Genomic DNA, 250,736 nt, shown 5'->3' with positions numbered 1-250,736 from the left:
TGTGTCTTGTTGATAGACACAGATCACCACATGAGTGATGTATATAGTACAGCTGTGAGCTGCATGTGTCTTGTTGATAGACACAGATCACCACATGAGTGATGTATATAGAACAGCTGTTGAGCTGTATGTGTCTTGTTGATCAGATTGTTGATATGACAGCTGTGAGATGTGTCTTGTTGATGAACACCACATGAGTGATGTATATAGAACAGCTGTGAGCTGTATGTGTCTTGTTGATAGACACAGATCACCACATGAGTGATGTATATAGTACAGCTGTGAGCTGTATGTGTCTTGTTGATAGACACAGATCACCACATGAGTGATGTATATAGAACAGCTGTGAGCTGTATGTGTCTTGTTGATAGACACAGATCACCACATGAGTGATGTATATAGAACAGCTGTGAGCTGCATGTGTCTTGTTGATAGACACAGATCACCACATGAGTGATGTATATAGTACAGCTGTGAGCTGTGTGTCTTGTTGATAGACACAGATCACCACATGAGTGATGTATATAGTACAGCTGTGAGCTGTGTGTGTCTTGTTGATAGACACAGATCACCACATGAGTGATGTATATAGTACAGCTGTGAGGCTGTATGTGTCTTGTTGATGGACACAGATCACCACATGAGTGATGTATATAGAGTACAGCTGTGAGCTGCATGTGTGTGATCTTGAGTTGATATAGACACAGATGGCTGCGTCCACAGATCACCACATGATGATATATAGTACAGCTGTGAGCTGCATGTGTCTTGTTGATGGACACAGATCACCACATGAGTGATGTATATAGTACAGCTGTGAGCTGCATGTGTAACGTTGATAGACACAGATCACCACATGAGTGATGTATATAGTACAGCTGTGAGCTGTGTGTGTGTCTTGTTGATAGACACAGATCACCACCCGTGAAGTGATGTATATAGTACAGCTGTGAGTGTGAGCTGTATGTGTCTTGTTGATAGACACAGATCACCACATGAGTGATGTATATAGTACAGCTGTGGGCTGTATGTGTCTTGTTGATAGACACAGATCACCACATGAGTGATGTATATAGTACAGCTGTGAGCTGCATGTGTCTTGTTGATAGACACAGATCACCACATGAGTGATGTATATAGTACAGCTGTGAGCTGTATGTGTCTTGTTGATAGACACAGATCACCACATGAGTGATGTATATGGTACAGCTGTGAGCTGTATGTGTCTTGTTGATAGACACAGATCACCACATGAGTGATGTATATAGTACAGCTGTGAGCTGCATGTGTCTTGTTGATAGACACAGATCACCACATGAGTGATGTATATAGTACAGCTGTGAGCTGTATGTGTGTCTTGTTGATAGACACAGATCACCACACGAGTGATGTATATAGAACAGCTGTGAGCTGTATGTGTCTTGTTGATAGACACAGATCACCACATGAGTGATGTATATAGTACAGCTGTGAGCTGCATGTGTGTCTTGTTGATAGACACAAGATCACCACATGAGTGATGTATATAGTACAGCTGTGAGCTGTGTCTTGTTGATAGTATTGTATGTCTTGTTGATGACACAGATCACCACATGAGTGATGTATATAGAACTGCATGTGTCTTGTTGATAGACAGATCACAACATGAGTGATGTATATGTGTGAGCTGTATGTGTCTTGATTGATAGACACAGATCACCACATGAGTGATGTATATGAGTAACGGCTGTGAGCTGTATGTGTCTTGTTGATAGACACAGATCACCACATGAGTGATGTATATAGTACAGCTGTGAGCTGTATGTGTCTGTTGATAGACACAGATCACCACATGAGTGATGTATATAGTACAGCTGTGAGCTGCATGTGTCTTGATTGATAGACACAGATCACCACATGAGTGATGTATATAGTACAGCTGTGAGCTGTATGTGTCTTGTTGATAGACACAGATCACCACATGAGTGATGATATATATAGTACAGCTGTGTGAGCTGTATGTGTCTTGTTGATGTGACACAGATCACCACATGAGTGATGTATATAGTAACGGCTGTGAGCTGTATGTGTCTTGTTGATAGACACAGATCACCACATGAGTGATGTATATGGTACAGCTGTGAGCTGCATGTGTCTTGTTGATAGACACAGATCACCACATGAGTGATGTATATAGAACAGCTGTGAGCTGCATGTGTCTTGTTGATAGACACAGATCACCACATGAGTGATGTATATAGTGATGTACAGCTGTGAGCTGTATGTGTCTTGTTGATAGACACAGATCACCACATGAGTGATGTATATAGAACAGCTGTGAGCTGTATGTGTCTTGTTGATAGACACAGATCACCACATGAGTGATGTATATAGAACAGCTGTGAGCTGTGTGTGTGTGTCTTGTTGATAGACACAGATCACCACATGAGTGATGTATATAGTACAGCTGTGAGCTGCATGTGTGTAATATGAACTTGTTGATAGACACCAGATCACCACATGAGTGATGTATATGAGTACAGCTGTGAGCTGTATGTGTGTCTTGTTGATAGACATAGATGCAGATCACCACATGAGTGATGTATATAGTACAGCTGTGAGCTGATGTGTCTTGTTGATGGACACAGATATATAGAGTGAGTATATAGAACAGCTGTGAGCTGTATGTGTCTTGTTGATAGACACAGATCACCACATGAGTGATGTATATAGTACAGCTGTGAGCTGCATGTGTGTCTTGTTGATAGACACAGATCACCCACATGAGTGATGTATATAGTACAGCATGAGCTGTGTGGGCTGTGTGTCTTGTTGATGGACACAGATCACCATGATGTGATGTATATAGTACGGCTGTGAGCTGCATAGTGATCTTGTTGATAGACACAGATCACCACATGAGTGATGTATATAGGTACAGCTGTGAGCTGTATGTGTCTTGTTGATAGACACAGATCACCACATGAGTGATGTATATAGAACAGCTGTGAGCTGTATGTGTCTTGTTGATAGACACAGATCACCACATGAGTGATGTATATAGTACAGCTGTGAGCTGCATGTGTCGCGTCTTGTTGATAGACACAGATCACCACATGAGTGATGTATATAGTACGGCTGTGAGCTGTATGTGTCGTATTGTAACCTGATAGACACAGATCACCACATGAGTGATGTATATGAGTACAGCTGTGAGCTGCATGTGTGTTGTCTTGTTGATAGACACAGATCACCACATGAGTGATGTATATAGTACAGCTGTGAGGCTGTATGTGTCTTGTTGATAGACACAGATCACATGAGTGATGTATATAGTACAGCTGTGAGGCTGCATGTGATTGTTGATATACACGAGTCACACATGAGGCTGTATATAGTATCTGTGAGCTGTATGTGTCTTGTTGATAGACACAGATCACCACACGAGTGATGTATATAGTACAGCTGTGAGCTGTATGTGTCTTGTTGATAGACACAGATCACCACATGAGTGATGTATATAGAACAGCTGTGAGCTGTATGTGTCTTGTTGATAGACACAGATCACCACATGAGTGATGTATATAGAACAGCTGTGAGCTGTATGTGTCTTGTTGATAGACAGATCACCACATGAGTGATGTATATAGAACAGCTGTGAGCTGTATGTGTCTTGTTGATAGACACAGATCACCACATGAGTGATGTATATAGAACAGCTGTGAGCTGTATGTGTCTTGTTGATAGACACAGATCACCACATGAGTGATGTATATAGTACAGCTGTGAGCTGCATGTGTCTTGTTGATAGACACAGATCACCACATGAGTGATGTATATAGTACAGCTGTGAGCTGTATGTGTCTTGTTGATAGACACAGATCACCACATGAGTGATGTATATAGTACAGCTGTGAGCTGCATGTGTCTTGTTGATAGACACAGATCACCACATGAGTGATGTATATAGTACAGCTGTGAGCTGCATGTGTGTCTTGTTGATAGACACACATCACCACATGAGTGATGTATATAGTACAGCTGTGAGCTGTATGTGTCTTGTTGATAGACACAGATCACCACATGAGTGATGTATATAGTACAGCTGTGAGCTGTATGTGTCTTGTTGATAGACACAGATCACCACATGAGTGATGTATATAGTACAGCTGTGAGCTGTATGTGTCTTGTTGATAGACACAGATCACCACATGAGTGATGTATATAGTACAGCTGTGAGCTGTATGTGTCTTGTTGATAGACACAGATCACCACATGAGTGATGTATATAGAACAGCTGTGAGCTGTATGTGTCTTGTTGATAGACACAGATCACCACATGAGTGATGTATATAGTACAGCTGTGAGCTGCATGTGTCTTGTTGATAGACACAGATCACCACATGAGTGATGTATATAGTAACAGCTGTGAGCTGCATGTGTCTTGTTGATAGACACAGATCACCACATATCGAGTGATGTATATAGTACAGCTGTGAGCTGTATGTGTCTTGTTGATAGACACAGATCACCACATGAGTGATGTATATAGAACAGCTGTGAGCTGTATGTGTCTTGTTGATAGACACAGATCACCACATGAGTGATGTATATAGATGTATAGCAGTGAGAGCTGCATGTGTCTTGTTGATAGACACAGATCACCACATGAGTGATGTATATAGTGTCTTGTTGAACAGCTGTGAGCTGTGATGTGTCTTGTTGATAGACACAGATCACCACATGAGTGATGTATATAGTACAGCTGTGAGCTGCATGTGTCTTGTTGATAGACACAGATCACCACATGAGTGATGTATATAGTACAGCTGTGAGCTGTATGTGTCTTGTTGATAGACACAGATCACCACATGAGTGATGTATATAGAACAGCTGTGAGCTGCATGTGTCTTGTTGATAGACACAGATCACCACATGAGTGATGTATATAGTACAGCTGTGAGCTGCGATGTGTCTTGTTGATAGACACAGATCACCACATGAGTGATGTATATAGTACAGGTGTGAGCTGTATGTGTCTTGTTGATAGACACAGATCACCACATGAGTGATGTATATAGTACAGCTGTGAGCTGTATGTGTCTTGTTGATAGACACAGATCACCACATGAGTGATGTATATAGAACAGCTGTGAGCTGTATGTGTCTTGTTGATAGACACAGATCACAACATGAGTGATGTATATAGTACAGCTGTGAGCTGTATGTGTCTTGTTGATAGACACAGATCACCACATGAGTGATGTATATAGTACAGCTGTGAGCTGTATGTGTCTTTTGATAGACACTGATCACCACATGAGTGATGTATATAGTACATCTGTGAGCTGCATGTGTCTTGTTGATAGACACAGATCACAACATCAGTGATGTATATAGTACAGCTGTGAGCTGTATGTGTGTCTTGTTGATAGAGCTGTATGTGTCTTGTTGATAGACACAGATCACCACATGAGTGATGTATATAGTACAGATGTGAGCCGCATGTGTGTGTCTTTTTTGATAGACACAGATCACCACCTGAGTGATGTATATAGTACAGGTGTGAGCTGTATGTGTCTTGTTGATAGACACAGATCACCACATGAGTGATGTATATAGAACAGCTGTGAGCTGTGTGTGTGTCTTGTTGATAGACACAGATCACCACATGAGTGATTTATATAGAACAGCTGTGAGCTGTGTGTGTCTTGTTGATAGACACAGATCACCACATGAGTGATGTATATAGTACAGCTGTGAGCTGCATGTGTCTTGTTGATAGACACAGATCACCACATGAGTGATTTATATAGAACAGCTGTGAGCTGCATGTGTCTTGTTGATAGACACAGATCACCACATGAGTGATGTATATAGAACAGCTGTGAGCTGCATGTGTCTTGTTGATAGACACAGATCACATGATAGATGTATATAGTACATCTGTGAGCTGTATGTGTCTTGTTGATAGACACAGATCACCACATGAGTGATGTATATAGAACAGCTGTGAGCTGTATGTGTCTTGTTGATAGACACAGATCACCACATGAGTGATGTATATAGTACAGCTGTGAGCTGCATGTGTCTTGTTGATAGACACAGATCACCACATGAGTGATTTATATAGAACAGCTGTGAGCTGCATGTGTCTTCTTGATAGACACAGATCACCACATGAGTGATGTATATAGTACAGCTGTGAGCTGTATGTGTCTTGTTGATAGACACAGATCACCACATGAGTGATGTATATAGAACAGCTGTGAGCTGTATGTGTCTTGTTGATAGACACAGATCACCACATGAGTGATGTATATAGAACAGCTGTGAGCTGTATGTGTCTTGTTGATAGACACAGATCACCACATGAGTGATGTATATAGTACAGCTGTGAGCTGTATGTGTCTTGTTGATAGACACAGATCACCACATGAGTGATGTATATAGTACAGCTGTGAGCTGCATGTGTCTTGTTGATAGACACAGATCACCACATGAGTGATGTATATAGTACAGCTGTGAGCTGTATGTGTCTTGTTGATAGACACAGATCACCACATGAGTGATGTATATAGTGTCTTGTTGATGCTGATCAGCTGTATGTGTCTTCTTGTTGATAGACACAGATCACCACATGAGTGATGTATATAGAACAGCTGTGAGCCTGTATGTGTCTTGTTGATAGACACAGATCACCACATGAGTGATGTATATAGTACAGCTGTGAGCTGCATGTGTCTTGTTGATAGACACAGATCACCACATGAGTGATGTATATAGAACAGCTGTGAGCTGCATGTGTCTTGTTGATAGACACAGATCACCACATGAGTGATGTATATAGAACAGCTGTGAGCTGTATGTGTCTTGTTGATAGACACAGATCACCACATGAGTGATGTATATAGTACAGCTGTGAGCTGTATGTGTCTTGTTGATAGACACAGATCACACATATGAGTGATGTATATGAGTGATGTATATAGAACAGCTGTGAGCTGTATGTGTCTTGTTGATAGACACAGATCACCACATGAGTGATGTATATAGTACAGCTGTGAGCTGTATGTGTCTTGTTGATAGACACAGATCACCACATGAGTGATGTATATATAGAACAGCTGTGAGCTGTATGTGTCTTGTTGATAGACACAGATCACCACATGAGTGATGTATATAGTACAGCTGTGAGCTGTATGTGTCTTGTTGATAGACACAGATCACCACATGAGTGATGTATATAGTACAGCTGTGAGCTGTATGTGTCTTGTTGATAGACACAGATCACCACATGAGTGATGTATATAGTACAGCTGTGAGCTGTATGTGTCTTGTTGATAGACACAGATCACCACATGAGTGATGTATATAGAACAGCTGTGAGCTGTATGTGTCTTGTTGATAGACACAGATCACCACATGAGTGATGTATATAGTACAGCTGTGAGCTGTATGTGTCTTGTTGATAGACACAGATCACCACATGAGTGATGTATATAGTACAGATGTGAGCTGTATGTGTCTTGTTGATAGACACAGATCACATGATAGATGTATATAGTACATCTGTGAGCTGTATGTGTCTTGTTGATAGACACAGATCACCACATGAGTGATGTATATAGTACAGATACCACATGGCTGTATGTGTCTTGTTGATGGACACAGATCACCACATGAGTGATGTATATAGTACAGCTGTGAGCTGTATGTGTCTTGTTGATAGACACAGATCACCACATGAGTGATGTATATAGTACAGATGTGAGCTGTATGTGTCTTGTTGATAGACACAGATCACCACATGAGTGATGTATATAGTACAGCTGTGAGCTGTATGTGTCTTGTTGATAGACACAGATCACCACATGAGTGATGTATATAGTACAGCTGTGAGCTGCATGTGTCTTGTTGATAGACACAGATCACCACATGAGTGATGTATATAGTACAGCTGTGAGCTGTATGTGTCTTGTTGATAGACACAGATCACCACATGAGTGATGTATATAGTACAGCTGTGAGCTGTATGTGTCTTGTTGATAGACACAGATCACCACATGAGTGATGTATATAGTACAGCTGTGAGGCTGTATGTGTCTTGTTGATAGACACAGATCACCACATGAGTGATGTATATAGAACAGCTGTGAGCTGTATGTGTCTTGTTGATAGACACAGATCACCACATGAGTGATGTATATAGTACAGCTGTGAGCTGCATGTGTGTGTCTTGTTGATAGACACAGATCACCACCTGAGTGATGTATATAGTACAGCTGTGAGCTGTATGTGTCTTGTTGATAGACACAGATCACCACATGAGTGATGTATATAGTACATCTGTGAGCTGTATGTGTCTTGTTGATAGACACAGATCACCACATGAGTGATGTATATAGAACAGCTGTGAGCTGTATGTGTCTTGTTGATAGACACAGATCACCACATGAGTGATGTATATAGAACAGCTGTGAGCTGTATGTGTCTTGTTGATAGACACAGATCACCACATGAGTGATGTATATAGTACAGCTGTGAGCTGTATGTGTCTTGTTGATAGACACAGATCACCACATGAGTGATGTATATAGTACAGCTGTGAGCTGTATGTGTCTTGTTGATGGACACAGATCACCACATGAGTGATGTATATAGTACAGCTGTGAGCTGTATGTGTCTTGTTGATAGACACAGATCACCACATGAGTGATGTATATAGTACAGCTGTGATCTGTATGTGTCTTGTTGATAGACACAGATCACCACATGAGTGATGTATATAGAACAGCTGTGAGCTGTATGTGTCTTGTTGATAGACACAGATCACATGATGATGTGATGTATATAGTACAGCTGTGAGCTGTATGTGTCTTGTTGATAGACACAGATCACCACATGAGTGATGTATATAGTACAACTGTGAGCTGTATGTGTCTTGTTGATGGACACAGATCACCACCTGAGTGATGTATATAGTACAGCTGTGAGCTGTATGTGTCTTGTTGATAGACACAGATCACCACATGAGTGATGTATATAGAACAGCTGTGAGCTGCATGTGTGTTGTTTGATAGACACAGATCACCACATGAGTGATGTATATAGTACAGCTGTGAGCTGCATGTGTCTTGTTGATAGACACAGATCACCACATGAGTGATGTATATAGTACAGCTGTGAGCTGTATGTGTCTTGTTGATAGACACAGATCACCACATGAGTGATGTATATAGAACAGCTGTGAGCTGTGTGTGTGTCTTGTTGATAGACACAGATCACCACATGAGTGATTTATATAGAACAGCTGTGAGCTGCATGTGTCTTGTTGATAGACACAGATCACCACATGAGTGATGTATATAGTACAGCTGTGAGCTGCATGTGTCTTGTTGATAGACACAGATCACCACATGAGTGATGTATATAGAACAGCTGTGAGCTGTGTGTGTCTTGTTGATAGACACAGATCACCACATGAGTGATGTATATAGTACAGCTGTGAGCTGCATGTGTCTTGTTGATAGACACAGATCACCACATGAGTGATGTATATAGTACAGCTGTGAGCTGTATGTGTCTTGTTGATAGACACAGATCACCACATGAGTGATGTATATAGAACAGCTGTGAGCTGCATGTGTGTGTCTTGTTGATAGACACAGATCACCACATGAGTGATGTATATAGTACAGCTGTGAGCTGTATGTGTCTTGTTGATAGACACAGATCACCACATGAGTGATGTATATAGTACAGCTGTGAGCTGTATGTGTCTTGTTGATAGACACAGATCACCACATGAGTGATGTATATAGAACAGCTGTGAGCTGTATGTGTCTTGTTGATAGACACAGATCACCACATGAGTGATGTATATAGAACAGCTGTGAGCTGTGTGTGTGTGTCTTGTTGATAGACACAGATCACCACATGAGTGATGTATATAGTACAGCTGTGAGCTGTATGTGTCTTGTTGATAGACACAGATCACCACATGAGTGATGTATATAGTACAGCTGTGAGCTGTATGTGTCTTGTTGATAGACACAGATCACCACATGAGTGATGTATATAGTACAGCTGTGAGCTGTATGTGTCTTGTTGATAGACACAGATCACCACATGAGTGATGTATATAGTACAGCTGTGAGCTGTATGTGTCTTGTTGATAGACACAGATCACCACATGAGTGATGTATATAGAACAGCTGTGAGCTGTATGTGTCTTGTTGATAGACACAGATCACCACATGAGTGATGTATATAGTACAGCTGTGAGCTGTATGTGTCTTGTTGATAGACACAGATCACCACATGAGTGATGTATATAGAACAGCTGTGAGCTGTATGTGTCTTGTTGATAGACACAGATCACCACATGAGTGATGTATATAGTACAGCTGTGAGCTGTATGTGTCTTGTTGATAGACACAGATCACCACATGAGTGATGTATATAGTACAGCTGTGAGCTGTATGTGTCTTGTTGATAGACACAGATCACCACATGAGTGATGTATATAGAACAGCTGTGAGCTGTATGTGTCTTGTTGATAGACACAGATCACCACATGAGTGATGTATATAGTACAGCTGTGAGCTGTATGTGTCTTGTTGATAGACACAGATCACCACATGAGTGATGTATATAGAACAGCTGTGAGCTGCATGTGTCTTGTTGATAGACACAGATCACCACATGAGTGATGTATATAGAACAGCTGTGGGCTGTTAGCTGTATGTGTGCATTTATTTAGAGTGGACATTAGGTAGTTCGATCCCCTATATGTGATATAACAAGACTTAATTGTGCAAGTAAGTGTGAATAGCACCTTTAGAAGATAGAACATGAAATGATTATCTCGGAGTTAGTCTGCTGTGTCTGAGTGGTTTATCTCACACACAGATACAGGCGAATGTCCACAAACATGCATGCATGCCCAATAGTGCAATACACTTGAACTCAAGTTTAAGCCACATTTCACCCGTCCTCAGTATGTATGGTAACCTCCAGTAATGCTCCAGAAGCTGAACTTAAATTGAACATCGATTCTGACAACCAGCATCTTTCTTGGATTCAGGCGCTATACAAATTTTAACATTATTATTATTATTATCTTTTGTTGAGCACTGTGTTAGTTGGCTACATATCCAGTTTAGCTATGGATTCAAGGCACAGGGGTGGAAATAACTTTAAAATTGCTAGTGTACTCTGGTACAGTGGCACATGTAAAATCACTTGCCCTGATAATTTTTCCACTATACCAGCTGTTTTCTTGTTGATTTTTTACATAAAGAACATAATTAACATTGGAAAGTCAACTGGACACCGGTACAGTGTGATATACAAATTTGCTTGCCCGACAGAAAAAAACACTGGACTCGGGCGTCGGGCAATGAGTTATTTCCACCCCTGAGACATTACTGTAAATGTTGCAGAACATCTGATAAGAGAAATCCATTTACATAAGTGCACCTGATTTTACTATGGGACGTTCATTGATTTTTGGGATGCTGTATGCATAAATGTGACATGTAAGTAATCAGAAACATTCTGACAAACTGCATGTAGTTATTTTTATTTACTGTATTTCGTTTTAACTGAGGTAAATGTTCAGAAATGACACTAAGTACCGTTGATGTCGTTTGCATCATACATGTTGGATGGAAACTGTCACTTTCAGAAACTGAAATAGATCTATTTTGCAGGCCCTTATTTTTGCTACGATCCTCTTCCCATAAAAATTTAGAAATAATGAGCCATTGGTGACAAAGACCATTTGTCATTTAAATGGATGTATGTCAGAATGTTAATGATAACTGATGATTTGATAAAAAAAATAAATATTTGTAATCACTGAAATTCTCCTTTGCAAGTCAATGTCCAAGTAAATGTTTCATCTTTAAGTTTAAAGCATTTTGTAAATAATGTAATGAAATTCATTCAGTCGGTGATGATGACGAGTTTGACGATGTACCTAATTTTCAGTACTTTTGCTTTCCCTTCAATGACGATCGGGTGGTCAGGCTCGCTGGCTTGGTTGACACGTCATTGGTTCCCAATTGTGCAGATGGATGGTCACACTGTTGATCACTGGATTGTCTGGTCCAGATTCGATTATTTACAGACCGCCGCAATATAGCTGGAATATTGCTGAGTGAGGCATAAAATTAAACTCACTCATTCACTCCACCAGAATTCAAACTTGCAAAGTGATTTTGTGTGTAGTGTATTTTAAAGTTTATGTGACATCAAAGTGAGGGAGGGCAGTTGGGTAGCCTTGTGGATAAGGTGTTTGCTCGTCACGCCGAAGGACCGGGTTCGATTCCCCACATAGGCACAAGCCCATTTCTGGTGTCCCCCGCCGTGATACTGTCAGTCAGTCAGTCAAAGTGAGGCCTGAAGTGGAGTACACATACATCCCGGATAGTTTCTCGGGGTTTACATTTGAGCCGCTCAAAAGATAATGTAACATGTCTGCTCCGGCAAGTGACTTTGTTTAGATATGCCTCTGATTAGTTAGTAGTTAATGGCTACCTGGTAGCTTGAGATGAGTGGGTGAGTGAGTTATTATTTAACGTCACATCGGCAATATTGCAGCCATATCGTGATGAAAACATATTTGACATTGAAATGGAATACAGCCAAATCCCGATGAGTCGAATGCCGGTGTCTCGAATATTATGCATAACTCGAAGTACCTGTCGGTCCCACCATTCCCTGTTATAGTTGTCATCATTTGATTTCCGGTTACACGAATTCGTCTCATAAATACACATGATGACTCGAGAAGAAAATTTGGTCCCATGAGATTCAAACAACAGCAATCTTGTATACATAAGCCGAAGTCAGTCAATGAGAAGTTGATTGGTGTAGCAAACTGATCCAATTAACAGACCAGCGCGGCTCACACCTTTCCGCCATTGACGGGTGAGTTCAAAAGGCAGATTAGTGATTTTACGGAAATCACTGTCTGTGCTAATCAGACTGGAACTGATAAGGTGCCCCTATTAGTGATAGGGAAATCATTAGATAAACAAATGCTTAGGCGGAGGAATTAGGACTGGATCATCTTTTTTTCTACCCTCATAGACATACCTATGTCTCGAATACATCGATAAGTCGAATTTATTACTTGGTCCCCAGAGATTCGACTCATCGGGATTTGACTGTATATGTATATTATAAAAACCTGTTGACGAAGGTTAGTAAAACAACTAGAATATCACAATTAGCTTGAGATGATGTTACTGTTACACCTATAGTGGTTCACGGGCAGACTGGCATATATACCTCCCAGGGAGCTGGAAATATATATCAAGTTCACTGATCTATTGAAGAATTGTAAAAATGTAAGGATTTGATAATGCTTTTGGGTGTGGACTGGAAGCGTTATACATATGCACATTATAATTAAAAGATTTAAGTCATACCAAAGGCCAGCAAATAAATCCTGGCACCAGAAAGGGGGACAACTCTGCTCAGCGAGGTCGCTAGGTACTGTGTACCAATGAGCTGATATGAAAGAAGATGGAGTGAGTGAGTGAGTTTAGTTTTATGCCACACTGAGCAATATTCCAGCTAAATGGCGGTGGTCTATAAATAATCGATTCTGGACCACACAATCCAGTGATCAACAGCATGAGCATCAATCTGAGCAATTGGGAACCGATGACATGTGTCAACCAAGTCAGCAAGCCTGACCACCCGTTCCGGTTAGTCGCCTCTTACGACCAGTATGGGTTACTGAAAATCAATATTCTAATCCAGACCTTCACGGGTCGAAAGAAGATGGAAAGGTCTATCTCTCCATATTCTTCTGACAATTAACCTACAATCTGGACCAGTGGGACAGTCCTTTGCTTATGAGAAACCACAACACAACAGTTTGTTTTTTCCATTTATTGTACCACAAAAGATACATATAAAAGCTTCACCTTTCGCAACAACAGGACTAGACACTCAGCGGAAGGTGATAACAATCATAAACCCCAATCCTTGACTCACTCTGATCGTCTTCACAGAATATCGATATACCATACATCCTCCATTAAGAACTGGGCCCATATTAGAAATAATTCCTTGAATATTATAAATTATGGGAGTTGTGATTGTTATTAACACTAATTCAGCAATATTCCATCTAGGATGAAAATAATCAAGTCAGAACCAGACAAGCCTGTGATTATATTGTGACATTGAAGACACGTCAGGGGCTCTTAGCGTTAAGACTATCATAAGCCAATGTTAAAGAAAGTGACTTACGATCACCTTAGCGCTAAGATCGCCTAGGGGAACGGGCCCAGGGTCAGATACAAATACTTATTTCCTCCCTACTGCATTTGATGCCGTAAAGTCCACAAACAAACTCATCCTATATTGTGACTTGAGAGACAAAGAGGGCAGCCCCGATAAGGCCTGTGTCAGTAACAAAAAGAAGGACCTGACTAGCTATTCTCGTAATGTTCGTAGCCCTACGAACTTCAAAAGCCTATTCTTAACACATTGGCTATGATCAAAGTTAAGAATTCTTAGGGCTAACGTTTTGAGAATAAGGGCCCTGGGCTCTTAATGGAGTAACTCTGGTACATGTACCTTGATGCAGTTCCAATTCCTTACTAAATGTGTTACAAGTACATGTACTTCCCTCCATGTAAACCCTTATAATTTTTTAAAATGACATTGATAAATGCAGACTTCATTGAGAAAACTAACCTAAAGAACATAAATATTTTTAAATATTGCATTAGAATATGATGCATGGTGTATATATATTTTTCACATTAAAACAATATTCTTGAACATAGAGATTTTTTCTGGGTTACATCTTCTTTTTATTCTTGAGTACAACGTCAGTACGACGTCATAAGCATTGTGACGTCACGGCCTGAGTTAACAGTTACTGTTCAGTTTACCTGATGATGGGGCCAGAACAAGCCCTGAAACGTTGTACTCGAGAATAAAAAGAAGATGTAACCCAGAAAAAAATCTCTATGTTCATCAAATATCATCTTCTAAAATGCCAATCAAGCATCTAACAATATTCTTGTTTTCAAGTTTTACATATAGATGCTTTGGTTACCTTTCTCTAAGTTAAGTTAAGTTATACTTACTTTTGAGATTTGTTCTAAATGTCATGATCTGCCAATTTTGTCCTGTATTTATGGATGTGATTGTGACATAGATGCAACTGTTATAACAACAAAAAAAGAACAAAGGTTATATTTGTTTTCATTATATTTCCCATGACACATTGATTATATCATACATCTTTTAATAGAGATACATTTCATTCTGTTGCAAATTTCTGAGATCTTGGGAAAAGTATCTATATGGAAAACATCACATCTCTTTCCAAAAGTCAATAAAAATCTTTTAAACCATTATGTGAGTGTTGATGTGATACACATGATATTAAAATTCTATCGGTTATCGAAAATCATTCTTCCAACTTGTTCAATTTGCAACCTGTACTAATCAATGTCTTGACAGATTGTGATGTCATGGAATCTGATGATTGTTTCACTGTAGCAATATATTTCTTGAGGTATATCACTAGATCTCACCCAACCATGATCGCCTGTAGAATTTATGTCTAAGTGTAAAAGTTAGATGATAAAGTTTATCAACTCAAAAGGAAGCAGAAACGTGTCAGTTCCTACTGATTTGTCTTTCTACAACAATTCCAATCAGTCTACTTCAGTTCCACCAAATTATCCCTATCAAAGGTTGAACTGTATATTTCCCTATCATATATTGAACAGTATACACACTGGTAGTTCACAGTGGCAGGATGTAAAGTTAACATAGCTACATAGGGAAGAAGGGCCATTGTTTGCTTAATCAAGGAAGTAACAAGATGCTGCATTAAACTGTCTAAGAATATTACAAATCTTTAAAAATTAACATCCGTACACAATCCTTATCCACGTTTCTGATGCAGTAACACATATCATTAATGAACGCATACAGTGTAAAATAGCACCATTTGTGCAAGAACATTTAACACTATGACCCCACAACACAAACTAGTACAAAGACGTCAATGTGAAAGACACTTAAACTTGAAGAGCCAACCAAGTCAAAGAATAATAATTATCATACATTCTTTTGAATAAAATCATTATACTCATGAAAACATTGGCATGAAACATTCTGAGAGAGTGAGTATGTTTGAGCATGCTGTTCTCAACAGTATTGCAGTTATATCACAGCATGTCGACTGAATTCAGGAGGAAAGCCCTGTGTGATGGAGGAGTGAGTGAGTTTAGCTTTTCGCCGGTATTAGCAATATTCCAGCAATATCATGGTGGGGGACACCAGAAATAGGCTTCACATTGATGGGAATCAAACCTGGGTCATCGGCATGACGAGCTAACGCTTTAACCACTAGCCTACCCCACTGCCCCTGTGATGCAGGATGCCGGCATCAATGCCATGTTTGAATTCCACAGGTGTGATGTATACAGACCTGAGATCACAATTTGGGCATACTGGGTCCCCTTATCAGTAGATCCTGTCATGGAGAAGGGACATAACTCCTCAGAGCACAATTCACCCCTCACACTCATGGGCCATGTGGTGCCAGTGTCAACAAGACTGATGTAGTCATTTGGCACCATTTTCTATATGCCTTGTTCATTTTTTCAATTTAATAAGAAATTCAACATGAACAGTCTACATTATATCACAATATAGGGATTACACTTTCTTAGTAAGGTACAGATTCTAGCACTTTCGTTGGGTAGAGTCCTATGTGGGATTCAAACCCACACCCTCAGAGTCAGGCACCTAATCCCCAGCACACAAAGTCAGTCGAGGTGGATGAGCGGGTTAGGCGTCTGACTTATGTAAATTTGACCACTTTCTAAATATCATTGCGTATTTATATCACAATAGACCACATAATCATGAAAAATCTATGATACTGTAACCTTTATGTAAACCTTGTTTTTTGTATTGAATTGAAGACCACAGATGAAGAACTTATACTGATACTGACATCATTCTCCAGACAATCGATTGAGCTGATCCATTGGCAACTTTTTCTATCTTCCTTGAATATTTGTCAGTTCAACATTAGTCAATTTGAAGTAACACCTTTTCCAAAATATTGTAACCATAGATATGATTCACTAATGGTTATCCGAATTATTTATTGAAAGGAATTAACTCATGTCCTACAACTGATTCCACAAAGCACCTGTTTTTAATAATTACAGGTTACTGTGAAAGTCAAGGTGATGCAGGTCATGGATATCTCAGTATGGGATCAGATCCATGATCAGCGGATCCTGGTATGGGTATGGGACACGACTCTTACAACCATCATATAAAACAAGTGTAATGAATAATGTCTGATATGCATATTCAGTCAAAAACAGATATAGCCTCAGAGAACCAAGAACCTCCTCTACTGTCTTACTTGTACTTTCTTTCATTACTGATACTATTTACCAGGTACACAATTTAAATTTTGTTCCACCTTTACGAATTGTGGGTCATCGGTTGACCAGTAAATAAATTAAATGGAAAAACAAAGCACCTGACTAAAAAGCAAGTCCTGAATTCATATAAACCAGTTGTATGACAAACGCTTTCTATCAACAATGAAGTGAAGATAATGACGGGACAGATGCTTTGTGCTGAGACATCAAAGTGGACATCAACATATACAGCTCAATATATTAGAAGAGATTTATTAAATAACAAAAAATACATATGTAAACAATTATAACAACATTTTGGGACATTCATAACTTATACATCTGTCCTCCTGCATGAGATGATCACTCCATGGACTTCTCATACACAAACATGATCCATCTTAAAAATTCCTGAACAAATTCAACACATCACTATGTCATCTTAGAAATAACATACATCTTGACTGTCATATAAATCAATATGATATCATTTATTCAAAATTTATAAACTACTAAAATGTAGCGAAATACTAACATCTATTAAATGTAGATATTATGAAGTTACTAGCAGTTTACAAATACATACTGAAAATAATCTATGAAGAAAGTTATCTGTCAATATGTGAATATGTATTTTTGTCCATTTGAAGACAGGTAAAATATAGAGTACAGTTGTTGCTGTATTAAACCCCCCTGCCCCCACCAATCCTGACAATTCCCTAGACAATCTGTAAGTTATCTTTAAAAGTGTCCATTATTGTTTGACCAACATCTAATCTATACAGTTCCCCTGACAACTAGTTGAATCTGTTTATAGTTTCATGAGCCTCCTTATCAAACTTTTGGCCAAATTTATGATACCAAATATGGCATTTCTTTGCGATTTCCTCTGAAATAGTCCCTCTATTTATTCCTATACAGGCTAGGTTTAATACTATTTGCCATGGCATCAGAACATCACAATACATTGGTTAAAACTGATACTTCATTACACAAACAGGTATTATGGCACGCACAGGAACTGTTTTCTGACGGTATGAACCTTTTTGACATATGAACTGTTTTTTGACAATATGAAATGCATTCTGATGAAATGAACTGTTTTCTGACAATATGAATTGATTTTTTAAGGTAAAAACCGATTTTTTGACAACATGAACTGTAGTCGGACGATATGAACTGTTGTGAAACCATTACTGGTCTCCAGTATTTTGTTTTTCAAAAGAATATGCTCAATACTAGGACAAATATCAATGAATCCTGTATAACTTTGTGTGCAGTGTTGTGACCTTTCAACCAAGAGGCCTATGTAAAAGGGCCAAGGTTCTCTTTAACTTCCATCATACCCTGTAAATGTAAGACTTGTTTACTTCACTGCATTGAATAACTTTGGAACCTTCATCGTATTCGGTAAGTATCATATCATGCTCTGTAATGGAACCTAATAATCATGGGATTTTTAACTATAGACTAACTTTTTTTTCCATGAGTAAATTGAAAACTCCTTCTTGTATGAAAATGCCTTCGTGGGGTTTGACAAATATTCAACCCAAACATGGTGATTTTGTTGGAAACAATGGAAAAGGAATTTTTTCACTCATTTTCATGGTTTTACCAATTTCTCATGACACAATGCCACTTTTGAACTGAATCTCAAGAACATTTTGGGCACAATCAGTGCTACTGTCTGTTTGCAGTGAAAACGTACCGATGAATTTCACTTTAAACAAAAAAGTAAATCAAATAAAGTGAAAATAAGATTGTGAATCCTCGTGATTTTACCTTGCCAATTGAACATGTAAATCTCAGAATTTTATTCAACTTAGGATAAAAGGTGTTTAACAAACGATCATAGTTTTAAATCGCTATTATTGGTTTCTATTACAAGGGGGTAAGTGCAGTAGTTGGAACAGTGAAACAAATGCACGTGCGGTGTGTGATGAACGTTAACTTAGACTACCGTAGAAACCAACCCTTCTTGTTCTCGGGGTTCCATTTAATGTGCATACCTCCTTGTAATACAAACCAATAATAGCGATTTGAAACTATGATCGTTTGTTAAACAACTTTTATTCTAAGTTGGATAAAATTCTGAGATTTACATGTTCAGTTGGCAAGGTAAAATCACGAGGATTCACAATCTTATTTTCACTTTATTTGATTTACTTTTTTGTTTAAAGTGAAATTCATCGGTACATTTTCACTGCAAACAGACTATAGCTCCTGAACCCATCTGAAACCCTGCTATCTGTGTATGGTCCATCAGTCACATACATCAAAACTAAACTATGACAAATCAACAATAACCATTTGATTGCCGTTTTCAGTAATGTGCCTGTACAGAAACAGAAGCAATGCCGACTGTTACCACATCCTGGGATATATCAGACCTGTAGTTTCGGGCTCAACATAAATCCATACACCACATAAAATAGTGACTTAAATCCAAACCAACACCATCACCTGTTGGACCCTGTTCATCGAAGCAATCTGCAAGATGGCCACCATTCTTCGATTCACTGACTCAGTACTACTCCCACCATATGTCTGCAGACTGAAAACTATCATGAGTATTGCTTTTAGTAATATTCCAGCAATATCGTGGCAGGGGACACCAGAAATAGGCTTCACACATTTTATCCATGTGGGGAATCGAACCCTGGTCTTCGGTGTGACGAGCGAACGCTTAACCACGAGGCTACCCCACCGACCCAAAAACCATCATAATCAGGAGAACCCGGTGACTGACATCATGAACACAGATCTCCCTACAACCAGTACCATTCTCTGCTGGGGACCTATATTACCCAGAATCCCATGGGATACTTTGTGCAGCAGATTCCTCAGGACTCAGGACAGTAACATGAGGCAGCAATAAAAATTATTTAAAATGAGACGGCAATTTGGGTTTTACCCGAACTTGAACAGTACTTCAATTATTACACAGTATCAGCTTTATGAATATCCAGAACGAAAGACTAAAGTGCGTCAATGTAAGACAATTTACTTCTTTAGTGAACCAAAGAGTAAGGGTGTGATGCTGAAAAATCAACTGAAAAAATCACTGCATATCTGGATCGTGTCATATCTAAGGGAGGCAACTGTGGGCAGTAAATAGTGGCCTCTGTCACCAATCTGAAGTTCTAAGTACATGTTCTGAATATATACTACATACAAACAAGGTCTATTTTCTATCACCAAAAAAGACAAGTATTTACTAAACATGTTGATCAACAATTTTGTCAATAAGTTACCTCTTTTGAAACTACTGACACTCTATCACAGCATCGATGTCAACAATTGAATTATGTCATACACATGTCAGGCCATACACACACGTGATGTATAGACAGTTCCATGAATTGTTGCAGCGACCCTGACTAAACCTGCAACAAATTTCTTGTACACAATCCTGCAGTAGCCATTACTCTCTCACAAGTTACTGACAGCATGTCCCGAATATCCTAAACTCACTGTAACTGACGTTATTCATGTGGGTGTAGATGCCAGTTGCTTTTATGCTGCTTTCAGCAATATTTCAGTAATATCAAAAAGGGCTTCAGCCATCAAGAAAGGGCTTTCATAAGTTCCAGAGAACCAATTCTAACCTGGAATCTCTCTGGCGTGGTGTACAGAGAAGTATGGAACTATAGGACATGGCACTAATACAGAGAGCTTCCCTGTCACAAGTTCCAGTTCTAATCTGGAATATCTCTGCCGAAGACAGGGCACAAATACATTATTATCAGAGCTGAATCCTGATTAAAGTTACATGCCTTTTCACTCTTATTCCCCAAGTAAAGATGATAACTGCTACATTCATTAATATCCTTGGAGACACATCAGATGGTATTTGTCTGAGATTTATTCAAAGCTTCCAAACAAACCCTATACTACTGAAAGGATGAGCCAAATATTGTTTAAGGCCCCCAAAAAATATGTCCGTTTCCGGTAACCCGACCGACCCTATCCTAACCCCCCGACCCTAAATCTTTTTTTAACCAAGTCAATATCATGACTGGAGTGCATTTCAACTCATCATTTTCATCCAAATCGTGTATGATATTTTCATGTTTTTCATTGTACGTAGGGCTAAAATGGATTGCATTGAATTGGCATAATGGGTCCTCACTGACCAAATCTGCAAATAAATAACATGAATAATGATTTGATATAGAAATCTTCCAATGTTTCATCATAAGGCATTGTCACTACATGATATGGTACTCTTGAAGACCTCAGGTGCCCAGCTGGTGCCACTATTAAATAAAATAAAAAAGTAAAAAAAGAAGAAGATAAAAACTGACCCAGCTACCCTTTTTTTAAAAAGCATGTAATAGGAAACGGACATATATTTTTGGGGGGCGTAATCTACAACACAGTTTTCAGGACAGTCCAGATGACAGTTCCAAGAAGCCAAGTTTATAGTTTGTACATCATTGTCTGGAACAACTGTTTTATGATTTAATTGCAGGCACTGTGGACATGTCAGAATCCTTGATATTAAAACAAATGAACTGTATACATACCATATTTCCTCTAATAAGTGTTTGGGCATTTATTAAGTCAGCAAACTCCCAGACCCAGAGCTTAATAGGGCCGGCGCTTATTATAGACCCGGCGCTCAAAGTTTCAATGAAAATAAATATAGATTTTCAATTGGTATTGTATTTGACTGACTGACTGAGTTTGGTTTTACGCCGCTTTTAGCAATATTCCAGCAACATCACAGCGGGGGACACCAGATATATTTTATTTGAAAACTCCATTGTAAACATGTGGCACAACCCGTGCTTATTAGAGGCAATACAGTATTTCCAGTATTCTTGTCCTTGTGATAAGCACAGAGATCAGGATTAACTTGGGAATGCTCGGCAACTTGGTCAAACTTGGTAATTACATCAGTCACAGTATTCCTGTTAAACCTGCTTTCTGGTTCTTCCGTGTCCATCACTTTGTCGTAAACTTGCAATATTATCTGTGTGCCACTTATACCAACTGCAGGTTAATCGTTTTACCTAAACAATTTATTTTTTTCAAAAGTAAGCCACAAATAACGGGAAAAAAGACACTGAAAAAGTTTTCTTACATGAAAAATGTATCCAATGGCAACATTTGAATATTATCCACCGAGAACAGCAACTGTGCAATCACCATGGTAACAAAACATCACCATTTGTAGGGATTTTCTATTTGAGCAATGATTCTTTGGCAACATTAACAAGAGCACTATAACTCACAAGGATGAGTTGAAGTAATTATGAGTGATATCAGTGAGATTTTTATGACATGACTTTTCTTTGAACACGTGTAAACTATGAATTAAAATCACTGTGATAAAAAATCAGAGAATAAACCAAACACAACAAATATTTGTGACACAACTGCAGGGAAACTGTTGCATTCCAGGGCCTAGATTTTCGAAGCTCCCTTAGCGCTAAGATAGTCGTAAGTTAATGTTAGGGTATGGCACTTACGACTATCTTAGCGCTAAGAGAGCTTCAAAAATCTAGGCCCAGGCTGTTAACCCAAGGTGTCCTTGGATGAATCCAACTTTCAACAGAAATGAGAGGAGTACATAGTACTCCTTGCAATTGTCATTCATAAAGATGATATTCACCTAACAACAAGTCAGACTTTCCTTAACATTCTACAATCTGACTGCTTAATATAAAGTGATTTCATTGTTACAAGTGATAATCATTGATATATGAGACACACTACAAATAAAGTATTCTAAAACATACATTTGTATCCAAATAAATAATTTGATGAATGTTTAAGAACATGATAAAATGCATTCTTAACATTCTTCCTCTTACCATACATCACACACAACACATCACACAACACATCACACAACATTAACCACATCCATCGTGCAGAATATTGGTACTAAACACAACGAAGCAGTTGGTGATAAAAGCTGCCGACATTTCAAGAAAACACAGCTCATATACATAGAAAACAGAAACCTTTATGTGTGTGTATACATAAGGACAGGACAAACGTGTGGTGATGGTGTGGAAATGTAGCAATGCTGTATGTTGTGCAGCTCGATAACAAGACTGGTGAAAATGAACGGACAGTATTCTGAGTACGTGGCAATAATGTTTAAAGAGACGTCAATAATCACAGATAAATAATGAGTAGTTGAAAATAACTCAATCAAAACATGCCACTCTCTTCCCTTCCTCTTCCAAGAGGACTGACCCAGAACAAGACCTGGGACGAGATTTTGGCTGTAACCTTAACAAAGGACAGCATCTGAACCAAACAAGGGCATAGATCTAGTACATGCCCTCAACCAAGAACAACACTTTGGACTTGACCTAGAACAAGCAAGGACCTTCTTCAAGGACATGGTTCAGACCTAAAATAAGCAAGGACCATCTTCAAGGACATGGTTCAGACCTAGAATAAGCAAGGACCTTCTTCAATGACATGGTTCAGACCTAGCACAAGCAAGGACCTACTTCAAGGACATGGTTCAGACCTACAACAAGCAAGGACCTCCTTCAAGGACATGTATTAGCTCTAGAATTGCCACAGTTATCCAAGTAGGATTGTATCGTCTAAGGAACCATAACTGATCTAATGAGCCATTCGCAGTTTCACTGTGCTAGAGTTGGTACTTAGACATGCATGGCTTAATCTTTGAGACAAGCATATGATTACTGGCAGGATCAACCAGATAAGCGTCGCCTTCGCTGTTGGAAGGGACGGTTCAGACCTAGCACAAGCAAGGACCTTCTTCAAGGACATGGTTCAGACCTACAACAAGCAAGGACCTACTGCAAGGACACAGTTCAGACCTAGCACAAGCAAGGACCTACTTCAAGCACATGGTTCAGACCTGGAACAGGTCTTAGCACAAGCCCCAAGTTTGAACATGGGCAAGGGCAAGGGCTAGACCAAACCATGACATTACCAATAAGACCAAAAACATTATCAAGGACATGATTCAGAGCAGGACCGTGACCCAGAATAACTCTTGAATACATACATATAAACAAAGAACTGCTTGTAATGTCCTTCTATGAAGTAATTTCTGAACATCTACTTGTTCCTCTCTAAGAAACTGGGAGAACCTTCTTGAAACATTGATAAGATTTTGTCAAAATAAATCATCTGAACAATTAATAAATAATATCGATGAACAGCATTATATACATGAATAAATAACAGTAACAACAAAATGTAAAATGTTTGGCTGTTTTTCTCATGAACAAGTCATGATTGACATTCTGCCAACACATGAATGTCCTTCATGCAGCACAAATTCTACATCTACATTTGAGAAATGTATCACCTGACAGACACCGAACCATGCTTCAATCGCCTGTCCATTTCACACAAATAACAACCAGAGTATTGATCTACGACAGTTTCATCCCAAACCTGCTCCAACACACACTCTTGATCCTCTTATTTCATAAAAACAACATCACCTTCATAAATTCATTCTGTATATCTCCCTATGGGGCAAATAAAGGATGAAATTGTCATAAATAATACCAGGTTGTAACTGACTATTCCTGATTAACCTGACAGTTCATTCATCATTTTTTCTACCCTCCTCTAAAGCCACGATGTTTTCATACACAGCCAATGTGACTTGAGGTACAGCTTCGGACACAGCTGTGGCCACCAAGTGATTCTTCTTGTGCCGATTGATGAGAGACTGGGAGCAGTCCCATGACAACATCCAACTCCGCTACAGGAAGCAGTGTTTACACCCAAGTAGAAGGAACAAGCTGATGCCCAGCAGTCAAATTACACAGCTGATTCTGTGCGACTGTAGTGCTTCTTTGTGGAGGGGGACTTTCCAATTTGTTTGTCTGTCGTTGGTGATGTTGAGCCCTGGTCAGCAGCAGCTGTGTCTGTGACGGTAATCTTGGTGGTGACATTCTGGGTGAACTCGGCGCTACTGAGCAGATCTGCTGTTGTTGTTCCGTGGCAGGGGAAAGAAGTCGTACGCTTTGTCATTTTCCGATTTTCTTGAGGGCGCGGAAGTCGGAAGCAGCTTTTCCTCAGGAACATCCTGGCATTCCCAACAGCTGGCCTTGACCTTCCTGGTGACATCAGGTCTGTTAGATGTGCGGCATAGCCATCTGATATGATCTGTCCAAAACATATGGAAGCGTGACATATAAGAAACATTAACATATCCAGATAGAAAAAAATGAAGATAGGTAATGGTGACTTTTTTTGAAGTAGGCAATCAAATGAAATGAAAATTCATCTCAATAGAGGTTAATCCTTAATAGTGAGTTGGGTTTTATGCTGATTTTAGCAATATCCCAGCAATATCACAGTGGGGAACACCAGAAATGGGCTTCACACATTGTACCCATGTGGGGAATTGAACCCGGGTCTTTGGCGTGACGAGGGAACACTTTAGCCACTAGGCTACCCCACCTCCCCAGTCCTTAATAGGAAATTCAAACAAATGTATAAGGATCTGTACTGATGTTGATAATGAAATGCATCAACCACAGCTAGTGAACAAAGTGTGTGTGCATGTGTGTGCATACGGGTCACAGTTAAGTCCCCTGAGATACCATGTTACAGGGTTTTGTTTTGCCTTATCCTCTCCCAGCATCAAGCACTCTAACAACAAGTACTATTTTTAACTCCAATTTTACAGCTGAGGATCAAACCACTTACTTTCCTCTGTCTAAGAAGATGGTCTGTCCACTAGATCACGGAGGCAGTCCATTTGGACCTTGACAGTCAGTGAGACTGACAAACCCACACTAGTGACAACAGCATCAATCCTGAGTGAGTGATTGTGTTTAGTTCTATCATGCTTTTAGCAATATTCCAACAATTTCACAGTGGGCGAACCCCAGAAATGGGCATCACACATTACACCCATGAGGGGAATCGAACCTGGGTCTTCCGCATGTCGAGCGAATGCTTTAACCACTCGGCTACCCCACCGCGCCCCTCCCTACCTGAGCTTGAGCATGTTGTTTCTTGGAGGCCTTGCCCACAATGAAGATCTGTGGCACAGCCACACCCAGGTCCTTGTACAGGGAGATATCCTTGCTGGAGCCATACGCTGACTTGTACACTATCTGAGCCTAGAAGAGTGAGTTATTAGTTTACATTACATCAGCAATATTGCATCCATACTGTGACAAGAACAAATAAATTGTGATAAAAAGTCGGTTTTAGTTGAACATAAAATCAACAATTTGTACAGCTGTACAGTGACATGGTCAATTCACGGTAAAACACTGAATTTTTTCTTATTAGGTATATTATACATGCCCACATTTGCCATGTTCCTACCTTTTATTATCTCAGCAAGATAACTTCAAGAATACAAATCTCAGTTCCATCAAAGTTTGGAAAAGCATTGTTGTACTTTGTAAAAATCAAACAATTATCGATTTAATAATTCTAAGATACCACCTCTATTATATCAGTACTCCCTCCCATGTTCCATCTCCCTAATCATCTGTCGCTTGATGAGAGATGTTTGGAGAGAAGTGAGGATTATTCTGCCTCTGTACATTGAAACACTATTGTCTGATGGTGCTAGTGCAGGAACAACTACCGATAGTTGTGGATACTCATTTTCGGGCAATGATAGAGGTAGAAGTTTTGTAAAGTTATCTGCCGTGAGCATGTTTTGAACTTAACAATACTCCAGTTTAGTATGAATTACCTCATTCTGCAAAGCTTTGAGATAGTTGAGCTTCTGTCGAAGTGGGTCCTTGGAGAAACCATCCATGAATGCCACCATGCCGTGTGGGAAGTTGTGGTTGGCCAGCCAGGACACCACCTTCCTGTGCTGCATGTCTGGCCGTGGCGCCGCGTACATGATCAGATAACCCAGCTCCTGCCAGTGTCTGAAACAACATCACACTGGACTAAACAACATGTCTGGCCGCACCGTCACGCATACATGATCAGATAACCAGCTCCTGCCAGTGTCTGAAACATCACCCTGGACTAAAAAAACATGTCTGGCCACGCCGTCACGTACATGATCAGATAACCCAGCTCCTGCCAGCGTCTGAAACAACATCACCTTGGACTAAAACAACATGTCTGGCCGAGCCGTCACGTACATGATCAGATAACCCAGCTCCTGCCAGTGTCTGAAACAACATCACCTTGGACTAAAACAACATGTCCGGCCACGCCTGCCAGTGTCTGAAACATCACCTTGGAGTAAAACAATGCATGTCTGGCCGTACATGATCAGATAACCCAGCTCCTGCCAGTGTCTGAAACATCACCCTGGAGTAAAACAATGCTTAACATTCTCCCAGGACAGCATCAAGATCTAGTGAATAGATCTGCCACACCATCATAGCCCAGCTCCACAGTAATGCACTGGTTGGTACATGGCATACCAATCCTAGGGGTAAGTGATGGAAATGAATGTTACCATTCTTCCCTGATTTCATACTTATTTGTTGTGCATCTAATTATGTATATATACTGAGTCAAAAAAGAAACTTCACATTCTTTCTTCAGGGCACTATAAAACAACAAGAGATGGTAAGATGGTTAAATTGTTATTATTTCATTGCTGAGATCTGTGTGATGTACTCGATACACTGACAGTGCCATAATCAGTTCCATTAGGCTACACCGCCGTTCCAAAACATGGGTATACAGAATGTCAAGTCACAAGAATAAAAATGCGAAATTTCTCAGTTCAATATCGTGTATGGTCGCCCCGCGCATTCACCACTGCCAAACACCGTCTCCTCATCGACTGCCTGATGCTTGTGAACAGTGGTTGGGGATTCTGCGCCATTGCTCTTGCAAGGCAGCGCCAAGTTCCTGCAAATTCTGAGGTTGGTTCCTAAGACCACGAAGCCTTCTCCCAAGTGCATCCCAAACGTGCTCTAGTGGATTAAGGTCAGGGGACCTCGATGGCCAGTCCATGACGTTGATTCCAGCGTTTTGAAGGAAATTTCGTGTCAACATCGCGGTATGCGGCCGAGCATTATCATGCTGGAACTGTAGACCTGGGCCATGAGCCGCCATGAAAGGAACGAGTTCAGGGGTGAGCACCTGGTCGCGGTAAGCAGCAGCTGTGAGGTTTCCACGGATGACCAGAAGTCGGGAACGGTTGTTCCCACAGAAAGCACCCCACACCATGCAACTTCCGCCCCGAATCTGTCGACTTCCTGTACACAACATTGGGCATACCGTTCACGGCGTCGTCTCCAGACTCTATGCCTGCCGTCCGCGAATCTGAGGGTAAACCTGGATTCATCGCTAAAGGCGACTTCGATTCCAGTCTCTCTGGGTCCATTGGAGGTGACGTTGGGCCCACAGCATACGTTGACGTTGATGAAAGCGGCGTCAATATTGGCTCCGCGATATGGACGTCGAGAATGGAGATTGGCAGCCCGAACCCGATTTGAATGGTCTGCGAGGACAGTCAACCTCAAAACATCTCAGCCCTGGTTCGTGTAGCGGCAGAAATCTGTCACGTAGGTGACGTAGGATGATTTGACGGTCTTCTGCTCGTGACGTCACACGTGGACGACCCGACGTTGGGCGATCAGAAGTGGTGCCAGTTTGTTGTAGATGACCTCGCAAGTCATACACAGTACGACGGCTGCATCCCATTGCTCTTGCGACTTAAAAAACTGATCTTCCCGCTTGCAACATGCCAACAGCACGTTCACGTTGCACATTTGACAATCGTGGCATTTCAAGTACCGTTAGAACTGTGGTTTAAAAGTGTTTTTTCAATTCTTGAGGCCAATGCAAACACGTGCATATGAAGAAAACTTCGATGCGAAGTTCACGTGATCGACTGCACGTGCAAGACCTGATTTGGCACTAACGTCATTTGCACGACGAATGGATGGGTTTGAGTGGGTTTTGCTAAGGTTTTCTAGAGTCGAAAGATAGGGATCCCATTTCAGATACATAGATGTATCATCAGAAAAAAATTATTCATTATTTTTCAAATTACATTTTGTGAAGTTTCTTTTTTGACTCAGTATATATAAGGCCAGACCAATTTTATTTCTAGTTTTACGGATCCGCCTGTTGTATTTTTTCAAGAATAAGAACAAAAATAAAAATTAATTTTCCCCGCTCAAAATATAAAATCCTATTGGCAAAAAATGTAAGCTTACAAATTTATTAATTTTTTTAGATTGTTTTTTTGCCCCATATACACTTCATAAATATTTTACATCACATGATACTGTATATCCGGAAGCCATTAAGCAGTTGTCAATGATGACCTCAAGCAGACGTATGTACCTGACAACATCAACAGCCCCTGCCCTGACTTTCGGGTCTTTGCCCATGATGCTGACGCTGGCGGTGAAGGAACCATCGATGCTGAAGATGACCGTTTCTGTCTTCGGGGTAGCACCGTCAAGTAAAAATCACATGATGTGTGGTCACCCCTGAAATATATATAAATATTAAAACACTAGGATTTGTAAAAATTAGTCTTTAATTAAAAGTCATATTAGGAGGGAGGAGGGAGAGGGGAGGGGAAGATTCAGCGAGCAAGTCAGGAATGGGAACTTACGCTCACTAGGTATGAAGTTTGTTTGTTTGTTTGTTTGTTTGTTGTATAACACTGCACTCAGCAATATTCCAGCTTTATGACATGTGTCTGTACATAACTGAGTCTGGACAGACAATCCAATGATCAACAGCATGAATCAATCTATACAACTAGGATAAGATGACATGTGTCAACCAAGTCAGCTAACCTGATCACCCAACACCATTAGTCACCTCTTACTACAAGCATGGGTTACTGAAACCCAATTCTAATCTGGATCTTCATGGGTAAGTAGTTATAAAGGAGCTACAAAACAATTACTCTTACTTGACCACCATCTTGACAGGGTACATCCCTTGATTTAGTCTCTTCTCCATGGGTATCTCAAACACAAGTCGACCATGTCCGTCCGTCACCTCCGTCCCGATAAAAACCCAGTTCCCAGATGGAGGTTGGGTCATTATATAAACATCAACCTGTGATTAGAACATCGTAGATAGAACCATCAACATAACATCCAGACTGTAAACTTGACTTTATGCTAAATGGGTAAAAACAGTATGTTTGCATTTTTCAGTTTGTTTAACACAAAACAACTGCCACTGAAAAGACAGATAGTCCACAACAGCTAGTTAATATATTATCTCCTGTGTGGTAACTGTCAAGAAGGTACATGATACAAAAGTAAAGTCACCAACACAGCAGAATGAATCATTTTCTTATACCATAGCATTATTCATGAAATCCCCGTCTTTGAAAATATACAAATTTTATCACAACAAATACTATCGCAGAAAGAACACCTGTTATAAGTGATGGGACAAAGATCTGAAGAGCCAGAGTTACTGTCAGCACCCACCTTCTCTCCTGTCAGTGAGGTGATGTCCAATGAGCCATACATGAACTTCCCCGTCAACACTTGGGCCTTGTCTTCCAACACAATCACATCATTCGCTCGGTGGTTTGGCTGCAGATTCTGAAAAATGTACGTTTCCTGAATACAGACAGTTTTCTAAACAAAGAAAGGAGTGTGTGTGTGTGTGTGTGTGCGTGCGTGTGTGTGCGCGCGCGTGCGTGTGCACGTGTGTGCCCTGGTTTCCTTGAGCTTTTCTACTATAAGAGCAGTATATGACATTTGCCACAAGATACGAGCCCCAGCTTAGTATAATTCTGTGAAGCCCATTAACATAAGTTAATAAAACTCCAAATAAATATACTGTAATATTAACAAATCTGTTATGGATTATGCCAAAAGCCTACTTTCGGTCTAGTAGACTCGAAGGTTTTGGTAGTCTACCACTCTTTGACATTCAAGCTTTTTGATGGCGGCCTGTAGATAAACAAGACAATCATACACAGTTACAGATATCAGAGAAATATTCTAATTAGTCTCAAAGAGAGTATTCATTTTTGCTTTATCATCATGACTCAGCATGAATACAGCATCAATACAAACAAGACAGATAATTTGTAAGTTTGTAAATAATTTGTTTCAAAATGCAGGAAGCTCTGCCAAATGTACCACTTCCAGGTACGGATGAAGCTTGACCAGCATGTAAAAGTTGTCTCCCCTTAGACCATAAACATCTCCCACACCTTTACTATTGAACTGACACAGCAGCAGCTGTCCCAAACTTACCCGGACTTTGATGGTCGTTCTGCGCTTCAGCCACTTCTCACGAGGGTGAGCCAAGGTGAAGGTTGACACAGCTCCCCTGGCGGTACGGTCAGAGTCGGCTACAGCATCATGTCGCAACACCTGTGCAGTAATCACCACATGCATCACTTACAGCAGGTGTGTTACCTGATCAGTAAATCACCAGATAGTGATAAACCAGCAATACTGGGCTAGGGAAATAAATCCTAATTGTGTTCCTCTGAGAGTGAACATCACTCAGTCATATCAGGGCACACGATATATAACCCAGATCATCATCACAGTATGGCTGACATATTGATGATGAGACATTAATTATTACCTCATTCGCTATAATCCGGATCGAAGAATCCACTGTATGAACAATGGTCTGAATGAATTTGCTGGAGACAAATTTCCTTAGGACATTTGTAAATGAACGAGAATCTTTCTACATGAAATTAAAAAACTGAAAATATCTTTAGGACATTTTGGATGACAAACAGAAATTTTACCAATCTGAAATTCTTGGACCAGCAACTTAAGATACAAAGCCACAAGTTCAAAATCTTAATGAATACACTGTACTTTTGTTTAATGGTTTGAAAAATTAACAGGACATCCTACTTTTAGTAAAGGAACAAACAAAAAAAGAAGAAAATTAATCTAATATATTCTTCACAAAGTAAACTCAATTGTACTAAATTTTTCAATATTTCTTAAGCTGGTTTTGTTTATCTTGGTTTGCACAGAAAGCACTATTATCTTGTGAAAGTGTCAGCTTGCATTCATGAAACAAACAATTCAGACTTTTCTCCTAGATGTTAGGTGTTGAGGATCTTCTATCCAATAAAAGGCATCATCTGAATTTCAAAAAACCCTGTTCAGTCGTGTAGTGTAAAAGACAATTCACATCATATGCCATGCCAAACCAGCTGACTGTTGTAACTCCTAGTACCTGTCTGAGGATGAAGGCGACAACGTCTGTAGACTCCCAGAAGCTGGCGTGGAAGAGGTGAGGTAGGGCGTTGGTCGGAACGAATGAAGAACCTCAGGACAGTATAACACAAAGTCGATACGCTTCGTACCCCACCAGCGACTTGTCACTGAAAACACAAATAATTAGTGCAATCAAGCACATATGTGATAGATAGAATGTCCAGTCTTACAATCCTGATGGTACTATTACCATTATAACTTCAGGTTTAATTATTACACTGCAATTAAGGTGAGGTGAAATGGGGTTTTCAATGTCATGCTTGAGAAAATTTCGCTCATATGACGACGTGCATGCATGTGTATGTGTATGTGTGGCTGTTTGTACTAGCCCAGACTGAAGCTGGTTTAAGTAGCCCACTGATATACCATGCCGCAGTGAAGCATGAATACCCCACTCAGACACATTATACTGACTCCGAGTCGACCAGTCCTTGTTGTACCCATTAATGCCGAGCGCCACGCGGGGACCAACAAATACCATATTTTAACGTCTTTTGGTATGACGCAGTCGGGGATCAAACCCGTGACCTTCCGCTCTCCGCGGGCGGACGCTCTAACCACTACACCATGGAGGCGGTCCTGCAATTAAGGAGGCAATAGTTACCCACCATTAGTAATACTGGTGACAGCAGTCTCCCCCACACCCGAGGTGGTACTGGACACACTAGACTGACAGAGTTTGGTTTTACGCCACTTTTAGCAATATTCCAGATATGGGCTTCACACATTGTGCCCATGTGGGGATTCGAACCCGGGTCTTTAACCATGCTTTAACCATTAGACTACCCCACCGCCCCCGGACACACTAGAGGTACATACCATTAGTAATACTGGTGACGGCCGTCTCCCCAACACCCGAGGTGGTACTAGACACACTGGAGGTACTACCACTGGAGGTACTAGACACACTGGAGGTACATACCATTAGTAATACTGGTGACAGCGGTCTCCCCAACACCGAGGTGGTACTGGAGGTACCTACCATTACACTGGAGGTACGAGGTGGTAGACACACTGGAGGTACCTACCATTAGTAATACTGGTGACAGCGGTCTCCCCAACACCCGAGGTGGTACTAGACACACTGGAGGTACTAGACACACTGGAGGTACCTACCATTAGTAATACTGGTGACGGCGGTCTCCCCAACACCCGAGGTGGTACTGGACACACTGGAGGTACTAGACACACTGGAGGTACCTACCATTAGTAATACTGGGGACGGCAGTCTCCCCAACACCCGAGGTGGTACTAGACACACTGGAGGTACCTACCATTAGTAATACTGGTGACAGCGGTCTCCCCAACACCCGAGGTGGTACTAGACACACTGGAGGTACTAGACACACTGGAGGTACTGGACACACTGGAGGTACCTACCATTAGTAATACTGGTGACGGTGGTCTCCCCAACACCCGAGGTGGTACTAGACACACTGGAGGTACTAGACACACTGGAGGTACCTACCATTAGTAATACTGGGGACGGCGGTCTCCCCAACACCCGAGGTGGTACTAGACACACTGGAGGTACTAGACACACTGGAGGTACCTACCATTAGTAATACTGGTGACGGCGGTCTCCCCAACACCCGAGGTGGTACTAGACACACTGGAGGTACTAGACACACTGGAGGTACCTACCATTAGTAATACTGGTGGCGGTCTCCCCAACACCCGAGGTGGTAGACACACTGGAGGTACTAGACACACTGGAGGTACCTACCATTAGTAATACTGGTGGACGGCAGTCTCCCCAACACCGAGGTGGTACTGGACACACTGGAGGTACCTACCATTAGTAATACTGGTAATACTGGTGCAGCGGTCCCCAACACCGAGGTGGTACTAGACACACTGGAGGTACTAGACACACTGGAGGTACTAGACACACTGGAGGTACCTACCATTAGTAATACTGGTGACGGCAGTCTCCCCACACCCGAGGTGGTACTGGACACACTGGAGGTACCTACCATTAGTAATACTGGTGACGGCAGTCTCCCCAACACCCGAGGTGGTACTGGACACACTGGAGGTACCTACCATTAGTAATACTGGTGACGGCGGTCTCCCCAACACCCGAGGTGGTACTGGACACACTGGAGGTACCTACCATTAGACACCCGAGGTGGTACTGGACACACTGGAGGTACCTACCATTAGTAATACTGGTGACGGCAGTCTCCCCAACACCCGAGGTGGTACTGGACACACTGGAGGTACTAGACTGTCGCTGGAGACTTGGGTGACCAGGTGACACGGAATGTCGATGACCATCAGTGAACAAGCTCAGGTGGTTCTGTACTGTCTCAACTGGACAACAAATGAAAATGATGGTAGATTTCTTTCATTTAATTTACAATTTAAATAAGAATTCATCTTACATGGCAATAATTCTAAGGAAAATAACCCATGTTTCTGAGCCTTTGTCAGAATAATGGCAACAGGTATATATACTGGTAGTAGCAGATAGCGCTACCTTCAGAACAGAGAAATCTGTAGGATGAGTGGGTCGATTGATAATCCTTGATCTGCTATGTATTTTCCGCATATTCACTACAATCCCGGAATATTCTCCAAGTATGAAGAAGTGTTAGTCTGTCTAATGAACCACATTATTTTCCCTCTCTGCAATGCTAAAGTCCTAAATGAAGCAAGTCTAGATTTCTTCAGGTTCAGGGCTGAATCTCACATATCACTGGGGCTCATATTCAGTTCAAAAGGAATTATTAGTTTCTGTCAAAGTTATATATATTCAGAAACAAAGCGTTAGGCTAAAAGAAGTGTATACAACTGTACAATGACCAACAGGAACTCACCAACATGAATGGGCTCCCCCGTCACCGAGAGGGAACTTGCTGTATCGTGAGATCTTGATTGGTGGGACATGACGGAATCCTCCCTGAACAAGTGGTTCGAGGCGGATGGCGATAGGGTCGTTGGAGTGGAAGAGGTTGTACACCTGATGGCAGGCTGGCTTCAGGGGAGGACCTGGAACATGGCAACAGCTTTAAGGGGGAACCTCGACAAGGGAGAAATGTTAGAGGTTGTCTGCATTCAAAACTTGCTCTCTTTGCATGAGTTCAAAAAAATATAATTTCTTAGATTTTTGGTTGTTAAGGGCTTTCAAAGTCATTATTTTAACATGTAATAAGGGTTATTTACTGAAATAGTAGTCATGTAAGTTGACTGTAACATTGTTCATCTCTGCAGGTAGTTAGAAATGTAGAACTTTGTCAAAAGTGTATTTAATGTAGACAAGGAAAGAAGTTAAAACAAAAGCAAACTGTTTGAAAGATTCTGTGTGTTTTCTGTTGTCCTGGTTACTTACAACTTTTGTCCTCTCCTGAGAATAACCTCCTGTATGCAAGTACAAGTCCCAGCGGAGACCCACACATGAAGAAGTCTGACACATCAAATTCAAACTTTGTATAACTACTTTCAAAATGGCTGCCAGTACTGGTCCTTCGAGATGCAGCATTGTCACTTTGATTAACGCTCAAATGAGTAGAGTTCTGTCGGGACGATCCTTGGCGGCGTAACTCCATAAAATCAGGGGGGACAACCTCACTTTTACTTCTCTTATACCGTTCCGTGTGATCAAGGAGATGAGTAGTGTTTGCTTCAGGGGCAAGGTCAGGGTCACTCTGACTTAGCTGCTTCGTTTCCTGTAACGTTGTATGTCCAGGGTGTCGATGGTCACATGACTTAGATTCCCCACCACCCTCTTCCTCCAGGCTGTTGTGGCTACCGTATCGACTCCCACCTCGCATGCTGTGTTGATTGGCGCTCGTGAGGGCATCATAGGCTAACAGTGACCCTGTAGAGTCTGCTAATATACAAACCTGTGGAGATGAAAATGAGGCCCAAATTAACTTCACAACTTTTAGAAAATATGTCAAAAAACATTTTTAAATCTTTTTATAATTCCTTGCATCAAATATTTCTTAAATGAATTACAAGATATTTAAGGTAGAAATTAGGCCATAAATTCGTTTTTCAAAAAATGTCTTCTAACATTTAAAAGGTTTCATAGCCCCTGACATTATATGACATTCAGTTATATGAATTTCTCAATATAGCCGAGAATATATGGATGTCAACTTCTTTATTTGGGGAACACGACATTTTGGAGTACCTTGGTATATTCTGACTCCTTCATTGTGTTCCTCAAATTAAAGAAGTTGACATCCATAAATTCTCGACTTTATGTGTATGACTTCTAAATGCCATTCAAAGACTTTGAATTACCCAATATTTGAGGCTATGATTGTTCAGCTAGATAAGGCCACACTGAATTAACTATTGCATTTCAATCTCTGCCAGCCTCACTGCCAAACACCGACCTTCATTTTATTGTCCCCCAAAACATATGTAAGAAATTGTTCACCATATTGGAAGTCTTACCAAACAGCCCTTTTACACAGATACTGAATCTGTCAACATCTAATGCTCTGACATAGTATGATGAATGACATAATTTTTAGATTTGGATTAAAATCTAATCACTGATATATTGTTGGCCAAAGTGTAGAAAATAATGTCAAGGTTTGTAAAAACACAAGACAAAAATCAGTTATTTTCTACAAGTTCAGTCTGTGCCAAATACTTTTCAGTCCATTAGCATAAATCTGTCTTATGACATCATTTTCAGTAGATTTTAGTCTTACTACTAAAATAGTATGATCTTCTAAGACCATTATAACTTTAACTAGACTGGGGCTTCAGGCCAGCTGCTGCAGTACTGCACAACATATACAACAGATCTGCATGTGTCTGTTCTAATTGGACCTCTTACCTGTCCTGCAAAGCCCCTTCCTTCATCCGACAAGAGAAATTCCTGAAACACCTGGTTGGCTCTGACCACTGTGGTATTCACATGATCCTGGTACTCTGTGCTTGATGATGCAAACAAAGCTATCGCCCCCAACGGCACAAAGTCTTGTGACCATGACAACGTGTTCTCACCAGAATTCATAGTTGCCTGGCTCTCAAAATGGTATGGGCTTAAGCTGAAAGATAACCAACAATCGTTTTCATTCCAACAGAGAGGAAATGTGAAATATTTGTATAAATGGCTCTGTATTGGCTGAAACACTAATTGTGATACATTGTGAGACAGGTACCTGTATTGCAATATGTATATAGTGATACACTGGGAGCTGAAGTTCTGACACTGTAAATGTACACTGTACAGATTTGTACATACTAAAGTAAAGTCAAAACCATGGTCATTTACAGAAATTGTGTAGTCAGGGATACATACAGGAAGGATACCTTAGAATGGACAATACTACTTCAACATTCCCATTTTGACAATCAATTTCAAAGCGATACAATATTTGTTGAGCTCACATTGAACAATACTAAAAATAGTTAAAGTCATTATATATGTTTTCCCAAATGGTCTGGGTTGTTTAACACCGCATTCAGCAATATTCCAGCTATGAGGCGGTGGTCTGTAAATAATCGAGTCTGGACCAGATAATCCAGTGATCAACAGCATGAGCATCAATCTAAGCAATTGGGATACGATGACATGTGTCAAGCAAGTCAGCAAGCCTGATACCCGATGCCATTAGTCGCCTCTCATGACAAGCATGGGTTACTGAAGACCAATTCTAACCCGGATCTTCATGAGTATTTTCCAAATGTAGAGAGTGTCTCTGCCCCTCTGAAGATCTCACCTTGAGAGTATGGAGACAGTGTTTCTGCTCCTTATTGAAGATCTCACCTTGACAATATGGAGAGCGTGTCCCTGCCCCTTATTGAAGATCTCACCTTGACAGTATGGAGAGCGTGTCCCTGCCCCTTATTGAAGATCTCACCTTGACAGTATGGAGAGAGTGTCTCTGCTCCTTATTGAAGATCTCACCTTGACAGTATGGAGAGCGTGTCCCTGCCCCTTATTGAAGATCTCACCTTGACAGTATGGAGAGCGTGTCCCTGCCCCTTATTGAAGATCTCACCTTGACAGTATGGAGAGAGTGTCCCTGCCCCTTATTGAAGATCTCACCTTGACAGTATGGAGAGAGTGTCTCTGCCCTTATTGAAGATCTCCTTATTGAAGATCTCACCTTGACAATATGAGAGACAGTGTCTCTGCTCCTTATTGAAGATCTCACCTTGACAATATGGAGACAGTGTCCCTGCCCCTTATTGAAGATCTCACCTTGACAGTATGGAGAGAGTGTCCCTGCCCCTTATTGAAGATCTCACCTTGACAGTATGGAGAGAGTGTCCCTGCTCCTTATTGAAGATCTCACCTTGACAGTATGGAGAGAGTGTCTCTGCTCCTTTATTGAAGATCTCACCTTGAGAGTATGGAGACAGTGTCTCTGCTCCTTATTGAAGATCTCACCTTGACAAGTATGGAGACAGTGTCCCTGCCCCTTATTGAAGATCTCACCTTGACAGTATGGAGAGAGTGTCCCTGCCCCTTATTGAAGATCTCACCTTGACAGTATGGAGAGAGTGTCCCTGCCCCTTATTGAAGATCTCACCTTGACAGTATGGAGAGAGTGTCTCTGCTCCTTATTGAAGATCTCACCTTGACAGTATGGAGAGAGTGTCCCTGCCCCTTATTGAAGATCTCACCTTGACAGTATGGAGAGCGTGTCTCTGCCCCTTATTGAAGATCTCACCTTGACAGTATGGAGAGAGTGTCACTGCTCCTTATTGAAGACCTTCTCACCTTATTGAAGATCTCACCTTGACAGTATGGAGAGTGTGTCTCTGCCCTTATTGAATGGAGACAGTGTCCCTGCCCCTTATTGAAGATCTCACCTTGACAGTATGGAGAGAGTGTCTCTGCTCCTTATTGAAGATCTCACCTTGACAGTATGGAGAGCGTGTCCCTGCCCCTTATTGAAGATCTCACCTTGACAGTATGGAGAGAGTGTCCCTGCCCCTTATTGAAGATCTCACCTTGACAGTATGGAGAGAGTGTCCCTGCCCCTTATTGAAGATCTCACCTTGACAGTATGGAGAGTGTGTCCCTGCCCCTTATTGAAGATCTCACCTTGAGAGTATGGAGAGTGTGTCTCTGCCCCTTATTGAAGATCTCACCTTGAGAGTATGGAGAGCGTGTCACTGCAGACCTGTGGACTGGGCACGTGGCGGAATGCCAGCTGGCCGGATGCTGCATGGTAGTGGGACTGTATCACAGTCTCGAACGTCGACCTCAACGTCAGGAAATCACTGCGCTTTGTGGGTTCTTTACCAGAATCCAACACACTGCCTGTTGATTTAAGAAGTGAAAAGACAAAGTCAGCCAAGGAATAAACAAGATTTGCAAAGACTAAGAAAGTATGATCTCATTCGAACAATAATACTGGACAAGGATACCAAATACTGTCTTCCATGTTGTACATGTAGCAGGGCGAAGGGTCATCCCACAGATCTATACTTCATTCCCCAATCTATACTTCATGCCCACATGGCTGCAGCCTTTCGGATGACCATCACTGCTTGATTGGCGCCCAACGTGGGGCTGAGCACTTTCATATGAAATTTGAGCAAAATAAGTCTCAGTACCCTGCTATGCGTCCCGGGAAGTGCCTTCTGTTGAGAGGGGAGTATGTAGCAGAGTGTGGAGTCATCCCACAGATGACATCCTTACCTTGTCATCTTGCTAACGGGGTTAACCTCTTTAGTCACTTCAGAACAGAAGGTCTGTGGTTCGAATCCGAGCATGGGGCTCGGAAACTTTTATGGCAACCACATACACTTGGAACCCATACATTTAGCATAAGTCTTAACCACAGGGATACTGCCCCAACCATGAATAAAACCTGGTCAGAATTGCAAACTGGAGCCATTTAGGAGATAAACATCATGTGTTGAACAATTTCCGGGTGTTATTGAGTATTTGAAGCACGGGAATTCATTTGGAACGGACGGCGTCGGCCGGAGGTTTCAAATGAAATATTCCCATGCTTCAAATACTCAATAACACCCGGAAATTGGCCAACACATGATGTTTATCGACATTGTAAACACAAAAGTAAACCAAAAGGTCCACACACGTTTTTGTGTCTGCACTCATTGACATCAAGTACGGGTACAGCAGTGCAATGTCATCAGCTGGCCGTTTCAGCTGTCTCCCTTGGTAGCATCTGGAACTGCTCATTTGTGACGTCATTCGGACTTTACGTCACAATATGATTTGAATGACGTCATCTCAGCTGACGACGTAACAATACAATGGTGTGAGCGATGTTTGTATGTATTAATATGCGGCGAATTTCCGGGAATCGAATACCATTTGATCATGTTTATCAACCAATCAGATTAAAAAACACAGTGACTTTTGGTTTACAATTATGGTTAAACTCTCTTTTGTTCTGGGTTTCAAAATAAACATGACACATATTTATACAAATAGTTTGCTCAGAGAGAGGAAGCCCGAGGATGGTTTCATTGGCTGCATCCTACTAAAAGATGCTAAAAGATGTTACTTCTTGTTACCCTGCCTTGCAGTAGCATCGTGGGGATAGAACCAGGACTGATATCAATACAGAGTCAAGATGCTGTGTCTGTGAGTGTCTATGGTTTCATGCTCGTTTCAGCAATATTCCAGCAATATCACAGAAATGGGCTTCACACATTGTAATTATGTTGAGAATCAAACCTGGTTGTTCGGCGTGATATGCAAACATTTAACCACTAGGCTACCCCACTGCTCCAACTGTGTCCTGGCAGGGTAATAATGTTAAACTGTGGTATGATGTACCAGCACTATAACACTAGCATAAGTTTGTACCAGTACAAGCGGCCGAACACACATGCATGGACATCTCATGAACAATCAACTTTTACTCCACAGTCATCAGTGGGTGTTGTTTCACTCAGAAGTCAGCAATGATCCAACTATTTCTCAGAGTATTGTAAAAGGTACAGTATGTAGCAACAGAGTTTCTGTAACTTTGATCCAAACTGATTTCATGGCACATACCAGGCTACAAACTGTAACAGCTCTGGCAACAAACCGTAACAGCTCTGGCAACAAACCGTAACAGCTCTGGCAACAAACTGTAACAGCTCTGGCTACAAACTGTAACAGCTCTGGCTACAAACTGTAACAGCTCTGGCTACAAACTGTAGCAGCTCTGGCAACAAACTGTAACAGCTCTGGCTACAAACTATAACAGCTCTGGCTACAAACTGTAACAGCTCTGGCTACAAACTGTAACAGCCCTGGCTACAAACTGTAACAGCTCTGGCAACAAACTGTAACAGCTCTGGCAACAAACTGTAACAGCTCTGGCTACAAACTGTAACAGCTCTGGCTACAAACTGTAACAGCTCTGGCTACAAACTGTAACAGCTCTGGCAACAAACTGTAGCAGCTCTGGCAACAAACTGTAACAGCTCTGGCTACAAACTGTAACAGCTCTGGCAACAAACTGTAACAGCTCTGGCTACAAACTGTAACAGCTCTGGCTACAAACTGTAACAGCTCTGGCAACAAACTGTAACAGCTCTGGCAACAAACTGTAGCAGCTCCGGCAACAAACTGTAACACCTCAGCTCTGGCAACAAACTGTAGAAGCTCTGGCAAACACTGCTACTGCCATTGAAGAACTAAACATACAGACCAAACCATTCACTGTTTCAAAGACTCACCTCCATGCAGGACAAGGAAGAGTATTTTGACAGGGCAAGCACCACTGGTTTGGGGGTGCGGCAGGTCCAGGGAGGATGGGAGGGAGGTATCCACACTGTACATCATTCGGAACTGCTCCACCCGCCTGCCAAAGTTGGTCTCTGTAATCAAAATAGAACAGCCATTGATATGAAGGCTTGAGACATGGCGGTTTTCACTCTGAAATCCCCAGAAAGTTAACTTAAACTGTTCAGGAAGTGAGAGGCTTCTGTGTCCATCCTACCTCTATGCCATTGACAAGAAGAACTGTACTATGTTGAGGAACAAACACATATAACATCATTAGAGCCCAGCAGAATGTCAAGTGTGGAGGTGTCCATATATAACATATTGATTCCTACTACAAAGGAACCCTGCCTAAGGCCCCGATGAGGCCAAAGGCAAAAAGGCTATACGGAAAATGTATGCCAGGTCATTAGGGTGAGACGACTGAGATGACTGAGACGAGTGTGGGGGGGTGTTGTTCGCTCTACCACTCGAACCCAGTGTTTGAAATTAAAGCTTCCTTAGGTCCTTGAAATTTGTTGGAGGTTAGGGGAGACAACTGAGGGGGAATCGTTAACTGTTGTAATACCTGTACCACTCGAACTAGGTGTTTGAAATTACAGGTTCCCTGGGTCCTTGCAGTTTTTTCAGTATGGGGGCAGCTGACTGAGGTGGAATCAGTAACAGGGGTTGTAATACCCTGTACCACTAGAACTAGGTGTTTGAAATTACAGGTTCCCTGGGTCCTTGCAGGTTTTTTTCAGGTCAGGGGAGCTGACTGAGGGGGGGAGTTGCTGACTGAGGGGGAATCGTAACAGTTGTAATACCCTGTACCACTAGAACTAGGTGTTTGAAATTACAGGTTCCCTGGGTCCTTGCAGTTTTTTCAGGTCACTGAGGGGAATCGGGAGCTGACTGAGGGGAATCGTAACAGTTGTAATACAGTTGTAATACCCTGTACCACTAGAACTAGGTGTTTGAAATTACAGGTTCCCTGGGTCCTTGCAGAACTAGGTGTTTTTTCAGGTATGGGGAGCTGACTGAGGGGAATCGTAACAGTTGACCACTAGAACTAGGTGTTTGAAATTACAGGTTCCCTGGGTCCTTGCAGTTTTCAGGTCATGGGGGAGCTGACTGAGGGGAATCGTAACAGTTGTAATACCCTGTACCACTAGAACTAGGTGTTTGAAATTACAGGTTCCCTGGGTCCTTGCAGTTTTTTCAGGTCAGGGGGAGCTGACTGAGGGGGAATCGTTAACAGTTGTAATACCTGTACCACTAGAACTAGGTGTTTGAAATTACAGGTTCCCTGGGTCCTTGCAGTTTTTTCAGGTATGGGGAGCTGACTGAGGGGGAATCGTAACAGTTGTAATACCCTGTACCACTAGAACTAGGTGTTTGAAATTACAGGTTCCCTGGGTCCTGAGGTTTGTTTGAGGTCAGGGGGAGCTGACTGAGTGGGAATCGTAACAGTTGTAATACCCTGTACCACTAGAACTAGGTGTTTGAAATTACAGGTTCCCTGGGTCCTTGAGGTTTGTTTGAGGTCAGGGGGAGCTGACTGAGGGGGAATCGTAACAGTTGTAATACCCTGTACCACTAGAACTAGGTGTTTGAAATTACAGGTTCCCTTGGTCCTTGCAGTTTTTTCAGGTATGGGGGAGCTGACTGAGGGGGAATCGTAACTGTTGTAATACCCTGTGCCACTAGAACTAGGTGTTTGAAATTACAGGTTCCCTGAAAAAGAGAAAGGGACAGCCAGGTGTGCGAGAAAGGATGGAGACGGCACAGCACAGGCTAATGAATCAATAACTTGGTGGGCACTTGTGCACGTGCTTCTCTAACACCTGGGTGGCCCTTTCTCTGCACTCCTCCCTCATAACAAATATGGACAGTGTCAAAATTTTAATGATAGTTTCTTAAAGAACTTTTTTGGTGGAGTCCACAAAATTTTCAAATATAAGAAAGCTGTTGGGTATTAGTAAATGATAAACATGTGTACTATTTATATTTATGTGGCAATTTTGTACAATGATAAAATTTGCAATTCATCGGTCCATTTCTGACTCAAACGGACTGTAGTCATGAGTGGTAACTATCTATTGAGAATCTTCCTTACCATCAGGACATTACTACTGGGCAGTGGACTTTGGAAGAGCATCTATGGTACCATCACTTATTACACCTGAAGATCATACCTTCTGACAGTGCATCAGCATACTCGTCCCCACTGGACACCATCTCCATGGACGACGACCGCACCATCCCTCGACCTCTATGACCTTCTTCACCTTCACCTTCCATACCCTCTGAAATACAAGAAGGAGAATGTGATGTTGGTGTGGCTGATGCCTTTTGAGAACTTCTACACTAAACACAAGCCACATTTAGCAGTCATGTAATACAAATATTAGGAAATAAATGATTATCACATGCTTGTAATACAAACAGGAGATATCAATGTGATATTGGTCTGGCTGATGCTTCTTGGGAATTTCTACCTTACACACAAGCTACACACAGCAGTTGAAAGTGTGCACTATGTGATTGTTTAGAAGTGCTGTTCGACTAAGTAACAAGGCTACCTGTAAGAAAGAGTCGATTCGTTGAGTGTCTGCCTGATATAGACATGATATACAATAACGATATCTCTCTACACTTAACTTTGGCAGGACACACCCCAGGAGCTCAGCATGAAACTACGTACTGACCATTGACCAGGTTAATAAAGAAGCAGTTTCTTGGCAGAGATGCACAATGTCATGTTGCTGACAAATCTTATATTGTGATCTTAATGATGATCACACACAAACGGTTTCTTTCCATCTCTAGGAATCCATAACCAAAATTACTTTTACTATGCAGTTTCAAATACCTAATTTCCTGTGACAGTCTCTTTTTCTATAAATGCCAAAGTTGAAGTGGCATTCTAATTCGTCAGAAATGGCCACCACATGACTGAAGGACATGCTCCAGGCACATCTCATTTAGGTTAGTGAATCAATGTATTCTCAACTCCCTGGGGGTATACATTCCTTGCTGACTGTTAGGTGAGGTGACTTCATGTTCAAGACTACACCAATGGTATAATGATGTGTGTGGCTTGTACTAGTCCAGGGTCCCAATCAACAAAATGTTCTACGACATTCGTTAGCCTATGATAAACTATAGTGTTACGACGGGTTCTACGGCATTCGTTAGCCTATGATAAACTATAGTGTTACGACGGGGTCTACGACATTCATAAGCCTATGATAAACTATAGCGTTACGACAGGTCGTAACATTACAAACCCTTTGCGGATTGGGAAAGACTGATTGCTGGTTTATAATGTATCCACACAGTGCATGCAGGTGAACATGTATAACATGTGTCCTGACTCCCAGCCAAACTGTCCTGGTTCTATACCCACGATGCTGAGTGCAAGGCAGAGTAACAAGTAACATCTTTCAACATGTCTTAGTATGACATCAAGCACTTCTATCCACTACACCAGAGGAGGTAGCTGCATTTTAAACACAATAACTTAAATAGAAGACCACAGCTCCTTGCAGACTAATGGTCAATGTAACAAGAAAAGATTTAAGAAGAACCATGACACAGAAACATTACGACAAACCATAAGACATTCCCTAAACACCCTGATATTGATGGTAAATCCATAAACCTTCAGGACAAATACAACTTCCACTGAAGGACAACTGGCTCAGTCTGTCTCAGACACCAGTCTGGAGCTCTGTTCAAATGGTCATAGAGCAGGTTTTAACCTCGGACCAATAAACAGGCCCTATTTTCCGACAATGTGGCAGACAAGAAAATATGGATTTCTGGTTTCACTGAACCTCAAGATGCCACAGAAATAAGATGGGGCTGTGTCACCCCAGAGCTGTCATATCAAGATCTACAAGAGTTGCTCAACACAGAAGAAAATCAATATAGTCTTCCACATACATCCATTTATCTGAGAAAATCTGAGGCTCAGACACCACTACCTACTGGCTTGTTCATCACACAAGGCATTATGGGTGCATGTTTAGCTTGTACATCCAGCTTGAGCATCACGCAAGGAGCAGGTGCCCCTTCTTTCATCATGATGAAACTGATGAAGATATGATGAAGACACTGTCCACAAACACAGTTTAAAGACAAAACATAAGGACAGTTATAAATTAATCTTAATGTCACTCGTCTGCAATAATGATCTGCTGCAGAGTTGCCAACTTCATAGCTTTAAAAACTGTTGTCCTCTAGGAAATATCACATGTCCTTCCTGAAACTGACACCCGTGAAGATCCGGGTTAGAATGAACCTTCAGCAACCCATGCTTGTCGTAAGAGGCAACTAACGGGATAGGGTGGTCAGGCTCGCTGGCTTGGTTTGACACATGTCATTGGTTCCCAATCGCGCAGATTGATGCTCATGCTGTTGATCACTGGATTGTCTGGTCCAGACTCGATTATTTACAGACCGCCGCCATATAGCTGGAATATTGCTGAGTGTGGCGTAAAACTAAACTCACTCACTCTTCCATACTCCTGAAGTTGACAGGATCAGGTGGCCAGACTCACCGATGGGTCACATGCAGCGATGCTTATGATGTCAATCACTGGACCTTCGTGTTTTGTATTGCATTGTAGTGCCGTCACACATAACTGAGCGCAGCATTGAACAACAACCAACCAAAACATGTGGCCAAGCAGAATAATGTCGATATCAGTTCTTGCCTGTCTTCATTATTCAATGATGTGTGCTGGAGTGAGTGAGTGAGAAAGTATGGTTTTATGCCACTTTTAGCAACATTCCAGCAATATCATGGTGAAGGATGCCAGAAATGGGCTTCACACATTGTACCCATGTGGGGAATTGAACCCGGGGCTTCAGCGCGATGGATTTGTTCTAGAACACTGCAACACAAAACCAAGCATATAACATGTAACACATTCACAATGTCAGGATAATTGTGATAACACAGTAAATAAGTATATGACGTTTACAGAAAACAACAACTACATACTCAAGATTGGAACATATTGGATCAAACATACAGCCATGCAACACGTCCAAGACAGCTGAGTACATTGTGATTTCACATATAGTCCATTAAAAAACAATGAAGCTCTCTCCTGTACTGAAACATCTCCAAACCATCTACTTGATAATGCAGTCACTGAAATCCAGATTCCTCATACAAGGCCACCAATCTGATACAAAGATATGAGACAACGATAAATAAACCGATTCCTTCAGGTACTCCAAGGCACCAGAAAAACCCATGGCTGAAATCTCATATCAGACACGACTTGATTATTCAGCGCACCATGTTTTCCACATAGTATCATCTGACTCCACACAGCCTCATGACTGTCAGTAATTCAAGCACAGAATGTAAAGATTATAGAGCGGTGACTAGGTTTTATTGAAGACATAAAAACAGATTAGAGAAAGTTATTTGTGAGAAACACTGAAAGTTATGGGGTTTGAGGAGGGTATGATTTTTATGTATATTGTAAAGGCATGGATGACAATCGTGACGCTTGCCATGATGAATCTGTGGAATTCTGTGAATTCACAGAAAATTCCTTTCCTGTATAAAATAGTTACAACAGTTATAATATATATTTTGGATGACTTAGTGTGATTCTGGTGACAACTTAAAGATTCTCTTACATCGGTTGTTTTTTCTTGTTGTTTTGTAAATTATGATCCCTTTAAAAGAAAAAAAAAAAAATACACACGCTGTAAAACAGGATTTGCAATAAAAGTGAGTGAACATGGCTGACTAACCACCCAATCCCCCGTTTCGATCATCTTATGGAAATACTGAGGTTCCAACTGGCAAACAATCAGGATAACAATACTTTTAAATTTTGCACATATCTCAACATGAAAATGTTTGCTGGAATAAAGTATTAAAAGAAAACCTTCTCAACATGGCTGCATCACAGCGATCCAGCCGAAGAGAAATCATTACGGACAGAAGCTTATGACTTGAAAAAGCATACAGTCAGCAATTTCTGAGGCAAATGACTCCTCTGGCCCTATATTTCTGACAGCCAGTCCTTCATCTTGCCCTGTAATGAACTGACGCATCATTAAGTCAATGTGAAAGTCTGCTGATGTACTGAACACCAGATGACACATCCATCCTTACATGAAAGACAAGCCACGAGCTGGGTGACAGCCTCTATCCCAGGTTCCACTGCGACACAAACATACATCCTTTCCCTGGGATAAATACACTGATGGCTGGAGGACTGGAAGAAGAGATACACATTGACCATGTCGCAGTGATAGACAAGGCAAGGGGGTCCAACTGATTTGTTAATTTGCTACCGTATAGATCCTAAAGGAATAACACTGAGAGCTGTTTCCAGATAAAAAAAGAGTTTGTTGGTAAACTTATGATAGGGAATGACTGGTTGGGTGTGTTGGTGGGTTGGTTGTTTGGTTGACTGGTTGTAGTGTGTGGGTGCATACATAGGTGAGTGAGTGAGTGAGTGAGTGGTGTGCCCAAAGGAAGCAACTCTGCACAGCGTATTGCAGAACCTCAGACAGCTGGGTCAACTGTGCTAAGATGAAGTGAGTGAATGTGGCATGTGACATAACCGAATGCATGTTTTCATAACAAATATGTTTCATAAACTCCAAAACATCACAACCTGAGGACTCTCTATAGTCAAACCAAAAGTACTATTCAGACTCACACTTGATTCAATGCAACCTATCTATGTATAGTGTCTAATCAGTACTCTAGAAACTGTAGGATTTCGCCAATTGGTTGTTAGGTCTTCAGCAATCCACGTTTGTTGAAAGAAGCAGGATCGGTGGTCAGACTCGCTGACAGCCATGCTCATACTGTCAATCACAAGGTTGTTTCATCCAGTCTCAGCACTGTGTATGAAATAAGGCCTGTCCAACCGCCCGAGACAGGCTAGATTTCTGCCGGACGGTCTAATTTTACAGCTAGCCAGTCCGATGGACGGGAGAAAAAAACTATTCAGATAACATGTCCATTGGCACTGTCTATTTAGTATATAAGAAGGACTGGTTAAATCTCTTCTGGGCTGGTAAGTTTTTGAAGTTACCAGCCCACATGTCTGGCTGAGTTTTTGGCTTATTTCATACACTACCAGTCTACAGTATTTAATGACTGCTATCATAATGCCAGAATAATGCTTGGTAAGGCATCAAAAGCCAATAACCAATCCATTATGCATTATCTTCCACATCTTCCTCCCACAAAGTCTGTTGCAGCCTGTCTCACCACCTTTATGTATAGGGATTCCTGCAGAGATCATCATGAGAGAGACAGCTTCACATTTCAAGATCACACACTGACTGCAATAGATAATTGATTGTATCCCATCTGGGGAACATCATCTTTTGAAGCATGGAGTTTCATTATTAATAACAGAAGACCATCTGAGGCAGTTCCATAATCATTTCTGAAGCACCAACAAAAAAGCTCAAAGGAGAACCTTCACAGTTGGTATCTTCTAAGGCAAGGAATCCTGTTGTGATGTTCCAGAACAAGGTCCCTTTGAAACTGTCTTGTTTAATGCAGAGATTATCATGATTTTGAGATGGATGTTATCAGGGTAAGTAATGCAGTGTTTATATCCCATGGAAGGTATAAAGGGGTGAATATACCATTCAACTGTGTGAGCTGTCATTCTTCTTATCTGAGAACACAATGAAGTCTCTCTTGCTGAACTCAGAGGATATAATGAACAAAAGAGTCATTTCATTCTCATCCCATCTGAAGCTCTAGAAACCCATACACCTTAATACTCAATGGTTCCTAAAGTAACTTTGTCAGCCAATGAGTAATTACATATCATTCAGATCACGTTGACCATCTTCTTTGCATATATTTACTCCCTTGTGTACTAAATATTGGTATTTTTACACCAATGAGGACATGTAGGTGGCCACAAATGGGTTGGGCTAAACATGATGTTTACGGACGAACCAGACTTTTATCTACCTGTTGGTATGGTATGGATGATCCCTTAATGGCATATAATTGCTCGACCTGCCTATGGGTGCCTTTGTATTGCTCACGATTCCCCTTGAAGAAGTGCCAAAGCTGGGCCTTGTTATCATGTGCTGGGTCTGTCGGCTTGTGAACATCTCTGATGTTGTGTCAGGGGTTTGGTTTGTTGTTTAATGCTGCACTCAGCAGTACTCCAGCTACATGGCGGTGGTCTGTAAATAATTGAATCTGGACCAGACAATCCAGTGATCAACAGCATGAGCATCGATCTGTGCAACTGGTATACGATGAAATGTGTCAAGCAGGTCAGCGAGCCTGACCACCCGATCCTGTTAGTCGCGTCTTACGACAAGCATTGGTTACTGAAGATCAATTCTAACCTGCATCTTCACAGGTTCACAGTATGTAAGGGACATGTCAAGGGACAAAACAGGCCAGTCAAATGTTTGTTTGTCATCTTGTCATGGATAACCTCTTCAATACAGGGGCACCCACAGGCAGGTCTATCAACAATATGACATTAAGGTGTCATGATTACCAACACACAACGATATACAAGACCAGTAATTTTTTAGAAACTTACATCATTACACTATCATTTCGTCAATTTACTTATTTTTTTCTCAAAGACTTTTTGTATAAATAAAGAGGACAATTTTTATGGATATACAGTACTACTACTGCGACATTTCAACATAAAATCTAATATCGTTGTCAAGCAAGTGGTTGTCCTCTTTCTTCATCTCCCCAACTTCTAGAATGCCAATCAAGGAAGACTTTTTGTATAGTTTTACGACACTTAGCAGAACTTGGCACGGAAAACCCTTGAAACCATCATGTTGGAATCTGCAGATTTTGCACCACCTTGACAGCAATCATCTCAAAAGTTATTGCTGCCGTGATGCATACAGCTAAAAGATTAGAGACGTCGAGGGTTCACTGCACATATATTTGATCTGGTACGGTACAAGGCTATACAAGAAAGGGTTTGCTGCACTGCCCAGACAGTATTGATTTTCTCACTTACGGCTCCACAAAGTAATTTGAGTTTTGACATACACCCAATTGATTGTTCACTCAAGGGCAAACCTCACTAGTAAATTCTTGTCATAGAAAACCTGAGTGAATAGGTGTTAATTTTCTGAAGATTCTTTGCTAAATCAGAGTGTTTGAACACGATCAGAGACAAATTTGTCACTGTTGGTCTGCTGTCTTCACTCAACTGACCATGTCCAGGAATCTGAGGGATCATGATGAGCACTCTAAGTGATATATACATGCAGTTAAAACTGATGACGTAGATGACCTAACAGCAAGTAATTAAGCATTGTCGAGAAGATAACTAACAGAGCTATACTGCAACTGATCTTCCTCCTTCCTGAGTGGAAGTAGAATTTCAAAGGGACTTTGAGGAAATCAATAATTGAGTCATCTGGTGTTTTTTTCTTTTAATAGTCAGTGAGGGGAATAAGAAACATGATCAAAGTGGTCAACTGCAGGAATGGTGAAGGTCACCCACTGTGATCAATATCTGATGTCATGTCTACTAGGGACCTACCCATTCTCCTTGTGACCAGATATCACATGATCTGAGTGAGTGAGTTAAGGTCACATCGGCAGTATTTCAGCTATGTCGGGACTACATCAAGTTATATATTAATAATAATTATAGGTAAAGTAGAAAAACTTGTCAACGAAGGACAGTAAATCATGAGGATACATATGATCTGAGGATCTTTATACTGTAATATATGACTCCTGTTACCCAAATACGATAATGACATGGAATGTTGACATTCTTAACTTCAGACATTGTAGTCACATGCAAGGGAATTCTGACAAATCTCAAGCAACTTTCACAACCTCAACCTTGGAACCTAAGGACTAAACAGTTCAGGATCCTGATAGGACCAACTTCAAGGGCAATATCCCATAAACCTATAGACTTTCGTGCAAGTTGAGTCACAAATACAGCCAATTATCACTGTCATAAAAAGAAAGCTCATTAAGATTAGGACAAATACGCCTATAAAGTCCAATGAAGACGTATTCCTAGAACATGATGGAAGCCATAAGTCCACTTTTACAGGAAGGGCTCTATTCCTGGGTATCATTTTTGTCCACAACACAGGCAACATTATTTCCTTATCACAAAAACAATACAGTAAATAATCTTCCATTGACCAGCCTGGCAGGTCATGAAGGCACACTGCTACTTTAATATCTATAAACTATTCGGATGGAAGGCACAGGGATCCTCATCCTGCGATATAAAGGATTTATTGATGCAGCAGAGGAAGGGTTGCCTGGCAACAGTTAAATAGAAAATACATCAAATTCTGGATCTAATCTACCACTGCAATAGAATGTAGTTACTTCCAACATGATGGATATTACGAGACTGGATATAAACCATTTATACACCGAGTAGGAATGATATATGACATGTGTCATGCAATGTATTGCTTCATCACTCTTCTAATTCCTCTTCATTTTCAGTTTCTTACCCATTGTTTCTTTATGTATTCCCTTGGGGTGTTCTTTACAGTTAATACAAAACAATACTTCATCAGTCTGTTACAAAAGAAATGTTTTGAGTCCACAGCCTGAAAGTTCTGGAAACATTTGAGCTGATAATCTATGGCTGATCATTATCTGAGCTTCAAGGCAGAAACTCCTTGAACTTTCTGCGCTGTACACCATGTCTTCTGTGAACATGACCTTTCAATGAAGATACTTTTAAGTGGCAGTACTATTTCTATAGTAATTTATTGATAAAGGTACAATGATTTGTCCTGAGGTGTCAATAAAGAACCATAAATCAATGCATCCTTCAACCAACTTGGATGTGGGTGAAACTATATTGTAATCAAACCTACCCACCATCCACCATAAATTGTCACAGCATTGTACAAGTTAAATACACATGGCTTCATGAAGCAGAGAGTATTTTCATCTGTGGGATGAAAGATATGCCATAGTTATCTTTCATCTAAATGAATACGAACAATAATCTACTCAGTGAAGGATCATAAAAGACTGAACTGACCAATCTAGGATGAGTAGATGAAGATCAAAACTTGAAGACGAGAGAATTCACTTCCACTTCTGAGACACGTGTTGTATGATCCATACAGAAAAATTATGAAAGTTTTTTAAATAACAATGCTGTGACATCACAGCCATGGGAGATAACTCTGTAACTCTTCATGCATACCACTAGGGATAGCAATGACTTTTTTGAATTTTCATTTTCATTTCTGTATGTGTCTGTGGAAACCACAGGAATAATATACAGTGGGAATGTTACGCCATAATTGTGGGCTGCTCGGTGAAGGATCATAGCAGAATACCACATTGAGCACAAAGGAGCAAGTGAGTGAGCTGTTTTAAACAGTATTCCAGTATATCAGCTTACTGTGTGAAGAAAGGTGCTGCAGGTGTATGGTGCTGACAAGCCTGGAAACATAATCAGGCAGACCAGATTCGCAACCTTTGATCATAGATTTCCATTACGCCAAAGAGATTATTGCTGTGATCCACCTGGACTCCCATGCCCAGAGAGCAGGCCACTCAGAAGCAGGATCACAATGCTGCCCAATCATCTTGTTAGTGTGTGCAGATGTTTAATTGTGAAGGTACAAATTTAAATTTGGTATCTCTGTGTCTCAGTGAGCCTGCAAAATAAGAAATGCATAGGGCATTGTTACATTTACAAACAACATCTCACCTTGAGCATCGAAGAACTCATCTTCATCTGAGCTGGACTCCTGCAGTTGTTCCAGGCTCTCAAACCTCCACTCTGACACATCTCGACTAGAACCTACAGGTAAATAGAAAAATAATGTCATAAAATTAAATGGTTATCTGTGATTTCATAAATAGATATCAATTTCAACCATTGCTTAACACAGACTGTAATGGAACACCGACTCAGTACTACTGTGGGATAGGGCAGGGGGGGACCAGTCAGAGCTACAGATAACTTTTGGGTCTTTGAGTTATGTACTCGTTTGTCTTCAACCCTAATTGGGTTTCCTAATTTTCCTTTGAGTAACCAAATAAACTGTACTCACCTCACTCAAACTCAATTGGGTATTTTGCCATTTTCCATTAATTTTAAAAATATAATAAAGTTCAGATGTTAGTGTTCGTTATTCATATTTGATCTGTAATATGAGAAACGACTAGAAAGACTGCAAGTTGTGTCCTGAAATAGAACCTCTCAGTATATTTCAGTTATTTTATCTATCCACCGGTATGAAAGCTAAGATTTGACATTTTTTGTGTGTACGCATGTAAGATCACATTTATTGAGTATTTACAAAAATTCAAGCGTACTGGTACGCAATAGTCTTAATAGTAATTGAGTTTTCTCATAAATATTTGCATAATTTACCCAGATACGCAGCTTATCTGTACTTCTGCCAGTTTCTGCAAACAAAGGTGAGTGAGTGAGTGAGTGAGTGAGTGAGTGAGTGAGTGAGTGAGTGAGTGAGTGAGTGAGTGAGTGAGTGAGTGAGTGAGTGAGTGAGTGAGTGAGTGAGTGAGTGAGTGAGTGAGTGAGTGAGTGAGTGAGTGAGTGAGTGTTTTATGCCGCTTTTAGCAATATTTCAGCAATATCATGGCGAGAGACACCAGAAACAGGCTTTGCACACTGTACCTATGTGGGGAAATCAAACCCGGGTCTTTGGCATGACAGGAAATGCTTTTACCACTAGGCTACAAGGTAAGGTCATGCCACTCACAAGCATCTTTTGGAGTAATCATAGCTAACGCATGAAACAACATTCACCAACAACATAACTTAGCATGTACATCATATGACAGTTAATGATGATGTACAATGATGATGGTGACGAGGAAGAGGAGTAAGAGGAGGAGGAGAGGGATGACAAAATGTCTTCTTCATAAAACAGTTCTCATGAATATATACCAGTGAGACTGGACCCCTTGGTGATTTCACATATAATCAGCATGGACACCAGTTCTTGTGATGTAATGGAAATCTGGTTGCCATGGTAAAGACAAAAACAAATGTCTTGAAATGTTGATGTGTTCCAAGAGGGTGTTTTTCCAAAAGGCATGTAACTTGGACATGTCAGTCACACAACATAGCATCTAGTTTGATAGGACGTGTGAGGGATTCAAGCCACTTGTAAGTTTGACGTTCAAATTTCTTGTGAAACAATTATAATCAGACTTTGATGCAATGCACAGTTTCACTGGTTCGCGATATATTTTTTCATAAACAAATTTTGCAATCAACCTTTACAATAAAATCATATTTTGAAGGAGAAAATTATATCCACTGATCAAATCATCCCAATGCATAAGTATACCCTTGCATTTTTTGATGGTTATTCTGCACTCCGCACCTATATCATGGCTATCTTTAAGTAATCAAATCTGGACCAGATGATCTACTGATAGATATCATGAACAGCGATTGAAGCCCAAGGTGTATGATGACTTGCAATCAACCAACAATGAGTCAACCCTCAAGCTATCTCTTTTGACCATCATAGTTTCCCAAGCAAATTTTACATGGAATCGCCATGGTAGGCAAACAACTGAGGATCATTAGCTTATTAGTGAACACTTTAACATACAGTACATAATCAAGTTAGGGTAAGGACACCCTGTGACCCGTTGACACCCCTGGACAACCCGTGGACAACCTCTGGACAACCCCTGAACAACCCATGGACAACCCTTGAACAACCCCTGGACAACCCCTGGACACGTTTGGACAACCCATGGACAATCCCTGAACAACCTATGGACAACCCTTGAACAACCCCTGGACAACCCCTGAACAACCCATGGACAACCCATGGACAACCGTTGGACAACCCCTGATCAACCCTTGTACACCTTTGGACAACCCCTGAACATCCCCTGGACACCTTTGGACAACCCCTGAGAAACCTTTGGACATCAGGACAACCCCGGAACTTCTCATGGACACCTTGGACAACCCATGGACAACTTTGGACACCTGTGGACAACCTCTGGACAACCACTGGACACCTGTGGACAATCCCTGCACACCTTTGGACAACCCCCTGGACAACCACTGAAGAACCCATTGGCACCTTTGAACAACCCCTGGAAAGCTTTGGACAACATCCGGACAACCCCTGAAAAAAACATGGACAACCCCTGAACTACCCCTGGACACCTTTGGACAAACCCTGGTCAACTTTGGACAACCTCTGGACAACTTTCGACACCCCTGGACAAGTTTGGACACCCCTGGACACGTTTGGACAACCCCTGGATACCTTTGGACAACCCCTGGACACCTTTGGACAACCCCTGGACACCTGTGGACAACTGCTGGACACCTGTGGACAACCTTGTCTTGTAACCAGACAACCTGGCCAGACAGTTCTCCTAGTCACTTAACAATTAACTTTCCATAAATGACCATAAAAACTGAAGAATAACTCACTGATGTATATCTGCCATTTTCTTATAGGCATCTCAAGCTTACGATTTTAATAAGTGGCTATAAACAGCTTAGTGACATCAAATTAGGATCTCAGTCTGCAGCAATAATCAGCTTTGTGGCATTAAGCTTAGGATCTTAGTAAGTGTGTACAATCAGCCCAGTGACATCTCAAATTTAGGATCCTAATATCTTTAATCACCACAGTGACACCTCAAGTTTAGGTTCTAAATACAACAGCTATATACAGCACAGTGACATCTCAAGCTTAGGGTCTTAATGTACAGCTATAATCAGCTTTGTGGCATCACAAGCTTCGGATTTGAATCAGTTCCTATAATCAGATCAGTGGCATCTGAAGCTTAGAATCTTAGTAAGTGTCTTTAATCAGCTTTATGGCATCTCAAGCTTAGGGTATAAACAGAGCGTCTAAATACAGCACAGTGATATCTCAAGCTTAGGAATATGGACTACTTAAGCTAGGGATATGGACTACTTAAGCTAGGGATATGGACTTCCTGTGCAGGACGGTTTATACCTATACCAGTAAGAGGGTCTTCCCTAGACATACCCATTCAGTGTTCACGAATAGCGTCTGACCCTCTGACAAATCCAGCAGATTCGCCAACGGTCCGATAGAAGTCTACAACCCAACGGCCCCAGTGTCCAACTGTATATTTCACAATGACTTTGACTGAAGTTGTTATATGTGACATGTGACACTTGTTTGCTGTTTATTTTATCTTAATTTTTCTTATGTTTGTTAATAATTTCAATGCCAATTATAAAAATATAAGAAATGTTAAATCTGAAATGTGTGTTTAATTTTATTCCATGGGTCCTGTGAATTTTCAATGGGTCAGACAGACATCTTAAACTTACAGGACCCAATGTCCTGTTACTTTGAAACACTATTCAGTGAACACTGCCCATTGTTACAATCCTTTTCTCCAAGTCCAAGTCATACACCAACTTATGGAAGCATGAGTGCTTCCCTTCTTTTATGATGGCCATTCCAACCACAATCAGTATCCTCAGTATACCCCTTTCCTTGATGTTGGAGTTTATTTGGTCAAATATAATACTTTATCATTCATTTTATTTCAGTATTAGTAATAATAATCATAATACTGAAAATTTATATAGTGCTAAATCCCAGTCCCACAGCTAACACAATGAAGGTATTTTAAAAATGAGTGCTAAAGCACAAATTTACAGTTGTGAAGATCAGAGATTCATGGCATCATTAATGTAATTTGCTAAATTTTACGATGACTTACATCAGAGGACTGCAACTTTGTTATCAAACAATCCCTTGGATTAGCACAGGAATGGACAGTGAAATGTGAATTATTTTGAGTTACTGTTTACATATGCAGGGCATATCAATACAAAATGAATTTCATTTTCAATTACACATAAATCACATATTGGTCAAAATCAGTGCAGTGTTTACAGGATTCTGGAACTGATTCTGGAACTGATCATGGAACTGATTCTGGAACTGATTCTGGGACTGATTCTGGGACTGATTCTGGAACTGATTCTGGGACTGATTCTGGAACTGATTCTGGAACTGATTCTGGAACTGATTCTGGAACTGATAATGGAACGGATTCTGGGACTGATTCTGGGACTGATTCTGGAACTGATTCTGGGACTGATTCTGGGACTGATTCTGGAACTGATTCTGGAACTGATTCTGGGACTGATTCTGGGACTGATTCTGGGACTGATTCTGGGACTGATTCTGGAACTGATTCTGAAACTGATTACAGAACTGATTCTGGGACTGATTCTGGAACTGAATCTGGAACTGATCATGGAACTGATTCTGGAACTGATTCTGGGACTGATTCTGGGACTGATTCTGGAACTGAATCTGGAACTGATCATGGAACGGATTCTGGAACTGATCTGGAACTGATTCTGGGACTGATTCTGGAACTGATTCTGGACTGATTCTGGAACTGATTCTGGAACTGATTCTGGAACTGATTCTGGGACTGATTCTGGAACTGATTCTGGGACTGATTCTGGAACTGATTCTGGGACTGATTCTAGGACTGATTCTGAAACTGATTCTGGGACTGGTTCTGGGACTGATTCTGGAACTGATTCTGGAACTGATTCTGGGACTGATTCTGAAACTGATTATGGAACTGATTCTGAAACTGATTCTGAAACTGATTCTGGAACTGATTCTGGGACTGATTCTGGAACTGATTCTGAAACTGATTACAGAACTGATTCTGGAACTGATTCTGGAACTGATCATGGAACGGATTCTGGGACTGATTCTGGGACTGATTCTGGAACTGATCATGGAACGGATTCTGGAACTGATTCTGAAACTGATTACAGAACTGATTCTGGAACTGATCATGGAACTGATTCTGGGACTGATCATGGAACTGATTATGTTGAATGCTGTAGTTAGCAGAAATGCAGCCATTATTTTGAGAGCACACAGTACCTGCTTCACAAACTCTTCCAAACTTTCACTCATATTAAAAAACCTTCTGCTTCCATCTCTCTTCACAAGTGATTACTCTCCACTCAACACAAAATGTTAAAGTTTACTGTAAGAAAAACAGCTCCTAAAAACTTCCCATTTCCTAATCTATAATTAACGAGAGTTTTACAAAACTCATCTGAAGTTTAAATCCCTCGTCTCTCAGCCAAAACGTTGAAGCCGGTCGATATGAAGGAAAATACAAATTCCTCTATCAAAATTGACACATGTTACACAAAATGGAAAGTGACAATGCCATAAAATGAGGATGGAAGCTCAATTTCATGGGTTTATAACTCTGACCAAATTTGACATCAGAGCTGAAACACTTCAGATTCATCTTGGTAATATCTCGATCATTATCTCCACTGATGTGGTGGCCCTCAGCCTCTTGCCTCCGCGTAGTTAGTTACATAGTCGGCTTCTCCCGAGCCGTGACACTCTGATCCCCGAGCCAGGTAACTAATATCTTTACACCACCATGATTACAGTCCAAGCCTCTGAAAGCTCCCTGCCCAGGTAATCTGACTGCCTCGGTGTTTGGTGGAGTTATCTTAAGTGTATTGTAAATGGCAATGACATGAAATGAAACCGGAGCAGAATAAATTGCTGCAGTAATCAAGAAATAACAAGCTGTTAAGTATCCTAAGAATAGGTTGAAGCAAGTAGGCAAGGGCTCAGAAAACTGTAGTTACATCAGATGCATTAGGCTGAAGTTCAATATTTGTGTGTGTTGTGTGTTAGTGAGTCAGTGAGTGAGTGAGTGGTGTTTTATTGTGTGTATGTGTAGGATTTTTGTTTGGTGGCTGTCTGTAACATTGAGTCTGAACCAGACAATCCATTGATCAACAGCATGAGCATAGGTGTTCTTACATGAGAGAGGAGGAGGGAAGAGAGTGAGTGAGTTTAGTTTTACGACGCACAATATTCCAGCTATATGGTGGCGGTCTGTAAATAATAGAGCCTGGACCAGACAATCCAGTGATCAACAGCATGGGCTTTGATCTGAGCAATGGGGAACCGATGACATGTGTCAACCAAGTCAGCGAGCCTGACCACCCGATCCTGTTAGTCGCCTCTTACGAAAAGCATGGGTTACTGAAGATCAATATTCCAGTGAGTGTGTGTAAGTGAGTAAGCATGCAATCAGCTACATTCCAGCAGACTGTTAATCAGATGCTATCAACCAACCCACCAAGCCTAACCACCCATCCATTCGGTCACCTCAGAAATTTTCTAACCTTGAACTTCACAACCAACATAGGGGACGATTCCAACACAGTTTTGGAAACAATGAAGAATATCATTTCAGAACCTGGTAAAATAGTGAAACAGCAGCAGCCTGTAAATATTCAAATCTAGACTAGACAAACCTGTGACCAATATTATGAGCAAACTACTCATGTCAATGGTGAAGAGGACACATAAAAACATTAGTCAATAAAAGTGACCACCCAATCTATGTAGTCAGGCTCATAGGAACCTATTCTAACCCAGCAGCATTCAAACACATACGTCTCCCACTTTCAAACTAATCAAATTCAGGAGTGAGTGAGTGAGTATGGTTATACGCCACTTTTAGCAATATACCAGCAATATCATAGTGGGCGTCCAACAGTTTACCCATGTGGGGAATCGAACTCAGGTCTTCTGCATTAAGAGTGAAGGCTTTAACTACTAGGCTACCCCACCAGCACAAATTCAGCCAGAACTAGTATACCTTCGGACTGCCATGTTTACCCTCACACACTCTGTAACAGGACGAGTGACATTATCCTAACCACTGCCCCCTTGACCAATAGAGAGATGGCACCTCTCTAACAGGTGCATCAGTGAATGAATATTGCTTAACGCTGCATCAGCAAATTTGCAGCTATTCGCAGCTATCTCTGAAACAGGGCCAGTGACATTTACATGTGGACTACCACTTTCACCATTAGACAGATGGAATTCTGTATCAGGACAAGTGACATTTCATTGTCAACTTGATGCAAATGTAAAGGATCCAGATGACTGGTACGGGAGACAGAATCATTTCTGTGACGCCATCCTGTTTTACATCAAGCATATCTGATTCGATTCAGTCTGTTGTTTCCAACAAATAAGAAAGCAATGATATTCAGATTCATTAAAATATTCCACCTCAGTGCCAATGTGATTCAGCAGAGTGGCATGTGATCACTCAAACAAGAAATTAAATGACGAAGAATATTTCATAGACATTCGCTAGCGAATAACATGATGAAACACCATGGTGCATGTCAGCTGTCTTAGGTTGGTTAAATAAAACATGGTTATCTCTGTAAGGGATGAAGTTACTGATTATGAGGCTCATATAGTAACATGCATGTGCATTTGCATATACAACGTACATGTGTGTGTGTGTGTGCCTGCAGGCATGTGTGTGCATCCATGTGCATCTTATAGTATTCTCAATAGTTTCATACTGCTTGGACATGCAACACAGAATTCAACAATTTTCCCAATTGGGTCAGTGTTTAAAGGGTGATTATCAAGAATTAAAACTTCATATAGATATTGTATGTCACCATCTACATCAACTAAATCAATGTCTATCAAAAACTGGAGAGGATTTGTTATCCAATCAGAATTCAGTATAGTAGCATGTGAATGAAGTGCGATACCACATTATTCCATATCTCAGTGCTGCCACTCTCATCACTCCCATATTGTACATGGGCTTACGTCAGTAAAGCACGAAGACTGCTTGGAAAAAGGGAGTAGAGGGCTCATATTAAAGGCAAGCCTGCTGGAACGAGTGTTGGCGAATCTAAAGCGCCAATGTTGTCAACAGACTAGTTCTGATATTGATCACAAAAAGGTCTGTAATTTTAGCCAGCAGTCCTTGGCCCACAAAAAAACTCTGTATTTTCAGCCAGAAGTCCTTAGGCAACAAAAACATGTGTATTTTTGCAGCCAGGAGTCTTTGGGCCACAAAAACGCCTGTATTTTCAGCCAAAAGTCTTTGGGCCACAAAAATGTCTGTACTTTCAGTCAGAAATCCTTGGGCCATAGAGAAAGGTCTGTGTTTTATAAGCCAGGAGTCCATGAGTCACAAAACTGTCAGGAGTTTTGCAGTGTGGAACACAAAACAGGTGAGTATCCCAAATTAAAAGCCCCTGAGCATCAAGAAGGCCTTCATTATCAGCCCTGAAGCCCAGAATGGTCCAACACTGTTTTTCAGTATGACAAATGAGACATCATCTCCCAACCTCAGTACTGTGGCTATCTTACATCCAGCATGAACGCAACAGTCGCAAAACTAACACTACTTAACAGAATGGGACTCAGGTACCGGAGGACTAGTTCAGGCTAATATTTTAATATTAACCTCGCCAATACGAGAAGATTTTATTGAGAAAGCTGTAACGGTTAAACCAATGTCACCCACCAATGGCGATGTGAAGCATGAGCGACATTGTACAGCACCTGGTTCCTTCAGTCAAGTTGTGATGAGGCCATGTCTGATCTCAGAGACAACCTACAGACAGACAATGGTGGAGGGATGTATTTGATGGCCTGCACAAACCTGGGACAGAAATAACCTGGGCAGCTCGCCTGGCAAAATTGCCAAATCTTAAACCAATCGTTTTTGCAATAGTCTTGCCACTTGAAACAGAATTACGAATTATCGCGATGACTTATAAATGTGTGTAGAATAACAAGCCCTTCCAATAAGGAATATTACAAACAGTTATGACAAATATTACAATGGTGCTTTTTTTAAGAAGCATCCATTTTGCTTACGACAAACACCATCATTGAGTTACACCCCAGGTAAGAATCCACATATAAGACGAGTATATGGACGACAACTTCTTGTGTATTGTATAACACAACATTTATGGGCTACTTCTTGCCCCTTCTTCAGGTGATTAAGTTGTCATCCATATACTCGTCTTATATATTCACCAACTTCTAAATGCCTCTCAAGAATCTCAAGAATCTCAAGAATCAGCATGACTGAACGGTTATGTTTACAAATGAACTTAGTCAACATTCCTTTAAAAACTACAAATGCACACTTTTGTTTCAGTTTATATATTTAATGTATGACTATGAGGTCTGAAGAAGCTGCTCAACATAACCGCTTCATATTGTCATAAGCATTAGCACATATGCAGCTATGTTCAGTAATTGATCATTGTGATAATTCATGGTTCTGTTTTATGCTGTGATGGTTGTAAAGAACTATTCAGAATGTGGCAGCTTTCTGTGTCTAACATTCCCAGACAAGTATTTTGACACCATTTTCAGTGTCACTAAACCAGAATGAAGGCATTTTAGAAGTTGTATAGATGAAGGAAAACCAAGTTCTATGAATAGTCAACTTCTTTATTGCAGTGGGTGCGGCGTTTCGGTGTAGGTACTAACACCGTTGCTTGTTAGTAGACGTCGCACCCACTGCAATAAAGAAGTTGACTATCCATAGAACTTGGTTTTCCTTCAGAATGAAGTTTTCACAATTTCTGCCGGCTCACTTTTCAGGTTAATTTCTATCCATGCAACATTTTTCAAAACTATAACAAAGTAATTATGTGTTTCCTCAAAGTCAGTGTGTGGAAGAACATTTCATAATTCTATCATCTGCTTACAGGTTACTTTCTTGGTACAGTGTTGGATCTTTTTCATAAAGAAAAGGAGGTATGAAAACTAAAATAACCAACATTCAGTTTGTTTGGGCCTTAACCAGTTCAGTTCTATAGCACATTGGCCTAGAATTGATCATACTGATGAAATTCAAATCTGTCTTTGAAATGCAATTAAACACTTCAAACAGACACTAGCAAATTTATACAAACAACATACATATTCCTTAGCATTGGCCTTAGGCACACAAACTTGGCATATCAAAAACTTTACAAATGAATTATTATACCCTTTTTCCATTAACAAAACTGCATTTTTCAACAGGACTGTTCAAGCAACATTTAAGAATTTAGTACAATGACACCTACAAGAAGATTTCACAGTTTTTGTTTGTCTGTTGTTCAATACCACACTCAGCAATATTCCAGCTTTAAGATGGTACTCTGTAAATAATCACATCTGGACCAGACAATCCGGTGATTGACATCATGAGCATGCATCAATCCACACATCTGGATACAATGACATGCAGTTCATCAAGTCAATGAGCCACTCAGTCTGACATACTTGATTCTGACCGAATCCCTATAGAGTCAAGAGTGGACCCGAATCCCAGATCAACGTATAGAGTCAAGAGTGGACAGAATCCCAGATCAACGTATAGAGTCAAGAGTGGACCAATTTCCATGTGTGCTACTTCCAATGGCCAGGATTGACATATGCAATGCTTCTACATTCCATAACCACCCAACAGTTGCATAATGTCTCAACTCTCTTCTCAGCTAAGCTCAAAATAACCACTTCAGTTTCTAAATGTAAACTTTACTTTGACAGTAAGACAGATAACGGTTTCAAAATACATTCCCCAATGTCATGTCAGTCAACATCCAACTTGAAAGATACATACAGTACCCAAACCAAGTGTATTACACAGCTCTTATTACACTTAATACCTAGTGAATGCATATACCCCTCAATGTAAGATATGTGATAAATTACACTGAAGAATTACTTCTTTGTGTGGCATTTAGAAACTGGTATGAAGAAGAACAATATTTATGGATAGTTTCGTTGTAGATGCTAACCCAGTTGTCACTTGCTTGATAACAGTGTTAACATCTACACCAAAACGTAGCATCTGTCGCAATAAAGAAGTTGTGTATCCATAAAAACTGTCCCTCTCGAAGAAATACTGTTAAGCTGGTTCTAAAGTTACATTAAACATGCACAGAAAGCTTATCTTCTCCATGATATTCCTAGTGATGAGACAACAGAAAACAATGATGGACTTCCCTATTAACTGTCAGTCAGTCCTGAAAGTTGAGCTGGGATTCCACCACACAGTGACCACATATCCAAGAGTTAGATCCAGACAGTATCACAAAACAAAGACCCAGTTCAGACAGACCTCCCTGCCTCAAGCAGCAACACGCAATATGGCTGCTTATCAAGAAAAAACCTGGTTAAAACTAAATTGGAATGTATGCTTTGTACAAGCAGGGGAGGCGTCTTCATAAACTTTACATCCGGCCCCAGATAAGAATACCCTCAGATACAAGGCACCACAAAGAAACAGTGTGGTAATGGAGGGTGAAGAAAGGGGAGGGAGGGAGGGCAGGGACAGGGACAGGGGCAGGGGCAGGGGTAGGGAGGGACATAGACTCTGTGCCAGTCTCTATTTCAGAATCTGTTTCTTTATCATTTGTTTGTTGTTTGATGTCTTGTTCATTGATAGTCCGGCCATATGATGTCAATCAGGCCAGATTATCCAGTGATTGACATCATAAACATTGATCCTGTGAAATGGAAACGATGACATACCTCTGGCGTTGTGTATTCATACATATGACCAACCAATCCTCTCTTACAACAAGCATGGCTTGCTGAAGACCAATTAATTCATTCTTGTTTATCATGACAGCTGTGATGATTCACCAACATGACACTTTGTACAATGGAAACAAGGCTTGTATAATTTGCTTACATTGTACATACACCTGTCATTTGGCAAATTATAACATTTACATCAAATGTTAGTTTTGCATAAATAACATAACAATAAAAAATCAGCGGGAATAATAGATGACATAACCTAGTACGAAGTCAGTCCGACCATCTGTTGGTCTGACAACCACGCAGCAAGTGAATCAATATGTTTTCATATACAACAAAGCACCTGTTGATTGAACTGACACCTTCTGTTTAAACTGTTAACATGAAGGGAAGCAGCCTATATTATCTCAACATTGTAATGCACAGAATCATCTCTTTATAATACAAGGGATGGATATTCAATATATACTCTAATACAAGGTTGTATTGTGATATGGATCATGATATATGGTATAGTTTTAAATTGTAAATTCAGAAACAATCTGAAACATCATGGCATGAATTGAAGTCATACATAGGACAAAACTAGATGTTGGTGATTACGACTGACCAGCCACCATCTTTGAGACGGAAGTGTTGGAATCCACATGCACATAAGGGAGGGAACTGAGAATTATCTTCTTATCTTTGCGCACTTGCATTTTGGAATTACAGAAACATTTCAAACATGTTTGGCAAGTGTATAACATTAAAAACATGATATAAAATGCTGTTTGAAATTACTCAATACACCCAAATTCAAAAATAATTTTGTGAACCTCAATAAGCTGATATACCAATAATACCATGAACGCTTAATTAATAATATATATAAAAAAAAGATTCTAAACTGATATGTTTCAGTCTGATGTAAATGTACAGGGATCTAAACTATAGCATGAAACCTCCAAATTGGGAAACAACAGGATATCTTCTTATTGATACACAACAGTGAGAACTGACATGTGTGTGAGTGTGTGATTGAATGATTGAGTGAGTGAGTGGGTGAGTGTGTGGGTGCACATTTATGGCAGCATCATGAAAATACATTAATCTGGAGCAAGAAACAAATGAGTGATAACATGAGCAACTGAGTATGCTTACACATAATGAACCATCGTTTTACTGGACTTTTACAGGACGGTGGGGTAGCTTAGTGGATAAAGCAATCGCTTGTCACACAGTAGACCCGGGTTCGATTCCCCACATGGGTACAATGTGTCAAGCCCTTTTCTGGTGTCCCCCGACGTGATATTAGTAATTACTGGACAATTGCTAAAAGCGGCGAAAAACTAAACTCACTCACTCACTAGACTCTTGCAAGCATGGATACGTGGGGCTTGTGCTTCCCTAGAAATCCCTATGTGAGTTGTTCCATGAAGAACATCATTCTGTGATTCAACAACAACTGAAACACAATTACTTACCTCCAACAGATCTCTTGCTGGAACCAAGTGATCTTCTCCTGGGTCCTGTTTCCCCATTAATTATTGTGCCACTACTCTCCTGAGAAGCTGTCCGATTGATTAGCACCTTCGAATTTAAATGAGCATTGTCTTGAGTTTCACTAGAGGTTGTCTCCGAAAACCTCACTGAGTTATCTCCCTTCATACTTCCTCTTCTTGCATTGTCCCCTTCCTCTTCTGAGGCAGCTGCCATCTTCTCCTGAAGTGCGCAGTTGTGTCTCATGTTCTAACTGCCTGATATCATTCAAAGTTAAACCACTCCATTCATCCTGCCAACACCATGCCTGTCGGTGAGCACGTAACATGGTCTTCCGTAACGCTGAAAAAGTCGTCACAGTAGAATACTCATTGACTGAAGGGTGTGTGCAGGGTTTTACATGACGCGTGATTCCTGCGTATTTGACGCAACAATTTTGTTAATGACTCTCAAAATATTATCATACGAGTCAAGCTTGACGCAAGTTTTATAGGTGGCCCTCACAATTCAGTTCAATAAAATCGATTTGATAAGCAAAAAATGATATTGTTCGATGATAGTTTGACTTTTACAGAGCTGTCAGATTGTTCCAGAGAACTCAGAGGAGACAGTAATCCTGGCTGTGTGAATTGAACAATGCTGTAGTTTCATTTGGTGGTGTGACATACACAGTTACATACTGAGAATGATTAACACAAAGAAATATTACAATTTTCATGACTCACAAATATTGAAAATGACTCCCAAAAATAAATATTGTGAGTCACCATGACTCCCATTTTTAAAAGTCTGTGTAAACCCCTGTGTGTGGGGGTGGGGTGGTGTTCTACATCGTATTCCAGGTTACTGCACTTATACAGAGATACGCATACATACGTGTATACAGACTTGTGTGCATGTAACTGATGCAGGGTCCATGTCAGCCCACTTAGATTTTAAGACAAAAGTGTAATATATTACCCAGAGAGAAAGTATACAATGTCAACAGGCATAATATCTTAATGATGTATTGGGTATTCACATTATTGCGGGGCGGTAGGGTAGTCAAGTGGTTAAAGCGTTAGCTCGTCACGCCGAAGACCCGGGTTCGATTCCCCACATGGGTACAATGTGTGAAGCCCATTTCTGGTGTCCCCCGCCGTGTTACAGCTGGAATATTGCTAAAAGCGGCGTAAAACTTAACTCACTCACTCACATTAGCACCATGTTTGGTTGTTGTGTGTGTCAAGCTGAAAGTGTCCAAAATAAAATTTCACTCACTAACCCATTGGGTATAATGAGATTTCATATCAATCTTCTACTTCAAATCAGGAAATCGAAGTGGGGTAGCTCAGTTGATACAGCGTTTGTTTCTCTCACCAAGACCCCAGTTTAATTCCCTACATAAGTGCCTCTGTCCCTACTGCCATATTTGTGTTACTGCTAAAAGTGGCATAAAACCAAACTTGCACACTCTCTTGAAAGCTGTTCCCTAACCTATTTCCATCACTATTTCAAGTCACTTTATTTTCCAAGTGCTGTGGGAAATTCTGAAGGTTGGAGCATTTTGTTCATCCCAACAATCCTTACACAGGTACAACCTCTGAGCACCTACTGTCACTTTGATAACATATTGACCAAAGCAGCACAAAACCATTCACTAACAGTCACATTACTTTCCAAACTTACCAATATCATGAATGAATCTCTCTATTTTATTCTGCATGCCCCAGTACCGGAACTCCACCTTGCACAGTTTATAGGCCGTCATGATGGCCTTGGTGGTGTTGTTGGGGTCAAGAATGGCCTGGCTGTACTCCTCCCGCCAGTTTTCCTCCAGAGGACCCCGTCCCGTCTTGGAGGACTTGTACAGCTTGGGGTCCTCCTCCTTGGTGTAGTCCCCACTTGTGACCGGGTCTCGGACAATGTCCAGAACATCTACAACCATCAGCGTGGTATATCAGCCATATCCTTCAAACAACCTGGGGATTACGACAACCTTTTTAGGAATTAAAATTCAATTGGAAGTCCCCAGATGAATCTCTTAAAATACACCAAAACACTAGTACACAGTCACAGAAGTTGTACCCTATGGATCAAATAGACGAATCTGGAACTTGAGGAAATTTTCGGTCACTATTGAACCAGGTTAACTATATGGACGGTTTCTCTTTCTGTGACTGTTTGTCCTGTTATTATTTGACGGCTCTGGCTTTTCTATGTCTGTATTCCTGCCAGTGGCTGCTGTTTCTACTGAAGACATGGTGTTAGGGGTTTTCTTGACATTTGTCTTGCTGTTGTTGTTTTTCAAAAATCGCCGAAAAGTTATATCTTGTCATTGTTACGTTAGTATTTTCAAGGTTTTGATATATTTCAAGTATATTGTAGAATTAATACTTTCTGGAGCTTTCAGTATTTTTATAATACATGGTACACTTTTTGGGGAGTCACACGACCAGCCCAAGGCATTAGGATCAAAAATTACGTTTGAACAGAGATACATTGATAAACAGTGATAATCGTCTAAAACCATGAGCATGTCAATTTATCAGCAACAAAGCAAAGTGATCCACATCTGAACCCATCTGTGCAGCATGATTCACAGTCCGTCTACTAGTCTGTCTGACAGTCCCTGAACCACATAATTGTCCCTACTGTCTAGCCCTCCCTGCAATGCTAAAGCTCTGAATGAAGCAAGTCTAGACTTCCTCAGGTTCAGGATCTCCCATGTAATTGGGGCTCCTTTGCAACTTACTAGTATATGGGTTTATTTTTTACTATCAAAATTATATATATTTATATATATGTGTTAGTCTACACGATTCAATGAACAACTCAAATATTCTTCCTGAAAAATCTTGTTCCCCATGTTATTGTTTGTTCAGCATTAATGATGAGACTTTGATAATGAACATACGAGGTGAGGTGAGGTGAAATTGGGTTTAACGTCGTGCTTGAGAATATTTCGCTCATATGACGACGTGCATGCGTGTGTATGTGTATGTGCAGCTGCTTGTACTAGCCCAGACTGAAGCTGGGTTTATTGTGCTAGCCCACTGAAATACCATGCCGCAGTGAAGCATGAATACCCCACTCAGACACATTATACTGATTCCGAGCCGACCAGTCCTTGTAGTACCCATTAATGCCGAGAGCCAGGCAGGGACCAACAAGTACCATATTTTAACGTCTTTTGGTATGACGCGGTCGGGGATCGAACCCGCGACCTTCGGCTCTCCGGGCGGTCGCTCTAACCACTACACCACGGAGGCGGTCCAATGAACATATGACCTAATATAAACACTTAATATCATTGCACGGCATAGGATCATTCAGGGGTTATTATCAACGATCATTGGAACAGCAGTATGCATGCAAAGTGTTACATGTTCTGCTTCAGCTTCATTACCACGGTAACAATGGCTTAAGTTAGTTTACACATGTGAAAATCTATCAGAATTTTTCACAACTAACATATCTGCTTGTAACATTAATGAGCACAATAAACATGATGATTGACTGCTTTTCATAACTATTCTGTCAAAGGCTGATGTCAACATCTGTTGCAATGCTGGCTAGGAACAAAATTTATGACATAACATAAGGCCATCTGGCTTCCAGGTTTTGACAGCAATAGCTTCATAACTGAAACACATTCTAATCCAACACTGGAGGTGTCATATTAAAATCCGTTTGATTCAATACCTCTCGATCAAGATTGGACAAACTCTCCATTGGAGGAAACATGAAATGAGCACAGTCTGGCATGATGAAAGATACATGATTCTTTTTTCAGCCAATCAGATGTTACCTTTCTGACCAGAAACGGTTTTCCAACATCAGCAAATTTGAACATACAATCATTTATCAATCAAATTTATAGCTTGATGAGTTATTGAACACATCTTGATTTGGCAATTTAATTCTGAACAAAGGAAAAGCCACACCAAACACATTATTGTCAATAGGAACGTCATATTTTTCCAGATGCCCGTTTCACATGTAACCTCTTGAAAGTGATGAAGGGACTATTAAATGCTGAAGGGAGTGAGTTTTACACTATTTGGAACTTTATGTCAGTTACATCACACCTTGTCAGCATGATGTAAGACGAAAATAAACCCAGGTCAGAAATGTTTACAATATTTGCTGATGCAGCAATATTTACTACTCCCTCCCTCCTGGCAGTGCTCACCAACAACTCTCTGTCTCATATCTGATGGGGTCATATTGAAGACATTGTCTGTCGTGCCCCCATTGTCTAAGTACTTGGTCTCAATCTCCAGCAGGAACTTCTCAATGAAGGGACATTTGTAGCGAGTCTTTGTGTAGGGGTAGGCATTCCAGGCTTCTTCCTCCACCCTGAGAGCTGACTTGGGTAGGATCGCTCGAAACCAACCTTCAAACACAAAACAGTTTAAATATTAAGACGTCCTTTTTTATTAAGAAATCATGAAAATATGACATAAAGCAATGTTATTCTGATAGCAATGTTTTGCTTGTTTAAGATATAGACAAACTGTTTTCAGTGTGGGAGTTAGGTTACCTGTAGATATAACTGCCATACACTTAATCAGAAGTGACACATGGGTACATTGTGTGAAGATTATTTCTGAAGTGCCCGCCATGATATTGCTGGAATATTGCTAAAAGCGGTGTAAGAGCTGGCTAAGGGGCCAGGCTAGAGATCCAGAGAGGTTGAGGTGTCGGGATCGAGCCCACCTGTGACCGGGTGTAAAAACCTTGGAGTCAACTTTGTGTGCAGATTCTTTCAGTGTTGTCACAACCCCTAGTGTACAGTACACAACCATGTGCACTTACAGAACACAACTCGTTGGTATATGACTAGATGGTGGCCACATGAATACGTGCAAACACCTAGTTGAGGGTACAGCAACGTGCAGTGAACTTGGACAAAGTACTGTGACTATGTGTCCAAGTCCACCCAGCTGTCAATGGGTACCTCGTAAGGATAAGAAAGCCACAATAACTCGGTGCGTCTAGTGGCTGCAAGAGTTCTATACTCCCCAGGGAGTTAAGATTGATAATACAACGATGTGCCGTTGAAATTGACATCCAATGATCGAGGAAAAAATACCAGCGCCTTGAGCATGTACTAGTTGACTGGATATGTGCGCTATATAAATATCCTATAATAAAACGAAACTCAACACTCACTCACTTAGAAGCGACAGGGTGGAGTGAGGTTCTGAATATTACATTTACAAGGTTAAATCTACACATAACCAAACTCTGCATGAAAACAGTTGTTTGTTTCCATTTATCGTGACGAAATTCAATGTAAACATGTACTGTCCTTCATATTACCTACCTGGCAGATGACTGCCAATGTGGTATATCTTGTAGGTGTACTGTCCCTTGTATTACCTACCTGGCAGATGGCTGCCAATGTGGTATATCTTGTAGGTGTACTGTCCTTCATATTACCTACCTGGCAGATGACTGCCAATGTGGTATATCTTGTAGGTGTACTGTCCCTTGTATTACCTACCTGGCAGGTGGCTGCCAATGTGGTATATCTTGTAGGTGTACTGTCCTTCATATTACCTACCTGGCAGATGGCTGCCAATATGGTATATCTTGTAGGTGTACTGTCCTTCATATTACCTACCTGGCATCTTGTAGGTGTACTGTCCTTCATATGGCTGCCAATGTGGTATATCTTGTAGGTGTACTGTCCTTCATATTACCTACCTGGCAGATGGCTGCCAATGTGGTATATCTTGTAGGTGTACTGTCCTTCATATTACCTACCTGGCAGGTGGCTGCCAATGTGGTATATCTTGTAGGTGTACTGTCCTTCATATTACCTACCTGGCAGATGGCTGCCAATGTGGTATATCTTGTAGGTGTACTGTCCTTCATATTACCTACCTGGCAGATGGCTGCCAATGTGGTATATCTTGTAGGTGTACTGTCCTTCATATTACCTACCTGGCAGATGGCTGCCAATGTGGTATATCTTGTAGGTGTACTGTCCCTTGTATTACCTACCTGGCAGATGGCTGCCAATGTGGTATATCTTGTAGGTGTACTGTCCTTCATATTACCTACCTGGCAGATGGCTGCCAATGTGGTATATCTTGTAGGTGTACTGTCCTTCATATTACCTACCTGGCAGATGGCTGCCAATGTGGTATATCTTGTAGGTGTACTGTCCTTCATATTACCTACCTGGCAGATGGCTGCCAATGTGGTATATCTTGTAGGTGTACTGTCCTTCATATTACCTACCTGGCAGATGGCTGCCAATGTGGTATATCTTGTAGGTGTACTGTCCCTTGTATTACCTACCTGGCAGGTGGCTGCCAATGTGGTATATCTTGTAGGTGTACTGTCCCTTGTGTTACCTACCTGGCAGGTGGCTGCCAATGTGGTATATCTTGTAGGTGTACTGTCCCTTGTATTACCTACCTGGCAGATGGCTGCCAATGTGGTATATCTTGTAGGTGTACTGTCCTTCATATTACCTACCTGGCAGATGGCTGCCAATGTGGTATATCTTGTAGGTGTACTGTCCCTTGTATTACCTACCTGGCAGATGGCTGCCAATATGGTATATCTTGTAGGTGTACTGTCCCTTCATATTATCTTGTAGGTGTACTGTCCCTTGTATTACCTACCTGGCAGATGGCTGCCAATGTGGTATATCTTGTAGGTGTACTGTCCCTTGTATTACCTACCTGGCAGGTGGCTGCCAATGTGGTATATCTTGTAGGTGTACTGTCCCTTGTATTACCTACCTGGCAGGTGGCTGCCAATGTGGTATATCTTGTAGGTGGTATATCTTGTAGGTGTACTGTCCCTTGTGTTACCTACCTGGCAGGTGGCTGCCAATATGGTATATCTTGTAGGTGTACTGTCCCTTGTATTACCTACCTGGCAGGTGGCTGCCAATGTGGTATATCTTGTAGGTGTACTGTCCCTTGTATTACCTACCTGGCAGATGGCTGCCAATGTGGTATATCTTGTAGGTGTACTGTCCCTTGTATTACCTACCTGGCAGGTGGCTGCCAATGTGGTATATCTTGTAGGTGTACTGTCCCTTGTATTACCTACCTGGCAGATGGCTGCCAATGTGGTATATCTTGTAGGTGTACTGTCCCTTGTAGGTGTACCTACCTGGCAGATGGCTGCCAATGTGGTATATCTTGTAGGTGTACTGTCCCTTGTATTACCTACCTGGCAGATGGCTGCCAATGTGGTATATCTTGTAGGTGTACTGTCCCTTGTATTACCTACCTGGCAGGTGGCTGCCAATGTGGTATATCTTGTAGGTGTACTGTCCCTTGTATTACCTACCTGGCAGGTGGCTGCCAATGTGGTATATCTTGTAGGTGTACTGTCCCTTGTGTTACCTACCTGGCAGATGGCTGCCAATGTGGTATATCTTGTAGGTGTACTGTCCCTTGTATTACCTACCTGGCAGGTGGCTGCCAATGTGGTATATCTTGTAGGTGTACTGTCCCTTGTGTTACCTACCTGGCAGGTGGCTGCCAATATGGTATATCTTGTAGGTGTACTGTCCCTTGTATTACCTACCTGGCAGGTGGCTGCCAATGTGGTATATCTTGTAGGTGTACTGTCCCTTGTATTACCTACCTGGCAGATGGCTGCCAATGTGGTATATCTTGTAGGTGTACTGTCCCTTGTATTACCTACCTGGCAGGTGGCTGCCAATATGGTATATCTTGTAGGTGTACTGTCCTTGTACTACCAACCTTGGGTTACTGTCCCTTGTGTTACCTACAACCAATGCCAATGTGGTATATCTTGTAGGTGTACTGGTGTTACCACCTGGCAGGTGGCTGGTATATCTTGTAGGTGTACTGTCCCCTTGTATACCTACCTGGCAGGTGGCTGCCAATGTGGTATATCTTGTAGGTGTACTGTCCCTTGTGTTACCTACCTGGCAGGTGGCTGCCTGGCAGATGGCTGTGCTTGTGTTACCTACCTGGCAGGTGGCTGTGGTATATCTTGTAGGTGTACTGTCCCTTGTATTACCTACCTGGCAGGTGGCTGCCAATGTGGTATATCTTGTAGGTGTACTGTCCCTTGTGTTACCTACCCTGGCAGATGGCTGCCAATGTGGTATATCTTGTAGGTGTACTGTCCCTTGTATTACCTACCTGGCAGGTGGCTGCCAATGTGGTATATCTTGTAGGTGTACTGTCCCTTGTATTACCTACCTGGCAGGTGGCTGCCAATGTGGTATATCTTGTAGGTGTACTGTCCCTTGTATTACCTACCCTGGCAAGGTGGTATATCTTGTTCCCTGCTACCTGGCATATGCCTTCTTGTAGGTGTACTGTCCCTTGTATTACCTACCTGGCAGATGGCTGCCAATATGGTATATCTTGTAGGTGTACTGTCCCTTGTATTACCTACCTGGCAGATGGCTGCCAATGTGGTATATCTTGTAGGTGTACTGTCCCTTGTATTACCTACCTGGCAGGTGGCTGCCAATGTGGTATATCTTGTAGGTGTACTGTCCCTTGTATTACCTACCTGGCAGATGGCTGCCAATGTGGTATATCTTGTAGGTGTACTGTCCCTTGTTTTACCTACCTGGCAGATGGCTGCCAATGTGGTATATCTTGTAGGTGTACTGTCCACTACCCCCTGGTCCCTCTGTGTAGGGTGTGTTCTCCAGAATCTCCACTCCGCTCCCTGCTCCATGACTCTCCTGGCGAGACTTTTTCTGAAAATATAAATACATCCATATACTGACAGAATAAAATTAAGGAACAGCTGTAACAGAAAGTATGTGGATCTGAATAACTGTGAAATCTGTACGATTGGTATCATGAGGATTCATAACTGTTTTGTTGATAACTTGTTGTATAACGCTGCACTAACCAAGCTATATGAGACCTAGTCCGTCTCAAAGTCCCTGAACACATTATTTTCCTACTGCCTCACCATCACCTGCAATGCTAAAGCCCTAAATGAAGCAAATCTAGATTTCCTCAGGCTCTGAATTTCCCATCTCACTAGGGCTCCTTTTCAATTTAAATTGGTTTATTTGTTACTATCAAACTTATATATATTCAGAGACTAAGTGTTAGTCCATATAACACACAGTAAACAAGTCTGCATCTGAGAAAGCCTTACATGAGGTTCCTTGATGAAGACATGCATGGAAGAAATCCAAGTCTTTAAGGGATGAAATTGTTGGGGTTTCAAACTGATGATATAGTGGGCATGTTGCAGTCTATGAGAAAATCTTCCTCACTTCCATACAATCAAATTAGCTGGATAACAAAGTAAAATGACCCTATAATATTGTCATGGAATGCTCACAAACGATTTGATGTCAAGTTACACACCAGAATAGGCTTCCATCGCATTTAGCCCAAGTAATATTTCGCTTGTCATGGGTTAAACATTACCAACGATGCCTGCTGTGTTTATGCCTTAAAACTACTGGGACTAATAGTCCAAACATGGCCGAGCATTATTTTCAGTGTTTCAGTGTTATTATTTATCAACTTTTGTAAGCAGGGTTGGAAATAACTTTAAAATTGATAGTGTACTCCGGTAGAGTGGCACATGTAATGTCACTTGCCCTGATAATTTTTCCACTATACCGACCGTTTCCATGCTGATTTTTTAAATAAACAACATAATTAACATTGGAAAGTCAACTGGACACCGGTACAGTGTGATATACAAATTTGCTTGCCCGACAGAAAAAAACACTGGACTCGGGCGTCGGGCAATGGGTTATTTCCACCCCTGGTAAGTCTCCCTAGACCAAACAGACCTTTACAAGAATCATTCTTTAAACTAGTGTCTAAGTTAACAGACTGTAAGTTTCCTTTGATTTCATATACTCACTATGAATTCTATTAAATACAAATCTTGCTAACCACTGCCAAAATGACTGAAACTACAATGTCAGACAGTTGCTGATGAGGCCCAAAGGAACAGATTATCATTCACAGACTTCAAAGAGATAGCTGCTTGAAAAACAATGTAGTCAAAGTACAGTGATTCAGAAAGGTTGTCTAGACACATGGTAGAAAGTTTATAGAAGAATACATATCTGGCCAGATGACCCTGGAGACATATATAAAGGAATAGTGTCTGACTTCTGCAAGTCAACAAGTAATCCAGCACCCAATGGTATTGATTGGACAGTGTACAGATACATGTTCTGCTCCTCAGACTTCAGACAGGAAGAGATATACTCAACTATTATCATTACAGTTACTGCGACCCTGGCATCCGTCATCTCTTCTCATGAAGGTTGTCTCATGAGAAATCAATTCATATGACAACGCCCAGTCAGCAAAGTCGAAGAGTATGTGGGAAGAGTGAATGAGGGTCAACTCCAATTTGAACATCGAAAGAAGAAAGTGATCCAGGTTTTTGATATGTACTATTTCGTAAAACCCTGGGTTAGCAGGAGCAAAATGCTTACAAATCTTGAAAAATAATCAGATCAACCGTTGGTTTATGCTACGCTTGAAAGATAGAACATTGAACAGAATTACAGGATTGTCAAAAACATTTCAATCCAGATCTTCACAGAGTACAAGCATAGGTAGCTGACAACCAATTCTAACCCGGATCTTCAGAGGACAAGCAGAAGACCAATTCAAACCCGGATCCTCAGAGGACAAGCATGGGTTGCAGAAGACCAATTCTAACCGGATCTTCAGAGGACAAGTCTGGGTTGCAGAAGACCAATTCTAACCCGGATCTTCAGAGGACAAGCATGGTTGCAGAAGACCAATTCTAACCCGGATCTTCAGGGACAAGCATGGGTTGCAGAAGACCAATTCTAACCCGGATCTTCAGAGGACAAGTCTGGGTTGCAGAAGACCAATTCTAACCCGGATCTTCAGAGGACAAGCATGGGTTGCAGAAGACCAATTCTAACCCGGATCTTCAGGGACCCAGAGATCAAGTCTGGGTTGCATGGGTTGCAGAAGACCAATTCTAACCCGGATCTTCAGAGGACAAGCATGGGTTGCAGAAGAGACCTAACCAGGATCTTCAGAGGGACAAGCATGGGTTGCAGAAGACCAATTCTAACCCGGATCTTCAGGGGACAAGCATGGGTTGCAGAAGACCAATTCTAACCCGGATCTTCAGAGGACAAGCATGGGTTGCAGAAGACCAATTCTAACCCGGATCTTCAGGGGACAAGCATGGGTTGCAGAAGACCAATTCTAACCCGGATCTTCAGGGGACAAGCATGGGTTGCAGAAGACCAATTCTAACTAACCAGAGGACAATCTTCAGAGGACAAGCATGGGTTGCAGAAGACCAATTCTAAATCTTCAGAGGACAAGCATGGGTTGCAGAAGACCAATTCTAACCATCTTCAGGGGACAAGCATGGGTTGCAGAAGACCAATTCTAACCCGGATCTTCAGAGGACAAGCATGGGTTGCAGAAGACCAATTCTAACCCGGATCTTCAGGGGACAAGCATGGGTTGCAGAAGACCAATTCTAATCCATGGGTTGCAGAAGACCACCCTAACCCGGATCTTCAGAGGACAAGCATGGGTTGCAGAAGACCAATTCTAACCCGGATCTTCAGAGGACAAGCATGGGTTGCAGAAGACCAATTCTAACCCGGATCTTCAGAGGACAAGTCTGGGTTGCAGAAGACCAAATCTAACCCAAATCTTCAGAGGACAAGCATGGGTTGCAGAAGACCAATTCTAACCCGGATCTTCGACAAGATCTTCAGAAGGACAAGCATGGGTTGCAGAAGACCAATTCTAACCCGAATCTTCAGAGGACAAGCATGGGTTGCAGAAGACCAATTCTAACCCGAATCTTCAGAGGACATGCATGGGTTGCAGAAGACCAATTCTAACCCGGATCTTCAGAGGACAAGTCTGGGTTGCAGAAGACCAATTCTAACCCGAATCTTCAGAGAACAAGCATGGGTTGCAGAAGACCAATTCTAACCCGGATCTTCAGAGGACAAGCATGCAGGACCAATTCTAACTGCAGAAGACCAATTCTAACCCGAATCTTCAGAGGACAAGCATGGGTTGCAGAAGACCAATTCTAACCCGAATCTTCAGAGGACAAGTCTGGGTTGCAGAAGACCAAATCTAACCCAAATCTTCAGAGGACATGCATGGGTTGCAGAAGACTAATTCTAACCCGGATCTTCAGAGGACAAGCATGGGTTGCAGAAGACCAAATCTAACCCAAATCTTCAGAGAACAAGCATGGGTTGCAGAAGACCAATTCTAACCCGGATCTATAGAGGACAAGTCTTGGTTGCAGAAGACCAATTCTAACCCGGATCCTCACTGAGGACAAGCATGGGTTGCAGAAGACCAATTATGATATGGATCTTTACAGTACCAGGTCATTGGTGTGACAGGTGCAGAAATTGAATTGTTATTTGTTTGTTTGTGAACTAAAACTGCTTGAAACAAAATTTAATTTGCAAAATCAGTTTAAAAATTTGACTGAGCTGATTGAGCACACCAGTTATAAATACCCATAATGTAACTGTTTTGTCAGATGTCATGTTGACTCAGTAAACACTGACATAATTGTAAAAGTAACTGATGAACAAACCAATAGATTTGGATCATTTCCTTCCCAGACACTTCAAAGCAACAACATTTTTTTTTGTTCAATAACATTACTTGGATTTTAAGTGAGCTGCTTTTGCACAAAATTCTTTTCAGCAATAATGAATTCCACAATGTTTATCTATTCTAATCTTGAGAGAATTCAAACCTAGGTCATTTCCATCATGATCAAATAAACACTTCAACCATCCCTGACTCATTTTTCCAAAAACATTAGTTGACTACAAAGGAAACTGAACAGCATTATCTGTCTTTCATCTGTTCGATATCTGTAAAGAGAATTAAGTTAATATATTAACAGCATTGATCCTCAAATGGAGATGCCACTCTACCCAGCCGAAGTGTAGCATATTCATTCTATTTAGTTGTTAATGACAGGACTTATTCATACACATAATACAGCTGATTACTATAGGCTTCCTGCTTCAAAAAGAAATCAATTTATACACAGACAATGTACCAACTGACCAACAAACTCGCCAAATAGTACATGGGGTTTCTAAGGGAAGTATTCACACACTAGCCTGAGGCAATCGTCCCATTGGTTAATGCATCCGAGTAGAAATGTCATGTTTTTTATCATGTTGATTGTTTGCCCATGTTCGTACATTTAGTGACGGAAAAACAAGTTGTTGTCAGGGGGCTTTTCATATCTGCTACAACATCAGGTTAGTATAACATGATGTACACAGGCACCCAACAGTTGTGGCAAGTCTTTTCACGTATTTAAAAGAAATACATGAATAACAATTCAATTAAAAGTTTTCCGATGCCAAATATAAACCTGGCAATAGTTTCAAAAAGTTTGTGAAATTTAGGAAAAAATATGAATAAAAATGAGATTGAATGCTTTCCACTTATTGATTGCTCCTCGCTAAGATGTATCAGGCATCTCTTCCATCAAGATGTATCACGGATCTCTTCCATCAAGATGTATCAGGGATCTCTTCCATCAAGATGTATCAGGGATCTCTTCCATCAAGATGTATCAGGGATCTCCTCGCTAAGATGTATCAGGGATCTCTTCCATCAAGATGTATCAGGGATCTCTTCCATCAAGATGTATCAAGGATCTCTTCCATCAAGATGTATCAGGGATCTCTTCCATCAAGATGTATCAGGGATCTCTTCCATCAAGATGTATCAGGGCTTCCATCAAGATGTATCAGGGATCTCTTCCATCAAGATGTATCAGGGATCTCTTCCATCAAGATGTATCAGGGATCTCTTCCATCAAGATGTATCAGGGATCTCTTCCATCAAGATGTATCAGGGATCTCTTCCATCAAGATGTATCAGGGATCTCTTCCATCAAGATGTATCAGGGATCTCTTCCATCAAGATGTATCAGGGATCTCTTCCATCAAGATGTATCAGGGATCTCTTCCATCAAGATGTATCAGGGATCTCGTCCATCAAGATGTATCAGGGATCTCTTCCATCAAGATGTATCAGGGATCTCTTCCATCAAGATGTATCACGGATCTCTTCCATCAAGATGTATCAGGGATCTCTTCCATCAAGATGTATCAGGGATCTCTTCCATCAAGATGAGCAGATCTTCAGCTGGTTCAGAGTTTAAGTTACATGGAAACAGGCTGACCTGACTTCATGGCCTGCTGGGAGCAGGGGACAGCCTAGTGGATAAAGTGTTTGCTCTCGTTGGCAACCTGGCCTTGAGTCCTAACATGAAGTTCACCCTTGCTTTCCCTCATTGTGATACACGGCAGGAACACTGCTTCAGTTTAAAACTCGAATCAACTCATGGTTCAGGAGATTTTATGGCATTTATCAACAAACCATGGCCTATGTCTGCACTGTAAAACCTCCTCCTTGAGACTAATGACTATTTAACAGGAATAACGTTACCCATTAATGCAAGGTTATTCCAGTTAAATAGTCATTAGTCGGACTCACACTTTGCCATAAATCAGAAATACAGCATCTATTCCAGGATCAATAATATCCATATGCATAAAGCATTGTTGGGTATTGATCTGTTCCGCACTACCAATCACTGGCAATAATCTATACAATGTCTACTGATCAAAGTTCCATTACAAATAGCTTCTGTTAACCATATCAGCAGAAACAATTTCAAACCAGGAAAGAAGAGATTTAAAAGAACGTTGTTTTTTCTTTTTTATTCCACGGTGTGTAACTGGGCAGCTACATGAGTGAGTGAGTGAGTGAGTGAGTTAAATTTAGTTTTACGCTCCACTCAGCTATATGGCACACTAGCTATATGTCAGCGGTCTGTAAATAATCGAGTCTGGATCAGACGATCCAGTGATGTGCAACCAAGTAAGTGAGCCTGACCACCCGTTCCCGTTAGTTGCCTCTTACAATAAGCATGGGTTACTGAAGATCGATTCTAAGCAATGATTATTTTCATGTCCCTAATATTCCTGCACTTATATACTTACACTCATCCATGAAAAGATGCGTACCAATACCAGCCTTGCACTGTGTGTTCATTAATAAGAATGCTGACAACTAGTCAGAGGAGTACAGTCTTCCCTCGTTTTTGTTTATAGTTTATGCTAGGTGGTCAGTACTAGATTACAGAGAAGTATTTTCCATGTGAGTTAGTAATTTGTACTGAAAAAATGTGGCAGAAACTGAACAAGACAATGAAAGATTATCGGATTATTTAATTTCTTAATCACTACGATAAGTGTCTCCACATGTTACAGACACCCAAGTTTGCAGACAGCGTAAACAATCAAAAGACAAGGTTGAATGCACAGCAATTTTTCATCTATTTCCGTCTTCAATAAATGGTAATCCACAGATACCTAACTTTGCATACATGAGCCAAGAGAGCACTGGTGTCTTCATATAATTTTTTACAAACAATAAATAAAATATAATGCTGGTATGGGCCCCATATTGGATTAAACAAATGCTACTTTAGTTTACAATTATTGAGTTTGGAACAGACAAACCTTCTTTGAGAGGCATCTAGAAGTTGGAGCAGTAAGGAAGGATAACAATATATGGATGAACAACTTCCTTATTACAGTCCGAATCCCAATTGTACAGTACAAACATCATCAGTCATTTCCACATACCAATTTCCTACAATGTAGTTATTACATTCAAAATATTATAGATTTTATCACAGAGTAAATCATTATTTTTTTCTTTTTGAAAAAGATTTCGTAGTAACCATGGTAACTCAGTCATCAAATATATCCCAATAAAACATCCATATTTTGTTCTTCCTATAATCAAAAGATAATCAATGAATAAAGGAAGGAAAGTGAATTAGTGTTTAGAACACACAATCAGCTAACCCCTTTAATTCTGTTAACTTCATCCAAAGAACTTTTCACACTGATCAAAAACAGATCATATTCCAACCTTGCAGGCTACAAATTACCTGTTAAACATGTTAAAGAAAGACTTTTCGCACCAAATTTGATTCCACAAGTTCCTGTGATGTTACAGAACTGTAAGATGTGTCAGAGTTGGCGATACATCCAAACCCTAACCCTACCCTAGGGTACAGAGACATGTTTGAAGAATTCTGAGATAATATATTTATTTTGCTTTGTGCTCTCACACCGACTAAGGACAGCCCTTTGGGGACTGCTAGAGGATGACTTCTGACATTCTGACTGATTGATCTGTCTGCAAGAAGTCATCTGACGGAAATCAAACAGTGTTTTCATTAATTCAATCAGTGAGGAAAAAAATGTGTGTCTCTGAGCGAAGTCGCACAAAGCAATGCTCATGCAATGATTGTCTCCGTTTAATGAAGAGTCAATAGCTTGTGGGAGGAGAGTCTGAAGTGATAAAGATAACAAAGGGTGTACTGATGGTGTTCAGTGTTCACGAATGGTGTTTCAAAGTCACAGGACATTGGGTCTTGTAAGTTTCAGATGTCTGTCTGACTCATTAAAAATGCACAGGACCCATGGAATAAAATTAAACACACATTTCAGATTTAATATTTCTTATTATTGACATTAAAATTATTAACAAACATAAGATTTATTAACAGCAAACAAGTGTCACATGTCACATAAAACAACTTCAGTCAAAGTCATTGTGAAATATACAGTTAGACACTGGGGCCGGCGGGTTGTAGACTTCTGTCTGACCGTTGGTGAATCTGCCGGATTTGTCAGAGGGTCAGACGCTATTCGTGAACACTGGGTGTTCTTGGTCTGTTTGTTGTTTCACACCCAGGCAGCAATATTCAAGCTGTAGGACAGACAATCCAGTGATTACGGAGTTTTATTGATGTCAATTTCTTTATTATGAAAATTAACCTCACAACACAGACGTTGACACTCTCTTCCTTATATCTATCACCTCTAAATGCCATTCAAAGACCTAACCCAGTGATTGACATCATGAGCATCGATCAACACAATTTGTATACGATGACACGCATCAACCAAGCCAGCGAGCCTGACCACCCGATTTCTTTAGCCACGTCTTACAACAAGCATGGGTTGCTGAACATGAATTCTAACCAGGATTTTCACAGGTAAACTAATCTAAGAATACGGCTTCTTTTTTGGCCTTCGGATCAAGGCTTATTTGTCTAAGGTTATCTGAAACAGATTATTTACATACAAACAACAATAATGAAAAGTAACATAGTTGCATACACAGGATAGCAGGTATACTGTATCAAGCAATAGGGATGAGCATCTTATCAGTGATGACTTTAAGTAATTCTAGATACACATGTAATGACTACAGGGTAATTAGCTTTAGGAACTGAAGGTTCATTCAGACATTAGCCACTTGTGTGACCTAATTCTAAAGTCACATCAGCTTTATTTCAACGATATTCTGAACCACACTTGTGAAATCCACGAGCCCAGGCATGGTACTAACAAACCTTGAAATATATATGTTACAGTCAGATTGTGAAATCAGTGATTTCGTGAAATGACTAAAAATTTCAGTCATTTCATGAAATGACTAAGATGATCAGCCATTTTGCTATTGGCTATATAAATAGGTTTGGACGTTTCCATTAAATTTGATTTAAATGTGCTTGATAATGATTGTCAATGTTCATGATGCACGAACCAAATTGCCAAAACGCATTTTGTGGCCCTAACTCTCAAAAACACGAAACACATGTCTCAGTCGGTTACATGGGAAAGATTGTGCGAAAAATCAGTATAAATGGCCTGTCCAACACTGCAATATCACTGCACATAAAGTCACCCAGAGTATGCCAAGGTTAACCTGGGAAGAAAGATAATGAGTAGGTGGGATAGTTGAATGGCTGACCCTCTTAGTTATTTCACGAAATGACTGAAATTTTTAGTCATTTAACAAATGACTGATTTCACAATCTGACTGTAACATATACAACGGAAAGATCAAGGTTATGATCATACAATACATCTCATATTCCTCTAGAAACCTTTTAACTCCCCATGGAAGCACATAACCAAAACATAAATAAATAATGCTAAAAAATATTCTCACATTTGATCTCATAACAAAAAATGTGTTGCCTGGAGATACAAATACATTGCCAAGCAGTCTGTTTGTTTTATATTCACCCTGTCTATAACTTCAGGAGAATACACGATAATTGTGATTTATTCAACCAATGATGATGCTGAACACATTAACACAGCCCCCTCAAGCTGTTTAACCAAACAAAAATAATCCCTGGTGTTTGTACAGCCCTTGTCCCAAGGCTTGTTAACACACTTTGTACATCTATGGATGTCCTACAGCTACCCTTGGCTATTAATCCACACATGATCAATATTTAATGTAACTCCTTAACAAGCTCACATGTCATTAATATGTTACATGACTCTCAAGTTGTGAAAGTAGCCTATAACATGTGTAACAGGTGAAAATTACTGGAATCTTTTGTTAATTAGTTGTGTTTGTCATGTTTTGAAAGGAACAGGTACGAGGTAGGATAAGTGCTCTTATGTTATATGAAAATTATCAAATGTGCTCAAATAGTTGATAATAAGGTGTTCAAATGGCTGATAATTAGACATTTTCCTGCATTTTCCTTGCAAATTATGGACATAAGTACGGCTAAAATGAATCAAAACAAATATGTTGTTTACAGGTAGTCTCTAAATATATATGTAAACCTGTGACTAAAATAGGGCATTTTTAAGCTTGGAAGTTCTGTTTTTGTGAACAACTTTGATGTTATTGTTAAACATGTCACTCCGCAATGTTCCAGCTTATATGACGGCAGTCTTTCACTCATCAAGAGTTGTGTTTCTATGCACTACCTCACTGTCGACAGACTGATCATGTAGTCACTTGTATTTTCATGGGTGAGGTGAGGTGAAATTGGGTTTTACGTCGTGCTTGAGAATATTTCGCTCATATGACGATGTGCATGCATGTGTATGTGTATGTGCGGCTTCTTGTACTAGCCCAGACTGAAGCTGGTTTTATAGTGCTAGCCCACTGAGATACCATGCCGCAGTGAAGCATGAATACCCAACTCAGACACATTATACTGACTCCTAGCCGACCAGTCCTTGTTGTACCCATTAATGCCGAGCGCCAGGCAGGGACCAACAAGTACCATATTTTAACGTCTTTGTATTTTCATGGGATCTGGGGCGGTGGGGTAACCTGGTGGTAAAAGCGTTACTAGAATCAGTACTTCTGTACTGAAATGATGTAATCCCAAATATATAGTATTCAACATGCAGACAATGTGGTTTCTATCTGCATATTTGTACTGTAGAACCAGAGCAACAACACTCATGGTACAAAGGCCACTTTGTCGATAAGAATCCTCACTACTCAATTTTTAAAAATTATTTTTGCAGAGAAAATAGGCAACTTCCTTAGCACTCAACCTCTCAGCTATCTGTTAGGTATAAGAAATTCCTACTCGCCTGTACAATACCTGTAACATAAAGCACATTGCTCAGAGTGGGCATGTGGCAAATCTTTTGCATGTTACACGAAAAGGAAGTTAGTCCGCAATTTTTCAACATAATTAAATACTTGCATAAAAAACACATCTCAAAGGCTCTGCTAGGGGATAGACAAGATCTGAAGCTGCAGCGTAATTACTCTAGTTTTTCCTCATTAACAATCACAACATAGATGGTTTCTATCAATGACGTAGAGAACGTACACAGTCTGAAGTAAAGGCCTGGCCTGAATCCAACAGCCTCTCCTATAGTAGGATCAGCTGTACCTTCAGAGAATACCATAGTCACTGAGATTAACACTCTGTTTTAAAAGTCAGGACAAAGTTATTTCTACTGAATTTGATTGTGACACAAACTACCAGCTTGAAATCAGTTTTTGTACTTCACAAATGGTCTCTATGTACACCCAATCACACAAAATGTTTTGTTTCTACTCTTGGTCTTTCTAAAGATGTGACCCGTGAAGATCCGGGTTAGAATTGGTCTTCAGTAGGTTGTGGTGGTGGTGGTGGAATTGGGTTTTAACGTTGTGCTTGAGATATTTCGCTCATATGACGACGTGTATGCATGCGTGTGTATGTGTATGTGCGGCTTCTTGTACTAGCCCAGACTGAAGCTGGTTTTATAGTGCTATCCCACTGAGATACTATGCCACATTGAAGCATGAATACCCCATCCAGACACGTTATACTGACTCCGAGCCGATCAGTCCTTGTTGTACCCATTAATGCCGAGAGCCAGACAGGGACCAACAAGTACCATATTTTAACAACTTTTGGTATGACGCGGTCGGGGATCGAACCAGCGACCTTCCGCACTCCGGGCGGACGCTCTAACCAGTACACCACGGAGGCGGTGTTCAGTAAGTTGACAGTAACCCATGCTTGTCGTGAGAGCCGAATAACAGGATCGGATGGTCAGGCTCGCTGACACATATCATCGTATCACAAATGTGTAGATCGATGCTCATGACGTTGATCACTGGATTGTCTGGTCCAGACTCGATTATTTACAGACTGCCACCATATAGCTGGAATATTGCTGAGTGTGGCGTGAAACTAAACAAACTATTAGTTTCTGCTCTTGCTCCTTCTAAAGTGAGAATGTGAGTGAGTTTAGTTTTACACCACTTTTAGCAATATTTCAGCAATATCACAGAGGGGACACCAGAAATGGGCTTCACACATTGTACCCATGTGGGGAATCGAACCTGTGTCTTCGTCGTGGCGAGCAAATGCTTTAACCACTAGGCTATCCCACCGCCACTCCGCCGTGATGTTGCTGGAATATTGCTAAAAGCGGCGTAAAACCAAACTCAGTCAGTCAGTCCTTCTAAAGGGTGTCCAGAAATGAGCTGGTGTCCAGAAACACATGCTGGTCATAATGTCTTTCAGTTTAACTTGTACTGCTTGTGAACAAACACTTGTATGTCACACAATCACCGATGTACGATTGCAAAGCAAAAACGAAAGAGAAATGACAGAAATGAAAGATAGGTTTTTATGAGTATTCCTTAACATTTAACACAAAAAGTAGATATGAAAAATATTGTGTTTATTTTCCCATTTCCCCTAATTGTAACAAAGTTGGTCAAAATATTTATCTATATTTTCTTCTATTTTCAGGGTTTTTAATGGTTGAGATCCCAAACCAACTAAAACCAAACATATATGGTCTGAGAGGCGACTAAAATGGAGTCGGTTGAGTTGGAGCATATCAATATACCCCCACATGTGTTCAAAACATCAATCACTGGATTGTCTGGTCAAAAACTCCATTATTTCAGGCTGCCATCATATACCTGGAATTTTGTGTGGCGTTAAACAACAAAATATTTCACGGCAAATTACGGCAGTTCTATGAGCACTGAGGCCTGTACTGAATGTGACATAGGGCTGTAAACATGTATTACATACATGATGTACTATAGGCCTAATAGCCATTTGTCTGGAATAAACGTCAGCATCACGCCTCACACAATTTCATTTATTGTCTTAACAAGACATAACAAATATACCAAGTGCATGATATCCAGTGTCTAATTTTCCTTCCAACCTGTACCTTCCTCCTATCATTCATACACATCTGTCATAAAGCCTGCTACAACCATACTCATCCCCTCCACACTCAGTGCTACTTTCTTCTAATCATGCTAAAGACTTTAACCTGGGTGGCGCAGATGCTTCCTTTAGCAGTGGAAGATGTTGGACAGAGCAGTAGTCATTGATCAAGATAAAGAGCAACAAGGTGTCCAGCTTTTGTAAATGGTTACAAGGTCAAAATTTGGAAAGATAATAAACAATTGACTATTCTAAACCTTGAAATGGTTTGAAAATTTTAAGAGATGCCTGATATCTATTTGACATTTTACTTCTGACATGATGAAACTAATAATAATGGTTGAGGTAACTGAAAAAGGTAGATTATTCATCTAATATTCGGCAAGTCTGTGTTTAGTCTGAGTTTAGTTTTATGCCACACTCTGCAATATTCCAGCTATATGGCGGCGGTCTGTAAATAATCACAGTCTGGACCAGACCATTCAGTGATCAACATCATGAGCATCTATCTACGCAAATGGGACAATGTGTCAACCAAGTCAGCAAGCCTGACTACCCGATCCCGTTAGTCACCTCTTACAACAAGCATGGTTTGCTGAAGACCAATTCTAACCAGGATCTTCACAGGTAGGTAAACCTGTGACCAAAAACAAACTTCTTTACTGAACTGTTTGTAAAATGAGCTTATCTTTTCATGAACACCCAGCACCATCACTATTTGATAATAATTAATAAACATATGATCAATTGTACATTGTAAACCAAAAGTCACTGTGTTCTTTAATCTGATTGGTTGAAAAACATGATCAAATGGTATTTGATTCCCGGAAATTCGCCGAGTATTAATACATGTACATACAAACATCGCTCACACCATTGTATTGTTACGTCATCAGCTGTAATGACGCCATTCAAATCATATTGTGACGTAAAGTCGGAATGACGTCACAAATGAGCAGTTCCAGATGCTACCATGGGAGACAGCCGAAACGTCCGGCTGATGACATTTCACTGCTGTACCCGTACTCGATGTCAATGAGTGCAGACAGTAAAAACGTGTGTGGACCTTTTGGTTCACTTTGTGTTTACTTTGTGTTTACAATGTCGATAAATATCATGTGTTGGGTGTTATTGAGTATTTGAAGCACGGAATTCATATTCCCGTGCTTAGCCAACCGGAAATTAGCCAACACATGATGTTTAGCTTCTAAATGCACTCTGCTTTAAGCAGACACTTCTAAAGACTACGGCAAGGGTCCTGCCACTTTTATTCATATAATTTGAAAAACAATCACAGACTTCATGATTGATTTCTTGCACTGAAACTTAAAGCAGACCTGGCTTGAGATAGTTCTTCCACAATGAAGTCCCTCAAACATCACCACTGTCTTTGCCTGCTGGCTCAGATCCGACCATGCATTTGACTGAACGGCTAATGATGACCTTTTATTAACCTAAAGGGCATGGATATTAGTGACACTATTTTCAGCAGATCTAACTGGGCAATGGCCTGTATATTGGTGACACTATTTTCAGCAGATCTAACTTGGCAATGGCCTGTATATTGGTGACACTATTTTCAGCAGATCTAACTGGGCAATGGCCTGTATATTGGTGACACTATTTTCAGCAGATCTAACTGGGCAATGGCCTGTATATTGGTGACACTATTTTCAGCAGATCTAACTGGGCAATGGCCTGTATATTGGTGACACTATTTTCAGCAGATCTAACTGGGCAATGGCCTGTATATTGGTGACACAACTGCACAGCAGTAAGACAATTGTTTTACTACTATTTGTGTCCTTACATAACATCATCAAAAAGTAAATGAAAATGACAAACAGAAATTATCCATTATTCATAACAAGACAATCTTAAGCTACATTCCAACAATAAATTAACCCAGCTTATGTCTCCCCATAAAATCCAGAATCCCATTATTGTTAATCATAATGATAAAGATTATGGACAGTAGACAGAGGAAACGCCTACACGCAACCAACTAACTGATTATCTATCCCTTGTGAATTAAAGCTGAATGTTCCTCAGCAAGGCTCAGAACATATAAAATCAATTCAGTCATAGTTCCGAGGTTATTCTCTAAATAATCCCACGAAGACAGTGCGGGCCCTCATTACAATGTCAGTGTCTAGACTGAAACTGAGACCTTGGAGTAACCGGTAGTCCCTCGGTTCCAACCAATCATAGGTGACATTGATTATCTGTAACAGAAATAGACAGCCATCCGCCTAAGAACATCTATGGAACATCTAGCCTTGGTCTTAAATATGACGACTACGGTAGTTCATCCCGCTCTTCTCGTTCTTCCCACATATAACTGAAGAAAGCTAGTCTTGGTTTTAAATACAATGACTACGGTAGTTCATTCCGTTCTTCCCACATACAACTGAATAAAACTAGTCTTGGTTTTAAATACAATGACTACGGTAGTTCATTCTGTTCTTCCCACATACAACTGAAGAAAGCTAGTCTTGGTCTTAAATACAATGACTACGGTAGTTCATTCCGTTCTTCCCACATGCAACTGAAGAAAGCTAGTCTTGGTCTTAAATACAATGACTACGGTAGTTCATTCCGTTCTTCCCACATACAACTGAAGACAGCTGGCCTTGGTCTTAAATACAACAAATTCTGTAGTTCGTCCTTTTCTTCCCACATACAACTGAAGAAAGCTAGTCTTGGTTTTAAATACAATGACTACGGTAGTTCATTCGCTTCTTCCCACATACAACTGAAGACAGCTGGTCTTGGTCTTAAATACAATGACTACGGTAGTTCATTCCGTTCTTCTTCCCACATACAACTGAAGACAGCTAGTTCTTGGTCTTAAATACAATGACTACGGTAGTTCATTCCGGTAGTTCTTCCCACATACAACTGAAGAAAGCTAGTCTTGGTCTTTAAATACAATGACTACGGTAGTTCATTCCGTTCTTCCCACATACAACTGAAGAAAGCAAGTCTTGGTCTTAAATACAATGACTACGGTAGTTCATTCCGTTCTTCCCACATACAACTGAAGAAAGCTAGCCTTGGTCTTAAATACAATGACTACGGTAGTTCATTCCGTTCTTCCCACATACAACTGAAGACAGCTGGCCTTGGTCTTAAATACAACAAATTCTGTAGTTCGTCCTTTTCTTCCCACATACAACTGAAGAAAGCTAGTCTTGGTTTTAAATACAATGACTACGGTAGTTCATTCCGTTCTTCCCACATACAACTGAAGACAGCTGGCCTTGGTCTTAAATACAATGACTACGGTAGTTCATTCCGTTCTTCCCACATACAACTGAAGACAGCTGGCCTTGGTCTTAAATACAATGACTACGGTAGTTCATTCCGTTCTTCCCACATACAACTGAAGAAAGCTGGCCTTGGTCTTAAATACAATGACTACGGTAGTTCATTCCGTTCTTCCCACATACAACTGAAGAAAGCAAGTCTTGGTTTTAAATACAATGACTACGGTAGTTCATTCCGTTCTTCCCACATACAACTGAAGAAAGCTAGCCTTGGTCTTAAATACAATGACTACGGTAGTTCATTCCGTTCTTCCCACATACAACTGAAGACAGCTAGCCTTGGTCTTAAATACAACAAATTCTGTAGTTCGTCCTTTTCTTCCCACATACAACTGAAGAAAGCTAGTCTTGGTTTTAAATACAATGACTACGGTAGTTCATTCCGTTCTTCCCACATACAACTGAAGAAGGCTAGTCTTGGTCTTAAATACAATGACTACGTTAGTTCATTCCGTTCTTTCCACATATAACTGAAGAAAGCTGGCCTTGGTCTTAAATACAATGACTACGGTAGTTCATTCCGTTCTTCCCACATACAACTGAAGAAAGCTAGTCTTGGTCTTAAATACAATGACTACGTTAGTTCATTCCGTTCTTCCCACATATAACTGAAGACAGCTAGTCTTGGTCTTAAATACAATGACTACGGTAGTTCATTCCGTTCTTCCCACATACAACTGAAGACAGCTAGCCTTGGTCTTAAATACAATGACTACAGTAGTTAATTCCATTCTTCCCACGTACAACTGAAGACAGCTAGCCTTGGTCTTAAATACAACGACTACGGTAGTTAATTCCATTCTTCCCACGTACAACTGAAGAGAGCTGGCCTTGGTTTTAAACATAATTCCCGTTTCTACAATGCCATACAAATACTGTATCATGTTTCCACCAGTCACAGTTCCGGTCGTGTATCTCCTGATGAAACCTTTACTTATGTCACTGAAAAATTAGTGAAAAACATATCTACACAATCCATTTTTTAAATTACTCACAAAAACATAAAAATCGTGGGCTTCCTGTCATAACTTTGATTTAACGAAAGTTTGCAGGGTCCCTAGATTCAAAACGCATGCACACACAGACACACCCACAGCTCCTCAGAGTGTTAAACAACGCAATAATGCCATTATCAAACCCCTGTTGTACTGTGAGAGAATGCTGGAACATATATAAGACAGAGAACAGAGCCAAATTATCCCCTCATTACACAGAACACAGCTCGGTGTGTGTATGTGGACCACCTGCAGTACAGCATCACTCTCAGTGCAAAGCGCAGTAGAAATTAATAGGCTTGTTACGTATCATCTGTCTCTTCAGGATAGGCCCCTTACTGGGTTGACTGCAAAAGGTTATACAAACACACACAACCACACCAGGGGGTGGTAGCTCACCTAAGACTTCACCTCTCCCTGGGGTGGTGGGGTGGGGGGTGGGGTGGTTTGTTTGTTTTTAGCCTAGTGGTTAAAGCGTTCACTCATCACCCGAAGACCTGGGTTCAATTCCCGACATGGGTACAATGTGTGAAGCCTGTTTCTGGTGTCCCCTGCTATGATATTGCTGGAATATTGCTTAAAGTGACAACTAAACTCACTCACTCATCTCTCCCAAGTACATCAAACAGTGCTTACAAATGAGAACTGCCTCTAAGAAGATTACAATCAGCATGTCATAATTTACGCTGCACGAGCTGAGTATCTGTTTGTGATATCATCACTGCTTCAGGGCCTGAAACGTTTTTCAATTCAAACAATTTTATAAACTGTTAAATATGGAAAGATACTGATCAAAACTGTCAGCATATTTGGCAAGAAAGTCAACAGGTCTTTGAAGTAACACATACCCTAATGTCAGGCCAGACCTTTATACTGTACAAGCTTCATTAATAATCAGACTCAAAGAAAGGATTTTGTATTCTGAGAAAAAGTAAAATACCACAAATTTTCTTACAATGACTATCAGTATAAACAAATTACAATACATATATGTTGACAACTCATCTTGGAAACTTCAAAATAAATGATAACTCATCGTGAGAGAAAAATTCAAACAAATATTGCAGTTAATTTTGAGGGGCCAAAAGTCTGTAACCCTAAAAGGACAATTGAACTGGAAGCGGTTCCTTAATTCAAATACCCAGTTAACCCTAATCCCCAATAATTTCAAACACATTAAGACACGGTAATGATGAATGGGACAAAACTCTTTCCATGACCATAGCAATACCTCAACTTTACAACTCCATCAACATCATAAGAATCTGTACAAAATAGTTTTGATACCAGCTATAATGTGAAAATGTGACTGTATCTTGAATCGCCAAGGACATCAATCACAAACACATGCAAAGGCTAGTCAAAATAGGGAATTGCAGTGGAAACAATTCTTGTTACTGATGTGTCTGGAATGTCATCCACCTTTGTACCATGAAACCCTTGAAAGCTTCACTAAGGCCCTGAAAGCTGCAACCCTGATGCATCAACTTTTGATAGTAGGTTTACCACTTTTTGAAATCTTGTGGAAACTTCGGAAAGAATACATTATAATGGCATTATATCCAGTATGGCATCATAACCAGGGGCATTATATCCAGGGAGGCATTATGACCAGGGGCATTATATCCAGTGAGGCATTACATCCAGTGAGGCATTATAACCAGGGGCATTATATCCAGGGAGGGATTATAACCAGGGGCATTATATCCAGGGAGGCATTATAACCAGGGGCATTATATCCAGGGAGGCATTATAACCAGAGGCATTATATCCAGGGTGGCATTATAACAAGAGGCATTCTATCCAGGGAGGCATTATAGCCAGAGGCATTATATCCAAGGAGGCAATATAACCAGGGGCATTATATCCAGGGAGGCACTATAACCAGGGGCATTATATCCAGGGAGGCATTATAACCAAGAGCATTATATCCAGGGAGGCATTATAACCACGGACACTATATCCAGGGAGGCATTATATCCAGGGAGGCATTATAACCATGGACATTTTATCCAGGGAGGCATTATAACCAGGGGCAATATATCCAGGAGGCATTATAACCAAGGGCATTATATCCAGGGAGGCATTATAAACAAGGGCATTATATCCAGGGAGGCATTATAACCACGGACACTATATCCAGGGAGGCATTATATCCAGGGAGGCCTTATAACCAGGGTGCACTGTATGTTCAGTGGTACCTCAAAAGTATTAAAATGTACACACTAACATTTTAGAGCTGATATAAAATTGTTCGACAAAAGTGGAAAGTTGGAAATTTAAAGTCAAAGTAACTGCTATTTTTTGTTACTCTGATCCCACATTCCCTTGTTTGGATTTTGCCAAACCATGGAAACCATGGAAACCTTTTCAGTAGGGTAACCAGCCTTTGATGAGGTGGCTTTCACAGTTTCCAATTGTGTTCCTCTTTCTCTTTCAGCAGTTTGTGCATTACAAGATAACCCATTGACCTAACCCTTTGAAAATTATTCAACAGGTTTATCTTCACCATTGCACCACATTTTTCCACATGCGCTTTGACAGTTTCCATAACGACTGATACCAATTGGCAGGCTATTCATATTTTGGGCCAAAGAAAGACACATCAGTAAACAGGTAAAAATCAGGAAGGACTGGGGACATTTGGTACCACTTTTACCATTTGGTTGATGGCAACTCTGGAGAGATCATTTTCGCAGACAAGTAAAACTCAAAACTAATTTCTAAAACTGTACATATGTTGTATATGTATGTTAATATAAATACTTTACTCAGTTACTACCATGTATGTTCTGGCTCTGTGACACTGGTACTGTGCCGGCTTGCCTTGGGTCCCGCCTGCGGCCTTCTTCTCCCCTCTTCCCCCCTTCCCCTCTCTTCACACTGCAGTGACCATGGCATTGTGCGCGTGTCAGAGGGAGGGGGGAAGGGAGGGTGGGGTGGGACGGGTCGTCTTGGGCGGGCGGGCTGGATTTGGTGTGGGCTGCCATGATGCCAATGTCATAGAGTTAGAACACACACTATACTTCAATGCTGCATATGCATACATGTGTTTTACTGTTATGTACGATTTTATCTGTGATAGTGTCTCGTAGGCCATATGGCCGGAAGGTATACTTTTTAACTGTTTTATCTGTGTGACACTTTGTTAGCAATATATACCATATGACACTTAAATAAAATCTTATCTTATTTTATCTTATCTTTATGTTGTGTATGTTGTCTTTATTTCCATGCCCATGGGAATTCTTCAGTATTGCATGCCTGTTGCTCAGACAACAATCAGGAGTCAATGGCTGATTATCATATGTGATCTGGCTGCCTTTGTGACATCATATCCAACAAGATACCACCACATCAAATAAAGTACCTCTTATACCATGCAGACAGTCCAACATCACATCTAGCCCTACTGTTACATTACTCTATTGCTTTCGACAGTATATGCTTACTGCTTTGGCTCAGTTTGATCATCATTTTTTGGTGATCAAACCCAGACTGTCTATGACCACAGGGTTATCATGTCACGGATATCCTTGGGAATGAAGTGTACAAGCTTCCGGAATGAAGTGTACAAGCTTCCGGAATGAAGTGTACAAGCTTCCAACAAAAAAACATGGCATAAGTTGCCCGATTTACCTGGACTAATTGACCTAGGTAAAACCCTAGGTAAATACTGATCATTCACTGAGTGACCAGCATGACAGGTGTATCTGGAAATGACGGATCACAAGTGTTAGGAGATGACAATTTTCACGAAAATATTTACCTTTCTGATGAAACCCAAGATGTAGAAACACCAAGGATCAAAATCAAAACAAATCTCAAGTCTCTCACTGGGCCACCCTTGTACCTTAAAATATTGCAAGCAAAGTCACAGCATCTGATTCTGAGTTTAACATTTATCTCGTCATTATCTGCGATATGGTGATCACCAGCAAATAATTGAGACTGGGCCAGACAATCTGGTGACTGATATTCCAGGGACCAATCAAGATGTCTGGGTACAATGTCATGCATTCAACTAATTCTGACCATCCAACTTATTTGGTACCTCTGATAATCAGCATAGGTTGTGGGTAGAGCTGTGACGATATATCGTAGTATCGATAATCATGATACTTTATCCAACGATAAATATATCGATACTTTTTGGTATCGTGATATGTATCATTGACCTTAAAATTATTAATTTTCACCAGAAATTGGCGGTTATGTCAAAATTTACACTGTTACTTGCTACCAAAATATACATTTGAAAGAAAATAACTAAAGATAGCATATCGTGATATGCATCGAATCGAATCGTATCGTATCGTGGATTTAAAGATGCTTTAAACAGTACATCAATTATAGTGAAATTTCTGTATCGTCACACCTTTAGTTGTGGGGAACCTATTCTGACTTGGAATCCCTGAGTGAGAGAATTGGATTTAAAGATGCTTTAAACAGTACATCAATTACAAGGCATGTTACCTTAACATAAAACATCCCCATTTCATTTACATGATGAATCTCATCAAATCAGCAAATGGTGATGAAAATTAAATAAACAGGTAAGTGAAAACCCCTGATGACACCAGGTGTTCACAACAAGAGTAAGCATATACATGTATCTTGAAGATACATGGGGTAGACATCTTGGTTAAAACGTTTGCTTGTCACGCTGAAGACACAGGTTCAATTCCAGACATGGGTACAATGTGTGAAGCCCATTTCAGGTGTCCCCAGCCAGTGATGTTGCTGGAATATTGCTAAAAGCGGTGTAAAACTAAACTCACTCTCACTCACTCAAAGCCACAAACCCCAACTTCTGATACATGTAAGGGGCCACCCATCACTCCGATGATTGTAAATTCACATTATAGGAACATAGTGAAATGTAAAAACAAGACATCCATTACATCAATATCATCGGCAACTACTGAGAGTAGATGAATGTATTGGATCATTGTGAGATTTGGAATTCTAAACAGACTGAAGAAGAAAGAATTTCAACTTCATCAAATTCATTTCAGCCTTAAAGGGAAAAGTAATTTATTTCATCAAATGTGCAAACTTAATCATATCTGGCAAATCTCCAAATCATTGATTTTCTCTTAGATCGTCAACTTTTGGTTGCCCTTTAACAGTTTTCAACAGCTTCAAGTCCAACCTGGCTGCTGATTTCAGCTACAACTGTGCAAATGCAAATCTGAAGCCACATAAAATGGAAATGCAATATATATCAGTTTCATCTGAAGTTGAACATCATTAAGATGGCAGATAATTAACTACTGTCACAGTGAAGTGGGAATCTCCACTGCAATGAAAGAACCAGTAACGATGTCATGAATTGCTGATTTGAAACTGGTGCATCTATTTGCATTTTTAATTTTTCACTTTGATTTTTAATTTATTACAACGGATCTGCAACAACCATATAATAATAATAATGGACATTCATAAAGCGCCTGTATCCAAGCACTTGCATGCTCAAAGCACTATTATCCCAGATAATCCAAGCTGCCTGTAAGGCGTTACAAGGTTTAGTCATATGACTTATCCCACCGGGTACCCATTCACTGCTTGGTGAACAGAGGTAATTTCAAACAAACTTAATTGCCAAGGGTGAGACCACATGTGTCATGTGTGTTTCATTGTGTGGCAGGATTAAAGTCCTAGAAACTCTTAGGAGTCACGCAGACACATGGGTACAACATCTTAAACCCATTTCTGGTGTTTCCTGTCATGATACTTCTGGAATATTGACAAAACTATGTAAAACCCGACTCGCTCACTCATACACTTACTCTCTCAGTCACTCACGCCTTTCATATCCCAAATTGGGGCAGTGGGGTAGCCTAGTGGTTAAAGAGTTGGCTCGTCATGCTGAAGACCCGGGTTCGAATCCCCACATGGGTACAATGTGTGAAGCCCATTTCTGGTATCCCCCGCCGTGATGTTGCTGGAATATTGCTGAAAAGTGGCGGAAAACCAAACTCACTCACTCACTCACTCATACTTCATCAGGGATCAGCTTTATCACTACATCATCCAAATGTCATATCCCAAATCAAACGTTATCTCCACTGTTTTGTCTTACTTGTGACAAATAATCCTTAGATCCATCTTAACCTATTCAGCATTAAATTATCTAAAGGTCACAACTCTAATTACGCAATCAAGTACAGAAATATAATACAGGCTTGTACACAACCTGAACTGACACAAGTAAACCAGTCAATGCTAACTCATTTACACACTGTCACATCAAACAGAATAATGTAACTGCATTTGGGCAGCCCTATCAACGGTAAGTGAATTACAACGCACAGACATTATGGAGATGGTATCAGAGTCTCTATACTGATCAATGTCTCACACATCTACACACGAGGGTATACATGGGAAATGACCATGTGTGAGAGGTAGGCATTACACAACAAACATCAAACAAAAGCTCCAAGTGATGCATTTTCAAATATATACCAGTCCGATGGATCTAGCCAAGACCAGGGCTCAAGATGAGGTGCATGTTTGTGCTATCACCATTGCCCATTTACTATTGAGGTGCTGGCATAAAAATACAGACTAATATTTCAAACCACAAAATACCTTCAGAATTCTATGGAAGCCAAAGTCAAATGAAAACCCTACACTCCAAGGTCCTGGATTCAATGTACCCTGGGATCCTAATCAACAGCAAGGCTCTAGCAGCTTTGGCTTGGTTGACACACATGTCATTGGATGCAGAAAATACTGGAAGAGATTTCAGAAGAGAACTGCCTTTATCCTTGAGCATATTGAGCACAAATAGGAAGAGAATTCAAGAGAACTGCCTTTATCCTTGAACATATTGAACTAGTCAAATTTCTTTACATATCTTGGATTGGTAGATTAACAAGACAGGCCCACACTCAATAAGCAGGCCCCAGTGGGATACACTCATCATGTGTTAGAGGATATTTGTGCAAATATTGACAATTATCATGACTCTGAAGCCTTCCTCCTCCACAAGCAAGAATACTCTACATAGAACCAGAGAGTATTGAGCCACAAATATCAAATTATCGTCCAAATTTGAAAAATAGAGTAAAGAAAAACAATGTGGTAGATAAACTGAAGCAGGAATGTTTGGTAGGAAAATGCAGTGTGGGAAATTAAACATAAGATCCTCTTTCCAAGGAAATTTTGATTGAAATCGTACCTGTTGTTCCAACACAATACTTCCCTCCCTCCTTCCAGGTCTGATAACACTGACATAGAACGACACATCAGCTGAACCCTGAGTGACTTTAAACCATGATGATTCATTGAAACGAACGATGCATGTATTTTTTCCAGCCAATCAAATGTACACTTTCTAAGATGATATGGCTTTTATTCTCTACCACATCTGTAAATTTTAATGAGAAAACCTAAGCAGGGTACGTGTATTCCCTATATTGTTGTCCCTCTTGGTTGCAGATGCCACATATCTACGAACTGATGAGGTGCATACATACACTATCCACAACAAGAGAATGACGCAAACTTCATGATATACACTGGAGGTGAGGTGACGTGAAATTGGGTTTAACGTCGTGCTTGAGAATATTTCGCTCATATGACGACGTGCATGCGTGTGTATGTGTAGGTGCGGCTTCTTGTACTAGCCCAGACTTAAGCTGGTTTTATAGTGCTAGCCCACTGAGATACCATGCCACAGTGAAGCATGAATACACCACTCAGACACATTATACTGACTCCGAGCCGACCAGTCCTTGATGTACCCATTAGTGCCAAGCGCCAGGCAGGGACCAGCAAGTACCATATTTTAACGTCTTTTGGTATAACGCGGTCTGGGATCGAACCAGCGACCTTCCGCTCTCCGGGCGGACGCTCTAACCACTACACCACGGAGGCGATCCGATATACACTGGAAGGCAATAAAGGTCGTTCAACTTTGTTTCCAGATACTGAAATCAGATATGCTAGTCATAATGCTTTGCTCACTAATATCAAAAATTTATAACCCTTGACGCAGACTGGCTGTTAATATAATAAAATAAACTAATGTAAATTTTCATAAAGCACCAAATCCATCCATAAGCATGCTCAAAGCGCTAACATAATTACCCTGGTCAATGGATCTGTTTTAATTCTCAGCTCCCTGGGGAATGTACAACCTAAGCTGCCTCGGGCTACGCAAAAGGTTAATAGTCACATTGCCATCTCATCCTCCTACGTCACTTGTCTATGAGAAGCACCTTGTTGGAGTAAAAGATATGGCTGTAATAACTTAATTCCTAATGTACCTTGGAGTGAGTGAGTGAGTTAGTGAGTGAGTTTGGTTTTACGCCGCTTTTAGCAATATTCCAGCAATATCATGGTGGGGACACCAGAAATGGGCTTCACACATTGTACCCATGTGGGGAATCAAACCCGGGTATTCAGTGTGACAAGCAAACGCCTTAACCACTAGACTACCCCGCCACCCCAAATATACCTTGTAAGCTCAATGTGAAAATAAATATAAGTTTAAGAAGAGACAATATAATAAGATTATTATATGGTCTCTGGTGTATAGGACTCAAACCTCATAGTAACAAAACACAATGACCTCATGATCTCTGTTAACTTTGAACACTGTTACAGACACACTGTGTAAAGGAAGACAGGAAGACAAATTTACAGTTGTCCTGTCCTCACCGTTAATCCCAGGGTCATTACAAACCGCGAGTGATTTATACCAAGTTTAATCAAAGCAGCAGAGCATCATCACAGCAGCCAGGCATCAGTCCAGCTTCTTCAAACATCCAATATGTGTAATTTTCTTGTCTCTTATCTTCTTTAAGGCTTGGACACGACACTATTCACCCAAGCACTGTTTACTGTTGGGTTTTGCTGGAACACTTGATCCGTTTGGTATTGGTTAGGGATAATGGACTGCAGCTATGTGGCTTAATTAGCATCTTGATCAATGTCGTACTTCCTGGTCCCGCTAATTAAACTCCTTCCTTAAGTAGAATGCTACAGGCTTTGGTGGTTTACTGGTTATTTCAGACGATGTCGTGATCAGTGCTACGAACATGTACAATTTGCGGTGATTCAGTGGGTACGGATGTCAATAATTTACTCATGCACCTACATCGGGCACAGTATCAATACATGTAGGAATCACGATGTCACACTTCACACTTAGGGGTAAAACAACATGCAAACATGGAATACGTTTATCAAGGAACATGTTAAAGCTAGTGATGGACAATGGCCTTGTCTTTCAAATCGCAATATATTGCAATTGTTCCTTCATCATTAATTTGTATTGAACTTGAATAATAAATTACCTGTTTTAAATCATATTTTCATTTTGTTGCAAAGTTTACAAAAGGGACAAGTTCATCTGAAATTGTGAAATTAACAACTATGTCATTTTTTGCAAGATGTTGTGACACATTTTCATCAGTATTTTAGATCAGGGTATACGGGCCTCTGATCGAAAAATGACTAACTAAAACAAAAATGATAACAATAATTTTACTGCAGACCAATCCTTTGGGACATTTCGTGGATTTTTCAACACGTGACAGCACATTCTTCTGCATCATTGCCAAGCATAAAACATCTTTATGATATAATGGAGGAAAAGAAGTCAATAATCTGAATCCTTGACTCAAGTTAATATTACGCTTTTGTTTTCGAGTAATTCATACACAGTTAATATGGCACTTTTCATGTATTGTTTTCAGACCACCAACATTGAAATATTGGCTCTTGTGTTTCTGAACCAACTAACAAGCAATAAAAGCTTGATGGAACAGTGGGAGTGTTTCATGTTATAAATAACCGAATCATGTCACTTCAGTGAAATACCACTGGACGATTTTGGAAGACTTGAAATATACATGTTAAATATCTGTCAGAACTGAAATAACTCCATTTCCCATTTGTTTGTTGTTGTTTTTTCATTACAGTAACGCCAAGAACAAGCTTCATTCTTATCATAATGACAAACCTGCGTTTAATTAAAATTTGGCTGAAGACAATTTTGAAATTAAATTTCCCAAAAGGTACAGGTATATTTCAAATGTGAGTATTGGTTAACAGTGAGGCTGCAGTGTCGTGTATCCTGTGTGATATGTAACAGAATTAGAAGCAGGGTTCTTGACTTTATACCTTTTTAAACAGTATTAAACTCTAAAATAGTTCCCTAGCCTGAGTCAAGAGAGATTAAAGATCAACTAGTGGTGCTTCCTTGCAGACTACCACTTTCACTATCAGGCATGTCTGCAGCAGATAATTTTTGTGGACTAGTGAATCTATCAACTGATTTCTAACCTTGGTTAAGAGTAACAGACTCATGGGTCTCTACATTCAAATGAGTGAGTGAGTGAGTGACTTTCACTGTTACACTGCTTTTAGCAATATTCCACCAGGGGACACCAGAACTGGGATTCAAACATTGTAACCATGTTGGGAATAGAACCTGGGTCTTCAGCATGATGAGCGAATGCTTTAACCACTTGGCTATCCCACTGCCCCTTCATTCAAATACGACTGGAGAAGACCTCAAGGACAATGGGACACTGCAGTCCTGTACATGCAGGCAAAGCAGGTGAGGTGAGGTGAAATTGGATTTAACGTCGTGCTTGAGAATATTTTGCTCATATGACGACGTGCATGCGTGTGTGTGTATGTGCGGCTGCTTGTACTAGCCAAGACTTAAGCTGGTTTTATAGTGCTAGCCCACTGAGATACCATGCCGCAGTGAAGCATGGATACCCCACTCAGACACATTATACTGACTCCGAGCCGACCAGTCCTTGTTGTACCCATTAATGCCGAGCGCCAGGCAGGCACCAACAAGTACCATATTTTAACGTCTTTTGGTATGACGCGGTCTGGGATCGAACCCGCGACCTTCCGCTCTCCAGGCGGACGCTCTAACCACTACACCACGGAGGTGGTCTGCAGGCAAAGCAACATTTGCTGGATACAGACATCTATCATTCATTCTTTAATACAGTGACGTCAACTACCAATTTGAGGTCTTGATCACATGGTTGGGGAAAGTAGGAGTAATTAAGTGAGTAAATGTCTTCTAACTGATCAGGTGTAAAAAATGTCAGGGACACTGAGTAGTTTGTTTGATATTTTATGAAAACATGTGCTCAGTCTTCACAACAAGAAAACCTTCCCAAAATATTCATGATTCTTAACTTTTGTCAGTTCTGTAAGTACATATTATAATCAAACTACTGAAAGCATGCAATGTTTACTCAAGGGACAGTGAGTAAAGTAAACACTGGCCAACAGTTTTCCCTGATACTGTTACTGTAAACATGGTAATGATGACCAATGTCCACTTCTACAAACACTGACCATCCACAGTAACTGTCTGAACACACAAGAGATTTACATCTTCTGCTAACTGTGAAGCATGCTTATGCCATGATTGTGAAGTGAAGTGAGGTGTGACACAGACCAGCCATTAGATACCGGCCACCTGACAGTGATGGACGACTGGCAAACAAGAGACCTTCACTATGCACCAGCTTCTGGTGAGAGACTGCCTCAGTATCTGATCAGGGCAACTCTTGCTGACAACAGTGGGTATACAGTGATGAACGACTGGCAAACAAGAGACCTTCAATATACACAAGCTTCTGGTGAGAGACTGCCACAGTAGCTGATCCGGGGAAAGTCTTGTTGACAACAGTGGGTATACAGTGATGGACGACTGGCAAACATCAACAAGAGACCTTCACTATACACCAGCTTCTGGTGAGAGACTGCCACAGTAGCTGATCAGGGCAACTCTTGTTGACAACAGTGGGTATACAGTGATGGACGGCTAGCAAACATCAACAAGAGACCTTCACTATACACCAGCTTCTGGTGAGAGACTGCCACAGTAGCTGATCAGGGCAAGTCTTGTTGACAACAGTGGGTATACAGTGATGGACGGCTGGTAAACAAGAGACCTTCACTATACACCAGCTTCTGTTTAGAGACTGCCACAGTAGCTGATCAGGGCAAGTCTTGTTGACAACAGTGGGTATACAGTGATGGACGGCTGGCAAACAAGAGACCTTCACTATACACAAGCTTCTGTTTAGAGACTGCCACAGTAGCTGATCAGGGCAAGTCTTGTTGACAACAGTGGGTATACAGTGATGGACGACTGGCAAACATCAACAAGAGACCTTCACTATACACCAGCTTCTGGTGAGAGACTGCCACAGTAGCTGATCAGGGCAACTCTTGTTGACAACAGTGGGTATACAGTGATGGACCCACAAACATCAACAAGAGACCTTCACTATACACCAGCTTCTGGTGAGAGACTGCCACAGTAGCTGATCAGGGCAAGTCTTGTTGACAACAGTGGGTATACAGTGATGGACGGCTGGCAAACAAGAGACCTTCACTATACACAAGCTTCTGTTTAGAGACTGCCACAGTAGCTGATCAGGGCAAGTCTTGTTGACAACAGTGGGTATACAGTGATGGACGGCTGGCAAACATCAACAAGAGACCTTCACTATACACCGCAGCTTCTGGTGAGAGACTGCCACAGTAGCTGATCAGGGCAACTCTTGTTGACAACAGGGTATACAGTGATGGACGGCTGGCAAACAAGAGACCTTCAATATACACCAGCTTCTGGTGAGAGACTGCCACAGTAGCTGATCAGGGCAAGTCTTGTTGACAACAGTGGGTATACAGTGATGGACGGCTGGCAAACATCAACAAGAGACCTTCACTATACACCAGCTTCTGGTGAGAGACTGCCACAGTAGCTGATCAGGGCAAGTCTTGTTGACAACAGTGGGTATACAGTGATGGACGGCTAGCAAACATCAACAAGAGACCTTCACTATACACCAGCTTCTGGTGAGAGACTGCCACAGTAGCTGATCAGGGCAAGTCTTGTTGACAACAGTGGGTATACAGTGATGGACGGCTGGCAAACATCAACAAGAGACCTTCACTATACACCAGCTTCTGGTGAGAGACTGCCACAGTAGCTGATCAGGGCAACTCTTGTTGAAAACAGTGGGTATACAGTGATGGACGGCTGGCAAACATCAACAAGAGACCTTCACTATACACCAGCTTCTGGTGAGAGACTGCCACAGTAGCTGATCAGGGCAAGTCTTGTTGACAACAGTGGGTATACAGTGATGGACGACTGGTAAACAAGAGGCCTTCACTATACACAAGCTTCTGGTGAGAGACTGCCACAGTAGCTGATCAGGGCAACTCTTGTTGACAACAGTGGGTATACAGTGATGGACGGCTGGCAAACATCAACAAGAGACCTTCACTATACACCAGCTTCTGGTGAGAGACTGCCACAGTAGCTGATCAGGGCAACTCTTGTTGACAACAGTGGGTATACAGTGATGGACGACTGGCAAACAAGAGACCTTCACTATACACCAGCTTCTGGTGAGAGACTGCCACAGTAGCTGATCAGGGCAAGTCTTGTTGACAACAGTGGGTATACAGTGATGGACGACTGGCAAACAAGAGACCTTCACTATACACAAGCTTCTGTTTAGAGACTGCCACAGTAGCTGATCAGGGCAACTCTTGTTGACAACAGTGGGTATACAGTGATGGACGGCTGGCAAACATCAACAAGAGACCTTCACTATACACCACCTTCTGGTGAGAGACTGCCACAGTAGCTGATCAGGGCAACTCTTGTTGACAACAGTGGGTATACAGTGATGGACGGCTGGCAAACATCAACAAGAGACCTTCACTATACACCAGCTTCTGGTGAGAGACTGCCACAGTAGCTGATCAGGGCAAGTCTTGTTGACAACAGTGGGTATACAGTGATGGACGACTGGCAAACAAGAGGCCTTCACTATACACCAGCTTCTGGTGAGAGACTGCCACAGTAGCTGATCAGGGCAACTCTTGTTGACAACAGTGGGTATACAGTGATGGACGGCTGGCAAACATCAACAAGAGACCTTCACTATACACCAGCTTCTGGTGAGAGACTGCCACAGTAGCTGATCAGGGCAACTCTTGTTGACAACAGTGGGTATACAGTGATGGACGACTGGCAAACAAGAGACCTTCACTATACACCAGCTTCTGGTGAGAGACTGCCACAGTAGCTGATCAGGGCAAGTCTTGTTGACAACAGTGGGTATACAGTTATGGACGACTGGCAAACATCAACAAGAGACCTTCACTATACACCAGCTTCTGGTGAGAGACTGCCACAGTAGCTGATCAGGGCAACTCTTGTTGACAACAGTGGGTATACAGTGATGGATGGCTAGCAAACATCAACAAAAGACCTTCACTATACACCAGCTTCTGGTGAGAGACTGCCGCAGTAGCTGATCAGGGCAACTCTTGTTGACAACAGTGGGTATACAGTGATGGATGGCTAGCAAACATCAACAAGAGACCTTCACTATACACCAGCTTCTGGTGAGAGACTGCCACAGTAGCTGATCAGGGCAACTCTTGTTGACAACAGTGGGTATACAGTGATGGACGGCTGGCAAACATCAACAAGAGACCTTCACTATACACCAGCTTCTGGTGAGAGACTGCCGCAGTAGCTGATCAGGGCTGATGGACGACTAGCAAACATCAACAAGAGACCTTCACAATACACCAGCTTCTGGTAAGTGACTGCCACAGTAGTTGATCTGGGCAAGTCTTGTTGACAACAGTCAGATGACAGTGTGAGTATACAGATCCTGGATCCCTACCCATGAAGATCCAGGTTAGAATTGGTCTTCAGCAACCCATGCTTGTTGTAAGAGACCACTAACAGGATCGACTGGTCAGGCTCACTGACTTGGTTGACACATGTCATTGTATCCAAGTTGCCTAGATCAATGCTTAATCCCTGGATTATCTGGTCCAGACTCGGCTATTCACAGACTGCTGCCATATTGCTGGACTATTGCTGAGTGTGGCATTAAATACCAACCAGCTATGGATGCCAGTCACAGATCACAGATCCCTGGTTCAGATCAGGAATGCATAGAGGACATTAAGTCCTGGATGTCAGCCAACATGCTGAAACTCTGTGACAGTAAGATGAAGGCAGGCTGGACTTAAACACCAGCTTGGGAAGGTGACAGCTGAGATCATAGCAGTCCTAGATGCCACTATCAATATATCTGACTCCAAGCTCATGGAGTATATAATGATGCCAGCTTATCCATGGAGGCTCAAGTAAACTGTCTGAGTCAAAGCTGTTCCTTCCACTTCTGGGCTGACGGTACAATCCGGCAGCTTCATTCTACCAAAGCCACACATGCACTTGTTTGTGCTCTCATTACGGCTAGACTCAACTATTGCAGCAGCATCCCATCCACCTTCTGTCTTAAGCTCATTGACAAGCTACAGACCGTATAGAACACAGCTGCATGCATCATTAGGAGATCATTAAGATGAGTATATTACACCTGGGCTCAGAGTCTACTCTGGCTACCTGACAGCCCGTCCTCACTTCAACATTCTCTGCTTGACATATAAATCGCTTCATGGACTGACACCTTCTTATCTGCATTTATCCATCCCCATGTGCCAACGAGTGACTTCCAGTCATAAACATCACTTGCCTGTTCCACCTCATTTAGTGATGGGGTAGCCAAGTAGATAAAGCTTTTTCTTGTCATACTGAAGACTGGGTTCCACTCCCAACATGGGTACAATGTGTGAATGTGTTTCCCCCATCATGGTATTCCTGGAGTATTGCTAAAAGTGGCATAAAACCACACTTACTTACTCACTCACTCACTCATTTAATCACTGAAGTCATGGTCCAGTACAGCTCCTGTTTCATGGAATAATCTTCCACACAGCACAACAGACACTGACAATGTCAGGGGTTCAAATTTTTAAAAAGCCACTTGCCACAGGGCAAGTGACTTTAAGAAAGTAACTTGTCCTGACTAATTTTCCACTTGCCCTGATTTTATGACATAATTATGATGATGTAATGATGAAAGAATCAATCAACATGGTATTTGATGTTAATGTCTACTGGACTATTTATTGAAAAGTGATAAATAACAAAGAAAGATAACTCTACTTTATTATCACAGTGTTCACGAATAGCGTCTGACCCTCTGACAAATCGGGCAGATTTGCCAACGGTCCGATAGAAGTCTACAACCCGCCGGCCCCAGTGTCTGACTATATTTCACAATGACTTTGACTGAAGTTGTTTTATGTGACATGTGACACTTGTTTGTTATCATTGGGAAAATTTAATAGCTACATTTTGAGCAGATATGAAATTAAATCCAAGTTTATTTGCAGTTTGAAACCATAAGTGGAAATTATCTAGTAGCCCACAGACAAGTAAGATACCATTATTTGATTGCCCGAAATGAAAAATTGACTTGTCCCAGGCATCGGGCGATGGGATTTTTGAACCCCTGAATGTGGACACACTCTAATCCAGACTTTAACAATGTCTGTGTATTACACCCTGTAACTACTGTTGTTTCCCTCATCTAATATATTGGACATAAGTTCACTGTGCAGCCCCTTGCACAAACTGAGCAAGCACTAGAAAGTGGAACTGTTGATACATACATATGCATTATTATGTAATGGTTGAAACTGTCCACCTTAGTATTGGTTGTAAATGTAAAACTTTGTGCAAACGTATGAACAGTCTAAATGGAACAAATATCAGAAAGAAAAAAACCTAGAGATATATAAAAAACCTAGAGATATATAAAACACTGGGTAACAATAGTAAACATGACAAGTGAGGTTGAACTTGGTTTTATTTTCTTCGGGCCAAACCAATTTTATTTGTTGTTTTATGGATCCGCTGGTCGTAGTTTATCAAGAATAAGAAAAGAAAGAAAATTTAATTTTCCGCACTCAAAGACTGAATCCTCATGTTTTTATTGGTCAAAAATGTAAACTTACAACAACAAATATTTTTTTATTGGTTTTTTTGCCCCATATACACTTCATAAATTGCCAACAATAAAATACTTTTAGTATTTAAAAGGAATATTACTTTGACTGGTGATTTTTATTTTTTATTTTTTTCCCTCCTGCCTTTAGGTTTTCTAAGGACAAAAATCTATAAAACAAGAAATAAACTTGGTCTGGCCTTATAAAACCTCAAAGTAGGTAATACCATTCAATGTGAAAAGGCTGACGACTTACCTGGATCATATAGAGCTGAGCTATCCTGTACTCCTCCACGCTCATAGGGAGGGAGATCCGGTACTCCTTGATCAACATGGTGGCGGTTGCTGTGTGACCCAGGTGAGAAGACGAGGATGATTCAGGACACCATGGTTGGGCAGCTACTGCTGGATGTACAAGCAATGGACCAGCTTCATCTGTTTTACCTTGTCAACATCTGAAACAAGAAACGTAACACTGAGTGTTTCATCTGGTGAGTGGTGAGCGGTTTTATGCTGCTTTTATCAATATTCCAGCAAAATCATGGTGGGGACACAAGAAATGGCCTTCACACATTGTACCTATGAGGGCAGGGAAATCGAACCTGGGTCTTTGGTGTGACAAGCAAATACTTTATCCAAAAGGTTATCACACCTAGAAGAGACAAAGTGATTTTCCATATTATGAGCAATGTCTCATACCACTGTGTACAATGAAACACAATCACACAAGTCTCAAAAATATTCTTAAAACTTATTCTTATTACCATAACCGACCACAATGAGCAGTACCATTACACCCTGTATACACTGCAAGCTCAACTGTGCTGTGCTGATCACCCCTGGCTGTATTTCCCTGAGACCAGGAACAGACTATTTCTCCCTGTGGTAGTATACACATCGCTATCCAGACACCCTCATATTTATAAAACTGACGTGTGACACATCTTCAGTGATGGTACACGTGTGACACATCTTCAGTGATTGTACAACTCTTACATGTAGTCAATTCCCTTGTGAGTGATTGATTGATTGATTGATTGATTGATTGATTGAGTGAGGGTGAGTGAGGAGTGAGGGTGAGTGAGTGAGTGAGGGTGAGTGAGTGAGTGAGTGGAGGAGTGAGTGAGTGAGAGGGTGAGAGAGGGTGAGTGAGGAGTGAGGTGAGGGTGAGTGAGTGAGTGAGTGAGTGAGTGAGTGAGGATGAGTGAGTGTGAGTGAGTGAGTGAGTGAGTGAGTGAGTGAGTGAGTGAGTGAGTGAGTGAGTGAGAATGAGTGAGGTAAATGCTACTTTGGGTTTGTGAGTGAGTGAGTGGAGTAAATGCCTCTATAGGTTTGGTTGAATGCCATTTTGAACAATATGACATACAAATCACAGCATGTAAGCTTTATGTGGGTGGAAAGCCCAAAGTGATGCAGAAATGTCAAATCCGCCATCTGGCACACCTAAGTGAAGCATTCCTGCACAGCAAACTACTGTAGCCTCTGCTCACAACAGGCACAACGCTGTGCAATCCATGTCACATACTGAGACAAGCTTCACACACATATTCGTGCCATTTGTGTGACTGAGACATTGTTTCTGTATGACTAGGAGACTCCCGTGCATTACACAACTAGTGTTGGAATGTAACAAAGTGGATATTGAGCATGCTGAGGGCTTTGATTGCACTGATAACCAGCCTCAAGCTATTCCTCTTTCAAATCAATAACTACAATCAATGTCATTCAAGACCTATTCTTTGTTGCCCTTTAGAACTCTTTCATGGTGGCATTCAATAATGATTCTTTCAACTCAATAGAACAGAGATTTCAGAGAGTAAAAACATACTCATGAAAAATAATTCTGAGTGCTATTATTAGGAAACAATCATTCGTTATTCTGGTCACGTTGGCAGTACAGGGGACTTTTTTCAGAAACAAGGTCTTTGTGAACTAACTGAGGAAAAAAGAATTTGTAAGTTTAAACATTTGGCTGGGCATGCTGGGCCCACTGATTGATGTTCTGAAGAAAAAGTGGAATGAAAATTTTTTAATATTTTTTTTTATCTTCCTTTAACAGAAAAAATTGTCTTGAGACAGTGACAGAATAAAATTGTGTATCAATCAAAAGCACAAACCCCACCTCCCTCCAGACCCCAGGAACTTTATTTCTGTGCCACAGTCCCACAGTGCCCCTCTAACCCCCTACAACATGACGGTAACTCAGCCATATCACTAGAGTAATCTCAGTGTTGACAGTCACTCGACACAAACAACTGTCAGTATTCATTATCTGAATACAAAAAGATCATGGTTTGACTAAATTTGAAAAACACAACACATTCCTTACAGAACACACTGATGAATGGGAATGTGGGAAAGTCTTGGGGCATTTTGGTGAGTGAGTTTAGTTTGACGCCCCTTTTAGCAATATTCCAGCAATATTACAACGTGGGACACAAGAAATGGGCTTCACACATTGTACCCATGTGGGGAACTGAACCTGGATCTTTGGCGAAACAGGCAAACACTTTAACCACTAGGCTACCCCACCGTCCCTGGTCATTTGAGGCTCAGCACACTTACAACATGTAATACTAAGGCTTAATCTCTATATAAGATTTTGGTAGAAACAACCAACTTCATATTGAAAAGAAGTTTCACGTATTTCGGACCCAGCACTTCCCTTTACAATTAACTGACAAATAAGTGTCATCAAAATTAGTTTCACTGATACTTGAACTTAAATTCAACACGAAGTTGAATTTATCAAAGAATGACCTGTTTGTACAGGTCATTCTTTGATAAATGCAACTTCATGTTTATGATTTTAATATACACCATTTGTCAAGGGCAGTAAATACACAGGTTACGATGAAAACGATGCACGCACCACAGGAGCCATCAGTACTCACTGCAGACTCAACGTGTGATCCCATAGACTTCGCTGATCCCATAGACTTAATCTACCAGTCTTACACAGTGAGTTCTTTCATGATTCTTCTATTTTTTACTTCTTCTAATAGTCAGTGTTTGATGGTGACGATGACAAAAGCCTTACAGATATTAAAACATTACAAAGGTAAGAGAGCCATTTAAACTGCATATTTGTGTAAAATAAGAAAAATAAATCACCAATATTAAAATATTGTATTTGCAGCATACATTTATGAAGAACATTTTTAATAATGTACAAGTATAATAACACATTGTGCAACTACCCAATGCAGCCTTTTCAACTTGCATACCTAATTACTATATATATCTATATATACATGTACTTATCCAGCACAGGCACCACTCATATCTGGCATCTACTGTTGTGAATAGTGTGTACAAAATGCTCAATGTCTTACATATTGTTAATCAGACAATTATATTGCTGTTGTGAAATCATGTGACATGTTACCCATGGAACAGCATATAATTAGAGTGAGTGAGTTTAGTTTTACGCTGCACTCTGCAATATTCCAGTTATATGGCGGCGGTCTGTAAATAATCGAATCTGGACCAGACAATCCAATGATCAACAACATGAGCATCGATCTGTGCAATTGGAACCAATGACATGTGTCAACCAAGTCAGCGAGCCTGACCACCCGATCCCGTTAGTCGCCTCTTACGACAAGCATGGGTTACTGAAGATCAATATTCTAACCCGGACCTTTATGGGTATACAAATTAGAAGTCAAACAGTATTTAAGCATGATTATTCTTAAAATGTTAACAAAATACCCACAGACCGATCACAAGGGAGGGAGTAAAAATATACTGAAGTCTAAAAAACCCCAACCCTATCAACACCTCATGTAAATAATACCTGGTGAGTCAATACTCCACAGCTCAAAACATTATCAGGAACACTGTCAGACATAAACAGAAAACATGGCATAAAAACTGCATCCCTAGTCCCTTGTATCACTTGGACATAAATAATGATATGAAATATCTCTTCTTTAGAACTTACTGTACTCTTACTTCACAGAAATCACCAATCTGTCTATCCACTTGCTACAAGAGCGGTTTCCCACATCACATTATCATGCTTCAATTTGTTTTATTTCTCACGGATAATTTCTATTTTAGCTATTATTTCAAATGTGACACCTTGTGTTCGTGATTACCACTGCAATAAAAATATTTGTCGTGACTGCTTTGCACTTCAGCCATTCCAGATCTCATGTCGCACATTAACATGTCAACCCTCACCTTTATCTGCTGCACTTTCCTTGTACTCGCTGAGGGCAGAGCCCAGGCCCAAACAGTCATGTTGACATTCTGATTACAAGGCCTTAGAACTGCGGTCATTTGATAGTGCTGGTACATTCATTTTATCATCATGATAGGTAACAATTTGTTTTAAATTGCAGACTTCTTAAAAGTGAAACTGTTGCTTTATATATCTTGTTGAAACAGGATTATTAGCTCTTCAAACCTAGACAGACGTTTCAAATTATTTTCCAAATGTTTCTTTTGATCAACAAATCCAAAGCAGTTTATGTTATACATGAACGTTCTCGTTGCTGGCATCTCATCTGAGCCCTTGCCCAACCTCATTTGAGCTAGAATACGCATGACTAATGAAATAAAAACTGTATTATGAGTAAAATATGAAGAAAACAATTCCAGGAAAATCACGCTTATAGCAAAAGTCAGGCTAACATTCAGTCCCAGAAATAAGGTTATCTAACTGTAAAATATATCCACAAAATAAACAGTAACATTCAAATGGAACCTAGAGCAATTCTAATTCAGCCTACAGGTGAAACAATCTTGACTTGCCAAATCATTATGGACTTGAGAAGGATTCCTTTTTTAGCATATTCTATACTTTGTAGGAGTCAGACAAAGCAATAGCCTACGTACCACTTGTTCACTGTTGACAACTGATCAGGGTTATCACTGTCCTCTTGACTAAGTGGTACCTGTAGTTTCTCACCAACTGTAGCTGTAGCTAGTGATCACCACTGCTAGATAATGGCCATGTTACCTGTGGGAGATTCCAGGTAAGAACAGCCCAACAGGTCGGGTCATCAGATTGATGACTTGACTGATCTCATCTTATGCATTATTGTATCAAATTGCGTCATGTCAACATCGGGAATGTAAGTCACAGTGTTCACCAATAGTGTCTGACCCTCTGACAAATCTGGCAGATTTGCCAACGGTCAGATAGAAGTCTACAAACCGCCAGCCCCATTGTCTGAGTGTATGCTTCACAATGACTTTGACTGAGTTGTTATATGTTATATGTGACATGTGACACTTGTTTGCTGTTTATAAATCTTATGTTTGTTAATAATTTCAATGCCAATTATAAGAAATGATAAATCTGAAATGTGTGCTTAATATTATTCTATGGGTCCTGTTAAGTTTCAATGGTTCAGACAGACATCTGAAACTTTACAGGACCCAATGTCCTGTTACTTTGAAACACCATTCGTGAACACTGAAGTCACTGTTTCTATTTCGCTAAACCTCACAGAGCTCAAAGCTGGCCCTATTGCCAGCAGCTATTTTCCAGATATATCACTGTAAATAACTAATTTGCTCCGGACAGTCCACACAATAGGGTTAAGTTGACATTCCATCAACCAAATCACACAGCCTAAACACCTGATCCACTAAATGGCTTTTCATGGCCACTGTATGCTGCTGTTCTCTGTTCGCAACCTGGAATCCCACAAAGTTTTAATGACTGTGGCAGTAATACTACTAATAATAATGAGAATAGAATATAGTGTAATAAAGCAAGCGTCCTCGTACTTTAACTATAATAGTTCAGGGCAAAAGGCTTTATCACACTATACATGGTGGTAGAGCAAACTGTATTTCTTAAATCCAGATCTTCCTATGGTTCAGGAATCTCCTACTTGACAGGGGCTCCTTTTCAAAGTAAATGTTGCGTTTGTATCAAAAACATATATTTTCAGAAACTAAGAGTTCGTCTAATCCCAAACTAGTGAATAAGGAGAAACCAACAGAAAAATACCTTCAACACTTCAAATTTTAAGAAAGATTCTATTTTCTAACATTAACATTATTGGTAAAACAAGAAATCTCTTTCAAATGTGATTCAAAACAAAAAAATTACTTTATCCACTTTCAATTTGTTTGATAAAAATATGACTTAATACAAAAATAATCTCAAGATGGGAAAACCTCCAAGTGTAGCAGAACCATGTAACTCTTGAACCAATTTCCAATTTATCAGTCATATTGATGAAGCTAGATTATTCCTCCATCAAATATCCCCTACAGGCAGCTGAATCAACCTAATTCAGCCAATCTCAAGGCACACTAATCACCCAAGGAAGCCTAATATCTTGATGATCATAAGCCATAACAAGTGCAGGTTCTTCCTCACTGGCCAGCAATAGGAAGTTGAAGGATGTGTCTCGGATCACAGGTCAAGGCCCATACCATGCCACCACCGCTGGATTAGACACAAACATTAATCTGTTAGTCCCAAAACAAATTAAAATCTGAAGAGATCATTCTTGTCTTCAAAACCTATTCAAGTCACAAAAAATACTTGTCAAAAATGACCAATGGATGACTAGTTTCACTCATGATGTCTGTCCTAAAGTATCCTGCCTCATTGTTGCTGAGCCCTATTATTTTCCCTTCCACCCACCCCTTCCTGTAATGCCAATTCGGTGAAAGATCAAAGGCACCGACAGTACTTTATCAGATGATAATGTGCACTTTTGCATTACGTCACAATGTATTGGCGTCACTGTGCCATTCTAGTCTGCCCTCTCGTAATCGAACAATTTTGCATTACATCACAATGTAAGCAACGTCACGATGCATGTCAGTTGTCATCGCCTCATACAGCCTCCTACAGTAAACTACTCCGCTGCATCCCGTTTCTTGGTTTGCAGTTGCTTCATGCAGCTAATATCACTGGTGGATTCATTACGTTTATGTTTTCCGATGGTTAAAATGTCTCAATTGGACTCACAAGTTTTCAGCGACACGGTAATGTTCACAATGTTTACATTCCCACAATTCAATCGTGGAATGTCGCTTGACTACTCAGCTTCATCTGGATGTACTGATATAAACTTGCGTTGTTAGTAGAAATGCGAAATTCATATTGCCCCATATGGTTTAAGTTAATCACAGATGTAATTAAAATAATTTAGAGAAGATATTTAATCTGAACGTAAACCGTCTTCAAACTGTTTATCATTTGTTTTTTCCGGTAACGTTCGTCTTAACGTAGGGGGGCAGACACATCAATAGAACAGCGTGCCAGTTAGCCCTGTGCGAGGATTCTTAATTTAGGTCACCGACACTGTCGTTTGTTTTCTGCCTTAGATTAATCGTACTTATCCTTAGAAAGTATTAAATTTGGTGATTTAGAAAGAAATACCAGTTCGTTTACTACCATGTATAGTGTAATAAAGCAAGCGTCCTCGTGCTTTAACTTTATAATAGTTCAGGGCAAAAGGCTTTATCACACTATACATGGTGGTAGAGCAAACTGTATTTCTTAAGTCCAGATCTTCCTATGGTTCAGGAATCTCCTACTTCACAGGGGCTCCTTTTCAAAGTAAATGTTGCGTTTGTATCAAAAACATATATTTTCAGAAACTAAGAGTTAGTCTAATCCCAAACTAGTGAATAAGGAGAAACCAACAGAAAAATACCTTCAACACTTCAAATTTTAAGAAAGATTCTATTTTCTAACATTAACATTATTGGTGAAAACAAGAAATCTCTTTCAAATGTGATTCAAAACAAAAAAAATTACTTTATCCACTTTCAATTTGTTTGATAAAATATGACTTAATACAAAATAATCTCAAGATGGGAAAAACCTCCAAGTGTAGCAGAACCATGTAACTCTTGAACCAATTTCCAATTTATCAGTCATACTGATGAAGCTAGATTATTCCTCCATCAAATATCCCCCTACAGGCAGCGCTGAATCAACCTAATTCAGCCAATCTCAAGGTACACTAATCACCCAAGGGAAGCCTAATATCTTGATGATCATAAGCCATAACAAGTGCAGGTTCTTCCTCACTGGCCAGCAATAGGAAGTTATGCAGGTGCTTCATCATAGCAACAACCAAAATGAAGGATGTGTCTCGACGTGATCACAGGCCGGCGTCCATCCCATGTCTGCAGCACTGACAGTAATTATTCTCATTGGGAATAATTAATTTCCTAGTTTATCAAAATTTGTGAAAACATAAACATTCTTTTTAAAAATCAATTTTGTACAAAACCTGATTTTTCTCATTTTGTAATCCTTGATAAATCCCTGCAGATGATTCAGACTTGAACAGGACAGTGTAGAACTCTACCATGGTATTCAACCTACGTATATTGGATGCTTACTGTTTGGCTCGTCTAGAACTGAATGTCAGATATATCTGTTACTTATATACGGGTTAGAACTAGTCCCTAGTTGGTCCAAACTATCAGTAGTATGTCTGGCTTTGTGTTAGATAGTATTTGCAACTAGATTTACATACATTTGGTGAATGTAGTGATAAAGCTTTTTCATAAGAGTTTTGCATCAACTGATCCCTGATGAAGTATGAGTGAGTGAGTGAGTGAGTGTGGTTTTACGCCACTTTTAGCAATATTCCAGCAATATCACGGCGGGGGACACCAGAAATGGGCTTCACATATTGTACCCATGTGGGGAATCAAACCCAGGCCTTCAGCATGACGAGCCAACGCTTTAACCACTAGGCTACCCCACCATCCCTGATGAAGTATGAAATTCATGGGGGGATAGATATGACTTATAATCTACTAGTCTGAGACAAGTGAAAATCTAGATGAACTAGATGTTACATAAAACACAAATATGACTAGTTTCACTCATGGTATCATTAAGTAGTCTATCTTATAGTCCTCGTAGAATATCTCCATGGTCGCTGTTACCTTGCACACCTGTGTGTCTCACACCTTTTTTCTATAACCAACCGTCGAGACAAAAATTCTGTATGCTACTTCGCACAAAAAATATTGACTTGTTGTTTAAGGTAGCCCTTGTGTTGTACCACATACTTATGTTGAGAGAAAAAATGTAAATTGTGCATGGGTGTTTATGGATTTATTGATGTTCCTATAACTCGCGTATTTACAGGTTGGCGCATAAATGCACTGTTATTATTGTACAGGGCCACATATACAAATAAAATATGTCTGTCTGTCTGTCTATCTTATAGTCCCTGAACCATACTATATTCCCTAAGCCCTTTCTGTAATGGGATATCCAGATCTTCCTAAGGTTCAGGAATCTCCTACCTCACAAGTGTTCCTTTTCAAATTAAATGTTTTGTTTGTATCAAAAACATATATTTTCAGAGACTAAGAGTTAGTCTAGTCTGAAAAGGACTCATCCTTGTCTTCTCTTGTTAGTTTGCATACCAGTAAGCCAGAAGTAAAGAATGGAAGAGCGTGATATGGTCAATTGTGTCTACAACCACTGACAAGCCCTGTGGTAATGTCTGAATACCTTTAACATTTGACAAACCGTCTCAGGCTAGTGTGCCTGTGCCAGCTTTGTATATTAGGTTGTAATGCCCTCTCAGCAATATTTCTGTTTCTGCCAAGTGGTTGATATTGTGAGTAACGACCCACTTCATGAAGGTTATAAGACAAGCAAACAACCTAGTCACCAAACCTGACCACAATCCATTTAATCACCTCTTACTGTAAGCAGTAGGGCTGCAATGAATACACTCTGTGGCGAATATGATACGTATCATGAATTTTGGGTAACGAATACGAATAATGATTCATGAATACAATATTGTAGTTAAGTGAATGATGCACTTTATGGAACGTCCATGTTGACAGTTTTGATTTGTCACAGCAATAACCAGTGATCTCATGACACTCAAATTTGGTATGTAATAGTTATAGTGGAGACAGTACCATGTGCAGTCTTGGCAAACTAACATGACTTGCACTACTGCAATGCTAGTACATGTTCCATTCTTGCATATCTCACTTTGGAAGGACATAAGGGTTCAAGTAAAACATGCTCCCTTAAAAAAATTGTAAATATTCGTTAATGAAGGGCTACGGTTCCATTCACCGAATATACAAAGTGAATCGTTACAGCCTTAGTAAGCAGTGGTGACAGTGAACCAGTTCCTTCCCAGAATGCCTGGGGAACTCTAAACCAGATGAATGACAAAGGAATACATCTATTCCACATACATGACACTTCCATCACTGGTTTAATCTTCTCTACTGATGAAACATCGATCAATACAGCCTCACACTAAAACGAACAAGCATTATTCTTTGTTTATCTGTCATTCTACTGCAAAGGAATTACCAACGTTGGACAAGACATAAATCACTATACAGACTTACAGGCCAATAAACAAACTGACCAAGAGCTTTCACTAAATTGCCTGGTATTCTGTACAGCTCTCATCTTCCCAATCAGAAGCCATGTACTTGGTGTGTAGGTGCCCTTGGCACACCATCAAGGGCCCTATCCATCACTGAAGGCTGGACACTTCCACACAACTAGATTGCTCATCCCAGAGCCAGGTCTTCATCTAGATTTATGACAAGATAATGCAATCACCACTGATCAATAGGACCACAAGTAGCTTGGTTCTACCCCAGACCTTCCTGGTCCTTCGGGATCCAGGTCATGAACCTCTCTCAGACTTTGTTGTCCAGGCATCCATTTGATAATTTCACTAAATGTCAACAGAGATGGGACAGTTGAACCTAACAAGCCCCTTGTTCCATAGGGCTACGGCTATTGTGAGTCTATGTTGAAGTATGGGAGATATAAGTGCTTGAGTGCTCTGGTCGCTTATCGAACCTTCAAACATTAACCAACCTGAAAGAGCAAATAGTGGTACCAAATAACATCAAATAAAAAAGCTGGACATTCTGTGCATATTTTCATTTCAGAAGTGACGTCACCATATCAATCTCTCTAATGGCTGACATTATTCAGCATGTCTCTTGCTCATGAGAGTATTCCAATCGGGGTATTTGTCATAATAGAAGAGGTAAAATACCTTGGATACTCAAGGAGGTTTCACGAGTAACTCGGTAAACAACAAAATCATTGCAGACATACATGTCTCACCAAGGATTTCTAGAGTAAGATTTGAAGATTGCATTCAAAAAATTTGTTCCTTGTAGCCATGTATCCTCCGTGAAGGTAATTACTTCTACCGATCACGTCAACACATGGTCAAACTTGATCATTTCATCTGACATCCCATCCGATCGCTGAGAGATAGGTTACAAGGTACTTAAGTTAATTTCCTGTTGGGCTTGAGTAAATATTTCCATTCACCAAGTATGCCAAGGGTATGGAATCATAATGATTAACTCTCAGGTTTTTGCCAAATGAAAGTTCACTCAAAGTTCAGTCCCACCTTGATATTTGACGTCCTGATATTTGTAGTATATATACTCTGGTCTGTATCATTGTAATACCTCACATTGAAGTACATGTCATAGCACCTGTTGCAAGTGGCTTTCTTTGGTCTTTGGGGTAACGAGTACACACAAAACCACTAGACTAACCCGATGCCCTGGCTTTAGTTTGTAATTTGTCTCAGTTCACCAAGCAGTGAATGGGTACCTGGTGAGATGAGACGGTAAGGTGTCTGTTAACCTACTGGCCATGAAGTTGAGAATAAAATCAAGTGCACACTGCACTGATGCATTGACAGGGGTAAGAATACAGTAGAGCTTTGAGCATTCTCTTGAGGGGTATTTGGGTTGTTATTTTTAGTATTTTTGTTTTACAGATTAAAATGAGTGAGGGAGGGAGTTTAGTTTTACCAGCTTTTAGCAATATGGAGGCAATATGGTGGGGGACACCAGAAAGGGGCTTCACACATTGCACCCATGCAGGGAATTGAACCCGGATCTTCATTGTGATGAGCGAGTGGTTTAACACCTAGGATGAGCGAGTGGTTTAACACCTAGGCTACCCTACTACCCCAGATTAAAATGAAAGAGGAGTTGGGTAATTGTTGCACAGTCAGGCTGGTAAAGCTCATCTTCAGCTCTGGTACCCTTGCCCCTTCTACAAACAGCCCAGACAGCAAATGGGACTGCTCCCAAGAAGAGCTGCCTAGGTGAACCAAAAGCTTTCCAGAAAATATGGATACTCCATAGCACTGCAGCCTTCTGCATTATCCAGAGTCAGAAGAGCTGTGCTTCAGGTGGGGAATCAGGCACACTCCTGATCTGCATCAACAGAGTGAGTGAGTGAGTGAGTATGGTTTTACGCCACTTTTAGCAATATTCCAGCAATATCACGGCGGGGGACACCAGAAATGGGCTTCACACATTGTACCCATGTGGGGATTCGAACCCGGGTCTTCGGCGTGACGAGCGAACGCTTTAACCACTAGGCTACCCCACCGCCCCTGCATCAACAGACCAACAGGTGCCAAAACCCAAGGGCACCTAGAACAATGGAGAGCCTGAAAATGTGGTAGCTGGGATGCAAGCAAGAGTTTTCAAAGACGAGGTCAGCATATTTATCACGATTTTCCTAAATCTTGCCAATAACCTGCTTTCAAAAGGGACAGAAAATTCAATAACATGAATAAATTTGTTGGGTTTATAAAACAGGACAAGATCAGATTTGTTGGCAGGAATTTGTTTTGGGCTGTATTTAGTTCTATTCCAAAGAAATTTTTATTAGTATTGCTGAGATACTGAGGACGCAAATTTAAATATTAACATACTCACTCCAGATCATCACTTAATCTCAACAACTGGTTTCCATTTTTTCACGTAAATGACTTCTACAAGGAATAGCATTGCCCATGACTTATCAATGAATAATTCAACTGACAAGCCAATAACTTTGTAACAAATAAACATTTCAGCTCAAAAGCCCTCCAAATGAAAAGGAAATTCAATCATGATATAACCAATAGGTCCAAATTTGTTTACTGTGACACTGTTTCATCGCATCCAAATCCATTTAGCCACCCACACCCACTACGAGGCACAGCCTTTATTACACGAACGTACTGGAAGCTCCTCTGCTCTCTGGCCTTACATGTTATGTAAATATAGTTGTGTTACAGAATCTTTAACAATCTGTTTAGTTTTGACAGATCTATATGAACATTTAGTTCCAGAAATAAACTAATCATATATGACAACATTTAGCTACAAAATAGAAAATAAAATCCAAATGGAGCAACGAAAAATGCATAATTTCTTGTTAAATCATTCTAGACTTGAGTGGGATGTATTTTCTAATGTATTCTACGGGGTCAGAGAGACACACCAACACAGATACAACATAAGCCTGAGATTCAGGGAGTCCTTGTTACGACCTTCATTGGTTTCTCGCACCTTAGCCATGTTATTAGCCCGTCCACCCAGCTTTTACTGTTATGATACAGCCTGGAATAAAGCAAGTCTACGTTTTCTGCTGATACCAACATCGCTCTATGCTTTTTCAATCTAAATGAACGGTAGTTGCTTGTTTCAGCCAAAATACAGTTTGGCAAAGACTAAGCACTTGTCACAATCCCAAGGAAAAATCTATAGTATCAAACCTAAAAGGCCTATGGACTTTTCTTAAGTTTTAACACTGCAGATCTTGAATGAAGAATAGAGTTAATTGGAGACTATGCATTTGTAATTGTGTGAGATGGACTTAACGTTAAGCCTCTTAGAACAGCATCAGTTACATTACAGCATCTCAGCTGAATGTGTTGCGAAACTTTGGTGAAACCCATGAGCTGGGTATGCTGCTGGCAAAATTTTGAAATATATGTATTTTTTACATGCTCAAAGGAAGCAATTCTGCACAGCAAACTGTGGTGCCTTTCAGGGCCACCTGTGGCAGCCATTTATAAATGAAAGTATACTGAAGGAAACAAAAAAGGGAACACCACTTCATTGCAGAGTTCCTTTATTTATAATCAGAATTTCACTAACCATGCAATAGAAGTTTACAACGAAAAACAAAGAAAAGGATATAGAAACATGTTGTACTAGTATATGTTCCCTTATTTGTTTTCTTCAGTATATGTTACTTACTTTTCAAGTAAGGTGGCACAAGGGATAAAAATCACAGACAGCTTTGAGAAAACATCTATGGAAGCCCTGAAAGTTTGCAGACAGTCTCACACACCTCACTTCAGCTGACACAAGAGCAAATTTATCAGAAGTACTGGATTTCAAATGTATGACTGAATACTTCCATTCACAGTTCAAACAGATTCAGGGACAACCTGCCATCATACGAACTGTAAAGCTAACAAGAACCCACAAATTTGTGCAGCCTCTGGGCATATCGAGGAAGACAATTGGAGGACAATCTTCACGGCAATCACTTCCACCGAGTTACCAGGCTTGCTTCAGGACACAATTATAAGCTCAACTTGCTGCAGAGATAGACAGTGACTACTGCCTGTCCAGTATGTGTCCGACAATGACTTGAGGGCATGGCGATCACACAATGATCGACAGACCATCAATATGAGCTCGTTCTCCCCGGCGCTCCCTGATTGGGTATTTAGCCGCGCAGTTCACTGGTGATTAAACACTCCTTGTACAGAAGACTAACTTACATTATTGCAACATGTATGACGATGTCTGTAATGAAGGTCACTGCTGGTGTATTTCTTCATCAACAGTGACATCAACCATCTTGATGAAATCCAACATTGTGCTTTGACTGACATACAAGTTTATTCCATTAGAAAAGAGTGTATTCCACTCCTAGTTTTTCCAGTTCCACCATTGTTTCAAAATGGCACATATTAAAACTACTGACTGAGCATGGTGCACAACTGGTACCCCACAATTTGTCACATTCCTGCTTGACAACGGTACAAGAATCTGTATTGAGACGTCGCACCCACGAAATAAAAGAAGTTGTTATCAAAAAGGTTGTTCAATATTGTACTTTCCAAACTTCTAAAATGCCTCTCAAACAACCTATATAAATAGTAAAATAGTTTTTGTGTGAATGTAGTGAATGCTTGTGAATACAGAACTGTGTGGATATAGGTATTTATCATCCAAAACTGTGTTCCAAAGGAGATACTGCTTGTGTGAGATCAAACGATATCTCCTAGGAGATATCGTTTTGACAGTAGATATTGTACAATGCAATGACATCATCATCTACATGATTCACAATGCTATGATGTCAAAAACCTGATGATGTCACAGTGCTATGACACTGTGCTGCACTGCAAGTCTAATGACAGTACCGTTTTCAGAGATGTACATTTTTCATTGAAAACTAATGAAGAGTGTGTTTTTTATGAATAGAATCTCACCCTCTTGTCTTCTGATATCAAATATATCAACACTCAATAAAAATTAAAATATCCTCGGCAAGCCTCGGATATTTGTAACTTTATCAACTTGTGGTGATATATCTGATATCAAAAGACACTCGGGTGAGATTCTCTATTTGTTCAGTCTGAATTCCAAGTCTAGAAAATATTCTGTTCAGTCCATACGTCATCACTATATACACTATCTACCACTGAAAGTATGGGCGATGAGTAAAGGCCTATGGGTCAAAATTACTGGTAATTACATAACACCTGAAAAGAAACATAATCCAAATAAAGCTCACGAGAGTTCCCTCTTGCCAACTGCTCAACAGATCTCCATCTGATCAGACATAATTATTCCTGAGCTGATAATTGTTAAGGTAAACATCGGTACACTGCCATAGTGTCCTGCTGGTGTTGGCTGCTAATGTCCAACAGCCTCCCAGTCCCTCTCCAGTGTTACTCCACATCCTCCATGCCATCACTCGGCTTGTATGGCTGCTCTCTCACCGCTGCACTTGATGACATCCTCAAGAGGCATACACTGCTACGTTCTTTACACAGTAATAAATTGAAGCTCTCAAATCTGATTTCATTGACCTGGGAATGCTACCGGGCTAGTTTAGATGCACTGAAATGTTGTTCACACAGGAAAAATATGAAGCTCTTGAATCATCCTTCACTTACCTAGGAATGCCCACTCCCTAATTTAGATGCAATAGCATGTTCTCTACTCAGTAATAATGGAAACTCTCAAATCTGACTTCACTGGCCTAGGAATGGTACCTGGCTAGTTTAAATGCATTTGAATGTTCTTTACTCAGTCATAATGGAAACTCTCAAATCTGACTTCACTGGCCTAGGAATGGTACCTGGCTAGTTTAAACGCATTGGGATGTTCTTTACTCAGTAATAATGGAAACTCTCAAATCTGACTTCACTGATGCAAGAATGCAAGCTGGCTAGTTTAGATGCACTTGCATGTTATCACAAAAAATAAAAATTGTTTTTTTGTTTGTATTTCCATTTTTATGTTACAATTTCCATTACAGCAGCTTTATGTTCTTCAATTGAAAGTATTTTAAGAGTACAGTGAGTAGTGTTGATGTAAATAAATGTTATCACAAATAATGGAAACTCTCAAACCTTACTTTGCTAGCCTAGGAATGGTACCTGGCTAGTTTAAATGCATTTGAATGTTCTTTATCCAGTCATAATGGAAACTCTCAAATCTGACTTCACTGACCAAGGAATACAAGCTCTTCAATTTAGGCACACTTCCATGTTCTTTACCACAAACAATGAAAACTCTCAAATCTGACTTCACTTACCTAGGAATGTTAGCTGGCTAGTTTAGATGCACTTGCATGTTCTTTACCGAGTTATATTGGACACTCTCAAATATGACTTCATTGACCTGGTCATGGTACCTGTCTGGTTTAAACGCATTGGGATGTTCTTTACTCAGTAATAATGGAAACTCTCAAATCTGACTTCACTGATGCAAGAATGCAAGCTGACTAGTTTAGATGCACTTCCAACTGTTTGTAAGCTACATTGGAGTAATGAAGATATTTGCAACTGATGTGGATGGACAGTGACACTGACAGTCCATAGGAAGAGGAATTCAGCTTTGTAGAGATATCACTAGGATGATGGCCAACATGGCAGAGTCTTCTCGATGTCATGTCTACAGTTACATCTTCAGGGGCAGGATGCACACAAACTTCACACCAAGACAAACAAGTAAATGGGGGTTGGGGGTTGGGGTTGTCATGGAAGATGGAACAAACCTGTCAACTTCAGCATACTTGGACACCCAAGATCTAGAATGATTGGCATCAGTGATTGGTAAATGAGAATTGGAAGGGACCAATAACAAGTAACACCTTTGCACATGCATAATCTGAAAAGATTCAGATTTAGCTGCAGTTTACAGAGAATCTGTGGGGACATTTCTGTACATAAAATCCTCATCCTGAAATTGAAGGTATTCAGGGGTAGGTAACTCAGTGTAGCAGGGACAGGGAGAGAGTGTTTACAAGTCTTTCAGGGATGGGGGAATGGTGCTACGGATGGAGCAAAACACGCTGTGAACATATGGCGATATTACGTGATTTTTCTGTTTTTACGGACTCATTCATAAAGTTTCTACAACTATCTTGCTTTCTTTGCCTGTTTTGAAAGATAATCGAGACAGTATTCTATGGAGTTGACATTCAACATTTAACAGGGAGATCACACCAGCCATCCTGCTGCTCTGTCCTGTAGTCCTGTTACGATGCGCTCTTGAATTCGGTGAATTGCACCGTTCCCTTCATGAATTCAATTCATTATTCCTGATCCCTAGAATTGAATATTTTAAGAGAGTGTTTTACTTGGACTAGATTGATGTTTCTCTAAGTGATTACAACAAATGGAATATATCCAAGCCACACAGTAACATTACTCGTGTTATATCGCCAAAGCCTCTTACAGCGCTGTCATTAGACCATAAGAAGAACTGTTTGCAATGTATTGCTTTTTTTATAAATAGAAAATATCAATCAGATGTTTAAAATGAAGCAACTACATGACATGTTTGTTGATTTAATTTCTTGATATTAAACATAAAGTATTCATTAATAGATAAGGCCAGACCAATTTTACTTCTTGTTTTACGGATCCACCGGTCATATTTTTTAAGAAGTAGAAAAAAATTAAAATTAATTTTCCTCACTCAAAAAATAAAATCCTTATGTTATATTAGCCAAAAATGTTAACTTACAAGAATTTGTTTTTATTGTTTTTGGCCCCCTTATACACTTCATAAATTGCCAGAAGTTAAATAATTTAAATATTTAGAAGGAATATTACTTTGATGGTGATTTTATTTATATATTTTTCCCTCCGACCTTTAGGTTTTCTGAGTACAAAAATATGTAAAACAAGAAATAAAATTGGTCTGGCCAAAGGCATTTGTTACCATATATTAGTATAACATATGACATTCCCCTCATAGTGTTTTTGCTGCAGCTCTACTGTCCAGATCATGAAGGTAGGTCAGTCTGTCTCCTTGCAACTAATGTAGATCATGAGATGGCGGTACCGAGATGGCTAAGATCTGCTCGTCTTGATGGATGAGACTCCTGACATGCCTGATACATCCCAGCCAGGACAAATCAATACATGGACATGCTGGTAGCAACATACTTCTTTCAATTTAATGGTACTCATAACAGCATGACTGACTCGCCAAAACATTCTGACCCTTTTTCAATGTTTAAATCACGTATACTCAAACTGATGCTGCAGATACAAAATCACACGAAATGACCAGCTACTATTTAACACCTCACTGCTGGTGAGTCAAATCATTCATATGAAACAGAAAAACACTTATATCCATAACGACAAGGAAATGTTCAAAATATACTTGAAACTCCTTCATTTACAGAAATATTAATGCTGATCACAAACTACACCATGAGATACAGTTGTTTGCTCAACGGATCCAGCGTATTCCAACTGTATCGTCAGGAATGGAAATAACCCATTGCCCGACGTCAGAATCCAGTGTTTTTTTCTGTCAGGCAAGCAAATTTGTATATCACGCTGTACCGGTGTCCAGTTGACTTTCCAATGTTAATAATGTTGTTTATTTAAAAAATCAACAAGAAAACGGCCGGTATAGTGGAAAAATGATCAGGGCAAGTGATTTACATGTGCCACTGTACCGGAGTACACTAGCAATTTTAAAGTTATTTCCACCCCTGATCGTACAACTACAAAATTTTGCAGACTTTCAAGAACTTGTTTATAAAAATTAGAACAATCGGGAGAGTTATATGGATACACAAGTGCTTTAATACAGTGTTAGTAACTACACTGAAATGTCACTCATATTTATAATAAAGAAGTTGTATATCCATAGAACTCTCCACATTCTTCATCACACCAACTTCTAAAAGCCACACAAAGAAGTTATACAAATTAGACGTTAGTTGGTCTTAAAATTACTAACTGTTCTGAAAAGTATGGAACACTTAACAGAGCATCAGTTGTTCTGAAAATGGATTCATCCGGAACACTGAGCACTGTTACAAACTAATGTATTGAAACACGATACATGTACTACACTCAGACACTCGGTACAGCGCCTACTTCAACATTACCATAATGTATTTAAAATAACACTCTGAGGAGGTTTAACAGACAATCATAAAATCTAAATGAGTATGAAAGCTATTACAAAAGATGAAGCAATCCACAAAACAAATATGCTGCTGAACTAACTTTTAACAATATGTATGGGAAATAAACTTCCTTATCAACAGTATAAGTGCTTTTACTTTGAAACTGTAAAACCTTTTTTCACTTTCACTACATGGCATTAAGCATAGATTTCCACACAAACATAGTTGTGATAACACAGAACTATAAACCTTTCACATTTCACATGTTTGTTGTTGTGTGGTCAGGGTATCTGCATTGTAATCTTTCTGTTTGAAGCTTCATAACATTGCAGTAACGCTAGGTTGAAAAGTGACATCACAGTCTCAGGAGAATGTTGTAGAAGAACAAAAAAACTGTAATCTGTGGGGGTGGGGTTGTCTAGCGATGAAAGCGTTTGCTCGTCACGCCGAAGATCCGGATTCGATTTCCAAATTGGGTACAATGTGTGAAGCCCATTTCTAGTGTCCCCTGCCTCGATATTGCTGGAATATTGCTAAAACTGGTGTAAAACTAAACTCAATCACTCTGTACTGAGTTCCAAATTCAATTTAGCAACATAAAACATCAATGTAAAGTAGCTCTTGATTGAAAACACTATGTTTAGTTAAAACAAGCTCAACTAAAAGCAATCATTAAATTTGCTTAACAAATCATTAAACATAATAGTTCTTGTAGGTGAAAATATTGCATAAAATATCAGTGTTTCATTAGGTGTGGTGACATCTGTGAGAGAAGTAACACAATGTGTGACATATGGGAGTACACTTGGCTGGTCCTGTACAATATATACTTATAATGAACTCAACTTTGCTCTGACTTATGGGTTAATGATATGCACAAATATGTTAAATATTGGTACAGTGAGTGAGTGAGTGAGTGAGTGAGTGAGTGAGTGAGTGAGTGGAGTGTGAGGAGTGAGTGAGTGAGTGAGTGAGTGAGTGAGTGAGTGAGTGAGTGAGTGAGTGAGTGAGTGAGTGAGTGAGTGAGTGAGTGAGTGAGTGAGTGAGTGAGTGAGTGAGTGAGTGAGTGAGTGAGTGAGTGAGTGAGTGAGTGAGTGAGTGAGTGTTATTGTTTGTATCAGATAATGCTCATAACAAACGTAATGTCATGGTTTTTAAATATCCAAAATGAAGTTTCAAGTATCTTTTCAAACAATGGTTTAGGTAAGGGTGTTGTTTAACGCCAGCCTCAGCAATATTCCAGCTTATATGCAGGGATTTACCTTGAGTCCTGTATTTGAAGGTCTCTGGGACTCATGCTTATAAATTTTCAGGGGTCCTGGACAACAAAATGGGGGTCCAGACACTTAAATATTATTATTAATACTGTCATTGTCTTGTGTATCATGATCAACACTTTAATTGTTACAGTAATGAAATTTCAAATGATACCATAACCCACCTAGTAGCAAACTCAGTGATAACATATTGTTACTTGATTGGAATTTTTACAAAAGTATTTTGACTTTTTCAGCGTCCCTGTGGATGGGCTAATAAATTTCGTTGTGTCCATTGTCAATTTTTATGCGTATAGGACGCAGGAATTCGCGTCCTGTAAATCCCTGTATATGGTGGCTTTTACACAATGATATTGTATCCTGGGCAGGCTGTATTTATTCCTACCTATGAAGTATTACATGTATTGAAAAAGATATACTGACAACACCCTGTCACCAAATTGAATAATTCCTAGCACCATAAGTTCAGTGTGCATCACTCATAGTTGTGTTTCTTTCAATACACTCTAGTTATATCGCTGGATATGAATCAGACCATATTCACTTATTGATTCAAAGCAACATATTACAGCAGTTTATCACCACTGGTAACATTTAAAAGTAATTTACATTGTACAGGTACAATACAAATACAGGCATTAACATCCATTCAAGCTGGAAATTGACAGATAACTGATAAAAGCTCTGCTACTATAATGTACACATCAAGTTTACTTGTATGTCAGGTTTTGTCGTCAATTGTGTGGAGATATTGCTTTTAATATCTGAATTATTTCATTTGCCAGGTGTACTTATCCAGACTCTTCTGGTCTAGTATAGGTCTTGATGTTGTGATTGGTTTGTTCATCAAAAAAGAGATTTTGTGTCACAAGTATGTTACAGGCAACTGCCACACTGTTGTTCAAAACAACATTTGACAGAGTAGACAGGTACAGCGTTTGACTAGGACCTTACAGTGCAGTGGGGTAGTCTAGTGGTGAAAGCGTTCTCTCATCACGCCAAAGGCCCGGTTCAACTCCCTACATGGGTTCAATGTGTGAAGCCCATTTCTGGTGTCCCCCCGCCATGATATTGCTAGAATATTGCTAAAAGAGGCTTAAAACTCACTCTCACTCACTCACTAGGACCTTACAACAAAAACATTGTTCTCAAAGATACCTCTTGAACTGGTAAACTAGTACAGTATTTGATGAGAATGTTTCAAGGAACTGCCACAATGGCAACATAGAATTTTTGACAAGTAAAGAGTTTTTGCACAGACTGGTTTAATGTGTCTGTGGGAATCCAAGACAAGGTCTCAGAAACATACGACCAGAAGGTCCTCATGCTCAGGACTTGAGTGTCATTAAAGGCACAATGTCACAGTTTTTTCGACAATAGTTGAACATGATATGATATATATATTGGGGCATATGCACTCACTTTAGCTTCCTAATGATACAATAAAAGACTTATTATCCCTTACGACTTGCCTGAAATCGATAATTGAAACTTTGAGGCAAACAGCTTCCAAACAGATAACACTTGCCATATATGGAACATAAACAATTGCTCCATACTTTGAAAAATGTTTCACACGGTGTTGTCGGTGTTTGCCGAACTGTCTTCAATCACAAGTTGCATTATAGGATATTCGTAAAGAGCATTCCAAGGGACATAACTCTATGGGGTTCGCTTGAAATACAGTTGGGTCGGTAGAGGGCGCGAGAGTCCATTTGATGCAACCTTGCATTAATTCATTCAAACCATTTAATTTCATATTGTAATCTTAATACATACTTTTTGTTTCAAAATATATTATATAGTAGCTTGGTGGGGTCTGATAGTTAGTATTAATGAGAGAAATGCAATATTGATTTTTAGAGAAGTGTGGTGTGATAGTGTGCCTTTAAACTTTCTAATGTCAATGAACTGGACCCTTGTAGTGCATCAATCCGAGATCTTGGGCTTAAACAACTATTTTACTAACCCAGCTTAATCAATAAGGAATTTAACAAATTGACTGGAAGAAAATATATGTGTTCTGGGCTAGTGGTTTTGCTATTCATTCAAATCACAGATAATCTACCAACCATCCATCCAACTGTCCCAGACAAATAAAAAAGATGGCTGTGCTCATTGACTGGTTTCATTTGAGGGCTATAAGTTTGAACCAGTCCTCATGGTTCTAAATGTTTTAACTCCTCGTTGAACTGGAAATGAATAAAACTGACAGAAAATGAAAAGTATCTTGTGGAAAAAGTGAACAAAGTTCACACTATTCCCTTGGAATGGTCTCGAAAAACAAATTTCTCTGTAAGTAGTGAGTGAGTTTAGTTTTACGCCGCACTTAGCAATATTCCAATATATGGTGGCGGTCTGTAAATAATCGAGTCTGCACCAGACAATCTAGATATCAACAGCATGAACATCGATATACGCAACTGGGATATGATGACATATGTCAACCAAGTCAGCAAGCCTGACCACCCGATCCCATTAGTCGCCTCTTACGACAAGCATGGGTTACTGGAGATCAATTCTAACCTGGATCTTCACAGGTTCTTTCAAAGTAAGTAGGTATAATGTGACATGATTGTGTTAAGAGTGAGGTATTGCTCATCCTAGTGCCCTCATGTTCAGCTTAAATAAAGTTAAACACCACACCACCACTTTGATAATATCACTCTTTTAATGAGTAATGTATACCTGTTGCTGATGACAAACGCAGAGCTTCAATGAACATAAATAATGTTGTCTGCCAATGATCAGCATTCATATATACATCTGCGTTTAGTTGGAAACATAAAAATCATTTGTGGTACGGCTGTCCTCATGACCAATGCAGGTTTTGTGGTGCCAGCAAAGTGCAAGTACCCAGGAAAAACTATTGAAGTTTCAGGATAAATGTATTAGTATTAAAGTTGGTACCTGAGTTCATTAAACAAAACGCTAGATATTTTAAAATACATTCCTATATGTTTTCCATTTCCATTTAATCTACTTAAAGTTTTTTCACTTGCATATATACAGCGTTCGAAATACCTGCCTGCCTGACTGCCCAGGACGGGTTATTCTCAAAGTCACCTGCCCGACGGTCGGGTTAAAATTTAGACATGTATATGAAGATATTTTGTGGGCAGGTACGTTTTGATCAGGGCTGGCAAGTTTACATCTAACCAGCCCTGCGGTCTGGCTGAAATTTTTGGGAGTTTCTTTCCTCTGATATATAAACAATACAAAAGTAACTGAAACACACTGAAATTTGAAGTCAGAGGCAGCAAATGCTGGAACAGCTAAGAAACACAACTCTGTACAGCAAATTCTGTCATGGATAGTTTTGCCATCACAGACTTCCAGATATCTCTGGCATGACATCATACAACAGGTATTGTTAACAATACTGAATTAATAATGACATTACCAAATGTTTTGTTTTAACGTTGACAAAACTCCTGAAACACGCTTTGAGATTGTGATGAGCTAATATTTTGTCCTCAAAATATGACAAGAGTCATAATTTCGAAGGTATGAAAACAGCTGAATATCAGAAGAAAAAGCCAGCTAATAAACATGTATGAAGTGACGAAGATAATTCTGTAATAAAATGCTTCAGCCTAACTAATGGTCTTTCTCATACCTGATGAGATCTGTTCTGGCACAACCACCAAGCCAAGCTGATTTCCTGTCAAATTCCAATGAAGCTAGTTGAGTTATGGCACAATCCAGACCGGGGTACCTTTCTATCTTCATTGATCGGCTTTCTTGGACAGATGAATTGTCAAAGATGTAACAACAAGATTTTCATACACTTTCAGTTAAGCGAATCTTGTTAAATGTTGCAAAGAAACCGCTTCTGGCTTTGTCACAAAATCCATAAAGTTTCAATATTCATTCTTCATAAGCAGGCTATAGTGTAGCAATTAATTTGGTTGCTGCAGCCTGCTCACGCCAACACAGGTCTCCTGCAGAAACAGATCCCACTCGCTAAGCTGACCCGAGACTTCCATACAAAAAGAAGGCCGAGCTAAATAAATGCTAGAATCATTAGCATATCGTGACATTTAAGATAATCAATGAAAATTATCCCTCACCCCTCTTCCTCAATGTATCTTACAGAACCATGCTTCTATCTTATTGATTTTCCGGACAAAAGTTTCATATATATCTGACCACACCAAATCAGGGATCACAGAACTGATGGCAGCTAACCTCCATGGTCTGAAGGTAGATGATCGGACAGACAGACGGGGACGCCAGTGACACATGCGACACCCTGGACTTGGTCTTTATCGGCGCCGAGACTCCATCTCTGACACAAACTCCAGCACTGGCACAGCTACACGAGTGCAACAATGGTGTGTATGTCTGATGCTGAAATGTGCATCTTCTCGTTCTAAACCATCCCTGGGACAATCTGAACTTGGAGAAATATTGATTTTGTACTGTAGTCAATAACTGTCACCACTTCCTCACACTCAACAGGTCTCAAATTTGAAGACGAATTTCAAGACCATACTTCAGCTTACCTCCAGAACCGTCCACTTACATCCAGGACTGATGCAGATGATGCAGCCCGAGAATATCGGGATGACACGACAGCTGAGACCAGACATTTCTAAGTTTAAAGGTCATGTATATATTCAGTTTCCCAGATACCAGCAGAATGTCAACTTCCTCTTGGAGCCCATCTCATTTTCATCACTGTCCATAACATTACTTCTGTAGATGATGTACTAGAACCGTACAGGACATGCAGCACAATCCTATGTATATTGTATGTATGGCATATCGATGCCATGTTGATATTTCCATATACATATTGGCTGCAGTCTGTCAGAAATTCATTAAGTGCAAGTATCAAAAAAAATAGTAATATATTTCACTTACATCAGTATGCGACCAGTAAAAACATGACATGATGGCAAAAAAATATAGTTGAAAATATTAACTTTGAGCTATTGCACTTGATTAAAAGTAAATATTTGGTTGTCTGTATTGGTAACAACTGAAACGGACAAAAGTTTAATTGAGTAATAACACCAGCTGGGTACAGAATAAACAAAATCATATTATTAGTTCTGGGGAGATCAGTGTCACGTATCTAATACTGTGTCATGTTGAAGTTTTGGTTGCACAGGACCCCCCCTCATACACACATGCAGGCCATAATACAGGTAAACATTGACCGATCTTTGAGCCAGTTAGTGATAATTAACCAGAACAGTATTTTTTTCAGCTGCTGTCACTGACTATCGCAAGCATTGTATGCACCTGGAGTAGGTTATTGCATAATGTATGCCAGCAGTCGGGTATCATAAATCACTCTGCCACGTGATGTAACACTTGAGCTACTGACATAGATTCACAGAGTTAATGACACAATGATTCGTCTTTGTAGTGCTCGTTATGGTAGACACTAGGATAATGCAATTTGGAAAAGATAAAACATTTCCAATCTGTGTTTTTCAATTTACAAACCTCAATTGCCCAAGATCCCTGTCAATTTCGAAAATGAGTTTCTGAACGTGAAAACATTGCATAAACATCAATGTTTCAATAAGTCTGGTAACATCTGTCACTCTGGTGAACACAATGTGTGACATGTGTGAATACAGTTGGCTGGTCCTGTACAATGTATAAGAATAATGAACAGGACTTTGGTCTGACTTATGGGTTAATGATATGCACAAATACATTAAACATTGGGACAGGGCATTGTATACCACAGTGAGTGAGTGAGTGAGTGGGTGGGTGGGTGAGTGAGTGGTGTGAGTGAGTGAGTGAGTGAGTGAGTGAGTGAGTGAGTGAGTGAGTGAGTGAGTGAGTGAGTGAGTGAGTGAGTGAGTGAGTGAGTGAGTGAGTGAGTGAGTGAGTGAGTGAGTGAGTGAGTGAGTGAGTGAGTGAGTGTGTGAGAGAGCAAGTGAGTACACCATTTTTAGCAATATTCCAGCAAAGAATAGTGCTTCAAGCTGCACATGAAACACAGGTCAAAATGAGGCCTACCTTCATCCAAAGCGACACATACTCACTCATGACACAACAACTAAACAGTTGCGTTCCTTTTGCACTGTGTGGTCCAACTACACATGCTACCTGCCGTACACTAGCTGGTCTCTACATTAACCAGGAACACCTGGAGTCCTAAATACCACATTGGCATCACATACACAGGTCTGCAGATACCAACACAATAGCACAGCGTACATGCAGGCTTACACGTAGAACCAAAATACAAGTACATATGCAATCCAAAGAGGTTCATAACACTTGTACTTTTCATATGACTTGGTAAATCCGTCATGCCTATGTCATGATATTTCTATGACCAGTCATCTGAACTGAGTTCATTTCATAAAGGACGTATCTTGTTGTTGTGGTAAGTACACGGCCCATGAAGATCCTGGTTAGAATTGGTCTCCAGCGACCCATGCTTGTCGTAAAAGGCAACTAACAGGATCAGGTGGTCAGGCTTGCTTACTTGGTTCTTGCATGACATCATATCCCAATCTATACTCATGATGTTGATCACTGGATTGTCTGGTCCAGACTCAATTATTTACAGACAGCCATCATATACAGGGCTCCAGATAAGGGCCGTATCGGTGTATGTACGGATATACAATATGCACGATACGGTAGGAAATAATTTAGAAAACGTAGCAGATACGCACCACAGCAATGGTGTACGGTCTTAGAATCATTTACAGACGTATTTATCTGAAAAAGTATTGTTTTATTGTTTATTGACCTGTTTACACAAGAGCAGCAATGTTGTGGTGCATATATGAAACGAAACATAAGATTGCTGATATTCCATTAAATTCCATTCAGTACTCTAAATCATAATGTACACTTAAGGTTTTCCAGTACTCCTATATTGAACAAATAAGGAGTATGTACTCCTGACGTTGAAAAATTATCTGGAGCCCTGATATACCTTGAATATTGCAAAGTGCAAAGTTAAAAAACTAACAGAACTTGTATGTACATATTACACATAGGCGGATCCAGAGGGGGGGTGCAGGGGTGTGCACCCACCCACCCCCTTTTGTGCTGAACGTTTGTTAAATGACCATTGAAACTCAGGTGAAAATGAAGTGTGCACCCCTCGCTTTTCTCAATAGTGTGCACCCCCTTTCTCAAAAAGCTGTATCCGCCCCTGTTACACATCACGAGTCATGAAGCATTTCATCTTCATCAGTTCAGCACAGAAACTGTCATAACTGTCAAATATCTGTATCAAATATAACATCCTATGAACAAGTCCAATACAAACTTGTTTCCTACATATTCAGATGCCTCTGATGCCATCACATAGTGTAGTATCACCTAAGCTTTCTACACCCGATGTAATTTTACTTTGGACTGGTAGATTAACTCATATATAGACCGAGATTGATAACAATCCTCAGCTTATGTCATCCCAAATGGTGATTGTTCCCAGAATGCCGCAGAGTTCATCAAAGATTATTCTAGCCAAACTTCATAAAATTCCGATCAGGACGAAGAAACTTGTTATATTTGAGAGAACACTTCAGTCAACTCACAGACTTGTGTAGATCTTCTCAAAACATATTCTGGGCTCTGAGGCAAATTATTGGACACATTTCAATTACCGACAACCTTCACTCTAATTGCCCAGACAGAATTGAACTCAACTAATCGAATAAACAGCCACTACCTTTGAAGTTTGGAGTCTCCATTATAGACAGGCTCTGTCAAATCTGGGCTGGGTACAAACTGGAATCCAATCAAGACAGTCCCTCACAGACAGCCCAATTTGTGGCAGTATTGACAAGTTCTGTCTGACAATACAGTAAGGTCAATATTATTCTCAAGACATCTTGCTGACCTGGGACGAAACTAATCAAGGTCTATGTCATCAAGACCCTTCACTGAAAGTGTTTAAGACAACACGGCTTGAGTTTTGGCATTAAAAGGACGATTAGTATAGCTAACTGGTTTGTTTGGAAGAATGTTTCTGTTGGAACTGTTTGAGGCAACAGTTATCTGCTAGAAGTCTAAATCTCTCAGCATTAACTTCTTTTGTTATTTCACACAGAAAATAACAATTGGTAAATGCAGGAAATAATTATAATTTCTTCAATTTTCGAACATCAGTGGTGGCCCCAGGAGTAAGGGAGTCACTAGTCTGTCTCACAATCCCTGAACCACATTGGGGCGGTGGGGTAGCCTAATGGTTAAAGCGTCGGCTCGTCATGCTGACGACCCAGGTTTGAATCCCCACATGGGCACAATGTGTGAAGCCCATTTATGGTGTCCCCCGCCGTGATATTGCTGGAATATTGCTAAAAGCGGTGTAAAACCCAACTCACTCACTCAACTCACTGAACCACATTATTTTCCTGACTGCCTCGTCCTCTCTGCAATGCTAAAGCCCTAAATGAAGTCTAGTTTTCCTCAGGTTCTGAATCTCTGGTCTGCCTTGGGCTCCCATTCAGTTTAAATGGGTTTGTTTGTTGCGATCAAAATTATATATATTCAGAGACTAAGCGTTAGTCTAGGGAGTCACAGTTAATGCCAATATGTCAACAAGCACTTCACACATCTGTCATAACGAGCAAACACTTTGACCACTTAGCTACCCCACTGGCCCTTTGCAGTAGGAATGTGTTTCAGATGGGTTTTCCAGACTTGACAGCTCATGCACAGCTTCATGGGACTACTTCGTGACTTCAATGTTGGCATATCATGCTTATCAACAGACTTGCCTCCATGTATGTACACTCCAACTAAAACTACAGCTACGCACTTAACAGATCATAATCCTACACATTCAACACTGCTGTTGCCCAATGTTCTAAAATAGTTCAAATTCTAGGACACTGACTGACTGCTATTTCTTCAATATTAGCAACTAGAGAAGCATGTCCCGTTCAAAATTAGTAAAAGGATAAAAATGTCCTTGAAAATCTTATGTTAAATTTAAAAAATTATGCTTAGAAATTATCGGATTGGGAGGCATTGATTTTGTACATGACATGCATGGGGATCACTTACTTTGTACATAAATTTTAAGGGCAGGGGGCGTTCACTTTGTACATGCTTCTCCATAGAAATCACCATCACCTGTCCATGAAGTGGGACAACCCAGGAACAGCTGTGACAACTAAATTAACATATAACTGACAAAATATCTGCATTTCAAAACAATACTATGTAAACATCGCATCAGAACAGGCTGAGTATATGGAACATCAAATCACCTCAAATGTAGAGATGCCAACCCCAAAGTGTTGCAAATAGTAGTGTCAAGGATCAAAATTAGTAGTCAACTAAATACTTAAAATCATGATGGATTCTGAGAGAGATAATATGACACTAATCAAGAGTAAGCTTCAATTTCACATACCTCCAACAGCAGATTTCACATACCGGGTACCTCCAACAGCAGATTTCACATACCTCCAACAACAGATTTCACATACCTCCAACAGCAGATTTCACATACCTCCAACAGCAGATTTCACATACCTCCAATACCAGATTTCCAAATTACACGTATCAGCATTACATTTCTTCTTGTCTCTTTTTGGCGAAAATGTATTTAATCGATGAAAATGTTTTTGTCTATATATCTGAATTTTAATGAATTTTCTTCAAATTTAGTAGAGTTTCTATTGCAATCGTATTGGCATAGTTTGAGGCTAAAATTCGTAGCGACTATGATAAAGTCATTGACATCTCTGCAAATGCCAGATAGCTCAAGTATCTGTGGGTCTAGTGGATATCATTAAGTGTGGGCAAGATTTTACTGCTGACTTCATTATAATGACAAATTACTCAATGATTTCTCACATCCGTTGGGATTTCTGATAAGAATATACAGGTTGCTAACAACCCTTGCCAGTTAGAAGAGGTTACGAATAGGATCAGGTGGTCAGGCTTGGTGACTTGGTTGGAATGTTTGTAGGGCTGGGACGATACACTATGTCACGATACTATACCCATCGCGATATTTTACCTCCGATATGATACTATTACAATACATACACCTTGAAAGAATGACACAGTATTAAAATTTAAAATGATTTATTTCAAGGTATTTGTGTATAACAATAACACTATTGTAATAAACAAACAAGTAACTCTATCATACTTGCGTATATTTCTCTAAATAAGTACTTTTAGATAATACTGTTTTGAAAAAAAGTCGTGCATCGTTTTGTATCAATACACCAGTCGACGATACGATAGCTGTATCAAGCTTAAAATGTATCGTGATGTATCGGTGCATTGATGAATCGTCCCAGCCCTAGATGTTTATTTGTTGTTTACTGCTGCAGTCAGCAATATTCCAGCTGTATGGCACCGGTCTGTACATAATCCAGTCTGGACCAGACAATCCAGTGATTGGGGTACAATGACATATATGTGTCAACAAAAGCAATCAGTCTGATCACAAGATCCAACTAGTTGCCTTTTATGACAAGCCTGGGCAGGTGAAGATCATTTCTAACCCAGATCTTTCCAACAGGTAGGTCGGTTCAATGTGTTGCCAGTGTATGAAATAAGGCCCGTCCGACCGCCCGAGATGGTCTAGATTTCTGACGGACGGTCTAAATTTACAGCTAGCCAGCCCGATGGTCTGGTAACATTTTTAGATGTCCCATACATTTGAGCAAATTCACCATATGTTGGTGTCTGATCTGGTTAAATCCATTTGGGGCTGGTAACATTTTGAAGTTACCAGCCCTGATTTTGAGTTTATTTCATACACTGGTTAAGCCCATTTCTGGTGTCCCCGGTTCGTGATACTGCTGGAATATTGCTAAAACTTTTAGTATAAGCAGTGTAAAACCTTACTCACTCACTCACCCATCAATCTGTATAGTGTTGAGTGCTACACACACAACATTGTCCCACATTGTCAGGGTACAATGACAGACTATCAACCTGGTCACCAACTGTGAGCCAGACACCTTGATTCATTAAAGGCGCTATATATCACACCACTCTTCTCTAAAATAAATAATGCATTTCTCTCAATAATAATAACTATCAGCCCTCAGAGAAGCTACTCTATAATTTATTCCAAAAAATTACGCATTTGGATTACAATATTAAATCAAAAAGTTTGAACGAATTAATGCAACATTACATTAAATCGACTCTCGCGCCCTCCACCAGACGAACATTATTTCAAGCGAACACCATAGAGATATGTCGCTTGGAGCACTTTTTACGAATATCCTACCCAAACTTGTGATTGAAACCAATTCGGCAAACAGCGACAACACTGCATGCGATTTTTTTTTATGTATGGAGCAGTTGTTTACATTCCATATATGGCAAGTGCTATCTGTTTGGAAGCTGTTCGCCTCAAAGTTTCAATTATCCGTTTCAGGCAAGTCGTAAGGGATAACAAGTGTTTTATTGCATCAATAGTGAGTGAGTTAATATTTAACGTCACATCGGCAATATTATTGCATCAATAGGAAACTAAAGTGAGTGCATGTACCCCAATATATATTATATAGGCCAAAATATTGTCGAAAATGTGAGCCTTTAAGTCTCCCTTATGACTGCAACAGGATGCTGTTTGTATTACCTTCTGGGTCGGTTCTAATATAATCTGTATTATGTAACACACACAAAAATGCCCATCTGACTAACTCAAACGTAATTTGACTCCATTTCCAGTAGGGGCGGTAGGGTAGTCTAGTGGTTAAAGCATTGGCTCGTCACGCTGAAGACCCGGGTTCAAATCCCCACATGGGTACAATGAGTGAAGCCCATTTCTGGTGTCCCCCGCCGTGATATTGCTGGAATATTGCTAAAAGCGGCGTAAAACCAAACTCAGTCAGTCAGTCAGCCATTTCCAGTAGATGTTTGGGTTAACTTTTCTAAACCAAATCAACTTGACCAAAACTTAGCACTGATTACAATCACACACTGATATAAGACAAAATACTGACAAACTTGGGCTGTGGGTTTAAAGCCACTTTGAAGGTATAGGCCTAAAAAAAATGCTGTGGTTCCGATTACCCGACCGACCCTTGAATTCTGGTGCCGACCCTATTTTTTTAAAGCGGTATGAATAATATAAGCTTTCAGATACCATTGTTTTTCTCAGCACCGACTGACATCGGTCATTCTGATAAAGAAAGTCAACATGATGGCCGCAAGCTTGATTGAATAAACAATTACACATTGATAGATGTGTTATTAGTTTGTACTTTACTTCTAAAAAAAGAAAGGGGTGGTTGGGTAGCCTGGTGGTTAAAGCATCCGCTCGTCACACCGAAGACATGGGTTCAATTCCCCACATGGGTACAATGTGTGAAGCCCATTTCTGGTGTCCCCCGTCGTGATATTGCTGGAATATTGCGAAAATGGCATAAAACAATACTCATTCAGTCAGTTTAAAAAAAATGTTAAAAAACATCCTACCTACCTACCCCTAAATTTTAATTCTAATCGGAACCACAACATATTTTTTATTTGGCCATATGCATGCCTGTGTATCAGCAACATAATAAAAGAATGATTGACATTGATATGCGCCTAGAGAAATTGCCTTGCAGTTTGATTTGTGCGCTATACAAGAACACTTATTATTATTATTATTATTATTATTATTATGCTGCTCTGCTTCATTCACATGCAGTTCACCTACAGTCACAGACTGTGACAATATTTAGCTCATTGTGTCCAATCTCATTAAGTGAACACAAAATAGCAATGTATATGTAGATATCGTTTTCACTGCATGAAATATACATGATACAGTTTCACATAAAATTAATAACCAGCATAAATTTCCATACTGTTGTGTTCATGAAACTGCACATGAAGAGAGGCAGTGAGGAGCCCAATGGTTGAAGCCTCCACTCGTCACAACGAAGACCCGGGTCTGATTCCCTGCATGGTTAAAATGGGTGAAGCCATACTGATGTCCCCTGCCTGACATGTTGCTAAAATCGGTATGTGACCACATATGAACATGTTAACACATACTATCACTGCTACTCTTACAGTGCCTCCAGTGGAGACGACCCGGGTTAGAATGAACCTTCAGTAACCCATGCTTGTCGTAAGAGGCGACTAACGGGATCGGGTGGTTAGGCTCGCTGACTTGGTTGACACATGTCATCGGTTCCCAATTGCACACATCAATGCTCATGCTGTTGATCACTGGATTGTCTGGTCCAGACTCGATTATTTACAGACTGCCACCATATAGCTGGAATATTGCTGAGTGCGGCGTAAAACTAAACTCACTCACTCACTCTAGTGACTCCTTTTAAAATGGTTTCCCAGCAACCTATGCTGGTTGTAAATGCCTAACTGGATCAGGTGGTCAGACTCAGTGAATACCCTCAATGCATGTTCATGTTATCAATCACTGGATTGTGTGGTACAGACTTGATAATCTACAGGCCAGTATCACATAGCTGAAATATTGCAAAGTGCAGTATTAAACACACACAGAGCCCTATGATACAATGCAGAATATGTAAATCCTATAATACTCTATAACACACGGTCCCTGAACCACATAATCCTTACTGCCTAGTCCTCCCTTCAATGCTAATGCCCTAAATGAAGCAAGTCTAGATTTCCGCAGGTTCAGGTTCTGAATCTCACATCTCACTGGGGCTCCTTTTCAATTTAAATGGATATTGTCAGTATCAAAATTATACATTCAGAGACTAAACGTTATTCTAGTCCTATACTTACATACAATTGCTGTAGAGCTCCTGATCCGTCACGCACAGTTACATACCCTGTCAGCTCCTTCTAGGAACTGGCCGAAGGAACACTGGACTACCAAACCCTGGCATCAACTGTGATATCATAGGCTGTGCAGAGTAATTGCTTGCATGGTAAACTGGTTGCTTGGTGAGCGTGGGCAATCAATAAGAGCTGATGGCAGTGACATGCTTTATGCCACTTACAGCTAACAGAATAAAACATACACCTTGTCTCGTACTTCCAGAGCAGCAGGACACACACCCAGCTTGGCCAGCTTGGATCTTGCCCAGCCCCGATCAATTCTTATGGCCGTTCATTTTCAAGCCATGTATTATCATAACAGTGCCATATATTGCTGCCAAGAGGCATTACATTTTGGTGGTATTGGAAGCAAAACTTAAAATGTCCCAAAAGGTGAACAAGATTCTGTGCCCAAATTTTGCTTTGAATATATTTAAATCTATTGGTAAACATGCAAGACATTGCTTATTTAAATACTGTTTCGATTTCAGCTCATGAATTCATGGTTTTACACACTTGTTGCCATAAACCTTGGAGTCTGTCTAAATATGTTCCATGACAATATTTTCAGTATATCTTCGTGTGATGTACGCATTGTGTCAGCAAATATTACTAGATCAAAACATATTTTATTCGCCTCCAGCAGCGTTGTAATGTGTATTGTCACAGACTGAGAACTACAAAACTAATTAAGTCCACTATCATGAACATCATTGTCATTTCCATGTGCACATATTATCCAACACTAAACTGAATAATAAATATATATATCATTTTTTTCTATCAAATAGACCTACTGATTTTATCCTGATTTATAATACATTAATAAATATGCGTAGCTTGTGATAGAAACTATCCCTGTTAGTCCACCAGCCTGCATAAAAAAGGTTAAAATGGCAAATTTTTCAACAGTCTCAATGCTTATGATGCCTTAATAACTGCACCATTTGGCAAGGTCGACATGGCTTGTGCCAATTTCTATTGCTAGTAGATAAGAAATACTTACATGTTTTACACACTCATTACAATTTGTGTAAAATAGGCACATCAAGCAACACAAATGTCTTATCATATAATTTTCACTCTGCAAAAGGCCATGCTGTGAGGTCTGTCTTCTAACAGATGATATTTTTCTCAGAGCTTTGGATGGTGTTCAAAATATAAAAGAAACTATGAAATAATGTTTTTTTAAGAATACACAATGACATATATATTATAGGAGGGTTGGCAGGATGAGAAATAATTGCTCCATTTCCTTTTGGTGAATTGTGACGATGCTGACACTGCACAGTGTGTACACCAGTACAAAGCCACACAATATCGCACAATGTTTGGAGCGTCTGTGAGGTCTGAAAGGAATTTGAGAAAGCAACTGTGGGTCACGGAGCATGAACAGTGTCTCAGTCAGTTAGGTAACAGTTGTCAGCCTTTATTCATAGACACGATCATCAGAAAAAAACCCTGAAAAATTATAATTGGAATTTAAATGTTTTCTACATTTCTGTTGGCTTGGCCAAACTGTAGAACAAATAAGAGAACTAAACACACTTTTAATTTCAAATGTGTTTTCACAATGTCTTCATGTTGTTTGACGCCTAAATCGGCAGTATCACAGCTTTTTGATGGTAGTCTGTAAATAATCAAGTCTGGGCCAGACAATGTGGTGATTGACATCTTGGGCACCAGTCCATATCATGACTCTGCCAGACTTCATCCTTATCATTACACTGCAACCCTTGATTGTTGTTTTAGTTAATCTCTGTACAAGCAATCTCTGTAATATAATCATGTCCTACTCGGTTGCTGATCGCGTGCTTGATAAAATGCCAGTATCTGTACCGAAATGTTACAGTGAAAGAATACAAGAAGATGAAATGTGTGTCGGGTTGTCGTCCTCCTCATTAGAGCTGACTAACCTGGTGGTCAAAGCTCTGTGGCTTGTGTCATTGTGTGTCACGCCCCAAACACATGGGACTCTGATCAATCATGCTATCAACCATTGGCAGTGTGCAAAATAACCACTGGCCTACTAGCCTGTGGCTAGTAAAAATCCAGTCAGGCCAGTAAATCTTCACAGCATAATTTTGTAAATATATCACTCTCTCCGACTTGTTAAGTTGTAATACACTTATCTGTCCTCATCATATTAGCAGCTTAAAGATGAAACCCATGTCATGCCAAAAATACCTTATTTTCATCTATTTTTGTAATCTTTTGGTTTGCTCCTATAGTCAAATTTGGGGTTAGTGAAATATTTTGTGGGCTAGTAACTTTCAGGCATAGCTAGCCTGACTGGCTAGCAAAATTTGGAAACTATTTCACACACTGCATTGGCCTGCATTGCCAACTGACACACCTGAAAATACATGCTTTAAACCAGTGTCCAAAATTACTGATTAACATCATGTGGGTCATTTCACAAAACAATTGTAGAGCTTAAATGCTTATGTATAGAGTTTTACTAAAGCTCCAGTCACTTAGTGAATTGACAACACATCAAAATGGTAACTTTGAAATATCCAAATTTAAGGGTCTTCAAATTCTGTGATTAAATGCTATGACAACTTGGTGATACGGTGCTCCTGTCTTAATAGTTTTGAAATATACAAATATAAGGGTCTCCAGATAAAAGCACTAGCACCAAAACCAAGAACTCAAGAAGCACAATAATTGATTATCCTATACATGATATACCGGAAGAGGGTAGTATGTCTCAGATATATCAAAACATCCTCAATACATGCTTAATCCTTAATACATGCTTGTCGTAAGAGGCGACTAACAGGATCGAGTGGGGAGGATCGCTGACTTGGTTGACAAGTGTCATCGTATCCCAATTGAGTAGGTCGATGCTCATGATGTTGAATACTGGACTGTCTCGTCCAGATTCGATTATTTACAGATCACCGCCAAATTGCTGGATTATTGCTGAGCGTGGCACCAACCAAGCAACATGCATCCTGCGCAACATCAGCGTGTTCAAAGTTCTAGACATTGTAATGCCTTCATCCTTGTACACACTGCAGGCCAAACTATGAAGATATTCATTTAAACCATGCTTGCAATTCTTTGATAGGCATGTAAAAAAGTATATCACATGTGCTAAACCATTCCATGTGCCTAATCACAAATACTACCATTTCAGTGTTTATTTTAAAGTGATAGATTGGTCATTTCTGCAGATTTCTACTTGAAGTGTGAAGTTATAATGGCAAGTCAGGCTAATTGCGGTGACACTGGTACCAGCAGTATTCCGGGATCTGTTTAACACATGTTCACTCCTTGTGCAATACACAAGGCACCTGCCAATGAGCCTCCCAGAAACAGTTGCAGATCCGGCAGGTGCCCCTCTCAAAAAGGGCCATAAATCACTTACACATCTACCGACAAGATTCTAGAAACAGTTGCCTGTTTCCTGCACAGTCACATGCATCCACTGTAATTGCTCAAATGTGCTTACACCATGGAAGATCTTATGACCCTGGTCACTGGAACAGTGTGTACTCTATTTCCATTCTCAGCTCCATGGGGAGAGTGCAACCCAAGCAGAAAAGAAGATTACCAGTCAAATCATTATCTCCTCCTACCAGGTACCCATTCACTGATGTGTGAACAGAGGCAAACAATTCCCTAAGGAGAAATCATGTGTTTTAGTGTCCAGAAGGACAGAAGGCAGAAAAACACTCAGTCAGTTAGTAGTCAGCTAAACATGGCTAACCTGATGATCCAACTTCCTTTACAAATCATAACAGCAGTAAACTAGTTGGCAAAAACAATTTGAGCACAGATTTCACTGGCAAGATACAAAGATACATTACAGGCTATATTCCACCCAAAACAATCTTTTACTTATGAGTGAGTGAGTGAGTATGTTTTTATGAGGGCTGTTAGCCTGGTGGTTAAAGCGTTGACTTCGTCCATCAAGGTTGGGTTGACACCAGACATGGGCACACACATGTGAAGCCCATTTCTGGTGTCCCCCCCGGATATTGCTGGAATATTGCTACCAAAAGCTTTAAAACCAAACTCAGTCAGTCAGTCTTTTACTTATGAAAGTTGATACTTTTTTTTCATATATTTGCATACAAGTTATGTTCCTTGGTTCATCAGCACATCCCTATGTTCATGAGTTTCACCACAGTAGTAAACATCAAGGACCTTCATTACTTCTGGATTCCTTCCCAAAACTGACAAATGTATACTCTTCAAAGAGGCGTTGAACCCAGCTCACCCACTTCTATATATATTTGGAGAAAGATGTCTCCCCAAGGTTTCTCAAATGGTAGAATTTCAATACAAACCATTACTAGAAGAAAAAACAAGAACATTCCAACGACCGAAACAGGATAACATGCACAGTAGACCACTTTGAAGTCTATAATGATAAATGAAAATATTTTTCTGAATTTGTTTAAAAACAATGAAAAGTCTTGTAAATTAACAAATTATTTAAATCAACCTCTCTGGCACCATGGTAAGGTGAGAGTAGGTGTAATATTTCCAATAATATATTTCCATAAATGACTGGATACAGAAATCAATTTTACTTGGTACCATGAAATAGCCGCATTCATTCCTAAACATGCGTAACAATTTTTCTATGTCCTTGTGGATACACTCCACTAAACCCTTCTGACCCTGACATGTTTTCCTTGTTTAAGCATAAAGGACACAGGATTTCCTGCCATAAACCCCTGCAAGTCTCAACATGGCTTCCTAGATCATCCTCCTGGTTCATGTCCATCCTGCTCACTGTTATTGATGTGTTCTAGAAAGATTTTGAGCCTAGATTGTACGGTACACTTTTACACACATTTTCAAGCGGTAGACAAGCAATTACTTGCTGCCTGGAAGATCATGCCCAACAGAATTCTCATTTATTTTCCAACTTGTCAGGAAATGGCGACTTCACCCAACAAGAATGGATCTGATTTGTGTAAACCATTTCCTATAAGTGTCTCTCCAACACAATTAACAGACGACTTTTTTCCAGAAGGATCATCAGGCCAATAATCACGTGGGCAGTGAGCGCACATTCCGTCATCAACTAGCCTGACTATGATCTCTATCGCACTGCTGTAGTTGGGCAAATTCTCACTTTGATTAATATTTCAGTTTAAATAACAACCACTGGCAAATCAGATTTCCTGACCTTTACGTGCTCAAACCTAAAGAAGTAACAACCAAACTGTGTTCGATTTCAGTGGGAAAGAGAAAAAGGAAAAGAAAGAAGGCGGAGGAGGGGAGAAGAAGGAAAGGATTGATTGAAGGAAATAGAACCTACTCAGTGTTCACGAATGGTGTTTCAAAGTCACAGGACATTTGGTCCTGTAAGTTTCAGATGTCTGTCTGACCCATTGAAAATGCACAGGACCCATGGAATAAAATTATACACACATTTCAGATTTAATATTTCTTATAATTGAAATTGAAATTATTAACAAACATAAAATTTATAAACAGCAAACAAATGTCTCATGTCACATAAAACAACTTCAGTCAAAGTCATTGTGAAATATACAGTGCAAGGCTTCTGTCTGACTAAGGTAATAGAGGGTCGCAGACACTGCCTGCTTGCAAGCTAAGGTAATAATCCAGACAAAAGCTGGTTGCACTTGCTGCTCAATATAAAATCATGTATGATGCTTAAGTTTTGGTATTGATAATTTAGAATATCATTACAATCAAACTATTCTAGATCAGTGTAGCCATTACTCTTCCAAGCCAGTTCCTAATGATTCCTCCAACACAGTTCCCCTTCATTCTGTTTTCCAGCTGAAGTCAGTTTGAACAGCACAATATTAACATGCACTGTGTGTAAGTTGGTATAAATATGAGGTTACATTTTGCTGTTTCAAGTTGCAGCAGTGCAAGTTCTCAATGAGCCCTGTGCAGGATTAATCTTTAAATATCAACACACCCACAGAATACCTCCTTTAACATGCTCAGAACTTGGCAAACTGGTACATGGGCAGAAACACAGACACTGAAACTAAGTCCATCTCGTGCCCAATGCATATCAGACTAGTTTTACTATACTCAACTATACTTTGATTCAAAACCACTAGTGTTTCTACAATTTTACTTGCTTCTCTCCAGCAGATGAGGGATGGCGTCCAATATCTGGTATACTCTCACGTGAGGATAATTTAATTAGCATTGCACTAGTTTAGTGGCATAAATGTACCTGCACCAGTCTTCCAGCCCTGTGCAGAATTCACCTTTAAATATCAACACACCCACAGAATACCGCCTTTAACATGCTCAGAACTTGGCAAACTGGTACATGGGCAGAACACCACAGACACTGAAACTAAGTCCATCTCGTGCCCAATGCATATCAGACTAGTTTTACTATACTCAACTATACTTTGATTCAAACCACTAGTGTTTCTACAATTTTACTTGTCTCTCTCCAGCAGATGAGGGATGGCGTTTAATATCTGGTATACTCTCACGTGAGGATAATTTAATTAGCATTGCACTAGTTTAGTGGCATAAATGTACCTGCACCAGTCTTCCAGCTGAAAGGGTCACAGGATATGTAAGGAGGCTTGGGCTAATAACGATTCCCTGATAACTATGATGTTTATGATCAATGCTTACGTACAGATAATATTTGAATCGACCCGTGAGGGTCTGGGTTAGAATATTGGCCTTCAGTAACCCATGCTTGTCGTAAGATGCATCTAACGGGATTAGTCGGTCATGCTCATCAGTTCCCAGTTGCGCAGATCAATGCTCATGTTGTTCATCACTGGATTGTCTGGTCCAGATTCGTTTATCTACAGACTGACGCCATATAGCTGGAATATTGCTGAGTGCGGTGTAAAACTAAACTCACTCACTAATATTTGAATCCTAAGTTTGTGAGATCAGAAACGGGTGAGTTTAATCCCGCAGTAGCAAAGTGCCACAGCTGAACATGAGGGTGAAATATCCTCAAACAGAGAAAGGTGGTAAGATGGTCTTAGAGTCTTACTTCAGTGATGTCAACATTTGTGTCCTTTCCTTGTGTGTATTGAAAGTCTGTATCATGATACTAATCCTACCAGAAGAACTCAAGATGATACCCAGCTTTAGAGTGAGTGAGTGAGTGAGTTTAGTTTTACGCCGCTTTTAGCAATATTCCAGCAATATCACGGCAGGGGACACCAGAAATGGGTTTAACACATTGTACCCACGTGGGGAATCGAACCCGGGTCTTCGGCGTGACGAGCGAACGCTTTAACCACTTGGATACCCCACCGCCCCCCCCAGCTTTAGAGAGTGCAGGGTTTTACGCTATGCGTAAATATTCATCAAGTACGCACAAATGTAGAGAATGTATGCAGAAAAAGAATTCACTGTGGCCAGAGGTATGCCACACATTACTTGTAGTACCCACAACACATCTATGACTTTGCTATGTGCTTAGTTGTTTCTTTCAGAGCAGTTACGTGCATCATTTCATCCATCAGTCCACATGATTCAATGATTCATTCCAGGCTCTAGAGAAATTATCAAAACATACAGTTCTCTACAAGGTTACTTCACAGGACCCTCATATTGTCTGCAAGGACCCTTAAAACTAATAATTGGGTGTTCCGAGGACCTCCATGTTTGTGAGTCGAGGTAAAACCCTGAGGGTGCCTCTAAAACTAACAGAAATTGTATCATGAGACCAGGAATATTGACAGTCTATATGGTGATACTGAGTACATTGAACCACAAAAACTCTGACGATACTCAGCCTTAATTAAATTACAAATGACATGTTTTTGTTTACTGTAACTCTGTATTGTGCAAAACATGACGACTGCAATAACCAAGGCCAGACATAAACAATAAAAACTTGCACACACCACATCAACTTCCTATCCCAACCCCCACTATGGGACATGGTATTTGTAACATCTCCTAGAGACAGCCATCCTGGAATAACAACAATGTAGGTATAGTATTCCTTCATAACACGATGACAGTTAACTAACCATATCCAGCTTTTGTATCCACGTTTATACATGAGAGACTGTAATCTAACCCAGTCTATCTGATAATGGCTGGTATTAAAAGCGTTCCTCAGACGAGATGGATGGTACCAGACACCACATAAACTGTTATATCAGAGGCAGAATAGATATACGACACTCGGTCCTCAGACAACAGCCATGAAACAGTCATCAAACCAGACACTGGTTCCACTTGCAAAACAATCGTCAGGACAGCAAGCCATGATGGTCATCACAGCTACAGCTCTGAAACCTCTGTGGTGTTCAAAAAAGAACAGGTCACAGATCAGAAAGAGCTCTAAATCTTCCTTTAATAACATTAGGTGTATTCTAACGCTGCTTTTGGTTTAGTCAGTGATGGCACAGTCTCGTGGTTGAAATGTTCACCAGACAAGATCTGTTCAATGCCCCACATGAATAAAAGATTTGAAACTTTAGGAACTACTGATCACTGCAGAAGTCAGTGTTAACTCTACTCAATCTCTAACTCCTAAGGGTGAAATGGTACGCTCTTACCACGGTATGGTAGTATTGAGGTACAACGCCTTCGGATCGGTCCATTTTGGTTCGGTACATGATAACTTACTTCCTAGAAAATAGCAAAGAAATGAATAGATTTTTACAAAATGATTCAAATTCTCGACATGTTAGAATAGGAATAAAAAGGTTAATAAAATGATGGTACAAAAAACCGAAAATATCGAACTTTTAGATTGTATTATGGTATATCGAACCAAAGGCAAAATACTGCAGTTCTACTGATACCATGGTGTACTGTTTCACCCCTACTAACGCCATAATTATGCCATAGTGCTGGGTTTATAACCATATGGATACAATGTGTGATATACATTCCTTGCATCCTGGGAAGGTTATTGATGGAATATTGCCAAAAAGTGACACAAAATACCAACTCACTGGTTACTTGACAAAGTCAGAATAGCAAGTAGCTGACAATAACTGTGAAAGAAGAGAGTGTGGCTTCCATTTGCCCTTTACCAACCACACGTCAACACCACTTAACTGTTGGCTTCCATTGTTTAGCCTACACCTTTGTTGTTTTTTACTTGATTGTTCTTACATGTACATTTGATATATATATGCTCTCTCCATTATTATACAGAAGTTGACTATCCATAGAACATGGTTTTCCTTCATCTTTACAACTTCTAAGATGCCTCTCAAAGAAGTTGAATGCTCTCTGTCTAAAACCATTCATTCACCTGAGGAAGCAGTAAGGATGTACTCCGAAATGTTGTGTTCCTCACAATAAAGAAGTTGACATCCATATAAACTCTCTTCCTTATGTGTATGACTTCTAAATGCCATTCAAAGAAATGAACGTGAAGGTGAGGTGAGGTGAGGTGAAATTGGGTTTAACGTCGTGCTTGAGAATATTTCGCTCATATGACGACATACATGTGTGTGTATGTGTATGTGCGGCTGCTTGTACTAGCACAGACTTAAGCTGGTTTTATAGTGCTAGCCAACTGAGATACCATGCCGCAGTGAAGCATGAATATCCCACTCAGACACATTATACTGACTCCGAGCCGACCAGTCCTTGTTGTACCCATTAATGCCGAGAGCCAGGCAGGGACCAACAAGTACCATAGTTTAATGTCTTTTGGTATGATGCGGTCGGGGATCGAACCCGTGACCTTCCGCTCTCCGGGAGGACGCTCTAACCACTACACCACTTCTGAATGTGAAGGTGCCACTGGAAGCATGTGTGCTGAAACTAATCTAAAGTAATCTTGTTGGTGTTGGAGACCTATGAGATACCATGCAACAGTCTGACAAGAACACCCAATTCAGACACAGTATACAGACTCCAAGACAGCTTAGTCTTTGTTGTGTTCCTTTTAATGCTGATTGCCAGGCAAGGTAACAACAAATACCATCTTTTAACATTTGGTATGATGACACCAGGGGATCTAACCATGGACCGTCTATTGTCCTGGCAGACACTCCAGTGTGCAAAATAGCCACTGGCCTGCTAGCCTGTGGCTAGTAAAACCCAGTTGGGACAGTAAATCTCCACAGTCACTGGCCCGACTGGCTAGTGGATTTTCATGGGGTCATTTTTTAAATATATGATATCACTCTCTCCTACTTGTTAAGTTATAATACACTTTTAAATTATGCAAGATTATGGCCTGATAAATGATGGTATTTTACCTTTTTGTAATCTTTTGCTTAGTTTCTACATTTAAATGTCGGGGTAGTGAATTATTTTGTGAGCTAGTAACTTTTAGACATAGCTAGCCCGACTGGCTTGCAAAATTTGGAAACTATTTCACACACTGCACTTTATCTACTAAACCAAAGAGAGTCTTGACTGACTGACTGACTGACTGAGTTTGGTTTTATGCAGCTTTTAGCAATATTCCAGCAACATCCCGGCGGGGGACACCAGAAATGGGCTTCACACATTGTACCCATGTGGGGATTCGAACCCGGGTCTTCGGCATGACGAGCCAACGCTTTAACCACTAGACTACCCCACAGCCCCAAGGGAGTCTTGAGAATAAAAAGGTCCTGAATAGGGTTCTTGATGCCTGGTGCTAAATCTGAATATCACACTCAGACAAGGATCTCTTACTTTATTGCTTAAATCAGATTACTCACTCATTCTTAATAAATGGGCGCATTTGTGTCGCCGCGACCTGTGTTTTCCTGGCTTTCCTTTTTAGTTGATTCTTTTGCTTTTTGCAACATGTTATCACCCCTACTAAAGATTTAAACAACGTGTGTCTGCCACATGTCGGGAATAAATGAAATATATCCAATTGATCGTTAATTTTGAAACATACGTGACTGTCGCCGCACATTCTGTTCACACCTTAAAGGACAATTAGTTTGTAATTTTCATAACTGATATCATGGTAAACATACTGTAGTATTTGGCAATAACAGACGTTTCATTTACCTATCACAGACACTGAACAGGACGTTAAATAACTTTAATGTCAAGTCTAAAGTGTCGTTTGCCAGTTTGTAATTTACGAAAAATTTGAGTCAGCTTTCTTTAGTTCATTAAAGGATTTGGGGCACTGTTTAAGATATATGCGCATATGACACATCTGTTTTGACTGACTGACTGACTGAGTTTGGTTTTACGCCGCTTTTAGCAATATTCCAGCAACATCACGGCGGGGACACCAGACATGGGTTTCACACATTGTACCCATGTAGGAATACGAACCCAGGTTTTCGGCGTGACGAGCCAACACTTTAACCATTAGGCTACCCCACCGCCCCTTCTGTTTTGAGATAGTCATGAGAAAGAACTCTGAAAAGAAGTCTGACGGATCCCCAAAGTTTGCATGTTTCTACTGTGTCCCTGTTTGAACTAGGCCTGTCAAATGCGTATAGTTATGGATGTAATGTACGTGACTATTATAATATCAAAGTAAACAAAATATATCCAAATTATCTTGCATGATAATTATAAACATTAATGGTCTCATCACGATATCAACATTTTTGGTTTAATACTGAACAAGTTTTAACAGATATTGGGAAATTGTTGATAGAAAGAAATGTACGTTACTGAAATGTACAATACCAGTACAATCGGATTTTCTTATTCCGACGTTGTCAAGCTCAATACCACTTTTGCGCACGTCATTATTTTAACCCACCACGTGTCATAGAGTGCTGAGGCGGCAGATCTACAAATTAATACCTTAAGTATCGCTCAAAATATGATTAAATCGTGATTGAAACTTTGGTATCAATATGTTTCTTTGTGTCATAGAATGTATAGAAATAGTTTTGTTCATACAATCCATTCCCCTTGGGTTAATTTACTTCTGTATCTTGGCTGTGGCTGATTGTGAACTATGGTTGACGAAATATGCATGTAAACAGATAGTGAAATGTACGTGACACTGAGTAATGCACATTTCACCAGAGTATCCAGTTATTCATGGACATGTAGAGTAAACATCAATTTCATAATCTTTAATATTATTAAATTTTTAAGATGCTTAACTCGTATGAAGAATGGATTAAGCAGATATATCCATGCGTTTATTATTTTACGTCTTGAATTCAAATGTAAAACAATTTTGCTAAAAGCTATTGAATTTTAGGCTATTTATATTTTGGGAATCGCTTTCAATAGCTACTGATACTTGCATAATTGTACATGTTGTTGGCATAAGTGTTTGCATGTAGTATATAAATGCAACTCCAGATATCTAGAGAGTATTTGGAGTAAAACATGAGAATACGTAAGATGGTAACGTACATTTCAAATGTGTAGATGGAGAGGATAATGAAGCTGAAATATCCTGTAGAAATGAATTAGAGAGTGAGTCGGGTTTTACGCCACTTTTAGCAATATTCCAGCATTATCACGTCAGGGGACACCAGAAACGGGCTTCACACATTGTATCCATATAGGGAATTGAAATTATTTCGTAGATAATCGTTTAATTGTCGACTTCTAGAAATGTTCTTGTGTCTAAACATGTGTATTTTGTGGACATCACATAAACCAAATGATGTAGTTTGAAATTACACTGACACAGTTTTGGGCCGAAAAGATAAGTGACCTTTGAAGATCTCGGCTGGAACTCTTCTTTGATATTCATGACAGTTATTTGTTTTTTTAACACCAGAATATTCTCCACTACAGTAAAGAAGAAGAAAATATATGTGTAATATCTCTGTTTAATACTAATCAATGTATTTCAGTACCACTTTTACCGTAACGTACATTACTTAGCTACATTTTTGGGAACTCGAAGCATAACTTTGAGTCGAAAAATAGTATGTTTAAAACAAAGACTACTTGACAACTCTTGTTGTATATTATGTACCTAATACTCTACTCTGAAATAAACTTATAGTTAATGAATATATGTGAACTTTATTTTCGGCTTTTGATATATATGGTCAAATGCGCCCATTTATTGAGAATGAGTGTACTGCAAATGCCAGGCTTGCACGAGACATTTACACTGGGAACGGTAATATCAGAAATATCCTTGTTAAACTTACTATGTTATCATGACTGGCATATGAATAAATGGGAAAACCAACACTTATAGCTCATTCTATGACAAGGTAAATTATACAACATTCTTATGTCATTATGATAAGTAGCTACAGTTACAGTAATCATAGATACATATTGGTTTTGTGTTTTGTTTGTTTGTTGTTTAACACCACACTCAGCAATATTTCAGCTATATGGCGGCAGTCTGTAAATAATTAAATCTGGACCAGACAATCCAGTAATCACCAGCATGAGCATAGATTGAGATTCAATGTTTATAGCATGGTTTTACACATGGTTTTACACATGGTTTTACATTGCCAGTAGTCTACTATTCCGAAATAAGAGTGAGTGAGTGAGTGAGTTTGATTTTACGCCGCTTTTAGCAATATTCCAGCAATATCACGGCAGGGGATACCAGAAATGGGCTTCACACATTTTGCCCATGTGGGGAATCGAGCACGGGTCTTCGGCGTGACGAGCGAACGCTTTAACCACTAGGCTATCCCACTGCCCCTCCGAAATAAGAGAATTTTGTTGAGGACGGGTAACTGAAATAGTAAACATGTTACATGGAAACCTTGGCCAAAATAATGCAGACTTATAGTTTTAGTTACATTTCCATTACATGTCATTACATATTTTACCAACACGTTATCAGAATTTTTACCTTCATGTCATCAAAAAGGGCTTGATTTAGTGCTTTGTTACTTGCACTGGTGCAACCGAATATCACAAAGTGCAACCTAGTTATTAGTCTAACTTGCACCAGGTGCAAGTCAATTTGTTAGTGGGTAAACTTCTGAATGAAATATGTACATAATTCAAGAGCATATTTCTTTCATTACATACTACAATAAAGGCAGTGCAACTGGAATTTGGCTGGTGCAACTAGGTATAATGCAGACTAGGTATAATGCAGACTTATTTATCTTAGGTTGCACCCAGTGCAAGTAGGTTAACATCTCTTAAATCGAGCCCTGTCAAAATTTTGGGAAGATTCCGACTAAAATAGGTCATTTTGACGTCATTCAGAACAAGAAATCACTGGCCAGGTGAACAGTGCCCTCTGCCCATATCAGGTTATCTTCATTCTGTTGAGTACTGAGGAGACAGAACTCAGGAGATGTTTAGTCTGCGCTATATGAACTTTTGGGGTTAAAACTTGCAAGTAATTGTTACTTGACACAAGGAATTATATGGCCTCTATCTGCTCAAGCAGGCAACAGGAAACTGAGCACAATCTTCATCAAAATTGTACCATCTTGTCTATGGCTTTCCTATCACTGACAACCTTCCAATGGGACACTGAGGATGTGTTATAAGGTCGGTTGTGAGCCGCTCCCACATTCCTATACAAACAGAGCCACTGTGACACTATGCTGATCACACAAAGTGACAGTGAACTATTCACCTACCATGAAACATGAAACTCTACAGTATTGATTCTTGGTGTATCACTGGCCTGTAATAGCAGCAGTGTTCTTCATTAATGATTTTATTGCATAGAGCTTCATTACTTGTATTCATATCTTGTCCTGATAGTTTCCACATTATGAACAGACCTATTAAAATCTAATGGAAATCTCTATTCTTGCTACATTCAAATATTAACTGCACTGATATATTACTTAATAACCATATATATGGGCAACAATAACATGGTTGGCATTTCAGATATATATTCAACTTATAATATTTTTATGCATAAAGTCACAAACTGTGAAACTACACTATCATACAAATTGGGTTTTTTCTGGAAATAATTTTCTTTGTCAGGCTTACTAGAATTGAATCAAAGCTTTCCTCCAAAGCCAATTTAGGATTCTAATAGAATTCAACTTATACATGTTTTATGTATAAACATCCCCTGAGTACAGGGTTTCTCGTGACGCACAAATGTAGAGAATGGACGCAGATAAAAATTCTCTGCATTCACACAGATGCACAATATTATTGATTGTACCCTAAAACTGTGGAAATCTAGACTTGCCACATATTCTAGACTTGTATGGGCTCTCGAGGATATATTTGTTTCAGGGTCTGTATGACAGACTACCCACAACACATCTCTGACTTTGCTAAGTGTTTGGTTGTTTATTTCATTGCATCATTTCATCCATCTGTCCACATGATCAATGATTCATTCCAGGCTCTGAAAAAATTATTAAAACATACAGTTCTCTACACCTTTACTTCATAGGACCCTCATATTGCCTGCAAGAACCCTTTAAGATAATAATTGGTGTTCCCCAGAACCCGAGAAAACCCTGTCTGAGTACATGACTTCCTGATTCACCTCACTACCATATATATACTCAATTTAAGAGATGTTATCCTAAGGAAAACAGTTGCACCAGCCAAGGAACACCAAGAAAGAAATGTGCTATTGAATTACTTAGATGTTTATTTTAAAGGAAATTGACTTTATTTAACTAGGTTGCACTTAATAATATTTTGCACCAGTGCAAGTAACAAACCACTAAATCGAGCCCTGATATATTTCCTGACCTAAACAACAGAACACCATTTCATAGATGTGTTCCTTTATTTATTTTCGATTTCCTCCCACAGTGGCATTCAAAGCTGGTGATGAAAACTGGAAAATATTAAAGGAATTTTCACATGATCCTTTTAGTATATTACAACAGAGCAATTAGCTTTGCAGACAATCTTTGACGCGATATTCATACCTAAACAATAAAATTATTGCCTTTAAAAATAACAAATTTGAAGTGTAACTTCAAAGTATGTAACTTCACAATCCGTAACTTCATCCAGTAGTCTGAGGGCTGGTTCAGTCAACTTTCTTTTGGATTACAACATCCAACTGGGTACACATTAAAACTGGCCCCTTAATATAGCGTTAGTTGCCAAGCATTTATTGACAATAGAAAATCATTTGAACGACACTCAAAATATTATTTTTTTTCTTTTTACTGCCAAACTGATGATTAAAATGACTGATACATTCATTTCGAAATGACGTGCCAATGCGGAGAAACATTTCCAAGTTTTAGGTGTAAAACCTTTACATTTCATGATTCCTCTGGTACTCACAGTCACAATAACAGGCTGCCCTCCCTCCACATGATGAACCGGTGACATTTGGATTACAACAGGGACCCACTAAACATTGAACACAAAACACAGTAATGATGTCAGATGTTTCTGATTCATTATTAAGCTTCAACTGAAGTATGTTCACAATTCCCTCAAAGGTCTTCGCTGATATCAACATATGTCTACTACAACTACACCAGCAAGGTACAATCCCATCTCAGTTTCAAGTGATTTATGTGTTGTTTAAATAAGGAGATAAATCTATTCTGTTTTACTTTTGGTGGTTCTTTAGCTTGTGATTTAAGACTTGTAAATGTCACCTAAAGCCGAACACATCCCGCAGCCGGGACCAACGGGGTGGGATTGTTGTTTCACTGCCGCTACGAAAATGAAAGAGCAAAGGCATCGAAAGACTGAAATCTTTGATGATTGAATCTAGTAGGTCATGAATTAAGCATTATTATTTAAGATCAAATCCATCTCCAAACAAAGTGTAGAGGCTACCAAAATCAAAACGCTGATATTCGATTTTGACATTTATTTACAAACAATAAGGTCATCGAGTGCTATGTATTCATACGCAGATGCAGTGGTCCATGTAATTTGCAGTCCTTTGATTTAGGTTTAAGATCGATTGTGGTCAGAAATCAACCAATCAGAATATAGTATCCAAAAGAGTCATGCTAGGAGAAAAAGTCATGCTGTTTTCTTTGATTTCAGGACATTTTACGCGTGAGTCGTAATAGGGCATTTTCCCAGGAATTGGTGTGGAATCATCCAACTTAAGAACAAGATGTGCAACGAATGAGAATACATTAAGAATATGATCCTGTTATGGCATTCAAAATGGCCACGCCCATGAGAATGAGAGAAGCATCAATAAACAGGTTCAGGGGGTGCAAGAATAGGTTTTGAATCATTTCTGTTGGTCAAATTTATCTCATTTTCCATTAAATGAAGGTGTGTATTATTTTCATAGTTTTAATCATGCCATTAGGGCTCAATGAAAACATTTCATCCATGTCATTTCAATATTTACCATGCCATGGCACGAAATTAGGTACTGTTTTGATCCATGCAAAAGCTATTCCAATCAATTCCATGTCTGGAAAAAATATTAACTTGTCAGGACTCCACCATGACCGGCACTTAGAGGAGTTTAAAATATTGGGGATGAATATGGCAGACATTTGGACGACACTTATTCTGGACAAAGCAAAGAAAAGAATTTAAACAATTCAGAAGCAGGAGATGATTAACAGTTTTAACTAAAATTATGGTTACAAAACTTCAGGTATTATTAACCAACGTAAATTTATTCCCCTGTCTTTCAAAGCCACCAAACAATTTCACTTTGTGTGAGTTTTTTGGATACATAAACCTTCATATGTGAGGGCCAAAATGTATAACCGTCAGAACTTGCAACACATGCATAATTTAAATTGTTTGGCTCTCACTCTCTAAAGGTTCATGCTCCAATGAACTCAACCTGAAAGGGAACTCTTATAATTTTTCATATTACTATTTCATACCTCTAGGGATGTATTACACAGTTTGATTTGGCAAGCATGACTGATCACACTGACAGCCATACAATAACCAACTGTACAGAGAAATGAAATTGGAGATAAGAGAGAGAATTTCGAAGCTGTTCACTAACCTGTGTTGATCACCAGTGTAAGTCCTCATTGATCAATACACCAGCTGTTGACAGTTGATGAAAAGATGTATCAAATAGATACTAAGGTAAATTTATAGATTGCTGAAGACTCTCACTTGTCAGCCTTGACATGTACTGAGTCAGTAGTTTGGGTGTGAACTTCCTTCTTTTTTTCTCAGGGATGGGTCTTTGTCATGATGTTCTTACTTAAATGGGCATGAAGTCAAACTGTCTGGCTTATCTCAGTGAATACTGAAACACAAGTTTGAGATTTAGGGCCTAAACGATCAGAAACTATGTTTTTCTACATAATCGAGCTTGGGAATTCCCAGGGATTTCCCCAGAAACGAGGAAGTAGTCTGTGTATGTCATTTAATAATAAATCTGCTGAATAACGTGTGAAGTTACAAATGCGTGTATACTCATGTGACCAACCGCTTGTCCAGCAAAAAGAAGTACCAGTACATCATGTAAACATACATTTTGAGAATTATTTTTGGACAACCCCAGGCCTTTAAATTAACAGTTAATTGTGAACAAAGGGAATGAGGGATATCCAAGCCATGCAGTAGAAAAACTTGTTAGCTTGAGTGAGTATGGTTTTAGTTACGTCGCTTTTAGCAATATTCCAGCAATATCAAGGAAGGGACACCAGAAATGGGCTTCACACATTGTACCCATGTGGGGAATCGAACCCGGGTCTTCAGCGTGAGGAGTGGACACTTAAACCATTGGGCTACCACACCGCCCTGTGTTATTTTGAATTGGGTCCCTTACAGCATGTCACTAGTGTTAGTAGACTATAAGCTTTGTTTGCCATGTACTGCTTTTCTGTTTTATAGAAAATATACTATAAATGTTTCAACTTAAGCAATTACATGACATGTTTGCTATTTTAATTCCGGGCTATTTACCATAAAGTATTCATGGATATTATTTGTATTCATTACCATAAAATGCATTCGACAGATCGGTACGCGACCCATGATACCTAACTTTTTGGGTTCAGTATAGCTTATTCCTACTGGAAGCAAAAATGTTGGGTAACAGTCTTCTTTGGTGTTAGGTAACAGGTTATTACAGTAAATGTTTCTTCAGTTACGGTATGAACACTGATAGAATAGTGTCTGGTATTGATTTGGCAATATGTAGAAAGAGATAGGCTGGGAAAATGTTAGACATTTACAGCCAAGTGTAAAAGTATCCTAGAAACACAGGAAAAGTTCTGATTTTTAATACATTGACTATATGTTATTGTTATCAGCAGGTGCTGAGAATGACTACATGCTTTCCCTGTAGGGTTTAAAAGTATGGCAAATATGTATCACTTATATAAAGAACATATGGTCAAAGAACGTATTTTTTCTTTTGAGACTATCGAATTACGTACACCATGCAAGAAGTTCAGCTATTCACAATCATGTATTCACTTAGATAAACAACTGCTGTTCTTTCAATTTGTTTCAAATCTAGAGTCCACTTCTTTCTCCCAAAAGTGAGTTATTTTACTTAAACCAGTTATTGTAATGAGCTGAGGAAACATGGATTTCAACAATGGGGTCTACCCCTGGAATTTTTATGCAGATATAGGCCTTTTTAAAATTGTATAAATTTCCATCCCTATAATTCTCATATCTTTATACAAAAAAGATCATTGGCATGCATGAAACAGAAACACTTAACTTTAATTTAATGACAAATGTTGGAAGAAACTTAATCTGTATAGTAGAGAGAGAGATAGTTTGGTTTTACGCCGCTTTTAGCAATATTCCAGCAACAACACGGCAGGGGACACCAGAAATGGGCTTCACACATTGTACCCATGTGGGGAATCGAACCCGGGTCTTCAGTGTGACGAGCAAACGCTTTACCCACTAGGCTACCTCACCGCCCCCTGTAAAGTAGAAGTAACTAAAGCTGTAGGCCACAAGGAAATTCTAACATCTCCTTTATGAAGTCTCCTGGTCTTGTACTACCAGACTTCACTAGTCTTGAAACTCTTAATTTAACCTTGTTCATTAATCTCCTGAAGCAACATGAAGATAGATTCTAAATAAAATATTATAGAAACATCCTGGCAGTCACAAGAGCCCTGAGTCTATCATAATCAAAAGGTGTTTGTGTTTTGGGTAACACTAAAATTCCAGTCAATGACAAACACTGACCTTAGTCATGAGGGTGTGATGTTACACTGCGACAGACAGTTATTGTACGATTATACACTAAGTCAGAGAGCTTCAGACACTTCCTTCCTTGTATGATGTAACATCTCACTAGTGTTGGGAATTGGTTGAAATCTCACAATTGATGGTTGCTTCATTACCAATGAACAATCATCGAAAAAAATTGGTAAGCGTCATTTTTCAGATTTTCCTATCCAGGTTGTTATTACAGATATGTTTAACATGATGCAACTTGCTACTTTAAAGTGATGACTAATATATCATGAACATAAACTTCCTGGAGTCTTAGAGAAATATTCAGTGATGACTTTTCAGTTAGTGAAGTGAGTTTTTTAAGAATTGAACACGTTTTCAGGCCCTGACAATTTCTAACTCTAAGATGTGTTCCACCGTCAAGTGTTTCAAAGACTAAAACAGTAGTTCCAAAATCTTTTGTGTTTGATTATGAGAAAATGTGATCGATTGCTTGGGCGATTGGTCACTGCGACCAATCTTCGATTATTTGAATTAATCGGAACACCTGTACATCTTACCGGGTATGAAACACATCCCTCTTCCTACAGGATATGACAGCCAGTCAATGACACCTTCTGAATGTGTTGATACCACCACACTATATTTAGACAGACAGTCAGTGACAGCACAATGCCTTCAAAGAGTGACGCTATACTGAGCAGCTAGTCAATGACCTACCCTCATCCTTATCGCAATGAAGTGAACAGTTTTGATATTGTTCTTAGATTGTTTGGCTTCTTTGAATATACAACACAAATCTATTATAACATGAGGACAGAATCCTCATTGATAAAAATGGAATTATCAGTTTCATGAGTCTAACAATAAATGTAACTCTATATGGTACAGTACAGAAAGTACAGAGTGGATATGAGCATGAATGAACATAAACGTCATTAATGTCCAATTTGCAAATAAACAAAAATCTGAGTCTGTGTAATAGCCATACCGCCTCCATTATCATTCTCACTGTTAATATTAAAATGCATCACAATAGCTTCCGAAATTCATTGAATAACTTTGCTCATGCTATGTAAAGACGTTTGCATGCCTCTCGTGGCTTGGACCCTGTATGTCTAATCTGGGATATTGTCAATTAAACAAAATACAAACAAAACGTAAAAAAACACACATAAAAGTGACATATGTTATCAAAACGTATCAGGAAAATGGTACAAATTAAGCATCTTCTTCTGGTATTTCTGTGGTTCCAGTTGGGTGAACTTATTGACATTTCACATTTTGTAAGTTGTTTTCTGCGTTAAATATGCTTGTATTGTTGTCATCATTCCTACAGTTGGTTTGAAAATTAATACCGTGGTTCGTGTGGCCCTGGGGTGTGTTTCTGAAAAGTGTACATGTGTGTAAAGCCAACACTAATTCCCAGTGCAGACGACCACTGAGTATCCGACAAGATTTCGATCTCATTGAGGCCCCTGTGTTGATAATACACGCGAGTTCAAAATCAATAGCTATATATCTCAGCGGTTTACTTTGAGACTCGAACGAAGGTAAAAACAAGGTCATCTTGATATCCTATACTCTGCAATGAATATAGATAAAATAGCTTGTTGGACTTTGCAGTTGAACAGGCAGAAAATCAAAACAATCCACTGGCACACCCGTAGCATCGCACATAACGCTCACTAATGGCGCATTGCCTACCTTTAGTTGTTTTGTCGATAGGGAGTCCTGTTCATGTACAAGCCGTCACCAAGATCTGATTAGTCAATCGGTTTACTCCTCAAACGTGTGCAAGATAAAAACATCACAACATTATCGCTTCTTCAACCTGTCATCTGCTTCAACGTCATTAGAATATAGTAGTAGTGCTACAACTATTTTTCTAAGATAATATCAAATTGATATTTAGAAGTAGTATCCTTATGAAATATTGTACAGAATAAATATAGAAATATTTGACAAAAGCATTGAATACGGTGTATTATTTGATGGAAGTTGTGTTTGAGTTTTGTTTTAGAAAGTATCATCAATGTTATTTCTATACGAGTTGTTGTATAACAAATAGTATTTGCTTTTACTTCCGGTTTCCCACGCCTGACGTCACTGCATAGGAAATGTCTGTGGTACTCACTGAAATATTTTCGGCTTTGTAGCAAATCGGAGGCAATGTATTTATATTTTCCAAAACATTTTTACCATATTTTTCAACCACAATCAATACAGTTAGTAATTATTAACCTTTCATGTTTCAAAATTCAACCATTTTCAACGTTTTGAAAACAGTTATATAATTTTGACTCCCGCTATTTTAAAAACAAAACGTGGGTGTGATTTCTACAGGATAGCATGTGGCCTTGCTTCCCTTACTTCCAGCATGTAATTCTTGACAGACCTGCATGGTTGATAAAAAATATTCGAATCGGCGAAAGGGTAACAGTTCAGAGTTGACAGACGTTCTTTTCTGATATTCTCAGAGTGCATTAACCATGAAGTACCTGACTGACTCTGAGTTTAGTTTTCTTTTAGAGTCACGGCGGGGACACCAGAAATTAACCATGAATTGTGCCCATGTGGGGAATCGAACCCCTTTGAAAATAAAAGGCTAGCGTTTGCATATTAAATAGTCAATAAACTCGTCACTATCCTGGAAATCGCTGTTATGGTTGTCAAGGTAACGTCACTCTGACTGGGAGTGAAAGTAAATAATTCGAACAGCCAATTATTTAATTAAGTTAGTTTACAAGATGTGATGGCGTACATATAATTACCTAAGGGACGTCTACTCTGTACGCCTAACCAGTCTCTGGCCCAACGTATGCAGACTGCAATGCGATTCACACGTTTCAGGGTCGTAGGAACGGGGTGGGGGTACCCTCCCCTTTTTGGGGGTGGGTGGGGGTAACCTCCCCTTTTTTGAACACGAAACCATATCTACCTTACCATACTACAATTTCATTTTGATTTTCAATAGTTATTCATAAATTTATGGTTTGCTAAGCGCTGGTTATATACAAGTTTTTTCATTTACTCTTGAAGGAATACATCAGGGTATTCACTACCAGTTCTGGGGCGGTGGGGTAGGCTAGTGGTTAAAGGGTCCGCTCGTCACGCCGAAGACCAGGGTTCGATTCCACACACGGGTTACAAAATGTGAAGCCCATTTCTGGCATACCCCGTTTTGATATCGCAGGATTATTACAATATAATCCGGGAAACCATCGCTGGTAACTTTGATGAATATGTTAGAACACTCTGCTTGCGCATTTTATTTACATGACCCGGAATGGACGTTTGTGGTTGGTTTGCAAATTAGTAAAGTTAACCCACGAGTAGGGCGCTGTCAGACCAAACAAGGCACATCCATGTGGGTGAGTGAGCGGATCCTGGCACCGCCAAGGTACACAGCGAGGTAGTACAAAACAACACTGCAAGACACGACGTTCCACACCTGGACCAATTATTTAGCACTACGTATGTTCCCCAACTCATAGGTGGAGGCATGCAGTGTTCTTATATAGGTCAGTGTCGAACGTCACACTTCTGAGTAATACATGGGTGAGGTGAGGTGAGGTGAAATCGGATTTAACGTCGTGCTTGAGAATATTTCGCTCATATGACGACGTGCATGCGTGTGTGTGTGTATGTGCGGCTGCTTGTACTAGCCCAGACTTAAGCTGGTTTTATAGTGCTAGCCCACTGAAATACCATGCCGCAGTGAAGCATGGATACCCCACTTAGACACATTATACTGACTCCGAGCCGACCAGTCCTTGTTGTACCCGTTAATGCCGAGCGCCAGGCAGGGACCAACAAGTACCATATTTTAACGTCTTTTGGTATGACGCGATCGGGGATCGAACCCGTGACCTTCCGCTCTCCGGGCGGACGCTCTAACCACGGAGGCGGTCGAGTAATACATGGGAGTATTCAGGGTGTATTCAAAGAAAGAAGGAAGGAAAGGGTGGTGTTTTCCAATTTACAAAGTACAAAATACTTACAGCAATCATAACGTCCCATACTGTTTAATAAAGTTTGTTTGTTTTGTTTGTTTTTATTTTATTTTTATTCCAGCCTAGTTAATTAAATATAATAAAAGTTTACAACAGTCGTAACGCTTACTTCGCTTTGTGGAACGGGGACCAGATGTGTAGAGAGATTGTCGCTGTAACACACAAGTCACTAGCAAACTCTGCTTCTGTCCCGTGAAGATGCGGGATAGAACTGGGCCTAGATTTTCGAAGCTCTCTTAGCGCTAAGATAGTCGTAAGTGTCATACATTAACATTAACTTATAATTACGACTATCTTAGCGCTAAGAGAGCTTCGAAAATCTAGGCCCTGGTCCTCAGCAATTCATTCTAGTTCGCAAGAGGCGTCAAACGCGTTCAGGTAGGCAGACTCGCTGACCTGGTTGTAGTCTGTCTCACAGTCCCTGAACCACATTAATTTCCCCACTGCCAAGCCCTCTCTGCAGTGCTAAAGCCCTAAATAAAGCAAGTCTAGACTTCCTCAGGTTCAGGAATCTCTGGTCTCCCTAGGGCTCCTTTTCAATATAAATGGGCTTGTTTGTTACTATCAAAATTATATATATTCAGAGACTAAGCCTTAGTCTAACCTGGTTGATGCAGGTCACTGTATTCGTTGAATCGATGCTTGTAATAAGCTTCACACCCTTGTGAGGAGCGAACGCCTTAACTACTACGTTAACCAACCGCCCCCTTGAACAAGTGTGGGGTCACTCTACAGCTATAGATTCCAAACAGCTTCCCATGCCGCCTTTGTCGCTATCTGGACAAACTAGTGACTGACTGACTTTAGTGACGTTTTACGCCGCATTTAGCAATATTCCAGCAATATCACGGCGGGGGACACCATAAATGGGCTTCAAACATTGTACCCATGTGGGAAATCGAACCCGTGACGAGCGAACGCTTTAACCACTAGGCTTTCCCACCACCCCCTCTTGACAAACTAGCCAGATGATAAATATACGTGCACGTATAGGAAATGTCTCACATAATCCATAATTGTATGCTCCCCAGGGAGTTGAGATTGACAATACGATGTGCCGTTGAGATTGACATCCAGTGAACGAGGGGAAAACTAAGCGCCTTTGAGCAGCTGAGCTGAGCTGGATATCGGCGCTATACAAATGTTATATGTATGTATGTATGTATGTATGTATGTATGTATGTGTGTGTGTGTGTGTGTGTGTGTGTGTGTGTGTATGTATGTATGTATAATCCAAGGCTGATGCTGATCACACAAAGGAGTGCACATGGCATTTCAGAAGATGAACACAATCTATTTCCAAGATGCACATGTTGTTTCTGATATTTCTAATATTTCCAGCACCGTTCCTGTGTTCGTGCGTCTCAATAAAATGGTAAGCGTCTCAGACCTGCATCACTTCCGGCTTTTCTCTCACGCTTAACTGGAATATTGCTCAGAGCGGCGTTAAACCACACTCGCTCGCTCAGCATGACGCCTTGACATGGTCAGTTGAAAGACTCTCGGACACTACTCCCAGTTCAAATAGGTATTGTCATGAATGGGTCATTACATTATCTGTTTTTCAGTGGAGTTAATGGCAGACTAGCATACGTATGTACATTTATAGTCCATGTTTGACACCGCCTGTGGTGACGTTGCCGCACCACCGATAAAAGGCTCTTCAATCTTCACGCAATTCCTCCTGGGTATTTGCTTATGAATGCAGTGTTGTTTTAGCTGTACATGATTGATCCCAGAGCTGACAATATCTGCCACCAAACCTGTGTTTCAGATCGTGAAAAGGTTCGAAAGTGTATATTCGGAACACTTAGTGTTGGTTAGACAAGGCTCTCTTTTGTCAACAAATGATTGAGTTCTGGGTTTGGAAAATGTACTAGTAATGTTCCAGGAATTTTCACAGCGAAGTCACAGTCCAGCAATGTCGTAGCAATGCTCTAACAGTTTCCCACCAATGCACCAGAAACGTTCAGAACCTGGGTTAGCCTGTCTCGCAGTCCCTGAACCACATTATTTTTCCTAGTTGCCTAGCCCTCCCTGCAATGCTAAAGCCGTAAAAGAAACAAGTGTAGATTTACCCATGTTCTGAGGACCGCCTCCGTGGTGTAGTGGTTAGAGCGTCCGCAAGGAGAGCGGAAGGTCGCGGGTTCGATCCCCGACCGCATCATACCACAAGACGTTAAAATATGTTGGTCCCTGCCTGGCGCTCGGCATTAATGGGTACACACAAGGACTGGTCGGCTCGGAGTCAGTATAATGTGTCTGAGTGGGGTATTCATGCTTCACTGCGGCATGGTATCTCAGTGGGCTAGCACTATAAAACCAGCTTCAGTCTGTGCTAGTACAAGCAGCCGCACATACACATACACACGCATGCACGTCGTCATATGAGCGAAATATTCTCAAGCACGACGTTAAACCCAATTTCACCTCACCTCACCTCACCCATGTTCTGAATCTCCCAACTGACTGGGGCTTCTTTTCAATTTAAATGAGTTAAATTTATTGATATCAAAATTAATACATGTATATTCAGGGACTAAGCATTTGTCTAAACCTGGGTCTTCGTCCAGACGAGCGAACGCTTATTCATCAGGAGAGATTATCGCCCATTGGTCTGTTATATGAATAGAATAATATCGGACTTTTACAATAATTTCATGATTACATTTATATGCCACGTGGACATGTCAAATGGTGACGTGCACCTTGTAATACATCAGGGTATTCACTACCAGTTCTGGGGCGGTGGGGTAGGCTAGTGGTTAAAGCGTTCGCTCGTCACGCCGAAGGCCCGGGTTCGATTCCCCACATAGGTACCATGTGTGAAGCCCACTGGTGTCCCCGCTTGTGATATTGCTGGAACATTGCTAAAAGCGGCGTAAAACCATACTCACTCACGACCAGTTCTGGGCCTGCGATCGTATCGCAAAGCCGATCGCACCACACTTGCTTTATCACACTTTCGAATGTCGTTACACTGAGATAATTTAGTATGACAACGCCCAGAGCGTACGGCTGGGTAAATATGCAGTACCACCCTGTGCATCTGGGGTACTGAGTACCACCCCTGGGCGTATACCTGGCAACATATCAGGGTTCTGACAACCACCCCTGGGCGTATACCTGGCAACATATCAGGGTTCTGACAACCACCCCTGGGCGTATACCTGGCAACATATCAGGGTTCTGACAACCACCCCTGGGCGTATACCTGGCAACATATCAGGGTTCTGACAACCACCCCTGGGCGTATACCTGGCAACATATCAGGGTTCTGACAACCACCCCTGGGCGTATACCTGGCAACATATCAGGGTACTCAGACTACCACCTCTGATTGTATACCTGGTATCATATATATCAGGGTACTCACTGCCTACCTCTGATCGTATACCTGGTATCACATATATATCAGGATACTCACTACCACCTCTGATCGTATACCTGGTAGCATATATATCAGGGTACTCACTACCACCTCTGATCGTATACCTGGCAACATATCAGGGTACTCACACTACCACCTCTGATCGTATACCTGGTATCATATATATCAGGGTACTCACTACCACCTCTGATCGTATACCTGGTATCATATATATCAGGGTACTCACACTGCCACCTCTGATCGTATACCTGGTATCATATATATCAGGGTACTCACTGCCACCTCTGATCGTATACCTGGTATCATATATATCCGGGTACTCACTACCACCTCTGATCGTATACCTGGTATCATATATATCAGGGTACTCACTGCCACCTCTGATCGTATACCTGGTATCATATATAACATATATATCAGGGTACTCACTACCACCTCTGATCGTATACCTGGTAGCATATATATCAGGGTACTCACTACCACCTCTGATCGTATACCTGGTATCATATATATCAGGGTACTCACTACCACCTCTGATCGTATACCTGGTATCATATATATCAGGGTACTCTCACTACCACCTCTGATCTGATAGTATTGCCACATATATATCAGGGTACTCACTACCACCTCTGATCGTATACCTGGTATCATATATATCAGGGTATTGCACACTGCCACCTCTGATCGTATGCGCCTTGGTATCTGCATATATATCAGGGTACTGCACTACCACCACCTCTGATCGTATACCTGGTATCATATATATCAGGGTACTCACTACCACCTCTGATCGTATACCTGGTATCATATATATCAGGGTACTCACTACCACCTCTGATCGTATACCTGGTATCATATATATCAGGGTACTCACTACCACCTCTGATCGTATACCTGGTAGCATATATATCAGGGTACTCACTACCACCTCTGATCGTATACCTGGTAACATATATATCAGGGTACTCACTACCACCTCTGATCGTATACCTGGTAACATATATATCAGGGTACTCACCGCTGATCCACCTCTATATCGTATACCTGGGCATATATATCAGGGTATATCGACACTACCACCTCTGATCGTATACCTGGTATCATATATATCAGGGTACTCACTGCCACCTCTGATCGTATACCTGGTAACATATATCGGTACTCACTGCCACCTCTGATCGTATACCTGGTATCATATATATCAGGGTACTCACTACCACCTCTGATCGTATACCTGGTCATATATATCAGGGTACACACTACCACCTCTGATCGTATACCTGGTAGCATATATATCGGTACTCACTACCACCTCTGATCGTATACCTGGTATCATATATATCAGGGTACTCACTACCACCTCTGATCGTATACCTGGTATCATATATATCAGGGTACTCACTACCACCTCTGATCGTATACCTGGTATCATATATATCAGGGTACTCTACTACCACCTCTGATCGTATACCTGGTATCATATATCAGGGTACTCACACTGCCACCTCTGATCGTATACCTGGTATCATATATATCAGGGTACTCACACTACCACCTCTGATCGTATACCTGGTAATCATATATATCAGGGTACTCACTACCACCTCTGATCGTATACCTGGTATCATATATATCAGGGTACTCACTACCACCTCTGCATGGGCGTATACCTGGCTCCTCATTTCGCAGAAAAAAGGCAGACTTCAGAGTACAAACCTAAAGAAACCTTGTTCTCAACAGAGAGGGGTATTAAAGGTTGGTCCTGTACACGACCACTCTCATGATCTCAGTCTATAATATTACAGCCTATTATTGTGGCTTGGGGACAATAATGTTCCATCTACTCATTCTTTTCATGTAGGGATTCAGGCCCGAACGAATTCTCCTTATTTCATGGTTTTCGTAAGCTCCAAGGGAGATTTGGGCGCTGTTGGCGTTGGCCATTGCCCTTTCTGTCAACTATCGTTGTTTTAAAGGCGAGAGAATTTATTGATGTCAACTTATTTAATCTAAGGAACACAACGTTTTATTTATTCACCTGATGAAGGAATCAGAACAAAGAAGAAACGTCGTGTTCCTCAAACTACAGAAGTTGATATCCATAAATTCTCGCCTGTATGTGTATCACTTCTAAATGCCGTTCAAAGACTCTATCGTTGTTTTGTTTCAGTTCTCGTAAGGTTGTTATTTCGAGTAATTACCCGTTGTTTTACTCGAGATGTAATACTGCTGACCCGACAAAACATCATTCACTCGCACGGGCTTGACGTCATATCACTTGAACCACGGGCAAACTGTAGCGCAAAGACTGGTCATTTTTCTCTCTGTTGCGCAACCCTATTTGCGCAACAGTTTGCCTGTGGTTGAACGTAAGGATACAACAGCTGGCGAACGAAGGTGAAGGACACTATCAGTTTGTTCACGTTTGTGTCAATTTTGACTAAATTCAGCGAAATTGAATCTGAGTGTGCAATGGCACAAGTCCGAATTCTTGCAATAAAATAAGTCGTAAAACAACATTATATCTTCAAAAAGTCCCCGCAGGTGATTTCAATCAAGACTCCGGGCTCAAGCAGCATCGTCACTCAAGACACAATCAATACAAAACACGCTACAAATTCCAAATACTCGGTCGAAATTGCCACCTTCATCCCATTACTTGGCAGTCGAGCTCCTTCCTTCAATTTTGTCTTCATTCCAGTCAAGTAACCCAAACGTTATTTTCTGCACAAATGTTTTTATTGCAAAATCCATTTACCGATTAAAGTGTCACTGTATAGTGGTACAGCATGTGCTTTATCAAACAAGTAAACTTTGATAAAAGATATCGATTTATTGTTTGAAATGATTTTAAAAAGCTTCCTAAACAAAGAATAACACCAATACTTAATTTAAATATTTATCCTGGGTTTGCAATTTTCATCCCGAGGGATACCGAGGATTTGAAAAATGTAATTTGTTCAGTATATAAGGTAATCTCGATTACCCAGAGTATCTTATCTACATTGGGGCAGTGGGGTAGCCTTGTGGTTCAAGTGTTCGCTCGTCAGACAGAAGACCCGGGTTCGAGTCGATGGGTGTAATGTTTGAACCCATGTTCTAGTGTTATGTCCAAGATATTGTTGGAATATTGCTGAAGGCGGCGTTAAACCACACTCACTCACTCACTCACTAATATCTACAAAGAATCATTCACCCAACAAGAATATCTAGTCGGCTTGAAAGATTATATTTTATTTTATTTATAATATATAAATTACACTTTGTCATATTCCCTAAGGCTTACAGAAATACTAATTATTTCTTCACTGAACGACCTGGTGTTAAAAAAAGGTCTAGTGGAACGAGTGTTTGTCCAGAGATAGGGGGATCGGTGGTTTGTATCCCAAAGACGCCTCATACCAAATGATTGGGGTATCTCTTGTTAGCCAGTAGACGCACACGCAGACGCACACTGCATGAAAGTCGTTAAAATGTTCCATGCAAGTTTGAACGCAATCTTAAACTCATTCAAACTCACTTCGCCTCTCCTGTGTGTGTTTGTTGCCGCAGTCAAGCCGGGCGGTGGGGTAGCCTAGTGGTCAAAGCGTTGGCTCGTCACGCCGAAGACCCGGGTTCGAATCCCCACATGGGTACAATGTGTGAAGCCCATTTCTGGTGTCCCCCGCCGTGATGTTGCTGGAATATTGCTAAAAGCGGCGTTAAACCAAACTCAGTCAGTCAGTCAGTCGCAGTCAAGCCAGACACAGACCATATAAAGGCCGATGCTATGAGCAACGACCCACGATTTCTGGGGACGAAGGCATGTACGTTACCAACCAATACACCGATCCTGACCACGCGATCCACGAAGTCGTATGGCCAGCAAAGATGACGGGGACCATTTCTTACCCAAAAATTCTTCAGTTTAGTTCTTACGACCGGGATTAGGGTGCTGGGACACATTCGTCCCCCAGTCCCCACGTGCCAGAATACATATCCCATTGAGAAGGAATAAAAAAAGAAAAACAACCCGGATTAACGAATGGTGTACGTGTGCGAAGAAGAGACCGATTATTGTTACATTTAGATATTCCCCTGGCGCCTTGACGGTATTAAGTTGTAACAAACTTGACCCCGATTCTTTTCACTTTGTGAATAAAATATGTTTAAATATAACTAAACATGACAGTAACTGCTTCTAACAAAGGTCCAGACTACCGGAGCCAGGGGCGTCAGTAAAATGTCACCCTTCAATCAGAATACATTGATGATGATGATGATTATGATGATGATGGTGGTGGTGACGATGATGATGATGATGTTATTGATGATGATGATGAAGATGATGGTGGTGATGATGATGGTGGTGATGATGATAATGATGATGTTATTGATGATGATGATGAAGATGATGGTGGTGGTGAAAATGATGATGATGAAGATGATGGTGGTGGTGGTGATGATGATGATGATGATGTTATTGATGATGATGAAGATGATGATGTAGTTGGTGGTGATGATGATGATGATTCCTTCAGTGCACAATGGCTCAATATAAGTTTCCCCGACTATGGATCAGAGTACCCTCACACTTCATCGCCAGCTTCCTGAAGAGTACATATACCAACAAGCTGGTGCGCTAGAATGCTAACAGTTAAAAAAGAACAGCAGCAAAACTAAATCACCGAAGTAATCATGGCATCTAGTCGTGTCTTAAGACAGGCATAGCATATTGGTAATTCCATCCCTTTATTCAGGTGCCTCCTTCAGAGGGAAAGGTTCAAACTGTGCGAATGGATGAGTGAAAACCCAGTTATCGTCCGTATAGAGAATGTATCGGATTATCAAATCACGGACTCGTATTGGTTATGCATCTTTAAATACATGTACACCAGTGATCTCCTATCTATCAGCTTCCCACAGCACAGCATTCGTCAAGAAGAACATACATATGGATTGTCGTGTTGATGAAATAGGGTGTCCGGAGTTACCTCCCTTAGACATTTCACAACTTCAAGGCTTTCTTGTCACAACCCACCGCTCAATGCGCCCGCGTTTCAGAAATACTTCTAAAAAAAGCAAGCTCTGAGACCGTCCGTATTATATGTGTTTGTCATCACCAAACTAAAGGGCAAGAGAGCGGGCGGCCGAAAAATATATATAAAAACATATTTTTCAGAAAATGTGTAACTTAGTTTGATGAAAATTGGAATTGACAGCACTTGATAACTGTCATTATAAATTATCAATTTATGATGTAAATCACTCTCTTGGCTTCAGGAACCTGTTATTTCAATGAGAATAATTCTGGGGGGGAATTTATACAGCCGCGGGGAAAATTGAAATAAGGTTTTTTGAATTGTTTCACGTCAGTATGAAAACACGGAAAACCGCCCCCAAAAATCGACAACTCTTTGCCTCACAAATATGTGATTGAAAGTACGTTTGCCACTTTAGTTTGGTGTAAACGTATTTGTTATTGATTTCACAACTTGAATTCTTCCAAATAAAAACTCAACACCGCCAATAATGCGTGAAAAGACACTGAGTACTTTTTTTCTGCGTGATCATCACGTGCACCCCACGAATGTTGCGCACGGACTTCACGTGCTACAGCAAAATGACCAGAAGTTTTGTCAAGCGCTCAATGGCTGTTTGTCATCATGAGCAATCCTGGGTTGGTATGTTACAAGAAATGATAGTTGAACGGCTGAACGTGGGGCACTGTATGCAGGAAAGGGAGGAGAAAGATGCGGAGCGGGTAAATATTTACTCTTTCATGGGATTCTATCGAAAGTATACTTGCTCAGGGGTGGGGGTGAGCTGACGGAATCGTGAGAACGGGTAACTCACAACATCGGAGGATATGTTTGATGTACAACTCCGTACTCGGAGATTTTCCTGTACATGATTCGGTCTGTTAACAATCAAATCTGGACCAGACAGTCCGGTGACTGACAATTGATCGATGCAGATTGGGTACTATTCAGGGGCGGATACAGCTTTTTGAGAAGGGGGGTGGGGTGGAAGAGAGAGACGCGCACTCTTGAACACTTCATTTTCACCCGTTTTCACGGGTCAAATGGGGAGGGGCTGCGCACCCTTGCACCCACGCACGCACGCACGCACGCACGCACACACACACACACACACACACACACACCTATGCTATATTGACATTTTGGTTTGGTTTCGTTTGATTGTCGGTTTATCGCTACACTGCAATTTTCTAGGTAAATGGTGGCGGTAGGTAAATAATTGTGTCTGGACCAGACAATCCTGTGATTAGTATAATATTTGCAGGTGACAATATATGTTGACAACAACGACAACAACAACAACATTCGCTCACTTTACGGCTCGTGCGTATTTTGACACGTTTTTCTGTTAGGGTATGTAGCTTTACAGCTCTTTACAGCTGATTGGAGAAGGGATCTCTGGATGTTGTGAAGTCAACTGTATGACTTTGACATTTTGTGATCATTTGTCATCTTGTAGTATGTTAACCTCGATAGTAGAGCGGCTAAGATCAAGTTTCCATAAGAACTATGCATTTGATGATAAAAGCATCAAAGTTGGTATTGATGTAGAGTAACATGTCTGAAATAATTTTAGGTATGGAGGCACATCAACTTTATATGTGTACACATGCGCAGTACATAACTATGATCGACATACTATTTTCAGCGTTTCCCCCCTAAAGAATCAGTATAGCCAGTCATGATACACTTATAATTTTAGAAATAGTGATTTACAGGTATATGCAATGACAAGAAAATACATAATTTTAGAATAATAAGGATAATACTTCTAAACGACATTCTGAGCTTCCTGGGGTGTTCATATTTCGAATTATACTCAAAAGGGCCATGTTTCACTGTTGTTGATGTTTTATTTGGTTTACTCATGAATAGTGGTCTGATAACTGGTTCGAATACTGTTCGGTTATGGCACAGAGTGAGTGTCTCGCCGTACGCGCATCATCAAGTTAATGCTTGTCTGTCGCGAGCAGGCGCCTTAGATACGATTTGATTGGTTGTTATCTTTGACCCTTCGCGAACTCGTAACAGTGTGGGTAACAACATGTGGATGATTTTCTGGTGAGCAGGCGAAACCAGGAGCCGTGTCGCGAGAATAGTAATTGACAACATTTTGTCCACGGCTTGCAGCGACTTGATGCAAAGCAATATAAGCACATAATGTCGGTTATATGTACAACAAGTAGGTAGATGTTATACACCACAAAAATATATATGTATTAATCAAAGTATTTGAAAGAATAAACACACTCTTGTGTACTGTATTTAAAAAAACAAAACATGTTCCCTTTTTGTAAGGACACCACAATTCAGTATTTCTGTACCAAGTATTAGTACTGATTTGAAGGAAGACAAAGCATACTTACCTGGTACAGGAGGTTACCGTGATCCGCAAGGCGGTCCTCCCAGGGTGAGGCCTTTCCATTGCACCTCGGTTTGGCTGACCCCTGCGATCACCCCAAATGCGGGTGACTCGAGTACGTAATTTATATGTGTGGGGGTCTGCGTCCGCGCTAACCCCTGAAAAACTCAAATCAAAAATTAGAATTGTTCTAAATACAAAGATTTGGCCACCCGCCCTCTCTTTAACCAATGATTTTCATTTCCATAGAATACATAAGAAGCTGGAATAAATAGTGTTAACTATTCCTTCAACGAGGTCCGTTTCAGCGATCCACGCCTGTTTTGTGTTTGGAGAGAAGTGAAACAACCCTCCCTCTGAACCATTAATTGTTTCTAGCGATGACATTGAAATGTTAAATGCTAATAAAGATAAGTCAAGCGTGATTTCAAACGCTTCTCTGGTTCATGAATACAGTTGAAATAATAGATTGATTAACAACGATAAGAACAAATGACAACACAAAAGTCGAGAGAAACCGTGAATTGCATACCTCGTGTTTTGACTGAACAAATAAAAAAGACAAGCTTCATACTCATTCTCAAGCTTAGCGAGCTGGGATTTGATTGGCTGTAGTGCCTTTCATTGTTGTTTGCAAGCTCTGAACAGCGCCACTCCGAATTCGGTTGCATGCTCTTAAATAGACTTCGACTCTGATAATGTTGTTTACTGTCGCTGTATTCATGACATGCAGTGAGGAATTAGACGTGTCAGGTCGGTGTTAGCTATTTAGGTCGGAGTGAGCTATTTGATGTGAATGGCTGATATCAGCCTCACGAGGACTCTCGCAAACTTCAACGAATGTTCGCCCTCTCTCGCCCCTGTATGGAGAATAGACGGTATACGTAGGCTTCACCTTCACACGATGTTGTCAGTTTTGTTCCTTGAGACAAAACAGACTCTTAAAACGCACAATGTTTTTAAAAAAATATAATACCACAAAATTAAACATTAATTTGTGTTTTGAATGTAGAAGAGATGTATTTTCCCTTATTACTCTGCTGTTTATATAGGTTCGATATGTAAGCTGCAACACCCCAAGTGAGTCATTCCAGACCAAGTATTAGTACTGATTTGAATGAAGCCAAAGCATACTTACCTGGTACGGGAGGTTACCGTGATCCGCAAGGCGGTCCTCCCAGGGCGAGGCCTTTCCATTGCACCTCGGTTTGGCTGACCCCTGCGATCACCCCAAATGCGGGTGACTCGAGTACGTAATTTATATGTGTAGGGGGTCTGCGTCCGCGCTAACCCCTGAAAAAACTCAAATCAAAAAATAGAATTGTACTAAATACAAAGATGTGGCCAACATCGTTTCTCATGATGTTGTTAACCAACTGTTAAATACCTCTGTAACCTTAATCAAGGGAAGTCTCCCCATACACAAAAAACGCTGCGTCCTCATACTGCTGTGCTCACAGTGCTGAAAACACTCCCTCTATTTTTATTGTAAGTAGACAGGTATATCTCGCGGGGGGGGCTTACAGGTTAGAATTAGTCCCCAACTCAAATAACAGAGAATAATTTTCGTGGTTGATTCTAACTTTTATTAATTGTTTGCATATACGTATGATGATGTTCAGCCTGACCTTGCTGGAGTAGAATGAAAAGCGATTACTCCATACCCGCCCTCTCTTTACCAATTATTTTGATTTCCATAGAATAAATAAGAAGCTGGAATAAAGAGTGTTAACTATTCGTTCAACGAGGTCCGTTTCAGCGATCCACGCCTGTTTTGTGTTTGCAGAGAAGTGAAACAACCCTCCCTCTGAACCATTAATTGTTTCTAGCGATGACATTGAAATGTTAAATGCTAATAAAGATAAGTCAAGCGTGATTTCAAACGCTTCTCTGGTTCATGAATACAGTTGAAATAATAGATTGATTAACAACGATAAGAACAAATGACAACACAAAAGTCGAGAGAAACCGAGAATTGCATACCTCGTGTTTTGACTGAACAAATAAAAAAGACAAGCTTCATACTCATTCTCAAGGTTCGCGAGCTGGGATTTGATTGGCTGTAGTGCCTTTCATTGTTGTTTGCAAGCTCTGAACAGCGCCACTCCGAATTCGGTTGCCATGCTCTTAAATAGACTTCGACTCTGATAATGTTGTTTACTGTCGCTGTATTCATGACAGGCAGTGAGGAATTAGACGTGTCAGGTTGGTGTTAGCTATTTAGGTCGGAGTGAGCTGTTTGATGTGAATGGCTGATATCAGCTTCACGGACTCTCGCATGCTTCAACGAATGTTCGCCCTCTCTCGCCCCTGTATGGAGAATAGACGGTATACGTAGGCTTCACCTTCACACGATGTTGTCAGTTTTGTTCCTTGAGACAAAACAGACTCTTAAAACGCACAATGTTTTTAAAAAATATAATACCACAAAATTAAACATTAATTTGTGTTTTGAATGTAGAAGAGATGTATTTTCCCTTATTACTCTGCTGTTTATATAGGTTCGATATGTAAGCCGCAACACCCCAAGTGAGTCATTCCAGAGCAAGTATTAGTACTGATTTGAAGGAAGACAAAGCATACTTACCTGGTACGGGAGGTTACCGTGATCCGCAAGGCGGTCCTCCCAGGGCGAGGCCTTTCCATTGCACCTCGGTTTGGCTGACCCCTGCGATCACCCCAAATGCGGGTGACTCGAGTACGTAATTTATATGTGTGGGGGTCTGCGTCCGCGCTAACCCCTGAAAAACTCAAATCAAAAATTAGAATTGTACTAAATACAAAGATGTGGCCAACATCGTTTCTCATGCTGTTGTTAACCAACTGTTAAATACCTCTGTAACCTTAATCAAGGGAGTCTCCCCATACACAAAAAACGCTACGTCCTCATACTGCTGTGCTCACAGTGCTGAAAACACTCCCTCTATTTTTATTGTAAGTAGACAGGTATATCTCGCGGGGGGGGCTTACAGGTTAGAATTAGTCCCCAACTCAAATAATAGAGAATAATTCTCGTGGTTGATTCTAACTTTTATTAATTGTTTGCATATACGTATGATGATGTTCAGCCTGACCTTGCTGGAGTAGAATGAAAAGCGATTACTCCATACCCGCCCTCTCTTTACCAATTATTTTGATTTCCATAGAATAAATAAGAAGCTGGAATAAAGAGTGTTAACTATTCGTTCAACGAGGTCCGTTTCAGCGATCCACGCCTGTTTTGTGTTTGCAGAGAAGTGAAACAACCCTCCCCTCTGAACCATTAATTGTTTCTAGCGATGACATTGAAATGTTAAATGCTAATAAAGATAAGTGAAGCGTGATTTCAAACGCTTCTCTGGTTCATGAATACAGTTGAAATAATAGATTGATTAACAACGATAAGAACAAATGACAACACAAAAGTCGAGAGAAACCTAGAATTGCATACCTCGTGTTTTGACTGAGCAAATAGACAAGCTTCATACCCATTCTCAAGGTTCGCGAGCTGGGATTTGATTGGCTGTAGTGCCTTTCATTGTTTGCAAGCTCTGAACAGCGCCACTCCGAATTCGGTTGCATGCTCTTAAATAGACTTCGACTCTGATAATGTTGTTTACTGTCGCTGTATTCATGACATGCAGTGAGGAATTAGACGTGTCAGGTTGGTGTTAGCTATTTAGGTCGGAGTGAGCTGTTTGATGTGAATGGCTGATATCAGCTTCACGGACTCTCGCATGCTTCAACGAATGTTCGCCCTCTCTCGCCCCTGTATGGAGAATAGACGGTATACGTAGGCTTCACCTTCACACGATGTTGTCAGTTTTGTTCCTTGAGACAAAACAGACTCTTAAAACGCACAATGTCTTTAAAAAAAATATAATACCACAAAATTAAACATTAATTTGTGTTTTGAATGTAGAAGAGATGTATTTTCCCTTATTACTCTGCTGTTTATATAGGTTCGATATGTAAGCTGCAACACCCCAAGTGAGTCATTCCAGACCAAGTATTAGTACTGATTTGAAGGAAGACAAAGCATACTTACCTGGTACGGGAGGTTACCGTGATCCGCAAGGCGGTCCTCCCAGGGCGAGGCCTTTCCATTGCACCTCGGTTTGGCTGACCCCTGCGATCACCCCAAATGCGGGTGACTCGAGTACGTAATTTATAAGTGTGGGGGTCTGCGTCCGCGCTAACCCCTGAAATCTCAAATCAAAGAATAGAACTGGGCAAGAAATAAAGATGTGACAACATCGTTTCTCACGCTGCTATATTGTGGGTTACTGACTGTACGTATTGTTAAATGCCTTTGTAATCATAATATAGAGAAGATTTCCCACCCAAACAAACACGGCGTCCTCATACGGGGGCGCAGTGCTAAAAAGCACTTAGTCTCTTTTTATTCCACCCGTGAAGATCCAAGTTAGAATTGGTCTTCAGTAACCCATGCTTGTAAGAGTTGACTTCAGGGTGGTCAGGCTCGCTGACTTGGTTGACACGTCATCGTGTCCCAATTGTGTAGCTCGATGCTCATGATTCTCATCACTGGGTTGTCTGGTCCAGACTTTATTTACAGACCGCCGTTATATAGCTGGAATATTGCTGAGTGTGGCGTTAAAGAACAAATCAATCTTTGTATTCAATTATTTCATTGATTTTAACAAAGATATGGAGCTGGAACATGAGATTTCTCCGTTAGAATTAGTCTTCTCGAGATTGTTACCGTGATCGGATCGATATCTTGGTATCGAGATTTTGTTGTGCTTGGTGTTTGTCTCTTAGACTGAATAATTTAAGCGCTAGATTAAAAGTAGACATGTATAGCAGTGGGGATTACAGGTTAAAATGGTCCCCAGCAACCTTTGATTGTTCTGAAATGCGGCCACATGGATTGAGTGACCAAACACAGTGACTTGGTTGATATGTGTTATCGTAACCCGGATGGATCGTTCTTCGTAATAACAATCACTGGATTGTCTGATCCACACTTGATATTTTTCAGTCCCCGTGAAATAGGTGGCGTATTTCTGGGTTCCGTGTTGCACTAACTTGTCTCTTTCTCCCAAAGCGCGAAAAAATGCAATTTACAATGTGAAAGTTTCGTATCCCTTCATGACGAACGATTACAACTTTACATTCTATATTAATTAGCTGCTTTGCTTTGTGAAACGGGCAAAACTTCAACCTCGGGTAAAACTGATTCTAAGCTTAGTACTTAAGGTTTATGAGGCGCCGTTCTTCTAAGACCGCCTCCGTGGTGTAGTGGTTAGAGCGTCCGCCCGGAGAGCGGAAGGTCGCGGGTTCGATCCCCGACCGCGTCATACCAAAAGACGTTAAAATATGGTACTTGTTGGTCCCTGTCTGGCGCTCGTCTGGCGCTCGGCATTGATGGGTACAACAAGGACTGGTCGGCTCGGAGTCAGTATAATGTGTCTGAGTGGGGTATTCATGCTTCACTGCGGCATGGTATCTCAGTGGGCTAGCACTATAAAACCAGCTTCAGTCTGGGCTAGTACAAGCAGCCGCACATACACATACGCATGCATGCACGATGCCATATGAGCGAAATATTCTCAAGCACGACGAACCTCACCCGTTCTTCTAACCCTATTCCAGCGTGTGTAATGCTATTAAAAGCATGTACACGTATGTGAGATAGAATTTATAATCATCTTTATATGATAGTAATACATATCATGTTGTATTTGTATGTTGTAACAGGTATGTGTAGTACAGGTGTAATATGTATTAATGATGCGTTTCAAAGAGATGGGGACAGTGGGGTAGCCTAGTGGTTAACGCGTTCGCTCACCACACCGAAGACCAGGGTTCGATTCCCCACATGGGTACAATGTTTGTTGTTTGGACATATTTTATTCAGTGTTGAAATGGATTGAGCACAAGTTATGTAACTTATTACCGCCCGCTCCCATCAGAAACATGAACAATAATGATTGGACGTAATGGATGGACATAATAATATTGAGACATATCATTGATTAATTGAAGCGCTTACTTCGTACAATGTATTTATGCACATGTCTAAATATATTTTCATTGATAGTATTTGGCAGAGCAGGGTTGCCGTAAAGAATGATATCAATGTCTAACTGAACTTTTGATAGTTCAAAGTCTTTCTTCAGATCAAATGTACAATGTGAAGCCCATTTGATGAAATATTGCCAATTTGATGAAATATTGCTAAATCGGCGTTTAACTAAACTCACACACTACAAAGAAATGAATAGGTTCTGTGATGAATTTAGCGGAAAACAGTGATGAAATATCATTACTTTCCAGGCTTTAAGAAATTCCATACTTATACATAATATGACCAGAAAAAGGTAAATACTATTTAAAGAAACATCCCTCCGCCTGTCTAATCATTTTGGGTCCATGAGCTGACAACATGTAAAACGGACCCAAGATCGCTTTGATTGGCATTTTAGAAGTTGTTTTGTGCTGTCGGTAGTATTTCCTTCAGTTTGACAACTGTATAAGATCTATGCCGAAATACTTCTGGACTGTGTACACTTGAAAATGTTAATTTATCAATTGCCTTTGATCAACAATGAATACTTTTTCTTCGTTTTAACAGTATATCAGCGAGTCGAACCCTTTCACAGTGAAGCCAGACGTTTCCTGCATCTTTTGCAGCAATGACCGTAACGGGGTTTTCATGGTTTTGTGACCTACAGCGGTAAATCAATAACACCACCTTACTCTACACCTCGTGTCGAGGCAGAAGGAAAGGCAGTGCGACCCTACAGGTTCAAATGCTAGTGTTTGATTGGTCGACGTAAGTGACCTTCACATTTCATTGTTTGCAAACTCAAAACAGCGCCGCCTCGGATATCTCCTTTGATAGACTTTAATGTTGATTATGCTTCTTAATATCCCGGTATTCAAGACATAGAAAGTGAAACCGAGACTTTGATTCGCAGTTAGCAAAGTTATTTGTTGTACATAATACCAGTAAGGTTTCAGGCTCGCGTATCCTTCAATAAATGTTTGTATCCTCTCAACCCTGTACGGAGATTAGACGGAATACGTTGACTATGCGTGTACACAACTGTGTCGGTTATGATCCCAAATGAAGTCTACGTTTAACGGGCACAGTCTTATTAAAAACCGTAAATACCACAAAATTAAAGTTGATTTGTATTTTGAATGCAGAAGAGATGTATTTTCCCTTATTACTCTGCTGTTTATATAGGTTCGATATGTAAGCCGCAACACCCCAAGTGAGTCATTCCAGAGCAAGTATTAGTACTGATTTGAAGGAAACCAAAGCATACTTACCTGGTACGGGAGGTTACCGTGATCCGCAAGGCGGTCCTCCCAGGGCGAGGCCTTTCCATTGCACCTCGGTTTGGCTGACCCCTGCGATCACCCCAAATGCGGGTGACTCGAGTACGTAATTTATAAGTGTGGGGGTCTGCGTCCGCGCTAACCCCTGAAAACTCCAATAAAAGAATAGAATTGTCAAATGCTGAAAGTGTTGTGGTTCATTATAACATCGCCATGTTAACTGTTTATCAGTGATGGGTGAGTTGAAATTGTACGTCGCATCAACAAAATACAATAAGGCTATGTCTAATATTCTATGTCAAATATTTAATAATAATTATCACTTACAATTCATTCATATTTAGTTATTTATATCTGAACTCGCTATTTCTTGGCTATAATTTCAACATTTAGTATTTATAGTGAAACTAAATTATCTTAATTGTCTCAGCCTATGCACTAAACTCTCTCACTTCCGTGTATTTGTATCAAACAGTACTGTGACTACCCAACCCGTGAAGGTCCGGGTAAGAATTGATCTTAAGTAACCAATGCTTGTCATCAGAGGCGACTAACGGGATCGGGTGGCCAGCCTCGCTGACTGGGTTGACTCATGTCATGGCATCCTAATTGCGTAGATCGATGCTCATGCTATTGATCACTGGATTGTTTGGTCCAGACTCGATTATTTACAGACCGCCGCCACATAACTGGAATATTGCTGAATTGGGCGTTAAACCAGAAAGTTATCATTCCTTTTGTCACATGTATTTGTTAACAAAGTTAAAACCCGACTTGTTCCATGTTGAGTGGCATGTCTGATTTCCACTTCTGTTGGGTACTGGTAAATGCATCTATTTACATCTTGGATGTTCTCGGAAAACTAACTCGTATCGGCTTACGCAAGACATTGTCAATGTGATGAGATCGAGGAACGTACAATATACGTTTTCCGTACGTATGATGCAAGATAATGTACTTGCAGAGAGACGTACGGTGTACGTCTGCAGTAATATACATTTTCCTTCACCAAGATGGGTTAGGGTGATAAACTGTCTACCTGTATGATAACTGGAAGGAAATGAAGTGAATGATATCGACCAAAATATGAACGAGTACCGTCACAGAAATCCTTGTTGGACAAACTGTAAAGTTAATGGCTGTAGTTTCTAAATATTTCGAGATACACTCGTGATGCCACCTCAGCTTAGTGAGAGCCCCTACCAGAAGAAGTAATGTGTTGAAAATGTGAGCTGGCATACTTACCTGGTACGGGATGTGACCGTTCTCAGCATCGGTTCTCCCAGGATGAGGCCTTTCCATTGCACATTGGTTTGGCTGACCCCTGCGATCACCGCCAAATAGGGGTGACTCGAGTACGTAATTTATAAGTGAGGGGTTTGCGTCCGCGCTAACCCCTGAAAAACTCAAACCAAAGAATAGAATTGAAAGAAACATGTGACCAACACCGTCTCTCTTGCTGCTGCTATTGGCTGACTGTACATCAGTTTGTATTGTTAAATGTCTTTGAGGTCATTACTTACCCCGACACACAATGGGTGGGTTGAAATTGTACGTGGCATCGGCAATATAAGGTTATATTTCCAAGCCAAATCGTTAATAATAATTATCAGTTAATATTAAATTTATTTCACATTTACTCGAGACCCGTGAAGATCCGGGGTAGAATAGGTCTTCAGCAACCCAGGCTTGCCACAAAAGGCGACTTATGGTTGTCGTAAGAGGCGACTTACGGGATCGGGTGGTCAGGCTCGCTGACTTGGTTGACACATGTCATCGGTTCCTAATTGTGCAGGTCGATGCTCATGTTGTTGATCACTGGATTGTCTTGTCCAGACTCGATTATTTACAGACCGCCGCCATATAGCTGGAATATTGCTGAGTGCGGCGTAGAACTAAACTCACTCACTCACTCACATTTACTCGGTGACAGTTACTTCTTGTTTATTACTTCAACATTTAGTGTATTTAATGAAACGTGTACTGTATGTCCGTTTTCAATTGAATGATTTTAAAGATATTCTGTATGCTGTACAAATGCAACTCCCAGCCTGGCAGAAGGTAATGAAGAGGAACCAGTCCTGGCAACTGGAAGAGAAAATCGAGCGAGTAGCATTGTATTGATGATGCAATGTGGTGTACTTTTAACGGAAATTTGGGCACAGGTGTACTGAGCGTGCGTCAGCACCAACGCTTGTAAACTAAATGAAAGAGTTTACATTTACCTCTATTGAAAATATTTTTTGTTGAAAAATATGTCTTACTGTTCCTGCTATACAGTGTTTCTGGATGAATGTTTCAGCATTTTCTTGGAGATATTTCCGTTAAACCATGGCTGTACCCTAAAAGGGGGTTAAGTACTGTAAAATTATTGTCCTGGGAGAGTACGTAAGTCCCAAAACATTCAAAGTAAATTTAAACCTACTACCATTTTAATCGTAGAATATATGTTCGTTTAATTTGTGGCTGGATTATCTAAAATTGCTAATAGCTGAAGGGATGGTGTAAATCCAGCTAGGGTTCAAGCAGGGAGCAAATGTACTGTAAGTCCCCATGGTCCCTAGTATGGTGATCTACCTTCAGTTGTTGGCAATCTATAGCCTGTTTTTACCTTGTATTGTCATCTATGTTTAAACTGTATTAGATTCAATTACTAGTTTTAAATTCGAATCTGTGATAATCTAGTTATTTTACTGTCCTTCGTTGACAGGTTTTTACTATTTACCATTCATTACTATGTATAAAATTAATTGTTCTCGTCACGATATGGCTGAAATATTGCCGATGTGACGATAAATTTTAACTCACTCACTCCGTTAAACCAATTCAAAATAATAGAAACTGCTTCCATGTTTAGTGGTATTATATATTTCAGGTGTTATCAAGTACTCATAGCAGTGCCTAAATTTAAAATTAGCCGTTTATGAAAATCAAGTAGGTATAAACTCACGCTAACAGTTTTGAATGTGATATATGAAAATCGACCGACGCACAATAAACGTTTTCCGTACGTATGATGTAAGATAATGTACTTGTAGAGAGACGTATGGTGTACGTCTGCAGTAATATACATTTTCCTTCACCAAGCTAGGTTACCGTGATAAACTGTCTAATTGTATGATAAATGAAAGGGAATGAAGTGTATGATATCGACCAAAATATGAACGAGTACCGTCACAGAAATCCTTGTTGGGGCAAACTGTAAAGTTAATGGCTGTAGTTTCTAAATAATCCGAGATACACTCGCGATGCCACCTCAGCTTAGTGAGAGCCCCTACTAGAAGAAGTAGTGTGTTGAAAATGTAAGCTGGCATACTTACCTGGTACGGGAGGTGACCGTTCTCAGCATCGGTTCTCCCAGGGTGAGGCCTTTCTATTGCACCTTGGCTTGGCTGACCCCTGCGATCACCGCCAAATAGGGGTGACTCGTGTACGTAATTTATAAGTGGAGGGGTGTGCGTCCGCGCTAACCCCTGAAAACTCAAACCAAAGAATAGAATTTTGCTACCAAGAAAGACGCAACCGTCGTTTCTCACGCTGCTACTGTTAGCTGACTGTACATCAGTATGTATTGTTAAATGTCTGTGTGTTCATAACCTACCCCGACACACAAATGAACCTGTGAAGATCCGGATTAGAATTGATCTTCAGGAACCCATACTTATAATGGGCGACTAATGGGGTCGAGTTTTAGGCTCGCTGACTTTGTTGACACATGTAATTGTATCCCAATTGAGTAGATCAATGCTCATGCTGTTGATCACTGGATTGCCTGGTCCAGAATCGATTATTTTCAGACCGCTGCCATAGAGCTGAGTGCGGCGTTAAACCAGAAAGTTATTAATTTTGTCACATTTTTTATTTGTTAATAAAGTTTCAAAATAAACCCAAGTGATTCCATGTAGAATATCATTTCTGATTGCCACTTCGGTTGGGGACGGGTGAATACATCTACTTAGATCTTAGATGTTCTCGGAAAACTGACGGGTATACGCTCGCGAAAACTGTCGTCAATGTGATGAAATGGAGGAACGGAGCATACGTTTTCCGTACGTATGATGGAAAATAATGTAGTTGTAGAGGTATTTGACATTCCAAGTGCTATGAAGTACTAATATAATTACCTACTGTGACAGACGTTTTTGAAAAGCTGGTTATGCATGAGCAAATGGGGAAATATTTGAATGTGATGTTTCAAAATCTGAAACCGTACAATAAACGTTGTCCATACGTATCATGTAAGATAATGTACTTGTAGAGAGACGTATGGTGTACGTCTGCAGTAATATACATTTTCCTTCACCAAGATGGGTTAGGGTGATAAACTGTCTACCTGTATGATAACTGGAAGGAAGTGAAATAAATGATATCGACCAGAATATGAAGGAGTACCGTCACAGAAATCCTTGTTGGGGCAAACTGTAAAGTTAATGGCTGTAGTTTCTAAATAATCCGAGATACACTCGTGATGCCACCTCAGCTTAGTGAGAGCCCCTACCAGAAGAAGTAGTGTGTTGAAAATGTGAGCTGGCATACTTACCTGGTACGGGAGGTGACCGTTCTCAGCATCGGTTCTCCCAGGGTGAGGCCTTTCCATTGCACCTTGGTTTGGCTGACCCCTGCGATCACGCCAAATAGGGGTGACTCGTGTACGTAATTTATAAGTGTGGGGATTTGCGTCCGCGCTAACCCCTGAAAACTCAAATCAAAGAATAGAATTGTGGTAACGAGGAAGACGTGGCCGTCGTTTCTCAAGCTGCTATTGTTGTTACCTTACTGTACATCAGTATGTATTGTTAAATGTCTGTGTTCATAACTTACCCCGACACACAGTAGGTTGGTTGAAATTGTACGTGGCATCGGCAATATAAGGCTACGTTTCCAAGCCAAATCGTTAATAATTATCAGTTAGTATGAATTCATTTTACATTAACTTATATAATCATAGATATTTCTTGTTTATTACTTCAACATTTAGTGTATTTAATGAAACGTGTACTGTATGTCCGTTTTCAATTGAATGATTATAAAGATATTCTGTATGCTGTACAAATGCAACTCCCAGCCTGGCAAGAAGGTAATGAAGAGGAACCAATCCTGGCAACTGGAAGAGAAAATCGAGAGAGTAGCATCGTATTGATGATGCACTTCAGTGCATTTTTAAGGGAAATTTGGGTACATATATGCTGATTGTGGGTCAGCACCAACGCTTATAAACTAAATAAAAGAGTTTACATTTACCTCTGCTGAAAATATATTGGAAAAAATGTCATGCTGTTCATGCTATACAGTGTTTGTGGATTAGTGTTTTAGCATTCTATCGTAGATGTTTCTGTTGAACCCATTTCAAAATGAAACAATCTCTTTCCATGTTAGAGGTACTTGATATTTCAGGTGCTACCAAGTGCTCATAAAATTACCTACTTTGAACTTTAGACGTTTATGAAAATCTGGTGTGCATGAGCTCATTGAAACAATTTTGAGTGTCATGTTGAGAAATCGATAAACTCTAGAGTAAACGTATTCCATACGTTTGATGTAAGATGATGTATACTTGTAGAGAGACGTATGGTGCACGTCTGCAGTAATATACATTTTCCTTCTCCAAGATAGATTAGTGTGATAAACTGTCTGCCTGTATGATAACTGGAAGGAAATGAAGTGAATGATATCGACCAAAACTTGAAGGATTACTGTCACAGAAATCCCTGTTGGGAAAAACTGTAAAGTTAATGGCTGTAGTTTCTAAATAATCCGAGATACACTCGTGATGCCACCTCAGTTCAGTGAGAGCCTCTACCAGAAGAAGTGTGTTGAAAATGTGAGCTGGCATACTTACCTGGTACGGGAGGTGGCCGTTCTCAGCATCGGTTCTCCCAGGGTGAGGCCTTTCCATTGCACCTTGGTTTGGCTGACCCCTGCGATCACCGCCATGGATAGGTGACTCGAGTACGTAATTTATAAGTGTGGGATTTGCGTCCGCGCTAACCCTGAAAACTCAAATCAAAGAATAGAATTGTGGTAACAAGAAAAGTGACCAACCGTCGTTTCTCAAGCTGCTGTTATTAGCTAATGTACATCGGTATGTATTGTTAAATGTCTTTGTGGTCATTACTTACCCCGACACACAATGGGTGGGTTGAAATTGTACGTGGCATGGGCAATATAAGGCTACATTTCCTAGCCAAATCTTTAAGAATAATTATCAGTTAGTTATATTAATATATAAGTGGTTAAAGCGTTGGCTCCTCGAAGACGGGTTCGATATGTTAATGCATTTCTGGTGTCCCTTACTGGAATATTTAAAACGTCAGTATATTAATCATAGTTATTTCTTGCTTATTACTTAAACATTTAGTGTATTTAATGAAACGTATAGTGTAGGTCCGTTTTGAATTGAATATTTTTTAAAGATATTCTCTATGCTATACAAATGCTACCCAGAGCCTGACAGAAGGTAATGAAGAGGAACCAATCCTGGCACCTGGAAGAGAAAATCGAGCGAGTAGCATTGTATTGATGATGCAATGTAGTGCACTTTTAACGAAAATTTGGGTACAGATATACTTAGTGTGCGTCAGCACCATCGCTTGTAAACTAAATAAACGACTTTACATTTACCTCTGTTGAACATATTTTGGTAAAAATGTCTTGCTGTTCATGCTATACAGTGTTTCTGGATGAATGTTTTAGCATTTTATTGGAGATATTTCCGTTGGATAAATTTCAAAATAATACAAACCGATCCCATCTTTAGTAGCATTTGATATTTCGAGTGCTATCAAGTTCTCATAGCAGTACCTATTTTGAATATGAGACGTTTATGAAAATCTGAGAGATATGAACTCACGCTAACAGTTTTGAATGTGAAATATGAAAATTGATAAACGCACAATAAACGTTTTCCATACGTATGATGTAAGATAATGTACTTGTAGAGAGACGTATGGTGTACGTCTGCAGTGATATACATTTTCCTTCTCCAAGATAGCTTAGTGTGATAAACTGTCTACCTGTATGATAATCAAGGAAATGAAGTGAATGATATCGACCAAAATATGAAGGATTACCGTCACAGAAATCCTTGTTGGACAAACTGTAAAGTTAATGGCTGTAGTTCCTAAATAATCCGAGATACACTCGTGATGCCACCTCAGCTTAGTGAGAGCCCCTACCAGAAGAAGTAGTGTGTTGAAAATGTGAGCTGGCATACTTACCTGGTACGGGAGGTGGCCGTTCTCAGCATCGGTTCTCCCAGGGTGAGGCCTTTCCATTGCACCTTGGTTTGGCTGACCCCTGCGATCACCGCCAAATAGGGGTGACTCGAGTACGTAATTTATAAGTGTGGGGGTTTGCGTCCGCGCTAATCCCTGAAAAACTCAAACCAAAGAATAGAATTTTGCTACCAAGAAAGACGTGGCCGTCGTTTCTCACGCTGCTGCTGTTAGCTGACTGTACATCAGTTTGTATTGTGAAATGTCTTTGTGTTCAGAACTTACCCCGACACACAGTGAACCTGGGAAGATCCGGGTTAGAATTGATCTTCAGGAACCCATACCTATAAGGGGCGACTAATGGGGTCGAGGTTTTAGGCTCGCTGACTTTGTTGACACATGTAATTGTATCCCAATTAAGTAGATCAATGCTCATGCTGTTGATCACTGGATTGCCTGGTCCAAAATCGATTATTTACAGACCGCCGCCATATAGCTGGAATGTTGCTGAGGGCGGGTTAAACCAGAAAGTTATTAATTTTGTCACGTGTATTGTTAATAAAGTTTCGAAATAAACCCCAACTGGTTCCATGTAGAGTATCATTTCTGATTGCCACTTCTGCTGGGGACGGGGGAATACATCTACTTAGATGTTCTCGAAAAAATGACGGGTATAGGCTCACGAAAACTGTTGTCAATGTGATGAAATCTAGGAACGCAGAAAACGTATTCCGTACGTATGATGGAAGATAATGTACTTGTAGAGGTATTTGAAATTCCAAGTGCTATGAAGTACACATAAAACTACCTACTGTGACAGACGTTTTTGAAAAGCTGGTCTGCATGAACAAATGGGGAAATATTTGAATGTGATGTTTCAAAATCTGAAACCGTACAATAAACGTTTTCCATATGTATCATGTAAGATAACGTACTTGCAGAGAGACGTATGAAGTACGTCTGCAGTAATATACATTTTCCTTCACCAAGATGGGTTAGGGTGATAAACTCTCTCTACCTGTATGATAACTGGAAGAAAATGAAATAAATGATATCGACCAAAAAATGAACGAGTACCGTCACAGACATCCCTGTTGACAATATTGTAAAGGTAACGGCTGTAGTTTCTAAATAATCCGAGATACACTCGTGATGCCACCTCAGCTTAGTGAGAGCCCCTACCAGAACAAGTAGTGTGTTGAAAATGTGAGCTGGCATACTTACCTGGTACGGGAGGTGGCCGTTCTCAGCATCGGTTCTCCCAGGGTGAGGCCTTTCCATTGCACCTTGGCTTGGCTGACCCCTGCGATCACGCCAAATAGGGGTGATTCGAGTACGTAATTTATAAGTGGAGGGGTTTGCGTCCGCGCCAACCCCCGGAAAACTCAAACCAAAGAATAGAATTCAACTATCAAGGAACATGTGACCAACACCGTCTCTCTTGCTGCTGCTATTAGCTGACTGTACATCAGTTTGTATTGTTAAATGTCTTTGAGGTCATAACTTACCCCGACACACATTGTACGTGGGTCGGGGTATGCTATAAAAACCAAATCGTTAACGTGGCATCGGCAGTATAATATTAAAGCATTTCATATTTACTCGAGACCGTGAAACCGGGGTAGAATAGGTCTTCAGCAACCCAAACTTGCCACAATAGGCGATAATTATCAGAAACCTTACCGTAATTTTTACGGTAAAAGTTCGGCAGCCATGCTGCCAGTATTTATGCCGTAAATTTTACGGTAAACCGTAACGATGACTACCGTAAATAATACGGCGTAACGAAAGTTCGGCAGCCGTGCTGCCAGTAATTATACCGTAAATAATACGGAAGACCGTAACAATGACTACCGTAAATAATACGGTAAATGTTCAGTGAGTGTTTCCAGATTATGTATGCTGCAATCATGAATGGTGTAAAAAAATACCACATATGATTACCATAAACAAATGAGCCATAAAGGCGATAGTGAACAGTAACATAATGCAAAAACCAATAAAGTGTTCTGTAATAACAAATTACTGATATATGATTTTTCTTCTGAAAACACACACTTAAAATATGGTGTTTAATGTCTCAAAATCCATAAAACATAAAACCATGTCAGTGCAGATGTTTATTTTTATTAACTCATTAATGATGAACACCACAACTGTGAAGTAGCTTACTACTGGACCATGCATAATTTATGGACATTCCCATATTTCTTAGCAAAAACTTAAAAGTCTTTCACATTTCACCACCCCTCCAAACGTGGGATCCTTATGATCGTCATCAAACTAAGCCATATATTATGAATGGTCCCTAGACTTGACAGTACAAATCAGACCCATTCTGTCAAGTAGGTACAGGTGTGACAAAAACATGAACAGGTTTGCTGTTAAGTTTTAAAAGTCACCTGATCATCTATTATTTCACAGGAACATGTGAAAATACAACTAAATCTGGAAGTAATTAACCAAAAAACTCAAAATTTAGTCTTGTAGCTTGTTATATTCTCAAAACAATATCCTGTCTAATTATAAGGCAATGAAATCAGCACAAAACATGAAACTCTGATCTTGAAAGAAAGCAAACTCTCCTGATGCTTTAAAACCTAGCAAAGCCTGACAATTAAGGATATGTTCAAACGAAATGTTTAAAACCTTCTCAGGAAGTTAACATGAAAAGAATATTTATCAACAGCTCCACTTAGTTGTCAGCAGTTTTGCATGGAACACATTCAAATAATACCTAAAATGTGAAAAAAACATTACTAGTCATATGAAATTGTTACAAACACCAAATTCCAGTTTATATCTCCACAGAATGCATAATATCTATCCTGCAAAATGGCAAGTTACATAAAAGTATCACTTCTCTACAGAATAATGAACATGTGTATCATGTTTTTTAATGATAGCTCACAGCATATCCTATAGTACTGCTACAATTCCAATGTAGGAAATATTTAATATTTATTTAAAAGTCACCTGATCATCTATTATTTCACAGGAACATGTGAAAATGCAACTAAATCTGGAAGTAATTAACCAAAAATTCAAAATTTAGTCTTGTAGCTTGTTATATTCTCAAAACAATATCCTGTCTAATAATAAGGCAATGAAATCAGCACAAAACATGAAACTCTGATCTTGAAAGAAAGCAAACTCTCCTGATGCTTTAAAACCTAGCAAAGCCTGACAATTAAGGATATGTTCAAACGAAATGTTTAAAACCTTCTCAGGAAGTTAACATGAAAAGAATATTTATCAACAGCTCCACTTAGTTGTCAGCAGTTTTGCATGGAACACATTCAAATAATACCTAAAATGTGAAAAAAACATTACTAGTCATATGAAATTGTTACAAACACCAAATTCCAGTTTATATCTCCACAGAATGCATAATATCTATCCTGCAAAATGGCAAGTTACATAAAAGTATCACTTCTCTACAGAATAATGAACATGTGTATCATGTTTTTTAATGATAGCTCACAGCATATCCTATAGTACTGCTACAATTCCAATGTAGGAAATATTTAATATTTATTTAAAAAAGTCACCTGATCATCTATTATTTCACAGGAACATGTGAAAATGCAACTAAATCTGGAAGTAATTAACCAAAAAATTCAAAATTTAGTCTTGTAGCTTGTTATATTCTCAAAACAATATCCTGTCTAATAATAAGGCAATGAAATCAGCACAAAACATGAAACTCTGATCTTGAAAGAAAGCAAACTCTCCTGATGCTTTAAAACCCAGCAAAGCCTGACAATTAAGGATATGTTCAAACGAAATGTTTAAAACCTTCTCAGGAAGTTAACATGAAAAGAATATTTATCAACAGCTCCACTTAGTTGTCAGCAGTTTTGCATGGAACACATTCAAATAATACCTAAAATGTGAAAAAAACATTACTAGTCATATGAAATTGTTACAAACACCAAATTCCAGTTTATATCTCCACAGAATGCATAATATCTATCCTGCAAAATGGCAAGTTACATAAAAGTATCACTTCTCTACAGAATAATGAACATGTGTATCATGTTTTTTAATGATAGCTCACAGCATATCCTATAGTACTGCTACAATTCCAATGTAGGAAATATTTAATATTTAAGAACTAAGGGTAAACTAATAATCAAAAGCATGTCTCTCCATTTTATATATTTTCAAGTATAGAACAATTACATATAAAAGCTATATGAACCTCTATGCCAATGTTGAATGTATGACCTTCATTAACTATAATTTTAGTTCCAGTCCAGAAATAATCCGTGAAAATAGAGCTGACAAATGGATGGACACACTGAATCCCTTCTGTATCTTTGTCCAATAATGTAGTGATGTGGTATGGTTTAAAGACAGTCATCATAATCACCCTGTGAATATAGTTATATAAATGAAAATATATACTGGCAAAAATAATATTGATAAAAAGTGTTAAATGAATTCAATAGGCGGTTTTCCCTATCTTCACAAAATATTGCCTGAGGCTGACAAAACATCCAATATTTTACACAACACTTTCAAAAAGTGAGTCATGGTTACTCCTCACTGATTCTATATTCATACTTATTACAAACAAGTGTGACAAGCTAGAACAATACGATTAACTTACTTATAATACTGCCATACTTGCTGTTTAAAAGAACAGCAATATTTCACTAAGATGTGTAACATGAAAACTGAAATGCATTCCCTCATTCAAAACATGAACAGTAACTGTGTTTGTAACATTAACTAGAATCATGAACTGACATACATGGGACAGTTTCTTTTTATAAAATAATAATAATGAACCAAAACAGCTCAGGAACAATTTACACCTATAGCCTCATGACGTTGACATTAATAACATAACTAGATAAAGTCTTCAAAGTTTGATCAAATAAAAAGCCATCTGGTTAGCATATCATTTAATACTGCCAGTGATGTAGCCATGTCAGTTAAATACCAGTTTTTATCTTCAGATTGAGAGATTTATGAACAGGACAAGTCTCGAAGACACTGGTACATTAATCCCATAACAACAGAGAGAAAACATTTTATTGTGATCACCTTTCATTGAAACAGTTCAATCATGTAAGATTTAAATCACATTCAGTGTAACTGAATTTTCCCATAACTGTTGCTTAACATATGTTCAGGATTTCACAAAAACATTTTGTCCAAATCAAACAGTAGAAGAAATTGTAAAGACAAGGAAAAAAGTGAGCAGCTTATGTATATCTCTTGCTCTTGGAGTCAACACTTGGAGTCAATACTCATATTAACGAATGAGGTTACCATGATTAATACATTTCCATACTAAAGAAAAGTCACATCTGCAACTTAATATTATTGAAGCAATATATTTAGGAATTCAGATATGCCAGGAGCAAGAAATTTGTTCCAAAAAGAAACTTGCATTAAACATGAAGTGAAACATCACATCTTTTTCATGTTTTGTCAGTAACAAAACATGATGGATGAATGGACAGGTAACTTAGCCAAGACACTTGAATGCGTACAAGTCCTCACAATCATACATCCATCCACTCGAAATCAGCCAAGTCGTTCACCAGTCTTAACACTTTAGCTGCAATCTGACGTTTCTTCTTTTCCCTTTGTTTCCTTTCGAACCTTTATCTGGATTTATCAGGATGAAACATCTGCAACATGGAAAGAATACAGGCCTCAATTTTAGAGATGATAACCTACTTGCACCAGGTGCAACCTGCAACAAAACTAGTTGCATAAACCAAATTCAAGTTGCACTGCTTTTACTGTAGTATGTAATATGCTAGTGAATTACTGGGATGTTTTCAGTCTAACATAATGCAACCAATTCCTGTTGTTCTTTTTTCCATTCTTTTAAATTTGTAAGTCTCAACTTTTTAGCATTGCTTGTCATTGGATTCACCTCTATGATGACAGTGTGCCAAAACGTCAGAGTATTCAGTGCAATGAAACATATTTCAGTAAAGTAGTAATGAAGCGATAGCACGCTGACAGTTTTCAAAGTGGTACAGGAAAATCGACAGACGCACAATAAACGTTTTCCGTACGTATGATGTAAGATAATGTACTTGTAGAGAGACGTATGGTGTACGTCTGCAGTAATAAACTCTTTCCTTCCCCGAGATAGGTTAGGGTGATAAACTGTCTACCTGTATGATAAATGGAAAGGAATAAAGTGAATGATATCGACCAAAATAAGAACGATTACTTTCACAGAAATCCCTGTTGGGAAACTTGTAAAGTTAATGGCTGCAGTTTCTAAATAATCCGAGATACACTCGTGATGCCACCTCAGCTTAGTGAGAGCCCCTACTAGAAGAAGTAGTGTGTTGAAAATGTGAGCTGGCATACTTACCTGGTACGGGAGGTGGCCGTTCTCAGCATCGGTTCTCCCAGGGTGAGGCCTTTCCATTGCACCTTGGTTTGGCTGACCTCTGCGATCACGCCAAATAGGGGTGACTCGAGTACGTAATTTATAAGTGTGGGGTTTGCGTCCGCGCTAACCCCTGAAAAAACTCAAACCAAAGAATAGAATTGTGGTAACAAGAAAGAGGTAACCGTCGTTTCTCAAGCTGCTATTGTTGTTACCTTACTGTAGATCAGTATGTATTGTTAAATGCCTGTGTGTTCATAACTTACCCCGACACACAATGGGTGGGTTGAAATTGTACGTGGCATCGGCAATATAAGGCTACATTTCCAAGCCAATCTTTAAGAATAATTATCAGTTAATCTTAAATTCATTTCACATTTACTCGATGACAATTACGTCTTGTTTATTATTTAAACATTTAGTGCATTTAATGAAACGTATACTGTATGTCCCTTTTCAATTGAATGTTTTTTTAAAGATATTCTGTATGCTGTACAAATGCAACTCCCAGCCTGGTAGAAGGTAATGAAGAGGAACCAGTCCTGGCAACTGGAAGAGAAAATCGAGCGAGTAGCATTGTATTGATAGTGCAATGTGGTGTACTTTTAACGGAAATTTGGGTACAGGTGTACTGAGTGTGCGTCAGCACCAACGCTTGTAAATTAAATGAAAGAGTTACATTTGCCTCTGTTGAAAATATTTTTGAAAAATGTCTTACTGTTCCTGCTATACAGTGTTTCTGGATGAATGTTTCAGCATTTTATTGGAGATATTTCCGTTAAACCATGGCTGTACTCTAAAAGGGGGTTAAAGTACTGTAAAATTATTGTCCTCCTGAGAGGGTACGTAAGTCCCCAAACATTCAAAGTAAATTTAAACCTCCTACAGTTTTAATCGTAGAATTTATGTTCGTTTAATTTGTGGCTGGATTATCTAACATTGCTTATAGCTGAAGGGATGGTGTAAATCCAGCTAGGGTCCATGCAGGAAGCAAATGTACTGTAAGTCCCCATGGTCCTTAGTATGGTGATCTACCTTCAGTTGTTGGCAGTATATAGCCTGTTTTTACCTTGTATTGTCATCTATGTTTAAACTGTTTTAGATTTAATTACTAGTTTTAAATTCGAATCTGTGATAATCTAGTTATTTTACTGTCCTTCGTTGACAGGTTTTTACCATTTATTATTCATTACTATGTATAAAATTAATTGTTCTCGTCACGATATGGCTGAAATATTGCCGATGTGACGATAAATTTTAACTCACTCACTCGCTCACTCCGTTAAACCAATTCAAAATAATACAAACTGCTTCCATGTTTAGTGGTATTTGATATTTCAGGTGTTATCAAGTACTCATAGCAGTGCCTCAATTTAAACTTAGCGTGAGTTCATTCCTATTAGATTTTCATAAACGGCTAACAGTTTGGAATGTGATACATTTGTATATGAAAATCGACAGACGCACAATAAACGTTTCCCATACGTATGATGTAAGATAGTGTACTTGTAGAGAGACGTATGGTGTACGTCTGCAGTAATATTATTTTCCTTCTCCAAGATACGTTAGTGTGATAAACTGTCTAATTGTTTGATAAATGTAAGGAAATGAAGTGAATGATATCGACCAGAATATGAAGGATTACCGTCACAGAAATCCTTGTTGGGGCAAACTGTAAAGTTAATGGCTGTAGTTTCTAAATAATCCGAGATACACTCGTGATGCCACCTCAGCTTAGTGAGAGCCCCTACTAGAAGAAGTAGTGTGTTGAAAACGTGAGCTGGCATACTTACCTGGTACGGGAGGTGGCCGTTCTCAGCATCGGTTCTCCCAGGGTGAGGCCTTTCCATTGCACCTTGGCTTGGCTGACCCCTGCGATCACCGCCAAATAGGGGTGATTCGAGTACGTAATTTATAAGTGTGGGGTTTGCGTCCGCGCTAACCCCCGAAAAACTCAAACCGAAGAATAGAATTGAACTATCAAGAAACATGTGACCAATACCTTCTCTCTTGCTGCTGCTATTAGCTGACTGTACATCAGTATGTAGTGTTAAATGTCTGTGTGTTCATAACTTACCCCGACACACAATGGGTGGGTTGAAATTGTACGTGGCATCGGCAATATAAAGCTATATTTCCAAGCCAAATCGTTAATAATAAGTATCAGTTAATATTAAATTCATTTCACATTTACTCGAGACCCGTGGAGAAAAGGTTTTCAGCAACCCATGCTTGCCACAAAAGGCGACTATGCTTGTCGTAAGAGGCGACTAACGGGATCGGGTGGTCAGGCTCGCTGACTTGGTTGACACATGTCATCGGTTCCCAATTGTGCAGGTCGATGCTCATGCTATTGATAACTGGATTGTCTGGTCCAGATTCGATTATTTACAGACCGCCGCCATATATAGCTGGAATATTGCTGAGTGCGGCGTAAAAAAACTTAAACTCACTCACTCACTCCCTCACATTTACTCGGTGACCGTTACTTCTTGCTTATTACTTCAACATTTAGTGCATTTAATGAAACGTATGCTGTATGTCCCTTTTCAATTGAATGATTTTAAAGATATTCTGTATGCTGTACAAATGCAACTCCCAGCCTGGCAATAGGTAATGAAGAGGAACCAGTCTTGGCACCTGGAAGAGAAAATCGAGCGAGTAGCATCGTATTGATAATGCAATGTGGTGCATTTTAAAGGGAAATTTGGGTACAGATGTACTGAGTGCGTCAGCACCAACGCTTGTAAACTAAATAAAAGAGTTTACATTTACCTCTGTTGAAAATATTTTGGAAAAATATGTCTTGCTGTTCATGCTATACAGTGTTTCTGCATGAATGTTTCAGCATTTTATTGGAGATATTTCCGTTAAACCAATTCAAAATAATACAAACTGCTTCCATGTTTAGTGGTATTTGATACAATTTGATATTGTGTGTTATCAAGTACTCATAGCAGTGCCTAATTTTGAAATTAGCCGTTTATGAACATCTAATAGGTATGAACTCACGCTGACAGTTTTCAAAGTGGTACAGGAAAATCGACAGACGCACAATAAACGTTTTCCGTACGTATGATGTAAGATAATGTACTTGTAGAGAGACGTATGGTGTACGTCTGCAGTAATATACACTTTCCTTCCCCGAGATAGGTTAGGGTGATAAACTGTCTACCTGTATGATAAATGGAAAGGAATAAAGTGAATGATATCGACCAAAACTTGAACGATTACTTTCACAGAAATCCCTGTTGGGAAACTTGTAAAGTTAACGGCTGCAGTTTCTAAATAATCCGAGATACACTCGTGATGCCACCTCAGCTTAGTGAGAGCCCCTACTAGAAGAAGTAGTGTGTTGAAAATGTGAGCTGGCATACTTACCTGGTACGGGAGGTGGCCGTTCTCAGCATCGGTTCTCCCAGGGTGAGGCCTTTCCATTGCACCTTGGTTTGGCTGACCTCTGCGATCACGCCAAATAGGGGTGACTCGAGTACGTAATTTATAAGTGTGGGGTTTGCGTCCGCGCTAACCCCTGAAAAACTCAAACCAAAGAATAGAATTGTGGTAACAAGAAAGAGGTAACCGTCGTTTCTCAAGCTGCTATTGTTGTTACCTTACTGTAGATCAGTATGTATTGTTAAATGCCTGTGTGTTCATAACTTACCCCGACACACAATGGGTGGGTTGAAATTGTACGTGGCATCGGCAATATAAGGCTACATTTCCAAGCCAATCTTTAAGAATAATTATCAGTTAATCTTAAATTCATTTCACATTTACTCGATGACAATTACTTCTTGTTTATTATTTAAACATTTAGTGCATTTAATGAAACGTATACTGTATGTCCCTTTTCAATTGAATGTTTTTTAAAGATATTCTGTATGCTGTACAAATGCAACTCCCAGCCTGGTAGAAGGTAATGAAGAGGAACCAGTCCTGGCAACTGGAAGAGAAAATCGAGCGAGTAGCATTGTATTGATAGTGCAATGTGGTGTACTTTTAACGGAAATTTGGGTACAGGTGTACTGAGTGTGCGTCAGCACCAACGCTTGTAAACTAAATGAAAGAGTTACATTTGTCTCTGTTGAAAATATTTTTGAAAAATGTCTTACTGATCATGCTATACAGTGTTTCTGGATGAATGTTTCAGCATTTTATTGGAGATATTTCCGTTAAACCATGGCTGTACCCTAAAAGGGGGTTAAAGTACTGTAAAATTATTGTCCTCCTGAGAGGGTACGTAAGTCCCCAAACATTCAAAGTAAATTTAAACCTCCTACAGTTTTAATCGTAGAATTTATGTTCGTTTAATTTGTGGCTGGATTATCTAACATTGCTTATAGCTGAAGGGATGGTGTAAATCCAGCTAGGGTCCATGCAGGAAGCAAATGTACTGTAAGTCCCCATGGTCCTTAGTATGGTGATCTACCTTCAGTTGTTGGCAGTATATAGCCTGTTTTTACCTTGTATTGTCATCTATGTTTAAACTGTTTTAGATTTAATTACTAGTTTTAAATTCGAATCTGTGATAATCTAGTTATTTTACTGTCCTTCGTTGACAGGTTTTTACCATTTATTATTCATTACTATGTATAAAATTAATTGTTCTCGTCACGATATGGCTGAAATATTGCCGATGTGACGATAAATTTTAACTCACTCACTCGCTCACTCCGTTAAACCAATTCAAAATAATACAAACTGCTTCCATGTTTAGTGGTATTTGATATTTCAGGTGTTATCAAGTACTCATAGCAGTGCCTCAATTTAAACTTAGCGTGAGTTCATTCCTATTAGATTTTCATAAACGGCTAACAGTTTGGAATGTGATACATTTGTATATGAAAATCGACAGACGCACAATAAACGTTTCCCATACGTATGATGTAAGATAATGTACTTGTAGAGAGACGTATGGTGTACGTCTGCAGTAATATTATTTTCCTTCTCCAAGATACGTTAGTGTGATAAACTGTCTAATTGTTTGATAAATGGAAGGAAATGAAGTGAATGATATCGACCAGAATATGAAGCAGTACCGTCACAGAAATCCTTGTTGGACAAACTGTAAAGTTAATGGCTGTAGTTTCTAAATAATCCGAGATACACTGGTGATGCCACCTCAGCTTAGTGAGAGCCCCTACTAGAAGAAGTAGTGTGTTGAAAATGTGAGCTGGCATACTTACCTGGTACGGGAGGTGGCCGTTCTCAGCATCGGTTCTCCCAGGGTGAGGCCTTTCCATTGCACCTTGGCTTGGCTGACCCCTGCAATCACCGTCAAATAGGGGTGACTCGAGTACGTAATTTATAAGTGTGGGGTTTGCGTCCGCGCTAACCCCCGAAAAACTCAAACCGAAGAATAGAATTGAACTATCAAGAAACATGTGACCAATACCTTCTCTCTTGCTGCTGCTATTAGCTGACTGTAGATCAGTATGTAGTGTTAAATGTCTGTGTGTTCATAACTTACCCCGACACACAATGGGTGGGTTGAAATTGTACGTGGCATCGGCAATATAAGGCTACATTTCCAAGCCAAATCGTTAATAATAAGTATCAGTTAATATTAAATTCATTTCACATTTACTCGAGACCCGTGGAGAAGGTTTTCAGCAACTCATGCTTGCCACAAAAGGCGACTATGCTTGTCGTAAGAGGCGACTAACGGGATCGGGTGGTCAGGCTCGCTGACTTGGTTGACACATGTCATCGGTTCCCAGTTGTGCAGGTCGATGCTCATGCTATTGATAACTGGAGTGTCTGGTCCAGATTCGATTATTTACAGACCGCCGCCATATATAGCTGGAATATTGCTGAGTGCGGCGTAAAACTAAACTCACTCACTCACTCACTCACTCACATTTACTCGGTGACCGTTACTTCTTGCTTATTACTTCAACATTTAGTGCATTTAATGAAACGTATGCTGTATGTCCGTTTTCAATTGAATGATTTTAAAGATATTCTGTATGCTGTACAAATGCAACTCCCAGCCTGGCAATAGGTAATGAAGAGGAACCAGTCCTGGCACCTGGAAGAGAAAATCGAGCGAGTAGCATCGTATTGATGATGCAATGTGGTGTACTTTTAACGGACATTTGAGTACATGTGTACTGAGTGTGCGTCAGCACCAACGCTTGTAAACTAAATAAAAGAGTTTACATTTACCTCTGCTGAAAATATTTTTGAAATATGTCCTGCTGTTCCTGCTATACAGTGAGTGTTTCTGGATGAATGTTTCAGCATTTTATTGGAGATATTTCCGTTAAACCAGTTCAAAATAATACAAACTGCTTCCATGTTTAGTGGTATTTGATATTTCAGGTGTTATCAAGTACTCATAGCAGTGCCTAAATTTAAAATTAGCCCTTCATGAAAATCTAATAGGTATGAACTCACGCTAACAGTTTTGAATGTGGTATATGAAAATCGACAGACGCACAATAAACGTTTTCCGTACGTATGATGTAAGATAATGTACTTGTGGAGGTATTTGACATTCGAAGTGCTATGAAGTACTCATAAAATTACATACAGTGACAGTTAGCCGTTTTTCAAAATCTGGTGTGTATGAGTTACATAAGAAAACATTTGAATGTGATGTTTCAAAATTTGGAAAACGTACAATAAACATGTACGATAATGTACATGTAGAGAGACGTATGATGTACGATAATGTACTTGTAGAGAGACGTATGATGTAAGATAATGTACTTGTAGAGAGACGTATGGTGTACGTCTGCAGTAATATACATTTTCCTTCTCCAAGATAGGTTAAGGTGATAAACTGTCTACCTGTATGATAAATGGAAGGGAATGAAGTGAATGATATCGACCAGAATATGAAGGATTACCGTCACAGAATTCCTTGTTGGACAAACTGTAAAGTTAATGGCTGTAGTTTCTAAATAATCCGAGATACATTCGTGATGCCACCTCAGCTTAGTGAGAGCCCCTACCAGAAGAAGTAGTGTGTTGAAAATGTGAGCTGGCATACTTACCTGTTACGGGAGATGACCGTTCTCAGCATTGGTTCTCCCAGGGTGAGGCCTTTCCATTGCACCTTGGTTTGGCTGACCCCTGCGATCACGCCTTTGAGGGATGACTCGAGTGCGTAATTTATTAGTGTGGGGGATTGCGTCCGCGCTAACCCCTTAATAATTTCAATTTAAAATCAGAAGATCCAAGGAAACCTGGTTAATATAGTAGATATGCCAGGAGGATAGTGTAAAGTTTAATATGCTTATGTAGAAATATCTTTCGATTTCTGTTTTCACACCTGTTATGAGATGTTTGAATATCCAGTGTGGTATTAAAATTTAATATTTGTATTTATATATTACACAAAAATATGTGTGGAGATTCCTAAAAGAATGCGTGTATTCGTAACTTTAGCGTGTATGCTTAACTCTTAATTGTCCATCAGAAGGGACATGTCACGTGGTGTAACTGCCATGGATACCTAACTAAAGGGACATAACTCTTGCTGGCATACGACTCGCATTGAGCTGCATGAGCACCTGTCCTCTCGCTTGATGCACAGGCAAGCTGTAGCGCAAACAGGGATGCGCAACAAAGAGAAAATGACCAGTCTTCGTATATGCGAGCAACCCTGTTTGCGCTACAGTTTGCCTGTGCTTGATGGTACTGCCTCTGGTGGGTTTAGTCCTCAGGGAATCCAGCTGCTATACTGGATTCAGAAATTCACCAAGCTTACATGTAATACCATTTAGAACATTAAAATGTCTACAATACACCCTGCAGCACTGTTTGCCCTTGAGGTGAGATACCCGTGAAGATCCGGGTTAGAATTGATCTTCAGTAACCCATTGCTCGATTTCTGTTAGTTTTCACGTTTTTCGGATGTTTGAATATCCAGTGTGGTATTAGGATGGTGTATTTTGTCTTCATGTATTACTCCCAAAATGATGTGAGATCGCATCCGTGGTAGAGTGGTTAGAGCGTCCGCCCGAAAGAGCGGAAGGTCGCGGGTTCGATCCCCGGCCACGTCATACCAAAAGATACCCGTGTCATACCAAAAGATACCCGTGAAGGTCTGGGTAAGAATACTGATCTTCAGTAACCCATGCTTGTCGTAAGAGGCGACTAACGGGATCGGTGGTCAGGTTCACTGACTTGGTTGACATACTATCGTACCTCAGTTGCGTAGATCGATGCTCATGTTAATAATGATAATAATAATGCTATTTTTTGCGCCTAGAATCCAACACGATGCTGCTCTCTGGCGTTACATTATTACCCTGACGGAATTGTACTTTCAAAGCTGCTACTAAGCGCGACCGTATAGGTCCGTACATCCGCTTCTCAGGTACCCATTTTAAAAAGCTGGGTGGACTGAGTGCAATGTGGACGAAGTGCCTTGCCCAGGGACACAACACAGTATGAGACCCAGGTCACAAAGTGTGGTGTCTCCACCGGGATTCGAACCCGGGCCTTTGGCGTGAGAGGCCAGCAAGCTAACCACTACACCACCGTGCTCCATGTTGTTGATCACTGGATTGTCTGGTCCAAACTTGATTATTTACATGTATTTGCATATAGTTGGAATATTGCTGAGTGTGGCGTAAAACTGAACTCACTCACTAAGGGGTGAGATACATGTGGTCTGTCATACAGACCCTGAAACAAATATATCCAAGAAAGCCCATACATGTACATGTGTAGAATATGTGGCAAGTCCAGACTCTGGACTTTTTCTGTAAAAGATGTTCATTTCATAGACTAGGTGTAAGTCTAGGAGGGAGACAGATGCGGGAGATGCTCAAAAGTTCACCTGTGATCAACACAGAATACGTCATATGTGAATCAGTGTGATCATAAGACAAGAGGTGAGGAGAGGTGAAAAGGGCTTTAATGACGTACTTAAAAATATTTCGCTCATATGACGACGTGCATGCGTGTGTATGTGTATGTGCGGCTGCTTGTACTAGCCCAGACTGAAGCTGGTTTTATAGTGCTAGCCCACTGAGATACCATGCCGCAGTGAAGCATGAATACCCCACTCAGACACATTATACTGACTCCAAGCCGACCAGTCCTTGTTGTACCCATTAATGCCGAGCGCCAGGCAGGGACCAACAAGTACCATATTTTAACGTCTTTTGGTATGACGCGGTCGGGGATCGAACCCGCGACTTTCTAACCACTACACCAGGGAGGCGGTCAGTCTACAAGAGTGCATGAGTTTAGTTTTACACCTCTTTTAGCAATATTGCAGCAATATCACAGCGGGGAGTACCAGGAATGGGCTTCACACATTGTACCATTGTGGGGAATCGAACCGGGGCTTCGGCGTGACGAGCGGACACCAGTCGACAAGATCGATCGTTGTTTCATGTCATATCAACGGTAAACAGATGATTAATATCAACAACGGAATCATATTGATGTCGTAGCTTTTCAATCCACGAAAAACATTTTCAAGGCCACAACGTTAATTTGTTTAGTGTTAAAAAAAACAGGTTTACTGCATTGTCAACCCAAACAAATAGTGACCTGTATCCTATCTCGACCATTGCACCCAAAAGTAATGTTTCTCTATGGTTGTGTCGCAGGTTGAGAAAGCCATTTTCTCCACAACTGGATCACGTGATGCGCCCTCACATCACGTGATGTGAGTTAACCACATGTCTGAAAATCGAAACTACATGTTATTAAACATTGACCGACAGAGTATACAACAACATCTGTGTTTTCAAATCGCCGTTATCGTATAGTATCGTCCTTTCTGAGTTTCTTATGCACTTAGCAGTAATACATTGTAGATTTAGTAGTAAACCCGGAAAACAATATTCGAAATTGCCAACACATTCCCTTTTCCTTGACCCGAAAGGGGAGAAAGAATTTACTTTAGCCCTATTGGAATGTTAGAGTTACCATGGCATCGTGGTGTAACGATTTTGCATTATTCTACAGCCTCAATGCCGTGAACAGCTGGAAGTCCTTCCAGATACTGAATGAATACTTTTATATCCACGATGGTAATATTGTACTGTATATATCGGGCAGTCAATACTTGTCTATATACTCCAAGCAACCGATGCGTGTCTGTATAATCCGGGCAGTCAATAACTGTCCGTACTCCCCGTCAGTCGTGTTATCTGTCTCAAAGCCACTATGTACCTCGTTTGGAATCATCAGGCTGGTGATCGGCGACTGGAGGTTTAATGGACGTTCACCTGAGTTGTATCTGGTAAGATTGGTTACATTATTTTAGTACGGTGAGAAATTGTTCATGAATGTCGCGATAGCGCATGAATGATAACTGGGATAAATTGTGACGTTTGTTAAGGATATCCGCCTGACATTGTATGTAACTGGATCTTTCGACCATTCGTTGATATCCTGTGGTCAGTACAGAGTTGCCTACGTTGCCGTTGGTCTGATCTGCTGGTCGTAGGTTCGAGTTTGACCCATGGTCGGTCAAGGTATTCAATCTGGACGGTTAAACACATCTAACTATATTATCTGCAGATGTACATGTACGAGCAAAATGATCGATAAACTTATGTAAGAAACGTGTAGAGTTATCCTTAACGATGTCCTTCGGGTTTCGTATTCAGGGACAGACATCTTTTGCAATGTTTTAACGCTCAAAAGCCGAAAATGCATTCAATCTAAAAATCAATACAGCTTTTATAATCCACCTGTGATGTGACTAAAACACATGGCGCAAAATCGAATAAAATAATACATTAACAACGACAGGTGTATTATCTGATTGAAATGAAGTTTAGAGTTTTTAGAAAATTGTTATAAAGTATAAATTGTTTTTCGACCTTCTCCACGTCTTTTGAACATAGGGACGAGAGAAGTATTGTTCTTGTAGTCGCTTGTATATTAATCAAAAGAAGTAAAGCAATGCTCTATTCGTGCATGTGACCACAGTTAATCAGATGTTCTTTAAGTCTGTTGAGTAGTATAGCATATTATGAAAAGATTGTCCTTACGCATTGACTGCTATTTCATTGATTTTATGTCCAAACGCACAATGGTATACTGACATGCCATTGGAGATAAGTTGATACCAGACGTAGACTTCGTCGGTGGGTTTACTTGAAAGTAGGGTTATTTAGTTCAAAGGGCCAGATTAGTGGTTAAAGCTTCTCTCGTCAGGCCCAAGGCGCGTTAACAGAGGAACAGTCCGTTTGAGTCAGAAACGGACCGATGAATTGCACATTTTATCATTGTACATAATTGCCACATAAATATAAATAGTACACATGTTTATCATTTACTAATACCCAACAGCTTTCTTATATTTGAAAAGGAGGAGTGCAGAGAAAGGGCCAGCCAGGTGTTAGAGAAGCACGTGCACAAGTGCCCACCAAGTTATTGATTCATTAGCCTGTGCTGTGCCGTCTCCATCCTTTCTCGCACACCTGGCTGTCCCTTTCTCTGCACTCCTCCCTCGTAACAAATAGTGAACTGTGTCAAAATTTGAATGATAGTTTCTTAAAGAACTTTTTTGGTGGAGTCCGGAAAATTTTCAAATATAAGAAAGCTGTTGGGTATTAGTAAATGATAAACATGTGTACTATTTATATTTATGTGGCAATTTTGTACAATGATAAAATTTGCAATTCATCGGTCCGTTTCTGACTCAAACGGACTGTTTATTTTTTTGTACCTGGTGTGTGTGTGCCACCTACAGAGGACCAGCCATGTGAGATGAAAATATCAGAATCAGATGCATATTGCTCGGGGGTGCTCCATAACTATATATGTGGTACACTAACAGGTGCCAATTACAATTGCAAGGGTTGGTGGGGTAGGCTAGTGGGTAAAGCATTCGCTTGCCACACCGAAGACCCGGGTTCGATTCACTGCATTGGTACAATGTGTATTCCCCACCGTGATGTTGCTGGAATATTGCTAAAACGACATACAATTACTCACTGGTTGTTCAAGCATGTATTTAATCATATGAAACGTCAACGCCAGAGAATAATCGATCCTAAAAGGCAGAACAGTGAGTGAGTGAGTTTAGATTTACGCCGCACTGAGCAATATTCCAGCTATATGGCGGCGGTATGTAAATAATCGAGTCTGGACCAGACAATCCAGTGGTCAACAGCATGAGCATCGATCTGCGCAATTGGGAACCGATGACATGTGTCAACCAAGTCAGCGAGGCTGACCACCCGATCCCGTTAGTCGCCTCTTACAAGCATGGGTTACTGAAGGCCAATATTCTAACCCGAACCTTCACGGGTCAATCTCTCTTTATTCTGGTGTATGTAGGCCATAGTACAATATAACTTCATACAGCCAACAAACGGCTTGTACGCAGCTCATTCGCATAAAATAGATACATAGCTAGATTTCGTAGCACAGTGGAATTGTCTACAGACATCAAAGTATTAAATTTGCATAATGATGGATATGTATAATAGTTCACAGGAATATAGGATGTACGCTGATGATCATAGGCAGAACATATTAAGAGAAAATGATATTCATTTTCAATGTAAGCACCCGAACACATTTGACATAATCTGAGATTCCTTGGCTTATTAATATATCTACCCGTCGGGTCGGCAGAACAGTGGCGACAGTTATAGGAATGTAGTGATGGCACCGGGCGTCAGCGGAAGTTTTTTTGGACTTCGACAATGTCACACTGATCCAAACCCTGTTGATCTCACGTCTTGTGATAACACATTGTGAAACCATTCTTTTTTGTGTGACCCGTGAAGGGTCTTCAGTAACCCATGCTTGTCGTAAAGAGCGACTAACGGGATTGGGTGGTCAGGCTCGCTGACTTGCTTGACACGTCATCGGTTCCCAATTGCGAAGATCGATGTTCATGCTGTTGATCACTGGATTGTCTGGTCCAGACTCGATTATTTACAGATCGCCACCATAAAGCTGGAATATTGCTGAGTGTGGCGTAAATCTAAACTCACTCACTCACTTTCATTTTGTTATTTTTTGTTGTTTAACGCCGCACTCAACAATATTCCAGTTATATGGCGTCGGTCTGTAAATAATCGAGTCCAGACAATCCAATGATCAACTTCATGAGCATCGATTTACGCAACTGGGATACGATGACATGTGTCAACCAAGTCGGCGAGCCTTACCACCCGATCCCGTTAGTCGCCTCTTACGAAGAGCATGGGTTGCTGGAGACCAATTGTAGCTCGGATCTTCACGGGAAGTGAAACAATTCTTTTAAGACATTTGATAGTGACACGTTTAGATTAATCACCGAACACATTCCCATCTAGTTCTCGAATCGACTTTCAGGCTCAAGCATCACTGAACGGCATTATCACCCTAAATGTACTTCTCAACAGAAGTCAAGTATTAGAGTTTAACTGTAAGTCATATGAGTGAGTGAGTATGGTTTTACGCCGCCTCTAGCAATATTCCAGCAATGTCACGGCGGGGGACACCAGAAATGGGCTTCACACATTGTACCCATGTGGGGAATCGAACCCGGGTCTTCGGCGTGACGAGGGAACGCTTTAACCACTGAGCTACCCCACCGCCCCTAATATGAGTGAAAACATAATCATGACCCATGGCCGTTGAGCCAGAAACCCACCAGCCACCCAGAGCAGGCATTTAAACTAGAAACATAGGCGCATCAAAGGTCATTGTGCAAATTTTTAGAGAAATTATATAACATAGCTGAAGTGCGACAAAACAGCTTCGGTGTTTATTCCTGGAAACAAATGATTCTAAAGATTTCAGCATCGTAGACTCGGGTGATCCTTCACTTCTTTTGAGCAGTATGATGATTTATTAATCGGGTGTCAGAACTTTAATCAGTAGGCCACTTGGCGCATGTCGGTCGGCACAGTAAGGGAGAATATCTTGATACAGTTATGCAAGGCCAGGTGCCGATAAGGAAATATGTCTTCATAAACATGTGTAGCTCTCGCACTTTGCCCTCCGTTGGAAACGTTCTTTGCAATGCTCACAGACAAGATGGCGACCGGGGTCGTTCTCTGCTGGCTCGGGTGCATGGTCTTGACGGTTTTTGCTGTACATCCGGGTATGTGGAAGTTACATCTTTTTTATTTAATTGTGTAAATATGTGTACCTGTATAATTTATAGTTAGTTGACGTTAGCGGTGTCCTGACATGGAGGTAAAGCTTTCAGCTTCATAGTTTTACATTAAACTCAATTGGACCTTAACCCAGATAACTGACCAATCGTCATGTGTGGCATGTGATTCGTTACAACATGGCACCAGTTGCACGTGCATCATGGTGACTGATGCACGTGCATCATGGTGACTGCTACTGTTATACACGTGCATCGTGGTGTCTTTTTACACCTGCGTTATGGTGACTGTTACACGTGCATCATGGTGACTGTTACACGTGCATCATGGTGTCTGTTACACGTGCATCAAGGTGTCTGTTACACCTGCGTTATGGTGACTGTTACTGTTACGTGCATCGTTATGGTGACTGTTACACGTGCATCGTGGTGACTGTTACACGTGCATCATGGTGTCTGTTACACGTGCATCATGGTGTCTGTTACACCTGCGTTATGGTGACAGTTACACGTGCATCGTGGTGTATGTTACACCTGCGTTATGGTGACAGTTACACGTGCATCGTGGTGTCTGTTACACCTGCGTTATGGTGACAGTTACACGTGCATCGTGGTGACTGTTACACCTGCGTTATGGTGACTGTTACACGTGCATCATGGTGACTGTTACACCTGCGTTATGGTGACTGTTACGTGCATCATGGTGCATCATGCGTGACTGTTACACCTGCGTTATGGTGACTGTTACACGTGCATCATGGTGTCTGTTACACCTGCGTTATGGTGACTGTTACACGCATCGTGGTGTCTGTTACACCTGCGTTATGGTGACTGTTACACGTGCATCGTGGTGTCTGTTACACCTGCGTTATGGTGACTGTTACACGTGCATCGTGGTGTCTGTTACACCTGCGTTATGGTGACTGTTACACGTGCATCATGGTGTCTGTTACACCTGCGTTATGGTGACTGTTACACGTGCATCATGGTGTCTGTTACACCTGCGTTATGGTGACTGTTACACGTGCATCATGGTGTCTGTTACACCTGCGTTATGGTGACTGTTATACGTGCATCATGGTGTCTGTTACACGTGCATCATGGTGACTGTTACACCTGCATTATGGTGACTGTTACACCTGCGTTATGGTGTTACACGTGCATCGTGGTTACACCTGCGTTATGGTGACTGTTACACGTGCGTTATGGTGACTGTTGTTACACCTGCGTTATGGTGACTGTTACACGTGCATCATGAAGTTCTGTTACACGTGCATCATGGTGACTGTTACACCTGCGTTATGGTGACTGTTATCAGTCTGTTACACCTGCGTTATGGTGACTGTTACACGTGCATTATGGTGTCTGTTACACCTGCGTTATGGTGACTGTTACACGTGCATCATGGTGTCTGTTACACCTGCGTTATGGTGACTGTTACACGTGCATCATGGTGACTGTTACACCTGCGTTATGGTGGCTGTTACACGTGCATCATAGTGTCTGTTACATCTGCGTTATAGTGACGTTTTACACTGCAGTTCAGTGACGGTCATTGTCTCACCTGTATTGCACGTGGAATGTTTTGTTGACCTATTTTTGACCAAATTCAACAAATCCTATCTCACAAATATGCACATGTTCAAAACATGAAGGATTTCACAAATTACGAATGACGAAGTCATATCAAAGAGATATACTGAGATTAAAAAAATCCGTGTGAAAGAGTAACTTAAATCACTACGATTCACCAAGCATCCATAAGTCCATGTGTGATGACGCGTGTATTCTGTGGCAGTCTTCTTGAAGCAGAAGACTACAGTCCGTTTGAGTCAGAAACGGACCGATGAATTGCAAATTTTATCATTGTACAAAATTGCCACATAAATATAAATAGTACACATGTTTATCATTTACTAATACCCAACAGCTTTCTTATATTTGAAAATTTTCCGGACTCCACCAAAAATGTTCTTTAAGAAACTATCATCATTGAAAACGCATAAGTTGTTATCTGTCGCGGCGGGGTGAAACCGCAGAAACGGAACAGCCACTATCTCGTCGTGCACGGGATACACATGCCTGATGAAAAATGAAGTTGAATGCTGACGTGGAACGGTTGATGATTAAAGTGTACGATTTTTTCCGTGCTGAAGCCGAAAGGGGCAAACCATTTTATGCCATTGATAAATTCCGTAAGCGGGCAGCAAAAGCTTTAGGAGTATCAGCAAGGGTACTGACAAATGTTCTGGAACACAAACATTGTGAGGGTGATGCGAAGCAGGTAGGGGTCGTGTCAAAATCACACAAATTAAAACATATGGACAACTTTCAAAAGAACCTTGTAAGGCAGTCTATCAACAAGCTCTATTCTGAAAACAAATACATGTCGCTGAAATTTTTTAAAAAGCATTTGAAGCAAGAACACAACCTCAGAGTATCAAAGTACACACTCTGGCGACTCTTACACTCTTTCGGGTATCGTTATAAGAACATTTCGGGGGAGAATAGGTCAGTACTCTGCGAACGCCCTGATATCGTTCGCTTGAGAAATAATTTTCTCAGGGTTATAAAGAAGAAGCGCGAGGAAGGGTTCGAGCCAGTGTACTTGGACGAGACCTGGGTCAATGCCTCGCAAGTCAAAACATTGATTACACAGCAGTCTCGTTTCCTGCTGACTGGGTTCCGTCCTATTGCGCAACTTAGTACAATAACCAGTCCACAATTTTGAGACTGGATATATAAATATTAATTCGTATTATTTGATACATCTAAGCACGTGTATATTGCAACAATACGCTCCTTCTAATCCTTGCAAACACGTCGTGCTGCGTGCTCTGTTGTACAGCCTTCTCTTACATACTGAAATCTGGAAATCGTGGAAATCTCAAAACGAGGCTCGGCCGCTAGAAACGTTTGGCGGTCTGGTACGGACTAATTATAATCAAATCACATTGTGCGTTACAAAAATACACTGAATAAGCGCAAAGAACACATAACAAGTGTAACCGGTGAGCCAGATGAATTGTGAATCATTTTACGACCTCAGGGGCAGGGGCAGTCTGTGACGTCTTAGTTAAGGTCATGCTGCCTGCACCTCGCCATAAAATATAGAAATACGATGTTATTAAAGTTTAAAGTCAAAATTCATTTGTAAATACTTTTTTCTTATGAAACAAAAATTGGAATTCAGTGTAACCATATTTGTTTTTGATGTCTCTTTTCGCTTTCACACGAGAAATTCGTATCGGCTGAAAAGTATGTCATTGTCTGAATTGGTTAATGAGACTCATGTTTCGGTTTGCACACTGCCAGCAGTCAGTGGGTACCCGATGGGGGTGATAAGGGGTCACGTAGAAAGCTGCCTCTAGGGAAAGGAGAGAGACTAATCATTCTCCATGCTGGTTGCTCCAGCAAAGGCTTTCTCCGAGGCTGCGACTTGGTATTCAGGGCAAATTCCACAGATAACAGAGACTACCATTCCGAAATGAATGGTGCGGTTTTCCTCGATTGGGTTAAAAACAAGTTGGTACCAGCTCTACCAGAGAAGTCTTTTATCGTAATGGACAATGTCCCATACCACAGCGTGCAGGACCCCGACATCGAACAGTCGAAAAGGTGATATGATATCATGGCTCGACAAATTTCAGATCGCACGGCCTTCAAAGGCAACGAAGCCTCAGCTATATGAGATCATAAAAACCCACAAAGTTGACAGTTACATAAAAAGTAAGGGTCACGATATTCTGCGACTTCCACCCTATCACTGTGACCGTAACCCCATTGAAATGATATGGGGTATTGTCAAAGGAGATGTTGCCAGATCAAACACAACTTTTAGATTACGTGACGTAGAGGTTTTGGTTAAGAATCCCTTAACAAAATCACGACTGAAACTTGGCAAAACTGTGTCAACAAGGTAGCTAACGTCATTTAACAAGGTTACTGGTCTCGGGATGGCTTACAACAGGCAACTGTGGCACCACTTGTCATCCCTTTAAGTCGTGACTATGACACTACGACGGACGAGGAACCGACAGGTCTCCCGGAATAGATTTTGAGATGTCCCCCGCCATGACTGGCTGTTCCGTTTCTGCGGTTTCACCCCTCCGCGACAGATAACAACTTTTGCGTTTTCAATGATGATAGTTTCTTAAAGAACAGTTTTGGTGGAGTCCGGAAAATTTTCAAATATAAGAAAGCTGTTGGGTATTAGTAAATGATAAACATGTGTACTATTTATATTTATGTGGCAATTTTGTACAATGATAAAATTTGCAATTCATCGGTCCGTTTCTGACTCAAACGGACTGTCTTTTGTTTAGCTGGAATGTTGCTGAGTGGGACGTTAAACAATAAAAATCAAATCCAATTATGCTCGCACTGCCCTGTGCTCTCCCACTGACAATAAACCGCCTCCGTGGTGTAGTGGTTAGAGCGTCCGCCCGGAGAGCGGAAGGTCGCTGGGTCGATCCCCGCGTCATACCAAAACGACGTTAAAATATGGTACTTGTTGATCCCTGCCTGGCGCTCGGCACTTGGGTACAACAAGGACTGGTCGGCTCGGAGTCAGTATAATGTGTCTGAGTGGGGTATTCATGCTTAACTGCGGCATGGTATCTCAGTGAGCTGGCACTATAAAACCAGTTTAAATCTGGGCTAGTACAAGCAGCCACACGTACACACGCATGCACATCGTCATATGAGCGAAATATTCTCAAGTACGTCTTTAAGCCCCCATTTCAACTCACCATCTCCCACTGACAATGGATTATGTCCGCCTGACCACAAGCCAACCACTACCACACCTGTCAGGACAGCATAGGAAAACACAACCACACCTGTCTACTCAGATGATGGTGGACGTCATTGGCAAACACAACCACACCCGTCTACCCAGATGATGGTGGACGTCATTGGCAAACACAACCACACCTGTCCACTCAGATGATGGTGGACGTCATTGGCAGATGATGGTGGACGTCATTGGCAAACACAACCACACCTGTCTACTCAGATGATGGTGGACGTCATTGGCAAACACAACCACACCTGTCTACTCAGATGATGGTGGACGTCATTGGCAAACACAACCACACCTGTCTACTCAGATGATGGTGGACGTCATTGGCAAACACAACCACACCTGTCTACTCAGATGATGGTGGACGTCATTGGCAAACACAACCACAACCATGATGGTGGACCTGTCTACTCAGATGATGGTGGACGTCATTGGCAAACACACAACCACACCTGTCTACTACAGAGATGATGGTGGACGTCATTGGCAAACACAACCACACCTGTCTACTCAGATGATGGTGGACGTCATTGGCAAACACAACCACACCTGTCTACTCAGATGATGGTGGACGTCATTGGCAAACACAACCACACCTGTCCACAGAGATGATGGTGGACGTCATTGGCAAACACAACCACACCTGTCTACTCAGATGATGGTGGACGTCATTGGCAAACACAACCACACCTGTCCACTCAGATGATGGTGGACGTCATTGGCAAACACAACCACACCTGTCTACTCAGATGATGGTGGACGTCATTGGCAAACACAACCACACCTGTCACACTGTCCAGATGATGGTGGACGTCATTGGCAAAACACAACCACACCTGTCTACTGGCAACAAACCCAGATGATGGTGGACGTCATTGGCAAAACAACCACACCTGTCTACACAACAGATGATGGTGGACGTCATTGGCAAACACAACCACACCTGTCTACTCAGATGATGGTGGACGTCATTGGCAAACACAACCACACCTGTCCACAGAGATGATGGTGGACGTCATTGGCAAACACAACCACACCTGTCTACTCAGATGATGGTGGACGTCATTGGCAAACACAACCACACCTGTCTACTCAGATGATGGTGGACGTCATTGGCAAACACAACCACACCTGTCTACTCAGATGATGGTGGACGTCATTGGCAAACACAACCACACCTGTCTACTCAGATGATGGTGGACGTCATTGGCAAACACAACCAAACAGAGATGATGGTGGACACAACCCACCTGTCTACTCAGATGATGGTCATTGGACACCGTCATGATGGTGGAAACACAACCACACCTGTCCACCACGTCATTGGTCATTGGCAAACACAACCACAGATGATGGTGGACGTCATTGGCAAACACAACCACACCTGTCTACTCAGATGATGGTGGACGTCATTGGCAAACACAACCACACCTGTCTACTCAGATGATGGTGGACGTCATTGGCAAACACAACCACACCTGTCCACAGAGATGATGGTGGACGTCATTGGCAAACACAACCACACCTGTCACCTGGACGTCATAATTCTGTCCACCCAGATGATGGTGGACGTCATTGGCAAACACAACCACACCTGTCTACTCAGATGATGGTGGACGTCATTGGCAAACACAACCACACCCGTCTACTCAGATGATGGTGGACGTCATTGGCAAAACACAACCACACCTGTCCACATTGGCAAACACAACCACACCTGGAGATGATGGTGGACGTCATTGGTCCACAGAGATGAAACGTCATTGGCAAACAACCACACCTGTCTACCCAGATGATGGTGGACGTCATCAGATGATGGTGGACGTCATTGGCAAACACAACCACACCTGTCCACAGAGATGATGGTGGACGTCATTGGCAAACACAACCACACCTGTCCACAGAGATGATGGTGGACGTCATTGGCAAACACAACCACACCTGTCTACTCAGATGATGGTGGACGTCATTGGCAAACACAACCACACCTGTCTACAGAGATGATGGTGGACGTCATTGGCAAACACAACCACACCTGTCTACTCAGATGATGGTGGACGTCATTGGCAAACACAACCACACCTGTCTACTCAGATGATGGTGGACGTCATTGGCAAACACAACCACCTGTCTACTCAGATGATGGTGGACGTCATTGGCAAACACAACCACACCTGTCCACAGAGATGATGGTGGACGTCATTGGCAAACACAACCCCACCTGTCTACTCAACTGAATCGGGATTTCCTGAAGATCATCGCGTGATTATCGCATCTTCCAGGCCAACTTGAACCAGAAGAAAAACCGGTACACGTTTCAATGGAAACAAAAAAATCAGGCAGACCGCACAAAATGGTTACATCTGCTTGACTAAACGTTTGATTCTGCTGAAATTGTGCCGAACCTAACGAGGGGAGGGTCATCCCAAAATATGACGAGTATTTGGCGATTGCGATTATCTTCAGTACATTGCCCTTCCCAGTTTTATTTCCACTCCAGTTCCTATGGCATGTGAACCTGTCGCATTATTTAGTCAATTCAGTCATTCAGATTACCATAATGATCATGATGCTTATCACTGGATTGTCTGGTCCAGACTCGATTATTTACAGACCGCCGCCATATAGCTGGAATATTGAGTGGAATATAGAGTGCGGCGTAAAACTAAACTCACTCACTCACTACTATAGTTGGCCATCTATTTACTATTTGAAACATTATGATGTATGCAATTTCATTTCACAGACGACATCGCATATGTCCAGACGAAGGTGTCTCCCTCTGGTCTCGAGATCCAGGCGACAGATGGCACTGTGTACATTGAAGCAGTTGGCAGTCGGAGTCGTGGTGTCCTGAAATGTTCTGTGTCACGTGACAAAGACGCCGTAGCAAAGCTGTTGGGCAACAAAAATGTCGTCACAAAAACAATTGGTGAGAATCATATAGATTGGACTTATAGTTCAAACTTTATACAAGAACATTTTGACATTTTGACACAATATTTAGATAAATCATGTAATGGAGGGTGGTATCGGTGCAATAAAGCAATCTGATAAAATTGGTATTAGGTCAATACGCGAACTACTTTCACAAAACTCCATCCTAATACGCTAACATTTCATTGATGACGTCGTCGCGAGTTAAGTCACAACCATATGCCGCCGTCATTAAGGACCTTCACCTTGGTGTACCGCTAAGTATTCTTGCGCGAATGCTCGAATCTCTTCATATAAATTCACGTACGATTTGCTTCTTTTTTTAGAGTAATTAAAAGGATGACATTATATGATAAAGAGATTATTAACCTCGTGTGTTTCCGTATCATTAGTATAATATATTAGGAATAAAAATTGTATCATGCGAGCCTTTGGCATATTTCAAGTATCTTATTTCTTCAACAAATAGAGATTATTGCACAGTACATGAGAGAAGCCAAACAGGAACAATTTATCCACATGGAAAAGTTTGTGGAGACCATTTAGCCTCATCTCCTGACATGTGTAGCGGGAGTCAAGATGCTTATGGTATAATATAATAATGTCCACTTGTATGGCGCCGTTTCCACACACTAGTGTATGCTCATGGCGCTCATGCTCATGGATATCCATCATGGATTGTCAGGTTCAGAATGGAGTATTTGCAAAATGTCATCATATGGCTAAATATTTCAGAGTGCAGCGTCGCACAGTGAGTGAGTGAGTTTAGTTTTACGCCGCACGTGGTAATATCCCAGCTATATGGCGACAATCTGTAAATAATCGAGTCTGGACCAGACAAACCAGTGATCAACAGCATTAGCATCGATCTACGACACTGGGATACGATGACATGATTGTGTCAACCAAGTCAGCGAGTCTGACCACCCGATCCCGCATGGATTGCTGATCATCAATTCTAACCCGGATCTTCACGTTTCGCAGCCTCGTACAGCTGGCATGTGGTTTAAACCGTTACCACATAATTTCATGCAAGCGGGCTTTAAATGGATTTTGTTTCTTTGTTGCTAAGGCCGCACTCGGCAATATTCCAGCTATATGGCGGCGGTCTGTAAATGATCGAGTCTGGACCAGACAATCCAGTGATCAACAGCATGAGCATCGATTTACGCAATTTGGATACGATTCCATGTGTCAACCAAGTCAGCGAGCTTGACCATCCGATCCCGTCGGTCGCCTCTTACGACAAGCATGGATTGCTGAAGATCAATTCTAACCCGGATCTTCACGGGTAGGCTTTATATCGAAGGGTTACTAAACGCCCAACAGGATGTTCAGAAAAATTAATGTCCTTCCTTAAACTAAACTACTACATGTTCTTCAAAATTCCAGGACAGGCGAAAGTTAAAGATGTGGTGAGTCTCTGTGAACAGCGTCACCAGTTCTCATACCGAGTTGTCGCCCCTGCCGCTCTGCCGCCTCAGCCATTCGCCCCCGAGAAGACCGCTCAGCCCGCGGGGTCAGGCAGCAGCCTCCTCATCGTCCCCGGGACCAAGTGGTGTGGGGAGGGGAACGTCGCCAACAGCTACGATGACTTGGGTTAGTTACGTCGGCCTTATTTGCCCCTGATTTAACGTTGAATATCCTGACGTTGTTTGGTTTAGTTGTTGGTACAAAATATGGAATCTAGTATGTTTTTATAATTTAACGGAACATGTATAATCTGTTTGCAGTGAAAACGTACCGATGAATTTCACTTGAAACAAAAAAGTAAATCAAATAAAGTGAAAGTAAGATTACGAATCCTCATAATTTTACCTTGGCAGTTAAACATATAAATTTCAGAATTTTATTCAACTTAGGATAAAAGTTGTTTAACAGACGATCATAGCTTCAAATCGCTATTATTGGTTTGTATTACAAGGGAGTAAACGCAGTAATTGGAACAGTGATACAAATGCACGTGCAGTACGTGATGAGCGTTAACTTAGACCAACCCTACTTGTTCTCGGTGTTTCATTTAATGTGCATACCCCCTTGTAATACAAACCAACAATAGCGATTTGAAACTATGATCGTTTGTTAAACAACTTTTATCCTAAGTTGAATAAAATTCTGAGATTTAAATGTTCAATTGTCAAGGTAAAATCATGAGGATTCGTACTTCTAATTTCACTTTATTTGATTTACGTTTTTGTTTAAAGTGAAATTCATCGGTACGTTTTCACTGCAAACAGACTATAGTCCCTTAGACTAACGTTTAGTCCCTGAATATATATAGTTTTGAATGTAACAAATAAACCCATTTAAACCGAAAAGGAGCCACAGTGAGTTACCTGGGGAAATCTAGACTTGCTTCAGTTAGAGCTTTAGCATTGCAGGGAGGGCTTGACAGTAGGGAAAGTAATGTGGTCAGGGACTGTGAGACAGACTAGTAGTCCCTATCTGAGTGGCAGCGGTAGGGTAGCCTAGTGGTTAAAGCGTACGCTCGTCATGCCGAAGACCCGGGTTCGATTCCTCCATATATATACAATGCGTGTCTGGTGTCCCCCGCCGTGATATTGCTGAAATATTGCTAAAATAATAATAATAATATAATAATAATTGATTTATAGAGCGCCTATTTCCAAAAGATATTGCTCAATGGCGCTATGAAGAGAAAAGATTGTAGACAATGTCTATGGAAAAGAGAGTTTGAACAGATGAGTCTTTGAGGGCAGTTTTGAAAGCATCAGCAGATTCTATTTCTTTTAGGGTGAGTGGTAGAATGTTCCAGAGATAGGGGGCTGCAGCAGAGAACGCGAGGTGTAAAACTAAACTCACTCACTATTCTCCAGAATGTCTATTTTGGTGGCTATGGGGAATATTTCTAATTCTGCGTATATTTCAGGGACCTCGAGACAGACTGACGCTTGTTGCCGGACACATGACCACTGTCCATACTTCATCGACGCCTTCGATTCCAAATACCATTACCAGAACCTGTATCCATGGACGCTGAGCCTCTGTGACTGTGACAAGGCGCTATACCAGTGCCTCAAGGTATACAGTTTTCGTGCACTCACAGTTTCGCCCCGATTGTCGATAATATGTTTGAGTGGTTTGTTCGCTTCTTTCAGTTTTACATTTATTATACGAGAGATAAACTACAGTAAAAATGAAAGAGGCGGGTAGTCCTTAACGTATGTGGGAAATTATTAATGGCAGACCTTGACATGATCTTTCTCACAAGCTGGGGACGGTGGGGTAGTCCAGTGGTTAAAGCGTTCGCTCGTCACGCCGAAGACACGGGTTCGATTCCCCACATGGGCACAATGTGTGAAGCCCATTTCTGGTGTCCCCCGCCGTGATATTGCTGGAATATTGGTAAAAGCGGCGTAAATCGCAACTCACTCACTCACTCTCACAAGCTTGTCGGGCAGTTAACACGGGACCACCATATTATTAACATAGTAAATTTGTCATGGCTTGACAAATAACCTAGAGTGATGCAAAAGTACCGGCTGGCTCCTAACGTCTCTTAAACAGACATGTGAAATTTTAAATGCAACAATTCTATTTCCCATCTTGAAGAGTGTCAACAACTCCGCTTCAAACGAGGTGGGCACCGGTTTCTTCGGCGTCCTGGACGTGGAGTGTTTTACGTTTACCAGGGGCGAGTACTGTGCCGAGTACCACTGGTCTCATCTATGGTGTGAACAGAAGACTACTGGTCCAAAGGCAGTTGTGAAGAAACTAGGATTACACTGGTAGATGCTGGAGGTGGTAATAAATGTAATATGGGTACTGCCACTGTGTTATCTGTGAGTTGAACAACCAGGCTTAGACTAACACCCCCTGAACACCCACACCCCACACACCCCTTTGGATCCGCCACTGTGCTTCATTTAGGGATTTAGCATTGCAGGGAAGGCAAGGCTGCAGGGAAAATAATATGGTTCAGGGACTGTGAGACAGTCTACTCTTTGCTGTTCGATTCCCTACAAGGACAAAAGAAACCACAATCTCTGAATACATATAATTTTGATGAAATAAACAATTCCTTTCAAATTGAAAAGGAGCCCCAATGAGAAGGGACATCCGAGGAAATCTAGACTTGCTTCATTTAGGGCTTTAGCATTGCAGGGAGGGCTAGGGGCCAAGCTGAATGGAAAATAATGTGGTTCAAGGACTGTGAGACACACTAGAAACGTGTTACACTGTGTACTGGGTGTTTGTGTTTTGCTTCCCTGGTCTAGTGGACGGTGCGTCTGCCCGGAGAGTGGAAGGTCGGTAGTTCGATCCCCTGCTGCACCAAACCGAAAAATACGTTGAAAATGGTACTTGTTGTTACCTTGGCTTGTGCTTGGTATGGGGGAATACAAGGACGTCTCTGATCGGAGTCCGTATGGTGTGTATGAGTACGGTATCAAGTGCCATGGTAGGCTAGCGTTATATAACCCACACACGCACACACGCACGAACGCACGTTCGTTCAGACACAACATCTCAAACTTGCGCGACATAGTTATGGCAAAATCTACAAGCCGTGAGTTCGAAACCAACATTGATTACACTCCAACTCCCAGTTTGCTTTGAGTCGCATCACCAGCCTTCGGGGCATGGGTGGCCATGTTCTCGACACAGAGACGTGGCTTTCGTCAGATAGTTGTACCAGGATCTGCTGATCGGTTGTATTATTCCCTGATTCTGACCCCTGATTATGATCCTTGGGGTATGAGAACTACCCGTGTTCGCGGGCTTCACAAGCCAAGGCCACTGTTGATCAAGAATCTTCAAACGAACAAAATCCAGCACAAAGGGAAATAACTCTAAATTCCTCTCAATGTATCTCCTTGACACGTGTTCCGTCATCGGTTCCAGACAAGGGCAGACAATGTGGCAATACATGAGGTGTCATCCCCCAAAGAAGAAAAAAACATACTAGAGTCATATTTATTAAAAAATGGTAGACAAAAATACAAATAAATACCGAGTATATGGGGTTTGGGGACATACACACTAGTGGTGGTCCGATTAAATGAAAAAATCGAAGATTGGTCGCAATGACTAAACGACCAAGCATTCGATCATGTTTTCTCATAATCGAACACAAACAATTCTGGAACACTTTTTGCATTAACAATATTTTTCACACGGTTGGTTTTGTCTGTTACATTTCATGAACACGACATGCTCGCTCCAAGTCACAACTGAATTTATTTTAAAGACGACAAGAAATTTATGTTCCTAACATAGTCATCCTTTAAAGATGCACAATTTGCAAAAATATCCCAAGGAACTGCATGGATTTTCTTGATTTTTTTGTGCATTAACAAAAATAACCAGGAAAATTTGATAAATGACGCTAACCAATTATTTTCGATGATTGATCGGTTATAATGAACCAATCATCAATTACAAGATTTTAACCAATTCCCAACACTAATACACACTATACTCCACTGAGCTATTTTCTTACTACTCTTAATAACCAGAAGAGGTTTAGGCCAATGGCTGCACATCAATATATTACGGAATCGATGCACACGCACCAAGCTTTTTTTCGCTCTTTATTGTTTACGGAATCGCCAAGGAGATCTGTTCCAAAGCAAAGGTAGTAATGTGTATATATTACAAATATAGCTGCAAAATCTCATATTCAATGGTCAACACAGAAGCGAAGGAATGGTGAAATGGATAAGTCTTTCACTTTTGTAACAACTACTTAAAACATTTTAAAGATCACATTTTAATGAAGTCTGTTATTTAAGTGTATGTTTAAATCCAACAGATTATTATTGTAGTGACGATAAGCATAGTATATAAAACCGATGTAGGAATATTAACTGTTTACGGTATCCTCACCTAGGCTAATCTTATTTCTTTTTGCAACAGGAACAAATTTACAAACCTGCAAAAATATTGTGAAAGTAGAATGGGCATATTCTATACTGATGTTGAATTCAGCATCTATACTAGACAAACATAGTTAGGGATATATGTAATTTTGAAATTATGAATAATGATATATTTATTCATTGACACACTGGTAAAATATCAATCATAAAAATACCAATATCCCTAACTTATTTTGTCCAGTATACATTGAAATATTACAGATTTGTATAATGAAGTACCCATGACTAGTCAAACATGTTTCTTCTAAAATACATAATGTAGTTTTGGGTGAGCTGTTACGGACATCGGGAATATGAATCGTTTGTACTTGCTCTGTCGTCCAAACATAAAGATATATTCAATCGTAACCAGCTTTGAGTACTGAGTATCTAAGTGTCATTTCATTCAACGAAATATTATTACATACATGAATGTACTTCCACTGCTGGCGACATAAATGTTGAAGAAAATAGGCATATCATTGACGTTTTCTTTAAAAAATCGAAATTACCAAATATAGAAATATAGAACCAATTTAGAAAGTTGACATCTGAATAGCTTCAAAACCTCTCGCACCTTTCACTTAGACGGCCATAGTGCAATGCAACCATCTACGGAGATGTCTTCATGTCCTTACACAAATATCATTAAATCAAGTAAAATATTATCTTTGAAAAGAACTAAACTATAAAAAATGATATTCCTCCTAATACTTCCTCAGTGTTTTTGGGTGTTGGGCCAATGCATGACATAAATGTAAAGCGATGTTCTGTCGCAAGGCCGACATTTTCTTCGTGCTGACTAGACATATTCGTGATTCATGTACACTATCACTAAAATACGGCCAAACTTGCATGATTGTCCTACGTCACGTGTATATCACGTGATAACCTTAAGCCGTCACTCCGAAGACGGTGACAATCACGAGGACAACGACGCTGGTGGAGCTGACGTAGCCTCTGTTGCCCCCTGAGCCGACCAAGCTACTCCAGAACCGGCACTGATCTGTCCTCAGACCTCCGGAGTGCTTCTTCTCTTGTAGAACAAGTTCCAGGAATTCCTTCTTACTGGACGTATACTTTGGCCAGGGACTGTTGCCATGGCCGTTTGGGTTTCTGGAATACGAAGGGAGCGTATATTACATTGACATTCAAACACCGATCACCCAAATCACCCAAATCCTGATGTATCAAAATAGCTTGACCCGAAGGTTGATGTACCTATCCACCTTGAACGCTCATATACCTTACCCGAGTGCTGATATACTTACCTGACATATACTCATGGAAACTAATAAAGGAACACATGAAAATCTTCCTTTATTCATTCCTAGAATTTTACCCACAGTGCAATACATACCTTGTGAAGTAAATTGGAAATGAATAAAAGGACAGTCAGAGCTACAGATAACTTTAGGGGTCATTGAGTTATGTACTCGCTTGTGTTCATCTCAATTGGGTATTCTAATTTTCCTTTGAGTAACCAAATAAATTGTACTCACCTCACTCAAACTCAATTCAAATTTGGGTATTTTTCCATTTTCCACTAATTTTACAAATATAAAAAAGTTTAAATGTTAGTGTTTGATATTTAGTTCATGTTCAAGGAATAGAACCTCTCAATATACCTCAGTTATTTTATTTTATCCACCGGTACGCAAGCTAAGATTTGACATTTTTGTTTGTACGCATGTGAGATCACATTTATTGGGTATTTACCAAAATCCAAGCGTAATTGTACACAATAGACTTAATAGGAATTGAGTTTTCTCATAAGCATTTGCGTAATTTACGCAGATACGCAGTGTATCTGTACCTCTGGGAACACTAAGTCTTATACTTTCATGTGTTCCCTTATTCTTTTCCATGAGTATACGTGTACCTCCCCACAACACTCAAAGGTCTGTCTACAGTGAACGCTAATATACTCATCTATAGTGAACACTGAAATACAAAAGCATTCCCCAAAAGCTGTTATACCTATCCTGAAAGTTGATCTACCTACCCTTAACGCAAATATACTTTCTCAGAACACTTGACATACGTACCTATCCAGAAAGCTAATCTACCTACCCTAAACGCAAATATACTTTCTCCTAACACTTGATATACGTACCTACCCTGAAAGCTGATATACCTACCCTGAACGCAAATATACTTTCTCAGAACACTTGACATACGTACGTACCCTGAAAGCTGATCTACCTACTATGAACGCTAATATACTTTCTCAGAACACTTGACATACGTACCTACCCTGAAAGCTGATATACCTACTATGAACGCTAATATACTTTCTCAGAACACTTGACATACGTACCTACCCTGATAGCTGATCTACCTACTATGAACGCAAATATACTTTCTCAGAACACTTGATATACGTACCTACCCTGAAAGCTGATATACCTACTATGAACGCAAATATACTTTCTCAGAACACTTGACATACGTACCTTCCCTGATAGCTGATCTACCTACCCTGAACGTAAAAATACTTTCTCCGAACACTTGATATACATACGTACCCTGAAAGCTGATCTACCTACTATGAACGCTAAGATACTTTCTCCGAACACTTGATATACGTACGTACCCTGATAGCTGATCTACCTACCCTGAACGCTAAGATACTTTCTCTGAACTCTTGATATACGTACCTACCCTGAAAGCTGATATACCTACCCTGAACGCTAATCAAGTCAAAACATTGACTACACAGCAGTCTCGTTTCCTGCTGACTGGGTTCCGTCCTATTGCGCAACTTAGTACAATAACCAGTCCAGAATTTTGAGACTGGATATATAAATATTAATTCGTATAATTTGATACATCTAAGCACGTGTATATTGCAACAATACGCTCCTTCTAATCCTTGCAAACACGTCGTGCAGCATGCTCTGTCGTACAGCCCTGACATACTGAAATCTGGAAATCGTGGAAATCTCAAAACGAGGCTTTGCCGCTAGAAAAGTTTGGCTGTCTGGTACGGACTTGATATTACATCTATCTCAATGTGCGTTACCAAAATACACTGAATAAGCGCAAAAAACACATAACAGGTGTAACCAGTGAGCCAGATGAGTTGTGAATCAGGGGCAGGGGCAGTCTGTGACGTCTTAGTTAAGGTCATGCTGCCTACACCTCGTCATAAAATATAGAAATACGATGTCATTAAAGTTTAAAATCAAAATTCATTTGTAAATACCATTTTCTTATGAAAGAAGGAATTGGAATTCAGTGTAACCATAGTTGTTTGTAGTGTCTCTTTTCACTTCCACACGAGAAAATTCGTATCGGCTGAAAAGTAGGTCATTGTCTGAATTGGGTAATGAGACTCATGTTTCGGTTTGATACTTTCTCGGAACACTGCTATACTTAAATACCCTGAATGCTGATATACTTACCCCAAAGTTTGATATACCTACCCTGACTTGGCGAAGTTGGTCCAGTATGACAGAAGTCGCTCAGAGAACCTCTTCTCCTTATCTGTGTATCCACTGGTGTCGTTCAACGGCATTCCGAACATAAACTACCGGAAACGGAAATACTCCAAGTAAGGTCAACATGGCTATCGTGCAGCGTCGTAAATTAATCCACAAACACAAAACTCATTATATCTTTTTCGTTGTATTTAAAAAGAAATTTGCCAATTTGATATTGTTTTGAATGATGTATGCTCACTGTGTGCAGTTGTTCTGTATTAGCAATATGGGTCACGTGGCCACAAATGCAAATAAACTTGTCACTTGTGACTTGTAATATAAAGCAGGCAACGGTATGAACACGGATATCTATCCCAAAGGGCTCTGTCATATTTCGTGTTTATCATCGACCAAATCATCGCATTTTCACCACTGACCAAATAATGTGGGAAATAGGTTTTCAGTCGAACCCTGCGCTTACTTTGTCTCAAATGCTTTCAATCGTAGCAGATACATCGTATTAAAGATTTGTCGAAACAAAGAATCCGAGATCACGCGATTAACTCTATTATATGTTTTAATACATCCTCCAGAAATGTGTCTGCCACCAAACTACGTTGTTACACGACGCGATTTCATAAAAATTCAAACTTACAATTTTTTTTTAATATATCTTGTTTTATACATATAACTGAATAAATATTCAGTTGCAAACAAATATATTTCTTTATTGTTGATTGCAGAATCAACAGCTTCCGAGTCACGGAATACCGACAGTTTTATCCCATGAAGATCCGGGGTAGAATTGGTCCTCTGTCAACCATGCTTGTAGTAAGAGGCGACTAACGGGATCGGCTTATCAAGCTCGCAGAACTGGTTGATGCATATAATCGTATCCCAATTGCGTAGATTGCTCCTAATGATGTCAATCATTGGATTTTCTGGTTCAGACGAGTTAATTTACAGACCGCAGTAACCGCTGGAATATTGCCGAGTGCAGCGATAAAACCCCCCTAAACAAATAAAAACAACCACTGTGTCAAGAACTCGTCAAACGCTCGCAAAATTCAAAGTTACTTCCTAAAACCCGCTCAAAAGTCGTTTTATCCACCCCACAGTTTTCTAAAACATATCAAGCGTAAATAGCAACACGCCCTACGTTAGCGTGAGTGTGAGTGAGTTTAGTTTTACGCCGCGTTTTAGCAATATCCCAGCAATATCATCTAGGGTCACCAGAAATGGGCTTCACACATTGTACCCATGTGGGGAATCGAACCCGGGTCGTTGGCTTGACGAGCGAACGCTTTAAGCATTAGGCTATCCGATAAGTAGGGGCACCTACCTGTATTTCAGCTGAATGTATGACGCCCATCCAAGCAGGCCAGACTTCGATCGAAGCACGGTGGCTGTAGTAATAGTAATACGTCTCGCCGCCAACAGCTGCGTTGTTCTCTGCTACGTATGTAGAAGGGCATGTGAAGTAGCGATCTCCCATGAGAGCGTCGATAGCGTTGCGGTTGCCGACGAGGTCGTATTCGTCGATGTTTTCAGTGTAGTATTTGAATACGCGCTCCTTTTGATCCTCGTCCAAATCCGTGTGGAAATAAGAAATGGCTTCTTTTATGTTTTGTTGTGTCTGTCCGCTTACAGGATCTTTAATGGATACAGATTTCAGGCGGTATATCATGAAATACGTCCCTTCGTTTTTGTTGGAGCCAATCAAAACCGCCTTCTTTTTGAAGCCTCGTTCTCGAAGAAGCACTTCCGGTCGTTGTGGCATGAAAGGTGATATTGTGGGTTTATGGAGGCGTCTACCGTCTGGAAGCCATTGCTTTGCTACAAGAGTTTGAAAGCTTATTTTTCGCAAGCATTTTAATATATCAACATTGTCTTTGCATCTTAATCTTTCGAAAAATTTAATTGCACCGCGTCTTGCTTGTTCCCTGTCATTGAAAACGAGAGAGTCGGCTGCGTGGGACTGTATTATGGCCCGCTGGAAGAGTCCATCGCTTAGGGGGGACAGGAGATGGTAGGTGACACTGACCGCACCTGCACTCTCTCCAACTATGGTCACCTTGTTTGGATCTCCCCCGAATGTCTTGATGTTGTCTCTGATCCACTTCAGGGCAAGCACCTGGTCCATAAAACCGAAATTACCTGGAAGAAGGAAAGAAGTTAGAAATTATCCCAATATTGTCTGCAATTATTTGAATGAATGAACGAATGAACAAATGAATGAATATGAATGAATATGAATGCATAAGAATCTATATGAATGTGTGTGAATGAATATGATTAAATCGGAATGGATATACATGTATCTATAAATAAACTTTCTTTTTTTTCAAAGCCTATCCCTAAAATCAATCTTTCTGTCATCAATTTCAATGTATACGTATTTTACTATTTTATCCTCTGTATGCATTGTATGTATGCTTTTATGTAGCGCCTTAAGCATGTATCAGTGGGTGGAAAATGGCGCGCGAAAAATATCCATTATTATTATTATTATTATTATTATTATTATTAAATAAACGAATGAATATGTGAATGAGCGAATTAATCTGTGAATGAATGAATGAAACGAAACACAAGCCCCACCCACTATATAAAGATAAGTCGGGTAGTGGGTGTGTCCTAACAACAAACATTGCCTCTTCAACCAATGAAATGACATGACCAAATCTTAGACCAGGACTCAACACATGTATTCCTGAAAATACGCGTAGGTATATTATCTTAAAACCAACGAGACGTATATAAGAGTAAAGCAAGTCCATATATGTGCATGCCAGATGCCTTTCATGAAAATAAAACTAACCCGTTAAAATGTTAAAATTAAAGGCGAATATGTACCTTGGATACGGTCATCGCCGGTACTCAGGAAGCCCAGCGCCCCCAAACGGTAGTTGAAGGAAACTACTATGACGTCTTTAAAAGCGGCCACTGTCTTGCCGTTGTAGATCCACAGGCTGCTGGTGCCGCTGTAGAAGCCGCCGCCGTAGATCCACACCTGGGGGGAACAACTCTTGATTCAGGATACTTACATACAACATAGAGTATCTGTTTTGCTTGATTGTTATTTTGCCGTACTCAGCAATGTTCCAGCTGTATGGCGGCGGTCTGTACATAATCGAGTCTGGACCAGACAATCCAGTGATCAACAACATGTCCATCGGTATACTCAACTGGGAACCGATGACATGTGTCAACCAAGTCAGCGAGCATGACCACCCGATCCCGTTAGTCGCATCTTACTTCAAGAAAGGGCTGCTGAACGTAGCTGAAGACCAATTCTAATCCGGATCTTCACGGATCACAACAGTGAGTGAGTGAGTGAGATGGGTTTAGCGCCGCTTTGCACGGCGTGTCAGTTTACCTATTATGTCAGGATATTCAGTTACGACCGTAAAGCCCTTTAATGAATCGTATAGTTGGGCTACGTGTGGTCAGGTCGTCTAACACGCTGCAACTCACAGGAAAGAGTCGCGTCCCTTTGCTCGGCCCCAAACCTGTATTTTTGCTAGGTTTGATAGCACTATACTCAAGCTCGTGGGATCCATCAAAGTGCAAAATGTCTGAGACCTGCAACACTTTGAGATTTCCTTCTCCGATGAGTGTGGTTTTACGCCGATTTTAGTAATATCGCAGCGGGGGACACCAGAAATGGGCTTCACACGTTGTACCCATGTGGGGAATCGACCCGGGTCTTCGGCGTGACGAGCGGACGCTTTAACCATTAGTCTACCCCACCGCCCCCCGAGGAGCTGTGATACGAATTCAATGTTGTTCAAAGCCTCGTTAAACCCAGCGCACTCAATAACTCTGGAGATGCCAGAACACACCTGGGCTGCGAAACACCAGTCAGCGGATCCTGACAGAACCTTAAAGGGAGGCAACGATGGTCTGCTAATTGTTGCGTCTCGGTCGCCTTGGTAGGCAGTGCCCGTGAATCGTGCAACTTTGTGAAGCAAGGGGCTCAATGTATTAGTGCCAAGAGTGTTTGCCTGGCACTGTTTTAAACTATTCCAAGTTGCTTCTCTGAAGAGAGGGCCAAAGGTTGTCTTTTAAAAATACATTCTGTTCGCGGCATCCGTGACTGACGAGCATGCGTTGTACGTGTGTGTTTGCGTACGTGCGTGTATAACTTGAGAAAAATACAACCTTTTCAGAATGTAAAAAAACGGTAAAACACAAGCTCCGCCAAAATTGTGATTATGAATATTATATCCCCTATGATCGTAGTAAACTATTTGACCACCAATGGTTGTCGTAAGAGACAACGAAATGGATCATGATGAATGGCTTTGTAGATGATGGTTTTCGTATAAGAATCTCGTGGTTAGATACTGATGACGTCAATCATTGGATATTCTGATTCGGACCGGAATTTTTCCAGTCTATATCAACAACTCACCATAACGGTCTTGCTCTGCCCTGAGGTCTTCTGCGGCACCCACACATTAAGGAAGAGGCAGTCCTCGCTCATCACTCCGCCAGGGGGGTTCCACATCGTCGCGCCGCTGAAGTTGTCGAAAACTCTGTCGATGGCTTGGGGACAGGAGGCACCGTACGTCTTGGCGTGGTACACCTCCTCTAAGAACAGAATCACAGAGGTCATCACATGAAGGCAAACAACCCACCGTTGACTCAAGCTTCAGGTGTATCGACGATTTGATTTAGTTTCTGGTAACAATATGTCTGAAGTGATCATATTTACTTTTAGTTCCAGTGATCTATGTTTCATTTTCATTGTCAATATAATGACACACACTTTTACCCTTCGTAATTTCTCTTAAATAATTCTAAACAATTCTAAGTCGGGTCTAGATCCAAGCAGCAACACAGACGCGCATGCACGTCGTCTTATAAGACACATAATCTAGAAAACTAAAGTAAACCAATTTGATCTTCCAACCAGCGGGGGCGGTGGGGTGGCCTAGTGGTTAAAGCGTTGGCTCGTCACGCCGAAGACCCGGGTTCGAATCCCCACATAGGTACAATGAGTGAAGCCCATTTCTGGTGTCCACCGCCGTGATGTTGCTGGAATGTTGCTAAAAGCGGCTTAAAACCAAACTCAGTCAGTCAGTCAGTCCAACCAGCAGGTGGTGGTATGTGTTGCGTGCGAGCGAATTAAGTTTAACGCCATTTTGTACAGTGAGTGAGTGAGTGAGTGGGTTTGATTTTACGCCTCTTTTAGCAATATTCCAGCAATATCACGGCGGGGATTCCAGAAATGGGCTTCACACATTGTACCCATGTGGGGAATCGAACCCGGGTCTTTGGCATGACGAGCGGGCATTTTGGACAGTATTTCAGTTATAACACTGCGTGTCCGCTTTGGACAGTATTTCAGTTATATCACGGTGCCCGCTTTGGACAGTATTCCGGTTGTAGCATGGCGTTTCAGTTAAAGAAATCGGGCCATGGGCATTTAACAAATTTCGTCAAAAACAGAGAAAGGAACGTGTCATGCCAGGGGATCCGAACAAGAAAATCAGCAAATCCTGATACACCTAAGAGACGCAACTCTTCGCCACACGTGCGTTCCTGTGACTTCCAGGAACATCAAACAATCGTTCGGTATCCGGTACAAAGTTTACCGATTACCATAATGTATTGTACCCAGCGGGGCTATTGGAAAGGTCAAAATTATACAAGGTCGGACAGGAAACAAACCTTTCACACCAACCCCATGCTGGTCTCAGTCACTAACTGCACTAGTTGTAGGTCACGTGACATACACAGTTGCCTACAATTCAACACTACACTACACAAGCCGCTAAGCATTTATAGTGAGTGAGTGAGTTTGGTTTTACGCCGCTTTTAGCAATATTCCAGCAATATCACGGCGGGGCACACCAGAAATGGGCTTCACACATAGTACCCATGTGGGGAATCGAACCCGGGCCATCGGCGTGACGAGCGAACGCTTTAACCTCTAGGCTACCGCACCGCCCCTAAGCTGTTATAGTGAAGCTGTAAGAACAGTTTTAGTAAATGTTCCGCAAGGTTCGGCCTTGGAAGTAGTTTGTTAAACAGACCCTGTAACAAATATAACTATAATGCGGTCCATGCAAGTCCAGATTACTTGGCTTAGCACAGTTTCAGGAAATGAGGTTTCTGAAAATGAAGGAAGTCTCTGGGCATATATTATCATTATGATTTAGGAACTGTTGTATTTTGTTTCTGAAATATGTTCATTTCAGAGACAGGATGTTCGTCTACCATGGGACCAATATTGTTGATTAGTTGTATCAGAGATTAAAGCAATATATCTTCTATTTGCTGATGAAAGATCTCTGTATGTGATCACAGAATAGACAGTAAATACTAATTTCAAGAATGACATAATTCCAGAATTTTCTGCTGTGTTGCAAAATAAAACTGATTTTTAATTTAGTGTCCGAGATAGAGGAGTTAAGTGCCACAATTCTTATGTTGATTTATGTTAGGATTCCTATTTAAATCTGTTGTTCTTATGAATAACCTTGTGGACTGATTTAACTATTTCATGTTGTTTGATTCTCTGAATGAAGATATAAAGTATATATCTCGGTGCCATTACAGATGTGCTTCATGACATGACACTTGACAGCTGGGCAACATTCATGAGTATCGTGGCTAGAAAGGTCAGCTCATGGAACCTAAGGTGTATATTGTATTTGTGGAAATATGTCAAGGATCATGGTAAAAACCTGTTTGAATTGTCACATGTATATAACCTATTGGCATTGCCATTGACAAGTAATACAATGGAATGCAAATCGTTGTTATATCCGTTATACGTTATGTTCTCAATTTTTGTTGTTTAACGCCGCACTCATCAACATTCCTGCTATATGGTGGCGGTATGTAAATCGAATCTGGATCAGACCATCCAGTGATCAACAGCATGAACATCGTGAGTGAGTGAGTGAGTGTGAGTGAGTGAGTGTGTGTGTGTGTGTGTGAGTGAGTGAGTTGTGAGTGAGTGAGTGAGTGAGTGAGTGAGTGTGTGTGTGTGTGTGTGTGTGAGAGAGAGAGAGAGAGAGAGAGAGAGAGAGAGAGAGAGAGAGAGAGAGAGAGAGAGAGAGAGAGTCGTTAAAGCGCGTTCGCTCGTCACGCCTAAGGCGCGGGTTCGATTTCCCACACGGGTACAATGTGTGAATCCCATTTCTGGTGTGCCCCGCTATGATAGTGCTGGAATATTACTAAAACTCACTCACTCACTCACTCACTCACTCACTCACTCACTTACTCACAAATTGATGTAAACTTTCCTAAATTTCCACTATTTACAAGCAGAAAATTGAAAAGAAAGCACGTAAAATTTTAAATGACAGCACTCATGTCCTATTTCCTGAATTTCTACTTCTTCCTTCTGGCCGACGACTGCGCACGCCGATATTCAGAACAAACAGGGCTCGAAATTCCTTCATCCCAGCAAGCATCAGTGTCACTCACTCACTTACTCACTCACTCACTCACTCACTCACTCACTCACTCTCACACTCACTCACTCTCACTCACTCACTCACTCACTCACTCACTCACTCACTCACCTGGGTTTGGCGTGCGAGGCTTGGGGTTCGCCAGTCGCAAGTCCCCGGTCGGCGGCTCGGCGAAGGGAATGCCCAGATACTCGGCGACATATTCGCCATTTGTCGACGTCACGTAGTTACCCCGGTACTTGCCCTGTTTCAGTCCGACCAAGGGACCATCATCAGATCCTGGAATGAATTTACAATAAAAATAATGATGATGATACAAATATTTATATAAATGATGATGATGATGATGATGATGTCTTGGAAATTTGTAACTTCTCAAACAAGATTATTACCTGACTCTGAGATGGGACTCAACCCAACAAAAGTACAAGAATCTATAATTTACTGAGAAAGTTAGCCTTGCTCTTAAGCACAGGGGTGTGTCACGCTTAGAAACAGCGTTAGAAAGACATATAGGTATATAGACCCTACCCTAGTACTATATAAAAGGAAAGGGAACCACCCCCTCCTCAATCAAAGTTAGATTTCACCACGTAAACTATTTTGAAAGGCCCGTCGAGGCCTACGGATCGAAAGCGAGATGATTTCCCTACAAAATGAGCTATAAATGGTCACAATCGGATCATTATTTCAAAAGTTATATGAATGTCAAGGCCATCTATGGCCGACAAGTGAGTATGATTGCCGATGGTTTTGGAGAAAATGCCTGCTTACTGTCGAGGAAATGATTTGTAGATGTTGCAATAAGTTTTTAGACCCGTGGAATGCCGCAGCCGATTGAATCTAGCCCTACATAGGTGTTGTCAACGTGGCTGGAATTAATAAACGAATTTAAAAGGTGAGCTTTCGCTGTCTTGGGTGATCCATGATTTTGGCTTGGAATTGCGGAGGTAGCTATTTTCGGTGAGTCATGGCGTATAACTTTTGAAATAATGATCCGATTGTGACCATTTATAGCTCATTTTGTAGGGAAATCATCTCGCTTTCGATCCGTAGGCCTTAAAAATAGTTTACGTGGTGAAATCTAACTTTGATTGAGGAGGGGGTGGTTCCGTCGTTACATCCCTTTCCTATTATATAGTACTAGGGTAGGGTCTATATACCTATATGTCTTTCTAACGCTGTTTCTAAGCGTGACACGCCCGTGTGGCTCAAAGGTTGTACTAACGTTGCTAAGCCCATGCATACATAGTAATGCTATCCTTTAATGAGGCAAGACTAGATAAGCGGACAGGGCCCCAGCCTGTTATTCATATTTTTGGAAATTACCATTTAAACTATTAATTATTACCTTAGAGACTTGTGCAAGTGTATGATAAAGTGTAATCCTAAATATAACATGTGTTACATTTGACCACTTTATAGATGACATGTGTGTTGTTCATGGATTGTTGTTTGTTTTTCTGGCTGTTGTTGAACACTCAACGATGTTCTAGCTACATCGTGACATTCTGTAATTAAACTGGACCAGACATACCAGCGGTTGATATTGTGAGCCACGCAAAGGTGATTGACTTCCCCTTGCATGTGTTTGTGACATGTGTCATCAGAGGGGTAGGATCTATTCTGAATCGCACGATGGCCTCTCGTTTGGCGATCAATTCTCATGATTGTTTTGTGGCTTGCATTTAAAGGCCGGCATACTTCTGCTTGAATGAGTGAATGAGTGAGTGTGGAATTTAGTTTTACGCCGCTTTTTGCAATATTCCAGCAATATCACGGCGAGGGACACCAGAAATGTTCTTCCCACATTGTACCCATGTGGGGAATCGAACCCGGGGAATCGACCACGAACGCTTTAACCACTAGGCTACCTAACCGTCCCGAGCGTTGTCCCAACGGGCTTGGAACCCACATTCACAGAGTCAGCTAATCGCCAGCGATGGCCTGATTTTGTGTGCTGGCGATTAGCTGCCTGACTTCCAGAGTGTGTGTTCTAATCCCGGATGGGACTCAACCCAACAAAAGTACTAAAATATGCTACATATTACCACAGTCGAAATGGCATTATGTATTCTTAACTTACCATGTACATCGGAAATGACGCTGACGCTGAGCCATGCGACGATGACGACGGTGACCTGGAGAGCAAAAATGCCATAGATGGTTTCGAGAAGTCCCTGAACCATGTCATGTTATTTTCCTATCCGCCTAGTCCCCAATGTAACGCTAAAGCTTTAAATGAAGCAAGTTTAGATCATCTCCACAGGTCTGAATCTCCAGTCAGAGTAGGGCTCCTTTTCAATTTTAATAAAACTGTTTGTTTCCGTGGAAATATACACAAAGAATTTAGTGAAGCACCTTCTAACCCTGGAGCATACATATCTTACGATTGAATGATCATCCCGATTCTAACCCTTTGGATCATACATTTTGATATCTGGGACATGATTGGTCGTCGTAGGGAGTGCAACAAAGGGATCATCTTTATTTAGGGCTTTACAGAAGGGCTTGGCCCAATTGGAATGTGGCTGCTTTACTAAACGAGGAATGGCGTAGACTGCCCCTTTAGGAGTCAGGAGGCTGACAGGGGTATGAGGAGGAGAGTGCTGTCATAAAGTCACGTGGAGGCAACAAAATTTAACATTTCGGGGCCATACTTATACAGACATGGTTTTGTATGAAAATCCGTTGTTTTTTAGATGAGCAATTATCATCATAAAGTCAACATGGATTGCAATCATTTCGTCGTTTTTGTTGTGAGAATCATACGGGTCAGACAAACTCACGTTTTTCCATCGTGGTCACCACGAGAAGTGTTATGTACGTGTTGAAAACCTATCACTGCCAAAATACAGGGGGTGTAATACATTTTCCGATCCAGTGTACACACCGCTATCTAAATTGCATAAATCACCCCGCCTCAACTCCGTTTGTCTGTCTCGGTGTCCCTTAAATACACTATTTTCCCTTCCGCCCGTCCTTTCTGCAATGCAAATGCCCTATATGAAGCAAGTCTAGATTGCCCTCTGAATCTCCCATCTCACTTGGGCTCCTTTTCAGTTAAAATGAGTCAACTGTTCCCATCAAGAATATATATTTCCAGGGACTACGCGTAGTCTACAGCTCGTCCACCACAGTTACATTTGAGTTACGTCCCTTGTTTGTTTCAGGATCCGTAGGTCTTGGCTTCGAACCCAAATTACCGCCCATTAACGACATGCCAATAGGGGTATCCACCTACAACATTCATTGGACACGGAAATCGGATTCTCATATTTTATCAATGTAGGGAGTCAAACTAGATGATAATATATTATATAATATTATTAAAAAAAGAAACGCATAACCCAGAAATCTGTTGCGAAAATGTTGTATTTTCTAACATGTATAACTCTTCCACAAACAGACTTTAGTACGTGAATTTTTACATCACGTTAGAAGAAGGAAATGTCTATACAACCAAGTGGATAATTTTAGATAACGGAGACGTTGAGCGCGATGGCGACTTCGTACCACGGTCCCGACGTCGGGTCTCCTGGCTTTTTAGTCCAATCTCTCTCAACCTGTTCCGTACCGTTTGACCGGATATCCTCCGAAGTCCAGGCACCCGTGGCAGTACGATCACGCAAATGTAGTACCCGGATGTACCGATCTTGATCTGCAGTGGTTACTCGAGTTCTGCCTGTACGGGGAGGGTCATTTGTTATACCTGTTTGGTTGTAACGAGCTGCAAACCGTGTTATCGTGCTCAGACTAACATTCAGACGCCTGGCAACAGAAGATTGGTAATCTCCAGCGTGCATTCTTTCAATGGCGATGTTCCGTGTCGCAGCATCAAGACGTGGCGTAGTTATTTGACCTTGAAACTCCTTCAAAATGAATGCCAATTTCCGAAAGTAATCAGGATTTGTATAACCAGACAGTGCATGCTCTTTGCTGCACAATTTCAACTGGAAGGTGATTTCTGTTGCTTTGTGGCGATGCCGTTTTAATCCTTGTAAAAAATCTCATCAAAATCATTTTCAGGTCCAGTCGATTCTTTACTTGTACAATTGTGTAAAATCATGTTATGAACACTTTTGTTAGATATATTGACGATTGTTTGAACATAATAGGAAATCAACAGATGTTTAAAAATACCAAGTGTCTATGCCTTTCTTTTGTGGGATAGTATATATATTAAAGAATATTTCTTATTTTTTGTTCCTGACAATATTCACTTTCCAAGACACTTGGGTGGGATTAGACTAACATTTAGTTTAAAAAATAAAAATTAAAAATAACCTTAATTTAAAAATATAGATACACTAAATACAAAAGGCAAGCTTGACATGAAAATCACTCTAGACATGAGTTGGATTCGTTTTGTAATTTATTCTGAAGCGTCTTGGTGGGGTTGTAAGCACTGTCTAACTAAATTACTCACTATCTTTTGGGCCAATTAATTACTTTGGTTGTTATCAATATTCATTTAGAATTAGATGCTTGGGATGAATATCTGGGACTTTGTACTGCTGACTGTGACTTGAGATATTACACTTTGTCTCCTGACCCGTACATTGATATATGGTACCCACTTCATAAATTAGAGTCCTACGTAAGTTTACATTGCCTCAACTGTAGTGAGATTTTAAGGGTTGTTGTGGGAGCAATTTTGAACTGTTTTGTAGATAATTATCTTTTTAACTATACTTCCTTTCAAAAGTTTAGACTCACTAGTTTAAATATGACCAGTTGCTTCAGGCAACTGTTCTGAACTAAAGTTTGCAAAATATTCCATATTGTTTAAAGGTGTTTACACATGACCTGATGTCTTGTAAAACAAATTCGTAACGTTGAAAAGATTATTGTCATGAGTTCAATAAATGATAAAAATCAGTAAAACTTGGCGATTCTTAACAAAACTTTACACCAAAACGCAGTTGTTCACATGCACGATATTTGTATATGCTATTCAGCAATTTGATGCATGATCCTCGTTCAATTCATTTGCATGAGGTTTGCAGTTGGTTCCCCCAAGTTTGTGGAGAAATGTATCTTCGATGTAACCTCCACCCCCACCCCCACACACATACACATACAGAACATAACATATAGTGAGTGATTTTAAGTAGGTCTAAACTTTTGAAAGGCTGTATATTTGAAAAAATAACTTTATTTCTTGGACTGATGTCAGACATCGTCAAAGGTTTGCTTCCAGATTTCCACAGTTCTCTGTCAGACCTTATTGTAATACAAGTACAATAACAAGGTAAAAGGGTAAATCAAGACAGGAAGATCTCAGTTCCTTTAACCAACTTATGGGGGCACAATGTGTGATGCCCATTTCTGGTGTCCCCCGCCGTGATATTGCTGGAATATTGCTAAAAGCGGCGTAAAACTAAATTCAGTCAGTTCAGACCTTATTAAGACAACATATGACTCGGTGCCGCTACAATGGTACATGTCTGCAATGCCGTTGCTAAATTTCTAGTTCCAGGATTTAAAGATATACTGGTTCAGTGAAATCTTAAAAAATATAGCTTTGAAAATGAAACATCTTTGTTCTGGTCGACTTCGTTTAAAATGCAATTTAACCTCACATATTTAAAAGAAATTTCATATATTGGCCATAATATTGGTGTGTTAAAACTGGTACGTGTATGCACTGAACCTGTATTGTCCTCGTTATATCGCGGAACCAAGGTTAGTGTCGTGTACTATTGCCTGACCAGGGGTAAGTTTGGAATCTGGACATGATCTGGTGAACCTTATCGTGGGGAAATCGGTACCGGTTCCAGTGTTCGCACGTGCAAGCAAGACCTTCAGCCCATATATCAAGTAGGCAGCCACGGTGAACGAGAACCCTTCAGCCTGTACCTCCACTGATTAGCTGGGGAATGTAGTGGCTCCCCCAAACATGCGACCCCTCCCCTGCCTTCCCAACCCCCCTCAGGATGCATGTGGATGACATTAACTCAGCATGCCGGTGTACCCCCGGCACGTTATAAAAAGATGAGCTGGAGGCGGGATCAAACACAGGGGTCAAGAGTATATTCTACTCCATGAAATACTAATATGCAACTAAAATAACATGTTTATGAAACCATATGTCCAGATTTTTTGTATTGTTGGACACAAGTTGTGAGAGAAAGCTAAACACCACATTATATCCGATTTATATATAATTATATCCGTCAGCTTATAATGAAGGAATGATAGGACCTAGAGAGAAGTAAATGTATTTTGTTTACAAAGTTTGTTTTCTGGAAATGAAATTATCATTGCTGCATGCCCTTGCTTCTATTTTTGTCTTCTCTGACAATTTACGGTTTATTCCAAAGTTCTGAGGCGGGAGGAATTGGCTCTATTTCGTACAACAATATATCCAGTACATTAACAGTTGACAGATGTAATTCGCACGATACATCACGACAGTTTAGATCGATCTAAGTTTGTACAGATTGCACATCTACGTTCACGCGAACCTAGAACAATAGTAAAAATAGCATGTTTGGTCTGGATTTGGAGCAAACTGACGTTAGAGAAGAAAACTGATTCATTTTGTAAAAAACACGGATGTTATAGATCTTAAACGTTATTAAGTTACAAATAATTCTATCATTCTTATGCATGCTTGCACATTCAGTGCGGCGATATATGTATGCTGTACTCACGTGGGGTAGAAGGGCCATACCTCCACACTTTGCCAGGATGTTCTCTCTCGGAGTGCACTTTGACATCTCCCTCGATTCCCATTTCCATCATATAGGTCAAAGGTCAACACAGGGTACATCACCATAATGTCATGCCGAATGCAGGCTACATTCAGAACTGATCGGTAGATCCCGTGGTATTGCGGTATTTGGTTACACTACCGACGTGTCGGAAAATACCGATGTGTTCCAACTGTGAAATATGCAAGCTATCTGCATTTTACTGTGCGAGTGTTCAACGGTTACATCCGCTGGGACTGACGTGCAGATTGTATGTGTGTCATGTAATGCATAATGTGTTTTGAACACTCTAACTGCTTGTTCCGATTTTACAGACCTGGTTTGTCAGTAAAGCGCATTGCGATCATTCCTATGTGCAGCGATCTGTCTAAAGGCTATGCAGTTGGATATATGTCCAGAGTGAGTGAGTGAGTGAGGAGTGATCGTTCATATGTAATCACCAGTCCAACTGTAACATGTAACTAAGCGAGTTTGGACAAGGAAAACCAGCGTACTTTATTGTTTGTTTGTTGTTTCACGCCGCTCTCAGCAATATTCCAGCTATGTGGCGGCGGTCTGAATATAATCGAGTCTGGACCAGACAACCCAGTGATTGAGCATCGATCCACGCAATCGGGATACGGTAACATGTGTCAACCGAGTCAGCGAGCATGACCACCCGATCCCGTTAGTCACCTCTTACGACAAACAAGGGTTGCTGAAGATCACTTCTAACCCGGATCTTCACGGGACCAGAGTTGCATGTATTTTCTATACCTATATCTATATTTTAAATCATTTTTCATTATGCCATTCGTTCATAATCTCCCGATATCAATACAGATTTAACTTCAACGGCAGGATTAAACGGTCTCACCGTCCACGAACCACAATATTTCACCTTTCGCCAGCCCTTTCTGGAATTCGAAAAAGAGTCCATTTGTTTCATATCAACGTTTGGTTGCCATTTAGGTACCTATGATACATATTCACAAATACGACTTTCAACATATGGATACCCGGTAGCACCATTTCTGGTTGGCATGACGACGTTATTCATTTCTAAATTCGGATGCATGCTACGTTTTGTGTTTAAAAGATATATATGAGTTGTGATGTGTGTGAGAGAGAGTTGGGTCTTAGTGCACCTTTGAACAGTGTTGGAGTTATATGGCGAGTCAGCTTAAATGTTGGAAGGATGCCAGGAAGGTCTGAGACGTTTCCCACTCTGCTGAACAAGGTCAGGATGCTGAGAAACATAGAAACAAACCTGGACGAACCTGGATTCGAATCCACGACCACTGGTTCCTGGAGTGTTTGAGATTTTAATAATGCACTGTTCATTTTACTGTTGAGTTGTTTGTGTGTGTTGCTAAAGACGGATTCGAACCCGGATCTTCGCGGGTATATTTCATTTTAGAATTCAGTACATCAATACGGTCAGTAAATGTAACGAACTTGTTGGGATGAAAGAATATTTAATGTTATTCAATTTCAATGGTATATACAGTTCTGTAAGACCTTGGTTCCTCGGTACTCTATTTCCGGTCGCCATGACGATTCTCGGCAATAGTGATTGCACCCATCCCGCCAGAATCGGCCGAGTTGTGACAATGAAACGAGTGTGACATTTATCTTAATGTGCTTGATAGTATTTAATATTGTCCCATCTGTCATTGTGGTCAAAGTGGGATGATGCTGAATAAATTACTCACCGGTGCATGATGACAGGGAGCTCGCTGCGGGAGGCGACCAAATCTGCCATGGTAGGCGGACCAAAAGTACGGAAAACAATCGGGGTCATTAAACTGTCTGAATGTAAAGTAAATGTCTGAGTAAGGTCAGTTTGTAAAGTGACTGAACTGCTGGATTCACCCTGTCACTTTACAAATCGTCCGTAAAGTCTGCGAGTAGTGAAAGAGCAGGGATTTTATATTCTTTTATTAGTTTCAGTGAAAAACACCATCCATGGTAAATATAGTAATACAAGTACAATAAAAAGGTAAAAGGGTAAATCAAGACAGGAAGATCTCAGTTCCTTTAACCAGCTTATGGGATATTTGTTTGCTTGCATGTTCAGGACGAGACATTAAATAAAAACTACCTACCCTAAAATGTTTGATACGGCAGACATGCTTACCCTTTTCGTGAACACCTGGTGTTATCGCCAATTTCACCATCATGCAATTTCCCTCACTATTTTGATTTTACGCCCAGTGATAATCGACGCTGTATCAAGTCATTCCCTGCTGACTGGGTTCCGTCCTACTGCGCAACTTAGTAGAATAACCAGTCCAGAATTTTGAGACCAGTTCATTCAACTGGATACATAAATATTAATCAGTATTATTTGATAAATCTAATAACCACTTGCATATTGCAACACTAAGCTCCTTCCAATCCTTGCTAACAGGTCGTGCTGCGTGCTCTGACACGTCTGAAATCTGGAAATCGTGCAAATCTCAAAACGAGGCTCTGCCGCTAGAAATGTTTGGCGGTCTGGTACGGACTTGATATTATATCAATCACCTTGTGCGTTACAAAACTACACTAAATGTGCGCAAAAAACACATAATAGGTGGAACCAGTGAGCCAGATGAATAGATGAATTGTGAATTATTTTACGACCTCATCAAATAGGGGAATTGTGACGTCTTCGTTAAGGTCATGCTGCCTACACCTCGCCATAAAATATAGAAATACGATGTTATTAAAGTTTAAAATTAAAATCAACTTGTAAATGCCATTTTCTTATGAAACAAGAAATTGGAATTCAGTGTAACCATAGTTGTTTGTGGTGTGTCCTTTCACTTTCACACGAGAAAATTCGGATCGGCTGAAAAGTAGGTCATTGTTTGAATAGGTTAATGAGACTCATGTTTCGGTTGATATTCTCTGGCGTTGACATCTTCCTATTTGTAGTAAGATGAAGGATAAAAAATGGCCAGTTTCAGCTGCACTTAAAGACGTCTAATTCTCAACTCCGGCTCGAACGTTTGGCTTGCCAAAAAAAGCGATGACCTTGGTTCCTCTGATCATGGTACTCGATTCCCTACCAACCCTCCTTTCACCTGTGAAGATCCGGGTTTGAATTGATCTTCAGCAACCCATGCCGACTAACGGGATCAGGTGGTCAGGCTCGCTGACTTGGTTGACACATGTCATCGTATTCCAGTTGGTGTAGATCGATGTTCATACTGGTGATCACTGAATTGTCTGGTCCAGACTTGATTATTTACAGACCGCCGCCATATAGCTGGAATATTGCTGAGTGCGGCGTTAAACAACAAATAAACCCTCTTTTTGATAATAATTACATCATCACAATCCATGACGATTTCGGTACTCTCTAAACGTAGGCATCCTTGACACACACCTAAGCCGTCCCATTATTGTGACACGTGTTGGGTTAAAACGTTAACCCGTTTAATACTGTTTTGCCTTGAACGTGTTCAGCGTACGTCGAACGGTGGTAAGCTCCAAACATGTATGTGCATGTACAGACCCGTGCCAGTTATATTCGGACACTTGGCGTAATTTCCATAGACGTACCTGTTAATTCAGTGCAGCATAAATAATTATCATTAATTTAATTTTCGTAAGATCTAAGTCGAATTTTGCACATTTGTGAGGAACCATCTAATCTACGATCCCATAATTTCTGTTTAATTTTCCGTTGCTTATTTATCGAATGGCAACAATTTAATCAACATATGTACAATGCCGTGAACTTCTTTAACATGGCGGCCTTTTGGATTGGGCATTGTGGAACCATACGTAAGTTGATAAATGTGATGTCATTAGTTAAACAGTGGTCGGAAGACCGCACTGAAATTACGTGCGCAGAGCAGAGATGATTTCACATTTGCCTGTCAAATTTTACAAAGATCTATCCTAAACTCACTTCATGAAAATTATTTATAATACACTGAAATAACGTGTTAGTCTATGGAAATTACGTCAAGTGTCCGAACATAATTTGCACGAGTCTGTATAATTCGAAGCATGTTTAGTAAGGTGGTGTTTAGGTGACATTCATGCTGTAAGACGACAGCTTATTTCATCCCTAAACACATCCGATTGTATGTGCAATCCTTTCAGTATGTAAACGCATGGCAAAACACGCATATACCTAAAGATGTCTTGTATATGTTGATTTTCTGAACACACAGTTTTACAATGTGGATGAAGGTACTTTTTAGTAATTCCAAAGTGCGCTATACGACCTTATTAACAAAATGGTTTGATCATAGTTATAGTGAGTGAGTGAGTTTTACGCCTCTTTTAGCAATATTCCAGCAATATCACGGCGAGGGATACCAGAAATGGGCTTCACACATTGTACCCATGTGGGGAATGGAAGCCGGGTCTTCGGAGTGACGAGCGAACGCTTTAACCACTAGGCTACCTCACCGCCCGATCATAGTTGTAACATTTACTAGTTAGTTAGTTTGGAAAATGTTTATAGTAAGCGTGTCGAGGTCATATTCAAATTTCAAGTTTCAGTTTGTACGTTAAAAACAATTTCACTGCACCTCGATCTTGTAGATATTGTCATAGTTTCTGTAAAACTTCATATATTCAAACAACATAATTGTTTCCATATATATCCAAAGTGCACCGAAATTCAGCAATCATTCGGTGTAGCCCTTTTATCATAAACCCCCCTCAGGGCAGGACCCTTAATTCTCAATGCCATCAGAAAATGTCAATTAACATCTCCCCACGTCGGCGCATCTTACGTATGTACATGTGCACAGGTTAGTGACCTTGCACAACGTGGCGTAATGTCCCTATGCATAAAACAGGACTCACATGGTCAGTCAGGGAGACCTAGCAGGGAGACCAAGCAGGGAGTCCAGTCAGACACGAGGCGAGGAAACGGGCCCAGATCATCCACCGAAGCGGACGGACTGTGCGGCTAGTCGGGGCGTCCGCCAAGGCCGTCGCCTCACCTACGACTACGTGACGATGAAGAATCGCCGTCCGACTTCTGAATGTGTGTAAGTGACAGAGCGGGTCTCCACATCGGGAACATTGCACTCGGTCCCGATGTGCGTTCTGTCACGTGATTTCCATCTTATGTACCATTTCTACCATTATTCCCCAACCATAATAAACATGGCTGCTGCTGTCTTCAACTATACTGCTGACTTTTGTCTTCCGCCTCTTGAACTACTATCCGAGAGTACCACAACGAACGCTCTTGGACAATATTTTGGTTTAACGAGAAAGTGATTGTAAACATATGTAAATGAAACGAGTATTACACAGTGTTTAAAGACTTTCTTGAAGTGCAACATTTATGATAGAAATGTCGCTTCACTAAATATATTGAGACATTATGTATGACTTCACTTGACTGGAAACCCAACACTGAAAAATTGAGCGGCAATATCTGGCTTTCTCGACCTTCTCGCTTCGTCACCAACACTAACTTGGGTCCATTACGGCACAGAATACATTCCGTATAGATACAACCTCACACAACACAATCCGCATTGCTGAAGCTGTATGTCTGTGTTCTAACCACGTACACTATGTCACGTGATACAGTTGATACCGTGGCCATGCCTCGCATCAAGGTGTCCTTGTGATGACGTCATGGCGCTGATGCCATCTAACTGGAACGCTGCTGGAACTTTGTCTGTTTGTTATTTTAC

At 40.5% G+C, this 250,736-nt stretch overlaps 3 protein-coding genes and 16 non-coding genes across 20 annotated transcripts; 17 read left to right on the top strand and 2 right to left on the bottom strand.

Annotated features, from left to right (window-relative positions):
• Positions 1 to 23,939: 23,939 nt before the first annotated feature.
• Positions 23,940 to 166,025, bottom strand: LOC124276638 (protein retinal degeneration B-like). Its single transcript, XM_046712302.1, is given in 26 exon segments — positions 23,940 to 25,538; positions 26,375 to 26,503; positions 27,094 to 27,277; positions 29,670 to 29,778; positions 29,781 to 29,818; positions 30,253 to 30,401; positions 30,785 to 30,901; positions 31,565 to 31,684; positions 32,520 to 32,599; positions 32,602 to 32,667; positions 34,721 to 34,876; positions 35,383 to 35,401; positions 35,403 to 35,554; positions 35,895 to 36,408; positions 37,362 to 37,575; positions 39,632 to 39,803; positions 42,191 to 42,331; positions 44,414 to 44,524; positions 53,942 to 54,034; positions 67,091 to 67,337; positions 67,339 to 67,448; positions 68,775 to 69,023; positions 71,281 to 71,484; positions 75,675 to 75,807; positions 110,122 to 110,320; positions 165,894 to 166,025. Coding segments are annotated over 25 exon segments (3,933 nt in total). The 5' UTR covers positions 110,200 to 110,320; positions 165,894 to 166,025; the 3' UTR covers positions 23,940 to 25,190.
• Positions 166,026 to 177,258: 11,233 nt separating this feature from the next.
• On the top strand, positions 177,259 to 225,427 carry LOC124276636. Of its 2 annotated transcripts, XM_046712300.1 has the most exons (7): positions 177,259 to 177,339; positions 213,132 to 213,204; positions 213,814 to 213,885; positions 221,448 to 221,633; positions 223,031 to 223,237; positions 224,529 to 224,680; positions 225,212 to 225,427. In XM_046712300.1, exons 1-7 carry the CDS (start codon positions 177,262 to 177,264, stop codon positions 225,389 to 225,391), a joined length of 948 nt encoding a protein of 315 aa, XP_046568256.1. In that variant the 5' UTR covers positions 177,259 to 177,261; the 3' UTR covers positions 225,392 to 225,427. The 2 variants fall into 2 exon arrangements, with proteins under 2 accessions (XP_046568256.1, XP_046568257.1); XM_046712301.1 differs by lacking the exons at positions 177,259 to 177,339; positions 213,132 to 213,204 and adding an exon at positions 209,943 to 210,072.
• Positions 178,976 to 179,140, top strand: LOC124276655. The gene has a single exon (XR_006898603.1). It is a non-coding gene; the product is annotated as a U1 spliceosomal RNA (small nuclear RNA).
• Positions 180,110 to 180,275, top strand: LOC124276639. Its single transcript, XR_006898588.1, has one exon. It is a non-coding gene; the product is annotated as a U1 spliceosomal RNA (small nuclear RNA).
• Positions 181,559 to 181,723, top strand: LOC124276654. The gene has a single exon (XR_006898602.1). It is a non-coding gene; the product is annotated as a U1 spliceosomal RNA (small nuclear RNA).
• Positions 182,999 to 183,163, top strand: LOC124276652. Its single transcript, XR_006898601.1, has one exon. It is a non-coding gene; the product is annotated as a U1 spliceosomal RNA (small nuclear RNA).
• LOC124276650 lies at positions 186,256 to 186,420 on the top strand. The gene has a single exon (XR_006898599.1). It is a non-coding gene; the product is annotated as a U1 spliceosomal RNA (small nuclear RNA).
• Positions 187,510 to 187,672, top strand: LOC124276648. Its single transcript, XR_006898597.1, has one exon. It is a non-coding gene; the product is annotated as a U1 spliceosomal RNA (small nuclear RNA).
• On the top strand, positions 189,585 to 189,748 carry LOC124276646. The gene has a single exon (XR_006898595.1). It is a non-coding gene; the product is annotated as a U1 spliceosomal RNA (small nuclear RNA).
• On the top strand, positions 190,805 to 190,967 carry LOC124276640. Its single transcript, XR_006898589.1, has one exon. It is a non-coding gene; the product is annotated as a U1 spliceosomal RNA (small nuclear RNA).
• On the top strand, positions 192,104 to 192,266 carry LOC124276649. The gene has a single exon (XR_006898598.1). It is a non-coding gene; the product is annotated as a U1 spliceosomal RNA (small nuclear RNA).
• Positions 193,482 to 193,645, top strand: LOC124276641. Its single transcript, XR_006898590.1, has one exon. It is a non-coding gene; the product is annotated as a U1 spliceosomal RNA (small nuclear RNA).
• Positions 194,703 to 194,865, top strand: LOC124276645. Its single transcript, XR_006898594.1, has one exon. It is a non-coding gene; the product is annotated as a U1 spliceosomal RNA (small nuclear RNA).
• Positions 199,831 to 199,991, top strand: LOC124276644. Its single transcript, XR_006898593.1, has one exon. It is a non-coding gene; the product is annotated as a U1 spliceosomal RNA (small nuclear RNA).
• On the top strand, positions 201,642 to 201,803 carry LOC124276642. Its single transcript, XR_006898591.1, has one exon. It is a non-coding gene; the product is annotated as a U1 spliceosomal RNA (small nuclear RNA).
• Positions 203,230 to 203,390, top strand: LOC124276643. The gene has a single exon (XR_006898592.1). It is a non-coding gene; the product is annotated as a U1 spliceosomal RNA (small nuclear RNA).
• Positions 205,038 to 205,199, top strand: LOC124276651. Its single transcript, XR_006898600.1, has one exon. It is a non-coding gene; the product is annotated as a U1 spliceosomal RNA (small nuclear RNA).
• LOC124276647 lies at positions 206,853 to 207,015 on the top strand. Its single transcript, XR_006898596.1, has one exon. It is a non-coding gene; the product is annotated as a U1 spliceosomal RNA (small nuclear RNA).
• Positions 225,428 to 226,559: 1,132 nt separating the features above from the next.
• On the bottom strand, positions 226,560 to 245,134 carry LOC124276635 (cholinesterase 1-like). The gene is made up of 8 exons (XM_046712299.1): positions 245,035 to 245,134; positions 240,462 to 240,516; positions 238,487 to 238,654; positions 235,360 to 235,538; positions 233,799 to 233,955; positions 232,285 to 233,099; positions 230,946 to 231,049; positions 226,560 to 228,633 (listed from the first exon to the last, which is right to left on the bottom strand). Exons 1-8 carry the CDS (start codon positions 245,098 to 245,100, stop codon positions 228,411 to 228,413), a joined length of 1,767 nt encoding a protein of 588 aa, XP_046568255.1. The 5' UTR covers positions 245,101 to 245,134; the 3' UTR covers positions 226,560 to 228,410.
• Positions 245,135 to 250,736: the final 5,602 nt, after the last annotated feature.

Source organism: Haliotis rubra, unplaced genomic scaffold, assembly GCF_003918875.1.
Source record: "Haliotis rubra isolate DU_JTF1 unplaced genomic scaffold, ASM391887v1 Scf210, whole genome shotgun sequence".
Lineage (NCBI taxonomy): Eukaryota > Metazoa > Mollusca > Gastropoda > Lepetellida > Haliotidae > Haliotis > Haliotis rubra.
Note: the sequence above shows the minus strand (reverse complement) of the source record. Positions and strands in the feature narration are given on the sequence as shown.

Bases quoted from the DNA above. Each gene is read 5' to 3' on its own strand.
- LOC124276635 (XM_046712299.1), bottom strand. From the start codon at position 245,100: ATGTCAAAGTGCACTCCGAGAGAGAACATCCTGGCAAAGTGTGGAGGT. The intron at 235,539-238,486 runs GTGAGTGAGTGA...TTCTGTTCTTAG, and splicing joins GCCTCGCACGCCAAACCCAG to AGGAGGTGTACCACGCCAAG. The intron at 228,634-230,945 runs GTAGGTATATCA...TTCGTATTCCAG, and splicing joins ACCAACTTCGCCAAGTCAGG to AAACCCAAACGGCCATGGCA.
- LOC124276636 (XM_046712300.1), top strand. From the start codon at position 177,262: ATGTTACAAGAAATGATAGTTGAACGGCTGAACGTGGGGCACTGTATG. The intron at 221,634-223,030 runs GTGAGAATCATA...TCAAAATTCCAG, and splicing joins TGTCGTCACAAAAACAATTG to GACAGGCGAAAGTTAAAGAT. The intron at 224,681-225,211 runs GTATACAGTTTT...CCCATCTTGAAG, and splicing joins CGCTATACCAGTGCCTCAAG to AGTGTCAACAACTCCGCTTC.